Raw genomic sequence first — 256,566 nt, forward strand, 5'->3', positions numbered from 1 at the left:
GATGCCGGCACCACAGTGCCCGGCGAGGGCAGGAGCCGGGAGGACCGGAGAAGCGCGTTGGATGATATCCTCGACGACGTGCCTTTCAAGTCAAGGCCTCCCAAGCGGAAGTTCCGACTCGCGGGGCGCACGGGAAAACGACGCCCGAAGGGGGTAGTCCGCCCGACCTCCGAAGGCGGACAATAGGGAGTTGTTAATCTTAAATCCGGAAGTAAAAAGCATAATATTACGTACCATCAACTAACTATCCAATCAGCAGAGAATGCCACTCAGCCGATTATTATATGAAATTATCAAATCAAAATACAAACAATAGACTTATGAGGGCGTCCCGACGTTGGCCGCCGTCGCGACGCCTATAGAATAAAAATTCAAACATACTCAGAATTAGTTTTCGATAATTAATTCTTCATTTCTTTATAACTACAAAAATATGTATAGGTATATGCAAAGTGTTATGTCTTTCATACACGTAACTTCAATTAATGGGTTAACGAGATAGTAATTTCTATGTGAGAAGGATATAGATTGGTATTTTGCCAATTTAAGATGAAAGTAGACAGTGAAGGGTGAAGGCAGGCGACGTGGTAGGACGTGCAGATATTCATTTCAATTTGTTTTTCTTTTGTGTTGTATTATTTGTCTTTCATGTGCATGCGTATACTAATAATTAGATGTAACCATTTCTTATGCAACATCACGTCGCAAACATTCTGGGGGAGGCTCCCCGGCATGTCGTCAACGATTCTCACAGATCAGGCTGCATGGCCCACAACGAGAAAGCTATCCACTAAACCTCGATGATGGATTGATGGGGAGGTACTCCGTGAGACCTCGCCCAATACCGCATTCCTCGCGAGGAGGTGAGAAGCCGGACCACATTTGTCACCAACGACCTGGGAATGATATTTATCTAATCAATGTTTGCATTATATAATCTTTTGCCAATACGATATCTTAGCTATAGTCCCGACACATTTAAATAATTACTATTCTACTTGTCATGCCGGTGATAGACATCCTGATAAAATAAACTACTGGTACTATTTTATAGGAAAGAGCAATGTTGAATTAATTTTTTGCTATCATCGCTGGGCGAAGTCCAAATGAAAAAAAAATATTTTTGTTATCCATGTGCATGAGTAGTGTGTCTTTATTTTAGTAAATAATTTTAAGTTTTGCATGTAATTTCGTTTGTTATCTATGCAGAGTCGAGGGTGGCCGCTGGCACATTGAGATCAGACTCTACGGTTGTTTCGATTTTGGAGGAGGGACTTTTGTCGCGCACCTAATTCGTAGCCCCTTGCAGGGTGTTCCCATAAGGAGTAGTGCCGACCCAACCATACGGTCTGATCCAGATAGTCAATCTGCCACTGGTTATAATTATGATGCTTATCTCTTATATTAGAATTTACGTTAATTTTGATTATTATTACGGCGCAGCTGTAAACATTCTTACCATCACTCTTCTTGGTCCTCATGACCGACTTATATCTTCCACAGTTCACCTTGAGAGGCGGTGGGACCTGTCAAAGTAAACTATGGGACTTCCACATATATTTATATACTGCTCTGCTTTGTCGGGGGTCGTAGTCATATAACCAGTGGCAGATTGACTATCAGGATCAGACCGTATGATTGGGTCGGCACTACTCCTTATGGGAGCACCCTGCAAGGGGCTACGAATTAGGTGCGCGACAAAAACCCTTCCTCCAAAATCGAAACAACCGTAGAGTCTGATTTCAATGTGCCAGCGGCCACCCTCGACTCTGCATAGACCACAAATGAAAGTACATGCAAAACTTAAAATTAGTTACTAAAATAAAGACACACTACTCATTGGATAACAAAATATTTTTTTTCATTTGGACTTCGCCCAGTGAGTGTCGGGACTATAGCTAAGATATCGTATTGGCAATTACGAAAAATAATGTCACAAAAGTTGCGCGGCCGCTAGAGACTCCAGTCGGCCGCGAGCGGTTGTAGTATTAACAAATTTCAAGCTGTTCTATAATTTTTCTTTAATACTTTTTGTAATCTTAATAATGTGCATGTGCAGTTTTTATTAGATATGTAAGGTGAGTTCTCTTTGTCAAGATGGTTTTCCGATATTCCTTCTGAGAATAATGTACTCTTACAATTAATAATTTAAAAACTATATTTCCACCTTCAACACCGTTTTAGAACATTTTTTATGATACATGTAGTTTAAATAGAGTAGATAACTTTCCACTCCGTAATATCGATGGCCTAGCGATCAGAGTAAATGCAATTTTAAAGCTTACTTCATAATGAAAATTATTGATTAAAATAATTGCATCCATATTAATATCGATTATTATAATTTACAGTCTTCTGAACAGATAATGAAAAAAGTCTTAGTTAATTTTTGTTTATCGATGGTGTTTTGGCCAATTAGTGTAAGCCTCAAAATTGAAATTGTTCAGGAGAGAGTAAAAACTGTTTTTATCGGAAATATTCTGTTATGAGGTATACAAAAATATAATTAATACGATTTTAATTATTGAAGTAAGTATTTATTATTTACTAAAACGTATGTATTTTAAACCAGTTTTACATAAAAAATGTTTCAAATTAGAAACTTGGGTGGTTCAGTTATTGTCAATATCTCATTTTTATAGGAGATTCCTTGTGGGTTACATCATTTGACTTCATTTATCATAAACATAACATTTTGTTAAATATATTTTTAAATTACAAATAAAACAAATTTATAATTATTAACATATTTTTTTAATTGTTAAAAAGGAAGACAATTCAAAAGAAATATAATTATGATATCTTAATAAAACAATAAGTCATATAGGTAGGTACCTACCTTATTATTAAAAAGTAATGCTGTGGTTTACTAAAAGTTTTAAACAAGAATTATGTTATAAAAAATAATGGATTAAGTATAGTTACTTAAGTATCCATAGAATATTACATTATAAATTATTAGGTGGCTCATCTTCTTCGTCTGTTTCATTCAGTGTGTCACCAACTGAACTGTGATGCCCCATTGTCAAATATTCTTCATGGTATCTGGATGGAATTATTTTATTTTACACAAGTTTAGACAGATCTTTAAATTTGGCGGTTGAAATAGAAATTGGTGTTTCGTATAGGCATCGCACTACGGTTGGCTCAGATATTCGTCGGGAAGACCTTCCTCCAGTGCTCGAAATGGAAAATTTTACGAACAGGAACGCTCAATAATTTTTCAAATATTATATGTGCAATATTAGATATAATATCTGTAATATAAAAAAAAATCTTAGTTTACTTAAATATATAATAATATAAGTTTACGAAATCGTTTACTAAAAATCGTGTATAATAATAATAATTACAAGTACTAATATAAATACCGGAATGTAAGTAAGTATATGAATCTAATTGGAGTAGAAAACATAAAAATACATGAAATAATGGACAAAACAATACAATTTTCTATTTGTTTCGTCAGTAGTTTGAATAAAAACATGTAACTAAGTGTAGATGGAAACATGAGTGAAGATACCTTATCGTTATTGATTTTTTGGTTTTCACCACGTGTACTTCTTTCTTCTTTTCTCGATATCATATATAATATCTCTTGATAATGGCCTCTGCAACAAGCCAGAAACGTCGAAGAAAAAAGGAAGAATTACACACAGTGAAAACCCAAAAATCAATTACCATGACAAACAACCATGAAAGTCTCAAACAGAAGATAGGTACATTGGTTAAATCAAGATACATGCTACTTCATTTAAAGCTCTGATTTTTAGTACCTAAATTGGAAATATTTTGATTTCGCTATTTTTTAATCACATCAAAATCCACCATATACGAAAAAGCAAGAGCTTATATACCATAATAAATTAATTTAATAAAATTAAGTACTTAATGAATATACAAGTTTTAGGAATGTAGCATTCTTTATTAAATACGCATAATTTTAAACAACCTCAGACTTGTAGATATTAGAAAAAAATATTAAAATATTTACACAATGTGGCATAATTTATTTGACTAGATTTCTGATGTTGCTGAAATTATTAATTATTATGTAAGTAAATATTTTCATATAGTTTTCCAATTGGATTCTATTTTATTTATTTTATTTCGTCAACATCTATCGCATGAGTTTTCGCAATGTACCTATTTGCTCAATGCAATCTATATCTTATATTATATTATATGATATACGGGTACATATTTTCTGAGAATATATGAATGGAAATTAGAAAAATATACCTGCAATACTCTCAGTCATGGAACACGAGAAGATGGTAGCAAAACACCCAGTGATATTCCTAAACAAAATGCCGCCCCAATTTTTCTACAGTATTTTAAATCTCCCTATTATGACTCAAATACCTCTGTAATAAGGAATCTGTTCTATGAATATATACGAAAAAAGACCTTTCCGATAATAGGTAAGTATATGAAATTGAATTTATAAAAAAACTAATACATAATATTTATTTGCTTTTTATGTTACTATAAGATAGAGTTTAAACACTTACCCAAATCACCAGAGTGTAAAGTCCTATTCGCTATCCAACTTCTATAGGGAAACAACTCAAAATAACTTGTTTTAAGATTTCGTCGTTACTTTTGTTTGTTTGTTATTTTTGCTCATTTATACTCCGCTATTATTGTACAGTAGGTACCTATATAAAAATCCTTAGTTTGTTCGTGGTTTGCATAGTATGCAACAAGTTTCCCCAATCACAAGATAAACAATTCAAAACACCGACAAAAACTCACAATCAAGACACAATAATTAGTATGGTACCTACTTGATTTAGATGGGTAAGTACTTTTTTATAATTACTATGGTTTTATAAATAAATACTTCGACGATGTAAACGAACTCTTGATAGTCCAGGATTGCTGTTTAAACTAATATTTTGTTAGTAAATTCATTCTTTCAAAGCCCTCGAACCAAAAATCACATGTGCTATTAGCTATTGTTACTAATACTTACCTTTTTTGAGACAAAAAAAATCTCTTCCTTACGTAACATTTTTGTGAATTTGAGAGCAATAAATCTTCACCGAAAATATTTTTTTCAATGGACAATAGATAGGATTCATTGTAATATTATTGAATAGTAAACAGCTTTGCTATGCAGAAGTTTTGTGAAACAAAAAATGTTAACTAAGTAGGTACCTACCTATATTGATTTAAGTATTTCAAAAAAACCGTATTACTATGGTTATTTTAATATCCTCAACAATATATTTTTTCCATTAGCATTATTTTCTGTATAACTAGAAAATAGATAGATATAGAGTTTAGGAAGGTACCTACCTACTTACCTACGATTATTTTTTTCAGTGCGAAGTATTTCTGCCGAACTAAAACCGAAATAAAAAATAAGAGCTCAGATAAGCTCAGCATTATATGGGTAAATACTATTGAACGTTTAAATTTGTTCGTTACCTCTGATGAAGATGCCCATACACGCAAAAATTGTACAGAGACCACTGATATTTTAATTTACTTGCACAATAGCGATATTAACCCTCCTCGGATGTATATATAGGAAGACACCTCGTTGGTTGCATATCATTTAATATCAACTGGTCGACTAATGAACGGCCTCGATTGTGTTATGAGATGTATTATCAAAACTATGCCTACCTATGTAAAGTTAGCTATCCTATATTCTATATTTTACGCAATCGTCAATCGGACAGTTATGGTTTTGTTTCTCCCATTCATTTTTCTCCCGTTTCATTCCATAAAATATTGTGACTTCCACTCTCGTATTGATTACAAATGTACTCAATATCATAACTGTTTGGGAACCCGCGATTTACACTCTTACCCAAGTCAACTAAGCTCTGTGACTCATACCAAAGGGTCGAAAATCCAAGCCTTGGTAAGATACCTACACACAGATAGTTTATTTATTCATAAAACATTAATTAACAAATGAATTATTTTTCACATAATATGTAGATATTTCATTTGTTTTAATTGAAAATCAAATAATAGCAAATAAAAAAGAGGTATGTAATAATTTAACCTTATTATCGTTATTAATAGTAGGATACCCTAAATAAATTATGTATTTTGTGATTTTGTCTGCAAGCAAAAAAAACTTGTTGAATAGCACTAAAGAATAATATACTATTATCTCATATTGTCTTAAAGAAAATGGAAGAGAGCAATAAATGTAAGGGTGCTTTCTTCAATAAAAACTGTATTCTTTATTATCAGACACATGGGTTGTCTAGAAATACATTGTTAGGAAAAAAATATACCTAGATTCATTTCTAAGAAAAATATTCACTATTATATTCTATTTGTATTGACATGTACGAATTATTAAAAATCAGGGGTAGTCACCAGTAAAATCATTGTTTAAAAGAAAGATTTTTTTTTAAATATATTTATATACTAATTCATATTCCTCAATTTCAACACATTCTGAACCGGAACGCCATATTAAATATTCTGATGAGGCTCGAGAATTTTACAAGACATCTCGCTATCAGGATTCCACGAGAAGGAACGGTAGATTCGAGGATTCCATGAGACGGAACGGAATTGTCGAGGAATTCACGAACCGGAACGGCGTTCCGGGGCGTTCTGCTCCATTCCGAGCGCTGCCTTCCTCTAGCAAATGTAAAGGTACTTTTCTCCGCATTAGGGTTCAATGAATAAGAAAAAAGCATGTGGTCAGAGTCTTCGGAGAACCAGGCCTTTATAATATTTTTTAAACATTATTTTTTGATCTGCTTTATTTAATTTGGGGAGAATTGCATTCTGGAGACTTTTATAGTCTTTAAAGTCTCCATGGTTCATTGTAATTACGTTGTATGGTTTGGGTTGATTCTAGAATTACTTATTAGTGTTGGCCATTCAGATGAGGCCCAAATGAATGGAGTCAACAGGCATATAAGTGTGTCCAGGTTCAAGGTATGTTATGCTGATATTTACAATATTTTTTGCTGTTCTTAAAAACCAAATGATACAGGCCAACATGTGGTGATTTTTATTCTGCTCGAGGCATGAATCACAGTACAGCGACACCGTGATCACTGAACCCCTTTCATCCACTATATTCAAATAGTCATTTAAAATTGTACAAATTTCATTGGCTCCCCTATGCCCATCCTGTTCCCCCCATAAAAAACAATAACCATTTCTGGTCGCACTTTCATAGAAAGTTTCATTAAAGACAGTATTTTCGTAAATAATAAAGTAACATGTTGTTTCCATGGGGTGTGTTTAAGACTTTTTGGAGATCAAAACACATAAAAAAATGGATTTTCCTTGGCTAAATCTTGTTCCTTTCAGTGTATAGATTTGGAAAACTCGGTTTCAGATTAGTCAGGGCTCGAAATGGACCGGAACGCACCGGAGCGCTATTCCGGTTCGTGAAATATGTAAAGTTATCGTTCCGTCTCACGGACAAAATAATTTGACCGTCTGAGCTAGATATGCCATAGATATAACAAAAAATCTAGCACACTTATGTTTATAAACACACATAAAATTTGATAGCCTTATTAATATCCTTAGAAAATTTTCGAGTGCTCCGGTTCGTAAACTTTTCAATTTCGAGCGCTGAGATTAGTGCCTTTTGTAGAAATCATTTTCTACATTTGTCATATTCTCTTCAGCAATATTCTTTAGTTTTTCACATGTATTATATTTGTCTTTTTTTGGATGGTGGATACCTAAATTGTACTTTGTACGAAATACATCTTTGAACACTTTCTCAGAACATGTTATAAAATTGCGTATCTTACATTCGTCTTTGTATAACCTGTAAACAAATTATGTATTCTTCAATTCTGCATTTAAATATTTTCGTGTTATACTTGCTCTACAGTAGGCGAAGAAACTGCTGGTAATTTTTGTATAAACATTTCAATGTCGTGCAAAACATCTAAAGATGTTTTGTTTTTTGGAGTGTGTTTTCCACGACTATACCGTTTGGCTGTATGAAGTTCTGTTTTGTTTTGAATTGTGTAGAAAACCTTATTTTGGGATATATTAAGGCTATACTTCAGCTGTGGCACGGTCTAAAACAATCGTGACGACGCAACGCGAAGATTGTGCAAACGACGCGTGCAGAAAAAAACATAATTTGTCATAAAAATTCAACATGCGTCCATTTAATGTTATGTGCATTGGTCTATTAGTAATAATAATAATATATTCATTGACATGTTTTCTTCTTCAAGTAAATGGTAACGTTTTTTAGTCATCTTTACACGATTTAAGAATTAATTCCCCCGACGCCATCACAAAACAAATTGACGTGTTCACAGCTCGACTATCGCTCTCCGATTGGCAGCGAGTCCGACATTTCGTCGCACCTACAGTTGAAAATTATTTGCCTATTCACTGAAGTATGCTCTTAAGAGTATTTAATAAAAAATTCTGGCAAACTTTTCGGGTAGCGTTATTAACAGGAACAAAATATTCTCTTTTTATACACCTTATACTTTTAATACACCTCCGATCACTTGACAAACCGCATGTGGCAAATAAACTTTCCGAATGAGCGAACAGGGCAAATAGTGTAACCAACATAGAATAGTGGCTTACATCAATTGTCTTATGAGAAAAAGTCTTTGCAGTGGGTTACACTATTCAGTTACATCAAGTGGCCGGGTCATAATTTTTAAACCTAAAACCAATGTAAAATGATGTTTCCCTTCCAAAAAGTGGTCAATTATTTTTTTTAATTTACAACATTTGGCCGGGACCTGCTCTGTCGTCTTGAAAAGATTCAATAATTAACTCATTTTCGTATAATTTGAGGGTTACATCAATTGGCCAAAACACCGTCGTTATAATGCTTTTTTAGAAAAGATAAAAAAAATAGATGTACTTAAAAAATATGGCTGCATCAATAATGTAATTAGCACATATGTGCATAAATATTATCAGATATATTTATGGATCCAAACGAATTTATTTATTTTAGAAATTACTTTATTCTATAGAATTTCTTTAATTTTAAATGGTCTGGCCAGTTTTATTATCAACATCAAAAGGTATATTGTGAAATAAAAATAATCATACTTTTCTTGCCAGTTTTTATTAGTTTTTTTTATAATTTATATTTGAACAAAACAACAATAACCTGATTCCACAGAAAGGGATATTTTTATAATAATTGAAACAAAGAAATATCCAAACTCTGTGTACATAACGTGTGTATTGACTGAATTAGTTGGCAGATAAACTAAGTTGATTACCAGAATTGGCGATATGAAAATTATATGGTACAACTTGAAATTCTGTACAAATTATAGAGCACAACTTAATATTCTGTACCTAACTGGTACGACGGATACTGGGTGTGCGGTGAGTATGACTTTAGGAGCAACAAAGAGGCGACGTTGGACCTGGCTCGGCCACGTGCTGCGGATGCCCAAAGAGAACCTCAACCTGGCTTGCCTGTTCTTCAAGCGGACCGGATTCCTTCGTCCTTGAAGGCCGCTAAATACTATCTATAGAGTGTATACGGCGGAGCTACGGGATGCTTGTTTGACCTGGAACGAAGCAAGAAGACTGGCGAGCGAAATGGATTCTTGGAGGCGCCGCGTGGTGTCCATATGCTCCAATTACGGGGCGGATATGGCCGAAGAAGAAGAAGTTGTCTAATACAGGGGCAGTATGTGTACAGTAGAACACCGATTTTACATTCAGAGGGCTATTCTAAATAGTTAACACGGTAACACGTTTCCGTTATTTTTATTGCTCCAAAATAACACAAATATCACTCAGAGCAATTTCATAAACAAGGCAGTTATCTACAATAATAATTGTTAAAACACGGCACTGTGTCTTAGTTGATTCTAATGGAATGCATTTGAAATCAAACAACATTTGACAGCTAACGCAGAATATGGATGGCCGGATTAAAAAATATCACGGCTGACAGTTAACTCCCCGGGTTAATTAACTACCTGAATACGACATAAGTACCATATTTATCACTTTGTTTTATTGATTTTGGGGTTAAGTGATGTTAGAATTGGAATCTGATTTGTGTGAAAATAAATGTATAAAACCAGGAATTATTGTACTAAAGCAGGGTTTCCCAAACTATGTTCCGCGGAACACCAGTGTTCCGCCGAACATGAATAGGTGTCCCGCGACCATTTGGAAAGGTTTTATACACTGCAACACATTTAAAGATCTTCTACTAAGTAGAAGTAAAATAAGTAAAACTAAAATAATTAAAGAATCTACTTCATATTGAAAGGCGAGTGATGATCAATCTCCACTGATGTTTATGACGTCAAGTATCTAGATAGGTCATGGCTCCCACAAGGGGGGGGGGGTGACAGGCATCTAGCCTGGGAGCCTGGGCTTACGGGGGCCCGGCGTGAGAGATCGACCAGCCAAGTGAGATAAACACACATCACAAAGATGCACTAATGGTAAAAAACGCTGTTTCACTTCAAACATACTAACATTTAATAATATGCGGTTTTCCCATACTTACAATTTCTGATTATTGTCGATATTTGACATGTCCATAATTGTGCATATCAACATAAAAGTGGGTGTATTAAAAATACAAAAAATCGCTAAAAATACCCTTAATTTTATCTCAAACACCATTTGGAATATGCAACTGTAGATCGTCACATTGCCTTTAACCTTAGCAATAAGTAGAGGGTCCGCCAAAGATCCTAGCCTGGGGGCTCGCTTCGGGATGTGGGAGCCATGATCTAGGTACAGATGGAGGACCATCTTTTCTCACACCGTGCGCATGAAAAAGATGGGGTATATTGTTTTTAACTGACCGGCTGATAAGTCTTGTCAGTTTAACGACAGTTGCCAAAATTGGCAGAACGGTTAGCTGCGTTAATAAATAACCTACAAAATAAACTAAGTGTTCCGTTAAAATTTCCGGGTTTGCGAAGTGTTCCATTGCAGAAAAAATTAGGGAAACCCTGTACTAAAGAACTGTTTACAGAACTGCAGAAACATTATACAAACGTGTATTCCGGGCGTGCGAAATCGGAGTTTCACTGTATTATTATAATGTAGTACATCTCATAATAACCTACATAATACAGTATTTCAACAGATGTTGTTTTATTATTAATCTTGTACGAAATTATATATTTCAAAATAATAATATGGGGTAAATTAATGTTGATTCAGCTCTGAAACATTTTGTAACACATTGACTTTTTAGATTGACACATATTTTGTATAATGTCAGCTAAAAAATGATTTTATTGAATGAAATAAAATTAAAATATCAATTAGTGTTAATTTGTAATTCATCAAAATGGTCAATTCTAAATTTGTTTTATTCTTAGCATTTTTTGCAGCGTGCAAAGCTTGGGACTTGTCACACATTGGAATAAAAGATTTTTCTCTTCTACATGTATCAGTGTTCAGAAATCATGCATATTTATCGATTCGGGTATCAAATCAGTGTAAAAATAACAGTGCGTACTCACTTGTGGAAACCACCTGGCCAGACGGAGAAATTTACGCCAAAGGTAGACCATATCCATCAAGAGAATGGCACCGGCCCGGAGACTGTGAAACTCTTCAAAACGTTATCTACACAGATGTGGATTTGCTAGGACGAATTTGGATTCTCGATAATGGCAACAAAGACTTTGATTGTCCTGCAAAACTAATTGTATTCAATATATTCTCGAATCAAATTATACACACATTCAAATTATACAATAATTCAATTAATGTTGCCAGTGTAAAAATAGATCCTACTACACTACATTGGGGTCAAAAAGCCTATGTGGGGGTTTCAAATGGGAATATCATGTATATTTGTTCAACGCGTAATGATCATTGCACTCATGTAATATTATCTGAGGAAAAACAGAAAAACGTCATTAAAAATAGTTTGACAAGTACAGAAAATATTGCAGTATCTAAATTTGACAATAATATATTTATAACTTCACCAAACAGTTTGTCTATGTTCGCTGTAACCTTAGACACAATACGAAAATATGAACATAAACAAAGTGTAAGTAAAATTTTTTATTTTAAGAATTCTGTTATTAATGTGAAAATATCTTTTTAGATAACATCCATAAAAAGATGTTTCCAGAACAATCCTTCTCTTTCAAAGACCCCCGGATAATAACGTGTCCGGAAACTTGTACATATGCAGTTTGCCGTATCATACTTCACCGTGAAATGTTGTATCGGAAGTATATGGCCGTATATTAAATACTGTCCAACCTCTTTTGGTCGCATAGTACTGACATAAAATTCATGTGTAAATAAAACAGGGTTCTTGAATACTTCTTATACTTAGTATTGTATTCTTATCTTGTGTTATTCTTAGTATACGGTCATCTCTTTCCGATAAGAAAGCATACGGCGAACTGTGCCACGGTGAAATGTTTTACGTACAACTTACATGTAACCAGATAATAAACCCCTGTTTAAAAAACTTTACACCATATGAAGCGCCTAGTTTCAAATCCTCCTAAACCAGTTATTGAAAAATTTTGGGTTTGATATTTATTTAGATGAATATATTTGTTACCTTTATGATGTCCAAAGATTGAACTATAAAAAACACCAAAAACCGTCAATAAACGGTTGGGTGTGCTTTTCAAATACCCCTGAAATGGATAAGCCAAAATACTCTTTAGAATATAGGAATAAAATAATAAATACATAAAGTTTACAGATCCTGAACCGTGCCACGGACGAGTTAACTCGCCAAAGCATGTATGTCGCGTCAGGCCACGGATGAGTTAACTCGCGGGTTCTTGTAAACGTCATAACTTCTGAATAAACATTCTGTATATATTTTCTAAACAATATTCATCATTTTAGTGTGAAAATATTCACAATAAACTCGATAAACATGTTGTATTGGTAAGTTTTCATAAATATTTATCATTCTGTTTCTATTTCATATTTTTTAAGGGATTTATTTTATTCCGAAAATAGCTGGCCTAGTAGTAGTAAAAATTGGCTGGCAGTGATAGATATGAATGTGTTTTTCTCATTTTTCTCAAAACTACCTAAAATCGTTTTAGGGGGTTTTGAAACTAGGCGCTTCATATTATACAGATTCGGCACCATAAAATTACCATCTTTTTCCCAGTCTACAATATCACATTAATTGATCTATTCTCCAAAGAATTGAAAATATAATAAAAAATATATCTTGAATTAATCTTTTTTTGCATCATTTAATATATCCTTAAAATACCGCATTACTTATTGGATGGGATAAGTATGTAATACTATTATTGTTTACTATTTCATAATTTTAAATATTGTTTTGTGTTACAGAAACAAAATGGTCACATAGAAATGACTGCGAAGTTCTTGGGAGAAAAACTGGGTCCTTCACATGGTCTGCTGGTAGATTCCGCACGTGGCTTATTCTATTATCTGACTCGAGATTTCGCTATCGTGCGATGGGACACAAGGTGCCTCAATAATTCAGAAGATATTTCTATCATCTATCTTAGTTCAGACGTAGTTGTCTCAAACTACTTTGCCTATAATACAATATATTATTTAAACAAAAGAAACCTAGTCTTGTTTAAACTTTATTTTTATATCCTACTCAATGCCGATGCAAAAGTTTTATACTGTTGTTTGATAATTCTTTAATTCCTGCATCTTACTGCAAAGCTTTGCAGTTTATACAATAATAAACTGATATAGAGTTATGTGGTATTGTCATACATATAGTAATTAAACAGATGGAGTGTTTATATACAGAAATGCTACGAAATAGTTGCCCATGAAATTTAAACTGGTTCGAGAGTTTTTTCATAGTGGTCGATTCCTTACACTACTAAGCGAATCAATACAATCGACATACTAAAACTTACTTAATTTTTAATCGACCTATATTCTGTGCTTGGGTACCAACTGCTTAACAAATTAAAATATGCAGATTTCTTCCTGTGGGGATAAAATGTTTGTTATATATGGCATCTATCTCCGACAGTATTTAGATCACATTTATTGTATCGCCTTGTCTCATTTAGTGCCTCGCCTCTTTCTTGTTTCCTGTTCAATCTATCAAACCTTACTTATAATATGGAACAAACAGTGTAAATCAATATAACCCTTTCGGAGGCAAATTGCAATAATGTTATACATACTGAGATCCCCGGGGTTCCAGCGGCTAGCTCAGGTGTCCATCGAACCCCGGATTCACAAAAGAAAAGTACGATATATTTGAGGGTGGAATTAAATAAAACCACGTCTGTCTCGTGTAACTTGGTAATCCTTATATTTTACACTTTCTTTACATGTTTAGGTTTTGCAATTAGTTACGCAGGTCCGTATATGTCGGAAAGGGGACGCTTACTTATTTATTTCTTTTTTTTAAGCTTCGCGTACCGACGCCGTCCAGCAAAAACGACTCTCGTGATTGGCCAAATTTTATCGCATGATCTTTGATTCGGCGAATCACGAGCCTGACCCTGGCGCCGGCGCGCGAGGATTTCACGCACAATGCGCGGCAAAATTTATTATATTTAAATACTTATATTTAGTCTTAAAATTATCGCTTTCATCCATCATCATTTATACTTTTTAAATTAAATTAAATTTATCTTAATTACACCTCCGCCCAATATGCGATTTTCACACACCGGACGAAGGCCTTTACATATGAATAAAAAATACTTACGTGGTTGAGCAAGGAATCAGATTAGATGTTTTATGAAGCCGTTTCTAGAGGTCAGGGTTACGTTTCGACTTAAGCTACTAAATGATTATTTTACACCGGGAGAAGCCCGCCTGTAACAGGGGTGTATCAATACCCATGTCACATAATTTATTTAAGATATTACAGATTGGCTTAGTTGGTAGAGTGGCTGTCTTTGTGTAAATATGAAGATGTGGGTCACGGGTTCAAACCCTCGGCTGGTCAAAAAATGCATGCTGTTTTTTCGATGTTTATTTGATCCAATACAAAGACCCAATGGGTTGGGCATATGGCACTCAACTATTCCACGTAAAAAAGTCTGTTAATATAATCTCCACTCGAAAGAGACTCAAATTAAAGACAAATAACTTTTCATGTTGTATTTAGAATTGATAAACTGTAACAAAGTTAACTTTGATTAATATGTGATTATCTTGGTTTTAGGAAACCGTTGAAGGCCGAGAGTCATGACGTTCTAGCCCAGTCTTACCAACTGTTGCCGAATGTCACAGACTTGTTATGTGATTCACACGGAAGTGTGTGGGCAGTGACCAATCCGACGTATACATCACAACGGCGGCCATATTTGAAGACTAACAAGAAGAAAAACAAAAGCAATTCAATTATGAAAGAACAAAACAGCACACCTTCATGCTTAAAAATTGTTGATCATGCTTATTTACTAGTTTAAATTTCCACAGTTTTTTACTTTTATACATTTTTAAATAATTAAGGGTGCTGAAGATCGCTCGATTCAAGTGCTTATGTGATCAACTTGACTTCAAAGTTTAATATGCAATTATAAAATCATCATTCTGTAAATGTTGTTCTCAACTCTTTTAAGAAAACAAATTAAAATTATTTATATTTATTTGTGTTTTTACTGTTTGAAGGAGGACAATTCAAGTCAATATAATAGCAACATTTTATATACCATATCCATGGGATATAATTTAATAGCGCCTGTACACGTGCATGGATTTACTGACACCAATAGTGTATAATAAACTGAACTATCGCGATAATAACTGTTTACATGTAAAAGTGCTGACTGTCTCGCCAATCTCATTCTTCAAGCGTAAGCGAGATGCTATCACCGGCCTTCTGCGCGCTTTGAAGCGGAGATGGCAGGCCGTGATAACGTCAAGGTCAAAGCGGGGGTGGGGGACAGAAACGCACGGGGTATTTGGTCAAGGCTGGTTTATTTCATCGTATTGCAGGGTAGTCGTTACAGATACGATACAGGTTATTGTCGTCGTTGGCGGTCGGTTGGTAATTGGCGGGCTGCAACGTGGTGTCGCGGCTGGGCTGCTGATTGATTGCTTGGCATCCGAGGCGAGTCAGTGCTTGCGGCGTGGCGATCTGCCGATGTCAGATGTGGTCTTTTTGGCGGGCTGTCCGGAATGCTGGCTTGGCTTCGCGTCCGAGGCGAGCGAAGGCGAGAAGAGATTTTGCGGTCGATGCTGTTGGTTCGGCGGTTGATGTAAGAGCAGTGTTGCCATATTTTTCTATGCTGATTATAGTACAAAGGCGTAAAAAATATAGTATTTCTGAAAAACATATAGTACAGGAACATTTCTCGTCTTGAATCCTTTAAAATTATAGTATTTTGGTATATTTGGCGTAAAATTATAGTATTTTACATTTTTCGCGAAATCAAAATTATAGTATTGTACTATAATTATAGTACGGTTGGCATCACTGTGTAAGAGAGAGCTTTTTGCGCGCGTTCAACTGACAGGCGGCGTCATGTTCATCCGTCGGTCGGGAACCTCTCTGTTTTACCGACGGATTGACTAGTGGCGGCGCGAGCGGCCGTTTTTGATAGACCGCGTCTGTTTTGGCGGGAGTTTGACGAATTTGAATTTCAAGGAGACGGGTTCCGCTCGGCCGAGGGTTGCGATCACCGCGAAGAGTGGACATAGGCTGTGGTATTTTGGGAAATATGATGGTTCGGTCCGCCCTTTGAGGTAGTTTCCTGTGGGAGATTTCCATCTGGTATCAATGCGTTATCGTTGTATAGTGCTATTTGACTGGTTATGAAAATTGGTAAATGTCAAAAATGCCCTGCGTGGTGTAGTTCATTTTTTTTCCGGCTGATTTCTCACAAGTTCCAACTGTCACGTGAAAATTCAGAAGCTGCTGAGCTTTTTTGATCCATGCATGCAATCTTGCAACTTGCACGATAATATAACGTTTATAATATGTGTTTATTTTTCATGTTATGGCCGCGATAATATATTATACTATTAGCAGTAAACCATGCACGTGTAAACAGGGTATAACGTTATGAACCTTATAACTTTTCATATAAAATAGTTACGTGTTTGAAACATGTATCACGCATAAATAGGTATGTGGTGATATGAAATTAGATTATGTCACTTGTAATAATCATAATCTCAATTCATATTATTTATTTAGATTGGTACCTAATAAATCATGGTGCCCTATTTTACTAGTTACTTGGCGTAGTGAAGATTGTAAAATAAAATATTATAACATTGTTATGTTGTACGTTATCAGTTATTGAGATACCTCAAGATATGTCCAGATATCCGTGACGAAGGGTGGAGGTAGGCTGTAGAGATATGAGAAAAATAGTCAGCGACATCCAGTGGGGGTAGGCAGATTGAGCGTCGCTTGGGAACGGCGGTTACTCGAATGGCGGCAAATCGAGGAAAATCATTTTGAATATAATATAGAAATAGCTATCTAAACGTAGTAATAACGAAAATATCTTTCCATTAAAAAATTCAGCTCACTGGTTTTTTCGGGTTCGCGATATCTAGTTTACTTTCGTTGCTCTTCGACGTCCTTGGTGACCAGAAATGACACGTGCAGATTTGCGAATAATTAGTCTGATATTTTGTTAGTACCTAATGTATCCATACAACACATTTCTTAGATATTGGACTCATGAAAGGATGATAAAAATAATGTATAAAAAGTAAGGCGGCATTTTGGTGCTGCCTAGGGGCGGCATTTTATCTACGGACGTCACTGAAAATAGTGCATGCTAACCTGGGTTAGTCATACTATTTTTTTTCATTGAATTAAGAATACAAATTGCAGTCTGTGTCGGTAAGTTTTTAAAATTCAATAATTATACAATGCCCCAACCAAATCATTTCTCCACAGCCGACCTCCACTTTTCACCATTGCTAGATATATGAGGGTAAAAGGAAAGGTAAAACAGGTTATTTTTCTTTAAAACTTCAGGGACCCTTCTTTACTCAAAATAGTACAATTTGCCAAAAGCCTTGAGCATTATTTTTGTATTATATTTAACTATAAGAATATTATAAATGATTTGCTCGAAGCATATTTGATTCAATCTCATTTCCTCATTGTCCTGCTGTTATCATTTGTTTTTGTATATTCAAATCCACGGCATGTTTCTTTGTGATGTTCTATCAATTATTGTAATCGCTCTGCAATTGGCTATGAAAATAATCTCTCCGCTCATATGCACCCCCGCAACTAAACCGCCACAAGTCCAAAATTACGTGTTTTGAGTTAATTACTACGTTTCACTGTCTATCGTTCATAGTATATGTACCAAAAATTTCATATCTCTAAGTCATCAAATTCAAGTCAAATATTCATTCAATATCTAAATATATTTAAAAAAACACAGTACAAAAATGCGAAAGGTAAAAACTTCAAAACTGAAAGCTCAAAGCTCTGTTTGACGTTTTTTGGATTGTGGCAGTTTAGTTGCGAGGGTGCGATATGCTGCTTTTAGAACAAATGTGAATGGTAATAATTAATGAAAAATGAAAAAAATGGGAGTATGCATAAATAATTTAGTTTATTGATTTAATAGACAAGTTTAGTCTAGTTAATAAATAGTATCATAAATGTCATGGCATGGTAAAATCAACAAGGGAAAAGGTGCACCACAGCTATAACTCAATAAATTAAATACATTACAGTGTAACACATTTAGGAAGAATACTAGAGGACGCGCTCTCCCAGACGCCATAATTCTTCTTAAATGTCATGTTAAATAGCCAGGCGCAATACAAATTTTCTTGAAGCAAACCACAGTAATACTAAATATATGAATCATCATTGCACGCCTGCACTGTGATGTGCAATTTTCCCACATTATTTAATTCAACAAACAGTTTTCGAGACATCCAGCCATTTGGTTTGTTTATAGATTTCAAATGGCTTTCACAGTTCTGATATTTTAAAAATGACAGATTGTTTTGTTGCAAATTGTAATGTATGCGATCCATTTTAGTGGGCATGTGCGAACTCGAGTTGATTTATTATTTTAATGTTACACTGTCAATTCTTGTTGGAATTACTCTAAACAACAACGAGACATAATTTAATAACAGTTGGGACCAGTTTCGTCCACTTCAATAGGACATTCTCAACCTATTATCAGTTGAGAATATCTTATTGAATTGGATATTGTCCTATTGTCCGATTGTTGTTAAATTAGTATTACACCTTGTTTATATGTGCTTGGATTTATTGCTGACAGTATGTAGTACAAGTTGCATGATTGCATGTATAGATTAAAAAGTTTGGCAGCTTCTGAATTTTCACGCGATAGTTGTAACTTGTGCAATATCTGTACCAGCGCAGTAGAACGATAGTAGCGAACCTGCCGGAAAAAATACTTACTACATTTTGCATTTTGACGTTTACCAATTTTCAAAACCTATCAAATAGTACCATACAATGGCAACAATGTGTCTCGCTTACGTTTGAAGAATGAGATGGGCAGACAGTCAGCACTTTTCCGTTTAAACGGTTATTATCGTGATAGTTAAATTTACACACTATTGGTGCCAGTAAATCCATGCAAGTATACAGGCGCTATTATAGCGCCTTTTCACGTGCATGGATTTATTTGCAGCAAGAGTGAGTATTTTAAACTATCATGACTGTTTGACATAACTGTTTACACATAGTTTACACATAAAGTGCTGACTGTCTCTCCAATCTCATTCTTCAAAAGTAAGCGAGACACGATGTTGTCATTTTATGGTACTATTTGACAGGTTGTAAAAATCGGTTAACCTCAAAATCAGTCAAATGTCGCATGAAAATTGTCGAACGAGAAATAGATGTTAGCCACTTGCTCAACCTACACTCACTAAACTGTCTTTCTTAAAAATCCCCATCGATATGTACATTTATTGATCCATGACTGAAATGTATCCATTCGCTGGATAATACCACTCATTTCTGTAAATCATGAAGCTGCTGGAAAGTCCCGCATCCACACGAATTATCAATATAATCTTTGAAAGTGGATTCTAGTACTTTGAGGCCTTTCCAATGGTCTACAATGACTGCCGTTGGAAGGAAACAGTCTTCACTTTTGTAAATTGCATGTAAGGATTCCGGATCGAACGTCTTCAGTGTGTCCCAGCTGAATATCTCCGGTTCGTTATTGTATCGGAAGTAGATCGTCGATTGTCCATCCGTGCCTAAAAATACCATTGGTGCCACTTTTGCTCCAATATCTGAAAAGAATTAAAATAATTTTAATTAATATATCAACGGTGTATTTCATGAGGATCAAATGACGCTTGTTCAAGATGTATATGCTACTGGTACTTCTGTATGGCTTTGGGACGTGGCATCTTACCAAGGGCCAAAGGTCTCGTCTTTTGAGCTTTTAGAATCAATGTTTCCGCCAAATTTTAGAGATACACTGGTACGACCGCTTTAGAAACATTCGAGTTTATCAGTAGACACGTCAGTCCTCAGTAATGGATATAATCACAAAGAGGCACTTGCACATGTGTTCTGGATGCAACGAGAGAGTATAACACCACAAAAACTACTACAAAAGGTACTACAAAAACAATGTAGACACTGCTGGTCGGCATAGTGGGAGGTGCAGGATGAGGTAATGGACTGAGGTTAGTGGTCCAATTCTTATTATATGCTCTGATCCTGGAGCATGATAGAATGAAATAAGTAGGTAACTAATTAATATATTTAATATGTTAATGTTAGCCATTCGGATTACTTATACGTAGGCTAGCAATTATGATTTGATTAAATTAAATGAAAGAATGACATTAAAGTTAAAGTTGACCAAACCACAACTGTCAACATGTTATCATTAGGTACCTGTTATTTTTCCTTGTGCTTTTCCCTTCGTCAAATACTGTGTCTTGATTGAAAAGATATGGGGAGAGTTGAGGTAGGTAAGGTAGAGAACTGTGTTTCCGGCTTTGTGGGTGAGGGCCATGTATAGCACATCGTTTGGCTTGACAGTTGGAGCCACAGCTTTTGGCAACAGGACTCGGAATCCGCTAGCATGAGTCACGTCATACACTAAAATTGAGCAGGACGGAGCATCACTTATGTATCTGTAATATAAATTTTAATTTAATACTAGCAGATGGTAGTTCTAGAACAAACAGACACCTACAAACACCAGCTCAAGTTATACACGCTAGTGCCAGAATTAATATTAGCATTAAGGCATCGAGCATGACGATAAGATGAGAAAAAGAATGACACCAAATTGTTTTTGCATTTGCAAATTGGTAACAAAAATCCATTTTTCTCACACACTCTTCAGTGGGAGGTCCCGATTTTACATACAACAGTGGCCGAAGGGTTGAGGTAGACTGTTAAGATCCGACATAAATACTGAGCACTAAACTTTGTTAATCAAACGCATTTGTTTTCATTGAATTAAAACTATAATGTGTAGATTGTGTTTGTTAGTTTTTAAAATTCAATTAAACCCTGCATAAATCTGCGGGCCCCCGTAATAGCAAATATGTGTCATTGATGGGTCAGACGATACCACACAGTACAAATGAATCCAAGACCCTTTCCATGCTTTTGGTCATGCACTAAATTTCCGAGCCATTCATTACAGCTGGTATTATATAAATTTATACAATGCCAAGTCATTAATTAGATGAATAATCACAAGAAAATCTAACGTATATTGTTACCGCCTAAACCATGACATCCTCAGAGGATCCAAGGCCATGAGGTCTGAATCATCATTGGGCGGATTCATGCAAACATGAACAGATCGACTGCGAGACTAATTTCTAGCCCGTAAGCTTAGATATATGAAAATTTTATAGTCACCCTTTAGAAACTTAGCCAACAAAGTCTAAACTAAATAAGTATTATTTCATAAATACGTAGGTATTAAGAACAATTACTTTCTCAGCATTAATAATTTTATCAGAAGCCTTGCCATTAAATTCATCCCTAGCATAAAAAAATCACTGGCTTAGCTTTATTAAAAAAGAACATCCATAAAGCACTTACCTAGGTACTTACCTATATTAAAGTCATGCATAATAATAATTAAATACCTATAAATCATTAATTTCAAACCATTCAATGTCTGATGTATTTAGTTTAAAATTATGTAGGTATACTAAAATTTTATTTATAAGAATATGTCTGTGTTCATTTTGTAGGTAAGATATTTCAAAATATGTACCTATCAAGCAAAGAAATGCAGTAGGTAATGATAATCCCAGCAAATGCACAGTTCATTTCAAAGCATGTACCTGGAAAAGGTCTGTTTCTGTGACCAGAAATTCTCAGAAATATGACACCCAATGTACCTACAAGCCAGGTACATAGGGTGTAAAGACTGTCCTTTTGTCATTTTTCAGTGATAGAATTGTGAATTATTTGTTGTGTATTATGATTACCTACTTTGATACTATAGATCTACCATCGTAAGTTGGCGGCCGGTCGAATTTGAAACTAAAATTGTCTATCGAGGATAAATTTGTTACAAATGCCATTTAATTTTACAACATGTTTGGATTGCATAATATTTGTACAGAAATCTACTACCAATAAAAAATTATAAATTACCATTTTTTTGTTAGTTATGGTAATATTCTCAATGTCATACTAGCGCCCTCCCTGAAACGCCAATTTATGATGGTAGATCTATACCCCAGCCCCTAAAAGATCATTCGGTTTTCGAACTCTCGAGCGTGACGTCAGCGCCGCGCACGCCAACGTCACTGCCATTTTAATTTATTTTTATAAATATTTTCTACGCTGTAACTTGACTGTAAATGTATTTCGAACAATAAAACGCCGTTTTCGCCAATAATTCCGCGTTGTCAATCAACATAAGCATGTCACCGAAAGAAGAAGCCAGCAGACGATCACCCTGACCTTACATCATCACGGGGGGTCCAGCGCTCATCCTACACCTCCCCCCCCCCTTTCGGAGGTGATAATATCATACATTGATAAAATGTAAAAACAGCCCGCAATCTTGTTTATGCCTCAATATTTCAATATTAACTTTTCTGTGGCTACCATTTTACCCTACTAGAAATAAAGTGAATGGATGCATTTATTTCCCCATTCAATGGGTATCACATCATGACTGAAAGTGAAATAGCAGATGAAGTCATGATCTTGGAAAATGAGAATGAAAGTGAAGGTATCGGGAAAGAAGAAACAACACGCCCAAAAACAAAGTTATCAGTGATCAGATCGCATCTCAACGATCTAATAACAATTATTGACTATTCGTCACTTAACGAAATTCAACTATATTACACGCATTTTCGTAATTTTAGATAAGTAGGTAGTTGATTATAAAAAAAACATCAGATTTCAAAAGTGATTTCAAATTTTTCTTGATTCTTTTGCAAAGCAGGGTTACCAATAGCAAACACGTGAACATCAAACATTAACATCACTCCACAATGGGTGTGTCTGGATATATCATCCGAAGACAAATAAACAGGATTTTGTTTGTGTTTTTATAGAACGGATTTTCAACTTTCACGGACACCCATATTAGTCCGTTATATCGAGGTTCTACTGTACTGTTAATATGGCTGTTCTAGAACTGTTTTTCAGTTATCTGCCACAGCCTACTTACCTTCCACAGGCACCCTTCGCCACTGATAGATACTAATATCAATTAGTTTAAAGCGGTGACTATGACAATGAGTGGAAGAAAATGCTCATCTTATGATGCTAAATAAAGTTATATTATGTTATACTTACAGATACACTTTTCCTTCATGGTCATAATCTGCAATGATGTGTTGCGGTCTTGAAGATTTGGAAACCAGTGCTGATAAATCTAAGGTCTTCTCAATTTTACCAGTGACTGTAGAAATGCACACCACTTTTGGTGCGCACATCACTTTTGGTTTAACCAAAGTGTTCACCATTCCTGTGTCCAACACCCATAAAAGACCCTGTAATGTGAACATATTTTTTTTTAACTTCCAAATTAAAATAGTCGCCGTGCAATGAATTTGAGAAGCTCAATTTTTCTTCAAAAGAAGTATATTGAAAACAATTCTTATAAAGAAATGAAATCGTAAATATAATAATTACCTGGCTGTCAAGATACATATCGACGGCGTTTTGAATAGCTTGGGCGTTTCCTTCCTCGTGAGAAGCCAGGTCAGGATATGGAGTGAAGGTTGGTTCTGCTAGCCTTTGTCTGATATCATAGGAAGCTAATGTTGCAGGATTCCCTTCTTTCAGCCTGTGAATGAATTAATTAATTGTATATACAACATTATTTATTTATTCACCTATAACAAAGATACCAGGAGATGTCATTGAGAGTTAAGGCTTTAGAGATGTGGTTGTACAGACGTATCCTCAAAATTCCGCAAACTGGCAAGGGTGAGAAATGTTGACATTCTCAAACAAATGGAAAATTACCAAGGAGTCAAGCATTTATCAGCGAAATCATTGAGTTGGATGAGGGAGGTCGTCAACAGTGTTGAAACTATTAGACTTTACATGATCGTCTGACCAAGTGAAAGACACTACAAGTCTCCAAATACCTTCAGCCATGCAGACGTCAAAATACAGGGATCACTGGATGGTCGTAACTAGGATATTGCAAGATCGCAGTTCGGTTTTGATTTTAGAAGTAGATCAGTGGGCAACACTGATCTATACAATATCTACATCATTGATTTCCAACCGGGTTCCGTGAGCGGTGTCAGCGGCTCCGTGACGATTCACAAAAGCTCGCTCCAAATTTTGAAGCTTGAAATGTGCACGGGTCTTTTTAAGCAGTTCCAATTTTTAAATAATTATTTTTATGTAAAATAATGATATGACAGACAGTGGCGGCCAGTGATTTTTTGGATTGTAATTTTTGAGGGTGCGCTGGAAACTTGCCTTATTGAAAAATGAAATCAATTCGGCGTTATTTTTGATTTGACAAAACGTTATTGACATTTGGGAAATTATCTGTATATTTTATATTTTTAATAAAACTTAGTTAATAATTTTAATAAAAGTTACTTAAATCTTTATTGGATTAGTTTTAAGAAACGATTGCATCTCTTATAGTAGATAAATACCTCTTACTTTTAACGTAAGCCATCTTATTCTATATAAGTACATTATCTTTAGCGATTTGTACACTGTATGAATAATGATTATTATGAAACTGCACTTTGTGAAATAATATTAAGATTTATTAGCTTAGCTGAAATGCGGTACGTACCAAAATTATTTTTATCTTCACTGATTTAATTGCAGTACACATAAATCAAAATATCTTACCGACATTGTATTATATTTCTTACACATTTTAAATTTAGAAAATAATGAATTCTATTGTATTTAGTTTAACAGGCATTTTACATACGAGATTGCTAAATATGATACTAAACATAATTTGAGCGTGAACAGTAAGTCGCAGTTTCTATAATAACAAACCATAATTCAAATCTGTAATTACTCTCTACTCAGAACAATATGATGTCATTTTACATGGTCGGCGCACGATATTCTGGAACTTACGCATGGCGTAAACGATTAGCACGGTTTAAGTTGTTTTATAATGGCTTTAGTTAATACTAAGCTTTGGGTTCATTTTAAGTAAACAAAATATATTGCCGGGGCGCTAACGATTTCAGTGAAGATGACGTATACGGTGCATAGTGCCTGTATTATCGCCAATTGGCAATATGAGCACATCGGTTTATGGTTTGCATTACAATAAGTGAGCGATAATATTAAAAACTTATGAAGAAAAAATATAATTTACGATGTTGAACTATGTTTCATAGCATTGCAAGCAGTGCAGTGCACTTGCATGATGTTAGACCAGCCGCCGCTGATGACAGATGTACAAAACAAATGAAAATAGTGTTGTCTCATTACACACTGAAAAAAATAGTGATGGCAATATTTTTGTTATTTTACATAAGGCACGTTTCTAAATTCTAGATCCAACATAAAGTAATAATTAACCAGAATTTAAATATTATTTCATACATCATGGATGAGTTTTCCAACTAGTAAAAAATATGAATACAAATTTGAATTATAGCAGAAGTTCTTACCTTGACATCATTACTATGACTGTATCATGTTTGTAGACTGCTTTTGTGGCAATCATGTTCTTCGTTGTGTATTGGCCTCCCTTAACATACATATTTTTGACAGACTCAGAGGGGAATGTCAAAGAACCGCCTTCCCAAACCAGCGGCTTGTTCAGTCCGGACAGGCGGGGAGGCAAAGGGCAGAATGTTGCCTCGCATAATCCGATTGCAATCGCCACCAAAGTGATTTGGCCGATCTGGTAAAATAATATAGATATTTGAGACTTCAATTATTGAAATGAGGTATCAATTTTTAACAATCGATAAGTCTACATACTATGGTCAAAATCTAATAAAAAAATATATGCATATTCCATATGTAATTTTACACAATATGTAATGATCTATAACTTCCAATACACATCAAAAAATGTATAAAACAACTGTAGACCCTCGTAGTCCAGTGCGTAAGGCGCTGGTTTTTAATCCGGGGGCTATATATTTATGTGATTTTCTCAAAGCTTGGGTGTTTGAGACGGTTTCCCTTCTATTACTAATTAAACTACTGTTTCAATACACTACTGTCATTGGGCCTCATGGTCTGTTATAGTATTAAATAGAATATAATTATTTTATATTTATAAACTGATATATAAAAATGATACAAATAACTGCCGAGAAGTCGAATTTTATTTTGCTTATAATTATTGAAATTAAAGACTGATCAATTACTAAAAATAGTTATTTTGTTCTTATTTGAATATACCAGTTGCGAAGGGTGGAGGTAGGCTCTTAAGATTCAATATAAATTGTGTACGCTAAACTTTGTCAGACAAACGTATTTAATTCTATTGAACTAAGGCTTACAAATTTCAGATAGTGTTGGTCAGTTTTTAAAATCCAATTAAACCCTGCGTAAACCAAGCCATTATAGTTAAAAGTCAAAAAAATTCATCTATCTATAAAATAGCTAAAATTATGCCATTAAATCGTACATAATTGTAGATATTTTATAGATAGAAGAATATTTTTTATCAATTTTGGTTTAGTTAGGCAGGGCAAAATGAATTTTCAAAAACTAACCAACACCATCTGAAATATTATGTATTCTTAATTCAACGAAAACAAATAATATGACTGAACAAGTGTGTACTATTTTTGTTGGATCACCCATAGCATATCTAAACTGTATGGTTTGGCTGCAGGTAGCGTTTAATTGAATTTTTAAAACTAACCGGCACCATCCGCAATTTATATTCTTAGTTCATTGAAAACGAATAATTGTAATGGACAATGTTTAGTGTGCACTATTTATGTTGGATCTTAACAGTATACCACCACTCCATCTCTCGGCACTGGAATATACAATATAGTAGGAACGTTAAAACCAACCAATTACGCTTGAAACGCTTAAATATTGTTTACCACAAATATTGAAAAATGATTGTTAAAATTCTTTGAAAATATTCGAAAATATATCTTTTTTTCTATCATGTTATTAAATAAAATTATTTAACCCTTAAACCAAACATCACTGCATTATTGCTAATTTATTGAACACTCTATCTAAAAAGGATCTAACTAGCTTGCTAAAAGTCCTTTAGTCATTAATTATTGAAAGTCCTTAAGAAATTCAATGTAACTTACCATGGACACAATATCGAATCTATACACCAATCCCTATTTCTATAATATTATTTTTAAAAAATACGTACCATTATAATATATTTAAATCACTGATCTGAAAGAAACAACTAGTAGAATAAACACTAAATGATTAAATGAAGTTAATTGAATTTAGGGAGCCTAGATAAAGGCCCTCAATAACGCAGACTCATCAACATAATCGTGACATTATTAAGAATTCATTTTAAATTCCCTGTCTGCATACCTACAATTTAATTGCTTCAAGAAATTATAAATACAGGGTGATAGTAAGTACTGGTCAACCATTTAGTAAAATATATGATTTCTGTATTGGCTGACCTTCTCCACAATGTCTCCGAATTCAAATTCTTTTAATTAAAGGAATTTCCCAGGTGTTTTGGTTCTTCCTTGTCCATTCTGACCTTACCGGATACTAGAGGTGGGAAAACTGGTTGATTTTGAAGACTAAGTATACTTACTACCAGTATAAAAAAATAATTAGTATCAAAACTTGTTCCTTCTAGTTTTTGGAATACTATATAGAGCGTTTGGCGTGCGTTTGCGACATAAGTCTCATACTCAACTGGAACTAAAACTTAACTCCATATTAGTATTTGAAATATCGGCTTCAATAGAATCGCTAAAAAATCACTGAGCTGGGCTTTTCGAAATGTCCCATTTATTATAAAATTTTAAACCCATTTTAAATTTATGAGTTGTTTTTATGTTATAATATTCTTGTTACATTAAATGAATAACAATGATTTTTTTTATTTTAAACTACAGTCACGCAGTCACCTCACCACATTCCCGAGGGAATATGCTGCTACAGAAAATTTATGACCTATTGTTCATACATAAGATGATGTCATACGCATGCATAGACTAATAAATTAAAATATAATTGTATTCAAGTACTATCTTGCTCGCGCGTATTTAATGTCAATAGTATTGAAACTCTACCAACTAGCGAGCGAGACTCGCGATGATATCATCACAAGTTTTTTGGAACAAGTTTATTGGGCCACACGTACTGAGTATGGGTAGTTTCATCCGATACTTGAGTACACAAACTGGTGACAGTATTTCCAACTCACCTCTACTGGATACCATTAGATTGAGGAATACAGCCTAAAAACTGTTTAATAATGACTTGAGATATGAGAACCCTTTACATACTTTAACTTTACTTTTGATAGCGCGTCGGCTTATAATGTCGTGCATCTCGAGTTTGAATCCCTGATCTGGCATCAATTTACATATGTATTTGGACCCTGAGTATGGACCTAATATGAATACGTGTATTAATTAAGGCGCTAAGTACCAAAAAAATAAAAGCTGACATTTTTATTGAAAAATGTTCTACATACCAACGCCAATAATGTCAACTATGGTCTAAGTGCCTCAAGCAAGTCAAAAAAATACAGCAAAATATTTAAATCTGGCGACGTTGTAAGTCAGTTGCCGTGTTTTATTTATAATGGTGTAAGTACCACTGCAGTGGTCAACGGCATTCAATATAAAATGGCTGACGATGGTGTGTTGACACTCGCGAGTTCTGTATTCCTAAAATTATGGAAGCTACCGAGATTGCTTCACACTGTGAAAACACATTTTTCAAAAGGTCTGCTTCATGCAATTTTACTGCAATGACTCAGTATTTTGTAACCACAGGCAATACTACTTTTTGGTACATAGAGCCTTAATTAATACACGTATTCATATGTTGACAAGTAGCTAAAATCCATTTCTCCTTAAAACAAAATTCTGTCAATACTACCTCCACCCTGTGGAGGGCAATAATGATCTACTTGGAATTGAACATGGTTTTAAAAAAAAGCTGCACGATCAATGTGGAAGAGGGAGGTTACCTACTTGATGGTCCGACCGAGTGAAGGATGCTACGGGCCTCGCAAAATATTCAGCTATGTGGGAAATAATGGATACTAGCAGAGCCAGCTGTCTCGCTTGGCGTCCTAACAACATGGTAGTAGATTGTAATATAGTTGTGAAGTAAATCTAAATATATATATGTGTATTGATAGTTTTCCCTTTGGAATGGACTTTCGCTCACGCTTTCGCCGCTACTGTAAAATTTGAAATAATAGTATAATTAGGATGTCAAAAAAACAATAAAAATATTGTAATAGCATTTTAAAAAAACATACACCATGTATGCTTGCGTGAGTCATTACAACCAAATATAAATAATATCGTAAAATTCTTATCACATTCCAAAAAAAAATAATAGCATTTTTGCATTAATGAATTCACACAAATTCAGCATAAAGTATCATGTTTCCATCAATCAGGAAGTAGGTTCTCACACGTAGGTTACCAGACATTTGACATGTTTTCGAATAGGTGAATTTTTGACAACACAGAGATTTTTTCCGCCATATAAAATGGGATACTTTTTTTACAATGGTTTTAGTGATGTTATTTATTTGGTGAAAGTGTTCCAAACTAGTAATTCCATATAAATTTGGGTGGCAGTGAAAAATTAATACGATTGCAAATTTGGTAAAGAAAATTTCTTTATTTCATATTAAAAGTAGTGAACATTTTTAATAATTTAAATAAAAATGAGTGTGTTTTTTAATACTTACATAAATATAATATGTATTATTTTTTAACATTACAATAGGCCATGAGGGTAGTGAAACAGTAGGTAGTGTAATTAGTAATAGAAGTGGAACAATCACAAACATCCAGGCATAAAGAAAATCACATAAATGTATTGTGACCTCACTGGGAATCAAACCCTGAGCCTCCAGATGAAATGTTAGCGTCTAACGCACTGGACTACGAAGGCCGTGTTGCAAGGACAAGAGTGAAACTTTTTGTTTTGCTCTCCGCTCTCCATAATAATATTTTTCTAATTTATAATTATTTTTAGCATACAAAAAGCTCACAATGGCAGCGGCAAGAACCTGCCTCTGGCTGCTATTTGGAGTAGCGTTCATCTTCACTTGTGTCACTGCCACGAGAAACAAAACCGCCGATTGGAAAGCAGTCACCGAGCTGTCGTTCAAGCTGTCCGGTCGCAGTCCCAGCTTTCCATGTGAAAGTACCCGAGATATTTACAGAGAATCTGGAAAATATATTCCCAGGAATATCATCAACACCAGAATGCAAATATACAGATACGATGTGGTTCTCACGCAGCCCAGGTATGTCAGATTTATTTTTGTATCACAATAATAAGTATCATGTTACATAAAATAAGATTTGTTACATAAAAGAAGTTTGACAAGAAGTCATGTCGCACCTCGCAACTAAACCGCCACAAGTCCAAATGTACGTGTTTTGAATTAATTACTACGTTTCATATCTCTAAGTCATCAAATTCAAGTCAAAACTTCATTCAATATCTAAACATATTTCAAAAACACAGTACAAAAATGCGAAAGGTAAAAACTTCAAAGCTGATATTCTTTGTTTGACGTTTTTTGAATTGTGGCAGTTTAGTTGTGAGGGTGCGATGTAAGATACTGTAAATTCAAAATAACAGTAAATTTGCTCCTGTATTTTTGGAATTCGTGAAGATAGTTAAAAAAAAATTTTGGCTTTGACATGGACAGAAATGACAGAAAAGAAATTATTTTTAAAAATTGAAATCGTATACATAACTGTCAATAGTACACAATAGCTGTACTCTTGAGCAATTTGTCCATCAATGGGACACCTGCATGTTTTTCACGTTATATTCACTGCCGCCCTACGATTATGCTAAAAAAAAAGTTGAAACTATTGATTTCAAGTAGGTTACCTCCATTCTTTTTTTAATTTTCCTTGATTCTGGCTTTCTAAGCACTTTCAATTGTATGTACCTATATTTATCAACAGCTATTAAATCCAACTCCATTTTTTATCGGTAAAATAGTATTAAGCCAGAGGTGTATTGCAAAGTTGGTTACTTCTCGACCATATGGGCTGACAGGGCTCTAGCCTGGGGTCACCGGCATGGTGGGCCAACCAGTGAAGTGAGATAAACACACACCATAAATTTTCTCTAATAATTTAAGAAAAGGTTGGCTGCGGCGCTATTTTACTAGAAGAATTTTAACATTTTAAAATATGTGGCTGTAGGATGCAATTTCATATGATAATATTATGATGATCGATATAATTAAATGATAATTCCCGTCTAGAATTTCATTTTGTAATTATTTTTAGTGTGCTTCCTGACTAATAAAAAAGGCTATTTATCAAATATAGCGACAGGTCGCATGTTACTTGGCTACCACAAAAATGGATAACAATCAGTGCTTCATAATATCGTCGGTGTTTCGTAAAAAGGGCGAATTAACCAAAATGCTACTTTACAGGAGGAGGATTTTTAACTTTTGACATTTATTTGTTTTTTACCTGTAGATGATTATAAATATCTAACAAGTTTATAATAAAGCTTAGAAAGAATACTGTCATTATAATAGGTATTATTATATAATATTTTAAATGGCCTAATATGTCACATTTGCTTTTTATTTCATAATTTAAATTAATTTAATTTTAGTCGATTATCGTTTTTAAGTGCTTTCCTGTGGAGATAAAAATTCGCCGTTTTTCCACAACAAAGCTAGTGGGGTACATATTTTATTTTCATTAAAATCTCGATTTCGCCAAAACGGTTGATTCACCCTTTTTACAAAACACCGACGATATGATGCTGAGTGTCGGAAACTCAATAATTCAAGTGGATTTATTTGGAAATACAAAAAATCACTAAGAATACACGGAATACTCCTAATTTTATCTTGCAGAACCCTGGGGTTACAGAATACCATTTAGGGAACACTACTGTAGAACATCATATATTGGCCTTAACCAAGGGAATACGCCAAATATCCTGGCAAACTCTCGACAATCATGAGGGATATTTGTGTAGGAGAGGAAATAGCTAAAAATTATTGTCAGAAAGTAATAATTGTAAACTCTTTTTATATTTCAGATACAGAACAGGTGTCCCGTTCACTTTAGGATTGGCGCAATTGAAGGCTAAAGGCGTTCACGTTTCTGTTGAGCCTTTCCCTGATTGGAACATGCAGAAAGAAGGAAACTGCGATGCTATCCAGTCAGCCGTGGATATCTTTCTCGACAGGCACGATGTCCTTTGGGTATTGGATGCTGGAACCGTAAATTCCCTTCAACAGCCTTCCACTAAATGCTCGCCGAAGGTGTTGGCCATTTCCATGGCAACACACAAAATACTCCAGACCATTGACTTATCTGATTATATCACGGAGAAGTCAGATCTTCAATACATTGTCGCTGAGAATGCGGAAGATTTGGATGATTATGTGTAAGTGTGATCAACTACTTAATGTTATAATTCATTTTTGCAAAACTATTAAACTGAATCTTTTAATGAATCGTAATACTATTAAATGCCAGTGATGTCCCGTGGAGGTAGGCAGATTGAGCGTCGCTTGGGGGCGGCAGTTACTCGAAGAGCGGCAAATCGAGGACAATCATTTGGTGTATATAGTAGAAATCAGTGGCGAAGGGTGGAGGTAGGCTGTTAAGAACCGCCATTAATAATGCATACTAAACTTTGTCAGTCATACTGTTTTTGTTTTCATTGAAATATGACTACAATTTACAGGTGGTGTTGATTACTTTTTAAAATTGAATTAAACCCTGCGACACCAAGCCATAATAAATAATAGTCAAAAAATACTTGTCTGTTTATAAAATATCTAAAATTATTCAATTAAATCATACATAACTGGATATTTTATAGATAGAACAATATTTTTTTTATCTACTATAGTTTGGTTTAGGCAGGGTATAATGAATTTAAAGAAATGAATCAACAATATGTGTTAAATGTATTCTTAATCCAATGAAAACAAATAAGTATGAATGAAAAAGTGTGCACTTGTGTACACTGTGTGTTTTGTCATATCGCCCAAAGTATACCAAAACTAATATGGTTTGGCTGAGGCAGGGTTTAATTGATTTTTATTAACTAATCGACACCATCTGTAAATTGTAGTCTTAGTTCAAGAAAAACAAATACCCTTGACTAACAAAGTTTAATGTGCTCTATTTATGGCGGATCTTAACAGCCTACCTCCACCCTTCGCTACTGGTAGAAATAGCTAAAATTATTTTGTTTACGTGTTGTACAATAATAACATAGTAAAAATGGTGTGAAAATATTAAATCTGTCTATTGCTAACTGGTACCAACCAAATGTGTCAGAAATATCAACCAAATAAAAACTCAGCTCTGTTGATTTGGATAAATGTCTAACTTATATTATGTTTATTTGCTTTTCATATTTAAATTAAATTTTGTATGTTTTAGTGGAATATATTTTGTTATTATTATATCCATACAACACATGTCTTCGATATTGGAGTCATGAAAGGCTGATAAAAAATGGGGCGGCATTTTGTCCAGGGACGTCACCGTTAAGTACTCACAATGGCCAAACAGTTAAGGTTCTATGTCTTCAGCTAGTTATCTCGCTCTATGAAGCCGTGATCGACAGCCCGCACATACAAATTTCTCGTCCGACTTTAAGCTCAAATTACTAGCCACTGTCGATTGATTTGCATAATTTAAAAAATTAATCACACAGTGACATCTGTTTGAATAATTATGAAATACGAAGCTGCAAATTATTGGTATTACAGTGATTGTAGTAATATCTTCGCTCTACTTTTAACGTGTGTCATTAAAAATCTGCGGCCTGCCAGATACTGCCATAATAATATCGTAAGGCATAGAAAAGGTTGTTAATAAAAATATAACATTAATATATATTTTCTTTTGTTACAAAACAGATACATTTCTGATGCAGGCAGTAACGCGATCATCGTACTCAACGCTAAGACAGCAACCGGCAGACGACTCATTCTCCCGACCCTTGCGGCCCACAACACCCCCACTACCAAAGCCTTGTATATAGCTTTACTGATGAAAGGGGACAGCAAGAAATATTTGTACTTCACTTATTTGGATTGTAACAAGTGGGTTTATTTTTAATTAACATAGTTTTACATGGTTTATATATCTCATATACGTGGATATAGCATGGTTATCCAAACAACTGTTTGCATATCTATTGTTGGCTTCCCTACTACACCTATTCCAACCAGTTAACACAAAATATGTTTCCGTTATTTTTCATGATCTGAAATAACACGGATATCACTCAGAACAATATTCTGTATACAAAGCGGTTATCTAAATTGGACATAGTTATGCAGAAAGTAGCCAGTCCATAAAAAATAAAAAAATGAGATATGATATAGATCAGATGCGAGAAGGTTTTCTCTACGTTCTGCTGAACACAGCCAAGCCGCAAACAAATTATTCTTGAAATAAAATACTATTTAAAATTATACATTTTCCATTTTACATACATTTTTAATATCATGTTGTTAAAGTGCCATTATCTCAGCTCGACATTATTGTGGACTGGCTATATTTTGCATAACTACGTTCAATTGTAAGTTAACGTTAATTTAACAACCACTGCACATGCACCATTATTCCACTGACATTTTTTTTATTATTTCGCGTGTTTAACCTAAAAAAGAACTGGAATTAAGAATGCACTATTTCTCGGTTAGTTTTATTATTATATTATACATGGTGTTTATAATATATTATATTACATTGTATATTCTACATTGCACAAATGTAATATCCCAGGATGATTACTCTCGGAATACCATAATAGCGTTTTTTTTAATCGATTTTATAGTTAAATGTAGCCCTGCAGGTCTATTCCAATAATACCTAAACTCTAATAGTATGCAAAATTTTAATAAAAATGCTGTTGTATTCTATACATTCAGCATGAAATAACATTTTTAACGGCAGTACCGCCGGGTGTGATAATTAAACAGCTGCTCAAGCTGTCATGTTATTGTGACGTTAACGATAGCGCACTACGCAAGTGTGACATCATACTGTGTAAGTGGTCGCACGACCTTGTCTGAAACACTGAGCATGAACTTTGGACATAAAATGGATACCAATTCAAGTTTTGCACACAGAATACGTCCATAACATGTTGAGGTTATCTCGGATCGCGGTAATGGTGTTACATAGTTGGAATAGACCTGCTATGTCTGTAAATCAAAATTGTAATTAAAAAAGAACGTAATAGCAAAAAGTCATATAACAAACGGTCATCTATACAGTGCTCCGCAACCGATGTGCCGCGAGACGATGCTAGGTGTGCCGCGGAGCATTGCTTCAAAAAAAAATACAAATAATTTTATATATTATACAATACTTACTTAATAGCCAAATTTGCGTACAAGGCTGGTAATAAATACATTTGAGCACCTGCATGAATTTAATAAAGCAAGGTCAGAATGAAAATATATTGATGTGATCTGATAAATTAGAGAGATTTAAGGATCTCTACAAATGTACCAAAGGACCCACCAGACCACCAATGAAAACAAGCAATTAATTTTGGATCCGTCTCAAAAACATTTAACTTTGCTTCAAAAGATATTTCATCATTACTTTCATATAATCAAGACGACTGGATTCGAAACCCTTTTGCAACCAGTGCCAAAAATTCTATAGAACCTCTTATGGTATTTTCTGGATTTCGGTTAATAAAGAATATCCTCGTATTTTTGACAAGGCTACCACTAAGTAAGGCTAAAAATTTTTGTACGATCATTGAAACAAGCTATTTATTGATAAAACCAATACATGGGAATAATAACGTACATTTGGTTCTTCGTCGTGTGTTATGTTTATTTAATTATTTATCAAATAAATAGGTATGTATTGTAATTTTCGTGCTCTGGGGACCCAAGCTCAGGGGGGGTGGCGTGGCAGGTCAAGCAGATAAGTGAGATAAGCACAAATTACAAATTTGCTCTAATTGCAAAAAAGTCGCCTGCTGCGGCGCTGTTTTACTTCGCTGGCATTAATATTTTAACACATACGATTGTGGGATACAATTTATTATTATTGTGTCAACACTCGGCAAATAATTTTTGTTCACCCGGCAACTAACCGTAGTTCAAGTGGATGAATTAATAAATACAAAAAATCGCTAAACATAGAATCAATACGATTTATTTTACTTCAAACATCATTTGAAAAACACTATTTTAAAGTATCACACTGTCTTTAACCTTAGCGATAGGTAAGGGGAGACGCTGAAGATTCTGGCCTGGGGTCCATGTTTTGGTGTATAAATTGTTTTACGTGTCGTGTGCCGCGGAATTTTGGTAAGACCTTATGTGTGCGTGGGTGGGAAAAGGTTGCGGAGCACTGATCTAGTGTATATGTGTATTATATCAATTAGAAAATCATTACATACTTTATATGGTTATTAATTTTTTTCTTCAGGGTATATTACATAGACACCTTGAGTCTACATGACGGTGACATCGAAAGTGAGGGATGCATTCGTGTAGCAGGGAAGAAACCCAACGGTGACAAGATTGTCTTCTGCGGAACGGATGGAATAAGCAATTTGTATTTCAGGTTAGTCTTTTACCAAATATATTTTTCTATTGATAGTATATTGCTATGAGAGACAATGTAATATTGCAGGCAAGAAATTGGGTTCGTTGTCTATGATCAAAACATTGTGTGAGGCCAAGTCATCACACTTCTCCATATAACGATAATACTAATACAGCCATCAAGAGACAATGATGCAAATTAGACCTTCATTTTACAATAATCAAACAAACTGAACATTTGAGTTATGCAAAATTATTTTTGTATCACTGATTACATTAAAATATCAGATTCTGTTACATATTCAGATACAGTTCTGCTTCACATATCTGTAAAATGTGGTTGCTTATTGTATATGGGGGCAGTCTCCTATTTTGATTGAACTACACTGTAATCTTTATATAATAAGGTAGGTTGTAGAGCTCAGCATTGTATCTGCTCCTTAATTGTTACCATCCTTGATTGGCACATAGATACATTACAGATTTTATCTATTTATGTCATAGGCTTGTTAATTTCGCAGTTAGGCCCATTCTACACGAGCAGGTAAAACACCACATTTCACACACTACCGACTGCTCCAATTTGGCAAACTACATATTGCAATTGTCAAAATGCAATGGCTGAAAGTCTGTATGTAAGCGTGGATGAGCAATGCCGAAATGGTCACGGTGTTACAAATCAGTTGAAATGTGTAAATAAAATTGTTTTTCAGAACACAACCACTATGACTATCATGCAAAACACAATGCGTACTACCGGTATGTGCGGGACAACTGTTTGATATCGCCTTGTGTAGTTTGGTTTGCTGTTTCCCTCTAGTGGGAATGACACCTACCGGAATGCTCTGAACGTCACCTGCTTTCCGCTTCGTATCGCAACCAGTGAAACGTTCATGTAGACAGGCTAATTATAAATCAATGGTTCCGTTTGATGATGCAATTGGTAGTGAGGGACCTGTGGCATTTTACATATTCGTACCTTTAACGTCCAGATTTGCATGTCATGTTATGAGAGGACAGGCTTTACAAGTACCTTGTAAAGTTGCTTTTAGTTTGCATGAGGAAGTTGATATGTCTTAATTAACATTTATTTGTTCATTTACATAATTCTCTTGTTAATTTCATACTATAAAATATGATAATTATCATGAAATTTAATGAGGTTGCCAATGTGGAACGGCACAATATTGATTCACAAAAGACCAAAGAAGACAAAACTGTTGAATGTAACTCATACTCATCAATTTAGACGCAGTTTCTCGTGGTGTAACATTATTATAATTGTTTCTACCACAAAATAAGGTCCGTATGGGGCTGCCCTTTTTCCTTACATGTCTGGATAGGTTTACCTTAATTAAAAATATTGCAGACCATGTCGCTCACCTTTTGAAAAAAATCCTGTTCTCTCCATTGGAAATCTATTTGAGGGTAATAATTAATCTGGAAACACCAGACTGAAACCATCAGCTAATACTTTACAAGAGGAATAAAGTGAATATCTGAATTTTTACAGGAAAAAAGGAAGTAGTGACATATATGCGTGGGACTCCAACACTCCAATGAAGGCAGAAAACTGGATAATAGTACAACACAGTGCAAATGATCGGCAGGCAACCCACGTGGCAACGGGACCTTGGAAATTACTCTGGGTATTAGAAACTAACATTGCTGACTTCATCGATGGAACAGCAGGAAGCCTGGGACCTTCCAGCATAATACATCCTCTGGCACAAGATTGGAAATGACAAAGAACCTACTAATAAATAGATCTGATGGAAGGGTGATGTTGAAATTCATACACTTTCAGACTGTTATAGGCATCCATAGTCAGAAACCACATGTGGTTTTGAACCGTACGCTAAACTAAACTTATGATCTTTGTTCATGGATATATATTTCTAATAAATATATAATCGTAGATGTATATAAACAGATACGGTCAGACAATTATATAGGTACTTCGTAGTGAAAAAATATTTCCATGAACAGATATGATAAGTCTATGGGATGGACTATTACTTTAGTTCCATATTTTATCTCATGTATATTCATAATTATTTATTTTGTATTATATTAGAAATAATAATAAATATTTATTTACTGCCAAATATGAATAAATTCTTCTTGGGTCCTTGTCCAATCTTCTCTTATATAGGATCAAATGTTGAAAATTAGCCCTAACTTCTTCTTAGCCCATTATTCAAAAAGCATTGTCATTATTTTTTTAAATTATCTAATTATTACTTAATTATTTTGGACAAAGTGGTCATGACAACAATATTATTATAGACTGGCTGAGGTTACGTGACGTAAATTCCATATGAAAAAATATCACAATTCCTTGACAAATAATCTGATATTTATTTACGTCAAGACAGATGCTGTGGTATATTTTTTTTTAAACCTTTGCAGATTGTTTTGCAATCTGTTTAGTACATTCCTACATATACGACATCTGTGCATATGCAATTAAAAAATATTTTTCTTAAGGTAGGCTTTAAATAATCGTGTACTATGGAATATTCGCCACTGCTACTACCACTGCTACCATAGATAATGAAGGATTTTGGATAGCTGTTAAGAAAATGAAACAAAATAATTTTGTTCTATAGTTTTAATGAAAATGCAGGCTCTAACCAGCCAATGATATTTCACAAATAATCAACTAAACTTTATATTACATCACAATAGAACACATACCATCGATACACAAAAAATATATCACTATACAATTTTACAATAACTTTAGGACATGTCTTCAATAAATAATAAAGGGTAAAATTTTTAGTGGACATACAAAATGATATAAACATTCAAAACAATTTATTGAACATATTATATTATATAACTGCATATCCATAATAGAATAAATAAAAAAAATACCATCAACTTCGATAACTTTATAATATGTAATTATAATAATAAAAATTAAAGTAATAATATGTAATTGAAATATTATAATATTATTAATTACAATGAGATTCAATTTGGCTAGGCTCGAAGACAATATTAAAAATTCAAGTTATACGTTAACTTTATGAATCGATCACAATTTCAACTGTTTATTGGTGCCAGAACAAATTGAATGATGCATACTTACGTAAGTATATGGAAAAAAAATGATTTTAAAATATGGGTGCACCGAGAGACCTCGGGTAAAATTTTTAATAATTTAGAAAACGACGTTAAAGTACAATAGAATTAATTATTATATATATAATATACACAATAGGATTTAAGAAATACAAATCAATCGAAGATACAGTAAAATACAATAGTATTGGACTTTAGTACTTTTGCAAACATCTACATAATATAGTATACTCTCTATTTTCAATAATAATTAACTGTCGAAAGACAACGATTGCCCACAATTTTATCTGCGTGAAATACAGAAAGAAAAAGTCCACAGATCCACAGAATGAAGAAATAGACTGATTCTACCCGTGCCACTACTCATGTTGCAATTTATTGACACAGAATTGGTTCGATTTCTAAACGCTGTGGTTTTTAACTCGCGCCTCACATTATATTGATCCAAATGTGTTATTGTTGAGAAGTTTCTATTGTTTTTTGGTTATAACTGAACAAACAAACTATCAGACACTACTCACAAAAAATACTCCTGACCACAGAGCAAATTTAACTATTGCCAAATAGCAACGATATTGTGTAGTCTGAAACAAAAACTGTATTGATTTTCACAAACGTGTCATTCATCAAATTATTGACATATGTTTTTTACTATATTATATTTATGTAATTCATCATGTCTCTATTAGAAAACCGAAGAAAAATAGTAATAATTCATGAAGAAAGTTGTTTTTTATCCTGTTTTCAAAACCATTATAATGAAGTTCTACCACATAAACAGCAATTCAATTAATAACTTCAATTCAATCTTTACTAAAAGTTATTGAACCAGATTTTTATAGATTTACAGCTGATATTGTAAAACTTGTAATTCATTGGCCTCCCATAGGACACATGTGACACCACATTCTTCATATGATAAAAATAGTATTAGGAAAATTGAGAGTATACTATTTATGACATTTAAAACTTGGATAGAATAGCAATTTATTATGTACTGTGTTGTAGAAATTATGTTCAAAATCGAAGTAAAAATGATTCACCATGATTTTACCAAACATAAAATAGATCAATCTTTGGACCCAAAATAAGTTAATTTTCTTTTAGGGTAAGTTTATTAAATAAATAATTAAATTACTGTGACAGCAAATGGTTATACCTGATTGCAAAACAACAGAAATGAAGATTAGACATTTTAAAGATATATTGCTCTTTATTCCTCGCCGTTACAATATGTCATTGATTTGATCATTCCAGAAAGATTTCACCGGCAATGCATCATCAAAATTCAAGATTTTAATTATTGATTTGATAAAATCAATTACAATCAAATGTATTGACTTCACATATTGAAATGTAAGTGGTGAAAACCAAAGTAAATCATTTTCAATTATATTTCAATAGAATCGATTATATTAACTTCAATATCGAATCTATACGAAAGAGCTTAGATTGAGTTTCTTAAAACAGTTCATATGATAAAAGCACAAACTAACATTCTAAGTTTCTAAACTCCGAAGGTTAAATCGTTTACAAATGCCGCTAATCGTAGGTATGCGGTGATTCCTAATTCAGTAACAAAACGCAAAGGTTTCTTGCCTCAAATTCCCTCTATTCAAACTATATACTTTTTGTATGGGAATCATCTCCACTATGCTCTCAACCATAAAATTCGATTGTAACTGCTATCCCACAAAAAAAGGTACCGTGTCCTTGTTGGGCAACCACCCAGATATGATAATTTTGCTGTCCAAATTGACTACAAAATATGGTCCATGTGGGATAGGTCCAACTGAGTATGCTCAGAGAGAATAGTATAGTAACTACAGTGCACCGAGATGCTACTATTTTATACTACAATATGTGGTCTAATGGGTTGGGTCTATTAAACATGTCCCATATTTCAATTAGATATATAATATATCACAAGAAGAAACAAATACCTATTACTATTTGCTTTGCACTTAAAAATTAATAATCGAGTGCTTTTAATTGTTGTAATATACACGTTGATTTGTATGCATATCCAAGGGGTGAGTGCTACACATTCACCGCTTTAACATAAAGTTCCTTCTCTTTGACAATGCATACAAATCAACGTATCGTCAGAATTAGAACCCACCGTATGCCTACGTCACTAATATAAATGTCATTTCAACAAAATTATGATGGAATATTCGCCTCTGTTTCACGCGACATGCTGAAAATGCCATTTGTAGGCCTTGTGCTATCACAGCTTCGAATCGTTCCTTAAAATAAACTTACACGACCCACAGATACGTATGCTTATTGCCCGAGTACAAAAAAAACGTAATTCATTCAGAAACGTCACAACGCCAACATTAAATAAACCATTAAGAATCGCCGACTGCCCACCGTTGTTGTATATAAAAACTATATTGCCATCGCCATAACAGCGGCCGATAACAATAAATCAATTCTTATTGCACATTGTTTTATCAGTATGAAATGGCATTAAATGCTTTCGATATAAAAATTATTGTATAAAAAACATTTACCAGAATCGTGTCCGATTAGAAACACCAACATAACATTGGTCTTATTCTAATGGAGGTTAAAGATTTTTATAATATTATTTCTTTTAACATTAAATTACTACGAATTTAGGAAAAAAAATATACCTATGTGTATTAATTAATTTGGGGTGCAACATATTTTCCTCCATACCATGCATAGTAGACCTAACCTAAAAATATTTCCATAAGTTTGCTAAATGGATCTCCGAGTTTCATCGCCTTGGTGGTAAATTGACCTATTCTACTATCATTGGCTTAGCGTAACAAGGTGTTAACCAACAAAATAATATTATAATAATGATTTATTTTTCATTCATAGACTGTCATGGAGAATAATGAAAAAAATCACTTACGAGACCAATGGTCAAATGCTGCGGTTGAGTTAGCCTAACTAAGACGGTTTTATGTTATATACACGTCACTTGATTTTGCCACTAAGTTGCTGACTTTTACTTACGCACTTAAGTATGACTATACATTTGGTCCTGAGAATTCAGATTTAACCAAAATCATGCACCAATTCAATCAGTTTAAAAAAATACTAAATGATATAGTAGTGAAAAAATTGAATGATGTTTTGATGCGTCTTTGTTAAAAATTCAAGGCAAATAGTTATTGTGTAGAAACATGTGTTTAATAAGACACAAAATTATTAAACCCACGCAAATATCTCATCTATGGTCATATAGTCCATATAGAATATGAGAAAAAATTGTGATATTGGGACCGGTCAAAGGTCGGAGGAAGAGCTCTCGCTCCAGATGAACAGACCAAATCAAGAGTGTCACAGGTTTCACATTTACAAAAGCCTTGCCGTGCCGCTGAATGCCAGGAGGGATGGAGTAAATCCACTGAAAAGACTGTCAGATGGTCAAATCATCTGGGTCACGAACCTTAGTACATGTAGAATAGGTCAGTGCAAGTTTTCATTTTGTTTATTTACACTAATAGCTTAAAACTGTCAATAGATAGAGCTTTCTATTTAAATTTATGTCGTTTCCTTGTTTTCTGTTCTATTATATAATACAATACATGATTCAATTGAAGACATTATTGCAATAACTGCATACAACACTTGTATACATATTATGTAGATGCGTAAAACTCCGTTAATTCTAAATCGATGGGATAGAAAATCGACTAAAAATTTGAATTACAAAATACAAGGCAAAAAAACAGTAAAACTTAAAAAAAATTTGTTCCAATTTTCTAAAATTCTTTGAAATCGCTATAAATAGATTTTAGGACGATTTGGCGCCGGGCAACTGGACGCCACGGAATTTGAAAATAAATAGACGTTAGGTACTTATAGGTACTTTAAAAAAAATATTCAGTATTATTATTTATATTTCAATGATTATATTATGATTTAATAGTAGGTGAGAATGTAAATATGCAGACGTAAACAATGATTTAATCGTGCATATGTTTAAGTTCCAACAAAAAAAGAGTTTTTTATTTTATATAAAGCCTTAGGCATGGTAATTCTCAATCCGCGATACAGAATACATTATGTTAAGAGTAAAATGAATTCAAACTACTAGGTAGTAGATAGAAAATGATTAAAATATCTCGTCTACACGTGTCTACGACAGTGCGGCGTCCAATTGTCCGGAGGCCAGTCGTCCCATTCCCATTTTATGTTATGAATTTTATTGAAAATTTGGAATTATCCGTGTTCGTATTAACGAGGTTTTACTGTATTTGTATGAAGGCTCTTCCGTAATCCATAGGCCATGCATCATATAGTGCATATGTTAGAGACTTAATAACTCGCGGACCTAGTTAAGTCTACTATGCATCGTATAATATATATAATAATTTTTATTTCCCCACCGTTTAAAAACAACCACAAATCTATCCGCCTATTCATATACACAATCATTTTCCACAATAGGTCCTTGTTTAATATAAACATTGATTAAGTTACAAAATACTGTCTACCTACGAGGATAAAAAGTCCATATAACATTTAAAAACAATATCAGTTCACAGTAAAAGTATGTAGATCACCGATCATCGGATATTTGTGAATTAATGAATATAATATTAATAAATTTAATTGACAAATATTCTCGATCACAACTAACCTATAAACAATGGGAGACATAAAAATTATATCAGGGTATTTTTTTTTTTTTTGACAACTTGTACCAAACGATTTCAGTCTTGTGTAGGGCGCTATGCGGCCGGGAGAGCATATACTGCAACATAAAGTTCCGCCGAAGAAAGATTAAGCATGAGTCATCACTGGATTATAAGATGGTATTGAAATACTATGAATGCAGTTTTAAGATGAATGCAGGCGATAAAAGTTTGAAGTTTTCTACAAATATATTGGCAATTCGAAATGAACGACTTCTTCATATTATTATCAAGAAATATTTTCATTCATTCGGCTTTATCAGTGATGAGACTCATACAAAAGCTTTCGCCGGTGTAAGTAAGTTAACAATATTGCAAACGGATATAGTGGCACTAATTCACTTGTTTTTCAATGATAGAACTCTTAATGGGATCAGGGGCCACGTTATTCGAGTCGATCTTCCTCTCGAGCGTGGCGTAGGCGCTGCTGCCGATCCCCGAATCCTCGTCTCCGCTGTCCAGAAGAGTTCCTTCGCCTTTCACAGGCTCCAGCGAGACTTTCCTGGCGTTTTCTTCCATGCTCAATGGCACGACGGCTTTTTGCAATGTCGCCCCTTCAATATGAGTATTTTCATTATTACATTTCAGATCAACCGTAACTTTATCTGTAAGTATTTTCTCCGTCGAAATCGGTTCACTCGGCACAATTACGGTGTCTTTCGATTCCTTTTCATTATTTATTGATACATCTGTTATAATGCTGATGGATTCTTTTACGGCAGCATTGATTTGATCTTTTCCATCGGCAATGACGGGTTCAATTGCAGAAACGGTATCTTTTATTACATCACTAGAAGTTAAATCATTTGATGATGGTAAAACATTCACTGCTTTGTTAATTATAGGATTGATTAGATTCGGGAAAGGTTCCGGCACCGAAGTCACCGTGAACTTCCGCTGGTCTGCAAAGGTTTCTGTGAGTGACTTATGCAATTCGTGCAGATGCGGCGTCTCAACGTTTTTGAAATCAAATATTTTAATATCTTTATTTGCATTTTTGCCGGACGTAAGAATGTTGGGAGAGTTTCTGGCGAGAGGACTGGGAGGCAGATCCAGCTTGAGCTTGTCTCTAGTGTGACGGAGTCCTCCCAGGGTAGCAGAGGGTGGCGGCAGAGGGGAGGTGGATCCGGAGCTGTGGCTGCTCTGACCCGAAGCCGAAGGAGACGGCGTACTTGGGGTCAGAGAGCCGCTCGGTGACCCTCGTTCGGGAAGAATCAATGTACCGCAAAACTGTCTGACAGGTAACGAAGTACACTTATTAGCCGAAGAAATAGTTATTTCTTGCTCGGTTGGTAAAATAGGCTGTTTAACATCTTGGACGTCTACACTTCCTCCGTTTGGATTATATACGACAGTCGTTGATGAAGTTGGCTCCTCTCCCAAGAATTGGTGCTTAAATTCGTAATCTAACAGTGATGCGGGAGTTACGTCTTCGGTGCCGGAATCTGGCGTGATAAAATCTGAAGGTCGGTGGAGTTGGGTCTGGGTGTGGTCGACAGCCGGTGTGGGTCCGTTAAGACCCAACGCATTTTGCAGCGCTTCGAAATTATCCATATTGTCATCCGCACTTTGGTGCGGGTTGTCCAGGAGGGAGAGATGTTGTCCAGGGAAGAATTGACTGGACGTGCTTAGGAGGCTGAAGTTCTCGAAGGGGCGTGTTGATGACGAAATAAAGAAGTCATCGTCCGACACTGGATTGTCTGAAATAATTTCAAATTTATTAAAATGTTTATGACACATTATCTAAGTACATACATTATCAAAGATGGCAATTAAATTAACACATAAAATAGTAACAAAAACAAAATAAGAAGAAAAGATAAGTAAACATAATTATTAGATAGGTATTCGAATTTTTTCATTAATATTCCCAAATTAGGCTTAATATTGATTACAATAAGTAAAATAGAATAGGGAATTTGTTGACTAAGGACTTGATGCATAGAATGTTGACTTTATTCAAAACTAACTAACATGACTAACATCAAAATGTTGCCATTTTTTAAATTGCGATTTTCTATAAATTAAAGTATGCAAAATGCACACTATAATAAATGAATAACCATAAATGATAGTTAATAATATAAACTTCAAATGATTTAATCGTTACTTTATCAGTGTTACCAGCGGATAAGGTATTCCTCGCATTATTTTTATTTATTATTGAAATGACAACACTCTATCCGTGTTAATTAATATTATTCAAAAATTCTCCATCAATCAATCAATTAAATGGTTGCATATTATTCATTCCATTTCGGTTGGTGTTTGCATAGACAATTGGTACTCAACACAATTATGTTTGTCTGAAACTTAAAAATTATTTCTGTTCACAAAACGTAGCTATTTGAAATCGACTTTGCCATTTTGGTTTCAATATTTTGCCATTAGTTTAGTTACCTATTTTCCAAAAATCGGATGATTAATGCATAAGTTGACTTATTTAAATAAGTTCCACGAAGCATAAGACTTACAAACCGGTATGATTGGTGGAAAGCTGGATGGTAATTAAGAATGAGAAGGTATAGGTGAAATTGTGTGTTAAATAAATAAATCTGACACTCTGATGAATTAGTTTAAATTTCCTGGCAGGAAAGACTTCAAAATAATGGAGATCGACCCTAAATACTAATGGTAATTATTTTTTTCCTGACGGCAAGTTGGAAAACGGGATAACGAAATGTTAAAAAATAATAAACGTAAAATAAAATACCTATTGTATAGATGAAGTTGCGATCATCGTGATGGGAACCGAGGTGATTGTCGAAATTCAAGTCTTGCAATCCAAAAGTTTGCCAGTCTGCGAGTTAAAAACAAAATAATAAATAATAAAAGGAAAAAAAAACAATTATAAATAAAAAACAATCAATCTATAATCCATTCAAGTTGATATTTTTACCTGAATAGGGAGAATAGTCAGGTAATTGCGGCGAATCGGCTTCGTTGTCAGAAATTTCTCGGGGATACTCGTACACGCAGTGATACTTCTGCTTTTTGAAGACCACTCTCTTCCTGCCCTCCTGTTAAAACAAATATATAATTGAAAAATGATTGAACACTTCCGTATCGACATTCCACCGAGGTTTCGCCTGTCGGCATCTTCAGGCTTCCTATATGACAATGGTATATATACAACTGACAAAAACAAAGACACATGAATATATTATACTACTGAAATGGTTATCATTAATTCTATAAATATAGTAAATTTGATTCATTGTGCGCAACCCTTACAACAATAATAATATGTTCTTTTACAAAACTGGATCATTTGAAATCATACCTTCTTAATTCCGTGTGCGAAAGGAGAAGGGAGATAAGTCAATCAACAAAGATGCCATTGTCGATAAAGCCATGTATTCACTAGGTGACAAATGGAGCAACATGTCGCGGGACATGACGCTCAACATCTACATCGATGTCTCGGGAACAACATCGCAGAACATTTTACTTGTACACACCAGCACCATTAGTTGTCGCAGAAATGTCACCCGAGAAGATTGTGTTGGTCAGTCCTGCGTACATATTTATTCTAACAAGTATTTTATTGAAACGTCAGAAACAAAGAAAAGGTGGTGAGTGCGCGGAACTACTTACTTCAAAGAGAAAGAAAAGTGGATATTCGAGTAGATGTTGCGCACTCGTCTACACTCGCCAACATCTGATGCGGGAGACGTTCGCCCCGTGCGCTTACTTGAGAAGACAGCATGTAACATGTCCCGAGTCACGTAGAAATGCCACACTATGTTGTGTGCAATGTTGGACAACACGTACACTCTATGTTGTGCGTCGTGTTGAAGGACATTTTGTCCCCTAGTGAATACGAGGCTTAAACGTTATCGTAAGTGTCTCGTAACCAAATGTAAATTCTATTATAACAAGTAACAAAAAATCTACAAGTTCGATGAAAATTGAAAGTGTTAGTTTCAACACTGACAACCTCCATATTCCGCCATTTTGAGATAATTGCAAAAAACCGTCAAACAAAATTAGGACAAGTGTTAGTAAACAATTAGAAAAAGTGAATAGCTTAATATAATGTCCTTAACGACATAATTAATAAAAAATCATATTGAAAGTTAGTAGTAGAATATAAAAAATGGCGGCTGATGAATATAAACAACTTTGCAAAAGTATTTACAGTTGTTTTTATTTAATAAAACGCAATTTTTTTTGTAGTACTTATTCCACTTTTAATCAAGAGATTAGGACCGGTTTCGTCTGCCTCAGAGGGACATTTTCAACTCACAACTTCACACTCAACAGTTGAAAATGTCCCTCTGAGGCGGACGAAATCTGTCCTAATCTCTTGATTAAAAGTGGAATAAGCACTACAAAAAAAATGTGTTTTATTAAATAAAAACAACAATACAATGCAGTTCCACCATGAATTGACAGTTAACAAAATAAAAGAAAATAAAAGTATTTACAGAATCGCAATCAAGAAAAATATTTAAAAAAAAATGTAGGTTGCCGACTTTGAAACCAATCGCTTTAATTATTGGTGTCATTTTTGCGTTATAAATTTGTTTTTGTCACTTTTTTCCTACAATATAAAAAACACACTAACTGAAGGAATGAAATATGAATATGTAGTTGAATGAGTTTTTTAAGAAGTAGATATACTTGTACATGCGTAATTATTAAAAACTACAGCTGACACATAAAATTTTGACTTACAAAGAACATAGACCCACATTTTGAAATCATGTTATCTAAAAGAAACTCACTTTTATAGTAATCCAGTGTCCACTACAAATGACTACAGTATAACAACATCCAATAATAATTATTAATAGAATAATATGAACTAAATTTAAAGAAGGTATCTAAATTCACAATGCGTGCATTTGGGATTATTTTGGCTTAAATGGACTTTGGATAATATACAAAATCCTATACAAATTAAGGTTACAGTAATTTGATGTGTGTGTAAATCGCATGCATGCAACGTAATCTAAAATTGGGAGATAAGATGTTTGTCACTATATCCGCTCTTTATGGACCTAGCGTATGAATGAATCGTTGCAATGTGAAGATATCTAAACACTCTCACGAGGGTTGCTCAAGTGATTAAATGAGAATGAGGTAAAACTTTTTTTACGTTAAATGCTTGGTAGCCAGTGTGAATTTTGTGAGAAGTTTACTAGACATACCTCAACGTACACAAAAACCAGATGCTCCCACACATGTTAGTAATGTAATGTTTGCCTATTATTATCTCGGAAAGTAAATTGATGGCATTTTTTTTTACATTTCATGCGATTTGAACCTGCGGACTGTGGCTTTTTGGCAGACACGACAGCATGTGTATGTATACTTTTACTCCCGAAGCTGTTATAGCCACAAATTAAATAATATTCTTTCCATTTTCCTGCAGGATATAATTTAAATAGCGTACATCAAAATGAAAGCGTAGTAGCGTACAGGTAACCCTCATTCATTGCGATTGATTTTTAAAAATATTTTTTTTGTCCCGCCTTTATTTTGACATGTGCCACATACCAGGAATCATCATAATGAATGGAATCACGCGCGTACGAAAAGATCATTTAACATTCATTAATTATATGACACCAATAAGAGCAGACAGGCCAAAGGAGTATAAACTATGTAGATTGTTTTTTGGAACACTTAACCCTGGACATTCCTTAAACGTTGTAGATAATCTACTTATACAATATTGAAGCCTTATTATCCTTTATATTTATTTTAAACATTTATGACTGCATTAAGTATTTATATCACATAAAATAGAATTCTTTTAAACCTCTCGATCTAATGTTTTAGAATATAGTCATATTTCAGAACATCCATGTGCAGTGGTGTTAAGATTTTTTAGGTTTATTAATTTTTAAACGCATTTATAAAACCATTAGTAAAATTCATTACTATTTAAATAACGTGGGGCATGTGGGGCCGTTAAGTATATTAGTTTTAGATGTATAACATTTTTGTTAAATTTATTAATAGTGTTTTCATATTTTAAATTGTTTTGTTTTACAAATCCCCCATTGATGGTGAAATTTCAATTATTGCGACAGTGTTCAAAATACATCACCGCGATCGCCTTACCGTGGGCTACCTATACATCGCATTTTCGGCAATAATTAACAATGAATTTCTAAAAGCGCTTTTTTTGCATGCATCTAAAAAACCATCCATAGGTTGATTATCACAATTTTATCTTGACCATCGTTACTGCGATGGTTTGATTGGCAGCACTTGTGATACAGTAATACGTAGTAACTTCGTTATTTCAGCGATACAAGACAATATAGAGCAGTTTAGATATTATTTAAAATGTAGTGCGTCGAACTCACGCTACTCGAGGAATCCTCTTCCTATGGAATGGCAGCACATTGAGATAAAATGGAAAAATGTAATCAAAATTTCACAAAATACACACATACTTCCATGGTTCAGCCGATAAGAGTTTTGATATGACCCAACGCCACCGATAAAATAAAAAAAAATGTTAACTTTCTATTTTTACTCTCATGAAACAATAACTTCTATTGTGGGACTATCTCCTCAACACATTGAATCCGAATGTGTATTTTGATATAATAAAGCAACATTATGAATGCCCAACTTTTCAAGTCTTATGTGTTACACAGTTAGTAAACGAATGAGAACCTTGCTCCAAGAATGTGTCGTAAAATACAGATAACCTTCGTTAATCGCGTCCTTGGTGAGTGCGAATTCATTACTTCGAAATCAATTGTTAATAATATTCTTTTTGTCTCGCATTTATTTTGACATGTGCCACATCTCAGAAATCATTGTAATGAGTGATATCACCTACGTACAGTGATTAACAAATGTTAAATAATAAATGCAGACAGACCAGGCACGGTAAACTATATAGATTCTTTTTTGCAACGCGGATTAAAATGAATGTTATTTTACTCTTTTATGCATGACGTTTATTTTGTTTGGTTTATTAATAAAGTGTATTCATATTTTAAATTGTTTTGTTAATCAAACCTCTCGTTGATCGCAGAAATTTCACTTATCGCGACCGTGTCCAAAACGTATTTTGCCTGTGATTCAAGTATTTATTATATAGTTATTAAGTATTTTGAAAACCATGTGACATTGGACTCCCAAATTTTCAGCATTAAGAGAACGTGAATACATATTTAAATCTGCATACTTGACTAAAAAATGATAAAAATGTGACTTCCGCACTTTGAGCTCTAAGGTACAGACATTGTTACACCATTTATAATACAACGCAAAAACTAAATACATTAAGAATCGTATGTAGTGATTCGTACTCACAAACCATGGAACAAGTAGAGAATAACTGACTCATATTATGGTATACATGGACATACATTAACGCATTCGCTGCTGACTATATAATTAGATTTTAATTGCCCCCTTTAAAATGCACGTTAATTACATCGATCGGCCGCCTGGTCATTACGCGCCGTGTGCGTCTTCCGCGTCCAAAGTATTAATAATGCCTATTGGGTGGACAATAACTGTCTTCAATCAAGTCACTTTGGATATTGACATATTCCACTTGTGTGAGATTTATTTTAGGTGGACATGGTTTTATCAATTCTTAAATATTCAGTGTAGTACTAAGTGTACTTATTTCTATGATATTTTCCATGTCATGTCTAATTTGAATATGAACAAAATATGGAGTGATGAGTCATATCAAATCTTTCATTGATTGGCAAACATTCGTACACAACGCTACGGTAATAATTTAAATACAAAACTTGGGCGGGGTATAAAATAATGCAAAAATGAGAATAAAATAATATGTACTTCTCTCTCATACATCACGACGTATGAAAAAGAAGAACCAAAGAGACACCATTATTATAATATCTTCTTGCACTTAAAAACAAATAGTAAATTTTGAATATTTCAGTAGTAAGTACCAAATCTCTAGCTGGAAAGGCTGTAAATAATAACATAGTCGCTGTGAAGTATTCAACTATGTTTTCCCTTTCAAAACACCTGTAATGTGATTGGGTCAGGTAAATAAGAAAAGGTGTTTATTTTTACTCGGCTTATTCTCAGAAAATACTTACAAAACGTAAGTAATTATCTATACAAACGCAAGTAACAACTAAGACACGCGTTTTTTGTTATTTACCAGGCCCGTTACAATCTAAATTACTAACACTGAGATTTTGGTAAATGCTAAACTATAAGCCAATGCAATTTCCGATTAGTTTACTTAAAAATATCAGCAGAGAACAAAACCTTTCCGTCTAGTCATGCCAATGTTTTGAAAAAAAATGAGTAAAAAATTTTGTTTTCTAGAATGAAACCGAAGTAACATCATCGCACCGCACCTTTAATAAAATGGAAGATGATGTATTTGTAACAAGATTTATATAGTTTTTACACATGGGGGATTGGGAGCAATGATGAAGGGTGGAAGTAGGCTGTGGAGATACGACATAAATAGTGCATGCTAACTTTGTCGATCATACTTATTTGTTTTCATTAAACTAAAAATACAAATTGCAGATGGTACAATGATAACATATAAGTATGTCTGAGAAAGTTTAGTTTGCACTATTTATGTTGGAACTCAAGCATACCTCCAGCGTTCGCCACAGACAGACAGCGTTCTTGGAAATTTGCTTATTCTACTATTTTTATGATCAAAATAAGAAATCGATTGAGGAATGAGAGACGGGTAATATATTATTATTAAAAATCAGCACAACTTCCACTTCATTAAAAAAAAATGATGAAAGACTTAAGACAGTTTCATTCTAGATATAATGTAGGAAATATGATGTTCATGCATGAAAATGACGGTGAATTTTAAGAGATAATTATTTTATGACGTATGTATTTAAATTATATCTATTATATTTAGGCAAATTACAAATAAAATCAAAAGAAATAAAGTTTCGAGATTTTGCTCTCGATTGTCAGATTCGGTATTTTGTGCCTTTTAGTGATTGTGGCTAGCTTTCTGAATCCATTGGCATATTTAATTCAAAACTGCCATTTCTGCTGATGGTCACTTTCGCCTGAACTGTGATGATGTAATCAAGCGTTAATAAGTCGCCGTCGGCATATTTTTTACGTCATTAAAAGATTGAACCCCACTTACGCTCTGGCTGGTGTCTGCACTCTTGAGAGCGCTCTTGGAAGGCATGGCGAGGTAGTCCCAGCTGGACGGCACGAATTCCACTTCCTCGTCGTCCCCGGAGCCGCCGCCTGACTCCGCAGACGGTGATGCCATCTCCTCGGGTATCGTACCGAAATCCAGACTGTTCGATTGACGAACCTGCTTCTGCTGATTTGTGTACAAAATCGAGATTAGGTTTCAGCCAGTCACATCTATATATGTTAAAGAAACTCTTTTTTTCTGTACAGAGGTAGATATTCAATAATACTATCATATTCAATAACAATCTCATCTTTGAGCAAAATTGGATTTAGGATTCTGTCTTTGATACCAGATAACTCTAGTTAGCTCCTATCTTAATAGAGAAGACGTTCCTTCAGCACGTCTAACCAGAAGCAAAATAGTCTACAAATTGATTCGAAACCGCCCATGAAATTTTACAAACTAAGATACATAGTAAAGTCTTTGGTGAAGTAATACAGTGAACATAATGACAATATTATTATGGATTATCATTGAAGAGAGAGGGTCACATTTTATATTATAGATAAGACTGATGACAGATATCATAATAACATATGGATAAATAAAAATAATACATATTATCTTTTTACATAAAAAAAGAAAACATGACAGTTATATACAAAACTCACCACTGCACCCAAGCACCACAAAAGCGGGAATAAATATTCCATAATAAAACTGATTGTATAATATAATTTATTTATAATTGTAGGAAAATAATATAAATGACAAAATAAACTAAGGGTTTGAATCATTTCAATACAGAATTATGAAAATTTAATACTATGTCTGAGGGTACTATGTACCAAAATGGAAAATGAATTTATATTCTAGTCAACAACGGTTGTGTACTTTAGAAAAAAGATCCATTTCACAGTGAAATTTGTTTCATTCTAAGAGATCACCTACAGTACATTAATCGCGATGTCATCATCAGGGGAGCTATTTTCTTAAACACTTGCCTTTAATTAACTTAGAAAGTAGGTTAACTTAAAAATACAGTACATTGTATTTTTATGCTAGTGGTCACACCATTCGCCATACTGTGCCATCGTCCCACCACACTGATATTCTTCAGGGTTATTGCTATTTTCGTTATTATTTAATTTTTAGGCTTTATCACTACATAGCAATGCTAAATGGCAAAAAACAAGTCACTAAAACTGATCTTACGGAACAGTACAAAACTGCTCAACTTACAATATTATGTTAGTCGACAATGATACAATGCGAAAATAGACAACCCTCATCAATGGACTGTGATGTATACAGTGAAACCCCGGTTTTACATTTTTCAAGGGACTGACTAAAAAATGTAAATAAAGGAAAAAAAATTTTTTTTTAAAATCACAAATTGGTTTGGAGCATATTACGTACACATGTTCTTTTACCTTTTCGAAAATGTTCTTTTTCTTTTGAACTGATATGTATTCTTTATCTTTGCTGAAACATTATTTAAACGTAACCTTGGTCTTGGAAACTCCAGTCATAACATCTATAAATAGAATGCACACTTGCATATGGAATTCATTTCAATGATAACATCCATTGAATTATTGATTTTTAATTTCAATGCTGATTGAACTTTGAATATTTTTATTGTGAATTCTGGGCACACAATACATCAGGATTCTACTGTATATGACGGATCAATGGTTTACATTTCGTTGCGTAACTTATACCGTTATTATAATCATGACCTATTGAATCGATAGCAAACATTTTTTTTTCTGATTGCAAGTAGTGGAGCTCCCCGTAAGTAGCTATGTTATATGTGGACTTACCGGTGTGGAAGGCGATAGGAAGTGCGAAAGGGAGGTCTCTGTGAGAGGCTCTTCTCTGTCTCCCTCCTGCAATGAATAGCAATACCACCCCACAACCAGACAAAGCACGTATTAAATATCAAGACAACATTGCACAAGCGTAATATGTAAGAGAAAAATAAAACAATTAAAATAGACATGCAAAATTAACAAAAATAAATACAGTTATTATGAATGTATAATATAATATATTATTTATATAACAAATACAGAAGAATAAATAAAGTTTTCCACATAATTGTATGATGGAAGCTTCAAAACATGGATGTATTATAATTTTATTGGTGAAATGGATATTGGAATATCATTACGGGGATACTATTATTTGTAGATAGAATCGCTATTTTAATAATATATAAAAGGCATATCCAACACATCGATCCCATAATAAGTATTAACTCATAAAAATATAGTTTCAGTAGTAATGTATGATTTAATTGAGATATGGAAAGTGAAGCATTAACCATTCCCATTTATTTTTTTAACCAGCTTATGCAAAAGTCATTTTAAAATTAACGATGAGGAAGCTCACATGACCTCGTCGTATTGCTTGATTTGAAATGCATCACTCATGGCATGCCACAGAAGTGAGAGAAAGAGAGGATGTAAATCCCTACGCTTTATTTAAAGTGAGCCATAGTTTCCGCTTACCACTGGGCAATAGGCTCTTTCTCTCGGCACAGTGGGAGAATATTTTAACGATTGCGAGTGGCCAGTAAAGATCAAAACTTAGAATTTTCACGTGAAAGAAAATCTGTATTGTCGTTAAATTTGTGATGCCCAGTGTCCCCCGCCAAATACAATGCATTTGTTCAAGTTAAACAATAACAATGGGGCAGTTGGGTAGAACATTGCTAATTTTGATACTGGATGTTAGATCACATCCTACTTGAAGTTGGACATGCCCAATATATAATTTTAGATAGCTATTACGTATTTCAATTGCCAAAACGTATTTTTAACAGTTTTTAGACATTGCGGCTACGTACAAAGTAAATGCAATTTGGTGCTTCAATTAGAAATCTGTTCACCAGGGTTGGTTACAGGCATTGACTTACTAATGGACACGGCATGTGAAAAATAAAAGGACCCTTGTAAATGACGCTCATACACATCTGGGTTTGGTCACATAAATTTCATTCTTTCATAAACATGTAAATGCAAATTTGCAGTGTTTGAAAAGTACCAACTGTACCAACGTCGCAATATGAGTGATTAATGCAAATCAGTTTTCATGTCTTTACAGTATTGTTATCTAATCTGTAGAATGTAGTTAAAAAATTAACTCTATCGACATTGTAATAACGGTGATTTTATTAAAAAATTTAATTAAAAATCAAACTATATTATGTATATTGATGATTTTTAATAAGATAGGAGAGAAATTTGAATTACATTATAATAAGTTGATAAATTCCAAGCGAAAGCACCAAACTGTATTAAGTATTTTTTTTAAATGTCCAATAATATATTACATTATACGTTCATTAAAACCGACTGCTAATGTTATTGACTGCACAAAAAGATCAGCAATAACGCTTAGAAATAGAAGACTTTGTCATACTTATTTCAATAAATAATCAATGTTTTGAAATGAGGTAAGATAACAATATGTATTAAAGATCAATTCATTCAGAGTAGCCCGCAAACCTCTTGCATTGTTTGTTTGTAAAATGTTGTTTAATCACGGAACACATAACTCCTAAACGGAGGATATCGACCTCCACAGAAAGGAGATAAAGTTAACAAACACCCTTTTTTTTGGGAATGGTTCATAGACATTCGCTCAACCTATTGACATGGCCCCGCTCTACCAAGAATACCACCGTTGGTTGTGATGTTATTATGGTACTTTAAACAAGATTACCAATTAAAACTAATCAATTGATTAAATAATTATTAATTAAAATTAATCAATTGATTAAATAATTACCAATTAAGAATAATTAATTAATTAATGTTAAATTTATTGAAACCCTTCTGCATACAGACAATGCAAGAAATTCATGTAACTCCTATACCAAGAACAGAAATAATATTAGAGGTGTGTTTTGATTTGAAACTCATGAACAAAATGGAGGAATTAAACTCTATAGAAATTAATCATTATCTTCTACGGTTAGAAAAATATAGAAAATAAACAATCAGAACGAAACATAAAGAATATTATTTATCGCACACATTCTTTTAGTGATTATTTTAATCAAGAGATTCATAATTTAAAAAAAAAATAGATTATTAATCCGGTGTTAATAAGAAATAAATAGATTCGAACAATCATTTTTGTTACATCAATAAAAGTCGTGAAGTCTCCAAGAATTTTTGAACACCTATTTACTGTAGGTAAGTGTTGCCATATTTAAAATAAATAATATCCCACAGTAAGCTGAGATGACTTAATAGAATAATATAACAACGCGTACATAAAATAAAGACTTTAGAAAGCTTTAATTAATTTCTAAGTGGCATTATATAAATTATTATTGCTAATATAAATATTTACATTAGAATGTGTAGAGGTGATGACAATAAATAGTATGTGGTACATTCAGGCACGGGTGACATATATATGTAAGTGTACGGAGGTTCGTAATTCAAATGAAGCATTTTCAATTGCATTGAGGCACATTTGAGAATAATACTTCTCCCGTATAATCCTGTGTCCTGCTGAACATTTATGGATCTCGAAAATTAACTGAATCTTAAAAAAATGTTCTGGGGCCACAAAATATCAGACGTTCAAAATACAGTAAAACTACGTTAATTTCGACAGGACGGAAAATCAAAAAAAAAAATCGAATTACGGAATACAATTTTATAAAATTGTTAAACATAGCTAATTTTAAGCATAACAGATTTTATGAAATTTCGTGAAAATTTCGAATTAACGTGTTTGTATTAATGGGGTTTTACTGTACACCTTTATTTCCAAAAGTGGAGGTGAATGATTTCTACAACACGGTAATTCAGTATAACCAGAACAGTTGCTACCTTCTTGAATCATATTGAACCATATCAATTGAACCAAAACGGAATGAGTTTCGTTGAGTAGTTAATTTTTCTGTCAACAGTTGGAGCTCATGGTGTGTGTCAAAGTAATGAAGAAAAGTCGAGTGACAACTCTCATATCATAAAAAAAAAATGAGGGGAGCCGAACTGTCTATAAAATTTTTATTTAAAATAAAGTAAATTAGACTTTGGTTGTCAGACCTACATTAGATAACCAAAGAACATAGGTTTGCAAACCAAAGTCTAAATTTAATTAGGTAAACTAGAAAGATATTTTTTTGTACGAGAGAGCGCCATTCTCTTACCGCACTCAAGCATCAATCTCGAAACTGCTTCTATTGAACGAGGATCCAGTACACACCAATGATATTTACAATATCATGTAAAACAGCCTCTACCGATCATTGTCTACTGCTGTACAGCAAATTCCACTTTATAAAATGACAGTCATCACTAAATTATAATAAATGCAACATACTGTTATCATCTGTTTTCTTTCCTTACATGTCTTCAATCATTTCGGAATATGCTAAAAATGACACATTGATTTTATATAAGCATGGCTTTCAATGGCATCGTATTCTTTTCAAAAAACATGTTTTCTAATAAGTATGTAGATATTTCTCTGAGGTGTTTTCAAATTATGTATGTATAGAAATTTACTCTCGTGACACAGAAAAATGGTACATGAGTTATTAGTTTTACGTAGGGTCGTTATATCGAAAGAATCGATACTTGGTATGGATCAGTATCATATCAGAAGAAAAGTATTACAAGTGATACCAAAATATCAACAATTTTTAATTATTACAAAAATTGAAAAAAATAAGATATTTTTTTGAGAGCGCTAGATTTATCAACCAGGCCCTAAACTCTCATTGATTAAATCATGTTCGAAAAAATTTTGATAATATCAGCATGTCTCAGTGGCGAAGAGTGGAGGTAGGCTGTTGGGAACTGACATAAATAGTGCACACTAAGCTTTTGTCAGTCATACGTATTTGTTTTCTTTGAACAAAGACTTAAAACTAATTTGTAAATTGCAGATAGTGTTGGTTAGTTTTTAGAATTAAAACCTGCGTAAACCTAGCCATTATAGATAATAGTCAAAAAATATTCATCTATATTTTTTAAATTCCTAAAATTATGCCATTAAATAATACATAATTTTAGATATTTCATGGATAGAAGAATATTTTTAATCTAATATGGTTTGGTTTAGGCAAGGCTTAATGAACTTAAAAAAACTAACCAACACCATCTGTAATATTATGTATTCTTAATTCAACGAAAATAAACATGACTGAAAAGGTGAGCAGTATTTTTGTCGCATCGCCCATAGCATACCTAAACTATTATGGTTTGGTTAGGCAGGGTTTAATTGATTTTTAAAAACTAACCAACACTATCTGCATTTTGTAGTCTTAGTTCAATGAAAACAAATTTGTGACTGAAAGAGTTTAGCACGCACTATTTATGTCAGATCTTAACAGCTTACCTCCACCCTTCGCCACTGGTATTTCTTCTTCATTCAATTTTAAAGTAGACCGATCTTTTGATGTAATGGTATAATTAATAAAACTATACCATGTATATTCTAGTAATGTGCAAAAATTCACGATGGAGTTACATTTTATCAAATCAGTTAATTCAAAATAGCGTGTGCACGATACAAAAAAAAAAAAAAAAAAAAAAAAAACAATGTAAACCGACTATTTATCACGTATAGAAAACTGTTTTAGTTTTGATAATGGTATTCACAATATGTCAATAGATCAGATGGCAGATTGTACCTTCCAGACGAACTCTCCGCTGGACGAGTCATCGCTCTCCGACTCCCATTCCTTGAGACGCTCCGGCGGAACGAAGTTCATGTCTTCTAATTTTTTGAGGTGGACATTGGGCAGGCTCTGGAGAGAGTGAAACAAGTCGTCCGTTGATGAATTCGACTCGTTGAAAGATGTCGACATCATATCGTCGTTTGTAGGACCTGTGTTGTCACGAACGAGAAAAATCATTAGAATATGTTTGCACTGGGATAACTTACTTACTAAATTTTACTAATTACATATACTCAAGTATTAATTGGTAAGAGTTATTAGCCTTTGGTTCGCAATCAGAGATCAACATCTGTTGGCCACGTTGCAAGACAGAAGAATTGAAGTGAGTCAAAGATATGAAAAAAAAACTTCTTTATGAATATAAAAGGGAGGCAGACATTTTTTTTTAACCGGCTCTACAATTCTATAAGGATCTGTCACTTGCTCAGCCTATTCAGTCTATGCTCTGAGTCCAAACACCATGTGAATTTGCCAGAATCGGAATTCGAATCCGAGACCCACTACTTTATAAGCCAACTTGTTACCACTCAGCCATTGATTGCAAGACATATGTAGCAAAATTCACACCTGTGCTGAGACTAATTTGCCAGGGCCCCAATGTGATAAAAAAACATCTTACACGTCGAAAAAAGTTTTCCATAAAATTAACTGTTATTAAATTTAAAATCAAACAATATTCCTTTCCAATCTTTGAACACACTCTCGCTTGAAGTGAAATGAAGTCAAAAATGACCACTTACCAGAGAAATATATCTGACTGATATCAGGCGACGATACTTCAGGCGGATGAATATCGGTGGAGTTCTTCACATCCTCCGTTTGACTGCCCCCTTCGCTGCTCTCGCTTCCCAACATCCTGTCTCTGGAGTTCTCATCGCCGATAATGGGAGACTCGAGGCAATCCAAGAAGTGAAACTGCGTATCGATGAGAACGTCGATCGCTTCACCGCCCTCCCGTGAATCTTTCGAAGCAGCGTCGGGCAATGTCTTCGCCGCCAAATCCTCAACCGACATGCATACGAATGGAGCATCCGACCCGTCAAAAATTTGAGGCGTACTGCTTAAAATACCCATCGGTGATCTTTCATTGGATATAAACGAGTTTATATCATTTTTTAATATGTCAAGTTTCAAATTTGACGATTGATAGACGTCAAAATTATTTGAATTCGGAGATGGTACGATAGAATCAACTGTTTCAGAAGGAGTTGTCGCGTGTGAGAGTATACTATCCACGGAAGTGTCGCATATATCATTTGAATTATCATTATTCTGTATTTCTAAATCAATAGGCTGTTTACCATTAGAGTTATCCAAAGAACAATTATTTGTTGTTTTTCCATCTGTAGTTGGTATATTTTCTACAGATGCCTCGTCATCATTGTGAGTAGTGGAAAAACTTTCATGATCCTTCATTTTTTTAATAATACTATCTGTAAAATCTTTAGGTGCCATTGGAGTAATGAATTCGTTAAAAACTGTCTCCGCATTCGGTGTAACATCTGCTATTTGGTTGGTTATTTTATCACCACTCTGCTCTATGACAGTCTTGCCAGAGACCAAGGGTGATTTTTGTGAATCTGTTATATTTGACATATCCAATTTAAACGACATCTGCATGCCATTTGACGTATTATTGGGAGAAGATGTCACACGTGCATTGTTTTGTAAACTGAACTCTTTAGAATCGGTATTACTCATATCTGACTCACTGTGAGAAATCTTTACATTTGTTTTTATATCAACAAAAGGCGCCATGGATATTTCTGAAGCTAGAAAATCATGAGTAACCGCTATAATCGGATTCACTCTCGAGTTACTATTGCTGTTTGAATTCAGTAATTTTTCTTTTTGCGTATCATTTGTACTATCATGAGAAGACGACAACGAACTAATATTTATGGCATCATTAAACAAACTGGGTTCACACGACTCATTCAAAACACTTAAGTCATCAACAGGGAAATCGTTAGCTTTATCTTCTGGGGTTGTCAACATTTTATTTTCATGATTGGAAGATTTTTGTACTTTATCCTCATCGGCTTCAAATAGACTGTTGTGGGCAGACATTGGCGTCACGCAAGCCTCCGATTCATTTAAACTATTCATAGTAGGCATAGATGGCAGGGACAGATTTGACGTGTCCGTATTTGTATCGTCAGGTAATTTGATCGCAACATTGTACAAAGAATTCGGAATCTGCGTGGCATGCGACACTACGCTTCCGATATCGAAAGATTTTTTAGTTATATCACTGCTTTGACTATCAGAAATAGTTGTCTCCGGCAAAACTTCAGTTTTGTTCTCACACGGCAGCGGTGATACATTACTCGACACGTCGACAAAATCTTCCGGCAGCTCTTCGACTAAATTATTAAATTCCATAGATTCATCATTGGGTATACATTTTTTGTCTTCGATAATAAATGTCTTTTGCATGATATTATCGGAGGCACTCAAAGTATTATCGGACTCGCTCTGATCCTCGGTCGTGCTTTTAACATATGTTTCAGAATCGTTCCAAGTGTTCATATCGGAGACAAATGTTGGTGTTGATATATTGGAAATATTTGACAAATCATCTGTGAAATCGGACACCGTATTATTGCCAGATTCTTTCACATTGGATTTACCATCGTCCACGGGCGGAATTTCTGTCGGACTTTCTTTATTGAAATTTCCAATAGCCACAGAATTATCACCAGTTTTTGAATTATTTGATATACCAGATATATCAGCTAAAGCCGTGTCAAATATTTCTTTCACAGGTGATTCATCTTGACTTAAAATGAATGCCTCGGACGCCATTGAAATAATTGTCTTGGAGCCTTCTTTAATATTGTTATCAATTTCTGTCTCCATTTCTAGGCTGTCGAACTCCTGCGGTGCAGTATCACAAGACGGTGAACCCTTCTTGTGCATATTTGACAGAAGCGCTTCAGAATAGATGTCACTGAGACCACTAACATTGGGGTTGTCCACGCAGCCCATCACCATTTCGACAGGTTGCTGCCACTGGAAGGAGGTGACGGCTTGTCCGCAGGTGTCTGAATTATTGGAAGTGTTCACCCACGACGGTGATGATCCATTGCTGATGTTCAAGTCTTCAGGGGCCCCTCCCAGGGAATGGTTGTATGCCATTAGGAGACGGTTGAAGGCGGCCTCTTGATCTTCCACATCTTCATTTGCATACTTCACATCTTTGTTAGCGATATCTGAAAAAGGTAGTGTTTTAAGTATTTTGCGAGATATTTTTTATTTCAACCATGTTCGATCCTAATAAGATCATATGGGCCTCCACGGAGTGGAGGTTTGCATTAATAGATTGTTTTTACGAAAAATGGATGTCAGCCACTTGCTCAACTTATTAGGTCCATACTCTGACTCTAACACAAATTGAAAAACAATATGTGTATTTGTCAGACCCAGGATTCGAACCAGGGACCCACGAAACCATAGGCCGACAACATTTTATAACATTTTATATATAATATGGCATTAACATACAATATATTTATACATACTCTCTCCTACGCAAAGCGTAATAAACATCGAGTGGAGGTTATATGTATTCATAATATATATTATTTACAAAAAATGATTGTTAGGAACACATTCACTTCACACTATTTGGTCTTTGCTCTGAAACAAACACATATTGAAAAAATATGTGAATTTTTCCAGACATGGAAACCATGCAACCCATGGTTCCAAAGGTAGATACATACTTTACCCCAGAAAAAGTGATTGGGACACATTAATTACTATTCCTTTCAATTTTCCAATGTTAAGAATTCAAATAAAAATTTCAGAGAAACGTTATAATAAACAAGGAATGGTCAGACCAATTGCCCAACCCAATGGGTTAAATAGACGTTGAAATAAAATGTGATTCTTGCGAGACGAAAATGGATCGAAATTCTCGGAAAAATGCACCAGTGATTTACTGTACAGAAGTAATGTAAGTAATTAATATTATATTTTACCTCTATCGGTGTCATTTAATTCGGACCAGCTTTCCTCAAGAATAGGACTGAGTGGGACTACTCCATACATGTTGTAATGTATCATGAGCTCATTCTTGACGGCCTGCGGCGGCACATTCGTGGGGATCTCATTTTCTTCCATGAAATCGTCTGCGGTGGGCGACTTGGAGGTGTCGTTGGTCGAATCCAGGTCTGTCACCATGTCACTGGACGTCGCCGATGCATTGGTTTCATCCAAAGATTCCTGTGGGACTACTTCGGCGATGTTTTCGTGACATATTTGGCCAATTTTCTAAAAAATTAAATATATATTCGTAACCATCTGTTATGTAATAAATAGCCAAATGACAGTGAAGTTCATCCCAAGAAATTTCAACGCACAGTTTGGACTATAAATATCTGATTGTCCATCTAAATATTGTAAATAATGATGGTTCAGTTTATGTGGCTGCTAATGTAGATAATATAATTTACATAATCGTTTCAAAAAATAAAAAAATGTGAATGTTTTGGTTCTGGTACAAGTCGACCATATTCCGTATTCAAAATAGTTAAGTTATGTAGTAATTAATAATACAATACCATCAATTCATAAAATATATTCAAGTCTCAGGGTTAATGTTGGGAATATCTCCACATATCAATACATTTAATAATTTAAGGAAATAACCGTATGAGTATATCTAATATTACTTGAAATGCTTGCTGTTTTTGATGTATTTGAGCAACAGTGTGAATGTGCAATAAACTAACATGCAATTAATTTAATCATTGGGATAAGTAACATTTCTTTAGCTTTAATTTAATATATTTAGGGTCCATCTAAATTCTAAATGAAAAAAGCTTTTAAGCTGTCTATAAAAGCAGAGTAAAAGTTAACAGCATCATAAAATATTTATTGTAATAAATTTTACAATGAATTGTTCTAATAGGCTGTTGCACTAAAAAGGCTTCCCGTCTGAACACAGCGGCAGACAGACAACAGTGAGAGGTGACACTACTGAGTGAATATGTAGCTGACGGATCAGTAGTATTTTTGGTTTCTATTGCAGGTTGAATGGCTTGCTAAATAGTTTTATTTTTCCAGATTTATTGGTTTTTATGATGGGGTCAACTTGTGCGTGTAGTCTTTTAAGTTGAACATGTGTTTAATGAAGTCAATAATCACCTGTGCTAGGGGAAGTTTCAGCTCTAGTTCATTCCTCAGTGCTTCTACACTGTCTACATCGAGAGAATACCGATCAGACGTGCTGTTTTCACTCAATGATTCACTACTCCCTGTGTTACTCACACTGACAGAATTAGACAGTTCACTGACACGCGCATTCTTTACGGGCATATTAAATAGACCACCGTTTTCTAAACCGTCCAGCGGCTCCAGTTTAGGATGCAAAAACCATCCCGTGGATTGTCCCGTCTTCAATTCTGTCTTGATGGTCTGCGGCAAAATGTAATCGTCCATTGGCTTGATGGTTTCTGCCGTAAGACTCTCCGCTTCCATATCTAATTTCATGAATTCCACATCTAAACTTTCGATCAGGTCGTCGTCCAGAGGTGTGGCTTCGCAGTTGATTGAGGAATTATTGTTGATGAGAGTCGGCAGGCCACTGTCGTGGCCGTGGGAGCTCGAAATGTCATCATCGGAGCTTATTTCGTCCATTTCGTTTTCGTCATTCGTGGCGGGCGGACTGGAGTATTCAATGTTGAGATTGTTTTCGTTTTCAGCCATGGCGAGCTTCGAAGTTAGGTTATTGATCTCATTCTGCTTGATCTCCCGCATCTGCTGCTCTAACGGAAGTATTTCATCGTTGACATGATTGAAATTGTTTTCGTTAATCAACCGAGATTCGATCCCAGTCATATCTACTGGTTTACAATCCATTGACAGTAGTGGAACCTCATCGACGGTCGATTTAGGACCTTTAACCAAATTCTTAATAATTCTACAATCATCGCTTTGATTAACCGTAGACCGATCGTTATCCAATACAACTCTATCGACAATATTGATTATTGCTTTTACTGGAGTAACAATTTTGGAATCATCACTCAAATTTGACATAAAACATTCCTCATTAGGCGCAAATTGATAATCTTCACGGGTATCAAACGTAACATCATTAGATTTAGGTATGTTTTGTATTCCAAGAACATTCATTATATCACTTGAAATATTTGTATTTATGGCTTCATTGATAATAAATTGATCATTTAAATTCATTTCAAAATCTCCCGTCAAATCAACATCCCTTTGAATTTCATTACTTGTCGTTTTAATAAGCATTTTGCTGATTCTAGAATCATCACTTTCATTTGACACTGTTTCATTTGACAAGACTTTATCGCCCCTCAAGTCATCAATAATATTTACACCTTCAACAATTTGTATATCACTCCTACATCTGGGAGCATTTGTACTCTGAATTACACTAGATATATTATCTTCCGCAACGATTCTGTTCAAATCGTCACATTGTTTAACAGATTCAACAGGTTCTGTTGTCTTAGCATCTACATCATTATGGCTTGGTGAATTATCTTTCTGCAATACGATTTCTTCTTTAATATCACTTGACATAGACTCCACAGTTTTATCACCAGTTCTAGAAACATCCACATTGTCAACAATTTCGGTTTTGATTGTATGGATTTCTTTAGTAGAACTCATTTCGTCAAGTAATACCGGTTTCATTGTTTCATTAATACTTTCGGTTACTTTAGAGTCATCACTTTGATTAAAATGAGTGAAATTTTCATTTTGAACAATTTCTAATGCTGGTTTTACAATAACAGAATCATCTTTAACAGATGTTATTTCATCCCCTTTATCAGGTTTTAAAGTTACATTTCTATCATCAATCTTAGAAATGTCTATCTGTAATATAGAATCATCTTCTTTTAAATCTTCGCTTTCATGAGTATCATTTACAGGTGTACTTGTCGTAACATTCTCACCTTTCGCACTGAACAAAGTGAATGGCGATTGCAATTCTTCAATATCCTTATTAATTGATTTTGAACTATCCGATTTGATCAAATCACGATGCGGAGTATGATCATTTTGAAATTCATATGACGGCACCACAATAGATTCAATATTTTTTTTATCATAGTCATAATGGCTTCTCTCATTCTCGATAAACTGTTTCGAAATTCCGTCAGGCGGATCTAAATAAACTGTAGATTCCCAAATACCGTTTTCAGGGTTGGATTCATTCTTTTGATTGATATTTGTGTTAATATCAGTGAAATTGGAAGAAAACTTAAGGTGATCTTCTTGCGCCATCAAGGAGTCTGTCCTCAATTCGTCCTGCTTGATTTTCTCTAAGCTTTCCAGAGGCGTTAGAAAGTTGACAAAGTTTCCGCTACCCATGCTGGAGAACTTGTTGCCGGCAAACGGAGAGAACATTGTGTCCCCCGGTAAATTGAAATAGCAAGTCGTGTCTTCTGGATCGTCTGCGAAAGATTTGTAGGTAGATAATCCGGTATCGTCGTGATACGGCGTATTGTCGGAGTAAATTTCCGCATTAACATCGGTGAAATTGCACGAAAACTGCAATGTTTCCGCTTCGGAAGGCAAAGATTCAATTAACTCACTTTCGGGAAGTGTTTTTCCTGAATTTAAATTTGCTCCTGGACCGTTTTCAGGGGGAAAAGTTAAAATTCTATCGATAGCGTCTTCCGTGCTCTTTAAATGTTCATCCGATTGCGGAAACAAATTATTGTCTGAGGGTTCATTGAACAGTCTATCGGCGTCGAGTGAATTGTTATCCGTCTGAATGCTGGGACAATTTATTAACGTGTCAGAGTCGGGAGTCCTAAGGCAGTCCTGGGAATTATTTTCTCCCGGAGACAGATCGAAGACCTCAACTGAAGGCCTGTCGCTCAGACTGGCGCTCTTTGTTTTACCTAAAAAAGAATCCATTCCGCTTTTAAAGACTAATAACTCCTTCAATGAGGCGACATTCTTAGCTTGAAGCCCCGTCAAATCGTTGAGACTTTTGGTTGGTCGCAAATTTTTCAATGTCATATTCCAAAGGCTCTTCTTCAACTTGTACAGGTCCAGTCCGGGTTTGGAATTCAGCAAGGAAGAAGAGGATATTCTCGGGAAAGACATATACTCTTCGGTCGGCAGACTAGAATCCTTTTTAGGAGAGTCCAATTGCGATTTCCTATATTTCTTTTCCAAGGAAAAGAGAATTTTGTTATCCAGAGACGTGTATGAAGCATCTTCACTCTCTAGATCCGTGAAATCCATATCGATGTGGGTAAGAACCATAAAATCGGTGACTGATTTTGATTTGAGTTTTATCTTTTCGGTGATTGCACCCATCTCGATTCGCTTCTTCCAGATTTCGTCTTCAGTCTCCGATCCAGAGCTGGACTGTCTTGGAGGGCCCCAGCCTTCCTGCTTGGCATCGTTATCGTCTTTGGAGGCCTCGGGAGTGTAGCTTGAATCTTGAAGAGAATCGTAATCCTGGCCGTTGCCGGGACACTTGGACTGGAACATAGGATGAATGACGTCACAGTCGTCCGGTTTGTCATGCAGCTTCACCAATCTGAAGTCAAGGGTGGGGTAACCCTCTCTGCCCTCTGCGGTCTCGGATTCAGGTACTCGTTGCGATATATCTTTAACACTTTCACTAATTAATATGGCGTCCGAGGCGGGATCCGCCAGTCCGTCGTTTTCACTACTCTCACTTTTGATCGGTTCCCCGCGGACGTCTCTGGAGGGACTGGTCTGGTGGCTGGATTCCGAGCTGGACGTCTTCTCCGAATTCAACATGTTATCCAAATCACTGATCACATCGCTGACTGTTTTAATATAAGACATATCTTCCTGGGAAGTTAGCGCCACGTCCTGCAGCCATGGAGCCACCTGAGAGCTCTCTCTGTAAGCGTACACTGGCTTTCCGTGGTGTTCTGCCGAAGCGGAACTGAACAAACGTTCCCTCATCGCACTATCGCTGATAGTGGAATTCTCCAGACTGTCTAGCGGTCCTTGAAAGTTTAAAATTGGTAAATCTTCCAGGTCAACAATAGCTTTTTCGGGGATGGCCGGATCTTTGACTGACTCGAAAGATCCGTGCAGGTTGTTTAGGCTGTCCGATTTGAGCCGATCTCGGAAGGTGTCGGCGGAGAGGCCGGCGTCGGTCTTGTAGACGGCACTGATCTTGTCGATGGAGTCCTGGCTGGCCACGCTACGGCCAGAGGAGTGGGGGAACTTGAGGTCACAGTAGTCGAGGTCTTCGGCAGAAGACGGAATGGAATAGGGCAGGCCGTTGTCGACCTTCGGAATGCTGTTAGGCTTGAGGTTCTGCCAACGCGCATTGAAATTGCGCATGACAGGATCATCCTCGGTGTGCCCCCGCGTCGTCTCGTAGCACGTCTTGTAAATGTTGCACAGGTGAGAGAATACCTGGTGTGCTGTCCACCTCGCCGACGGTTCCAGCTGCCAGCACCCATGCATTATGTGATACCTGAGAGAAGGAATGACAGATGTGAATGCATCCAAAGATTCTCGCATATATAGGATTTTCCCTCTCCCAGTCACTCAGAGGAGAGAGAACTGATTTCATTGACAGTAATCAACTCATTACCTGGAAGCTTGACACATATGACAGGAATCAGTTGCTATATTGAGAAATTTTGGTGCCATGTGGCTTTCGGTATAAAGTCAAATGCTAGAAATTTTCTCCATGTAAATAAATTATTATTCAGTACAGTACTCTCTCAGTAATCTGCCACCCCAAATACCAGACAAGTGTCCAATTAGTGAAATCGGCAGATTATAGTGCATAAATACAAAATAGTGTAAAAATTAAAACAGGTATTTCGTAAAAATAGTTTGGCAACTTATGGTTTTTTTTATGATGAAAATCAATTAAGTATTAAGTTATATATATTAATTATAAACTAGGTTTATTAACTACATATCTACCATATTAAACAGTAAATCACTGAACAAAATCACTTGTTCAGTGTCGTTTATTTTTTTCTGAATATTGTTGGGAAGATTATGTCATCTCGTGATTTATGTAACATAATGAATGTGTTGACGGTTCCATTATTTTCATCTGCCCATTCAATGGTAAAGCGTCAGTCTCGGCTAGTGCATCTTCTGATTTGACTGTATGAGCTGCGGTCGGTTGACAATTATTATTGCCTTCATCCTCAGAATCAAAGTCTCTTGATGTATTTACGAGCTCGTCTTCAGACGAAAGTGGCTTAAGTACTCCTCAGAACTTTCTGTTATCCATTCTTCTAAAACATTTCGCAGTTAGCTTTGAGTTTTCAGTCGCCCTCGGAATCAATTCTAGTGGAACCAAGTCTTCCGGTTCCCAGTTTTCATCAGCTTGATTCATGGAGGGCCACAGCTTTTTTCACAATTAAATTATTGCTCCTACCAGTAGGTTGTTCCTATTGAATTTTACATACGAATACCAGCGAATTATAGAGCTTGATTTTGTGATTTTAACTAGTAAAAATAATGGCGGATTATAGTAGTTGTCGGATAATAGAGCGGCGGATTACTACGAGGGTACTGTACATGTTTTTAAATTTTAACTATTCATAGACAGCGATGACAATAAGTAACTACTTAATTATTATAATTGCTATATGCGGAAACTTTAAATCTTACATGTAAACTGTGTAATCAGTGGGCGGGGTGGGTTGCGGCAGTTTTGTCCCGTCCGCACACATAACGTTAGCTATAACGTCTTCATCTGTAAAGCTCTCGTATGGCAGCATGCCCCATGAACTGGACTCCCACAGGAATATACCCAGCGACCAAACGTTGCCTTCCTGGGTAATCTGTATTTAAAAAATTACACAATTTTGAACACCAGATATAATATTAAATCCAAGCAAATTCAGAAAATGAAATGAAACCTATGTTAGGTTAGGTTAGGTTAGAGCATACATCCATAAGTGATATGGCAAATAATCGCAGTACACAACACAATCAGAGTCATAACTCATATATTCCAAAAATCGAGTTTTGAGATAATATAATACTCCTACGGCTGCAGACATACAGCACACTATGAGAAATAGAACTCCTTGATTTGATTAGAAATGCTTTGATGACAGAACTCACATTATTCATTGAAAAATGTGAGTTATGAAACCAACAGTCTTGTCAATGATTTTCACATGGTTTAAGGTGACTTTTGATAGCCAACTATTTTTCTTTATATAGATTAATGCCCTTAGAATCACTTGGTATAATGACAAAATTGGAAAATGTACATGCTGTGAAGATAATAAGAAAACAAAAACGGTTATCATATATATTTTTTGCTGATACTATTTCTTTATATTAGTAAGTAAGCAGTATTTCATCAGCTAAATAAAAAAACAAATGTTAGAACTTAGTTAAACTGACGGGTGAAACTGACAGATGAAACTGTAAGATGAAACTGTAAGATAAAACTGTAATATAAAACTATTAGATAAAACTGAAAGAAGAAACTGACAGATAAAACTAACTGACAAATCTGACCTGACAGATAAAACTGACACAACACTGTCAGATAAAACTGTTAAGACAAAACTCACGGATAAAACTGACAGAAAAATACTGACGGATAAAACTGACAAATAAAACTGCCAGAAAAACTGACGTATAAAACTGACAAGACGAAACTAACGCAAAACATGACAGACAAAACTGACATAAAACTGACAGAAAAAACTGTTAAATAAAACTGTTAGACAAAACTGACAGATAAAACTGAGAGACGAAACTGTTGGGACAAAATTATCAGATAATATCTTTAACTATTGATTGCCACATTATATACATGTTTAGGTTGACTTCTTCCGTCCTATAATTTGAAATTGTAAGAGTTTAAAATAACCTTTTGAGTGAGAGATTCAGGTGGGAGCCAACGCAGAGGAATGACCTTTTCGTCAGATGCGCGGTAGTAGTCACTTGGATGTCGTCTCTCTGAGTCTCCATAGTCTCCCAAGCGAGCGGTCAGACCTTCGGCTACCATGCAACTGTGGCATGCAATGTCCCTGTAATAAATAAAAACAACATAAGTATTCTAATTTATTTCTTACACCAATAAATAATATCCTTACTATAAAAAGATCTATTATGGTGAGACAAAGTGTTGCCATCATAAAAATTCCAATTGTATAGCCAAATAAAAACAAATACTCACGGATGAATAATGTCCCTGGAATGCAGATATGCCACCGCTGATGCAATCTCGCATTGGAATTTTAACGGGATTCCTTGCTGCTCTAGTGATGACATCTTGGATTTGTTGTTCAGCAGAAACTGTTTCAGATCACCCTGCAACAATTATATTTACAAGGTTTAACATAATCATTAAATCTACTTATAATATAAATAGATAAGCTAAAGTTTTTCATGTACGCCAGAAAAAAGTAACCAGAGATTCAAAATTAGGTACACAGGTGCTAATTTTAAAATTGTACATTTTTCTTATAAACATACGAAACTGACGATCAAAAAGAAATCTGGATAACTGAGGTTCTACTGTAATTAAATCTAAAACCATGTGTGTTGTGTGCTGTCAAGAAGTTGTCTCATTATATTGACACTGGGTCAAGTGCATTAATTAACAGGGAGATCTATCACCAGAGTTCACACACCAATAAATCAATAACTATCCAACTGATAAGGAATTTTAATGAATACTATTGAAGAATATAATAAGCTGAATGCCTATGATGTGTAATAAATAATATGCATGTTTTTTTTAAAATCATAATATTACTAATTTGGACTCGGGACATGTGCTCTCTCCTAAGTATTTTTCTATGGAACTGTTACTCTTAGAATGCTATGCTGTCGCCTAAAAACGTATGATGGAAGAAAAATAACCAATGTTCACTCAATTCCCAGCGGCAGTAATAATTTTAGATTGAGGCATTATTACCAACATGAAATAACCTTAAGGGCGAACATGCTCAGCGTGGGTCAAAATGGAGCTTTTATTCTATTTTCAAAGCACGATCCTGGACATTCCTTAAACGTTGTAGATAATCTATTTATATAATTTTAAAGCCTTATTATCCTTTATATTTATTTTAAACATTTGATGACTGCATAAAGCATTTTTATTACATAAAATAGCATTCTTTTAAACATCAAGCTCTAATGTTTTAGAATATAGTCATATTTCAGTACATGCATGTGCAGTGGTGTTAAGATTTTTTACATTTATTGATTTTTAAACGCATTTATAAAACCATTAGTATAATTTATGTCGACATTATTATAGTGAAATATTTACGATAAAAAATTATATTGATAATCCCTGTGATCCCAAATTTGACAAGAATTATTTTGTAGAAGTTTTTTGAAATACGCCATTTCTTTTGGCATTCCCCAGTGGTTAAGCTACAACATAAGGCCGTAGCCATAAATTGACAAACTATAATTGAAGTAGAGAGTAAAATGATGTTAACATGCGTGTTTGAACATGTACCGTTTAAAAAAAAAAATCGGTTAGGTTAGTCCAGGATCATGCTTTGAAAATGCAATAAAAGCTCCATTTTGACCTACGCTGAGCATGTCCCCCCTTAATGAAACAAAGGTCACATTAGTTTCCTTCACAGTAAGAATAACATTACATGGAAAATATTTACCATTGGACAGAACTCAAAAAGGATGAGCCACGGATCCTGGGAGAGGTTTCTGCCGAGCATGCTGAGTATATTCTCATGCGTCTGGTCCCTATATACCCTGCACTCATTGAGGAAAGTGCACTTTTCCTTCACGGAGACATTTTCATCGAGAATCTTCACAGCCACTCTGGTGACGGCCGGCTTGCCATCATCAAACGATGACGCACTTTCCGCGTTTAGAGGCTGCGGCAGGTTAATCGCTTCACCTTCCACAATCTGAAATAAAAACAATTCTGAGGTGAGTACCTGAGAGAGGTAGATCGGAGAATCATAATATAATAAGACTATAAAGTAGTAATATTTTTTTATTAAAGAAGAATTTTGCTAGGTAACAAATGTCGCTTCGGTCTAATGAAGGTGCTCCGTTCCAGGGCATTGAACCGAAACTTGAAATGCATCTTGTACAAAAGAATAATAAGACCAGTTATCATGTATGGCTCGTAGGCCTGGTGCATGACTAAAAGCATGGAAAGAGTGTTGAGCTTATATGGGCGGAGTATGCTGCATGGTATATTAGGACCTCATCAATGACACACAGTCGGGGTGAAGACGAAGTTACAATTACGAGCTGTACGCTTTTTTAGGCTTGGGTGGTGATGGATGGGGTTCTTAAAATAGCTTACGACACCATTTTCATGGAGATCGCTGCCTAGGCTTCCAGTGTAATCACAAAAGTGTTATGATTATAAATATTCTCATAAGTGGGCAGCACAGTGCGCTGTTGTCAATTACTAAGGCCAATTGCTCAACCTCAATGGCCGCACTCCCTGTCTTGGCTGAGATCCTGCCTCTTGACCTGCATATACAGGTACGCGGTGCATCCACGATGCTCTTCAAAAGTGAGAAGGCCGTTGTTGGTGACTTTTACCATGCCCCGTCTCCAAACCTTGATGCTGAAAATGTATCACTGTGAAAGCAGATTATACGTCAAATGACGCTGGATGCGGCGTCAAATACCTGAAGCGGGATGCCTCCACCAAGGGCCAGGCAGACATATTTGTTTTTCCAAATGTCCAATGGCGATTGGAGATAACAAAGTAAATTATTGACTGGCCATGGAGTATTTTCTGCCAAGCTCTCTGAACTTTGACTCGTCACTCAACTAACATGTACATGTGGCGGAGAACTACTGCAAGCTGCATCCACTGGGAATGTCCGTTAATGTACTCCGAAAGGGAAGAGGTGCATAAGTCGATCCGTCTAGCTATTAGGCCCATTGAGCCATCCAACCTGGCAACTAGCAAGAAAAAGGCCAACTTTGTTGCTTTTAAAAAAATTGCGGACGTGAAGTTCTTTTTACGAAGTTTTGTATATCCGCATTGTTTTAGCTTTGTTTTTTGTATTATATGTATATTATAAATTTCATTTATTTTATGTTAGTTCTCCGTGGTCCTCTCTCCCAGGGCACTTTTAATTAAATTCAGTCAAAGCTCACTTGAAAGTGTGATGTCCTCAGTCTTGCATATCTGCTCCTGACACATTACCAGGCAAAAACAACTGCTGATGCTTCACATCAAATGTTGAGCCTAGTGATATGCTCGATTATAACTGAGTGTGGTGCAGGGCGGGTTGAAGGGGTCATCGTTTGTGTTGTTCGCTTCTTTAGGGCACCGTGATATGACAAAGTTTTAAAACCGCTGAAATAGGCATAAATCTACTTACTCGGCCAAACCAGCCTCTTCCGATCTCTTGCAAATATTGCAGCTGATTCCTCGGAAAGTCTCCGTGTGGGTTGTCTGCAAGAAAAATAAAAAAAATAAAATAAACATTAATCAATCAACGACCAGTGTTGCAAGTATGACTAATATCATCTAATAAGGAAAGTCATAAAGTGACTTTGAAATATTCAAATATTGTCTAGTACAAAATGTTACCAGTTCAGTGTGTATAGTAAATGTAAATAAATCATTGAAATGGGTAATAAAAAAAACAGCAATGCATATAAAGCAAAGGTCAAGGATGTAGTGGCATTTAAAGCATACTGAAATAACAGGAATTAGCAGACTTTTATAATATATTTGCATACAATTATTACAGTATCAATTTATTTTTGGATGATTAGAATTGTTTATATAATAACAACATATCACAGATGCTTTTCCTTCACTCAATGGCATGTTTATTGTCATAGAGACCATGCAGTGATTGATTTTGAGTTATGATAAAAAAAATTAACAATCGAATTTTTTATTTTATTTTGTATACATTATACAAACATACATTAAAAGTAGTTAAGTAATTAAATTTATTGGCATAAACAAAAAAAACAATACATGCATACACCAGTATATGACTACAAATTGAGTATTCATTTTAATAGCTTTTGTGAATTTATAGTGGGTTCAACAATAAAGGTGCATTTAAACAAAATCTAATATAAACTTTCAATAATGAGATAAGACAAGACTTTAGCGCTGCAGGTGTCACAGGTGGCAAAAATCACGTCCACAGATAATCCTCCATTATCAAAAAGATGTAGGTACAAAATATTCTCAATTTGCTGTCTCTAAGCGTCACATGCCATGCCTACTCCCAATGGACGTCATTGGATAGAACATTGTTGATCGCTTGTTCTGTGACATCTATATCTACATTGATAATATTATTTAAAAGAATAAAAAAAACATTCTATTCAGATAAATAATTACATGACTGGTTTGAGCTATTAAGCGGCCCCTTTTGAATTTTCTGACGGATCGATCACCGCTGCTTCCACCACATCTTTACACTCTCAAATGTTAACAGACCGCAAATTTAAAAATACAAACAATACAAAGTTAGTTCCCCTTGTGAAAACTAGGTCACAATAACCGACCAGCCCAATTGAAGGATGGACAGCAGTGGCGCACCCAGGGGGGGGGGGGGCAAGGGGCCCTGGTACCCCCCAAAAATGAAAATTATCAGAATGATTTTAAACATTGAAAGGCAATAAACTATACCTTGGGCTTAGACAAATAAAAACACGACAAAAAAATGATTTGTAATTATTCTCCAGCACCCTTTTTAGAAAAATTTCTTAGATTTTAATTTCTAACACAAAAATTTCGAAACATTAATGTCGGGTTTTTTTAGAAACCCAATCCCTAATGGAACCGTCAAAAAATTCTCGGTGTTCACCCTAATTCCGGAGTGGTGTAGGTCATGGCTGGGGAGGGCTGATAGGGCTCTAGCCTGGGGGCGCGGGCTGTGGGGGGCCCGGCGTGTCGGGTTGACCAGATAAGTGAGATAAACACACATCATAAACCATATTTAATAGTAAAAAAGTCGCCTGCGGCGCTATTATACTTCATGGCCATGAACATTTTCAATTATATAATTGTGCAATATACTTTTTGATTATTATGTGTCGATACTCGACAGCTCCATTATTAAAGTAGATGTATTAAAATCGCCAATAATTCACTGTATGAGTACCGTTAATTTGAACTAAAACACAATTTGAAAAAAGTTAATGTAGTGTTTCACACTGCCTTTAATCTTAGCGGTAGGTAGGGGGGCCGCCAAATATCCTAGCCTGAGGGCCCGTTTCAGGATGTGGGGACCATGGTGTAGGTACACCGAGTGCAATAGACAAAAGGTTGATAAACGAAAAATTAGGCTGTGAAGGAGAAAAAGAGCCTATGGGACTAATTTAAATTCTCCTCCTTGGGCCCCCCCCCCAATATTAAATCCTGGGTGCGCCACTGATGGACAGAGTTGTCCTTTGTCTGTTTATTTCTCTTTTTACGACTACAACAGGCTATGAGACCTAATTACAGTAGCGTAGTAGTAAAACATTAGTGTAATAGCATTTTTTTAAATCATGTTTTTTTTAATGAGAGGGTTAGAGATTTGAGATTTCGCACGTGGGTGACCAAATCCCTCGGGGCGGCCCTGAGATATCATACTGCCATTACGTCATTATTTAGAAATAAAAAAGTAATAATGGTGTGAACATACCAAACCAATCCTTGTGCTGATCGAGTCTATCCTCGGAAATATTACTCCTGGGCGCTGCAACAGGCGGCGAAATATTCCTGGAGAAGCTCGGCATCATCATGACATCGTTGTCCCTCTCCTCAGCCGAGCGGTTCGCGTTCAGATTCCTGTTCTCGTACTCGCTGACGATGTAATTCTCGGCATTATTGTTCACAATGTTCTCCAGTTCCTGGGCCGATATAGGTCCGTTATTGTTGTCCTCGAACTGGGGGTAGTTGTTACCGTTGTCGGGTGGGCGGTAAGGTTGCTGGGGGCTGACGTGAGCCTCCGGGACTCGTTCAGGAGATGGTCGGCTGGTCCCGACGGCCAGGGGCACGAAGATGGTGAACTCTCGGTCCACGATCGGATTGACGATGCCGGTGTCCACGGGGACGGCCTGCGGTTGGCCGACCCTCGCGGGCGCCGGCATCTCCATCACCTCAGGGTGGTAGGCGCTGCCCGGATGGGCGGATCTCTGCAACAAGAGGAAATAAGGTAATTATTAGTATGAATCCTGTAACTATTGATATCATATCATTGCCGTATCATAATCGATGATGAAAAAGGCATTAACTAATCCACCAATTTGAACGTCACCAAACTGACGTATCTTTACGCGCCAAATTTACGTAATACCTATTTGTAGGCCTATGAAAGTCAAATTGGAAAGGGGATAGGTTAGGTTAGGTTAGGTTAGGTTAGGTTAGGTTAGGTTAGGTCATTTAGTCATTAAGTCATTTCGAATTGGAGATGTATTCATGGCAAATATCGCATTCATACTCTGAGATTTATTTGCCAATTTGCCAAGGTCGCACTGAGAGGTAAAAACGCCCTGCGTTGACGCTACAAGTCTGAATTAAGTATTTTTATTTTATAAAACGAACTATTTATTACACAAATTCTAAATGGACAAACGCGTAAAATTGCATTTATAAACATAGAATACTACATTTTCTGTTAGACGTATCTAATTCATCTACGATATCCTCATCTTATATAATATTATTGTATACCTAATTGGAAGAGCTTGTTTTCAATCTATTTGGAAAGTATAATCATAGACATTGTAGGTATAAAGAATACAAACGACAATTAAAAATAGAAATTTAACTGCAAGAATACCTACTTCTAAAACTAATATAATACCTATATGAATGTGACTTCTGTAAAACATTCTACCACAAGATTAACTCTTATTTTTTAAGCCATAAATAAATGGTAAGACCAAATTATTTCCTCCATTTGCCCCTGTATTTACCAGCTATCAAGTCTAATATCATATAATTTAGTCACAACATGATAATTATCAAGAGGTAAGCCTAAACAACAGGTGATAGACTTACTTCCTGTCTACATCTCTCAGTTCTTGTTCACTCAGTCATATTATTATGATGAGAATTAAAATATAATATTACTACGGATTAGGGTTGCCAACCGTCTCGGTTTTGCCGGGATTATTCCAGAAAATAAAACCTTGTCCAGGACTCCGATTGAACCACAACTGGGAAGCATGAGGTCCCAGAATTTTAGAAAAAGAGCAAAGATTGATCACAACACATTTATTTTTGTAATAGGCAGGTCGGAAAATACGTGGAACCTGTTAAGAATATGTAAAAAAAGCTGCTAAACCTAACTGTGAAGAGGAAATTAGTCATTATCAAAGATAGGAAAAATAAAGTTGCAGAAACAGACTTCGGTGGGAATTTTTTTAGAGGGCAGAAAGGCGTTTAAAAATACCTATAGTCTGAATTTGGGAGGATTTTTTTATGACGAATTTAATGGTGATCTCGGATTTGTCCCAGGCATAGTTGGTAACCCTAATATTGATATATGCTAGGGTTGATAAGGATCCCTACAACGGGTTTCGTTGGATACTCCAAATTACCGGTTTTTAACTATTTTTCACGCACCTACATATAATTTTATTCAATCAATGATATTAACATTACTATCAACATGACAATAATTATCATGAAAAAAAACTTTAAATATTTAGAATCAAATTTATATTTTTCGATTACCTTTGGCCAACCAGAAGAGATAACAACAATTTGAAGACGCTCGTCGTCAGCGGAAGAGAGGGTATTCACATTCAATGGTCCGACTGCGTGAAGCGCGAAGGGCCTCTCGATAGATATAACATGGGGAGGTTTTTAACGGAATCACGATCCTCGACAGTGATGAATAATGAATACGACAACTAAGTAATCATGGTGGCTGACTTTACTCTATAAGGCCACGCACACACGATAACTATATACAGGTATTTACAACTATTTACAAAAAGTGCTGCAGAACTCTATACTGAGTCCAGATCACTCTATAGCAGAGTCCGGATTACCACCGGTGACTGTGGTTAGTGGTCGTTTCCGCAGACGATAAAACTAAATACATTTTTTATTCAACGAGTTTTCACTTGAGTATTAATAATAAAATACCGGCACCATTGCAGTCCCTATCGACACTCAATATGCATAGGGCACCGCACTAGCACTTCCTGTATTCCTCAAGTCGCATCCGTGCGCGTGTACTTATACCAAACCCGCATAACGACCCCATAGTAACAATATGAAGGTACAAAATATGGTACGATACAATAACAATGCTATTTAACGGGCATGTCCAACGCGTCGATCGCGGGATGCATGTTGGTCTATCATACCATAGGGGCCCATAAGAATTGAATCGTGAAAATGTAAAAAGCATGTACACTTGTAATAATATAATATGGTTTTATAGAGATTTTGAATGGGAAGCATAACCTACACGCCCTATCGCAGGAGTGATAGAAAGAGTAGAAGTGAATCATCACGCTGAGAGTGGAGACGTTGGAGAGTGGAAGAGGCGACGTTGGACCTGGTTCGGCCACGTGCTGCGGATGCCAGAAGCTTCAACCTGGTTTGCCTGTTCTTCAATCCAACCGAATTCCGGCGTCCTTGAAGGACGCTAAATACTATATATTATAGTGTATACGGCGGAGCTACGGGATTCTGATTCAACCTGGAACGATGCAAGAGGACTGGCGATCGACAGGACATATCAAGGCGCCGCGTGGTGTCCATATACTCCAACTAAGAGGCGGATATGGCCAAAGAAGAGAAGAAAAATCACCACGCTACAAACTACACATTTGCGCAGTAGGTAGGTATATTCTTTAGACAGTAGACTAATTTGAGTAGATACAATAAAATTCTACAATCATGTTTCGGTTCAGCTTATGTGTGTAAATCTGCATTTTCATAATACGTAAAGATGACGAAGAGTAATCAACGTTCCTGCATGAAAATATGCGTAGTTTCCTGTGACCGTCACGCAGTAGACTCTTTGGGCAGTATAATAATTTGACCAATTTGAGAAGATGTAGTAAAATTTTACACTCAAGTTTCGGTTAAATTTATTTAATGTGTGAATGTGCATAACGAAGAGCAAGGTTCCAACATGACAGATGAACACCTTTAGAATTCCCTGAAGCTGGCTCCCATCCAGTACGTACTCGGCTGATATCCAACAGATGGTGAACAAAATTCAAATCCAGATGTATTTTCAGATATCTACATATTGGTTTATAACATTTCTGGTTTTCTACAAGCACCTATTATTTTAGTTATTATTTTTACAATAATCTCAGTCAAATTTTAATGTAATATTTTTTTTTAAGTTGAAGAATCACAAGAGGAGAGGGTTGTAGATCACTGCCAGCCTTCATACTGGATAGATCACAGCCTACTTGACGTTGGATATGCCTGCTATATTAGAAACCATTTCACGTAGTGATACCGGGCACACAGATTCACGTTCATAATAGGTACATGAACTTTGAAGGCATACAAATTATTTGTTCATCTTGTGTGATAAAATTCGTGAATAGAATAATAATGCAGCTGAAACACGACATGCCCGTGAAAACGCATACCATGCAAGAGTGACACCTGGCGTGCAAGAAGGAGGCAGGGTTCATTTTTACATTGTAATAGAGATCGTTCACGACTTTGTCACTGAAAGATAAATTAGACAGATATTCACAATAAAGAAATAGACTAATTCGAATTACTAATTGTTCGATTTCGAGGCACGCGTTTCTATTACCCGCGCCTCACCTCATACTGTTGCAAGTGCGTTATTTTCTAGAAATTTCCTTTGAGATATCGAGAAGCGAGATGAAAGTCTACTACGTTGGTACTTAGCCCCGCAATGCGAGTTTCGCCAATAATGGTTCGGTACTTTTTTAGTGATAACCGAATAAACGGACAGACGCTCAAATTTGATTATAAGCATAGATAACGTGACCATTTATTTTTTCCCTCAAAACGGGACATCTAATAATTTTTAGGTAATACCTAGTACCTATGCGTATTCAAGAAAACGCATATTTCTTCATAATTTTTATTTATTAATGAAAAGAACAGGAATGAACACGTGAAAATAAATTGAAATTGTTACAATGTGTTGCTCTCTTCCTGAAAACGGGACATTTCGGCGTCCCTAAGCTGTGCTTGGGGACAACGGGATAGGCTACCTAAAAACGGGACGCATGATAGATCGTGTCGCCATTGCCGGCAGTGTTGACATAACTCCCGTTGTATCGGACTGTGGTTACAGATTACATTTGGGGCATAAATTAGTAGCCAGCACACATACAAATAAATACGACATATTTACATGTCAATTGGTGTCAGATGAGGGCTATACCAATTGGACAGGAATTGAATATTCTATCATTATTGAAAGTATGTATACAGACAGCTCAGTAGAATGAGCAGGTGATTTACCGGCATGCCTACACAAATCTTGCCAGCGACGTTACCAGATGAAACAAACTCTACCTACTAGATACTAGATAGGGGAAACGGTGGTAGATAGGAGTAAGTAACATGGAAATAAATTGTTGCGGGCCATGTTTAATGACACATATCGAGTGGGGTAAGACACGCCGACGAAGCTGAGAAATGACGTGTAAATTTCAGCGAACAACATACCTACAACCGAATTCATCGCCGGTGTGTATAGGGTTGATTTCTCCGATATTGTCGGCAATAGGTGCCTAAGGGCTACGAAACTTTTAGAAGCCAAACCGAATACATGAATACATTAAAACAAACAAAAAACAGTGCAAAATCGAAAATAAAAAAGAGAAAATAAGTAAAACTTAATGGTTAATTAAAATGTAAGTTAAAACAATTTATTTTTAATCACAGGAAGTGGAGGCATTCGAGATGTGGCTGTTGAAGATCTAATGGCTCGTACTTGTACCTTCCTTTCGACGTGTCTTCCTCGTCGTATACGACTCCAAAGAGTCCATAAACCATTCTCAACAGCTTCCCTTCAAAGATACCCACCCGGCTACAGAGCGACTTTCATATCGAGTTTTCTACGTCACCATGGTCGTTTCTGGAACTAAAACCCTCCCCCCGCCGCATTTACTTTCACCGCGTCTAAACTCAGTGTGTGCTTGATATTGGGTGGAGTATTATTAACAAACGCCTAAACCTTTGTGGAAGCAGACGAAGGCCATTATTTTGAGTGTATTGTGAGGAGGAAAAACAAAAATGAAAGCTTTTGATTCCTCTCAATAGTGCCAGAGAGAGTATCTGCTATGACAAGTCAACATACTAGCGAACAAAAACCATGTGACGGAAGAGTGTCAGCACATGCAGCGCTGTGACATAGAGGCTGATCTATAACCCCCATCTTATTTTGGTAAGCCTCAAAATTGCAATCCATATGTTAGATACGGGCTTTATATGGCTTTATGTACTTTATTTTTTTTCCAAATGAGTCTTGATCAGAAGCCATCTGTAAACCACAATAGGATTTGTTTGCCAGTGTAATTCTTCTACTCACTTATTGGCAGATATTGGTTTGAGGCATGATGCATGCTCACATGATGTATATAAGTCAACAGAATCGATTACGTGCTCATGGATTATGTCAGGTTATTTGATTTCAAAGTTACCGACGAGTTCATTTCGGGTTTATTAAAACATAAGTAGAATCGTGTCAGATTCATCTGGCAGTGTAGGCGACTCATTTATGTGTTGGGTCGTTACTTTCAAATGACACTAACACCGTTCCGAAGTGATTTCGTCGTGGCCACAATTAAAACTAGAAGACCTTCCTCTACAGTCTACACTCTACACCGGCGATTTCCAAACTGGGAGGCGCGGAGTGTTGCTATGGGAGGCACGAAACGTTTAACACAATTCACTTAAAAGCAGAATCCATATTTTCATACAGTGAAAGTGACGTGACAAATATTTATTTGAATATGTAGATGTTGAATTTATTTAAAATTGAAGAAAAAATTAATGTAGCCGCAGGTTTGCAGTTTGCAAACGCATAGTTTATAAAACGGCCGCTAGTTATAAACTATACAAAAAACAGTCATATAAAAGGTTGTTTGCAAACCAGTCTGAAAATATGGAGTCAAATTTTATAATACCTCGTGATTCTACAGTCTACACTATTGTGAAGCGCGCTAGCTATCTCGTGAAAAAATTAAGTCTGAATAAAAGGGTCAAATCATAATGTTGAAATTTGACGCAAGTTTGTTTACGAACGATTAAAAAAAATGAGTGAATAAATCAATGCAAGGACCACTAATGCATTCACTAATTTAAAAAGACAAAGTGAAGGCATTCATAAAAATTTGGAGCTTTGGAAATCAAAATTACAAAAAAAATAAGTTCGCCATGTATCCACATTTAAATTATTTCTACGCCAGATATATATTGAAGCAAACAAAAATCTATTTACTGAGTTCTTGGTTAGTTTGATAATGCACTTTTAACATTACTTTATTAATAGTAAAAAAGTCCCCTGCGCCGCTGTTCTGTTTCAGGGCTATTAAATATTTTAAATAGGTATATGGTTGAAAGATCCTGATCTCGGGGCCCGCTTCAGGATGTGGGGCCCATGATAGAATCCATTTGTCAATGAACGATGATACATTTGGATTGACTACTATTGAAATTGATTGGGCTGATAAACAAGCACATTCATCGCATGAAAAACCAATTAATTTAAAAATGAATATATAAGTACTTAGTAAAACCTTGTTTATATTTTTTCATTTTTGTATTAGTACATTGTTGACTATTTAAAAAGGTGTCTGTATTATTTAATGGGGGGGAGGCGCCAAGATTAGTTTTTTTTAAAAGGGAGGCGTGGTGACATAAAGTTTGGAAACCACTGCTCTAGACGATAGAACATTGTACTTATGTGATCTTTTAAAATGGCATCTTAAAAAGACTATTGAAGTGAAAATTCTTAAGAGGAAATCCGATTCAGCTGCATCAAAATGAGTGTCACATTTTTTTAAATTTTAAAATACCTATTACAAATTTGCAATATCGCGACAGGCGCCGATGGCATATTGACTGCGTTTACCCTTGACAATTCACGAGTACTTCAGTATTTATAAACCAATTGTCTCAATTTAAGAATGTGAACAATTATTAATGAAAGCTGAATAAAATTTTCATCAAGATAAAAGCTTTCACTTACGTCGCGCGTGATCAATACAGATTTTTATAGCGCATAGGTAGTGCCTAAGTATGTGCGGTTCTTTTCGGTTTCGAATCGTTTACCTACCTCCAATAGACAGTCTTACAGGCCATCCATAGACTGAAACCGTATGCGGTTTAGAACAGTGTGCCATACTAAACTTATCATTTCTGTTCATGGAAATATATTTTCACAAATTATATTATAAGCATCTGATCGTATCCGTTTATTCATTTTACACCATAAACTTACACTTGGAAACTTTGTGAAAATATATTTTCATGAACAGAAATCATAAGCTTAGTATGGCACACGGTTCTAAACCGCATACGTTTACACTGTTTACAGTATATGGATGGCCTTAGTAACTAATAAATATATAATTTTATATTATATTAATGCAACGTTGTTTTTTTAACGAAATAATACTTGATATATTTTGTCGTCACATAAGTATCGAATGTCGTGCAACAACTCATTCACCATGATTTGATACTAAAATTATTCAAAGTCATGTAAAAATAGCGCCATCGCACTATGATTGTTGGTCACAGGTTACACGGAAAGTCACAGCACTCCTTCTTTGGTCAAAAGCTCGGTGTTGCCATTTTCGTGTGCGAAAACAAAAATAATTCCATTGTCAGGGCCACTATTCAAATGAAATGAACGACCGCTCGTAATAATATCTCGTAGGTCAAATGTATTATGCTATTCGAAAACAGTGCTATTTTCGTTTCTGCCTCTTTAAAATTATTTTTCCGACCATGTCCGATCCTAATAGAATCATATGGGCCTCCACAGAGTAGAAGTTTGTATTAACATATATTCATTTCTCGTAAAAACAAAATCTGTTAATACAAACCTCCACTCTGTGGAGGCCCATATTATGATCTTACTAGGATCAGACATGGTCGGAAAAATGAATAATAACTTTCTAATACAGTACCTATATTTGAATAAATAACAATATTTCAATCGAAATGAGAAAAGTGGTATGAAAAATACACGTCAGTTTAACTGGCAACTCTAAAAACGGATACGATAACTGGTGGAAAATCTACCCGTTTCGGTTTCAGTCAGCCGTTTCAGTTTTGCATTTACACGTCAGTTTAACTGACAGCTCGACTGAAACGAAGACTGATCGGACAGCAAAAATGATACTTTAAAACCACCTTAAATAATACAAGAAACTGACACCATTCTACTAGGCATATTATGATAATTGATAACATTAAGCAGTAACTTAATTAGAATTTCACACGAAAATTATCAACGGTGAAAAAATCAGAAAACAAACAACCTATTATTCTATTAGTATTACCATAATTTCATAATATAATAAATATTATTTTAAATTAAATAATTATTATTCAATTATTAGCGAACCACGACCTTCATAAAAAAAACGGCGAATAAATTTAATCTGACATGGCAACGCGCAGCATCACAAACAATGAGGCAATGACTCACCCGAATCATTGCAAAATTATACATCATTGAATTATTTATAACATACTCCTAAGCGAGCTATCAAAATAACTTTATGCAGCCATTTTAAATTATTAAATATTGCATTCGAGTAAGCACATGCACATGTAAACAGCGCTCAAAATAAAAATAGCAAAACCGTAGAAATTCTGACATTGCAAATTACATTATAGGTAATACAATTTGTCTTGATTTATCTGTAACGCTTGAGAGATATTAATATATACCTACGTAGATATGTAGGAGAGAACGATACATGGAGACGTATTAAAGGGGTAGAGTTGAACCGATGTATCTATAGTCTATGGTTGAACCTATCTTTGACATAGAAAATGCAAGGAGTTTTTAGAGCCACCTCCAAAAAGCAAGTAAGTTACATAAACATATTCTTTAGAACGGAAAAGACAACGTAGGTACAATAAGAATGTATTTTGTAAGTAGGTAGTAGATTTCAAACATACACCTGACAGCTACTATTGTTATAAATATTAATTTTTATAATGCCCTTGCCAAGTCTTCAATAATATTCACGTAAACATCGGTTAATCAATCAGAGATAATAGTTGTATTTATTTACTGCTATTATAAAGGAAATCTAATTAACAAGTCTTAAGATTTTCGCCAACAATAAGCCGCTTATCATATCAGATGAACATGAAAAATCGTTTCTATGATTGATTGTATTCAGGAAAATTATCATTAACTTGCAATTCACCATGATATCAGAGAAATTACGATGGACACATAGATAATTGTAGTGATTTAATTAAATTTTACTGTCCAGATTGTAAACAATGATGAATGTATGATATTTGCACAGATAATAAGTGTTAATTGGGCACATAACAACGCCTATGTTATGGGAACATTACAGTACCAGTCCCACAGACTCGCAGACCCGTCTTCTGGTAACTAGAAAATTTTTGAGCTTATTGCACGAAGTCACGACTAGTAAATTTTCTACTTATAAACTTATAAAGCTGTAGTTATACAGTAATATCATATGAATCTATCATAACGAAAAGAATAAACTATAGATAATTCGTACAAATATTTATTTGTGTTCAGACCCGTAGGCTTCGGCTACATAGGCAGGTGACTTGCTTGGTGTCTGCGTGCTAGGTAACATATCCTAGTGAACGAACGCACACTATTTTATCGCAATGGCCACACTGCACGCTTCGTGCCTCGCTACGTGATTATGAGTCACCTCGTGAGTCTCCCGGCGAACAAACGTGTTGGTTATTTTTATTGTATCACCTAGTGATTTTGCTATTGTCTATGGATTTTTCAAGATGGCGGATATTTCTTCAGTAGGTATGACAAACGTCAAACACCGTATATTTTGAGGCTATGAATTATGACGCATGGAATGAATTAATTGACAGTACGCACCCAAGTTCGAATTTGCGACTTTCGAAATTTTAAACTTAAATTCTCTGTGAGAAGTAGCTTTCTGGTTAGTTTTGAGAGTGACATATCGTTGTTGGCTTGAGCGCTCCCAAATGCCAAATGAATTTGTACCTAAGCACGTAGCGTGCAATGTGGAAGTAGTGTTTTTAATAGACAAGCATATCATCTAGCTCAGGACTAGCGAAGCACCTGCCTATGTGGCCGAAGCCGTATTGAAATGGTAATGGTAACCTCGAGAAATGCCTAAGCCCTAGGGTGCTGAATAAGCGCGTCTTTGACTTCAATGAAGACATTACTACATACTACAATATCTTGTTGAAAGATATTTGAAGTTTTTTTACAAATATATCCGTTTCACTGAGACTATTTCCAACGATCTAGCTAGATTCTAGGATGCATTCTTGGTGAATTAAAAAAATATTAAGAATTATTGACGAGCTTTAGTGTAAAGAAAGACTTAATTTGAATGTAATGTAATTGAAATTCGTTCTATTATATACATAATATTGTACAAAACAGCAAAATTCTGATAAATTAATTGATATATTTTTAGCACAGAGAGTTTTAATTTCTACAAAAACCGGCAATATACTCTGAAAACAATACTTTGTTTATATTTATTTACTATTAATTAACTGTTGTTAAATTACCATGATTACTATCTATCAAAAATCTTCATAATTCTACCCCCCCCCCCCCTCCCCAAGTATTGACCATTCAAATTATATAAACTCAAAAAGTAATGACGGTACTAAAACTTCACAAATCTCAGAGTATTGTGAGTGAAACACGTGATATACCAAGTGATAAATCCATATTATAAACCTCCAGGAAGTGCCAGGAAATTCGAAAATATTCTATTTTGTCTACGATACAAGCGATCGGAGAGGATCGCGTCGGTTCGTGTAATTTGAGCATTACGTTCGCCAAGTTTAAACTTTAAATTATTGTGTTGAGGAAAGTAGTAGATACAACCACGAACTGATTTGATGTACCCGATCTCCACCCGTCATGTATTGCAATTTGTGCAAGGCTGTCTTCCATAACGCTGTACGTGTCTAAATGAGAAGCTTGTATTCAGTATTGACACATTTCCCTGTTTCGAGACGATGCTGCAAGGGACTGATGTAACAACCATGCATCGTGGTGCTTAAAGAGTTCAGAAAATAAAAAAAAATCTTGACATAATCTGCCGTCGTTTATCTTAAGTGACATTAAGTGTCCTCTGTATCCATGTCAACCCAAAGGAGTCAGGAGTTGATAGTGATGAATCTAAGGAGCCTTCCATACGACTCAGCAAACTTTTTAAATGCCTCAAAGTTGGCCAATTGGGCCCATGTGTGGACGGACCCTGGCAAACAGCTCACGCTCGGTCGCTCTAGTCGCAGAGGATGTGCCCAGCCTCTTGATGGTCATGCCGTGTATCCTAGCTCATATTCTATCAAACGAAAAACGTGTAGCTTGAACGCGAAGTCATCATGGCCAATCAGTAACTGGCTTACCCATTGTGTTCGTCTAAATTATCTTATCTTAATTAATTAATTAATTATCTTATCCTGCAGGACACATTTGGGAAAAACAAGATACGTTTGTCGCCCCTTGGTGGATGTCGACCACCCTGATTGCTGTACTATAGACTGTATCTATAGTCTAAGATAGAAATATAATCATGCCTAGCGTGCTCACATTCTGTCTGTATGGTACAATGACATTAATATGGACGAAGGATCTGGAAAAAAATGACACTCACTTTTATGTCGGTTCTACCGAATGGCATAATCAGTTCTAACGCAATTACAATAAAGGTGATATTGCTATAAACTCCCAATGCTTTTTGTCGAATCTGCCGAATGGTTCGGTTCGAACGGGTTCGCTCAAATGAACATTGACACTGGAAACACTGTTCTAACACACCATTACAATAAAGGTGATATTGCTATAAATTCCCGATGCGTGATATCGCATAATGAAAATTGCGTGACGTCTACCTATGCATGTGCGAATATCGCTATGCGCGATATACTTGCTAGCTACTGTATTGAGTGCGTTGTCCATTAATAATGTCATTGGTATGGTACGATCACGTGTTGTACAGTGAACCTCTGTCGTTCACGCGTGAAAGTAGGGCGTAGATATGTCCCATAACGTGTCTACATTCAGTCATTTTTTTTCTTCGCGAGAAGGACGCATTGCAGTGCGTGCGTAGCGTGCGCATTGGCTGCCTCAAACCAGTTTCAAAATGGCTGTTTTTCGTGATAAAACTGCTAGCGCACGTAGCTATTGACCCCGACATTGGATTTCTGTTGAATATTACGTAAATGTTGGCAACCGAATGATTCCGCGAAAATGTATGTAGGTATATGTAAAAATATGCTAAAAATACTAATATCAAAGGTACTTTTAAAGGGTTCAAAACGAAAAATGTTCTGTGTACTATATTTTATTAAAATACTTTATCAAAATTAGCATGTTATTATAGAAGGATGACAACGCTGCTCCCGTGAAGTGACAGTTGACGCAGTGCGTTCCACACATTCAGTCTAAACCAGTGGTCTTCAAAGTTTGTCGACTCACGGAACCCTTAGAATTAGGGGAGCGTGGGGTAATGGGAGCGACTGCAAAACAGGTACCATCTAACACTAAAATGACTCGGAAATAACCAAAACATCTTCGTCAATCGTCGGCTAAGCCCGTCGATCGCTGTCGGCTGCTTAGTGGCACGTGCACGCGCGTGGCGAGTGGAAGTGTGTTTTGGGCTAAGTGCTTATATAAATTTAGAATACATAAACATCAACGTAAGTACTTAAAATTTTATTTATTTTATCATATTTTGTGTCCATTGTATAGCCAGATACATGTATTTTTGTTTAGTAGTTTCAGAATCAAGGTTTAAAATGGTTTGGTTACGTTATTTATCAAGCTTCAAAGTGGTTGACATTCGGGTAATTGAAGCCTAGGTGGCTCCCATTGCCCCTATATAAATTTCACACCTATTTTACTAGTAGAAAAAATTTTAATTGTTCCAGATACCCAGAAATAGAAAGCTAACGACTTTCAAGGCTGGTTGGCCGGTGACTTCGTTGGAAAATGCCCTCCAAAACCAGAAAGATTATATTTGTGTTTTTTGCTTAGTTCCATAACATGACGTGTTGATTCTTTTGATATTTTTAGTACTAGAGCATATTATTTTTGTTGAATTACATTAGTAAATATTTAACATTTTATTGTACCTATGTCTGTTATAATGTGTATAAGTGTTTGTAATCATATTAAAATATGAAGCTCCCATTACATATTTGGTAAATTTTTGGCTCTCATTACCCTACATGTGGGGTAATTGGAGCCAAATGTGTTTTTTGTACCTTAGTTATAGAATTTTTGAGTGGAAATTGCAGTAATATTATTACTATGTAACCAAAGGACTCATTTCAAGTCTTAATAATAAACGATTAGAACATTTTGTTACTTTTTTTCAACAATTTCCTTAGTAGGCTCCAATTCCCCCTTGCTCCCCTATAAGTTTTTTCGGGGAACCCCATCCCATCCTTGGAAAAATATATCTCAAAATAATTACATTTTTTTTAACACAATTTTACACAATTAAGTCTAGGTCTATTTGTCCGCGGAATACAGTTTGAATACTAAACTAAAGCATGCTCAAAACTACTGGGTGTTAAAACCAGAATTAAAAAGTTGAAGTGAAATGGAAGATGAAGAGTGATCAAACGTAGACTATAGATGGAAGACACCTATCCAGCCAAGAGCTCCCTTTTACTAATATACGGAGGATATAAAAATATAAAATTTTATTTTTCAGTCCCGCAGAATTTTTGCCATTCAAGATATTTTCAGCCATCGGAATATCGACCCAAACGTGGTGTTTATAGTATCGTACACACTGGATTCATCAATGAACGTAGGTTCGCTTTTCATACGTAGGTACTATTATTAGCTACGGACCCTACGACGAGATAAGATCGTATGAAATAAGTAATGATCTCGCAGTCTTGAATAAATTACAAACTAATCTTTGAGTCACAATAGCTTAGACCAGCATCCATCATTTATGATGCTGAGCCAATAGTCAGCGACGAAGAGATAATAATAAGTATTATTAATTAATTGATAGTGTGCCGCATACACAGAGCGTGAGACATGCAACGAGATAAGAATCGACGATCCAATCAAACTAGGAAGCGAGGAATCGCAGACGATGAGTAAGTCGGCAATTAGTGAGCCAATTGAGATCCCCCCTATTTACAATAATATTATTCTCACAATAATTGGCAACAAGCCCCCAACAAGTGCAGTGTTTTATCTTTTCGAAGGATTAACCACTGTCATTAAAGAAAATTAAAGTCAAACTCAAAGATCACTCGAGTTCGTGGCGACCTCAATCTTGGCCAGTGGCGAAGAGTGCCTGTTGGAAGGTATTAATCGATAGGTAACCAAAAAAGTATTGCACATTTGGACAAGCATACTTAAGAGAAATGAAGGTGCATGTTTCCATTACTGATAGTGATGACAATATTAATTTCTAAATAGTAAATATTATTATCAACATGCGACGATTTCAATACTTAAATATTTTTCTTGAATTCAATACCTACCTACTAACAAATAATTTGTCTGTATTAGCTTTTCCAGGAAAATATATCTGATTAAATGCAAATAGGTATATTGTGTCAAATAGCTAAATTACAGCCGACAGCATCAAACCGAGGTCAAAGATCTCAGCATATTGTTTGACTCAACATTACCTTCTCAAGCACACATTAATTCTACAGATCTGCATGCAAGCAAGCTTATAGGATTCATTATGAGACAAGCTAAGGCATTCAAGAATCCAAATGTCCCACTCTACGTGTGCTTACTGTCGAACAATATCTTCTTGTCAACGTGTTAAAACTTTGAACTATAATAATAAGCCCCTCCTGTTTTTAACCGCACTTCGACTGCAACGACTTCCGGTTATAGACGAGTTGCCCACGTGTTAAAACTGTGAACTAACAAACCCCTCCTATTTAGTTAATCGCACTTCGACTCCATCTACTTCCGGTTATCGCCTAGATCTTATTGTCGAACAGTAATACGGAGTAGGCTCTTGAAAATGGGTCAATTGTCCTATACGAGTCCTTGTGAGGTTTCCTACAAGTTTGAACGTATCCAGATTTTTTTTTCTTTAAGACATATTTATTTGAAGCATTGATATCAACGATTTGAACGTACATATAAGTATAATTATTTTCCTTTCGATAATACTCGTATCTCAAGTGATAATCTTTCTCCGGAGATGCTCGGTTTTCACGCTCTTAAAGATCAGTCACTTCTGCTTTTAAAGCATGTTTCACTTCTCTCAACGTGGTATGTATAGCTTCCAATCCGATACTCTTGAAAATTTGAATTTGTATCAGTGTTGCCATCTTTTTGTATGCTGATTATAGTACAAAGGCGTAAAAATTGTAGTGTTTCTGAAAAATATATAGTACAAGAACAATTTTCGTCTTGAATCCTTTAAAATTATAGTATTTTGGTATAATTGGGGTAAAATTATAGTATTTTACATTTTTAGCGGAATTAAAATTAAAGTATTGTACTATAATTATAGTACGGTTGTCATCACTGATTTGTATGCACCCGTCGATTATATGCGTGGTAGCAGCCATGACCTTTTTTGGATCAAAACATTATCAGGCACTAATAACAAAAGCTGCGCTGGTAAGGCAGTTAGTGCAGAGGCTTAGATATTTTGAATGATGGTCTGTTTATTTTGTTTTAAAATTCTAGGATTATTGTTTTAAAAACAATATTTCATTTTTAATTTTTTAATCTACGATTATTCTTTGGTATGTACCTACCTATACTAAGTAAAACTTAATTTTCCTACTCTTTTTTATTATAAATGTCACGCTGTGAACGTCTTGAATTAGTATTTTTTTTATGTAGGTAGGTAGGTTGGTACTCAATGTTTTTTTTTGTAAATACATGGAAACAACATCTATGATTGAAACAATGTTGAATAAAATAAAGATGATCCAACACTGACACTTCGTACCTGACATTCAACAGTTTTGACAGTATGTTAATTTAGAACATTGATAATCAATGTTGGAATATCTATAGAAAATATGCAAAAAAGAGAAATTCGCAATATTACATGCATTATGAATTATGACATTATACTGTATACACAATAATTGACCTGTGTTCGGCACTGTTATGGATTACGAGTTATGGATCGTCTTACATGAGCGACGTCGGCGAAGCGATAAGCGGCGAGCGCAACTCAAACGTACAACAAAAAAAAAACTGTTTACGAACATTTTCACACACAGTTTTATACGTTTAAGTTGCGCGTGCCGCTCATCGCTTCGCGCGACTTCGTCCACGTAAAACGCCCCGTTAATGTTATTCATTTTATGAGGACAGCATAGGTAGATAGTGTGCGGCGATATTAGACGGCCTACTTTTTAGCCATTTTACCTAGGGGTCTCGAAATCAGTTGGCACCCTTGGCTCCTCTAATTAGATCCGCAGCTACCCCAAAAAAAGAAATGTCAAAAAAAGAACATAATATCTAGGGAATGGGACTGGCCTCCGGACAATTGGACGCCGCACTGTCGTAGACACGTGTAGACGAGGTATTTTAATCAGTTTCTATCTACTACTTAGTAGTTTGAATTCATTTTACTCTTAACATAATGTATTCTTTATCGCGGATTGAGAATTACCATACCTTTTATATAAAATAAAAAACTCTTTTTTCGTTGGAACTTAAACATATGCACGATTAAATCATTGTTTACGTCTGCATATTTACATTCTTACCAACTATTAAATCATAATATAATCATTGAAGTATAAATAATAATATTGAATATTTTTTTATAGTACCTATAAATACCTAACGTATATTTATTTTCGAATTCCGTGGCGTCCAGTTCTCCGGTGCCAAATCGTCCTATCTATATATATATATATATATAACGAATAAATTGCGGCCTTGCATCACTAACATTCTTGTTGTGTTAATTAAATATTAAAATTTAGTATTCTGTCGAGTCGCGTAATCCCAAATCAAATCATCTCTCAAATCCCCAAAGATCGAGCCGAAATCTCGCAGTGTCGCTGGTACACACTATTAAGGCCTCGCCTGCGTATGCAAATGGCCGTAATAAAGCGATATTACATGCACACACTAACGCGAATTCGGCTTGAAATATAAATAATCGACGGTACAATTAATAATATCAACAAAGTACCAAAATAACTTTGGCATGCGAACATATACAACTTTAACATGCTAAGTATTTTCCTTGGATTCTGTCTAATTCCGTATAACATTGCTGTTATTTACTTTTACTGGTTATGTAAATTTTACGTAGTATGCAGTTCACCGTGAGCTTTTATATCGGAAAGAGCTGGCCGTATAGCACTTAGTAATCAGTGTTCATCCTGCCAAAACCCACATTCATCAAAAGCATTCCCCTCTCCAGCGATTCCACAGGTAAGGTAAATACTGAATAATGATAAACATTGTTCAAGTGGAGAGGAGAGAAGCTCGTGCATTGTAAAACTTAAAATGCGTGGTGAATCGGTTTTACGAGCGAATGCGGGCTAAAGATTAATCCAGAGCGTTCCATCAAATCCAAGATCCAATGAAAATAGTATATTTTGACACTTTGCAACACTGGAATTATTTGAAATATGACAACACTGCCGAGTTATCACTCGCTTAACCTCACTTTTTTGACAGAAGAGGCAAATAATCAGAGACGATTAGCTGTCGGTTTTGTTTATTAGAATTAATAATGCAAATGACGATTATTTTAAAACTACTTATTTTTTATTTTTTTAACATTTGTATAGATAATATAATACTCATTTAAACTTTTTTACCCGGAGCGGAGCAGACCCTGGAGCGGAGCTGGAGCAAGTATTAGGTCCCGGAGAGGAGCAACTCAAAAAAGGGTCCGCTCCAACGCTCTGGATTAATCAGAGGTGCCATCATAAAAATTCGGTGTCAGTATTTATTGTAAGCATTAAAAGAGTAGGTACAACGTATGGAGCGGTGTAGAACTTCAAGCATACAGTTAATGGTTGTACCCAGGGAACTCATCTGTTCTGTGGTTGTTACTTCCTCGTAACGACTCACGTGCAATATTCAAAAACCTTGTGTGTCTTTATCATATTATCGTACCTATATGCTTTATAATTTTCCACTCCGACTGTAGGATGAAAATGATGTACCCACTTAATATATTCTAAAAATATATTGTTTACGTATATTTTCTATTTATTTATTTATTTATTACTACATACATAATAATATATTAATACAAATTAATATCATTAATTTGATCTAATTTACTGCGAGGTAATCAGGCAAAGAGCCGTATCAGTTATTTTTATTAGGTGCACCACTTTGATCTGTAGGTCAGCGTGAAGTGTGAACCTTGTTCCTCTTCGATGACACAGAAGCCCAAATCGGACTTTGCCTCCTCAATTTTCTGTCAATGTCTGAAAATCTGGTAATTTGCGCACAAATATTTAGGAAGAGGATTAAATAACAGTAAATCCTTTTACACCATCGCAATAATTTCTTCTAGCCGTCAAGGTATCGAACCTTTTGTGGTGTAATTGTACATATTATAATAATATTATTGTTTGATAAATGGTTACCAGTCGATAGCATTTTCATTAATTATTGTGTTACTGCATTAGGTTAGCTAATTTAGGACAATGCGCGGATACGTATGTGATAAGAGAAAGTCTAATAGTAATAATTATATCTCGACAATAGAAATGTTCGCTGTGATTTTAAAACCTAGCATCCATTCGCAATGGTAGAAACAATAGCGCAACACGGCCTTGACTTCGACAAGGAAATGTGGCAAGCGGAAAGATAGCAAAACGGCCTCTGGCATAACAAAATATAATTAGTATTGAGTCAGACAACGTAATGAAAACGAAAGAATGCCTACTTACTTCGCAGGGAGTCGCAAATCACGCGCCGCTATAAAATTTGGCATGAGGGCTTGACATTCAAAAATAACAAAAGGTGCAGCCCTACCCACATTAGAACATACACGATCGGATGGGTTTGAATTTTTAAGTAAATTAAGCAACTAGGACCCGAGAGGTGAACTGGGTTTTTAAAAAAGCGCAACTTTTTATCAGTCAGAATGATACAGAACGAAATTATAATATCGTTGTACGATGAATATCGGTATCAGTGCATACCACAGAACAGATTAATAATAAATGTAATTCCGATAGGCTATACCCAAATACATACATACATTACATTTTGACGCAAGGTTTTGAATGTGTGAGCGTCCTACGAAAATGAACCACACATTATAGACGTGCAATAGTGTGTGCTGCAACAACAAACACAAATATTTAATGAGCGCAGTGGATAAACTGAGATCAGTTGTCAGAACGAAGGACAAGCGTATTCTTAACACGTTTTTGGGTTTATCCCATATTCATCTACACTCGAAATCGGTTACACATACGGTGCATACACCACCTATATATACAAGTTGTTATGTTAGAAGCATTTCAATTAAAATTATGGATAATTTGACTATATAATATGTTTTACCAATTATTACCACCCATCAACATTCCCATACGTCTTCTTTCAGTCACCCTCTCTCGCACACGTGTACGCGTATTTTCTGTCTTACTTCCTCTCTTTGTTCTGGTGTTTATTCAATTATTCGTTTGTAAGCTGTTGACATGTCAGGCCTAAATGGTCGTATCTTTCAAATCCAATTCAGCTTCGAATCTATCCATGACGGAAACATGACATTTCGAAAACCTTAAGACCCAGGCCACACCGGGAAACTCTGGTTGCGCAGCCAGTTGCGCGGCCAGACCAAATGTATGCATTTATATGGACCATGCCACACCTGGTTGCCTGCAAGTCGCCCGAGAGACAACAGTCGCGCGACTGGCTGCGCAACCAGAGTTGCCCGGTGTGGCCTCGCTCCAATGCCGTAATCCATTAAAAATCAAGGGCATGCCAAATTTTAAGCTGCGTTTTTCCAAAGGTGATTCATTAACACATTTGCTCACAGTAGAGCTATTAAAACATAGCACTTAACTCCAAAATCAATAAAAAGTTGATAAATATATGCATGATGTTTTTTAACACGGCAGCTCATGATTGTCTTAACTATTTTAGAGCGAGAGTAAGATAATTACATAATATTGAGATGCAGCGATTTTGATAATTAATACTACACCAATACTACGATACTAGCGCAGCCGCAACTTATAGTTGCCGCGAGCTGATAAGTGTCTTTCGCAAAATATTTTTAAATACGTAATTTGGTTCCAAATGCATCCTATTATAATCTCTAATTGGATACAAAAACAATTGAAGATTCTGATCTGGTGCATTTGGAATCGAGTAAGGAACAGTGCCGTGTATTACCAATTGTTGTACATAACCGCATTGTATACGGAATTGCCACGAGTGATGTTTATGTTATTTTGGATCAATAAAAATAACGGAAACGTGTTGGAATAGGTAGCTCTGCTAGTACAGAAATTGTTATTATTTTATTTTTTCACATTCATAATATAATCAAGACCGGATTCGTCCTACGACATATTCAAAGTTTAACTTTGTTTATATACGTATACAGTTTGTTGCAATGATTACTAATATTACATACTCTTATGCAGTCCTGTTCTCCCGGGCCAGATTGGCAAGTGTATGAATTTATTTACAATGGCGGTGAGTCACCGTCATCAGTGATACAATGGCGTTGTTAATTAGCACTAATCCAATAACGTCCCCAGTCCGGGACCGGCTTTCATTACTTCAAAACAGTATTACACATGCATATAAAAAAAACAGACTAGGAGCGGAATGCAGAAACATTTATCATAACTGAAATTTCCTTAGCAGAAAACACTATGCAGAAACATATCCTTAGTTAAGATCATGTTGTCTACGGTTCACCTTGTCTTAAAAGCTTCATTCGTTTTTTCTATTGAAAATAATACCATATTTCAAAATTCTCTTTCCTATAGTTTAGGTAAATTATTGGGTAATTGTTAAACGATGACAAAAATATGACAACTGCATAACTATAAATAACATAATTAATATTTAATTATAATACTCTTATGTTTACGTTATCAGTCATTATATGTGATTTCACAGGCACCGCAAGATATTTTTTTTAACATGGTAACACTAGCGTCCAGTGTCATTCTGTCTGGCATTTTGTATTTCTGCGGACTGGCGTATAAAAAGTAAAATAATAGTCTGCATGTACATGCTAAACGAATAATATCCATATTGAGATAAATTGTTAAATGAATACGAGCGTATGGACTGTTTTATAGACACGCGAATCTATTTTAACAGCAGCTGTCAGTGGTAAATGGTAATACAGAAGGGGGTGTGTTCATAACAAAAGTAGTCTATGATTAAGGATTCCTTAACTCTATAGTCAGTATAGTCTATAGTTAAGTCATGCTTTTCGGCAACTTATCATATAACTTCTTAACATCCTTAAGATCGAAATCTTGGATTCTATATGGGGCTCTAGGTCGACTAGGAGATGTACACATACCTATATTATAATATTTTACCGATATATTCAGCGTCAAGCCAGCGCCAAATTTATTAAGACACATGTAGTCGCTAATACTTTTTAGTACTGCACTGTAAGCATGTGTAAAACTATTAGGTATGTGAGTATCCCATCATTTGTTTTCTTTCACGACCCGATTAAAAAAAATATTTTCGAGTCAGTATATTTTTCAAATTTCAAATATGCGTATAAGTGTATTTTTTTTCTTTCACCATACACCATTCAATACGTGCCCTCCCTGACTAGCTCTCTCCGTACATTTACATGTTTTCTCTCATGTGTTACAGATGAACAAGTAATAATCCTGAAAATGATTTAAAAAAAAAATGTCCACTTAGAGACGTTTTCATTTGATTGATTCATCTGATCTCTAAATCAAAAAATTGAAAGAGATGCCAAAAGGCGTACTCCAATTATTTAGATACCAGCCTTCGGAAGACGACGGCACGATCACAACAAAAATAAGTTAAATTACAATAAGTACATTGTGTATTGTAATATAAGATAATACATTATTTATGACGTATCGTAATAACAAAAATTAACATATATTATATATTTTAGTCATGCAACAATGAGTGTCATCATCAGTCATAGAATTAATTAAACGAATGCACATTCCTGCGACGCACATCAAGTAGATTAAATTTAATAAAGATTAACCAAGTATCTACTTATTAAAATACATTGAATGATTTTTTTTAAATTTAATTATATAGTAAGTACGTATGTAGATAATGGCGGAAATCAACGCGGGAGTCTGTACTGTGATAACGTTGGTCCACATGTTTGTTCACTGATATTTTAAACAAGTCACGCAATCCAAATAACTTGATGAGCCTGACTCATCAGTCATCACAGTCATCAGATCAGTGGCGGGTTTAGGGATGCGGAGGTCCGAGGCACTGACTGCTTTCGAGTCTAAAATAAAATAAAAACTATAAATTCCGACTATCAACGCGCCCAGTAAATGTGTATCTTTCCTACAATCACATAATGTAAGTAAAATCAAATATTATTTAAGATGACAGTGTAGCACAAATCATAATAGTATTAGTGGATTATTTTTTTATGTACTGGTAGGTAGGTCTAGGTACGTATGTGTTGTAGTTTGTAGTGGTTAGATAATATTATATGTATAAGCCTCTGTAGGTCTATTCTATACAAAAGGCGGCTATCGACGGTAGTTTATCACATATTTATGTATTGAGGTATTATAATTGTTACAATACCTAAGTTAGCCGTCTAAACTGTCTATCTAGCTCTAAAAGTTAACATAGCCAAGAGAGGAACTGTTAAAACAGCACTTTTTGACAGTTTAGAGTAGTTTAGACGGTTAACTTATTGTGACAATTAACCGCCTCAATACATAAATATGATAAACTACCGTCAATAGCCGCCTTGTGTATAGAATAGACCCACTGATGTTAGTTGTAGAGATTTTGTTATGCTTTGGGTAATGGTGTATAAGTACTTACTTAATAATATGTAAGAAATAGTAGGTACGCACGTTTTTATAATTTCGGTATAGGTAGTTTATAATTGTATGATTGGTTTCAACCGTATCGACGTCCCCTTTTAAATCTTCTGAAGAAAATCTTTAGTAACTCAAATCCACCAAATCTCTATTCAATTCTAAACTATCCTAAACGCCAAACCATAAAATGTGCAGGAAAGCAAAATTTAGAAATTACGAACCTATACTTAATTCGATTTTAGTTATGTAATATCGAAATATTAAAAGAACATTTCTTGTGTTTCAAATTACAATTAATTTTGGGGAATTTTTTTCCAATTTCAAATTTATGAAAAATTCAATACTTTGGCAAATAATGTCACTTAGGATACTTAAGAAGTGGCATGAAAATAATTGTTTCTTAAATTCAATATAATCCTATGCATTTATGTTTATACAGAAATGTTGAAAATTTCATAGAGAATCGATTGATGTAAAAAAACGTATTTAGAAAAATTGGCGTTTAGGGTAGTTTAGAATTGAATAGACGAAATATGCTATGTGCAACCGTCATTGTTTATAATAATGTGACATAAAAATTATATTCCGCTAGAGTTTATATTATTGTGAGTGGTTTCAGCCAATTTTCCTTTGTAAAAAATTAGCGGATATAAGGCGTAGAAAAAATGGTGAGGTCGCAGTTTCTAGCCAGATCGACGCATTACCACCGCGATTGACCCGGCAGGTCAGTAACGCCTAAAATTGCGGACGAGAGAGGGTGCGGCTACAGAGCGTAGGAGGAGGGAGGGAAGGAGAGGGATGATTTTCAGGGAGCGCCTTTCAGGAAATGAGCCGCGGCCGAGCCTCTAACTAAAGCAGACATACACAGACAGACGCGTCATGTGTCATTATTAGGGTTAATTATAATATCATTATACAGGTGTGTGCTGACTAACACAACCTGCTTTCCAGTGTTTTCTGTCATATTCTTCTCCATATTGACACTCATAATTATTGTGTAAGCACCGAGACGTCCTAAACGAATACAGACTTTTATAATAATTGGTCATTGAAATGTGTGTGTGGAAAAGATACGGAGAGATTTACATCTTATATATGTTACGCCGAATGTGCGAAATTGACTATTACATGAAATGGACAAAATTTTGCCTAAATCATGAAAAATGCAAGCCCGTTGCCTTATTCATGAATTAGGCAAAATACCTGCCAAGTGCGTGAATTCGGCAGTAATTTTTCTACCTAGTTCATGCATTGGACAAATTAGATAGTAGCGCTACGGTGGTGTTTTTTGCAACTAAATCATATGTGTCAAATGATCATGCATTGGTCAAAATAGATGGTCGCGCTCCGGTGGTGTTTTTTGCAACTAATCAAACTAACCAAATGTGTCAAATGTCATTGATTATATAAAAATATACCAATCAACAACTACAATGACATTCATATCCGTTAGCTATGCCCCAAAAAATCTTGAACTATAATATAATAACGGAAGAATTTTGTTAAAAGGTATTTTTGCGATTTGATTCGTGCTTGGGTATCAATCGTGCAATGGTCAATTATTTGTTTGTGATAGTATGATTTGATAGTTTGTTGACACTTGTTAGCTAACCTCAAAATGGATATTCAGTTGAATTCAGAATTACAAAACCTATCCTAACGTAATAATATTATATTATGTCCAATTATAACTAATAAAACCATCCGTATTAAATTTACTTTTTCTACTGTCATGTTGACAGTTTAAGAATTCCATACCCTAGCGAATTCACGCACCCGGCAGATAATTTACCTAATTCATGAATAAGGCAACGGGCTTGACTATTGCATGAATTAGGCAAAATTTTGCCCATTTTATGTAATAGTCAATTTCGCACATTCGGCGTAACATATATATACATATTTCATGTAATCACGTCTACTGTTTTAAGAATTTCGGCGTTCTGTTATGAATAGACTCAAAGTATGAATACGGTGTAAAATGGAAAAACACGATATGTCCGTTTTTCTAAATTGTTCAGGAAAGCAGTTTTAAACTTCGAACAATTAACAAATCACATACATACTTACAAAGCTTATTTCTCTCAACATATAAGAAGACATACCATGTTTTGATATCTTGTAAATCTCACTGATACGAGTCTGGAGGTATACATAACTCAATTTTCCATATCATATCATGTCGTGTCTTGCCATCTTCCTACAAAATTTATCATCATAATGTAGGTATAAATAATATTTTAATAACTTAATATTGCATTATATATTTCTTTTTTATATGTATATAGTTTTAATACTATTTCTTTGTTTTAAATGCCATACAGTGAACGTATTAAATAAATATTTTTTTAAAGTTCACTATAATTATGTAAAATAAATAAAATTTGATTGGAGAAAATTACTAATTTTCGGCAACAGTGGACTTATGGCTTTCTGGTTCTGAGGTATACAAACTACTGACGATAGTTATTGTAGAAAACCGCACCCTATAGTAGTGTTTCTCAGCATTTTTTCAAGGAAGCCAAAGTCAGAATAAAATATTAAAGGTAGTATATTTAAATAAAATAGATACATGAGTAAATATAATAGGAAATGCTCCCTGAAAATATTGTCTGTAAATTAAATTCCAAAGAAGTATCGTTATTTTGATGCAGTGCAACCACCTCGCAAAAACGAGTCTGTAATCTTCCGAAGTCGAGAGCTTTTTTTTTGTTTTTCTTTCCCAAAAAACTTATTACCGGCCAATTTAATAAAAATTCCGTCTGAAACAAAGTCGAGAGCATTTATAAAGCTTCTCTTGCCCAATTTTTTTTTGCCGCAGAATTTTACTAATTCCGTAAGGAATCAAAGTCGAGAGCACACATTTTTTGGCAGCGAATTTAACCAACTCCGTTTGTTTCAATCCAAAGCTATTTCGACCCAAATAGCCGCGAAGTTACTTTTCCCTGGTAACAATGGTAACAAGAGAATTGAGAATCATCTTTTCTCATTATTTCTCGAGAATTCTCAAGACAATCTAAGTACGTATAGGTATGCCTATAATATAATGCTCCGCCTGTGAGCGAAATGTTAATTTTTTACAGAAGGTTCTTGATGGATAAAAGGAGCGAATTATATTCAAATATATTATCAGAAGTACAAAATTGCTAAAAGGCGAAACACGAATCGTAAAAGACGATCATTAAAAGGTGATCTGTATGCATAACCAATAAAGTATATTATATTCTTAAATCGTGTATAATATTCATTTTAATAAAAAAAAGTTTAATTACCTACGTAATGTTATGCCAACCGCAGCATGCGCATTTCATATATATTAGGTACATGGTACATCCCTTTTCCCGCATGATGTAGGTGTGTATTTACGAAGAAGAAAATGTTTACTGATACCAGCTGACAGGGGTTGAGTGAGCGTAATGATTGGCACAACCGAATGACCTTGTCACGGTTGAGTGACGTGAAAAACAATGCCGAAACTGTTAACGGTCCCCTCAAATTTAGGTTGCACTAGATTCCGATGTGTAATTACTTCACTCATTTACACGGCTATTAACGATACTAATTATCAGTGTTTACAGTGATTTGCAACCGGAAGTACGCGAGAATTTGCAAAAATGGAACTTGCGTAAAAAAAAATGAATATTAATCCCGTGTAGAATTTTTAATTCTGGGTTTCGGAATTTTATATTTTTTTTCAGTCACGTGATTAAACAAAAATAATTACAAGATAAAAAGAACTTTTTATATACCACTTTTTTAAATTTTCTGTTGAATCATATAAACTGGACAATTCTATGAATTAATAATTTAGGACAGATAAGGCAATTGTAAACAAATCATTTTTTTGCTATTTTGCAACAAACAATATAGAATACTGAAATGTCATTTTGATTTCCATAGTAACGCACGTATATATTAATAATTTAGTTGTTAGGACCACCCCCTTAGCAAGCAATAATAGTGGATTGGATTATGGATATCTGAAAATTACTGAAAATGAATTCAATTCTACTTAAAGATGGCTAAAAGTATTAAAATAATGCATTGGCATCGTGTTCTAACATATTCTAAAAGTTTCAAATGTCTAGCTAGTCGGGAAGTTAGTTAAAAATCGATTGCAAGATTTGTACTGGATAAACGACCAGCGGACAAATACGAATACGACCTAATAAAAACGTTGTAATAAGCGAAACTTTACAACGAAATTTTGATATTGGCTTCTGCAAACGTCGTAATACAGCGGTGACAAAAATCAATTACGATATAAATCAACTGTTTGTTTTAATAATTTTACTTCGTTAGTTGATAACAAAAACGCATATCGCTCATGAGAAAACAATACCTCGTATGCCACATGAAAAAATTCCATATAATCTCTATGATTCCATCAAATTAGTATTTTTCGTACTCTACTATATTAATCTTAATAGTGAAATACAAAAAATGAATATTTTATATGCATTAATATCGCCTGTACACGTGCATGGAATTACTGTCGGCAATAGTGCTTATTTTAAACTATCATGACAATAACTACTGTTTACACGTAAAAGTGCTGACTGTCTCTCCAATCTCTGTTCAAGAGTAAGCTAGACGCGATGACGCCACGCGAAATCCCAGATTTTTTAGATTGCATCTACCTAATTCAGTAAAACATTATATAATTATATATTGTGATGAGTGATGACGGTCGCTATTAATAAAATAATGATACATTTTGAAAGTATATGCGTGATGGTTTTATTGAATATCTTTATATTAAGGCTATTACAAAATAATTATATAATTAATTACACAACGTTTGTTTGCAAACAACCACTAAGCAGGCGTTAAGTGAAAACGTTTGACAGTTCGTTTTATCAAAATGAAAATATAAATTATATTGAATACTATAAATTTTACATGTTGTTTTTTTATAGCTGTTTCGGTTGGAACACATTGTCGAGACTACAAAAATAAACGACTTGTACATGCTTAATATTATAAAATTCCTATCGGATAAGGTGGAATCATTTGTCTCCCTCACGGGACTATTCAAGAATATTATGTAATAAATTGGGAACCGTTTTAATTTAAAACAATTGATTTATTTTAATTTCTTATGGGTTGTTAAATATTATTTCCGTGAATACGTGCCTTCCCATGCCGTAGAAACATTTTAACGTTATTAATAATAATGGGGAAGCGTGGATGATGACAAGGCTTTCATTTAATTACTTATTATTATTAGGTTATATAACTTTATTTTAATTTTAAGTTATTTCTTTTATGTATTTATTCAAGTCGTATCCAATCAGTGTTCAACCGAACAAAAAAGGTTCAGTATCACTCATCTACCATGTAAAATTTTCTCTAGAAACAATGTAATAGGCAAGAACACTGGAAGTCTAGATAGGTAGTCAACAGCTGTTATTTAGGAAACCGTTTTGACGAGAGACTGTGCAGTTAAAAGGTAGAGCTATCAATTTTTCAATTGATGACGAAAATAATATTATGTTCAAATGGAACGATGTCGAGGGAAAGCAGAAAATAAAAATAGAGTTGTCATATGAAAAGGTTATCCTACAATGGCTGAATGAGCGGTTACCTTACACATGATACCTACAACCCATCACAAAGCACCAGCTGCTTATTCAATTATTAAAAAAAATATATTATCAGGTAAATCAAGTTATAATAAAGATAATAAAATTGTCAAAACAAAATTTATAGCGCATCACGAATATGTCTCCAGGAAGCGCATTGACCAACCGCACAGCCTTCGCTATTGGTGTCTGATAAGTGATAAGCCTGATACGAGGAAACAGTTTTCATCCGTAAGAGGTCATGGCTGCGACCACGCATGAAATTGACAGTTGCATAAAGGCATCATGATTACAAACAGTATCACGTGACAGCTTGGCATGCGAGCTTGAAGGGTTTAAAACTGAGCATGCCTGGAGAAAGACGGTCGGAAAATACTCGTTTGAGAAATTGTCGAAAGGAAAATAAGTATGTACGTTCAAATAAAGATGTTGAAAAAAAAATCTGGAGACGCTCTAAAACAACCCTGTAGGAAGCCTCATAAAGACTGCTGCAGATAATGGAACCATACTCAAGAATACTCTGTCATAATGACACGTATGAGTGTACGTAAGATATTTGGTTTCTTGCAATGGATTACTTTGCCTGTATTATGATGAATCCTAGAAGTTTGCTTACACGCAGAGCTGTAGAAGTCGCCTGCGATTGAAAAAATAATGTCAAACCATATGCCAAGATCTGAAGCCTCGGATCGACGCTGCAGAAAGGCTATTTGACATTAATATAGTCGATTGAATTCAAGTATTAAAAAACGACGCATGTAGATAATATTTACTAATTAATAATATTGTAATGTTATCAGTAATATATTACTTAAAATGAAAGAAAATTCAACTCCATGCCCATTAAAGAAAATGGTTATAACCTATTGTGTAGCTACAGTCAAATAAAGATATGTATCGAAGAAATTTCTTCTGGACACGCTCAAAGTTTGTAGGAAACCTCATAAGGCCTCCAGATATTGGACCCATACTTAATACTTTTGACGCGGAAGACGCACACGGTGCGTAATGACCAGGCGGCCGATCGATGTAATTAACGTGCATTTTAAAGGGGGCAATTAAAATCTCATTATCTCTTCAGCAGCGAAAGCGTTAAGAGTAGTTAATAGCCAGGACAGAAAAGATGAAGCACTGGGAGAAGTGGTTGAAGAGCGATGCAAGACCTCGTCTCAACGTCGACTGGAGAGTGACCGCTGAGGAACATGCCGGCTGGAGGAAAGTGGTGGAAGAGGACAATGCTCAAGTTGGGCAGTGATGTTGTCGGAAAAAGATTTTTTCTTAGTTTACAAGGATAAATAGCTTTTAAGTCTTCTAACGAAAAATATTATCGCGACTTGCTCAGTGTCACGAGCCCACGTCGAGCACGCTCCAAGTTACTGTGCGCCTTTGTTATGGCGCTTTATGCGATTACAGTATTACGCCACGCGCTTTTTGCATCTTTGCGATATTGCAACAGAAACAACCGCGGTGACGTGTATGTGTCGATATAGAAGTCGCAGTCTAGTGATTTATTTGGTAGATTTTTTGCGAATACAAGGGTATTATGCATCAATTTTACATTGATATACTTTACGAGCTGTTTGTTGGCGAATTTAAAAGCGGGCGATTCAGCTACTGCGATTGTGATGATGACACACAAAACTTTCCATTCGCTGAGAAGCCACAACCCAGCGACTATTTTGACAGAACGTAGTTCGTTTTTTTACCGGGAGGTTGCTACTTAACTGCGCTCTACTGCGCAGACGCGGTAGGCCCACACGCCGGCGTGTGGCGTGTAAAGTTGACCGGCTTTCAACTTTTCTCGGTAGATTGTTTACAATCTGCATGTTAGCTTGTTCAATGATGACACTGGGCGACTTTACAGGCAGATTGTAAATTCGCCAACAAGCAGCTCGTAAAGTAGCTCAATGTAATTGACGCATTAGAAGAGGCGCAGCTTGCGTTCGCTATTAATTGCGCATGGAAAACAAACTGTTCGCGATTGCACGCTACTGCGTCATCTCGCAGGTATGTAGATTGTAGGTATATTACATCCACCAGTATAAGTTGTCTGTTGAGTGAGGGCGCCACATACTAACATTTGACATTACCATTCAATACTTTGTATAATGGGATGAGCTTAGTTCTAAATTTGAACACCTGACGATGGTATATCTATAGACACAATATCAAATATTGACAAAGGAACACAGGTAGTGAAGTACCGATGCTTGCAAGAATTGATACTTTTCTGACGATATCAGTACTTATCAATATCCAACGTGGTCGCAGCCATGATTTATTCTGGATTGGAACCGTTTCCTCGTGTCAAGCCTATCAGGCACCATTAGCGAAGTGTGCAAGATTAGTAAATGCGCTCCCTAAAGACATAGACATTTTCAATGATGTACTTTGCATTTTGTTTTTGAAACTGTATTTTTCTGTATAAAATTGTATGTTTTTTGTTTTCAAAAATTATATTTTTCTGTATTAAATTGTACTTAAGTATGCTTTGATTTTTTTTGGTTTTATTATTATTGTTATTATATTTTTATTCTATATTCTCTTCTCTCTTGTGAGGGTAATGTTTGACTTATAATGTAAATTTCATGTTGTGTACGTCTTGAATTTAGATTTGTTAAGTCCACAATGTTTTGTATTCTTAAATAAATAAATAAAATAAATAAATATTTTTTCATTCGATATACCATCCCTAAATAGAGGTATTTATTTATAAATGCACATTAAACGAGTATTCGGTCTTGAAATTATAAAAATTTAATATCCGTCTAATGGCGTGTAATCGTTACGGAAACGTGTCACAACAAAGTGTTGCCCTGCGTCAAATTAGAAACAAACTCATTCGCGAAACTGGACAAGTGAGCTACGACAATAATATACTTCGGACAATCTATTGTTGCCACATCCCCACAATAGTACTAAAACGAGTAAATGGCTCTGTGGGAAAAAAACATGCACACACCTACAACGGCGGAGTTATGACCTCACCGGACAATTCAGTCTCAATTATGACCTAACTATGTCGTGATTATATTTTTAGAGCCAATCAGTAGATACCGGTTCGGCATTCGCCAGTCACTGCAGGTACTTTACGTCTGATTACTGCGGTCGATCTAACCTGACCAATGTCCATATTGCACCCAAAGGCCAAATAAATTAAACCACAGTAATTACGAGTCATATCGATGGATAATAAATAGCCAGAGAGGGGGAGGGACCGGGTAATATTGAGTGACAAAGGTATTTTTGATTTATTCTGACTCAGTTTATTCCGCTGATTATGGGCGCCCGTTTGGCATCCTTAGGCAAACGACACCATCTAAGTAAAATGGCGGCCAAAAACGGTTTTTGGGTAATATTTCATTAACTGTTAGGTATTACTACAGAAATGTTATTCGGAGAAGAAATAAAGATTGTTAAATTCTACACAAAAAAACTATCTTATATTATGTATATTTTTGGTAAGTTAAACGATTTTACCACAAATTGATAAAATACTTTTGGAAACGTTCTCAGTACCACATTTAACCAGCTTTTCTACTAAATTAACTAAACATATTTGCCACTAATTTTATATTTCGGCAACACGGACTCGCAGTGTTTGCCCATAACCGCATCAGTCAAACTAATATTTACCGGCTTCACGTCCTAAAGCCAAACTCCTTCATTCATATATCGTATATCGCATTCCTCTAATGCATATTGCTGAGATTATACACGTACCGAATACTTTATCACTCGCACTTATTGTTAGTTTTGTTCAGACCTAGGGCGGCAGGTTATATGTAAGTATGGTGAAGCAGGCTAGTATGGCGAAAAAGTATGGTGGGGCGGGTTGGTAATCGATTTGTGGCAAAATTTGAACGTTAACATTATATTATATGGGTACGTTATAATGACCAAAGTAAATCTTCTGTGATGCCCCGATTTTTTTTTATCGCGTCGCTATTTCTCGTAAGTTATCGGCTATTGCTGGCCTGCTTCATTCAGCTGTATGAGAAAGCCGATTCCTTGCCTCTCTCTTAATTTAATACCTCTATGGTTCAGACCTTGGGTCAAATCCAACCTTATCAAAAATCCGTTCAGACTACCCGGCGGCAGTGGAATATAAACATCAGCGCAGTAACAGTGATAAATAACACGTGGTTTGGGCGAAGGGATTAATAAAATATGCGCAAGTAAAAAGAAAATGGGCCAAACTGCGTACGCCATTTGTTCAACTGTCAAACGTACACACAGAATACTTCCTACATTATTAAACGAAAACAATCGACCCTCCTCCGGGAGGTAATAAGGGGAATCCCGGAGGCTGCGTAACAAGACAGAAAAGCTATGTTCCCACATAGAAAGTGTATTTTATAGGCATTGGACTAGGTCGAGTTTTCGTGGAAAATTACCGTTTACGAAAACAATGAATGGCAGCACTGACATTTGAAACTAACTACATACAATGATAATTTTAGCATTACAATCAACAACGGAGAGCTCGGTTGTTTGTCGTTGAATGATTGTATTATTTTAGTGATTCTAATCAATTCCTGTTGACTAGGTATACCAGGCATGTCCAACTTATAGGTCAAGTATCCATTATCAAAACTGGCAATGATTTACCACTCTCCCAAAGATATTATTTGGTTTTCTTTACCACAAAGAAATACCCAATTTCTAATCCGTCGTGAAAATGATAAATGTTGGTTATTTTTTGGGCAATCATCATCAAACTATTTTCCTACTGTGCAAAAACCTACCCTACTACGAGACGTTAAGAGGACTACGCCTCAGTTTAAAGCATGGGTATTCATATGTTTTTCTCACTCCCGCAGCAGACTGTACGATACCGGATACAATACAACTCAGGTAATAAGTCACGCGTGGTTCCTCGTGGTAAATTCTAAAACGACTGGTTAATAAAAAAAAATAAGAATACTCAATGCTACTCCTTGAAATTCTTAATAAAATCAAAATATATTACAATTGAATCTACACGCTTTTTTGCATTTTAATGACTTAATTCATAATATGGGCATAAATGGTGCGATCGACCAAAATCCATCCCGCGATCAAACGGGTTGGACATGCCTGGAGTATAATACGTCATATCCATTCAATATGGTTTGAGCGGGATTAGGGTTTATCCAGGTAAATTAATTATACCAGGACGTACTATCGAAGTCCCGGCCGGTATGTCACTGAAGTTGGAACAACACACATCTTATTTTTATCAAATTTTCGTGAAACACAATAACAAAATCAGTAGCGTTTTTCTTGTAAACGTATGTTACACTCCCAAATGGTCCCCAGTTGGGGATGTCTCTGTGAATCTGGAGAAACCCGAATCAGTACCAAGCCGACAAATAGTAAGGGTTGGTTACGAAAATAAATAATAATAAACCGGCAACGTTGTACATGTTTGGCGCCAAAATTTAATATTGGCAACGCCGCATTGGTACCGCGCGACAGAACGCTGCAGACAGTCAAAAAGTAAACATTATTAACTCGCGCTACGCATAAGAGAAATTATAAAAATGTAACCATTAGTAGATATAAACGCAAATAAAACTCGTCGTTTCTCACCACAATTCCGGTGTGTTATTTGTTCACCTCCAAGTCCCGAATCCAGACGAAAAATCATAAAAAAGTGACATTATCTTTTCACTTTCGCAAATGGAGGGAGATGACACGTAGCATTTCAATTACAAATTATGACAAATCTGTGAATAGTGTCTAGTGACTAGTCCAATCAGACCAAGATACGTCCGTTCGTAAACAAATGAACACTGTAAACAAACTTTTCGAAAGTTGTATCAAAATGTTAACGAACATTTTTTGGGAACATGTTCACTTGCCAGATGTCCAAGGTCTGGACTAGGATTAAAACTATATAGGTACCAACATAAAAAGTAGATTTTTGTCAAGATCGAAATACAAACCATTTTTTGAAAACCTTTTCGTGCTTGCTTTGGGTAAAATTACATAAGTCATCAGTAAATTGAAGGCCGTTAAAAATCAATTTGAAATACTGCACAAGTAAAATAGAATTAATTTCATGTTGAGCATGAATTTACTTACGGTTATATTGCCAATTCTAATTTACTAAATAACTATAAAAATTAGATGAAAATAACGTTTTATAAAGATGTATTTAACTGTCATGATCGTGGCGAATAATTAATCGACTGAAAAGGAATGTTTAAAGTTATTATTTTTAAAAAGTGGTGCACTGTAAAGGTCATTTTAGACGACGTCAGTTCAGTTGTCCGTTCAGTCTCAATTGTCAACGATGTAGGTACATTTACGATTTTTTCTATTTGATTCAGTAAAAATGAGTTTTATTACCACGTTTATATTAGCTCGTATTCTTGTCTGTCCGGTGGTTGTTTGTCCAGTACAAATCTTGCAATCGATTTTTAACTAACTTCCCGACTAGCTAGACATTCTCGTTTTAGAATATATCAGAACACGATGCCAATGCATTCTTTTAATACTTTTAGAATTGAATTCATTTTCAGTTAATTCTGTTTTGTATGAAAAGTTATATTTGAAGAAATTCGTAATCCAATCCACTATTATTGGTGGCTAAGGGGGTGGTCCTAGCAACTAAATTATTAATATATACGTGCGTTACTATGGAAATCAAAATAACATTTCAGTATTCTATATTTGTTTATTGCAAAATAGCAAAAAAATGATTTGTTGACAATTGCTTTATTATTTTTCCTAAATTATTAATACATACAATTGTCAAGTTTATATGATTCAACAGAAAATTTAAAAACGTGTTATATAAAAAGTTCTTTTTATCTTGTAATTATTTTTGTAATAACTTTCCAGTTGACAGATATAATGCAATACCTATACGTGAAGAAATAATATTATTTCAATCAAAATTAGAAGAGTGGTATGAAAAATATGACAATACAACCCGTCGCCCCAGTACTACGGTTATCATACCTAAATGCACAGATTAAGTTAAATATTTCAATAAATTAATTAGGTAGGTAGTTTTTTGGTTACAAAAAGTAAGGTAACAAGCTATTATTCGGTAAATCATTTCATTTTTTTTTTTCGTGTGATCCAACTAATTATTGTAGAAAGTTTCTCTTTTATTGGCAATGTGGTGGTCACTCTTTTTCCATAATCACAAACCACAATCAGCCATGTCATAAAGTCGTAGCCTTGACATTGCGTAAAATTTGCGCTCGATAGGCCATCGAGACAACTGAGATATGCACGGACGACTCCAATAACCGATGGCAAACCCATCGAGCCTTGCCTCCGTTTCAGTTTCAGTTGCCCACTTCATTTTTCGCGTTTACAAATCAGTATAACTGACAGCTCAATTGCATCTGAGACCGAACGGATAACTGAACTGATCGTTTAAAAGCACCTACTTTTAAGTCTTTAAAAATATTATGGCTAATTTTAAGGAAAGAAAACATTACTTACGACATGTACTGCATTATTAAACACGACTAAACATGTAGATAGAGTAGAGGAGTGGAGGTAGAGGTAGTGGAGGTAGAGTTTCAGGTGATACTGGGATACAGTAAAATGGATACACCATTTGCTTTCCAATATTTTCAATCCATAAAATCATCTCACTAATATAGAATTATTATGTTGCGTGGTTATCCTCAAAGCGAGGAAAATCACCTTAATAGTGTTCGGAATTACCAACATGCAAGCACAATATTTAAAAAAAAAGACTTAAAAAAGACTTTGATATTATGTTATACTGTGTTATAGTGACTTTTTCTCAGAATTTTCTCAGTGTTTATAGTTATAAAAATAATTTGTAATATTTAATAATACAAATGACATATGATGCGGTCACGTCAATATCATCGGGGTTGTCAACCAGACTCCGAAATGAAAATATGTATGTTACAGTTACGTGTAAAATATTTTATTTTATCGATTTAATTAAAAGATCGTAATATTACATACGACATATTCCGTGGAGAGAGGGAGGGCATGGAAAATCTCGTGGTTGAGGAAGAGATCATTCCAGATGGACAGACTACATCGACAGTGCTACGGATGAATCACAACAACAAGAAAATGGTAGTTTCCTGTTGATATCGGCAACCCTGATTATGATGTAATCTTCAAAGAAAATACAAGAACCGCATTGCCGACAAGACAGAAGTTTGTTACATCAGAATTATTAATTAATAACAATCACATATGTACATCAATAATTAAATTTATAATTTTAATAGTATAAGGTGACCCCAGTAAAAAAAACGTGTAGGTACTTACATTGGCGTCCGGATCAATAGTAAGTACAACAAATTAATGCCGCTGTAATTGATATCGTTGATGCCTAGTAGATTAACAAACCAGAAATTGTATTGATACCTAGGTATATCCCAATGGTTTGTTAGTGCAAATTATAGATAGCTATGCAAACGTTCAACAGTATAAAATTGCATACGAATATAAATGGGTGATACCTATCACTTATCACGAGTTACGACGCAGTGGTAACACTTCGTATGCATATTTGTTGGTTAATTTCGGCGTGCTTTAGTATGGGCACAGATTGTTTAATTGGTAAAAGTTTGGTTCAATCGAAGGTTCAGCAGGTCTTTGGCTGCGTCTAACAAAGCCCAAAATTGTCTGTCTGTCTGTCCCCAGGGTTTCGAGACATTTGGATCATGGGGACCATCTGCTTTGAAGACGGTGGATGAGATCAGAAATCAAACAAGTGAGTGCCGTTCTACTGAGTACCTGAGACAGCGAATAGGCATAGCTATACAAAGAGGTAATGCAGTCGCTGTTTTAGGTACTCTTGAGGTATCTAGGGAGGAGGTATTTTATATATTTGGGGAAACCTAGTATGTATATATATCGATAGTTTTATCATTATTATTTTATAGGTTTATATTCACACCTTTTGTCACTTATTTTGTTTTACTCTTTTATTATAATCATTACTTAATTCTCTATATACCTAATTCTCAACACTAATTCGAAAAAATGACATATTGAGTTAGTACCAAAATGTTCCTTATTTCATACTTTACCGTCTGGAAACCTTCTTAATAAATAAACAGTCTTTATTTTAAAGCCATCCTTATTACGATTACTTTATAAACTCACATGATAGACCATTATTTCAAATATTTTAACAACTTCAAAGTCAAACTACTCAAAACTAGTATTCTCCAGTTAGTGTGTTCTGCCAGAACAGAGACGGTATGTTCAATAACAAATGCTACATACTTTTGTCACCCCAAAAGCAAAAGGGCACTTGTGTCATTTTGACGGTTTTGAGTTATGTTCGTATTTTATTATCTACGTTATAGGCAAAATGGCATCTGTGGAGCTAATCCATGAATTCACAATCGACGAAAGAAAATAAAGGGCGCCTGTGCATTTTTAAACTAACCTTCAATTAACGTATAACAAAAACGTAACATTTACACAATTTTGCCAGTCGATATGCAGTGGTTACAAAAATAATATAAGAAAAGGTGTAATTATTTTTAAATGACGTGTAAGGCCTCTGCAAAAAAATGGTTTTGTTGGAGAGAAAGAGCCCTTGTGACGATAATCTTCACAAATTAAATGAAACTAAAAATTACATTTCAATCTTTGAGTAAATAAGTCACATGTGCTCTGAATTTCATTTAAAAATAATAAGAAATAACTCCATACGATTTTTTTTTCACTCAAAAAAACTTAAAATGCGTTTTTCTCAAAACTCTAATTTTGCACAAGTGCCCTTTTGCTTTTGGGACGACGCTTTAATTTCGAGAATTATTCATTCAATAAGAAAATAGTTTAATTAAAAACCGTAAACAACACAATACTACGACATGATTTTATTAAATAGACTCGTATACGTTTGATGTTTGATTCTGTATGAGTGTACGGTACTATTATAATTATTATATTATAATAGTCACAATTTCCCAAATTTAGTACTCGGCGAAATGCCAATGATAAAATAACGGGAGGGCGCCATGTTTTTAGCAAGAGTCGCTATGATTACTACATTACAATCTAGATTCAAATACAACATTGAAAAGTGCACTGTCATATCGTAGGCATGTCCGCAATGTTGATTCTATTCATAATTCTGTTTGCAATCAAAACAGAGCGGACCCGCATGTGCGTAGGTACAGGCTCCCGACAGCAATTCGGCGTGGGATGTCGAGTTGTGATTTCGCCCACCATTTCTCTCGTAATGTATACCTAAGTACTGACAACTTGTTTCTAAACGAGTGTAATAACCACACTACACCCCGAGATCTAATTCAAGCAAACCCGATTAGATGACTAGCGAAAATTACGAAGAGTAGACTCAAATAGACGAACCCGAAGTAAAAATGGAGTGAAAGTAAGATTATTTTTACAATGAATCCTAAACGGCAACGATCCAACTACGGACGGCTAATTGTCAATGTATGGGCTAAGACACACGGCGCCGCAAATCGATGCATGCGAAGGCGCATCACATCAGGTTTTACTTGAGTCCAATGTAAGTGTCCAATCGGAATAAGGCGAAAACCATAACGATCACCTTGTACGTATTTAAATTATTTGCAAGACTCAATGAAAACGTTAATAATCGTTTAGTATCGAGTCGTCGCTGCTACTACTACTGAATAACTTCGCACAGGGAACACGAAAACAGTGGGAAGCCTTATTGGTGAAGTTGTAACAAGTAACTATTTAATGTCGACTGTGGAAAAATACGGTACACCTACACATGTTAAATAAATTATGTTATGTATTTTCAATAGTTACATCTGTCTGTATCTCGGTCACGTAAACGAAACGCGCATTCAACGTTGGTAATATATAAATAATAAATATAAAGACACTCGGCGCCCTTTGTGTTTCTTGCGATTTATGGCCTAAAAGTCCATAGAGACTGATATATACGGCGACTTATATGGTATGTAGGTATATAACGTTTCATTATGTATCGAATAAAACTCATCGTGCGATGACAATACAATTTTCAAAATTATCCTAAACGTCTCTTACATAAAGGCGGCATCGATTTGTAATTTTCTTTTATATCGTCGTGTCGAGAAAGTAGAATCGGATCTCGGGGTGTAATACAGCCATACGAGTGTAAGAGAATGTCTGCACCGAACCAGACGGCATTAGCTGGTTGAATCATGAAACATTGCTATGAATGAGGAACAGGCCTTCAGATGCCATGGACAATGAGGAACTGTTCGCCGAGTCTCGTGTAGCAGGTCGACTAATGATGTAAGGTCGGTGACTATCTGCTGATTAGAGCATCGTCTCCCAAACTGTAGTCCCCTAAACTATACCTAGGTAGGTATAACCTAGAAGAAGTAACCTTCTAGATACAATCTATCTTACTGCCGGAATTGCTGTGTTGCATGTCTCTTTTCGCAATGCTATGCGTATTATTTATTAACTCAACGATTTCCTGTATGCTTAGTAACAATATAAAAACAAACATAATAAGCCAAACTATATAAATAACTAGCTGACCCGGCAAACTTCGTATCGCCTCAGAATCAATAATCTTGTGTTAACTTATTAGCTGAATTAAATTCAGTTTTTTATTAAGTTAAAATGAATACTCAAAATGAATAAGTTCAATAAATGTGCAAAAATCAAATCAAAATGAAAAGTATTTTAATTATATTGAACTGTACACACGATGACCGCGTGGATTAAGCGAATCCTGGGTCTGGTAAGTTCACATATTGTAATTCAATTTCAATTCAATGATGACTACCGAGCCAACCTTCAGACGTAAATTGTGCGGTAGCAAGCCAGGCAGATCCAATGAGTTTAAAAATTCAGTTGGATAGTTGGTTGCTTCATCTACGTTTGTTACACAGTCGATACATTTGAAGGAATGCAGTGGACCAACGATTTGATTTTGAATTGTGAAGTTTAAGTGATCCACATCTTTGTTCTTTACCGCAAGAATGCTCGTTCACTCAACCAATTAATTGTCATGTTTGTGATTAGCAATGATGTTCGGTAACACTTTGTTGTTGAGTTCGTCCTTAGTTGAGACGAAATTGGAAAAATTCAGCGGAAACGAAATCAATCCGCTCGATTCATCGACAGGAACACGGCCGTTACCGATAGTCAGCAATTGATTGGAGAAATCTTCGGCAGATGGATCGTTTAGCAATGCAACTCGCATGTTCGTCGTCAGCTGAAGTGTCTCCACATAGCACCACAGAGTCGATGATTTGAGGCAAGCATTTATTTAATCAGCAGCGGTCGATCTTGGAATGACTGGTAGTGTTTAGCGAAAATCGCCAGATAGTAGAATCATTGCGCCTCCAAAACTTCTTGGGTCATTGCAGATCTTTTATAGTTCGATCGAGTGCTTTCAATGCGCGTTTGTGCGCCATTGTGCATCCATCCTAGGTGATGATTTCACTTGCTAATAAAACTTTGGCCATTGCTGAGTATTTCGCAATGTTGCATGTCGGTTTTTCAGTCGGCAATTTCAACGTTGAATGAGGCGTTCGGCATCCTTCTAACAACGTGGCCGCTATCCCAGAAGAAGCAACTGCTACAGCATTTTCGGATCTCGCACGAACAGTAGCCAAAATCAATGACATGAGGAATGTCTTCCCAGTTCCATCGGGCGCGTCGAGGAAAAATAAGCCACCATTTCCATCATCAACTGCCTTCATTAACGTATCGTACACTTCCTTCTGTTGAGGGTTCAACAGTGGTACATTCGTTCGAACTGATTGGTTCAATGCATCTTCATCATATTCACAATCACGTTCCAATTCTCGATTGAAAGCGTCGTTCATTCCACGATGTGACGTTGGCATTCCTAACTTGACTAAACAACTGCCGCACATGAGGTAACACATGTATTCGATCAAAAGCAAAGCCTGCTTATGTATCTCCTCATTCACCTCGAGATCGGGATTCCCTGAACTGACACAAATTCGATGTAAAATGTCTTCTGACATGTCATCCTTTCACTTGTTTCACAGTTCAGGTGGATTCGATGGGAAGCATGTCGAAATAATGATATCAAATAATGTGCGTATCTGACTTGGAGATGCAGAAACAATAGCGATTGTCATATCCCAATGAGTATCATTTTCAAGCAAATTGAGCTGTTGACATGAAGCACGAAATGTTGGGCACACTACATCATTGACAGTTAGACATTTCGACTATCATTCTTTCTTTTGTTTGTTTGTTTCTTCTTTATTATTTCTGTCATGTATCAGAGATGGCGTTGTATACGGATTCAAATTTTTTGTGATTTTCTTTTATTTTCGAATGCGCGAGGTTTTCATCGTTCAAATTCATCGATGTCAGTCAAAAGCCTTTCCATACAAAATGTATGAGAAAATTAATTTTCTTCATAATTAATTTTTTCCGTGATTTATCCAATGTTTTAATAGTTATTCTGCTATTCGGGCGGAGACAAATCCAACAAATCAAATATCATAAAAATCGGTCCAGCCGTTCTTGAGTTATAAATGGTGTAACTAACCCGACTTTGTTTTATATATATAGATATTCAGATCACATAATATATATATATATATATATATACTAAAAGTATTTCTAACTGAAATATTGGTAGTTAACATCCAAAGCAACCTCCTTAAAAGGTAACTTATTATGAAAGTTTGGTTAGCAAGGTAATCCTCGAATATGACAGAACTAATCCCCGCAGTTTGGTCGCTCAATATCATTTAGGTACATCGCTCAATAAATATTATTCAACATGAGAATAGTTGTACTGTTGTAGGGCAGAACTGTTGCTCAGAGAGTGGAGATTCGTAGGACAAATTCAGTCATACAGGAGCATTAGGCCCGTTTCAGACGGGACACCGGTGTTGCGCTCGATATAATATAGGAGGCCTTTGTATTCGAATAAAGGGGCCTTGTATTATGTTTATGAACGCCCCAGAGCTAATGAGTCAACGCGTGTCCGGTACACTTTTCCGTCGGCCGCTACATTCTCAAGCCGCCGATACACTTGTTTTTATGACCGCAGCTAGTTTTATGTTCTAATTTATAACGCGAAATTATGCGTTGACTCGTTAGCTCTGGGGCGTTCATAAACATAATATAAAGGCACCTTTATTCGAATACAAAGGCCTCCTATATTATATCGAGCGCGACGCAGGTGTCCCGTCTGAAACGGGCCTTAAGCGACCGCACGATCTACGAATTCACAAAACGGCTGATTTACGTGGCAGCAAAGACCTGGAAAACGAGAAGAGTGGAAGGAACTAGGTGGGTGTCTTTACTCAGTAGTGAATCGACCCCGGTGATTAAGATGATGTGTAGGTGGGTTGATACGTTAAATTTATCTTTTCTTCGTAGGGACATCAGTTGATATTGCTGTCTGACACCCTATCCCATGGCTAGGCTATATTCCTCCCGACATTCAGCGGCACGGAGTGTTTTTATCAGTGTGAAACCTGTGGAATTCTTGAATTGCTGTCTACCCTTGACCTGACTCAATATCACGAGTTCTTCCAGGTTGTCATATCCTCGGCGGGCTATATGGCCAACAAAAAATCCGGCGACGGGAGACTGAGGAGTTATAATATTATATAACACGGTATAAATATCATAATAGAATACTGATTGACTTTTAAATGAAATACAGACTTCTTAAAAAAGGTATTTGCGGAAATTGGGTGTAGTGTTTTTTTGCTTAATTTTGAGGGTCGGAATAGAGAAGGAAGGGTAGAAAATCACATACACCTACAGCTTGAATTAAAATACGTATATCCAATCGAAATTCGAGTCCAATACTACAGTTTGCTAATTCGATAATCTGCCAACAACAGAAAAATATACCTACTTCAATTTAATTACGTAGGTCTGCATACCTACCGGCTAGACTAGAATAAAATTCTGATGCGCGAATAAAAAAATACAAAAAAAAAACTGAAAACACCAATAAATTTAAGAATTCATCGTGCACCTGAAAATTCTTGGCCGCCTAGACAAGCCGGAGGGGAGAGGCGGGATTAGGAGCAAGTCTGCAAGTTGTTTTCATTTTGATCGTATGTATGCAGCCGCATGCGGCGAATGAGTGTGTCAAATAGGCGGTGTGCCAAGCGCCGGCGCAAGCCTGTCATTCCCATTCCGCGCCATTTCGATTCGACATTCACTGTGGGATTTATCAGGGGCCTTATGTTAGAACTTGCGAGTTGTAGTCGCCCGGTCGACATGACGTCATATGACATCATTGTGACGTACTACCGTAGTGATAATAGCATTCGAGAAAATAACGCTACTAAAATCGTGGCGTTATCCACTGTCCCCATACACAAATAGGTGTTTCAGCATAATATCTATGGTGAGCCATGTGCGTTGGACGGCTAGCCTCGAGCGTGTATTGGCTGACGTCACAATTACGTCATGTCGTCGGGTGACTTAATATCACTAGATAGAACATAGGGCTGCAGGAGTTTGATTCAAATGTTCTTTACCATTATATCGTTCGCTAGCGGCTAGGAACGCATCGAAGTGCATGCCGTAGCCTGCGAATTACCGACCTCAAACCGGTTACAAAAAGATCCATCACCGATGGATATCTTTAGTCATGATGCTTTTGTGTAACATATTCTGTTGATTAAGGGGACTCTCCCCTAATCCTCATACGTGTGAATATATCGCAAGTCTATTCAGTATCATCCAATATATGTTGAGCATCTAGCCCTAGCCAATATAACAAGACCCTTGTTTCAGATCTCATATTGTTAAATTGTGTATGTAAAATACCTGGTTATACAATTGTCTAATAAATAAATCCAATAAAATATTTTAATAAGATCAAATCGTTAATTACTTACTAATTTTGGACTGATTATAGCACCCTGGTCAAACCGTGCTATAACAAACTAATGCATTTTATTTAATGGTAGATTTTATTATGTTGTTGCTCACGTTGCAAAAATAACAAACTGAAATGCAACAACTGCCTTCGTCAACAATATCGTTACATACACAACAATCTGTTAATATATTATAATAAAAGCACTTTTAGAAAAATCGAGGGTTTCCTCGGAGGGAGTCGATAGAGTTATTTGATTTTCTCGCGAATTGTATGCACTTATTTATTTTGTTGCTGTGTGATAAGTGACATATTTAGTAACGGGAAAACGTCTGATATATTTGTGCAATGTATATATTAATTTAGCTGGCATATATTATATAATTCAACAATATTATATTTTAATAAAATGGGTAGCACCCCATATGTGATTCGCGGGTGTATTGGAATAATTCCAATACAACAATTATTATTGTTTACTGCAATACCTGTTCAATACAAGCAAACTATACCACTACAACTATTAATTGCACGCCGCTTTTTCCATACCCATGGTGCAACTATAATATAATCAGTGGCGGCTCGTGGATAAGATATCTGGGGGTGCTGCGGTTGATTAAAAATAAAAATAAATGTTTATTTGGATTATATTTTACTATTAACATTAAAATTAAATATTAATTTTATTAATAAGTAAATAAAATAAATAACTTCGCATAAATAAATTTTAACAATGTTAATAAATCATTAAAGCTATATTTCTTTTCTCCGCTGTCGCGCGCGTGCTCACGTACGAACGCAGAAACGGCGATACACTGTCGGGCCTGCAGTACCGATCAAGCTTCCAGTTGCATGCCCCGCTCCCCGCACCCCTCCCGCGCCAATTCGAGCATATTCGTTTGAAAATGGTACTGCAACTTAATCCACGCTTAAATAATATTGATATTGTCATATAATATTCATAAATATATGTACCTATATTATAATATTCCATTTTTCTCAATTTGCTTGCGGGTGCTGCAGTTCCGCAGTGTATATGGTCGAGCCGCCACTGAATATAATTATTATTTACCTACACCCAGGATTTGACAAATTTATTGTACCTCGCCGGGATCGAATCCGTAGCCCCCAAGTTAGAAGCTAGTGACTCGCCCATTAGACTCATCCGTCAAGCGACATAATAATATGTGTGTTTAAATCCCACTGGATGAGATATTTTCAAGAATGCTATTCTGTAAAATCGGCGGATTAGATCACACGTTATGATCAATGCGTGTATGTTCCCCTCTCGCAAATACAAGAGTTAGTGATCATCCAAATAGAACAAGATCGGGTAGGTATCACACAATGCACAATGCGAATTGCACGGTGACTCATCGCGAAAGTGGCAGATCAAATTTTGAGCCGACTTCAAAGTCATTCGGATTGCTGCGTGATGATGCTAGTTTTTCGTTTTTGTGCATCTGCTCACCCCGCATAAGTACTGAGAGACGCCAAGGACGAGTGCTTTTGATTGCGGACGGATTTCATTTGGAGATAGGGCTTGGATTAATGAGAATGATATCCCGCTTCGCTATAAGAAATGGATGGAAAATTAGGAAATGTAATACCGAATGAAAACATCAATATACCGGTAATGCGGTTTTTCATATAGAACCGGTATTAATACCGATATTTGTTAAGAATATATTATTCTCACTACCATCAACGTTTCATTAGTCGAGAGAGACTTGTTTTGAGCTCAGGCCAAATACCAACATTCCGGTTTTTTTAAGCTCTTCTCCAAAAATTTGCATTAGATCCAAAACCAAAATCAAAAATAAATAAATTCTAATGGATTCAAGTTTTGTACTATTCCATTTGAGTCGTTTTTGGCGACCGAAATTTCGCCTTTCGGCATCTTCAGGCACTGTTTACCTACTCTCACTAAAAGGCAAATAAACACTGACAATACTGACACTGCCTTTTGGTGAGTGTACACAGTACCTGAAGATGCCGAAAGGCGAAATCAGTTATCAGTAATCAGTTACAGTGTTCAAGTATATTTCGTCTATTTGGTCGCTTTGGTGATAATAGAGATAACTCATACAATTTTTAACCGACGGGTGGGTTTATATTTTAACAAAACTACTTTTAAAATGACGATAGGAACATGATTTATTTAAATTATCGAAAAGGTCCAACACCTATAAAAAATAAGTGTTTAGTAATCGTTTAAACCTTGTGCATAATATGTGGAATTCTATTTTATTTTTGACAGCCAAAAGCTCCCTTTGATCCTAGTAGGATTATTATAAATAGTTAACACGGTAACACGTGTCCGTTATTTTTATTGCTCCAAAATAACACAAATATCACTCTATTAAATAAACAAGACGGTATCTATAATAATTGTTAAGATACGGCACTGTCTTACTCGATTCCAAATGTAACCGATTAAAATCAAATAAGACGTGTTAACTGTGCTATTCGACGACATTTGACAGCTCACTGTTAACGCGGTCATGAGGGGCCGTGTCAAAAAATATCACGCCTGACAGTTAACTTCCCGGGATAATTGACTGCCTGAATACGACATATTATATTTATCATTATTTTATCGATTTTGAAGTTAGGTGATATGTTAGACTGTTAGAGTAACCCTGCTGAAAACCAATAATTTTGCACCCTCCGAAGATGGCTGATGTCTAATAGAGTTGGCAGTGTTGCATTAGAAAGGCGGTTCGCGTATCAACTGGAAAATTGCATATTATGTATTAATTTATTCAATTAATGGATTATGAGTAGGTACCCACTTGCTAAAACAAGTTGCAGAGAGCATGTAAATAGACACTTACTTTAAAATGCATACACTCAAGTGGAATCTACATACTTACCTGATTACCGGAAAATTCGTAACGGTTCTTTCATCCAAACGGACAAAATGCTCAAACAAAATTAATCTCGTAAACATGAATTCAAGATATTCGTGTACGAGCAATAAAATTAACGACCGTGTTATTTATTAATTTATTCTGTTAACAATTAAGCGTTGCCAACTTGCATTTAAAATCTATCCGAAAACATAGGTAAGTAGATATATAGTAAAACGTTAGGTAGGTGTTACTTACACCACTTCACTATTACATAAAAAATATAATATTACTTCCGCTATCACGTAAAATTATAAGCGAATGAAGAAATTATTGTCATTCGACAACACTACCGATAATGGAATGTTCAAATTGAATTATCTCGAAAAATAAATCGATAGCACCCAACATATTAACTTGTTGGACGCGGAGCTTTTAATTACTATTTAATTACCGCATTTAAATAACATGCTAATAATATCGAATGGCTAATTAATTAGTGTACCTACAACTGGTGTACCGTCCGCGTGGATATATTTCCATACATTTTTTATGGAAGAAGCCATGTTAGATGTTACTAGCACCGGACCGCCCCCAGAATTCAGCAGAATGTTATGTCACCGCATTAGTATCACTGTTGTGTGATTTTTCATGTCTATGTAGGTAAAATAATTAAAAAGTGAAAAAGCCGTTGACATCTTTAAGGATAGATATAAATAATTACATAGGAATATATAGAACCCAATGAAGTTAATATAAAAAAGCTCTCAATTGGCAACAAGTCAGAAAATTTAAAAAAAAATGTGTGGAAGCTGGTACTTACTGGTTTTTTCTGGAAATCTGACTAGGAAATATTTTGATTTGCTGTTCGGAAAAGTTAAACAAATAAAATATAAAAAAAATATTGAATACGGTTCTGAAGGGATCATATTTTACAATAATTGGCCGTAGGTACAGAAAAAAATACCTACTGCGATATATTTTCTTTTTCAGGAACGCGATCATTCTTCATGCCAAAAAGGTTTTTTTAACAGTCTGGCATATTTTAATCGAAGAGAGTTGGCAACACTGGTTAACATCGATTCGGCTAGACAGTTTTGACAAAAAAAAATAACAATATCATCAAGAGATACACCGGCTACTAACTATCCAACAAATTACCATTATAAGTAAGTAGGCAAAAATAGTTGATTAACAAACTCCAGATTTTGCAACCTCAATAATTATCGGATGCAACAATTGCATAGGTCGGTCCTTTAGGAATTCATTGATGAGTAATTAAAAATAAAAATATTCAATTAACAAACCTAATGAAATATATCGGCAGTGATTCGAATAAGCTCCTACTTGTTATTTCGCGTCAAACATAATCACTAAAAATGGAAAACCGTTCAGTCATAGGTATTATATGAAAGGGTTAAATTAATGCTCCCACGATCTCTTTAAAAAAAATTTTAAATAATGAAAAAATTATTCAAAGAAAAAATGTTATGCCTTCGGCTAGAAACACGATGAAAGATAGATTCTCAAGTTTTCCCCATAGACAGTCGAAAAATAATATTTGGGAAATTTTGGCACGCGTACGTAAAAAGGTTCGCCAACCCTGGCTTAGAAATTGTATCGTAGGTACCTACATAAATAAATTATTGGCATTTTCCTGGACTTATGACATGATACCTCTGGATTAATTCCTGTGGGGCTACGTGTTTATGCTGAATGCTCATAAACCAGCTTGTTCGCGCTATTCGTGATATACGGACAGCAGTGCTCGAAAAGTAGCACAAAATTGGACACCACGAACAGCCGCGGTGGCCACATTATGCCCGAAATCATTTTCAAATGTTATTACGTATTTTCATGTGTTGATCTTTCAAATAAAAAAAGTTTTTTTCTTGTGTTATATTTTACAATTGCAAGTTCTATCGGGCTTAAAAAAACATCATTTACAATAATTATTAGATACAACCAACACTGATTTCATCTTAATTAACGGATATTTTCAATTGGTAACAGACAATTATTGTACTGCCCTTCTTAGGAAGAAGGCAGTAACTGACTCTCACACACTTTCGAGATAAATGACATAATGTGTTTTTTCTCATACTTTAGTACTGTGAATTAATAAAAACGGTGGTAATTTTTATTAGTAGGATGTTAAAATACAAACAAAATAAAAATAAACAAGCAGTAACTGCAATGAATAGGTGCAATTTACTGCCTTCTTGCTAAAAAAATGTATTATTTTAGAAGATATCTATTTTTTAGATAAGGATTTTAACGGTATATTAGTGATAATACTGATTTTAAAGTGAACATAATATATAGCGTTCAAAATGACCTAACGGATTGCATTCATAACTCAATTTCACAAATTTTGCGAGTTACTGCCTTCTTCCTTAGAAGAGAAGTGTACAACACGATATGTTTACAATGTATGTTGATACATACTTCACAAATTCTAAACATCACACCGACGTGTAGTCTCAAAACATTTCTTATAATATGGGGTGATACTTTCTGCATAATAACCACAATTCAATTATTGATTCCCACAGTTCGCATAATATAGCATTGTTTAAAGAAAACTACGCACACCTAATGATGAATAATGGATCACTGATCAGTAATATCAATACCAATTCAATTGTGAAAACGAGTAAACAACTAACAACAAGCAAACAAAATGTCGCAGGAATCAGGGGCGTAGCAAGGTGTTCTTGCACCCGGGGCAGTAACAAAAAATTCACCTCTTACGTGATACAAAATTTGTACTACCCATCAGTGGCGAAGGGTGAAGGTAAGTTTTACAGATCCATCATAAAAGGTATAGTACACTAAACTCAATAAGTCATACTTATTTGTTTTCATTGAACTAATAATATGGTGGTATTGGTTAGTTTTGCAAATTCAATTAAACCCCGCCTAAAGCAAACCATAATAGATATTACATAAACAATGATTTTCTATCCAAAAACCATATAAAATTATACAATTAAATCGGATCTCCACAGCCTACCTCTACGATTATGGTTTGGTAAGTATAGGTAGGGTTCAATTGAATTTTAAATACTAACCAATACCATCTGCAATTTGTATTATTAGTTTAATGAAAACAAATAAGTATTACTGTCAAAGTTTAGTGTGCAATATTTGTGTCGAATTTCAACAGCCTACTTCCACCCTTCGTCACTGCTACATATAAAATATTAAGTTGACAATTAATACGGATTAAATAAATCATAATACGTATATTGTTTTAATCAAATACGGCAGTAAGGCAGGCATTTTTTTAAATACATTATTTTTATCATGATCGTAAAAAGAATCGTTCTTTCCATAATTTGGACATTTCAGGATTATATCTTCCCACGATCTGAAAACACTGCGCTGATGTTAGGTGATCAATTTAGGATCCATAACAGCATTTAGAGGGCGGAATCTTCGGAGTGGAGAGGAGCGCTCTATCATTAGCTGTGCGCTTATATTAAACTCCCATCCTCTTGATATCGTTTTCACTAAGCACAAAGATCTGGCTACATATTTTATTTTTTACTATTTGCACAACTATAGACTATGTTAGGTATTTGAAATGTGCGAATTTTAAAAACTATTAGGTAAGTATCTATAATTTAATATTTTAAATAGTTTTAGTTCTGAAATATTTTGCCGGTCAAATAAAAAAGCAAAATGTGCTCACAATCATTTTGAAATATTCTTTTCAAAAACATTTCGTTGACCAGTGATTCTGAATAATATGTATGTATACATAACATTAGGTATCAGTAGTTTAGAATAGAAACTCCGTTTTTGCGCCCCCACCCGGACTGCGCCTGGGACAGCTGCCCCGCTCGCCCACTCCGTGCTACGCCACTGGCAGTAATGGCGGCCTGCATAAAATTAGTATTATTGAATGCAGCGATCAGACTAATTAACTATGTCCACGTTTTTACGACTCACAGCGGAGCTTTTGTTTGCAGTCTTCATTATGCCGATTAAGCGTAACGAGTGTAAGAAACAGGTCTATCAACATAATATAGTTATTTTTCTAAAATAGTTTTGTTTTGGAGAGACGAGGGTTAAGCCGAGTACAGTACATGAGCGCAAAAGACACAGTCGGTGAAACCCCCAGAACTGGCTGGTCCATCGTGTCTAAATGATGCAAGACATTCTTCATCTACAAACCTACATACCGAAAGGGATATATGGGTGAGACTTAGACCCGTTTCACACGGAACACCTGTGTGCCACCGGCGTGACGAGAATCCGCATTAACACATAACTGAATGGGCGCGTTCAGACGGGGACACACGACTGTCGCGTTAATTTATATGTAAATGCGGAATCTCGCCACGCCGGTGGCGCCAAACAAGTATCCCGTGTGAAACGGGTCTCAGAACCATACACGCAAACATCTATGCACGCAACCATCAAAACACGACTAATCTGAGCGGACAGTCTACAAGCACTGGAACTGGTCACTCATAACACAATGACATTATGTAACCGGTCCAGCGTGATAACCACTCACCATCGCCTCCCGAGGCGTTCCGATCACCGCCCGATTTCAAATGCTTCCCCTGCGACAGGCAAAAAGTTCGTATAATAGACAGCTCGTGTAAAATGGCACTTACAACTGCAGTGGTTGGAATGTGTGGAAAGAGACACAGCGTTTCTGAGACAAAGGCGGTGGAGAAAACTTGCAACAGATAGTGGTGAGTTGAGACATTCCCTGGACGTGGTCAAGTTCAACATTAGGTTGTATATCCGATAATTAATGAATCTATTTACACAGAGAAGAGTTTTTCATCCAAAGGGACACAATATCTTTGAAACTAACACTATGGCGAAATCTGTATGAAACTACAAAAAACTACTTCAAGCCAGTTGGGAAGTTAATTTATAATGTGTACTTATATAGGTAATAAATGTACCCACCATTGAGCTCTGCAGATGACAATCATGTCATATATTTACATAATTAATTCAAAGAATATTAACGTTGTCATAAACGATGTCATCAATTTGGCATGGAAAATGAATGTAAATTTTCCAACGTCAAAATAATTGATTTGTTCGAAATTACAGTACGTATGTACCTACTTAGAAGGGTGTAATAGTAATCGACCAACGTGCGTTACGCTAATTCTCAGTGCAACGAGATTTAATCTGACATTTGCTATTTTTCTTTTTCGAGAAATAATTTTAAAAATTCACATATGAGAGAATGTCACGAGACATTAGTGTGACATTTTGCATAACGGCGTCATAGTTGCATGGCCAACCGTGTACGCTAAAACTCTGACATCGAAAAACCGACCTATGACAAAATCGTTTTATTAGGAAAATTGTCGAATAGAAATATATGAAGGTTGCAAAGCGTACTGTGCTAACTAACTAATTGATCCAATGCAAATACATACACTGCGAGATGTGTCTCTCATGGCCCCCACAAGGGTTGGGCTGACAGGGCTCTAGTCTGGGGGCCCGGCGTAACGGATTGACCAGATGACCGAGATAAACACACATGACAATTTTTCTGTAATAGTAAAAAAGTCGCAATGCAATTATTGGGTATTGTGTGTCAATGTTCAACAACTTCATAATCTAAATGTAGGTATGTATTAAAATATACAAAAAATCACTAAAATTACATTGAATACCCTTAAATTTACCTCAAACACCTTTTGAAAAGCGCTGGCGAAGTGTAGAAGGCTGTGAAGATCCGAAATAAGTGTGTATTATTTTTATCGGATTTGGTATCGGCAGTTTTTAATTAAAATTAAAAAACTAACGAATTCCAACTTGAATTTGTATTCTTAGTTCAATGAAAACAAATATTAAATAAAGTATTACTGACAAAGTGTAGTGTGCTATATTTATATTGAATCTCGACAGCTTACCTAAATACCTTCATAGCTTTAAACTGCCTTTAACTTTAGTGATAGATAGGGGGACCCGCCAAAGGTCCTGGCTTGGGGGCCCCGCTTTAGGATGTGGTGGCCCCGGTGGCTCCAAAGACGTATCATCAGGTTTTTGTTGGACTAACAGAGTGACTAACATCCTCGAAACCAATGAGAAAAACCAAGAAGTTTTCTCTGCGTAGCATAAAACATAGAAAACTAAAGTCTGTCTTCTATAAGCTGGCGTGCGGTTCCCCCCCCCCCCCCGCATCAGCATCTATCTCATTCCCTCCCATTGAAAACTTGCAACAGTTGAACGCGATCGCACAATGCTTTCCGTGTGACGTGTACGCCAGTTTATAGAATACAGACAGCAATAATGCGTACTTTAAACTAACGTGACAATAACTGTTTATACGTAAAAGTGCTTACTGTCTCGCCAATCTCATTATTCAAGAGTAAGTGATACGCGATGTTGTCATTTAATGGTAGATACTATTTTGACAGGTAGTGAAAATCGGTTAACTTCAAAATGAGTATAGTTCGTTTTTTTGCAGGCAGGTTCGCCACTATCGTTCTACTGCGCAGGCCCAGATATAGAACAAATCCCAACTGTCGCGTGAAAATTCAGAAGCTTTCGAACTTTTTTTATTCATGCATGCAATCTTGCAATTTGCACGATAATACGTGTTCGTTGTTTTTTTTCTTCTTGTTATGTATGGCCTTTTTTGTTTTTCTTGTTATGGCCGCGATAATACGTACTGTCAGCAGTAAATCCATGCACGTGTAAACGGGGTATTAGATTAGAACAATATTGATAATGAAAACTTGTTAATGTTTCCGATTCCAATACGAAGACATAATTAATTGTACACACTTCGATATTTTAATGGAACAACTTAACCTTAAAATTGCGCAGATTGTGATTTCTTTTACTGTGCACGAATTACATTGGGTAAATTTTATTATTGTTACCATTATTATTTCCGACTGCTCTTACGTGAAGTCTATAGCGTCGTTTTCTCTCACTCGGTGTCGCTCTAACTACGTCATATTATTTTCAGTCAAAACCAGAGCGTTGGAGCGGGCCCTTTTTTGAGTTGCTCCGCTCCGGGACCTAATACTTGTTCCGGCTCCGCTCCGGGTAAAAAGATTTAATAAGTATTATATGTATACAAATGTTGAAAAAATAAAAAAATAAGTAGTTTTAAAATAATCGTCATTTTCATTATTAAGTAATTCTATTAAACAGAACGACAGCAAATCGTCTCTCATTATTTGCCATGTCAAAAAAGTGAGGTTATTTATCACTCGACAGTGTTGCCATATTTCAAATAATTCCAATGTTGCAGAGTGTCAAAATATACTATTTTCTTTGGATGAAAGGAAATTAGGACGAAAATTTAATAAAAAAAAAACATCCGGAGCAGTGGAGCACTACAAATTTTCGGTGCTCCGGTTCCGCTCCTGCTCCGAGTAAAATCCCATGCTCCAGTGCTCCGTGCTCCTGCTCCGAGCTCCGCTCCAACGCTCTGGTCAAAACTATCGACCTTCACACCTATGTGGTACGTTTATAGTAAACAATTAATCGCCTATCATGGTGATTTCGACACGATAACCCGACCTTGCATAACGTAGTTTTGACCAAGTCCCTACGTAATTGTAACGAGGAGAAAAGAAGGTGAAACATATAACCCCTATCGCATAGAAGTTGAAGAAGCGACGTTGGACCACCCTAATTACGATTCTGGCGTCTTGGACAGCCGCTTAATACCATCCACATGGTGTATACGGCGGAAATAAGGGATGCTAAGATAATGTCGTATTCGTGTGCTCAAAATAAGGAGAAGATATGGACTACGGACAAGTCTTAATTGTAGCTATTGTAATGTAACTAAATCGGAAATGGGACAACTGGGCGCCAGAACAATTGGGCACCGCACTGTCAAATGAAATGAATGGACGTTCGTTACGATTTTATACAGAAAGTACCTACCGAAAGTATACGAGGAATTTTAATCAGTTTCTATCTATTACTTAGTACCTAGTTTTAATTCATTTTGGTCTTAGCATTATGTTTTTTATTGCGGATTGAGAATTATCATGCCTGAGGCTTTATATAAAAAAAATAGAACCTCTTCACGTTGTAATTTAAAACATATGCATAATTAAATCATTATTTACGTGGGCATATTTAAATTCTTATATAATAATTTGAATATAAAACAATATTTTTTAAAAGTACCTATAAATCACGAACTTCTATTTATTGTCTAATGTCATTCGACTACATGGCGCCCAGTTGTCCCGGCACCGAATCGTCATAGACCCACTAAATCTCATGCGTATATCTAGATACCTACCAAAGATTAGTACGTTATCTCATCCAAATTGGCTTTGAATCGGAGTTATTTTTGTTGTCGGATAAAAATACGACTATATTCATCGCGCACATTTCGTAGGTGTAACATTTTTTTCCGCAGTTTAATTTTAGCTTTTGATTTTCGCATTTTAACCTCAGCCGACTAAATCGTAAGGACTTACGAATTTATGACGTGTTTAAAACGTAAATATTCTAGGAATACGTGAGTAGGTAGATGCTTTCGGTTTTAATTAAAGGGCTCCAATCAGTTATACGAATAATACCTATATTGTATGAATTTCGTGCAAAGATTAATATTAAATAACACCATGCAAATAGTAATCATTGGCTCACGACCATGACAGTTATGCGTCCTTGGGGCCCAGTGATGTCAACTGTCATTCACAAAAATCTGTCATATTGGGTAAGAAAATAAGCTAGATGGCAGAAAAAAATGCTAGATTTTCTAAAAATTCAAAAAACCTCTTGAAACTAACCAAACTTTGAACATTGTTTTGCGAGAACAAATTGATTCGTAACTACTTAAGGGGGGACATGCTCGTCGAAGGTCAAAATTGAGTTTTTATTGTATATTCAAACCATGATCCTGGACACTCCTTAAACGTTGTAGATAATCTATTTATATAATTTTGAAGCCTTATTATCCTTTATAGTTATTTTAAACATTTCATGACTGCATAAAGTATTTTTGTTACATAAAATAGTATTCTATTAAACCTCTCGCTCTAATGTTTTAGAATATAGTCATATTTCGGTACATAACTGTGCAGTGGTGTTAAGATTTTTTACATTTATTAATTTTTAAACGCATTTATGAAACCATTAGTATAATTTATTATGATATAATTTTTGTAAAATATTCACGATAAAAAATTATATTGATAATCTCTGTGATCCCAAATTTGACAAGAATTAGGCATTTTATTATTCAAAAAATCGGCAAGATTAACACATTTGAAGATGATTCTAAAGATACTTATTATAAGCTATGTTTTTGACCATTCAAGTGTGATAAAAATTTTATGAATAATGATTGCTTTATAATAATTATTGACCTAAGAATAAGGTAGTGTTTTTTTGAAATACGCCATTTCTTTTGTCATTCCTTAGTAGTTAAGCTACAACATACGGCCGTAGCCATAAATTGACAAACTATAATTAAAGTAGGGAGTAAAATTATGTTAACGCGCGTGTTTGAACATGTACCTAACCGATTTATTTTTTATTTTTTTTTAAACGGTACATGTTCAAACACGCGCGTCAATATCATCTTACTCCCTACTTCAATTATAGTTTGTCAATTTATGGCTACGGCCGTATGTTGTAGCTTAACCACTGGGGAATGACAAAAGAAATGGCGTATTTCAAAAAAACACTACCTTATTCTTAGGTCAATAATTATTATAAAGCAATCATTATTCATAAGATTTTTATCACACTTGAATGGTCAAAGACATAGCTTATAATAAATATCTTTAGAATCATCTTCAAATGTGTTATTCTTGCCGATTTTTTGAATAATAAAATGCCTAATTCTGGTCAAATTTGGGATCAGAGAGATTATCAATATAATTTTTTATCGTGAATATTTTACAAAAATTATCTCGTAATAAATTATGCTAATGGTTTTATAAATGCGTTTAAAAATTAATAAATGTAAAAAATCCTAACACCACTGCACAGTTATGTACCGAAATATGACTATATTCTAAAACATTAGAGCGCGCGGTTTAAAAGAATACTATTTTATGTAACAAAAATACTTTATGCAGTCATCAAATGTTTAAAATAACTATAAAGGATAATTAGGCTTCAAAATTATATAAATAGATTATTTACAACTTTTAAGGAGTGTCCAGGATCATGGTTTGAAAATACAATAAAAACTCAATTTTGACCTTCGACGAGCATGTCCCCCCTTAATAAATCAAAATATAATCAGCTGCGAAACTTGATTATCACTCAAATATCACATGGTACATTTTAATTTAATGGTAAGATTATAAATATAAGGTATGTTCAAGAGGTCAGCGTTAGAGGTGAGTTGGAAATACTGTCACCAGTTTGTGTACTCAAGTTTCGGATGAAACTACTCATACTAAGTATTTGAGGCCCAATAAACTTATTCCAAAAAACTTGTGATTCATCGCGAGTCGCTGTTCAGGGGCCCGATTTCCTAACTATCGTCTGGTGCCACACGAGACGATAGTTAGGAAATCGGGCTGCTGAGCACTCGCCAGTTGGTAGACTTTCAACACTATTGACATTGAATGCGCACGAACGAAATATCACTTGAATATAGGTATATTTTAATTTATTGGTCTATTGCGTTCGAATGTATGAATAATAATAGGTCATAAATTTTGTGTCGCAGCACAGTGGTGAGATGACGCACAGGCTTAGGCTTGTTATATAGCGCACAAAACATGTTTAAAATTAAAAAAAATCGCTGTTATTCATTTTTGTTAACAATAATATTGTAACCTAATAGAAAAACAACTCATAAATTTAAAATTTTATAATAAATGGGACTTTTCGACAAGAGGAGCTCAGCGTATTTTAGGGATTATATTGAAGCCGATACACAGTCTGAGTTCCCTGAGCCGATACGTATTATAAAATACTAATAATATGGAGTTGGTTTTAGTTTCAGTTGAGTATGAAACTTTTGTCGCATACGCACGCCAAACGAGCTATATAGTATTCCAAATACTAGTAAGTATTTTGGAACAAGTTTATATACTAAATATTTTTTTATACTGGTAGTAAGTATATTTAGTCTTCAAAATCGACCAGTTTTCCCATCTCTATTTTGAGATTTAGTTTCCGTAATTGATATCTATATTCTATCTACTATCAATATTCGTTTCTAGTGATAAGTGCGGTATCTAGTTTTCAAATACGATACCTACCTGAACTGAACTAATCCTTACGCAAGTGAATCTGGTTATTTGGTCGAGCGAGTCATCTTATCTTGTAAATCTATTTTCGTGTATCATTTGAAGTATTCTCTGTTATTGTTGGTTAATCTCTGTGAACTCGGAATAAATCCTAAGACCGGAAGTGTTTCTATTTTATAACTACAACATCCTATAATTGGCGACTAATGTTGTCCCAAAGTGTAGGTATATGTTATTGTTATAAAAAAACCATCTATAAAATATTCTTAATATTGTTGTGTTCCCCGATACCAACACACCTACCACGATGCCGCTGTAGTATGATTTACATATACCTACAATGAGAAAAATGTGCATGTTTTTCTCTCAATTCAATTGATAATGGCGTATGTATTATGGACGTACTTAATGCGATTAACAGTGATAATGTAGTATACATTTAATTACGGATTAACAATGGAAAGTGTCTTTGAATAATAACTGAATTAGTTTACTCGTAAATACATCGTAACGATGAAAGCGAATCCAATCATTGTTAAAATAATATAATTATGAAAATGAAAGTAAAACAGTATTTATATACGTATATCCAGTGGCGGCTCGTCCATATGCACTGCGGAACTGCAGCACCCCCAAGCAACTTGAGAAAAATGTAATATTATAATATACATATGATATTTATGTATATTATATGAAAATATCAATATTAATTAAGCGTGAATTAAGCTCGCCCACGCACCGATACATCCAATTATCATACACCGCGGTACTGCAGTACCGTTTTCAAACGAATATGCTCGAGGGGTGCGGAGAGCGGGGCACGCAGCTGGGAGCTTGATCGGTAGTGCCGGCCCGACAGTATTTCGCCGTTTCTGCGTTCGTACGTGAGCACGCGCGCGACAGCGGAGGAAAGAAATATAGCTTTAATGATTTATTAACATAGTTACAATTTATTTCTGCGAGCAATTTATGCAAAGTTTTTTATTTAAATTACTTATTAATATAATTAATAATTTATATTTAATTTTGATGTTAATAGGACAGCATGCATATGAAGGGGTGGACAAGTTCACGTATCTCGGATCCAGCCTAAATACCCAAAATAAGACAGCAGAGGAGATAAAAATCCGCCTTATCTCCGGGAATAAATGCTGGCATGCCTGCAAGCGACTGGTGGGGTCGAAAATTCTAGGCCGAAGAAGTAAACGTCTAATTTATAAAACAATTATAAGGCCAGTGGTCACTTATGGCTGTGAGACTTGGTGCTTAACTCAAAACGAGGAAAACAAATTAACTGTCTTCGAGCGCAAAATACTCCGCAAAATCTTTGGACCCACGTTGGAAAATGGGAACTACAGAATAGAAATGAACCACGAGTTGGAAGAGCTGATTGAACAGCAAACAATCATAAGATACTGTAAGTCCCAAAGACTACTAAGGACATGTGGAGAGAATGCCTGAAGTTAGAGCGCCAAGGATCATGACGAAGTGGCTACCCCAACGGAAGTGACCCAGAGGCCGTCCAAGAAGGAGATGGGCTGACGCCGTAGAAGTGGACTGGCTTCATATAGGAAGACCCGGTAACTGGAAAAGTGTGGCGAGAGACCGGAGTGAGTAGAGAGCGGTTGTGGAGGAGGCCAAATCCCATCCTGGGATGTAGCGCCGTGGAAGAAGAAGACGAAGTTAATAGTAAAATATAAGACAAATAAACATTTTTTTTATTTTTATTCAACCACAGCACCCCCAGATATCTTATCCACGAGCCGCCACTGCGTATATACACTATACATTACGTTAAATTAAAACGGTACGTATTTTGGGTAACGTACAATGAGAACCAGACGCGTACACAATGGGTGGGATTCGGATGCCCCGGACAATTTTGATGTCGAATGGATTGGCTCGGTGAACACCCTTACTTATACCTGTAGGCCATGCATTTATCGATAGACTCGAAAGTTCACAGTGTCTGCGTATGAGGAATGTATCTGGAAAAGTGCGGTATACCGCGGTTGGAGCAATGAGAAGCTAGAAGTAGTAGGCGGAGTGAATGTTGAAGTCAGTGGCACCTGCTAGATTCTACCTGCGTCTTAAATATGGACGCGCCTGATGAGAATGGATCACATTTTGGACAAACGAATTAGGTACATTTTTTCCCGACCATGTCCGATCCTAATAAGATCATATGGGCCTCCACCGAGTGGAGGTTTGTATAAACAGATTTTATTTTTACGAGAAATATATGTCAGCCACTTGCTCAACCTATTAGGTTACCATACTCTGACTCATACACAAATTGAAAAACAATATGTACCTATTGGTACTTGGCAGACCCAGGATTCTAACCTGGGACCCACGGCCATATATAGACCGACGCTTAAGCCGCGCGGCCATTGTGGGTGTATTATAAGAATATTATATATTAATAAGATAGTAAAAATATATTATGTACTCATCGTGTTCATTAGTCGCGAAATGATACGAAATCTAGCTCGGCGACCAAAACGTATGTCCGTCAAAGGCATAGTTTAATAATTAATTGTTTTTTAAATCTTAATTAGGTATTATTGTTGTGTACTTACCTATTAAATTAAAGTTAACGATGTTTTTTCTCATTCTTTTCTAGGTAGGACAATTTTATTAATATTCATCGAAATGATTTCCTCGTAAAGTCAAGCTTAGAGTTTTTAACTCGTGATATCACAATATAATATGTTAGGATTAATTCATTTGTCACGTGGTATAATAAAATTATATTATCACGTAACATCTCCCTTTCCTTGTTTTCATTTTTCAGTCTTCAAACACTGACGAATTCTCAAAATTGATAAATATTTCGCCGTAACGTTATATAAAATTAAGCTGACATTGACACGTTATGTAAGAAACAGCAGCCCGCAAGCCAGACCTACCTCTCGGCCAGTTGTCATGTAAACTCATAGACGTACCTATGTTAGTAATATTGTTATAACTTATAACGATAACTAGAGAAATAATTTCATTACATAATAATATAGTATGTCTTATTCGAGTTTCTTTCAAATTGATATTATTATTCTCATTTATGAGACCAAAAACGTTTGCCAATGCCTGACAGAAAAAATATTTTAATGTTTCTTTTGCTGGGTACCTAATAATATTAATTTGTGATTTTTTCCCCACAGGAAAGTAATTACAGTAGAACCTCGATATAACGGACTGATGCCGTGTGAGAGGGTGTCAGTTAAACACAAACAAAATCCCGTTTATTCGTCCTCGAATGATATATCCAGTCCGGACACACCCGTTGTGGAGTGACGTTAATGTTCGATGTCGACGCGCTTGCTTTCGGTAATCCTGCCTTGAAAAAAACAATCAAGATTTGTTTGCACTTTTGAAGTCTGCTGTTTTTTATTATCAACTTTCTAAAATAACGAAAATGCGTGTAATATAGTTTAATTTCGTCATCTGACAAATAGTCAATAAATGTTATTAGTAGGGCCCGGATTTGTATGCAACAAAAAACATGGTTATATGCATGCACGTATGCACTTAAAATCAATAAAATATGCACTAAAACCGAAGAAATATGCAGTTAAAAATTGTCATTTTTTGTGGGAAAAAATTGTAAATACCCACTTTACCTAATATTACTGACAAAAAATCGAATAACTAGTTAATAATTTTTCAACATAATACGATATCAGAACAAAAAACACAAACAAAGAATATAAAGTTAATCAATTACAATTTTCAAAATAGTTTTTTCACAAGTACCTACAAATAATTGAATAATAATTGCAATGTAAAAAAAACATAGCTTAAAAAACAAAAACGACACACTTAACTATTCCTAAATAGTATTTTCTGTTTTTTGCCCGAAAAAAAATTACATTAATTTTTTCTATATTATGCTCTGGCATTAAATTTTTCCGCATATGTAACTGTCATTATTTTGTTTATATGTGGTAAACTACCTCTCAACGTCCACTTGGGCAAACTTTAAATAATAGTGCACGAGTTGACTTCACTTTTCCACTGATTAATCCACAGCTCGGAGATGGCATTAAAAATGCAAGTGCATCTAAACTATCTTCCTTCCTAACTTAGTTATATTTCGATAAAATAATTTAAAAAAAACTAAAATTATACATTCAAATGCTCTAAAATATGCATTTATTTGCGAAATATGCACTAATATCTCAAATATGCTCTAACGTCTCAAATATGCATTTACATGCACAATAAAATTTTATTTTTGGATTCTGTGTCTTTCAAAACAGATTTCTGTGCAACTCTCATAGCTGTGCATACACCCTAACAAAACATGCACTAGCATATAAATCCGGGCCCTAGTTATTAGACATTTATACCGTTAACAGGATAGGATGTTTTTAACAAGTTTCACATTTGAACGTATATTTTGTACGTTATATCCGAAGTCCGTTATATCGAGGTTCTACTGTATTTAAATTTTTAAAAAATCAATGAGTTAAACAAATAAACATTACAGAGAAAAATTCTAATATACACTCAATTTTCGACAGCATTTTTACAAAATGGCGACTGAAAAAACAAAATATCACACACAATTTTGTTAGACGAATTTTATCTAGTGTCATTCGTCAGTGCAATATAAAATTAATGATTTTCTAACATAATAAGTAATAATAATATATTGCCGTTCTTACCGGATATCTGTCTCTTTGACAGCACGCGCACCCAGCCAGCAGGGTGACCATCGTGAGTAGGAAGAGGGCGGCGATGAGAGCCGGCGCCAGCGCCCCCAACTCCATCGCGGGCGCCCCCCCTGCAAGCAAAAAGAGAACAATTCATATTTAAGAGTAAAACCCAAACACGGCGATTAAAACATTCTTCATTTCTTATATAATATGAAAGTGTGACAATTAATCCTGGCAAGTATCACACGCGGCTCTGATGTATTTGCCTTGAAAAACCAATTGAAACAACCATTAATAATTTAGTTAGATCACGTGAAATCTTACAGAATTATATGACATTATAGATATGAATGTGCCAACAGCTCGTCGCCATTTTTTTTTATTAACAAACAATGCATTTACTTAAGGCTATACCTCAGCTGAGGCATGGTCTAAAAAGATCGTGACTAGGCGATGCGCGGAATGCGGGTCGCGGGTGCAAATGACGGAAGCCGAACAAAATATAATTTGTCATAAAAGTTCAACATGCGTCCTTTTTATGTTATGTTTATTTTTATATTCGTAATAATAATAGTATATTCATTGACATGTTTTCTTTTTTAAGTCCATACGTAAAGTTTTTTAGTCATCTTGACACTATTTAAGAATATTTTCATCCGACGCCATGACAAAACGAATCGACGTGCAGACGCCTCGACTATCGCTCTCCGAATGACAACGCGGCCGTAATTTCGTTCTACATACAGTTGAAAATTATTTGCCGTTTCACTGATGTATCACCTTAATGCCGCCAAAGCTGAGAATATGTAACGTAATTTGGAACAACCAAGAAACATAATATATTATATTAGAAAATATCGTAGAAAAAAATAAATGTAGCAGATTCACTTAAACCCACACCCATCGCATTTGTCTAGCTAGGTATTACCTAAATTATTATGTAGTTGTTCAACTTTACCTAAATACAAAAATGTTGTGGAATGGCCAATGTCTAGTCCAGACTAGACCTTAGTGATTCAGTAGTGATGTATCGAGATTCGAAAATTCTCGAAATCAAAATATTATTTTCCTCGAGAATCCGAGTTTGGTTTATTGATTTCTCGAGAAATATATTTATTTGTTTTAAAACTGCCTGGCCAAATCCGTTTTCGGTCAAATTCGAGAACTATTTTTTGTGCCTTCTTGTGTTAAAATTTTTTAACCGGCGGTTTTTAAAAATTCCGGTCGAGTTGAGAACTACTTATTTCTTATTTTTTTCCGTTTCTAATTCCCTTTGTTATTCTCGAGATTCACCTTTTCTGATTATTTCTCGAGAACTCTTGAGACGAGATTTCGACATTATATACCTACAAACCGTGCGGAAGTTATATCCAATTGTTTCCAAGTAGGTACCTACTTAATTTATATTTATATAAAATGTTTTGAAACAAATGGCCACAGAATTTGTTTTCCGACGCAGATTTGAAACACTGCAAGGACATAATTATTATACAAATGTTCTTGTGCATTTATTCTATACACAAGAATGCTATCGGCGGCTATCGAGGGTAGTTTTTCATATTTTTGTATTGATGTATAATAATTTTTACAATAAGTTAGTTATAATTGTTACATGAAGTGCTATGTTTTAACAGCACCTCTCTTGATTGTGCTAACTTTTAGAGCGAGATAGACAGTTTTGACTGTTTATACGGCAAACTTATCGTTACAATTTATAAAACCTCAATAGAAAAATATAATAAACTACCATCGATAACCGCCGATAGCAATCTTGTGTATAGAATAGATGCGCTGGTCTAGACTAGGCTTTAGTATCTTAAACAATTATTATTATTCAAAAGTAGAAAAAATCCGACTAGTTGAGATAATCTCGCTTTTTACGTGATTTAACATGACTAGGGATTCCAATCCCGGGATCCCGAGCTATTTTCGATACCTATGAATCCCGGGATTGGTAAACATAATCCCGAAGATTTCGGGATTGATTTTTTTATCAATTTTTATGGAAAATAAAATAAAAACGAAAATATAACAGGAAAAAATACTTTTAATAACACATACTTAACTAAATTAGAAATAAACTGAGTTTGAATGAAGTTTAATTTATACCCATATGTAAGTTGCCGATTCATTTTATTTTTTCACATAAATAATAAAAATGAGAAAGATTGGAAAAAAACAAAGCTTCGCACTTTTATCAAAGTAATTCCACCATACCGTTTTACGGCAGTTTCATATTTGGCTGACTAATTAGATTTATGAAGCGGAAAGGCCATACACCAAGATTTGCTTTACTATTTTAAATCTCGCTAACCCATTCATTACTATCAGAAACAGCAATCTCATATTAAATTCACATTATTATGTATAGTACAATAATATTTACTCCATTAAACGTATATATTTTCAAGATTGAATGTATAGTATAAATTATACTAGATTTATTTTTGACCGATTTTATCAATGTTATTTGTAAATATAAAAAAATATATTAACTATGGAAAAAATGCCAATCCCGGGACCAGTCCCGGGATCCCGGGATTGTCAAATTGTAATCCCGAAATCCCGGGATCAGAATTTTGGCTCGGGATTGGATTCCCTAAACATGACCCATCGGACCGATAGACTGTCGAACCGACGTTAGTAATTATTATTGTATCTGGTCATTACGGCACATTTCTAAGTAATGTGATCAGCACCCTGTAAAATGTTACCAACATATAAATCGTTCAATCCTACCAACCGCCCGATAAAAACAATAAAGAAGATTTAAGAAAATGTTCATACTGAATAAGATGTGTACGGCGTTTATAAATGTGTAGCTTTTCAAGAGCCTTTGGATAAGATAGTAAAAGTTAGTATAAATCCTGGAAGCCGCTGATTCGGCTGATTATCGCTGCAGTGAGTGGGTGGCGGTCAACTACAACGGCTATCAAATGGACAGACTGCAGCGCGATAAAATAACTGATAAGTAATTTCGTTGCATGAATTCGTACACACTCGACAAGCATCATGTTTTGTACCGGATGACATGTCTGGCATATTAAAATATAAAATGGTTATCAGGGGAGGGAGAATGTATTAGAAAGAGAATACGATAAGGAATTTATATCAAGTATTTAAACCGGCGATGAGCAACATTTCTTTCCACGATGTCCAAATTAAATATCAAAAACGTTTTAAGTTCTTATATAAATTCTTCGATATTACTTATTTAAGTATAATACAATATTATTATCGTTTTAAAAAAATCCTTAGTAGGCCGTAAGCCTCTCATCACGGATTTAGACTATAGTATAACTAGAGGGGGTATAGTATAACTAGTATAACTGTGGTTAAATCGGTAGTCATTGTAAATAGCCGTTATGTATAAACTTGTTATAGCTTGACGTCTGTGGCAGCGTTTTGATGTTTCGTTGTTAATTTAAATACGTACTGTCACCACCTCGGACTTCGGGTCTTATACCTGGAGTACCTTTTATGGGTGTAGAGTGGCCTGAACACGCCCTTTGCCTCGTAGTCAAATAAACTGCACCAAGCCGCACCCTTGATCACCCAGAGGGATGTTTCTTTCCAGAAATAAGTCCCACGGCCCGTGTCTTTGAGACTGAGGACACGGTTCGTGGAAGATCAGGTCCAAGTAAAGTACACGAGATGATGAGTGATTTGCCATTTAACTCGTATTACTACGCGAGTTGTTAAAATACCATGTATAAAACTATGTAGTAAAATGTCTAGTTGAAAACGTATGAAAATTGTAATACCATGTGTAAAGAATGAATGAGAAAGATAACAGGTTGTACCAGAGGAATGAAAGAGTTGATAGAAAATAACTATAAATATGTAAACACAGCTATTCAAATGTACGCTCTGAAACGTCGACAAATCGGTTAGTATTCACTTTTTGGATACTAATCATGGGGCCCATTCAATAAGGAATTCCGTCAACTACGGTTTGACACCCAGATAAGGCCATTCGGAGAAGGTTCATGAAAATCTGTACTTTAAAATGAAGATTAATTGATTTGAAATTAACTTTTCTCCGAATATTCCAAGTCGTACATTTGCATTAGCTCCGTTACAAGCTAATTACCATTGTAAAATAATCAGAAATTAACATAGAACAAAACTATTAATTAATTAAAATTACGCGCTAAAATTGGCGGTAATTGAAATGTAACGACAAAATTCAAAATGTCCAAGGCCCCCCACTACCGCGACCTCCCTCAGAGGATATAAAAACTTGATTTCTTCCCGCAAAAAAGTTAGTTGCAACAAGGGATCCGACCTGGACCCCACGCCAAGTATATATGTAAATTCCGTTACGCAAAGCTACGGCGCGAGTCAGTAAAGAAAAAAAAGCCGATCATCGCAAAGTCCACGTCTGGTGGTAACAAGAAAGAAATTGCATACAAAGATCCGTTTGGGCGGAATCATAAAACGTTGCCAGACAAACCGTAGAGTCATTCGCGTGAAATTGTAGTAATGGGCGGCCATTTTGTGGGACTTATACCGCGAATAACCAACCGCCGTCTGTAACAGACGATCTAGAGTCTAAGGTTTACTATAAGTTAGAATTAACAAATGCCTGTAATATAACTTTAAACTGAATGTGATCGTTACGTGAATAAAGTGGGACAATACTACTTCTCCAGAGTTTTCTTATTTTTTTACTCCTTGCCGTACACTGACAAAAAAAAAAATTATGATACCAGGGTTCGAATTGGACATCGTCTGAGCTAGACCGGAACCCTGGATTTATCATGTGGCGCCCAACGTGGGGCGCCACTTATCACTTCCCTCCATTTTGGTAAGAGAATTTCAAACTGTCACTTTTATTTTTAGTATGGTTTTTTCGTCTGGATTCGGGATGGAAGGTGGATAATTAACACACCGGAATTGTGATCAGAAACGGCGAGTTTATTTACGTTAATATTATAATCGTTACATTTTTTTATAATTTAATTTTGCGGAGGACGAAATCGGCGTGTTGGCGATTTAGCTGTTTGTAGCGTTCTGAGCGCCATCTTGTGTCAACGAAAGCCGTCGTCGAAAAAAAAGCGACGTTGCAAATCTCCAACGGTTATAATCTACTCTACGGCATTGCCGGTTCGGCTCTGTTATTATTATTTAATTATTTTCGCAATCAGCCGTTATTATTTGTTGGCTTCGATACCGATTCGGGCCTCTTCAGATACACAAAGACATCCCCAAATGGGGACCATACGGGGGTGTCACAGTACCTACCTAGATTAGATATTCAAAATAATCATGGTTCGGTGTATATAAGTAAGTGTACTTGTAGATAAAACGCGAGAATAATACCACAAGGTTCTAAGTGTTCATCCTTGAGAAAACAAACTCACAATAAAGTACTATTCTTAGCTGCCTCATTGTTACTTTTGTTTCGCCAAGGACAAACACTTAGAACCTTGTAGTTCTCCACTCGTGAAATTGTGTCCTTTCACAGGCAGTTATAAGTAGAGGATGTGATAGAGAATTGCATCTCGTAATGGAATTAGCATATTCTGATGGTATAAGAACATACATATACAAGGTTTTAAGTATTCGTCCTTGAAAAAACAAACCAATAATGAAGTGGTATTCTAAGCCAGTGCTCCGCAACCGGTGTGCCGTGAGACGATGCTAGGTGTGCCGCGGTACATTGCTCCCAAAAAAAAACACAAATAATTTTATGACAAGTATCTCTACAAATGTACCAAAGGATCTACCAGACCACCATTGAAAACAAACAATTAATTTTGGATCCGTTTCAAAAACATTTAACTTTGCTGCAATAGAAATTTCATCATTATTTTCATACCTACAATCAATACGACTGGATTCGAAATCATTTTGCAAATGCCGAAAATTCTATAGAAGCGATTTCCCTATAAATTCGAGAGGAATTGGTTGAATTGAGAAACGACGGGACGCTAAAACTGAACTTCGCCGATGTTCCATTGGCTATTTTCAGGACTTCGGTTAATAAAGAATATCCTCGGATTTCCGAGAAGGCTATCGCAGTTCAGCTCCCATTTTATACGACATATCTAGGTGAGCAAAGTTTTTCAAATTTTTTCAATTAATTAAAAATAATAAGCAGTCGAAGGGTCTTGACTGACGGCTTCGGGTTACTCTTTCAAATATCAAGTCAAAGGCCTGCGGCGCTATTTCCCTACGCTAGTATTAATATTTTAAAACATGCGATTGTAAGATACAATTTATTATTATGTCAATACTCGACAAATAATAAAATTGTTCTCAACCCGACAGCTAACCATAATCCAAGTGGATGTATTAATAAATACAAAAATTCGCTAAACATACAATCAATACCAATATTTTTCCTCGAACACCATTTGAAAAACGCTATTTTAGAGTATCACATTGTCTTTAACCTTAGCGATAGGTAGGGGGCCCGCCAAAGATCCTGGCCTGGGGTCCCTCTGCAGGATGTGGGGTCCATGTTTTGGTGTATAAATTGTTTTACGTGTGGTGTGCCGTGGAATTCTCGGAAAACCTTTGGTGTGCCGTGGGTGAGAAAAGGTTGCGGAGCACTGTTCTAAGCTACCACACTGTTACTCTTGGTTCATCAAGGACAAACACTTGGAACCTTGTAGTTCTCCACTCGCGAAATACCTACGTCGTAGAACTAAAAAACCACATACGCTGCGGACATATTCGGCGTGCTTATAACAATATGGGTATTAAATCCCTCTCATTTATGTGAGTGCAAAGAAATCCAAACATGTTATTGAAACATGTGTCGTGTGCCTAGGGCTACGCTAGGGCAGGGGTCGGTAGGAGCGGCTCTTTGCATAGACGTTTGCGACTATTCACTCTCCAATTATTTCACCTCATCTCATGCAGCCTTATAATTTATTTTTAATATTATTTATGAGATAGAGCCGCTAAACAAAAACTGACTCGTACGGCATACTCTCTACCACTCTTTACTCTACTCATATTAGAAGAAATAAAATTGTTCCTACGCGAAAAAAACATCAAACATCAGGAATTCGAAGAAGACACAATATCATGTCCACAAACATTACATTTTATGGTCGACATTACTTCACATCTTAATACTTTGAATATATTGTTGCAAGGGAAAGGAAACATCGCATAAACATTATTGAAAGAAGTAAGTAGAGTGCTTTTAAAATAAGCTATAAGTTCTCACCGAAGATATAGAGAGAGGTGAATTACTTCACTTTAAGAATTTAAAACAGTATCGTGACGAAAAAAGCGATGCAATTTATTTCAGCAGCGTATTAAGAAAAATGAAGAACAGTTTTGGTGAACTTTTTCACCAGTTAAGAGCAAATAAGACTACACTAGCTTATATCGTATGTCCTCTCAAAATAAATGTCAATGAACTTAACTTGACACCGTTCGACACAGAAGCTGGTTCACTCCAGATTCAGTTAATAGATCAAGGAACAAAAGCAAGGAACTGCGGAGCAACAGTCACAGATCTGACCAGCCGCTTGGAAGAACTCGAAAGAGAGAAAACCAATTTGATTTCTCAGCACAAGTGGACAGCTGCTCAAACAACTGCCTAAAATAGAAACAATAATATTTGATACATGGAATAGTTCGCCTGAAACAAATGACGCGTTAAAAAAACTGGCTTTTGGTATTCCACAATCTTTGGCTCTACATATTATGTATGCGAACAAACATTCTCATCTATTAACCAAATAAAAAATAAACTTAGAAGCAGAATAAGTAGCTAAGCGAAGCAAAATAGGTAGCTATTTGCCAGCTATAGTAAAGCTATCAAAAGCTATGGACGGACGCCGTTCTAGTTATTTTTTTTAATAAAAAATTTTGAACTCCCCCCTCCCCTAAAAATCCATATACATATTATGTATATTACATATATGCGGCTCTCTGATACCTTTGTTATCCTGTTTCCTTGACAATTTGGCTCTTCTCACTTGACAAACTGCCGACACCTGGGCTCAATGAAGAGGGGGATCAATGAAACATGTCGTCTTGATAACAGGATTTTATGTTTGCGACTGTGATTTTGTTTGAAAATCAATATGCTGTCGCCTACACGCTGCCGCCATACTGAACATAGCTTTGATTCCTCGAATGTATGATATTCTCAATTTAAGTTCCAACAAGCGATTTGTACTTTGAGCGATAGTCGAGCTATTTACGCAGTTTACCTGCCGAAGCGAAATCAAAGCACTACTTACCTCGTCCACCTTGTCAGGTGATCGTGTGTGTAACTAAAAATTAGTTATACCGCGCGTAAAAAAGAAATATTGTATGTAACGTTTGTTAACATATGCGTGATTCCGCGAAAGCTTATATGTATATATTATTATGTAGGTATGCGTAATAATCTTATTGGTATTGACAGTGAACGATATGGTGAGTAATTAATGAATTACACTGTGCATTTCTGCAAACACCGAGACTTTGCTACGAACTTTGGTGTTGCCATACAGAATTTCGTACATAATAATATTGTACGGATTCATTCGTAAGTACATAAGTACAATTGGCATGAAACACAGGTGTGCCTCATTCGCGGGTACTCCTAAATTAGCTTGACAAGATAATAGATATTACTTATAGCTATGCCGGAATCGCGTGTCGAGCGTTTATCCAGCAAACGTCAGAAAAAAATCCCGACTGAGCAAAACATCTGAACATTAAAATTCGCACCCAAAAATTCTTTGCTTAATCTATGTAGTAACTAAGTACCTACTTACTTACATATTTTTAAATTAAACTATTATTTTTTTATTTTTAAACGAATATTACAGATGATTCAACAATGTAGAATTCTTTATTGAGAACACATTTCTTTAACACTCATCAGAAACATAATATAATATATTATAGAAATAGGTAAGTAATGTGTACATTGATAAGTACACCGAATGGGACTTAGATCTTCTTGGTTTTTTAATCACGATGGAATTTACTAGGTACTGCAATTGAGGTGTTATTTCAAATTCCGTTAAATATGTGGCATTTATATTTAATTCGGAATAGCTTCCCTAAATGCCACAATTTTATAGTCATACGCATTTGTTTTTTTTTTTCAAACTAAGACTACAATTTACAGATGGTGTTGGTTAGTTTTTAAAAATCAATTAAATCCTTCGACAACCGAGCCATGATAGACAATTAGTCAAAAATGCTCTAATTAATATATATATATGTCATTATTTATAATACATGCATAATTTTAGATATTTTATGGAGACGAGTATTTTTTTACTATTATTACTATTAATTATCTATCATGGCATGCTTTCGCAGGGTTTAATTGAATTTTAAAAACTAACCAACGCCATCAGTAAATTATTGTAATCTTATTTCAATGAAAAAAATACGTATGACTGACAAAGTTTAGTGTGCACTATTTATAGCAGATCTTAACAGCCTACCTCCACCCTCCGCCACTGGACTATTAGCATAGAAACTATTAACTTTCTGATATGCTATTAAGTACCCATATAATGTAAGTATTTTTGAAACCTTTTTTTAGTTATACAAGTGTTATTTCACATCTATTTTTAACAGCTTAAAATTAGTGATGACTTCCGTATTTTTTGAAAAACAAAAAATGCAATCAATTTGTTCAACAAACAGTAGTTTAGTAAGCTTAGGTAAGAATTATATCCAAAAACCACATTATAAATATTTACCAGTACTATCAGCGGTCGAAATGGAACAGAGTTATTATATACAGAGTTGTTATATACAGAATTATTAATAACCATATCCTTGCTTTTTCGTACAAGGTGGTTGTTAGTAATTTTGAACAATCACAAACACCCAGGCTTTGAGAAAAATACATAAATGTTTTTGTCATGACCGGGAATCGAACCCAGGAACTATATTATATTGTGTATATCATTAAACTATTTAAACGATTAAAAATAATACACTATTTATATATAGACACCAGTGATATACCGAGGAGGTAGGTAGACTGAGCAGTGCTTATGAACGTCAGATAGAGGTGAAAAAAAAAATAATACAAATTTGTATAAGTAGTAGGTATATTTAGTTGAAATAAGTTTTTTTCGCCTGCGACACCAAGAGACTTTCTCTGCCCTAACCATCACATCAGTAGATATGCATGCCAGAAGTTCATTACATGGTGTAGGACTACGTTATTTTCCCACCACCACCCGTCATGTATGTACAGCCGTGGATATGCACGGCCGCCTTCTATTACGCTATAAACGTGTCTCAAAGTGATTTTAAGTGCTCATTCCGTCCCGAAACGGAGCCGCACGGAACTGATGCTACAACCATACACCGTAGTGCTTAAAGGAAGTTAAGCGCCCTATGTATCCGCATACTGAGTGGTAGGTATATAACAATAAAATGCATTTTATATTATTTTCAGAAAATTATTGTACACTCCGGTTAGTAAATTTGTCCATTTGGAGCGCTGATTACCTACAGTCTACAATATAACAGCATCATGGCTGATGACATGCATTCAATTAAACCAGGTTTTATTGGATAATTCTTACATAGACAGGCCTCGACTAAGTACTTGGCCAAATTATATATGTACTTAAATAGTCATAAAAACATAAATTAAAAATCGTCCAAATTGGTCTTCGTATACGTCATATACCTAGAACGCATTTTAATTTTAACAATCGGTTAACAATATGGCAATTCTATGACACTATGGGGAAGCAGCTATATTGTAGGCATCCAACCGTATGTGTTAGACAGAAACTGAGGAAAAGCCCGCAGATCCTAAGTAGTGCGGGATAATTTGATTCAAACGGACCACAACTCAACACAACTAATTAGAATATACACATATTCCAAGGTTACGGGTGTTTAAATAAGGTTTTGGTTTGTTCCAAGCGACCAACGTATAAACCGTGAGTTAATACAATTTACCTGTGTTAGTATGGCTCGTAAAAGTGGACGTCTTTCATGTCATCTTTCTCTCAATGACTACTAATTAACAGCCGAGAATGTACTCAAGTCCTTTCTGAAATTTGTTAAGTAAAAAATGTAACTTAACGGGGCAAAGATTGAACGAGCACAAGTGGCAAACTATTAAAAAATGACTTAAGAGCAATTTTCACATCAGCACATACCCATTTATGTGTGAAACAAGATTCAAACAATGTAACTGTAAATCTAACTGCTTTGTATGAAAAACTTATAAACATTTTAGCGCTAAAAATTTATTATATTTCATAGATTCATGTTAATAAAATTTTTTCATAGCAATGTAGGTACTTATGTAATTTGAATATTTTGCCAGACATCGTTTAAATATGTACTCTTCTTTATTCTTCTCATTCCCTATCGATAGTCGACCACCATAAGGGCCATCTTTACTTTATCTGCTGATACCCGAAACAGTTCGGCGGAGCTGCACTCGCACCAATCACGGATGTGCTTAAGTCACGAAATGTAGAGCCCTCCCCTGCTACGTTTACATTATCGGAAAATGAGTTGGGGAATACTGTACTTTTGTGGTAATCAACAAGCTGCGTAAAAATTCGTCTTATGTAAGTTTGAAAATCAAAGCGAAAAACCCGATGGTTTCAATCCCTAATTACTATCCCTAAATACCAAGTGCACATTACGGGAGCTATGGGATGCTGGCATGGCCTGGGATGACGCAAGAAGACTGGTGAACGACAGGGATTCGTAAGGCTATACCTCAGCTGAGGCATGGTCTAAAAAGATCGTGACTAGGCAATGAGCGGATTGTGGAAATGACGCGAGCCGAACGAAATATAATTTGTCATAAAAATTCAACATGCGTCCTTTTAATGTTATATTTATTATTATATTCGTAATCATAATAGTATATTCATTGACATGTTTTCTTTTTCAAGTACGTTTTTTAGTCATCTTTACACGATTTAAGAATATATTCCTCCGACGCCATCACAACACAAATTGACGTGCTCACAGGTCGACTATCGCTCTCCGACTGGCAACGCCGCCGAAATTAGGTCCCACATACCGTTGAAAATTATTTTCCCTTTCACTTATGTACGCTCTCAAGAAGCGCCGTGTGGTGTTCATATGCAACATCTAAGGAAAGGGCTGACATGGTCAAAGAAGAAGTATATGGCGAAGATAAGTATATATTATTCGGATTTTAATACTACAAATGACTTCTTGTTCATGTACCATTCGTTTGAGGACGTCAAGATTTTTAGACCTGGCAACCCAGTGAATGAATACAGTCATATCTCGAAAGCCCGAAATATCCACGTTTAGCGTCCGTGCTTTGGTATAAAAACATTAAAAATATATATATATTGAGACGTCACAACTGCGAATCATAAATGGAACCTTGGGTCTAGGTTGAGTTCTCTATTGCTGAGGAAACATCTCATTTTGAGAAAACCACTCTTTGCAATCTCAACTCCAGTTTGAGACTGGTCCCATTTCTCACTGACCCATGTCTATATCATGTAAATATTTATATTGGGTCATGCGTTCAATTGATTCCCTGCTTATTACAAAACTTGTGTTTGGTGTCATTATTTTTGATACAGTTAATAATTTCGTAATCTCAATTTTTAATAATTTCTTTAAACACAAACAGTTAATAAAGACAACGAAATATTAATATTTTTGTCATAATATAGTAAGTAATAATGAATCATTTGCGAAGAAGACAGCATTTACGGAATGTAGAATAAAATGAAGTACCTACATAAGTAAATGTTGGTGTTGTTAATACACCGTTTACATGTGCATGGATGTACTGCTGATAGTACATATTGTCACGGCCATAACAAGATGCAGGTGTAAACACGTATTATCGTGAAAGTTGCAAGATTGCATGCATGAATCAAAAAAGTTCAGAAGCTTCTGAATTTTCACGTGATAATTGGAACTTGCATGACGTATGCGCAGTAAAACGAACGGTAAAAAAATGAACTACACAGCGCAGAGAATTTTTGACGTTTACCAATTTTCATAACCAGTCAAAAAGCACCATTCAATGACAACAACGCGTCCGAAAAATGAGTTTGGCGAGACGGTCAGCACTATTAAGTCTTACACATTATTGGTGCCAGTAAATCCATGCACGTGTACAGGCGCTCTATTTCTAAAAGTCTACAAAATTACAAAATAAACAATTAGTAACTTCAAACGGAACTAGAACTAGAGCACAACCCCAAAGCCAACAATTATTTTGGAAATGGAACCCTACTGTCATAGTTAAAAAAAAAAAAACCCCGAACCACAACCCCGCAACAGCGCCGGTGTTCCCATAGTCCCAAAACATACACATTATTTTGACCTGCAACAGCGTATTGAGTTAAGATTGCTTAGGACCATTATAATTTTCAAATATCCTGCGGCACCCCTAGCAATTATTCGCGGTACCTCAGGGCAACAATTTTGAAAACCTATGCATTACGCAATATAATTTCTCACCATCAATCAAAAATGTCTAACGTAATAATATTTGGTAAGTACTTACCTTAATTCAAAATCCAATATAAGTAGGCCCTTACATAAAAATTATATTCGCAGATTTCTCTACTTCAGCAGGGGGTGACGGACGAAATCCCGAAGGCCGAAATCCCGAATGCTGAAATCCCGAAAGCCTAAATCCCGAAAGCTGAAATCACGAATGGCCGGAATCCCGAAAAATAAAAAAAAATACAAACAGTAATAATTGCGCAATCTCAACACTTATCCTGATATCGGCCATTCGGGATTTCAGCGTTCGGGGTTTCGGTATTCGGAATTTCGCCTTTCGGAATTTCGCCTTTCGGGACCCAAACCCTTCAGCAGGGAACCGAACCACGGAATAAGGGTTCCGAATGTTATGTTGACAAACTGAACCCATGCGGATCATTTTTTTTATAGTAACTGTCATCGCAACGGAACCGTTTCACCACGTAAACGCCGGTCGGTTCGATTAATCAAATTTATTGTTATTAGTCAGGTGAGTATGACAATTTGATAATAATGATAGGTAACAGAACATTTATAACAGAGTCTAAGTAAGGGCTGGGCAACGGTGATTTTCTTGACGCATATAACACAATCGATTCATCAGAATTTAAAGAGGGGTCTCGAAACAGTCCAAACAAGCCATGCAATTGTTAAATTATAAGTAATAAGTAGGAACTTACTATAAAATATTACCAAAAAAATAACAAAATCCCTGCAACTACTCATCAGCAACATCTTCTTGGCCACGTGTTAAAACTGTGAACTAACATGCTCCGCCCATTTTAAACCTCACTTCCATTATAAACTAACAAGCTCCTCCCATTTAGTAGACAACAGCGCCTATAAGCGTAGCCAAGAAGATGTTGCAGAAGAGTAACATCACGTATATCATAGCCACTCAAATAAATCACTAATATTATTATGTCATCTCATCACTGTCGTCTTCAATAATAATTGGACAGCGAAGTAATACATTGCTATCTTTACTAGGTTTGTTTGTGGTTGGAGTGTATGGGTTTTATTTTATTGTTTATCGTGGTGTTTACCTCAAAATCAGTCAGTATCTCGGATCTACAAGTCCCTAAACCTACCAATGGGGTTGAGTAACCTGCGGCATTTTGAATGAATCCAAATTTCCATTTTGTAAAGCTAGTTAGTACACAATAGTTAGATGTGTATAAAATAGTGTACATTTTAAATATCTAAGTGAAGTTAACTTAATGTGGCCTTCCAAATTTAAAAAAATGTTCCCCACACCCGGCCTGTTATGGCATGTGTCGAGATATTATAGAAATATTAACTATTATATAATAGTAACTAATAACTAACTAATAATAACTATTATAGAATAGAATGGATCCACCAGTATAACTTGTCCGCTGAATGAGGGCGCCACATGATAACATTAATTGATATACTTTTTATACTGCGGTGAGCTTAATTCTAAAATCGAACACTGGACGATTTATGATCGTATGTATCTATAGCAACTAGCAAGTTTATGAGACGGAAAATAACTAGATAATTGATCGGATAATAAACATGGCATGCAAATAATGCATCCATGTCCTCTAACTGCAGCAGCGTCGCAAGAACGTACATACACAGCACTCTTTGCTGAGGCCTTAAATCTCAATCAGACATAATATTTTGTTTCTCGTGAATTAAATTTGTATTGCATAAACAGTACATATTATTACATCGCTCATAGAGGATTATTTCGATTAAAAATAAAACTCAGATCTCCGAAACCGTTTAATTCTGCCACACGCAAATCATGTTGCCCGCTTGCGTCAATTTGGTACCTACAGTTTATTATTTTATAGCGCCAGTACACGTGCATGGATTTACTTGCAGCAATAGTGTGTATTTTAAACTATCGGGATAATAACTGTTTACACATAATAGTGCCGACTGTCTTACCAAGGTCATTCTTCAAGAGTAAGCGAGACGCGATGTTGTCATTTTATAGTAGGTACTATTCGACAGGTCGTGAAAATCGATTAACCTCAAAATGAGTCTGCGCGGTGTTCGTTTTTTACCGGCAGGTTCGCCACTATCTTCCTACTGCGCCGGCGCAGATATCGAACAAATCCCAACTGTCGAAGCTTACGAAGTTTTTTAATTCATGCATGCAATCTTGTAACTTGCACGATAATATAATGTTTACAGGTGCATTTTCTTATTATTGCCGCGATAGTAGGTACTGTGAGCAGTAAATCCATGCACGTGTAAACGGGGTATTAATTAGTAAGTAAATAAAATCAAGTGCGCATTGATATGTCCATAAATGAATTTATTATGTTGCAATGCCAGTTCGTTATTTGTAAAATAACAACCAAACTTTAATGATTGTAATTTTTTGACCCATTATTTTGGGTCTGTAAACTGGAGGCTAAAATTAAATTTGAATTTTGTCATTGAGCTCGTGGAGACGCCGTTACAAACGAAAATCGTAAAGAGTCAAATATTCAGCTTGGGCTCACCTTCATCACAGCGACATAAAATCTCATTGGCTGAGTGTAATTTCATTGGCGTTTTTATTGCCTGATGATCTAGCATTTTTAATAGGTACTACCTATACCTACATCTAGATTGCAATACGCATATTGTTTTATCTTACCAATACCTACATTAAGATTAAACATAACGTACGGTATTAAATTTCGCACATACCTATCTAACGTGTCTTTGATTGTATGGCTTATTTATTATTTTATTAATTACAAAATAATTAATTCTTTTTCAATCAGTATCGTAAAACTTTGTTTAAAATTGTAAGTTTTTTAAATGCTAGTTTCTTTACCAACTAGCTTATTTTCGTACCCTATCTGGTATGTTTTTGACAATTACAGTAAAGTTGGCACTGTTGGCAGTAATGTCCATAGTGATACTGATAAGTCTGATAATACTGATAACCGATACCTCATTGACTGCATACCGCGGCCGTCTAATAGGTACCTACTAAAAGATCGACCTTGCCCCACACGATTGCCTTACGAAATGTCAAAAATTAAGTACGCATCAAACCTCTGCAAATTTAACTAAAAGCCTATAAGTACCTACTATAATATATGATTAACCAATGAGAGACATGAAATATTTTACTTATGGATATTCTATATTGTTTTAGCGTGGTTGAATTGGAAACCATAGAAAATAAAAATATTTTTAGCGTTAAGTATGTGCGTCAGCGACTACCTAGGCAGTGACGTCCAGTGAGGGTAAGCAGATTGAGCGTCGCTTGGGGGCGGCAGTTACTCGAAGGGCGGCAAATCGAAAAGAATCATTCATTTGTAATGTATAGAAATACTTAGCTACCTAAACTTAGTAATAACGGAAATATCTTTCCATTAAAAAATCCAACTCACTGGTTTTGTCGGGTTTGCGATATCTAGTTTACTTCCGTTGCCTTTCGACGTTCTTGGTGACAAGAAAGGACACGTGCAGATTTGCGAATAATTGTTAGTAATGTATCCATACAACACTTTTTATTAGATATTGGACTCATGAAAGGATGATAAAAATACTGTATAAAAAAGGAGGCGGCATTCTGGCGCTGCCTAGGGGCGGCATTTTATCTAGGGACGTCACTGTACCTAGGTATAACCAAGAGTGTATAGTCGCTAACTTAGGAATCCTGTTTTGACGTCGGGTTAGGTATGTATAATGTACGTATAAACACACTGAGGTGTAAGTAAGTATCTAGCTAGATATTCTAAAATCTAAATGATGTTGTGACATTTTATAAAAAAAGCTTGTCTCACGATAATAGCACTAATGCAAGGCGTTATTATCTCAGTGCGACCCTGGAAAATACTGAACACGTGATTGCTCATCTTAATAATAATGGCTCAGCGTCCATTCATAACGAATTCAACATGCACAATGATTGAGTGAATCTACAATCGTACCTACTGAAAAGCTTGCGATTTTTGACAGATGACAGCGATCACGGTGAAAACTTCGCTACACATGGATCTGCAGTACGAAATGAATAATTTAATCAATAGCCGTAGTAATCTTTTCTTCAACTTCTTAGATCCCATCCAATTATTACGGAATTCGTACTATTACAAACATGAGAGGTGGGGGGCTTGCGTATTTTTTTTATAGGGGCCGATTATTTGTAGTTACGCTACTGGACCTCAGTCCAAACTGAAGGAAAGAAATCATTATTTTTTTTAGTATTATTTCCACGGCCAGGAACACTGCAAACCTGGATTTAATTTTGTTTTCCGCACGGAAAACATTTATCAATGTTTGGGCGGCTAACGTGAGACTATTATCGGTTGTCAAAATAAAACATTAAAAATTCTACTAATCAGCTGTTTACAAATCGTATGGTACCTATATTAAATAGTGGAAATTATCATTAATGCGTGTTTGTAAGTGTATTTAATTTATTTAGCATTATCGCAAGTGGTTTCAGAGTGAAGACCTTGTTTCCGATACGGAATAATGTTAAATTTGACATTGGTGTCGTTTTAATATTATGAATAAAATTATAAGCAAAGATACGAGAGGATTGATTGATATTATTACTAAACGTGACAATAACATATCAATGACCTTCGGCAGATCTTCGGCCAAATTGCACTGTGGACACGAAAATAATCGCGAAGAATATCGATTGCTCTTAGATGGCGCGAATCGTCAAAACAGCCATTGAAAACGGCATTAAATATTGCAAACTTCAACGTGACTCACCGTCTGACTGCGAAGTGACGGGGAAACCATTGCATAACTCGAGAAATTGCAACCCGAGGTATATAATCCAGGCGGTAATCGCCTCCATTCTTTCACTCAGTTAACGAGATATAAACATTGTATTTTACTACCTACAAACTGTTAACAATAAGCCAACACACAAATCAAAACACTAAACACCTTTCAACCACTTCACCGCTCACTATCATTTTAACTTTTGTATTAAACACGCACTGTAAAAATGAAATATAACAAACTGCTGACTTGTACGCGTTTGACGTTACACGACTTCACAATAACCGAGTTCATGAATGTGAATCGACAAAGCGACTCCAAACAGTCCAAACGGGCAACGGCCAGTCACATACTCACGAGTGCGGAGTGAGAGAAAAACACCGATTTGGACAGCGAGAGCGAAGACAACACCTTTTCTCTCATTGGGGATACCATATTACAAAACTCATTTTCCTTAATAAATCTTACCTAACCTAACTTTACAAAATAAACAGCAATAAATTAATTTTATTATCCATGCTCGTAATATGTCTCTATTTTAAAAGGTACTGAATAAATATTTTTTTCGACTTGGAGATATAACGATCTAGACCACAAGTTCTCAAATTTATTTCGAACACCGCAATGAGATTTAAAAAAAATCTAGTGCCACCCAGGTCCATTTACCTGGATCACCCAATGTTAAAACTCCAACTTTTTTGTGTGCATTTGTTTGTGCATCGTTAGTGCACGTTTGTGCACGATTTTTTTTCGTTTGTGCACCTATAATAACCGAAAAATTCCAATTTCAAATTGAGTGTTCCAGCTAAACGTTGGGTCACCCAATGTTGAATTTTCAACTTTTTTTTAGTGCATTCGTTTGTGCATCGTTAGTGCACGTTTGTGAACGCGTTTTTTTCGTTTGTGCACGCACATTAAGGGGGTTATTTGCATTTCAATTTGGTGACCCAGCTAAATGCTGGATACTTGTGTCACTAAACTTGGATTTTTTTCAAAATTTAAATTGTAAACACTAGTGCGTTGGTAGTGAACGTTAGTGCATGATCCTTTTTTGTCTTTTCATCTGTATTCAGCGCGCTATTTAATTTTTAAGTTTGTATGCAAAACCTGACTGCGTGGGTTTAAAAATATTTCTTTTAGTAAAATCTCTTGTCGCATAGCTAATGCGCAATTCTGCATACTTTTTTTTATTTTTTTCTGATATAGTGCGTGAGTTATTCGATATGATATATTTGATGAACGTTTTTTCAACAAAATCTTTTAATTTTTTATTAGGTCATCAATTTGCCTATTATTAGCTTACGTTTGTGCACGTGCTTTTTTTGTTTTCGAGATTATATCGTGAGAGATATTAGTTCTCTAAATTCAGTGACTTGATACTTGAACAATTAAATTTGCTTTAAAAAAAATTTGTTAAGTGCATACGATTATGTATATTTATTTAAAATTTTAACACGATTTTTCAAAATTTTTATCTTTTATATTAATCTAGAAAATTAATTTTGAGTGGCCGTCAAGTTTTAACACCAAACATTTTTTTTCCACATTTTTTAAATGCATACCTTTGAATAATTTGATTATATGATTTTTCATATATTTTTTATTGTTTTTCCATGTAAATTACGCGAAAAATTCGCATTTTTCCATTTTCACTAAGTACCCCGTCAAAATATCCCGAACAAAAAAAATCGCATCCGCATGGATGGTCTGGTCAAAAGAGTTTCGCAAAACAGCCAATACGGCTCCTATCTACCTGTTTTCCATTTATACTAATTAATGATAATCAACATCTTCGTGCTTCAATTTGGAAAGCACCTGAATATATTTTTATTGGTGCGTCGTCAAAATATATATTTTGCAAAGCCATTCGCAACAGTCATAGCTGTCACCAAAAACTGTTTTCACCACTCCAATGTCACAATATAATAATATTATACTATTTATTGTTATTTATCTTACAAATTATTGATGGCTTTCACTGTATCTTTAGACCTCGTGCGTTCATAAATGTTTCGTTATGCATTAATTTATGACGAGCAAGCTTTTTATCCAACGCTAGTTACCTACTTTAAAAATCCCAATTTTAAGTACGTTTAACCAATAAACAAAATTATAAGTAGATATTATCCACCTTTTCGAATGACAGCGTATGAATCATGTATAATTAATAATTATTTAATATTTGTATTTTGTCATATGAGTCGCTTAGAATCATAACTCACATATTCCAAAAATCGAGTTTTGAGATAATCGCAAAAAACCACCAGAGCACTATTTTTAGTAATTAGAAGAAAATTATGGAACACACTTGAATATTAACGAGTGAGTGAGTCGATTGACATTATTTTTTGTTTATATATAATGCTCCTAAGGTTACGGGAAGCATTTAAAATTTTCATAATGTGAGTTTTGACACCAACTTTGTGAATATGTGAGTTATGACCCCAAGGTGTAGGAATAATGTGAGTTTTGATTCCAAGCTACACAAATATTAATATATGTAGATTGTAGATACATCATACTTTTTATATAAATTTGGTAGGAATGATTGGATTTTTGAATAAAACTAATTATTGTGGGACATTTTGTCATATTTTATTTTGTTCTTACATAATTATTAGCACTAATCAAAAATTTTATTCTAAATAATATCAGATCATCGTCCTAATGTGACTCCAGACAATGAATTTTATTGATATCACATTTTTTATGATCAAATTCTTGCATGCTTCTGATTGACGACGATTTGCAAAGATTAGCTCCTTTCTGATGTGTACATAAGGGATATTATAAGCATTCCACTGGCCTTGTATCTGAAACCAAAATAAAACAAACCAACTTAATAAACCCTTGGAAGTATTTGCCCTATATTGTGGAACAAAAGGAATACGTAGATACCTACTAAAATATAATTAGGTCTTGGAAAAAATAGGTCTCACTCATTGTAAAGTTTATTTTGACAACTCAGTGGAATCTTTTATAGGTATTCATGGTTATAATTAATATATCAATAAAGCACTGAGCTGAATTTATTTGACAGTGTCATTGTGCAAAGTAATAAAATAACTAATAATACATACCAAATTATTTTAACATAATATTATAACTTCATTCAATGTGTATACTCGTACTAGTTGAAAACAACTTTTACATACTCATGTGAGTAATGTCATGTCAAACAATAGAGCCTATAGATCCAAAGCAAATTGGCTGGCAACAGCCAATGACGTATTCTTTAAAAGGCTTAATTAAGTTACTGAGACTGCCAAGAATAATTATTAAACTTTATATTTTATACAGAAGGTATAAGTAATGACGATGACAAAACACAAGTTATTATCAATGGAAATTCAATATCACATTTTGGTACTGACCTGTCAGTCTTGGTTTTATTTGTCTTCCAGTTTCATGTACTTTCCTCACTTTATTACGACTCCACCTGTGACTGTGGATACACTTATATCCATATTGAATAATTCTATATTATTTTTAGTCAATTTTTAACAAACAACGCCGAAATTATCAAACACAATGACTGCACAAGTGAACAGCAACTTCTTATTGAGATGCGAAATCCGCCATGACACTTTGAGGAATAGAGCTCTCTGATTGGTTAGAAAGGCCTTGGAGTCAAAACTCACATTAATCTTTGAATTATGTGAGTTTTGACTCCAACAGTGAACTTTGTCAACGATTTTCACATAGTTTAAAGTGTTTTTTGATACCCAACTATTTTCTGTATATAGATTAATGCATTTAGAATCACTTGGCATATTTAACTCAAAAACGACAAAAATGCAAAATGTGAGTTATGATTCTAAGCGACTCATAATATTGTCTATGATTATATCGTCACTGTTCTGGCAGAAGACACTAATTCGAAAAAATGACATATTGAGTTAATTATACCAAAATGTTCCTTATTTCAAACTTTACCGTCTGGAAAAACACACTAATTTTTATAAAATATACATTTACCTAAAAACAGTTTTCTGCAAACGCACTAAATGAAAAATTACGAAATGTTGCCTGGAAATAACAACTAATTGAGTTAGTGTTTTCTGCCAGGACCATTTTTGCTTTTCACCTTATACTGGCAAGCGACTTAGTGTCTATATTCTCTACAATTCTACAACAATATTATGATCTGAGAGATTGACATAGCCTGATTAGCAATTATAAATATTGCTTTTAATCATCATAGTCCTTTTATTTATACATTTATTATTTTATAATCAAAATCGACAACAAGCCACTGATGTATAAAATACATTAAACAGATTATTTACATGTAGTCCAGGTGCGTTACTTAACAAGCCGTATACATAATCATAGAGACATACTTTTGTGATTTGTCTACTTGAAATGATAGTATACACGAAAGGTTATGGTACCAGGTCGGGAAGTGGTCGTGACTCCCAATCCTCACCTCCGTAACTTGGTACTTGATGAGAATCCCGCGCGTACATCGGATTCGTCGGAATCATATAAAGTTTGTTTTTCAATTTGTCTACCTGAGACGATAGTACATATACACGAAAAGATATAGCACCATGCCAAGGAGTCGACGTGGCTCTCACTCCTCACATCCTCGATGGGCACCGCGAACGCACCTCTGATTCACCTGCACAATATGATATACCTACACGGTCTATTTTGTAATTCGTCTACCTAAGACAATAGCAAGTAGGTAATACACGAAAAGTCACGGTAGCAGCATCGGAAGTAGTCGTGAATCCAACTCCTCACTACTTAACTTGGAACTACAATTACACTATGTGAGCATCTTAGTTTCGTATGTATATGAGAGATGCAGTATGACTTTGTATATTATTTAACGCTTGGTTACTTACGCTATTATTACGCTATTATTGGTTACTTTGGTGTTAGCATCATTCTTCTTCTTCATAGTAGGAACCTCATGGCCGAAGGTCGTGACTCATATGGGCTCCACTCCTCTGTACACCCAACTTCGTGTTCAAATTAACTACGAATTTAATATGTGCTTCTACTAACAAAGCTCACGTGACTCTTCTAACATGAAAGACGCAATTGTTTCATTTGTGATATATCTACCCGAGGCAATAGGAAACCAGGAAAGTCATGTTTCCAGTCGTAGAAGTGTTCATGCCTTTCACGAATCACCACGTAACTTGACTACATGCACATGGTTGATTTTCTATTAAGCCACTGCTGGAACACTTTTTCGTAATAATTATGAGAGATGCAATTTATTTTATGATTCGTCTGCAAGAGCCATATGCACAGTGACGTCCCGTGGGGGTAGGCAGATTGAGCGTCGCTTGGGGGCGGCAGTTACCCGAAGAGCGAACAATCGAGGAGAATCATTAGGTATATATAGAAAAAGCTACCTAAACTTAGTTATAGCGGAAATATCTTTCCTTTAAAAAAATCAGCTCACTGGTTGGAAACAAAGTGAATTCATAATTACTAAAAAGGTTTAATAGGATAGGTTCGCGATGTCTCGCGATGCCTAGTTTACTTCCGTTGTCCTTGGACGTCACGTCCTTGCGCACATGCGCAGATTAGCGAATTGCATTTGAATTATAGGTAGGTACCTACATACTTACATACCCTAATTTTAAAAAAATCCAAATATTTTTGCCAGTCATTCGCGAGCTTTGGAAGTTGTTACGTGTATTTTAAAATGTATCTGAAACCGTGGACTCACAATATTTTTTGTCTATTAAAGTAGACATGTATATTAGATTTAGTGGTATAGGTATTGTTAGTAATGTATCCATACAACACGTTTCTTAGATATTGGTGTCATGAAAGGATGATAAAAAATACGGTAGGTATAAAAAAAATGAGGCGGCATTTCGGCACTGCTTAGGGGCGGCATTTTGTCTTGGAACGTCACTGCATAAGCAGTAACTCACTTGATATTTTCTCGGACAACAAGGTGTCTGTAGGTGGATGTATTTTCGATGAAATTGTTCGCCAAGTGAAGCTGGGCTGAAAAACTTTTGACCGTCTAAATAATGTCTTCAAAAATGACCCGTGCCTTAAAAGGTAATGGATGGGGGAGCCGCCGTCGAAAACTACCCAATCAAGACTCGCAGCTGGACACAATCTGACATTCGAATGACGTTTTCAAAATGGCGTCCATAGTGTAGTTCGTAGTTCAATTTTTGACCATTCTTTAGATAAGTTTGTAGGACTGTACGCTATGGCCCCCACATCCTTAACCGGGCCCCCAGGCTAGGATCTTTGGCGGGAGACCCTTACCTATCACTAAGGACAAATACAGTGTGACGCTCCACATAGCGTTTTCCAAATGGTGTATACGGTAAAATTAATGTGTATATTTAGTGTTTTTTGCATATTTTAATACATCCATTTGAATCATAATCGCAGGCGACTTTTTTTTACTATGGAAGCAATTTTGTGATTTGTGTGTTTATCTCACTTATCTGATGGACTCGCCTCACCGGGCCCCTAGGCTAGGGCCCTGCCAGAGCCTCCCTTGTGGGGGCCATGCTGTACACGGTGTATACGGCGGAGCCACGAAATGCTGGAATGACGCAAGGAGACTGATGAGTGACAGGGATTCTTGGAAGCGCCGAGTGGTGTCCATAATATGTTTCAACTAAGTGGCGGACAAGACATTTATAACAAAATACATCGAATTTGTAAAAAAAAAAACTTCGCTATAACCTTTCTAGTAAAGCAACCAGCAGCCCAGTAAGTAGGTACTACTACCTATGAGAGAAAATATGGCGTTTTGTGGTAGTACCTAGGTATCTAGTGAAGAATATTAGTTTAGAAAAACTATTTTTTCTCCCATGAATAATATTTGGGAGATTTTCAAAAATTGCTTTATTAATTAGTCTTTTCCAAATTATTTACTTGTATTAAAACAACAAAAAAATCAATAGTACATAATTCTTGTTAAAATTATCAATTTACAAGTCTGAAAGGCATTAAAGAATCGCTTGTACTCAAAACATGACATCGACATTAGGTACTTCTTTTACCAAAAGTCCAGAAATATAATATTATTATTTATTTACAACATTGAAGTAAATAATGCTATCTCGGTTAACCTATAATATTCATGTACAATACATAATAATTACAAGATAAAAATAACTTTTTATATACTTACAACGTTTTTAAATTTTCTGTTAAATCATCATATAAACTTGACTTGACTAGCTTGAAACGATCAAAAAAAATTGTACTTGATAGAAATGAGTCGTATAGTTCCTATATACGATAAGTGCACTTTTGGTCAAAATTGAGATAATGATGACATTTTTTTCTACCGCCAGCGCTCCACAATTTGGTTCAGTTGATTCGTTCCTAAAAACTATAAATTCAAAGTGGAAGGAAATACATCAAGGAAACGATTCATCAATTAGGAATTATGGAAAAAGAACGTGGATCATCGGGAAAGGTATTGAAAATAAGACTATTTTGCATTAAATGTTGGCAAATACTGGGAGATTGAGAATTTCTCTCGAATTAAACAATTGTTTTTATTTTAGTTATTTCCGTACTTTTTTGTAATTGTTCTACCTGCACAAAATAAAATATGTGTGAATGTAAACTTTCCTCGTTTCAAATAATGGTTTTTTAATAACATTTTTTATAACATTTTTTTCTGTTAAAAATTACTCGGAATACGTTTATTTAAAAAAAAATATTGTGATTACATTCTTGATAGTAAAAAAGTGTCAAAATTATACATAATAGGTACATTGTGTAAAAGTACATGTTGTTTTTTCATGGTATGCTTGATCCAGTGCAAGGGCCTAATGGGTTGGGCGAATGGCTAACAACCATTCCTCGAAAAAAAGGGTCTCTTAATATAACCTTCACTCTGTGGAGGTTCCAATGCTCTGCTTAGGAGCGAAGACGGTAATTACATTTGTGTATCTTTTTCTACTATCACTTACCTAAAAAATCTTTTTAAGTTACCTAACCATGTTATATGTTTTTGATTTTATTTTACTAATCATCTGTCTATTTGATTGAGAAAAGACAAAACTTATGTTCGATTCGTTCTAATGTATTAGGTTTTATGATAATAAATAAATTTTAAAAAAATACGATTTTTATTTTACTGACGAAAATTCCCAGATCACCAATGAATGAAATCATTCTAACAAATAATTTTTGTATTTATTGAAATAATAATTGTTTTTTATTTACCCTATACTTGTCAACCACTCATCGTTAGCGTTGAGAAACAAAGACCGATAAGTCACACCTACTGGGTTCCTAAATACCATAAATTTGACAGTTAGTTCCAAATGCCGATAAATCCATCACTGATTTGTCAATTTCTCCTTTACTGCTATGAAAATGGTAAAAGAGGATAAGTTTTGATGAAATTGAGTTTTCATATTTCGACGCTTGTTCCCTATTACCTTTCAAACACTGTCAACCGCAGGCTGTCCATGAATGAAAGGTAAAAGAGGATAAGTTTTGATAAAATTGAGTTTTCATATTTCGACGCTTGTTCCCTATTACCTTTCAAACGCTGTCAACCGCAGGCTGTCCATGAATGTAAGGTAAAAGAGGATAAGTTTTGATAAAAATGAGTTTTCATATTTCGACGCTTGTTCCCTATTACCTTTCAAACGCTGTCAACCGCAGGCTGTCCATGAATGAAAGGTAAAAGAGGATAAGTTTTGATGAAATTGAGTTTTCATATTTCGACGCTTGTTCCCTATTACCTTTCAAACGCTGTCAACCGCAGGCTGTACATGAATGAAAGGTAAAAGAGGATAAGTTTTGATAAAATTGAGTTTTCATATTTCGACGCTTGTTCCCTATTACCTTTCAAACGCTGTCAACTGCAGGCTGTCCATGAATGAAAGGTAAAAGACGATAAGTTTTGATACAATTGAGTTTTCATATTTCGACGCTTGTTCCCTATAACCTTTCAAACGCTGTCAACCGCAGGCTGTCCATGAATGAAAGGTAGAAGAGGATAAGTTTTGATAAAATTGAGTTTTCATATTTTGACGCTTGTTCCCTATTACCTTTCAAACGCTGTCAACCGCAGGCTGTCCATGAATGAAAGGTAAAAGAGGATAAGTTTTGATGAAATTGAGTTTTCATATATCGACACTTGTTCCCTATTACCTTTCAAACGCTGTCAACCGCAGACTGTCCATGAATGAAAGGTAAAAGATGATAAGTTTTGATAAAATTGAGTTTTCATATTTCGACGCTTGTTCCCTATTACCTTTCAAACGCTGTCAACCGCAGGCTGTGCATGAATGAAAGGTAAAAGAGGATAAGTTTTGATAAAATTGAGTTTTCATATTTCGACGCTTGTTCCCTATTACCTTTCAAACACTGTCAACCGCAGGCTGTCCATGAATGAAAGGTAAAAGAGGATAAGTTTTGATGAAATTGAGTTTTCATATTTCGACGCTTGTTCCCTATTACCTTTCAAACGCTGTCAACCACAGGCTGTCCATGAATGAAAGGTAAAAGAGGATAAGTTTTGATGTAATTGAGTTTTCATATTTTGATGCTTGTTCCCTATTACCTTTCAAACGCTTTCAACCGCAGGCTGTCCATGAATGAAAGGTAAAAGAGGATAAGTTTTGATAAAATTGAGTTTTCATATTTCGGCGCTTGTTTCCTATTACCTTTCAAACGATGTCAACCGCAGGCTGTCCATAAATGAAAGGTAAAAGAGGATAAGTTTTAATAAAATTGAGTTTTCATATTTCGACGCTTGTTTCCTATTACCTTTCAAACGTTGTTAACCGCAGGCTGTCCATGAATGAAAGGTAAAAGAGGATAAGTTTTGATGAAATTGAGTTTTCATATTTCGACGCTTGTTCCCTATTACCTTTCAAACGATGTCAACCGCAGGCTGTCCATGAATGAAAGGTAAAAGAGGATAAGTTTTGATGAAATTGAGTTTTCATATTGCGACGCTTGTTCCCTATTACCTTTCAAACGCTGTCAACCGCAGGCTGTCCATGAATGAAAGGTAAAAGAGGATAAGTTTTGATAAAATTGAGTTTTCATATTTCGACACTTGTTTCCTATTACCTTTCAAACGATGTCAACCGCAGGCTGTCCATGAATGAAAGGTAAAAAAGGATAAGTTTTGATAAAATTGAGTTTTCATATTTCGACGCTTGTTCCCTATTACCTTTCAAACGTTGTTAACCGCAGGCTGTCCATGAATGAAAGGTAAAAGAGGATAAGTTTTGATGAAATTGAGTTTTCGTATTTTGACGATTGTTCCCTATTACCTTTCAAACGATGTCAACCGCAGGCTGTCCATGAATGAAAGGTAAAAGAGGATAAGTTTTGATAAAATTGAGTTTTCATATTTCGACGCTTGTTCCATATTACCTTTCAAACGCTGTCAACCGCAGGCTGTCCATGAATGTAAGGTAAAAGAGGATAAGTTTTGATATAATTGAGTTTTCATATTTCGACGCTTGTTCCCTATTACCTTTCAAACGCTGTCAATCACAGGCTGTCCATGATTGAAAGGTAAAAGAGGATAAGTTTTGATGAAATTGAGTTTTCATATTTCGACGCTTGTTTCCTATTACCTTTCAAACGATGTCAATCGCAGGCTGTCCATGAATGAAAGGTAAAAGAGGAAAAGATTTGATAAAATTGAGTTTTCATATTTCGACGCTTGTTCCCTATTACCTTTCAAACGATGTCAACCGCAGGCTGTCCATGAATGAAAGGTAAAAGAGGATAAGTTTTGATAAAATTGAGTTTTCATATTTCGACGCTTGTTCCCTATTACCTTTCAAACGCTGTCAACCGCAGGCTGTCCATGAATGAAAGGTAAAAGAGGATAAATTTTGATGAAATTGAGTTTTCATATTTCGACGCTTGTTCCCTATTACCTTTCAAACGATGTCAACCGCAGGCTGTCCATGAATGAAAGGTAAAAGAGGATAAGTTTTGATAAAATTGAGTTTTCATATTTTGACGCTTGTTCCCTATTACCTTTCAAACGCTGTCAACCACAGGCTGTCCATGAATGAAAGGTAAAAGAGGATAAGTTTTGATGAAATTGAGTTTTCATATTTCGACGCTTGTTTCCTATTACCTTTCAAACGATGTCAACCGCAGGCTGTCCATGAATGAAAGGTAAAATAGGATAAGTTTTGATAAAATTGAGTTTTCATATTTCGACGCTTGTTCCCTATTACCTTTCAAACGATGTCAACCGCAGGCTGTCCATGAATGAAAGGTAAAAGAGGATAAGTTTTGATAAAATTGAGTTTTCATATTTCGACACTTGTTCCCTATTACCTTTCAAACACTGTCAACCGCAGGCTGTCCATGAATGAAAGGTAAAAGAGGATAAGTTTTGATAAAATTGAGTTTTCATATTTCGACGCTTGTTTCCTATAACCTTTCAAACGATGTCAACCGCAGGCTGTCCATAAATGAAAGGTAAAAGAGGATAAGTTTTAATAAAATTGAGTTTTCATATTTCGACGCTTGTTTCCTATTACCTTTCAAACGTTGTTAACCGCAGGCTGTCCATGAATAAAAGGTAAAAGAGGATAAGTTTTGATGAAATTGAGTTTTCATATTTCGACGCTTGTTCCCTATTACCTTTCAAACGATGTCAACCGCAGGCTGTCCATGAATGAAAGGTAAAAGAGGATAAGTTTTGATGAAATTGAGTTTTCGTATTTCGACGCTTGTTCCCTATTACCTTTCAAACGATGTCAACCGCAGGCTGTCCATGAATGAAAGGTAGAAGAGGATAAGTTTTGATAAAATTGAGTTTTCATATTTCGACGCTTGTTCCCTATTACCTTTCAAACGCTGTCAACCGCAGGCTGTCCATGAAAGAAAGGTAAAAGAGGATAAGTTTTGATGAAATTGAGATTTCATATTTTGACGCTTGTTCCCTATTACCTTTCAAACGCTGTCAACCACAGGCTTTCCATGAATGAAAGGTAAAAGAGGATAAGTTTTGATGAAATTGAGTTTTCATATTGCGACGCTTGTTCCCTATTACCTTTCAAACGCTGTCAACCGCAGGCTGTCCATGAATGAAAGGTAAAAGAGGATAAGTTTTGATGAAATTGAGTTTTCATATTTCGACGCTTGTTCCCTATTACCTTTCAAATGATGTCAACCGCAGGCTGTCCATGAATGAAAGGTAGAAGAGGATAAGTTTTGATAAAATTGAGTTTTCATATTTCGACGCTTGTTCCCTATTACCTTTCAAACGCTGTCAACCGCAGACTGTCCATGAGTGAAAGGTAAAAGAGGATAAGTTTTGATGAAATTGAGTTTTCATATTTCGACGCTTGTTCCCTATTACCTTTTAAACGCTGTCAACCGCAGGCTGTCCATGAATGAAAGGTAAAAGAGGATAAGTTTTGATAAAATTGAGTTTTCATATTTCGACGCTTGTTTCCTATTACCTTTCAAACGCTTTCAACCGCAGGCTGTCCATGAATGAAAGGTAAAAGAGGATAAGTTTTGATAAAATTGAGTTTTCATATTTCGGCGCTTGTTTCCTATTACCTTTCAAACGATGTCAACCGCAGGCTGTCCATAAATGAAAGGTAAAAGAGGATAAGTTTTAATAAAATTGAGTTTTCATATTTCGACGCTTGCTCCCTATTACCTTTCAAACGATGTCAACTGCAGGCTGTCCATGAATGAAAGGTAAAAGAGGATAAGTTTTGATGAAATTGAGTTTTCATATTTCGACGCTTGTTCCCTATTACCTTTCAAACGCTGTCAACCGCAGGCTGTCCATGAATGAAAGGTAAAAGAGGATAAATTTTGATGAAATTGAGTTTTCATATTTCGACGCTTGTTCCCTATTACCTTTCAAACGATGTCAACCGCAGGCTGTCCATGAATGAAAGGTAAAAGAGGATCAGTTTTGATAAAATTGAGTTTTCATATTTCGACGCTTGTTCCCTATTACCTTTCAAACGCTGTCAACCACAGGCTGTCCATGAATGAAAGGTAAAAGAGGATAAGTTTTGATGAAATTATGTTTTCATATTTCAACGCTTGTTCCCTATTACCTTTCAAACGCTGTCAACCACAGGCTGTCCATGAATGAAAGGTAAAAGAGGATAAGTTTTGATGAAATTGAGTTTTCATATTTCGACGCTTGTTCCCTATTACCTTTCAAACGCTGTCAACCACAGGCTGTCCATTAATGAAAGGTAAAAGAGGATAAGTTTCGATGAAATTGAGTTTTCATATTTCGACGCTTGTTCCCTATTACCTTTCAAACGCTGTCAACTGCAGGCTGTCCATGAATGAAAGGTAAAAGAGGATAAATTTTGATAAATTTGAGTTTTCATATTTCGACGCTTGTTCCCTATTACCTTTCAAACGCTGTCAACCGCAGGCTGTCCATGAATGAAAGGTAAAAGAGGATAAGTTTTGATGAAATATAGTTTTCATATTTCGACGCTTGTTCCCTATTACCTTTCAAACGCTGTCAACCACAGGCTGTCCATGAATGAAAGGTAAAAGAGGATAAGTTTTGATGAAATTGAGTTTTCATATTTCGACGCTTGTTCCCTATTACCTTTCAACCGCTGTCAACCGCAGGCTGTCCATGAATGAAAGGTAAAAGAGGATAAGTTTTGATGAAATTGAGTTTTAATATTTCGACGCTTGTTCCCTATTACCTTTCAAACGATGTCAACCGCAGGCTGTCCATGAATGAAAGGTAAACGAGGATAAGTTTTGATAAAATTGAGTTTTCATATTTCGACGCTTGTTCCCTATTACCTTTCAAACGCTGTCAACCACAGGCTGTCCATGAATGAAAGGTAAAAGAGGATAAGTTTTGATGAAATTGAGTTTTCATATTTCGACGCTTGTTCCCTATTACCTTTCAAACGCTCTCAACCGCAGGCTGTCCATGAATGAAAGGTAAAAGAGGATAAGTTTTGATGAAATTGAGTTTTCATATTTCGACGCTTGTTCCCTATTACCTTTCAAACGATGTCAACCGCAGGCTGTCTATGAATGAAAGGTAAAAGAGGATAAGTTTTGATAAAATTGAGTTTTCATATTTCGACGCTTGTTCCCTATTACCTTTCAAACGCTGTCAACCGCAGGCTGTCCATAAATGAAAGGTAAAAGAGGATAAGTTTTGATGAAATTGAGTTTTCATATTTCGACGCTTGTTCCCTATTACCTTTCAAACGCTGTCAACCACAGGCTGTCCATGAATGAAAGGTAAAAGAGGATAAATTTTGATGAAATTGAGTTTTCATATTTCGACGCTTGTTCCCTATTACCTTTCAAACGATGTCAACCGCAGGCTGTCCATGAATGAAAGGTAAAAGAGGATAAGTTTTGATAAAATTGAGTTTTCATATTTTGACGCTTGTTCCCTATTACCTTTCAAACGCTGTCAACCACAGGCTGTCCATAAATGAAAGGTAAAAGAGGATAAGTTTTGATGAAATTGAGTTTTCATATTTCGACGCTTGTTCCCTATTACCTTTCAAATGCTGTCAACCGCAGGCTGTCCATGAATGAAAGGTAAAAGAGGATAAGTTTTGATAAAATTGAGTTTTCATATTTCGACGCTTGTTCCCTATTACTTTTCAAACGCTGTCAACCGCAGGCTGTCCATGAATGAAAGGTAAAAGAGGATAAGTTTTGATAAAATTGAGTTTTCATATTTCGACGCTTGTTCCCTATTACCTTTCAAACGCTGTCAACCGCAGGCTGTCCATGAATGAAAGGTAAAAGAAGATAAGTTTTGATAAAATTGAGTTTTCATATTTCGACACTTGTTCCCTATTACCTTTCAAACGCTGTCAACCGAAGGCTGTCCATGAATGAAAGGTAAAAGAAGATTAGTTTTGATAAAATTGAGTTATCATTCCACACAAGTATATTTCGCATATCTAAAATTTTTTTAATACTGTAATAAATATACATAAATAATTACTTTCTTCGCATGCTTGTACGTTGGTTCTGTTTCGACATCTCCACAATCATTACCTCTTCAAAACATTGTTTATATGCAAATATGAACCGATAGCAAGTGTTTACTTAAGTCAAATTGACATCTTACGCCAAACTAAAAATTACGTTATTTCCATAAACTAAACTTTATGTCGGTGTCATAAAGACGAAACGCCGCTTACGCCGAACTGTCCTTAATCAATCGGCATTAATGTCAGTCACACAGGCATAAAAAGTTGTTCGCCTATATGAAACTAAAATTCCATATTGATTTGTAGATACGCCGAGTAATGTCTGGCAAACCGCTATACGTACGAGTTTCATCTTTGTACATATAATAGAACTGCGTTCTAGCAAGACAATGCAATATTTAACTAAAAACAGCCATTTTGTAATTTCGCCCTTGTGATCCTAGAACCCCGATTTAATGTCAACGACACACATACTCTTGCGCAGCCCTTATGAATGAGAGCTTGGCGCATGGAACTCAGAAATAGTAAAAGTTCTATGGCTTGGCGTAATAAGGAAATTTGTTTAGAGTCAATAAATCGGCGAACTATATTTCTGTAGACGATAAGAATGCCAAAACTATATCCGTCTTCTTTTCAGTGACGAAGGGTGGACGTAGGTTGTGCATATCGGGTATACATAGTGCATACTAAATTTTGTCAGTCAAACATAACATAAGTTTTCATTGAACTCTAAATTGCAATGTTTACTAAGTTTAACTAAGATTTTAAAATTCAATTAAATTCTACTGATCTAAGCGATATAATACTAAAAAAATATTCGACTATTAGCTGCTGTCTTTCTAATGATTTTTTAATTACCACCTTTAAAATGCACATTAATTACATCGATCGGCCGCCTGGTCATTACGCGCCAGGTGCGTCTTCAGCGTCCAAAGTATTAATAGGATGTATTCTTAATTCAACGAAAATAAATAAATACTACTGTAAACGAGTGCACCATTTTCGTCGGGTCGCGCATAGCACACCTGAACTATAATGGTTTGGAAAAGGCAGGGCTTGAATTTTAAAAACTAACAGCACCATCTGCCTGTATTCTTAGTTCAATGAAAACAAATAATTATGACTGACAAAAAGTATAGTGCGCACTATTTATGTTGCATCTCAACAGCCTACCTCCACTTCTCGCCACTGCCATTAGACACAGAGATCCATAATTTAAGCTATTAGTAAAAAAAACTTCATCACTTGATATTAAAATATATAAGTAATAATATACTTACAAATCAACTATCACACACATATTATGTGTAAACTTACCTACATATGAAACGTAATATCTGCTTCTTACTTCTCAGTACGGCTATTATAATTTTTAGTTAGACCCCTTTTTCTGATTCTATTTTTGTGACCGAATTGCATAAGCGACACTAATTCTTAAATTGAGTCATATTTTTAAAAAGTATCAACACCACCACTTAGACACAATCTTCAGGACCTTATAAAAGTGCAAATTTTAAAAATCGAACCATTGGGTGATTTAGAATGATTTTTTTTCCAAAATTCTTAACTTTTGAACATTTTGTATTTTGTCGGTTATTCCCGATAGCCTTTCAAACGCCGTCGACGTATGAAAGGCTTAAAGGAAAAAGCGACAGTTTTGATGAAATGGAGTTCTATGTAATGGATGTTCTTTTTCATGTGTAAATAAAACTAGCTTAACGGTGCATAAAAAACATACAAACTATTAAATTTCCATATGTACCTATGTGATAGTTTAATACCTATTAAATGTGTTTTAAAATAAACAGTTCGGTTGTTTTTACAACGCTTTTCTTAGCTTGTATTCTTATTTGTCCGGTGATGCTTTGTCCGGTACAAATCTTGCAATCGATTTTTAACTAATTTCCCGACTAGCTAGACATTTGAAACTTTTAGAATATATCAGAACACGATGCCAATGCATTCTTTTAATACTTTTAGCCCTTTAAGTAGAATTGAATTCATTTTCAGTTAATTCTGTTTTGTATGAAAAGTTATTTCGACACCATTATCGGTTGCTAGGGGTCTGGGGTCCTAGCAACTAAATTATTAATATATACGTGCCTTACTATTGAAATCATTATGACATATTGTCAAGTACTTACAATTTTTTTTAAATTGTTTAAGCTAGTCAAGTCAAGTTTATATGGTTCAACAGAATTTAAAAACGTTGGATATAAAAAGTTCTTTTTTATCTTGTAATTATTTTTATATAGGTAATATTTTATCTTAACAAATCCAGTATTCTCAAAATATAAATTCATTTTAAATCAAAAATGATGCTTTAGGCAAGTAAGTAGGTACCTAGGTACATAACTAATTCATTTTGCTATTGTCAAAATATATTTTCCTTCCAAGCGGACCAACTCATCACGCTGATAGTGAAGAGGCGACGTTGGACCTAGCTCGGCCATTGCGGACGCCTGAAGAGAAGTTCAACCTGACTGACCTGTTTCTTACAAGCCACCATATTCCAACGGAAGGGCACCAAATAACATCTACAGACCTACAAAGTTATCTAAAGAATGGATGGGGGATCCGCCGTCGAAAACTACCCAATCAAGACTCGCAGCTGGACACAATCTGACATTCGAATGACGTTTTCAAAATGGCGTCCATAGTGTAGTTCGTAGTTCAATTTTTGACCATTCTTTAGATAAGTTTGTAGGACTGTACGCTATGGCCCCCACATCCTTAACCGGGCCCCCAGGCTAGGATCTTTGGCGGGAGCCCCTTACCTATCACTAAGGACAAATACAGTGTGACGCTCCACATAGCGTTTTCCAAATGGTGTATACGGTAAAATTAATGTGTATATTTAGTGTTTTTTGCATATTTTAATACATCCATTTGAATCATAATCGCAGGCGACTTTTTTTTTACTATGGAAGCAATTTTGTGATTTGTGTGTTTATCTCACTTATCTGATGGACTCGCCTCACCGGGCCCCTAGGCTAGGACCCTGCCAGAGCCTCCCTTGTGGGGGCCATGCTGTACACGGTGTATACGGCGGAGCCACGGAATGCTGGAATGACGCAAGGAGACTGATGAGTGACAGGGATTCTTGGAAGCGCCGAGTGGTGTCCATAATATGTTTCAACTAAGTGGCGGACAAGACATTTATAACAAAATACATCGAATTTGTAAAAAAAAAAAACTTCGCTATAACCTTTCTAGTAAAGCAACCAGCAGCCCGGTAAGTAGGTACTACTACCTATGAGAGAAAATATGGCGTTTTGTGGTAGTACCTAGGTATCTAGTGAAGAATATTAGTTTAGAAAAACTATTTTTTCTCCCATGAATAATATTTGGGAGATTTTCAAAAATTGCTTTATTTTTTAGTCTTTTCCAAATTATTTACTTGTATTAAAACAACAAAAAAATCAATAGTACATAATTCTTGTTAAAATTATCAAATTACAAGTCTGAAAGGCATTAAAGAATCGCTTGTACTTAAAACATGACATCGACATTAGGTACTTCTTTTACCAAAAGTCCAGAAATATAATATTATTATTTATTTACAACATTGAAGTAAATAATGCTATTTCGGTTAATCTATAATATTCATGTACAATACATAATAATTACAAGATAAAAATAACTTTTTATATACTTACAACGTTTTTAAATTTTCTGTTAAATAATCATATAAACTCTACTTGACTAGCTTGAAACGATCAAAAAAATTTGTACTTGATAGAAATGAGTCGTATAGTTCCTATATACGATAAGTGCACTTTTGGTCAAAATTGAGATAATGATGACATTTTTTTCTACCGCCAGCGCTCCACAATTTGGTTCAGTTGATTCGTTCCTTAAAACTATAAATTCATATGAAAAGAGAGTTTCAAAATCACGATGAATTCCTATCGGCGATAAATCCACGGTGCGGTTGGTTCCTAAGGCCGATAAATCCATGCGACCTTGTAGACAGCCAATTAGCATTTGCTAAAATCAACATGGCCGTTGTAGCAGTTCGCGTTATCAAAAGTGTCTCAAGTTTTTAGTAGAAATACAACGAAATAATGTTTGATCTTAGCCAGAATGTTGCTAAAGTGGAAGGAAATACATCAAGGAAACGATTCATCAATTAGGAATTATGGAAAAAGAACGTGGATCATCGGGAAAGGTATTTAAAATAAGACTATTTTGCATTAAATGTTGGCAAATACTGGGTGATTGAGAATTTCTCGCGAATTAAACAACTGTTTTTATTTTAGTTATTTCCGTACTTTTTTGTAATTGTTCTACCTGCACAAAATAAAATCTGTGTGAATGTAAACTTCCCTCGTTTCAAATAATGGTTTTTTAATAACATTTTTTTTATAACCTTTTTTTCTGTTAAAAATTACTCGGAATACGTTTATTTAAAAAAAAAATATTGTGATTACATTCTTGATAGTAAAAAAGTGTCAAAATTATACATAATAGGTACATTGTGTAAAAGTACATGTTGTTTTTTCATGGTATGCTTGATCCAGTGCAAGGGCCTAATGGGTTGGGCGAATGGCTAACAACCATTCCTCGAAAAAAAGGGTCTCTTAATATAACCTTCACTCTGTGGAGGTTCCTATGCTCTGCTTAGGAGCGAAGACGGTAATTACATTTGTGTATCTTTTTCTACTATCACTTACCTAAAAAATCTTTTTAAGTTACCTAACCATGTTATATTTTTTTGATTTTATTTTACTAATCATTTGTCTATTTGATAAAGAGAAGACAAATCTTATGTTCGATTCGTTCTAATGTATTAGGTTTTATGATAATAAATAAATTTTAAAAAAATACGATTTTTATTTTACTGACGAAAATTCCCAGATCACCAATGAATGAAATCATTCTAACAAATAATTTTTGTATTTATTGAAATAATAATTGTTTTTTATTTACCCTATACTTGTCAACCACTCATCGTTAGCGTTGAGAAACAAAGACCGATAAGTCACACCTACTGGGTTCCTAAATACCATAAATTTGACAGTTAGTTCCAAATGCCGATAAATCCATCACTGTTTTGTCAATTTCTCCTTTACTGCTATGAAAATGATTAATTTTATTGTGAATATTTGTATAAAAACAACACACCACCATAATATAAATTCAATCATAGGTTTTCATAAGAAGAAGTAGTTTTAAATGAAAATATTTAGTTTGCAAACATTTTATCAAAGTGGACTTATCGTATATAGGAACTATACGACTCAAATACTGAATAATGAAAATGTCATTTCATATTGATTTCCATAGTAACCTACGTATTATTATTTAATAATGTAGTTGCTAGGACCAGCTAGCAACCAATAATGGTATAGAAATAACTTTTCATACAAAACAGAATTAACTAAAAATGAATTCAATTCTGCTTAAAGATGGCTAAAAGTATTAAAATAATGCATTGTCGTCGTATTCTGATATATTCCAAAAGTTTCAAATGTCTAGCTAGTCGCGAAATTAGTTAAAAATCGATTGCAAGATTTGTACTGGACAAACAACCACCGGACAAATAAGAATACGACCTAAGAAAAACGTTGTAAAAATACGTAATATAACCATCGGAATATAAGGGAAAAGAAGAAAATAGGTACCTAGGTAATTACATTATAATTACAATAGTTTATTATTTAAAATATTTAAAACCAATAAAGACATCTCATAAAATTCGTATTGAATCTAATTGGAATTTTACTATTTACAAACTATCGCCGCATTGTGTAAGATACGTACAAAATATAAATATTCCACGGTGAAATGTTGAACGAAGAACTCGTCATTTGATTAAAATAATGTTATAGGAACACATGTTCCACGTACAACGGCATACGAAGAAATGTCCTGCGGTGAACTGTATACGTACAAATTTCAAAACACCTCACAAAAGGGGGTCGCAATCAGTGCGCCATATGATGACGAGCCGACCACTCAATAATTCAAGTGAATTTATTTACCCTTTCACCGTGGAGCATTTAATTATATTTAATAACCACATTTAAATAACATGCTAATTATATCTAATGGGCAACTAATGAGGGCACAATAGCTGTGCCGTCAGTAAAATACAAAAAATACTCTTCATTTCATTTCGTGGAACCGTGGGTTCGGATTTGGAGAACACTATTGTAGAACATCACAGCCCTTAACCTTAGAAATAGGTAGGGGGCCCATCAAACTTCCTGGCCTAGGGGCCCGCTTCAAAATGTGCAGGCCATAGAGAAACCACTGTTTTTCCATTATTTATTTTTTCTTCCCTCAAACCCACGATGAAAGACCATGAGTTTTGTTAATAAGTACATGAGATCCCCGGGGTTCCAGCGGCTAGCTCAGGAGTCCATCGAACCCCGGATTCACAAAAAAGAGAAATTCAAACGGTTGGAGTGTAAATAAAACACAGTCCTTCGTGCTCGTAACGTGATATTGTTTATATTTTACATTTTCTTAATTTTTAGTTTTACAAATTATATTTGGGATTTTTACAGTTGTAGTCGTCAGGTCCGTACCTATCGGAAAGGGGATGCTTACTAACATCTTTTTTTTCTTTTTTTTTTTTAAATTCCTCGTACCGACGCCATCCAGCAAAAAAAAGGACTCTCGTGATTGGCCAAATTTTATCGCGTGATCTTTGATTCGGCGAATCACGAGCCTGACCCTGGCGCCGGCGCGCGAGGATTTCACGCACAATGCGCGGCAAAATTTATTATATTTAAATCCTTATATTTAGTCTTAAAATTATCTCTTTCATCCATCATCATTTTTACTTTTTAAATTAAAAAGAAATACTTACATGGTTGAGCAAGGAATCAGATTAGATGTTTTATGAAGCCGTTTCTAGAGGTCAGGGTTACGTTTCGACTTAAGCTACTAAATGATTATTTTACACCGGGAGAAGCCCGCCTGTAACAGGGGTGTATCATACAGAATTGCGATTACTACGGATAGTGGGTATGCGAGTGCACTTTTTTAGCAGTAACGAGAAGGTAAGAGAGCAAACCAAACAGCCTCTTATCATACTGAGAGTAATAACGTTGAACCAGGCTCGAATTTCAATCTAAATTGCCTGTTCTTCAAGCCAACTGGATTGCAGCGTTCTGGAAGACGGCTAAATACTATCCATAGAGTTTATATGGCGGGTATCTAACATAGGTAACCTAAGAAGACATATAAGATTGGCGAGAAGAAGGGATTCTTGAAGGCACTGTGTGGTGTTCATACACTCCAACTAAGGAGCGGACATGGTCAAAGAAAAAAGAAAAACAATGCATATCAATATTATATAAAATTTATTGTAGCAATTATTAATGCTTAATTTATAATATAAAACAGTAATTATACTTATGAGATGGATACATAAATGGAAAATATTTGATTGGAAGTATTTAATATGAGGATTATAATAATCGTATATAGGTAGGTAGGTAATTGAATTGAAAGTATTATTTAAACATGCCATATACAGTAATTAAAGAAAACAAGAGAAACATAACTTAAACCAAAGGTTACCATAATATAATACTTTCGTGTTCACACTAATGGTTAAAATATTGTCATGGATAATGTTACCCTAAGACACTTGGTTACAGTCTATGGGTGACAGATAGCCATGTCATGACTTTAACTCGAGAATCCATGTACTTAGTAATTTATAACTGTCATTTCAGTTGTACCGCAGACTCCCCATTATTCAGCCTAATGGCGGGGAGAGACGGCACGAATAAACAAAAAACACAGATAATCCGAACTATGCTTAAAATACTACATATTATTATATATTTCTAAAGCAGACAATTATTTTAACATGTTTAATTATCATTATTTATCAAGAAAATCTGTGATTTTGGTTTGTTTGCAGGAATCTTTCTAATATCAGTTCGAATTTAATTACGAAGAGATAATATATCGTTATATTCGAATTCCCATTGGTCGATGTATTCCAATAAAGTGTCAACAGCTGACACCAGATGGGTTGCCGCAACACATGATTGTGATACATTTTTTACTTATAGGACCCATAAACATGAAAGTGAGTGCTTTTTTTAAAATTAAATTCATGCATGGATAAACCATACACGCATTATCGGAGGTTTACTGTACTAAGGATCCCATTAGACCAATGACATTATTAATGGCACTCAATACAGTGGCTAGCAAGTAAATTCGCGCATAGCGACATTCGCACATGTATAGGTAGACGTCACGCAATATCCATTATGCGATATCACGTATCGGGAATTTATAGCAATATGACCTTTATTGTATTGGCGTTAGAACAGTGTTTCTAGTGTCAATGTTCATTTGAGCGAACCCGTTCGAACCGAACCATTCGGCGGACCCAACAAAAACATCGGGAATTTATAGCAATATGACCTTTATTGGAATGGTGTTAGAAGAGTGCTTCTAGTGTCAATGTTCATTTGAGCAAACCCTTTCGAACCGAACCATTCGGCTGACCCAACAAAAAGCATGGGGAATTTATAGCAATATGACCTTTATTGGAATGGTGTTAGAACAGTGTTTCTAGTGTCAATGTTCATTTGAGCGAACCCGTTCGAACCAAACCATTCGGCGGACCCAACAAAAACATCGGGAATTTATAGCAATATGACCTTTATTGGAATGGTGTTAGAAGAGTGCTTCTAGTGTCAATGTTCATTTGAGCGATCCCTTTCAAACCGAACCATTCGGCTGATCCAACAAAAAGCATCAGGAATTTATAGCAATATGACCTTTATTGGAATGGTGTTAGAACAGTGTTTCTAGTGTCAATGTTCATTTGAGCGAACCCTTTCGAACCGAACCATTCAGCAGACCCAACAAAAAGCATCAGGAATTTATAGCAATATCACCTTTATTGTAAGTGCGCTAGAACAGATTATGCCATTCGGCAGACCTGACAAAAAAGTGAGTGTCATTTTTTTTCCCAGATGCTTCGTCCATATTAATGTCATTGCATTAGACACATTTATTTTAATACTAATTTAAACATTCGACAAAGTAAATTCATTTGATAGTTTTTACACAGTTATGTAATCGATTTTTTTAATCATATCGGAAAGGGCTGGTGAGTTAAACAATGTATAGAAAATTTCAACAGAAACATTAGCGAACTAGTCAAAAATGTGTGACGCAAATTTGTAACAATCACCTTGATCGCAGTGTAGAGTATATTATGCTTCATAACTTTGCACACCGGCGCTAGGATAAAAATGATGTAATATATTCTAAAAATATTTTTTTTTACATATATTATTTATTACTAGATTTATTAATACAATTTAATATCATTTGATCTAATTTTATGCGAGGTAATCAAGCAGAGGCGTATTACTGTAGTAAAAAGTGCAAAGTTATAAAACGTATACTCTACTTGGGTAGTTCATTTTTCAACTTCATACAGGACGTATTGCATGAATATAGAATAGGATAACAGTGTTGTAAAGACACTAACGTCAATTTGTTGTCAAATTTTATTTTTATTTTTTTGACACTACAATAGGCTACAATCACAGTGGTGTAGTTAATCATAGAATTAGTGAGACAATCACAAACACGAGGTTTGGGGAAACAAAATCACATTGTGACCTCACCAGGAGTTAAATCTAGAAAGGCCAGCGCCAGTGTTACCAACCGTACTATAATTATAGTATTTGTACTATAATTTTGGTCCGCGTACTATGTACGATATAAAACAGGTATAGTAGGTACGCCCAAAATACTATAATTTGGAATATCAGAAAAAAATGTGTAAAAAGACACTTTTATTGTCATAATGGTGCATGTATATATTGATTTAGAACAGTGGTCCTCAGAAAGTTTTCTGGTGGTCCGCGATTTTTTGGCGTCCAAATGCTTATGCTAAAATTTTAATAAAAACCTGTGCAACTGTAAATATTTGAGCATTGTGTTTTTGTCCTTAAATATATTAATGGTTTTACGTGACGAAATTAACTGCTATCATACGTTATTATATTTATATAATAATATGTTTTCCTTATACGTTAGCGGTGCGTAAAACGTTTCTAATAATTTCAGTAATCCGCAGCTGTCAAAAGGCTTAGAAACACTGATTTCGACCATTTTAAGGGACAAATAAACATTTTAAACATAGTATGGAAGTTTAAGTCAGAAATTTGAATACCTGAATTGAAAACTATTTCAGTCAAACAAATAATTTAGATGGACTAAAATACCTTGTTCAGCAAGAAAAGAAAAAATACCTACACCAGAAGTGAAAAGGAATCTGACAAAATTACTGAAAAATATGTGTTTACAATATACCTACAATGCGTTTTGGTATATCCAAAATCTAATGTGTCCAGCGCATATTTTAAAACAAAACTTGCCATTCATAATTTTACTCTCTGCAACCAAAAACGATTGATGGTCTTTGCAATGTTTTGATTGTAGTCGAAAGTGGGCTTACTGCAAATTAGCTTTCCAGTGTAATGTGTCAATAATTTACTCTTCCTCTTCTGCCTCTTTCTACGACGACGACGACGACGACTATAAAACCACTATTCTGTATAGTGATGGAGCAGGGAAAAAAAACAGGAAAAAATTTAGTACTCACCAATGCTTTATTAAATTAATATTGCAATGCCACGTAATATCACCAATGTACATTAAAAAAAGGAGAAGGACCACACTCAAATTGAGGTTGAACGATTCGCTCTGTAATTGAAATGAGGTTGAGAAATAAAAAAAACGTGTTCATGCTGATTATATAACTGCGTTTAAAGAAGCCAGGAAAAACCTAAGCCATACCATGTCACAATCTCCACCTATAGTAATAGGGAACGACTCTACCTACGCTATGGCCGGTCCCAAGCCCGGATAAAGGAGGAGGGTTCGTCGTAGGGTTAATCACCCAACACGGTAAAAAAAAAACCCTGATTACGAACACCAAAACAACTGCCTTGGACCCCGGACTCCCCATAAACCAACGACCCAAGCAAAGAATTAAAGACAAACGATTATATTATATAGAATGTGGCACATGGAACGTACGCACTATGTTGCAGCCGGGCAAGATGGAGGAGGTTGCAATAGAATTGCATGAGTATAAAATGAGCGTGACTGCATTGCAGGAAATAAGATGGGAGGGCGCAGGTTTCATAAACAAGAGAAACTACACTTTGTATTACAGTGGATCTGCAGGTACGCAGGGTCGCTATGGAACTGGGTTCTTAATCAGCTCTGATATACGCAGGGCAGTAACTAGGATTTGAGCCAATTAGTGAGAGATTATGTAAACTTAAACTGAAAGGTACACTTTTCAATATTACGTTCATCAACGTTTATGCCCCAACTGATGATGCGACCGAGGAAATTAAGGATAGATTCTATGAAGATCTGCAGAGAGCCTGCGTAAAAGTCTCCCCACATGATACTCTAATTATCTTGGGAGACTTCAATGCAAAAATTGGAAAAGAGGAAGCATTTAAAGAAGTAGCTAGGCAGCACAGTTTGCATGAAACGACAAGCGATAATGGTGAACGTCTATGCTTTTTAGCGGCTGCAAATAATTTCATAATTAGTAATAGGTACATGGTTTAAACATAAAAATATCCACAAAGGAACCTGGAAAATACCTGGAAGTAATACATGCAACCAAATAGATCACATTCTTATATCAAAAAGAAGAGCGACAACAGTGGAGGATGTGATCGTCTGCAGAGGAGCCAATTGCGATTCTGATCACTTCCTGATGAGAGCAAAATTAAAACAAAAAATCTCCTTAATACTGAAAAAATAAGGCCAGAGAAGAACTAAATGGAGAGCTGAAAAATTGAGGGATGAAGAAATTTCGGATAAATACCAGGAATCTATAGAAACAAACTTAAAAATGACTTTAATAACCGATGATGTGAATGTGGACTGGGAAAATACAAAAAACTGTATTATCACGAGTGCCACAGAAATTCTGGGGGAAAACAAAGCAAAAATAGATGCAGGATAGTTTGATGATGATTGCAGGCAAGCACTGTTTGAAAAAAATGAAGCAAAGAAGAAATGCCTACAAAGGGAAACGCGCCAAAATTACGAAACTTATAAAGAAAAGAGAAAAACTGCAACAAAGCTCTGTCGAGAGAAAAAGCGATTGATGCTCAAGAGAATACTTCAAGACATGGAATGTCAAAGAAGAAACAATGATCCCAGAAAATTTTACAAGATTCTTCGAAATCTAACGAAATCCTATCAACCCAGATTAAACTCCTGTAAGGATAGTGAAGGACAAATGCTGATCGAAAAGAAGGACATTATGGAAAGATGGAAAGATGAAAAGGTTATTTCACAACACTTTTAAATCAGGCTTATAGTAATGGTCATGAGGAAACGGAAGAAGTATTGTACCACACTGCTGAGGAATTTATTAATGAGCCTACTCTGCCTGAAGTAAGAAGAGCATTAAGAACGCTGAAAAACAATAAATCACCTGGAACCGACAGGATAACAGCCGAGCTGATAAAGAGTGGTGGGCCTACGCTGGAAGCAAATATCCACAAGATAATTCTCAATATTTAGGAAAAAGAAATTCTACCTGAGGAATGGAAGATGGGTATAATCGTGCCTATTCTGAAAAAGGGAGACAAAACAATGTGCGATAACTACAGAGGGATCACAATTCTAAACACAGCTTATAAAGTTTTCTCATCTGTACTGTATAGCAGGTTAATGATCTATGGTGAGGAAATCCTGGGAGAATACCAATGCGGCTTCGGCATAGATCACATCCATCTCATGAGGCAAACTATGGAGAAAGCGCACGAATACAACCTGACACTCCACCACCTGTTTATTGATTTTAAACAAGCTTTCGCCAGTGTAAATAAGGATAAGATGCTGCAAAGCCTAAAAATACTGGGAATTCCCTTAAAACTAATAAGGCTAATAAAGACCACACTGACAGATACTAATTACAAGCAGATCCAAACAGAGGATGATCGACCATGGTGGCACTATGAAAATAAAAGCAAAAAACGTTGGGCTGGAAATAAACCAGTCAAAAATGAAGTATATGGTCAGCACACGCGATCAGGTACCGCTGCAGAATATAGTCATAGGACAGCATGCATATGAAGGGGTGGACAAGTTCACGTATCTCGGATCCAGCCTAAATACCCAAAATAAAACAGCAGAGGAGATAAAAATCCGCCTTATCTCCAGGAATAAATGATGGCATGCCTGCAAGCGACTGGTGGGGTCGAAAATTCTAGGCCGAAGAAGTAAACTTCTAATTTATAAAACGATTATAAGGCCAGTGGTCACTTATGGCTGTGAGAGTTGGTGCTTGACTCAAAACGAGGAGAACAAATTAGCTGTCTTCGAGCGCAAAATACTCCGCAAATCTTTGGACCCACGTTGGAAAATGGGAACTACAGAATTAAAATGAACCACGAGTTGGAAGAGCTGATTGAACAGCAAACAATCATAAGACATTGTAAGTCCCAAAGACTACGATGGGTGGGATATGTGGAGAGAATGCCTGAAGTTAGAGCGCCAAGGATCATGACGAAGTGGCTACCCCAACGAAAGAGACCCAGAGGCCGTCCAAGAAGGTACGACCAGGAGGAAAACTAATGACTTATATTCGAGCACCGCAATATAATGGATCTAATAAATGGAAATATTAATTTCAAACTGCGTTTTAGTGAAGAATAGCAAGAGCTCCCTGTACGAATAAATTAAAGTACTATTATGCAACCAAAATTCTTTGCAGCCTTCCTCAACTATGTCAAGAAAGGCATGAAATAAAATAAAATAACTAAGAATACCTTCAGTTCTTGAAAACAAGTATGGTGGCTGATTATTACTAATTTTATAATAATCTGTCATTTGAAGCTAACTCGAAAATTAAAATGAATTAAATATTATTTTGTTCATTTATGTGATGCTTATTACCCCTATGTATGCGATTTTATTGAATTTTCCAACATAATGTAGACAAGCAATAGATACTGTAAAACTTGGTGCTGTTTATTTTAATTCAAACATTGTAACTCCCAGTTCAAATCTCAAAAAAACAAAAGCAAACCATGTAACTCCTCTATATTCTATCTTAATAAATATTTTGTAAAAATGACCAGATTTACTCATTTATAACATTAAATTACTAAAAGTGTTCAAATTTCCTAAACCAGTCCGTTTTATTTTAAAACAGTTTTTTCTTCCTTCTGTGAAGTTGGTTAATACGGAGTTACAAGTTCCGCGCATTTAGTTGACGAAATGTCATTCCAATATTATCTTTTGAAGAAAATATCGTTGCATAAAAATACATTGAATTTTTCAAAAATATGCATACCAACCTAATTATTGTATTATATGAGGGTGGGTCAATAAGTCCTTAGAAAAGCCGACAGGTGGCGCGACTAGTACTGTAAGCGGTTTGTTTTCATGCAGCGGCACTACCGATTCAGTATGCTGCGAAGTTTCAATCAGATTGGTCGGGTTGTTGTGTGTTTCTCGTACATTTAAAAAAAAAATTTGCTTGTGGAAAATGGAAAAATGGAAAATGGAGAAAATTGAGTTTAGAGCTGTTATTAAACATTTTAATATAAAAGGGTTAACAGCAAAGGAAATAAAAAATGAGTTGGATTTAGTTCACGGCATATCTGCTCCTTCACTTGCAACTATTTATAACTGGTTAAATGAATTTAAACGTGGTCGTACATCAACAAAGGATGAACCACGCTCAGGACGTCCTGTAGAGGTGACTACACCAGAAATGATCAATAAAATCCACGATATGGTGTTAAGTGACCGAAGATTAAAGTTGAGTGAGATAATTGAGGTTACAGGGATCTCAAAAGGTAGCGTCATTTCTATTTTACATGACAAATTGGGCATGAAAAAAATTTCTGCAAGATGGGTGCCGCGTTTGCTCACAGTCGACAATAAACGCAATAGGGTGGTGGCCTCTAAAGCCCTGTTGTCGCTCATGCAACGCAATCCGGAGGAATTTTTTCGTCGCTTTGTGACTGTAGATGAAACATGGATACACCACTATACTCCCGAGACAAAAGAACAGTCAAAGCAGTGGATTGCGAAGACAAACCATGTCCAAAGAAGGCGAAAACCGTAAAATCAGCTGGTAAGGTTATGGCTACTGTATTTTGGGATGCACGTGAAATTATTTTCGTTGACTATTTGGAAAAAGGAAAAACAATAACAGGGGATTATTATGCATCTTTATTGGACCAGCTAAAAAACGAAATTGAAGAAAAACGGCCTCATTTAAACAGGAAAAAAATCCTCTTTCATCAGGACAATGCCCGTGTTCACACATGTTTACGATCAATGGCTAAAATTGAAGAATTGAAGTTCGAATTGGTCGACCACCCACCGTATTCGCCAGATTTAGCCCCCAGTGACTTTTTCCTTTTCCCAAACTTAAAAAAATGGCTAAGTGGACAACGTTTTTTTTCAAATGAAGAAGTCATCGATCGGACAAATGCTTATTTTGAGGACCTTCCGAAAACTTATTTTTCTGACGGTTTAAAAAAAAATTGAGAAACGTCTAACCAAGTGTATTGAGCTCCAAGGAAATTATGTTGAGAAATAAAAAAAAAATACAAAAATAAAAACTGTTTTAATGCTTTTTTCTAAGGAATTATTGACCCACCCTCGTAACTTATTTATTTTTTATTACGGATCATAAATTAAAAACAGTAGGTAAGTATAATTATTATTTACTGCATTTTTGCTTTATTTATTTTTGTATTTTTTTTTTATTTCTCAACATAATCTCCTTGGAGCTCAATACACTTGGTTAGACGTTTCTCAATTTTTTTTAAACCGTCAGAAAAATAAGTTTTCGGAAGGTCCTCAAAATAAGCATTTGTCCGATCGATGACTTCTTCATTTGAAAAAAAACGTTGTCCACTTAGCCATTTTTTTAAGTTTGGGAAAAGGAAAGAGTCACTGGGGGCTAAATCTGGCGAATACGGTGGGTGGTCGACCAATTCGAACTTCAATTCTTCAATTTAGCCATTGATCGTAAACATGTGTGAACACGGGCATTGTCCTGATGAAAGAGGATTTTTTTCCTGCTTAAATGAGGCCGTTTTTCTTCAATTTCGTTTTTTAGCTGGTCCAATAAAAATGCATAATAATCCCCTGTTATTGTTTTTCCTTTTTCCAAATAGTCAACGAAAATAATTCCACGTGCATCCCAAAATACAGTAGCCATAACCTAACCAGCTGATTTTACGGTTTTCGCCTTCTTTGGACATGGTTCGCCTTTCGCAATCCACTGCTTTGACTGTTCTTTCGTCTCGGGAGTATAGTGGTGTATCCATGTTTCATCTACAGTCACAAAGCGACGAAAAAATTCATCCGGATTGCGTTGCATGAGCGACAACAGGGCTTTAGAGGCCACCACCCTATTGCGTTTATTGTCGACTGTGAGCAAACGCGGCACCCATCTTGCAGAAACTTTTTTCATGCCCAATTTGTCATGTAAAATAGAAATGACGCTACCTTTTGAGATCCCTGTAACCTCAATTATCTCACTCAACTTTAATCTTCGGTCACTTAACACCATATCGTGGATTTTATTGATCATTTCTGGTGTAGTCACCTCTACAGGACGTCCTGAGCGTGGTTCATCCTTTGTTGATGTACGACCACGTTTAAATTCATTTAACCAGTTATAAATAGTTGCAAGTGAAGGAGCAGATATGCCGTGAACTAAATCCAACTCATTTTTTATTTCCTTTGCTGTTAACCCTTTTATATTAAAATGTTTAATAACAGCTCTAAACTCAATTTTCTCCATTTTTGTAAACAAGCAAATTTTTTTTTTAAATGTACGAAAATAAAAAACAACAACCCGACCAATCTGATTGAAACTTCGCAGCATACTGAATCGGTAGTGCCGCTGCATGAAAACAAACCGCTTACAGTACTAGTCGCGCCACCTGTCGGCTTTTCTAAGGACTTATTGACCCACCCTCGTAGTAACAAAGCCTTTTCCTACACCGGTCATACTTTACGCCCTATCTGTTGAAATTGGCACAATTTTATCGAGTGGAATATGATGTTTTTCCGTGCACTCAATTACAGCATTTGCAATATCCTCTCCACGTGTTTGACCTTTCAGTGGCAATAATCCTAAAAGTTCTTCTTTATTACCTTTAGATGAAATAAATTGTAAGCACAAATTTGTCCTGTACCATTTATGTCACAAAACTCGTCAACTACTATTAATAAAGCTGAAACCAATTTAATATCTTCGATTTGCTGGTTGGTGATATTCGAAGACATTTCGACTGTTTTATCTTTCACTGTGTTAGTCCGTACGTGGTCATTTGTGGAAGAGCCACACTCAAAGAGCCAAAGAGCCACGTGGTTTGCCGACCACTGGCTTAGACAAATAACACGGCAAAAAAATGATTTGTAATTCTCCAGCACCCTTTTTAGAAAAAAATCTTAGATTTTAACTTCTTACACAAAAATTTGGAAACACTAATGTCAGGTTTTTTTAGAAACCCAATCCCTAATGGAACTGTCAAAAAATTCTCGGTGTCCACCCGAATTCCGGAGTGGTGTAGGTCATGGCTGGGAAGGACTGACAGGGCTCTAGCCTGGGGGCCCGGGCTGTGGGGGGCCCGGCGTGTCGGGTTGACCAGATAAGTGAGATAAACACACATAAATTAGCTTTAATAACGCTATTCTGCCCCCATAAGCAAAAACACAGCTAATGGGAAAAAATGAAAAATTAAAGTAAGTATGAGGTGACATACTAGATAAAATTCTGAACATAATTGCATAACAAAATAAACTGCAAATCATTTTTTTTCATATAGAAATCATCATAATGTGTTCATTACTTTTGCAAAAATGTTAGGCTTTTCGATGCAACAAAACAGTAAATAATGATTCATAAGCAAAAACACAGCACATTTATCGATTTGCTGTGTTTTTTGCTTAAAAACGCTGGCCTACTGTTTTCTTGTTTATGATTCTAGAATTTTTACATAAACGTAATACCGCATGTAACTGGTAATAATGAGATAACCTCAAATTAATCATTCACTAACTTCATATCGCCTTACATTTTTAATGATTTTTTAAGACTCAAAGGTGATTAAGCTCGAAATTGGACTAAGAATCGTGAAAAAAAGATTCTCAACCTTTTTTGGAGAGTATGCAATTGGATAAACTTGATCAAAATGCTGCAAAATCCAATGAAATTATAATGGCAAATAAAATGTTAATGACCAGTTAATCACTTTTAATTACCACATTTAAATATCATGTTAATTATATCTAATGGCCAACTACTGAAAACGCTCCAGCCTGTTGTTAGCACTAAATGAGATTTATTAATTTTAATCTTAATCTATCATAAAACACATTTCTAACTAACTAGTCTTATTGAATTAATGATATTTGTACTTATGTCTCTGAACATTTGATATTTAAAAATAATGCAAAAGGAAATTCCTCAATATTCCTTTTTTTCCAATGCGAGCCGCATGGCTGCTTCTAAGTTTAAATTTGTCAACTGGCTTCGATATTTGTTTTTTATGAAGTTCATTTCACTGAATAATCTTTCACAGTATACAGTAGTAGGAAAAATTGACAATATTAACTCATTTAGTGCTGACACTGCGACAAGCGCGTTTAGCGCGACTGGCCATTAGATATAATTAACATGATATTTAAATGTGGTAATTAAATATTAATTAACAGGTCAGCAGTTTATGGATCATTTTTGAGCGTGGAAAGAAATTTAAGACAAGTCATGTGTAATCAACCAATTTCATAATTTTAAAAATACATTTAAAAATACATACACGGCCACACATGAAAACCACTAGTGTAGACCCTACATGAAGGACATGATGATTGTCAAAGCCGTCAGCGGCAATACATTTAAAATACAAAACTTCGTTTGATATCGCTTCTGCGTAGCACGATATGAGGTTTTAGACTAAAACTTCTCTCCTTAATATACCAAAACCTCAAGTGTACGATGCACCATGTGGAGTAACAAAGGAAAATAAGAAATGCATAATTCAAAAATAAGGAAGAGTATTGTCTACAAATAGGATGACGTTTTGGGAGTCTTCCCACCAAAACTGGCGAATTTTTGTATATTTAAAAATATATATTGTCATTCCAATATAATTTAATAAATAAAATACCATTACATTAAAAAATAAGTATTTAATTTTTCAAAAATATCCATTACAATTTAAATTATAAGCAAAAAAACATATTTACTGTTTTTTTCCTTATGGAACTGACATTATTCCATTCAAAATCATAAATAAAAAGACAATAGTGAAGTTTTATAATCAATATTTTTGTAATTTTGCCATTTTTATGTAATCAAAATATCAATTTTTAAATAATCTATTATAAACCGAAACATTTATTAAAATTGATTAACTTTTAATGAAGCAGCAATGAAAAACATGATAACCTCTCTTTTCTCAAAATTGACTTTTTCCCATTAGCTGTGTTTTTGCTTATGGGGGCAGTATTATACTTCATGACTATGAACATTTTCAATTATATAATTGTGCATTATATTTTTTGATTACTATGTGTCGATACTCGACAGCTCCATTATTAAAGTAGATGTATTAAAAATCGCCAATAATTCACTGTACAAGTACCTTAATTTGAACTGAAACACAATTTGAAAAACTTTAATGTATTGTTTCACACTGCCTTTAATCTTAGCGGTAGGTAGGGGGCTCGCCAAATATCCTAGCCGGAAGGCCCGTTTCAGGATGTGGGGACCATGGTGTAGGTACACCGAGTGCAATAGACAAAAGACCGATAAACGAGAAATTAGGCTGTGAAGAAGAGAAGGAGGCTATGGGACTAATTTACATTATCCTCCTTGGGCCCCCCCCCAATATTAAATCCTGGGTGCGCCACTGGTGTGACGTGTGACCCATAACATTTAATACCTCTATGCCCATAACCTATTTGTGAGATCAAAGAATGTTTCAATAAAAGGAAATAAAACTCATACTCATATTTATCATATTTAAGTATTTTTATTAACATTAAAAGAAGGCTTTGAATTTAAAACTTATCTAATGTGAAGGATGAATCTGATGCATTTCGACGAGTTTGTTAATATTAGACTCGATTTCACTTAAAAACAGCCGTAAGTACTACGTACTCATGTACGTGGACTACGTACATGAAATATAAAGCTGCATCCACATTATTACATGCGTAAGCGACTCTAATTTAACTGTCTATACAGGACTCCAAGCATTCGAGTAGTAAATCGCATCTCAAGTAGTGTTGTGTCTAAATTCCGTCAGATTAGGATATGGGTCACACCATAGAGGTATTAAATATCACATCCTATATTTTATCCTTTCCGTACAATAATGCATATTGTGTAAAAATTATATTTGCAATAACTGTTTTTAAGATACGCAACAGACGGTAATGTAAAACGGTAAGTTAAAAATATGGGGGGGCAATAGATTTTTTAAAATCTCAAAGTGGGCGGTGGTCGAAATAAGTTTGAGAACCTGTCCTTTATGGGATAAAAAAAACAATAACTACATTCCACTGACAGGACACTTTTAAATTTATTATTCCGTAAAATTGCATGCCAGTCTGGTGCTGTGCCAAAATACAGATTATTTATTACTCTTACCGAGCAAGGACTTTAAATGACAGGGTCTCGAATGGCTTTCTCCATGACTTGAGTCGATATTAATTGATAAGCTGTACACAAAAAAAATGATTTCTGTACATAGCTCAATAGAGTTAGAATTCTAAATGAAATTGGTGTATGAATTAAAAAAAAATTACAAGATAAAAAAAACTTTTTATATACGTTTTTAAATTTTCTGTTGAATCATAATTCGACGGTGTTTTGGCCAATTGATGTAACCCTCAAATTATACGAAAATGAGTTAATGATTGGATCTCATTTTAAAGACGACAGAGCAGGTCCCGGCCAAATGTTGTAAATTAAAAAAAATTATTTATCACTTTTTGGAAGGGAAACATCATTTTACATTGGTTTTAGGTATAAAAAATATGACCCGGCCACTTGATGTAACTGAATAGTGTAACCCACTGCAAAGACTTTTTCTCATAAGACAATTGATGTAACCCACTATTCTATGTTGGTTACACCATTTGCCCTGTTCGCTCATTCAGAAAGTTTGTTCGCCACGTGCGGTTTGTCAAGTGATCGGAGGTGTATTAAACGTATAAGGTGTATAAAAAGAGAATATTTTGTTCCTGTTAATAACGCTACCCGAAAAGTTTGCCAGGATTTTTTTATTAAATACTCTTAAGAGCATACTTCAGTGAAAAGGAAAGTAATTTTGAACTTATAGGTGTGACGAAATTTTGGACTCGCTGCCAATCAGAGAGCGATAGTCGAGCTGTGAACATGTCAATGTGATGGCGTCGGGGGAATTAATTTTTAAATCGTGTAAAGATGACTAAAAATCGTTACCCATTTACTTGAAAAAGAAAACATGTCAATGAATATATTATTATTATTACTAATAGAACAATACACATAACATTAAATGGACGCATGTTGAATTTTTATGACAAATTATATTTTGAACTGCACGCGTCGTTTGCACAATCGTCGCGTCTTCACAATCGTTTTAGAAAGTGCCCCAGCTGAATATAGCCTTAATATATCCCAAAATAAGGTTTTCTACACAATTCAAAACAAAACAGAACTTCATACAGCCAAACGATATAGTCGTGAAAATCACACTCCAAAAAACAAAACATCTTTAGAGGTTTTGCACGACATTGAAATGTTTATACAAAAATTGCCAGCAGTTCCTTCGCACTACTGTAGAGCAAGCATAACACGAAAATATTTAAATGCAGAATTGAAGAATACATCATTTGTTTACAGGTTATCCAAAGACGAATGTAAGATACGCAATTTTATAACATGTTCTGAGAAAGTGTTCAAAGATGTATTTCGTACAAAGTACAATTTAGATACCCACCATCCAAAGACAAATGTAATTACATGTGAAAACTAAATAATATTGCTGAAGAGAATATGACAAATGTAGAAAATGATTTCTACAAAAGGCACAAATCTGAAGCCGAGTTTTCCAAATCTATACACTGAAAGGAACAAGATTTAGCCAAGGAAAATCCATTTTTTATGTGTTTTGATCTCCAAAAAGTCTTAAACATACTACTTTATTATTTACGAAAATACACAGTCTTTAAAGAAACTTTCTATGAAAGTGTGGCCAGAAATGGTTATTGTTTTTTTTTATGGGGAGAACAGGATGGGCATAGGGGAACCAATGAAATTTGTATAATTTTAAATAACTACCTATTTGAATATAGTGGATGAAAGGGGTTCAGTGGGCACGGTGTCGCTTTACTGTGATTCATGCCCCGGGCAGACTAAAAATCACCAAATTTTGGCCTGTATCATTCGGTTTTTAAGAACAGCAAAAAATATTGTAAATATCAGCATAACATACCTTGAACCTGGACAGACTTATATGCCTGTTGACTCCATTCATGCAACAATTGAAAATAATTTAAAGAATAAAGTTATTTGGGCCTCATCTGAATGGCCAACACTAATAAGTAATTCTATAATCAACCCCAAACTATACAACGTAATTACAATGGACCATGGAGACTTTAAAGACTATAAAAGCCTCCAGAATGCAATTCTCCCCAAATTAAATAAAGCAGATCAAAAAATAATGTTTAAAAAATATTAAAAAGGCCTGGTTCTCCAAAGACTCTGACCACATGCTTTTTTCTTATTCATTGAACCCTAATGCGGAGAAAAGTACCTTTACATTTGCTAGAGGAAGGTCTTCCCGACGAATATCTGAGCCAACCGTATTGTGATGCCTATACGAAACACCAATTTCTATTTCAACCGCCAAATTTAAAGATCTGTCTAAACTTGTACAAAAAAAAATAATTCCATCCAGATACCATGAAGAATATTTGACAATGGGGCATCACAGTGCAGTTGGTGATACACTGAATGAAACATACGAAGAAGATGAGCCACCTAATAATTTATAATGTTATATTCTATGGATTCTTAACTATAATACATTATTTTTTATAACATAATTCTTGTTTAAAACTTTTAGTAAAACACAGCATTAGTTTTTAATTATAAGGTACCTACCTACCTATATGACTTATTGTTTTATTAAGATATCATAATTATATTTCTTTTGAATTTGTCTTCCTTTTTAACAATTAAAAAAATATGTTAATAATTATAAATTTGTTTTATTTGTAATTTAAAAATATATTTAACAAAATGTTATGTTTATGATAAATAAAGTCAAATGATGTAACCCATAAGATATCTCCTATCAAAATGAGATATTGACAATAACTGAACCATCCAATTGATGTAACCCTCATTTTCTAATTTGAAACATTTTTTATGTAAAACTGGTTTAAAATACATATGTTTTAGTAAATAATAAATACTTCAATAATTAAAATCGTATTAATTTTATTTTTTTTATATACCTCATAATAGAATATTTCCGATAAAAACAGTTTTTACTCTCTCCTGAACAATTTCAATTTTGAGGGTTACATCAATTGGCCAAAACACAGTCGATATAAACTTGACTTGACTAGCGACTAGCTTAAACGATCAAAAAAAATTGTACTTGATAGAAATAATACTGAAATGTCATTTTGACATTCATATTGATTTCCATAGTAACGCACGTATATGTTAATATTTTAGTTGCTAGGCCCCAGACCTAGCAACCAATAATAGTGGATAGGATTACGGATTTCTTCCGAAATAACTTTTCATACAAAACAGAATTAACTAAAAATGAATTCGATTCTACTTAAAGATGGCATTAAAAAAATACATTGGCATCGTGTCTGATATATTCTAAAAGTTTCAAATGTCTAGCTAGTCGGAAAGTTAATTAAAAATCGATTGCAAGATTTGTACCGGATAAACAACCACTGGACAAATAAGAATACGACCTAATAAAAACGTTGTAATAATTTGGTACATCTTATCATTTTCAGCACAAAAAACTGTTTGTAAAATTATAGTTGTGCATGACCTCTAGTTCGCCCATCTATGCCATCTCTATTTTATTTTTTATTTTACTCAATCACCTCATAAGAACTTCATACCTACAGTGTGCACTACTGATTTTTTTGTGAATTGTGGTTAATAAATGGGGATAATATTATGGCAACTCAATATTAAAACTGAAACAAAAGTTATTCAATAAGTATTATTTTATTTCTTCTAAACATTTGAAAAAGTTTACAAAAATCATACCGCAACCGTTGTATCATGTCATACACACTTCACTTATAAAGAATTGGTATTTGAGCCATTGCGGGAAACGTGCACGCGCAGCTTACTTCCCTCCCCAGCCCAGGAAACTCTTAACGAATCCGGTAACTCCAGCTGCCTGTTTCTTGTCGGAACCTATCTTGTCATCCAAAGATGGAAACTCAACAAAGTTGCATGCCAGATCGAAGAACAGAGGTTTGCAGGGAATGGGTTCCATATCGGGTGGCAATTTGAACACATTGGGACTCTTGGTTAGCAACTGCGGGTCTTCTGAGTATTCAGTCAGCCGATCCGTCAGCGGTTTCTTATTCTTATAACGTTTGCTGACTGTTGTCACCGCGTCGTCTTCCTCCTCGGCCAAGATAGACTGTGCGTGCGCTGAACACTGGCAGCCTTTAACACTCTTTTGCAAAGCAATCAAATTATCTTTCAATTTCTCATCTTGCACTTTCTGGGAGAGGGCTTCACCTGCGTACGTGTTCGCTTTTTCGTATAGTGCTATGGCTTCACTCCATCTTTTGAGAGTGACCAAAACCTCGGCAATGTAGAAACATCTAAATGCCTTATACGTTTTGGCGAATGTTTCGATTTCCGTTTGATAGGCAGTGTCTTCTTCGAAGCCTGGAAGAACCTGCATCTCGATCACATTTTGAAGAATGATCTCATAGTGACGTGTCAGGTCATGAGGTCGTACCCTTTTCCCATCGATCGACGTCTTATTTGCTATGGCTTCCTTGGCTTGGTCTACGAGATATTGATTACGTTCAATAGTTCTGCTGAGACGAATGTACGTCATGTAAGCCAGTAAATTTTGTACACCGGGCAGAGGGGCTCCGGTCGCAGATCTGAGCTTTGGATCGGCTTTGATCTCGTCTTTGAGCGCGGATATGGCATCTTTACAATCCATGAGAGCGTTCTCAATGAGTTGAATCTTGGCTTGGTGGTTGGGAGCTCTGAGCACAGTCTTGTCGAGGTCCTGCAAAGACAGAAGAAAGAGTCTTGTTCTCTCTGGGCGAACTGCAATACGACGTCCCCGCCATTCCACTTCTTGCAAAGAGCCAGCGCGGCTTTCTCTGAGAAAACAGAACAAAACATACTAAGTTAATTATTACATGGTTTCAAAATTTATACTATCAACTTAAATGTACTTGATGGAAATTGAAAAAAGTTATTCAGTTATGATCTGTTTTACCGTTTATGTCAAGTATACAACTGATGGAAGTTTATATGCCCACATATTTCATTTTTAATTATCAACTATCCTTGTAAATCAGTAGAGTGATGCCACAGTGGGTGCCTCTAAAGCCGTGGGTGAGGGCTCAAGTCCCGTTTGTGGACATCTGGTTTTTTGCCAATTGTGTGTTTGATAGGGCCCAATGGGTAGTGGAAATTGCCAACAACTAGCAAAATATAGCAAGTGTACCTTCTTTACAATACAACCTCAATGGATGCACATGCTGCCAACTTAAATACATTATAATTACCTAGCTTGTGCCATGAGCATGTCTAAACTGTCATCCATCCCTTGTCCTCGCATTTGCAATAGATCATCAATGGCCGTCTCGTCGCCAATGTTGTACGCACAGTAACGTAAACTAGGAGCCAACTCAGCAATCTGTCATTAAATAATAAAAACATGTTATTGTTTGGTGGTAGGGACTCAAAAATTTTGCGATCATATGATATAATACATTATTATTACGTTATGTGCTGTCACTGTAAGCTGCCGCTACGGGAAAAAGGTGTGTACTGTCATTTTTCTTGGTATTTAAAGACTGATGCTCCCATCCCATAGCATATTATTTTGAACCTTTAAACGAACATTGCCAGTTAGCAAAATCGCCAGAACAACAATCGAGTACCACGCTACGTCAACAACCTCATGACTCAATGAACGTTTTTTATTCTGTTCTGCATGCCTACACAATTTCGACTCACACAAAACGCGCACTCTATATCTCTCTAATATGATCATATGGGCCTCCACAAAGTAAAAGTTTGTATTAACAGATTTTCGTTTTTTTTACGAGTAATGGATGTCAGCCACTTGCTCAACCTATTAGGTCCATACCCTGACTCACACACAAATTGAAAAACAATATGTGTACTTGCCAGACCCAGGATTCGAACCTAGGACCCACGGCATTATAGTCCAACGCTATAATATACTAATAAATTAGAGTTGGCACTTTCCATAATTATATTTATGGAGATAGTGATCAGTTAAAATATTCTGTGGAATGACGAAACCATAGACTTAATTTGTCGCTGTACCAGCATGTGACAGCACGTAACGTTATCATAATGTAATCACAGCATTAGAGTACAAACACATATGAGCATTTCTTTTTATAGACACGTCTGCTGTGTCCATGACCAAATTTATACAACATGATTGATTACTTGAGCCAAGGTGGTCACACCCCACTGTATTGTGTCATTTCCCGTTTTGGCTCAAATGTTACTGTCACTTGTTGTCAACATTTTTTATTCTAATTGTTTTGTCATGTTCTGTTTTGTCACTGTTCTGTTTTATCATGGAACCAGCATTTATGAGATACAAGAGGACACCTTCAAATCAATTAGCACATTTTTTTTAATAAAAAGTTAATTAAACCTTTTTAATTTTTATATTGTCCCTCTAATTACGTTGTCAGTTTTTGTAAAAATGTAAAATTGGGGTTTTACTGTAATATAACCTTGAAAACAAACAAGAGTAAGAGATTCACAATGAAATAGTAAAGTCCCCCCATTACCTTTTGTTTGTAAATAAGCTGTTCATCTTCCGATAGAGTAGCGAGTAATTTTTCATAGACGACTTGAGCTAGCTTGAGATTTTCAGCGGCCCTCTTCCACAGCTGCAGTTCGAAGTGAAGTGAGCCGTGCATCCACGCTACGTAAGCCTGCGCTTCCAGTTTAGTACGGGCATCGCAATTAGGACTCTGCCGATAAATATTCATATTACAATTTTTACAATTGATTTACAACATACTAAAGTAAAGAACGATCATGTTTAAAATATATGTTTGAAGATAAAATTAAGAACAGGAAAACGGCATTCGTTCCCTTGTATTAAGGTAAATGGTCCACCCGCCAATGTCACCTAGCAGAAAAATATAATGCTTGCAATTTACAATTTAAATATAAAACGTTATAAGATGTGAATTCATTAACCGGTTCTATGCCTTCAGCGAGTTTTCTCGCTCTATGAGGCTGTGATCGACAGGTTACACATACAAGATTCGTGAGTTATCTTGTCCGACATTAAACTCAAATTGCTATCAATCGCTATCGAGAAGGAGATTTGATAGGAGAATGAGAATATTACTAAAATGAATGATTAAATTAGCTGCTAGTTATTTTGCATTGCAGGTAAATTATTGTAAAAATTTCACACTTAGGCTCTGAGATTAAAACAACATGCAGTAGTGTAACAATATGGGAGAATTCTTGTTTATTCTCCCAAGGAACAGAACTATCCGTCATTAGTAACGCCAATCGGGAGGGCAATAACTGTGTTCAATTAAATTGCTTCGGATATTGATATATTCCACTTACGAGACAGTAAGTTTAGGTGTGTTGTTTTATAAGATTTAAAAATCCAGTCTAAGTTCACTCAGGGTGGCTCGATGTACTTTTTTTCCTAATATTTTTCACTTCTTTTTTCTTTTTTTTTATGTCATGTTGTGAACGCCTTGAATTTGTAATCCGTCATGTTCATTATATGAAAAATAAATTTGAATTGGAGTAGATATTATTTAAAATTCCATTAATATTCTCAATCATCTTTGCAATATATTAGACACTTTAGATACTAAAAACATTTTCGAATCGTTAACAAACGTTTATAATACAAAGATTTCGATAGGTTATTCCCTTATATTAATCTTAATTCTTTGATAGCATTGCTTGGTTCGTAAAGAGACATACATCACACAACTGCTGGAGCTGGAGAGCATAGCCGCAGGCCTTGCGCATCCTGGCGACGAGTCGGTATTTCTTGCGGGGCTCGGTGTTGGCCTCCTGGCGTAGCTGCATGGCATATGCCCAGCAGCGTTCTGCCTGCGCCAGTGGGGTGTGCAACAGACGTTCGTCCGCCTTCGACCCGGCCAACAACGCACAGGTCACATCCTTGCGCTTGTAATGCCGGCGATCGCCCTGCAAATTAAGATATGGGCAACAGGGATTGAAATATCAGACAGAATTTAAAAGTTGGGGATTTTACGGTTCTTGATTCCTCAGAAACAAGAAATTTATTTTATTTTAAAATATTTTATACAATATTTTTACCAAAGTAGGAAACTATATAATTTACTATTCTTGCTTACAAAACGTAGTTATTTGATAGCTGTCAGTTGTGTTGCAATGTTTTGCCACTAAAAGTAAGTAACAAGTAAGCAATAAGGTAACAAGTTGATTCATTACTTACTAGGTATTCAAATATTGCCCCACAAGTGACTAAACCAACTTATTGAAATATGACAAATTAGGCGTAATTTTGCCATACATATTAGATTATTAGAAATTAAATTGGAATTTCCATAGATTGTAGCATATTTTAAATTTAGAAACTGTCACTCTCTTGTTAACATAATAGTTCATATAAATTATATTTGATAAAAAAATCAATTCTGGAAACGTAAATTTACACCTTAAATTAAAATCGAAAGCAGATTTTCATAAAACTGTATTAACCGATTTAATATTTGAATCACAAGTACAAATTTGACGCTGTGTCTGCTCGAGACAAAGCGTTCCATAATGTGGAAGTTGTCATGGAAGATATATTACAAGTTTTACTTGAAACTCAGTAGCAGGGTTTTCATTTAAAGGAATTGGATATGGAGGCAACGAGAGAATGTAACAAACATAAATTACGATTGAGAAAATAATTATTAATATGTGTATTTAATGTCATTTGGTTTGCAAGATTCAAACACATTACCAATTAGACGACACCAGGAATTGAAACTAGGCATTTTTTATTTCCCGTATTGCTTTCATCTCTAGACCAGATTTACTATTGTCAAACAGGTATTGTAAACTGAAGACTGATATATGATCGAGAAGTGAAACTGATTCAGATAAGAATTGAAACAAATTGAACCTGCCATGTCCGCTAATTATCCAATTGTTTAATATTACTCTCTTTCCGGGTCCATTTGATGTTGAAGTGTGCTGGAATAGTCATACCTAATTGAAGGAATAGTATAATTGATGTCAGTACCTGTGGAAGTTTGAGGAGCTTCCGCAACCGTCTTATTCTCCGTGAGCAATATCCACGATATCTCTGATAGTCTCCATGCCTTAATCCATGATGCTGTTGAGCATCCTTGATCACGTGCAATACTGATAACACATTGTTGAGGAAAATCTTGGATAATTATTTGGTGGTGCTGACAAACAAACATTAAAGCGCCTGTACACATGCATGGATTCACTTGCAGCAATAGTGTGTATTTTAAACTATCGCGATAATAACTGATTACACGTACAAGTGCCAACTGTCTCGCCAATCGCATTCGGCAAGAGTAAGCGAGACGCGATCTTGTCATTAATATAGTACTATTTGACAGGTCATGAAAATCGGTTAAATTCAAAATGAGTCGCAGATATAAAACAAATCCCAACTGTCGCGTGAAAATTCCGAAGCTTCTGAACTTTTTTGATTCATGCATGCAATTTTGCAACTTGCATGATAATACATGTTTACACATTCATTTTCTTGCTATTGCTGCGATAATACGTACTGTCACCAGTAAATCCATCCTGTTGTGTTGTGTTGAAGGTTTCTTAGAATATACGGAAATGTCAACAACGATTTTCTTTAATACAAATAATGATTCAATTGATTTGTCATAAAATTTAAAAGGGGGCCTCGAAACAATTCAAAGTCTTACAATTATTAAACTATAAAATTCTTACAAGGTGCATATTTCTCACAGTTAATTATTAAAAAAATAAAATATTACCTAAAATGTAACAAAATCATTACGACTAACATCAACGGTGCCCATATACGTACACAAAACAGATAAGCATGTATTTGTACACAAAAAAAAATAAACCACTGCGTCCATGGCCCCCATAATGTGGGGGGGGGGAGGCTAACAGGGCTCTAGCCTGGGGGCCCGGCTTAGGAGGGGCCCGGCGTGGCGGGTCGACCAGTTAAATGAGATAAACACACCACAAATTTTCTCTAATAGTAATAAAAGTCGCCTGCGGCTATTTCGCATGTAGAATTATATTTTAGAATTATTTTTAGTATGTTTCCTGACTAATTAATAATTACAAGATAAAAAGAACTTTTTATATACAACGTTTTTAAATTGTCTGTTGAATCATATAAACTTGACTTGACTATCTTAAACGATCAAAAAAAATTGTACTTGATAGAAATACAGAATAATGAAATGTCATTTCATATTGATTTCCATAGTAACGCACGTATATATTAATAATTTAGTTGCTAGGACCCCCTGGCAACCAATAATGGTATCGAAATAACTTTTCATACAAAACCGAATGAACTGAAAATGAATTAAATTCTACTTAAAGATGGCTAAAAGTATTAAAAAAATGCATTGGCATCGTGTTCTGATATATTCTAAAAGTTTCAAAAGTCTAGCTAGTCGATCGATTGCAAGATTTGTACCGGACAAATAAGAATACGAGCTAAGAAAAACGTTGTAAAATGACTATTTATCCAATATGGTGACGGGTAATAATATGTTACTTGGCTATCACAAAAGGGAGTCGCGATCAGTGCTTCATAATATTGTTGGTGTTTTGTAAAAAGGGCGAATTAACCAAAATGCTATTTTACAGGAGGATTTTAAACTTTTGACATTTATTTATTAATTACTTACATGTGGATTATAAATGTCTAACAAGATTATAATAAAGCTTAGAAAGACTACTGTCTTTATATTAGGCTTTATAATAATAATATTTTAAAAAGCTTGATATGTCACATTCGCTTTTTATCCATAACACTTTGTGGATTATGATTATGGCCCTTATGATTATGGTTAGTACGGTATAGGTTAAGTACTTTCCTGTGGAGATACAAATTCGCCGTTTTTTTTCCCAAATTTCCCCAAAATGGTTGATTCGCCCTTTTTAGAAAACACCGACGAATATAATGTAGAATACTGCCAATTCAAGTGGATTTACTTATTTATTTAAAAATCGCTAAAAATACACGGAATATCCTTTATTTCACACAGAACCTTGTAGTTTCGCGGAATAGCATTTGGAGAACATTACACTGCCCTTAACCTTAGCGATAAGTCGGGGGCCCGCCAAACATCATGGCCTGGGGGCCTGCTTCAGGGTGTAGGGGCCATGACTGCGTCATCACTGGCATCAACAATAATAATTACTTTTTGTAAACTAATGTGATTTATGGTTTTTATTTTATTATTTATCGTGGGGGGCATTAAAATCAGTCAGGTCTACACGTCCCTAAACCCGCCACTGGGAACTGTGCAGACAGTTCAGTTATCCAACTGTGCTTGCTCTAATGCAGTCGTCAAGGTAATGGACCTGGCGCGAAGGTAATTTAAAACTTTTTAAGAAATTTGGTTGTTAGCTTTCGTCTAATCCATTGGGTCCATACCGTGTGAGACAACAGGACTCAGCCGTGCAAATCAAACCCATGGCGCAAGAGCCAAGGGTGCTAGCCACTGCACCATGGTGGACACTTACCAACAAATAATCCAATACAAATACTAAACTATTTAGAAATACATTTGGTTATAGTGCCGCAGATGACCGCATGACCATTTATCTTCTTTTTTTTGGTGGAAATAGTTTATCCCATGTAGACAATTATATTAAATACCTTTTTCTGTTGGCAGAGATGTTTTTCGATCCAATAATTGTTTATTTAAAGTTTGATATTTTCAAACATTTCGATATCACACAGTAAGGTTGGGTTAGGTTAGATTGGGTGTGATCTAAAAAGAAAGTTATAAAAAGTCATGCGGTCATCTGCGGCACCATTACTATACATTTTTACAAAGTAAAAGATAAATCAGTGATAAAAAAAATATGAAACATGTATTTTTAACACTGACCATATGGACAATCTCAATGTGAAAAATATACTTTTCACAATTAATTATCCATACAATCAACTTTTGTTTATGGAAAAGCATGACAGAAAAGTACATCACGAATACCTTGGCTCAGGATCGAAGTATATGAATATGTTAATTGAAAATAAAAGCCATATGTGACAGTTTCTCGTACCCAGATTCCAGCTCTATTTTATTATTCAAATAATATTTAAAGATCAAAACTGAAATAAGACACTAAAATTTAAGTATGCATTATCATCAATTACTTAATTAATTTCATGTTTGTTGATTATTTTTCGTATTGCATGGATAGTGTGTCACGTGCTAAAAAGGTGTAACATAAAATAACAAGTATTTAAAATCACGAAAGGATACTCTCCAAAGTGAATATCTTCGGAGTTTTGGAAACTTCCTCGACTTCTGTGGGCACATCTTCACCTTCTGGTGGAATTATTTCAGGAGTTTCCTCAGTAACGGTCATCACTGAAATCTATTATGAATGTTTATTTTATAATATTGCAAATTATAAAGTAAATGTTACAAATACACTCATTTTACGTATTCTACCAGACGGCGACAAATTTTGACGTTTCTCCAATGTCCAACTTTCATAGGCAACGTGGCCGGGCAAACTATGGTAATTTTATGGTTGAAATGGGGATACTAGGAATAATATTATTTTAAAATATTAAATCAATCTTTGTAGTTTAATAAGTAATATTCAATTTTATTAATTTATGAAATTTTCATTGACTGACGCTTAGATAATATTTTTGGAACTTTATCTCATACAACCTTATTAAATATAACTAATCTTTAAAAAAAATCACTTGTTTGACGAAGTCAGGGAAAAATTGTTGATATATTGCTGGCAACTATAAGTTTAAATGTCATTTGACTGGAATGTGTCAGAAAAAGAATGACAAAATAACCTTGTATAATTTGAATGAGTGATGAATAGTGCAAAAACTTGATATCAGTAACTTGTCACCGTGTGTTCTTTGTGTACATAACAAACCTGTGTAGGTAATCTTTTTTTCACAATTTATTGTTACAGTGATATTAATATTTTCGAAGTTATACAGTTCCAATTCATTAGACGAAAACAATATTATTATTATTTTTTACGCACCTTATTTTAATGACATTTTTACAATCGATAATATCCATCGGTGCGATAGTGGATTATCAATATCATCATGGTTTATCATTTTCAGGCTGTTAGATGGGTGAAAATGGGTAAAAAACTAAATGGAGCGAAAATGGGTGCCGGATTTCATCCCGAAGTTGAGTCGCCGACTGACCATTCGCAGAATTCTACTGCGCCAGTCGACGAATACGACGATGACACAACTTTACTGATTGGTGTAAACCATGACATTGAAACAGCGAATCAAATGAGACGAAATGTAAGTAAGGAATCATACATATTCTTCTGGTTCCTTTTCAATCACTGAAGGTTAGAACCCAACTCTTGAAAATTCTGCTCATCAGTTTGCCACTGGCGAGTAACACAAACTAGTGAATTACTTCATGATGTGTAAATTCAAATAGTCTATGCCTCATGCTGTCCTTACTTGCCTGCCCATGCAACCGACAAGAGATGCCAGTTCACACTGCTACGTTGACCGCACTTCCACCAGGGGATGATTAACTTCTAGGAAGTAGGAAGTCATCAACGTACAATGGAGTTTATTGTACACCATAGTTTATAGTACCAGTATTTTGTACTTAGTAGTTTTCACTCCATTGCGTTGATTAAATATTAATAGTTTTTAGTATAGTTTCAATCATGTCCCCTCTGCAACATCTTGTTTCCAGGGTTGCCAATACGTGGACGGGTGCAATTTTTATTATTCTTTGTTTCAATTTCAGAACTTGTCTTCAAATTATGATAGTGCAGACATTGACTCTACACTTAGAAAGCGAGTAACTGATAATGTGGAACCTGGATCTCTGAATATTATTTCGGCAAAATACCAGGTAATCTTTTTGTTATCTTCAATAATTTATGTTCGATACTTTTGTACAATAAATTGCGTAAACCTGAATATCTCCGAACTTATGCATACTGCACTTATTTGAAATTTGGGGGAAAATATCAAATTGTTACCATAAATCATTGACGCACAACCTTTTAATTATTTTCGAGCTGCACACAAGTCACTGGTTTGATCCACAGGCTTAGAAAACATACTATTTCTTTCTAATAGCATTGACCAATCGCGAGATTGCATCGTGTGTATTTATCTACGCCGGTCAGGCCTTTGGTGCGAGAGTTTTGAACATATTTATATTAACACTATACGGTCCGCGAATTTTCGCGAAGTACCTACACCAATATCCGGTACTTTTTAATGAAAATCAACAAATTTCGATCGCGAAGTTAAAAATGATATAACTTTTGAACCTATTGATATATTTCAATAAAATTTTCAGAAAATACTTAAAATATATCAATGCATCAAATTGTGTCATTTATTCAACAATTGTCAACCTCTGGCCCGCGTTCCATAAAGATAAAGTATATAATTCGTAAATTTTCGTAAATTGTATATTATATGTTATTAGATTAGTTCAATTTGATAAATATAATGTAAAGGAAACAGCCTATTGATATAAAGCATCACAATATATTATTTTTTAATTAAAAAATATAATAAAATATTCAAATACAAAATGTTTTACACCTCTATAGAATATGTATCAATTCATTTTTAGCGCTAGCTACTCATATCTCTGAATATCAAATATAATAAAATAACAAAGACTTCACACAAACTGTGAAGTGTTTAAAAATAAATGCACATTCATTCCCGAACGAACACTCACTAGTGATTTATTGGTTTTACGACTTTTATGGCCTAGCCGATAAAGGCAGTGCAGTGGCGTGCATCTTTTCGAGTAAATTCAATTAAATAAAATGCACGCATAATATACATTCCCACCGCTTATTACAATTTGGTATTATTGTAGGAATCGAGACAATCCAATAACAGTGCAGAGGCGTGCGTAAAAAAATCATATAACAAAATCTATGAGCAATAGGATTGTAAAACAAACATCTACATTCCACAAAAATATTTGAATCAACACTCAATTTTATGGATAATACCTTTATATAACTGGCTAGGCACGAAATAATTATTATCACACTAAAGCTGAAATTATTTGAAATAGTTTATAAAACTATGAATGTAAAATGAACTAACAACTAATATACTTTTTTTTAAATTATACGAAGAAAACCAATTACCAATATGTAGATGTAGAGGTACTTTACACTCTTTGGACATGTAAATAGTTTCTTTTCGAAGTTTATGTGAGGAACACACTTTACACTTTCTTCTTAAACGTTTATTAGTTGCGGAAATCCCCGGAAATATTTGATTGTGATTGAAAATTACACTAAAATCTCCGATATCTTCAGTCACTGGGAATATCTGACATAAAATCCGCATAGTTTTCCTCTGTTTAAAAACGAATGGTCCTCCATTTTAAAAAGTTTTTTTGGAGATAAAACTAATAAAAAATATATATCCTAGCTGAAATATACTTAGATTAATTATTTTTTCAATGAAATTAGTGCAATATAAATAATAATAGCTATTATTTATGCAGTTACACAAGCAATAATCTCCCGAAAAAATCGAACGAAAATGACAACGCGATACAAGTTCACATTTATAACTGTTCTCATTTTCAAGATAAAATTTCTATCATGGATGATGAAGCATGGTGGACGTTTCATGGGTAGTAAATCATTAAAGACAAAATATCAAATAGCACGCAATTTCATAGATAAAAATCGCGTTCATTTAAAAAAAAAGAATGCAGGTTCATAAATGGTTGACTACCACTGAAAAGGGTCGACAATAAAATTTCGAAGTTGAAGTGACGACACTGGAATATAACATTGAGTGTTTATTACCTTTTTTGTTTATGTCTCGTGATTCACCCGCCTAGAAACGGGCTTGTAACTAATTAAAAAAATGGTATAGGTACAAAAAAATACTGAATGGTATTACGTCCGCCATCTCTGTAAAAACCGCGCAATATTTTTTTTCCATCGTGCTTTTACTTCTTGCACATGTCATTCAACCATCTGTCGATAGATCTTGCAACCAAATATTAAATTTCATATTTATTTTTCACAGTTAAGATATGCCTATGTGAGGACGCCACGTAGGCGTCACCGGATCGTAACGTTCGGCTTGCAAAGGACGCCAATGTGGCGTTACCGGACCGTAAAGTGTTAATATATACATACTTTGGAACCCTCAGAAACAAACATATTAAAAAGTATACGTTTGAAAAATATTTCTACAGAGTGGAACTCGAACTTGTCTCTGATTCCGATTCCAAAAAATATGCTTTTATATTATGAAGATATAGCTGAAATATTTTTTTAGTAATGGTATGTTTCTGCGCTACTAAAAATTATACATCAATAACGAATGCTGCATTCTTAAGTCTTGTGTATTATTGAATTAAGTATCTATTCTATTATTTAAAACGAAAAGCTAAAATCTCTTATTAAGTTTTCCTCAATGTTTCATTACTTACCATAATATACCCATAGTGAAATGAACTTCCATGAAATTCGGTACATATGTGGTACTGCAGTGATATTGCATTCTATTAAAATTTGGGGGTGGTCTGCTACTCCAAACATGAGGTTTCCGTACAATATTCTTCAAAAATTTATACAAAAGAAATCTGTTATTGCACAATACATTTTGAAAGTTATCATGAAAGGATGAAAGGATTTAATCAGATTTCATGGAAACCTAGTCTTGGTAATTATTAGGCTATGCTAGTATTTATTTCACACATTTCATTTAGTCATTGGGTCGCTGATTATGCACCACTGCCCTAAAAGTTGTAAAAAATGTTTTAAATATGAGTCAAAAATGTTTTCCCCCTAGAAAAAGTCCATAATATATGCTGTGGATGCAGAGCATACCCAGAAATATAAATAACATAGTATGTCATAACTAGGGCCCGGATTTATATGCTAGTGCATGTTTTGTTAGGGTGTATGCACAGCTATGAGAGTTGCACAGAAATCTGTTTTGAAAGACACGGAATCCAAAAATAAAATTGTATTCAGCATATAAATGCATATTTGAGACGTTAGAGCATATTTGAGACATTAGTACATATTTCATAAATAAATGCATATTTTAGAGTTTTTTGTAAAAAACAGAATAGTATTTAGGAATAGTTAAGTGTGTCGTTTTTGTTTTGTAAGTTATATTTGATTTACAATTGCATTTATTATTTAATTATTTGTAATTGCGAAAAAACTATTTTTAAATTTGTAATTGATTAACTTTATAATATTCATTGTTTGTGTTTTTTTGATCTGCTATTGTTTTATGTTGAAAAATTATTAACTAGTTATTCGATTTTTTGTCAGTAATATCGGGTAAAGTGGGTATTTACATTTTATCCCACAAAAAATGTAAATTTTTAAGTGCATATTTCTTCGGTTTTAGTGCATATTTTAATGATTTTAAGTGCATACGTGCATGCATATAATCATGTTTTTGTTGCATATAAATCCGCTCCCTAGTCATAACATTGTTTAAAATACAGTATATTATCCATAATATGGATAATATATTTATTATGATATTCATTTGATTATCGATTATAGCATAGCGTATTAGCTATAATATTTTTTATTGTCTACTGTAAACTCTATCGAAATAATGACAGCTTCTTTTGGAGGCAGTCAACAAAATTTTATGTAGTTCCACTGAAAATTATTGTTTTTGATTCCAACAGCCACAATCGTGGATTGGTGGCTTCTGTTGAATCTGTTTACGGGAAAATATCCTTAAAAACGTCTTACCGTAAAGACTACTATGGATTTCAGCGCTTAATCGTATTCTACTTAGGGACTTTCTTGAATGAATGAGATTTTTGACGATTTCTTTTTCTAATGATCATAATATTATTACAGAGCAACTTTTAACGTTATAATGTTCCTGGTTATTATATCCACCCTGCATTTACATAGCATAATTTTGTAGGAATATATCACAGAACAGTTTAATAAATAGAATTCAGATAGACTATAACCCCAATACACTACATTTTGATGCAGGGTTGTGTAAGTGTCCTATGAAAATGAACCACACATTATAGACATGCAATTATTTTGAGTTTAGAATGACGTATTCTTGACACGTGTTTAAATTTATCCCATATTCTTTCACACTCGAGACCGGTTGCCTGTTACTCCACATCTGTTAGATATGTCAGTTCCCATTAACTCTGTGTTCCCTGGAATATATCTACAAAAATCTTATTCTTTCGACCATATTCGATCCTAATAGGATCATATGGGCCTCCACAGGGTGGAGGTTTGTATTGACAGATTTTGTTTTTACGAGAAATGGATGTCAGCCACTTGCTCAACCTATTAGGTCCATACTCTGACTCATACACAAATTGAAAAACAATATGTGTACTTGCCAGACCCAGGATTTGAATCTGGGACCCACGACGCAATAGGCCAACGCTTAAGCTGCGCAGCCATTGTGGGTTACAAAACTAGGTAGGTATTTTTTTAATTCAACATAATTTTAATTTATTATATTGAAATTTTTGTTCACTTAAAAGTCATTAAAAGTCTTAAAGTTAAAATGAAATAAAAATAAATAGTAAACCAGTGTTCATTTGAACATTCCATCGAGCCAAATGTTATCAATTTTATTGTGACTAATTAATATGACTTACTGGTATTTGTCGGAAATATGTTTTACTTTTTATTTTCGAAGGCAACAGCAATCAATGTACCATTTAAAATTGACTTATACACAAGTAATAGCTTAAACGGGTCGATAATACAATATATTGTATGCAACCATTAGTCACTAGTATAGCTCATTTTTTATTTTTGTAAATATAATAATTAATACTTTATTTTGCAAGTGTAACTTCTTGATAAGTGAATTCTTCGTTGCATTATCACAACGTTTCTTTGTTTATTTATTAATTTATTTTGTAGATATCCACTATTGTTGTTTTTTTTCTCTGTTGATCTGATGAAACTTTCAATGATTTTTGTCGAGTACCCTATTTTCTGAGTTAAGGTGATGTCTCTATGTAAAGTTGTTATCGAAAAATAGCTAGAAAAGTTTATTAATCGGTAAATATATATTCAAAAGTAATGAGAAAAATAAAATAAAAAATTTAAAGTCATCATGGAGTTCCATATTCCAAAAATACGTGTCAAATTCGGTACATTTGTATCGGGTGGCAAGAATGAATGACATAAGTTTAATTATCAAAATTACGATAAAAATATACGTAAATATATTACCTAGGAAAACGCTAAACGGAAATTGGAATTTATTATATCCTTATATCTTTTTTTTCAAATTTAAAAAACATCGATTTTGAGGTTAGAAAGCATGTAATTAAAATCGAAAAAACTCGGTTTGTACGCAATAACTGAGAAAAAACGGTTAGCGTTTCTATTAAAAATATTATTTATTAATTTTTAGGGTAGTTATTTAAATTTAATCTTGTATTTTTGTATATTAACTAATCGATAGTAAATAAAATTAATATATGACAAGACTTTTATCGACATGTGCTGCTAAAGCGGAAATAAATCGTACCATTTTTGAAACAATACTCGCATAGATTAAAAAATACACACACACACATACATTGAAAATAAAGGGTCGCCAGGTATGAAGACAAGCACTCTGTTAATTTTGCTCTGTCCATAATAACATTTTCGGTTTGCGATATTGGAGCATATGTCACAATGGACGATCATATATCAACCTCCACTTTTTGAAATAGTGTTGTGAAATTATTTCAGATATTTATTACTGTTTTGACGTACCTACCTTTTATAAAGCGATTTTAAAATAAATATAGTTTCATAATAATATAAAGAAAGCATACTTATGACACACATCAAATTTAATCTTTGTCTAGTGACTGTACAATTTCTCCATATTTATGTTAAGTGTTTAAAATGTTATAAGTAAATAAAATTCGTCTATTCACGTGGTAGTCGCGAAAATTATGAACAATATACAATGTTAAAAATAATAAGAATTGTTAAAATTTCTAGTCACAATATTAATCAAAGACAAATTAACCCGATCAAAACAGCCTCGACAAACTTCCACTTCTTTCTTTCACAACTTTTGTTCTATATGTTTATCCTGGATACAGCGGCAAACACATTTTGAAAATAGCCGATATACTGGATTATTTGTTAGTTTGGGTTAGTTTAAGTTAGATTAGGTAATCCTAACAAATAATCCAGTATATAGGCTATTTTCAAAATGTGTTTGCCGCTGTATCCAGGATAACCGACTTGTACCCTAACTTTAATTACATACATACTATTGTACTATATTTGGGCCATCAAACGTTCATTCCTGTCTACGGCCTTAAAATTATTATCTACGTGCTGTCAAAAAGTGGAGGTTGATAATTTAGTATGTAGAAAATAGAAGTTATTATTAGTCTCCGTAAAATATAGGGTAAAAAATTCAGTGAATGAACACATAAGAGGTGAATTTGAAAATAAATTAAATTAAAAACGATTAAATGAACTAAGAAAATTATAACAATAGGTAGGTACAATAAATTGTGTATAACCGTGGTATTACTAATTTTATGCCGTGATGCTTTGATAGTTGAACTTTTCATAATATTTGGATCACTATTTAGTTGCTCATTTATCTGCTACATCATAAAGTCGTAAATATTGTTTTTTTTATGAAGCAATCATAAATACAAAAAATTAAGATCTACTTTTCAATCATAGTAGATGCCTAGGAATATGGTATAGGTGTTGATAATTTTTAATTATTTATTCGAGATCTTCAGGGAATTACAAAAGTCCACACCTAGAAACCACTGGGCCAATAAGGTTTCTTTTTATATCTCCAAATCCATTTCACTTACACATTTATAGGTAAAATAAATAAAACTATCTTTTATTTTATCTTGCACTGTTCTTTAAAATCGACATTAGATTTTTTCAAAGAAATAACGTTCTGTCTTTTTCTTAGAATATTATGTAATCAGTGGTGCACTTACTTCAAATTCTAAATTTTTTTCTTACGTTTTACAATTTTTTTTTAAATTTGTCACTTATTTTGTCCTTGGGTTTGCTTATCAAGATTTGTTCGCATGTTTATTTACGTTTTTTCTTACCTCCAACTTCTTTTTTATTCAATTCGTTGCGTGTCTTACTTTATTCTTATCTCAGATATAGTTAGTTAGTTAATACAAACCGTCCACTCTGTGGAGGCCCATATGAACCCATTAGGATCGGACATGGTTGAAACGAAATGAATTGGGATGTCTATATAATATCGACTATATTGTCATAATTATAACTACAGTCGAACTCGGTTATTACAATCTCGGACATAGCGAGATCTCGGATGTAATGAGGAAACAATCGTTGACATTTGGTATATGATTTTCTCAAAACATTTTTATTCACTGTTATAACGAGATACTTATCGGATATACCGAGCTAAAATACTGGTAATATTGTGTTGATCGTAAACAATCGTTGGCATTTGGTATATGATTTTCTCCATACATTTTTATTCACTGTTATAACGAGATACTTATCGGATATACCGAGCTAAAATACTGGTAATGTGTTGATCGTTTAAAGACATTTCGACCCTAAGCAATAAAATCCGATCAGACAGGATGCCGCCGGGGACAGATTACGTTTATGACACTAGTTAAGTGTCTAATTGTTGTTTTCGCCGACAATAAAAATACCTATTCTCTGATATAACGAGTACCGCTTATAACGAGCAAATTCAGCCGGTCCAACCTTCCTAGTAATAACCAAGTAGGTACAACTGTATATTCCTTATTTTGTTTAATAATAATTCGAATGGCATTTGTTTTGCTATTCATTTAATATCATTCTTTTATTCCACCTCTAGTAGAAATTCGATGTAATTGTCAATTGTACAAGATTAAACTCAATCTTATAAACATTTGTACTTAAATGTTCATTTACTACTATAAATGAATTTTACTGTAGAAAAATATTTATATTAATTCGCATTGACAACGTAAAAAAATCTGGTTCATTAACTGGACAGGATACCCTTTTATTGCCACTGTAAAAAAAACTACGGTAAACAAAATGTAAAAATCATAAACATTTTAAATCAAATCAAATATACATGTTAGAATTGTAAATATTTTATGGGGTGAATATTAATTGTAAATATTTTTACATAGGTAAGTAAATATATAATAAATTTAAATGCATTTTTATCAAGCTTATGATTTTTAATATGTGGCGACACACAATATTTTATTTTATATTTTATTGCCATCTGGTTGCGATCGACGAAAGTTTTTAGTAACACATTTTTAGAAATTCATGGTAGATGCCTGTATATGCCTTTAGATGGCGTTGAAGTCACATTTGATCGTAAATTGAGGCAAAGAATTCGCCTTAAGCAACACTGAACAAAAACTAATGTTCCTATGTCGAAATATGCGTCAGAGTAAGATAGAAGACATATGAATAAACGACTTATGGAAGCTAGACATAAATCCAGGAAATATTGGTTTGAATGATGTGTAGGTCGAGGTCAGCGTAGGTCAAAATGGAGGTTTTATGGTATTTTCAGAGCATAACCGTGGACATTCCTTAAATGTTGTTGATAATCTATTTATATAATTTTGAAGCCTTATTATCCTTTATATTTATTTTAAACATTTGATGACTGCGTAAAGTATTTTTATTACATAAAATAGTATTCTTTTAAACCTCTCGCTCTAATGTTTTAGAATATAGTCATATTTCAGTACGTCCATTTACAAAACCATTAGTAAAATTAATATTAACATTATATAGTGACATATTTACAATAAAAAATTATATTTTATAATCTTTTTGATCCCAAATTTGACAAGAATTAGGCATTTTATTATTCAAAAAATGGACACGATTAACACATTTAAAGATAATTCTAAAGATACTGATTATAAGCTATGTCTTTGACCATTCAAATTTGAACACACCTACAAATAATATGCTGGCTAGTTTTTAAAATTCAACTAACCCTGTCCAAACTATACCATAATAGTTTAGGTATGATGTGGGTGATCTGATAAAAATAGTGCACACTTTTTCAGTCATACTTATTTGTTTTCCTTGAATTAAGAGTACATATTACAGACGATGTTGGTTAGTTTTTTTTAATTCATTAAGCCCTGCCTATACCAAAATATAATCGATAAAAAATATTCTTCTATCTCTAAAATATCTAAAATTGTGTATGGTTTAATGGCATAATTTTAGATATTTTATATATAAACGAATATTTTTTTACTATTATCTACTATGGATTGGATTAGGCAAGGTTTAGTTGATTTTTAAAAACTAACAAACACTATCTACATATTGTAGTCTTAGTTTATTGAAAACAAATGACTGGCAAAGTTTAGTATGCACTATTTATGTCGTATCTTAACAGCCTACCTCCACCTTTCACCACTGATTTCAAAGGTCAATATTAATAAATTTATTAATGTAGTATCATTTATAGCCAAATTTTTACAGCATGTCACTTGCTGAGATGAATTTTCTATCTCTCGTTCACAATGAGAACATCTATAATTAATAATAAAATACTATAGGTGTTTTCAAAATATTATATGTTATCCCATTTTTTTACATTCATGAAGTGCATGTCGAACAATTTGTGGAGTGGATCAACAATGATATTCGTATTCGCAAAGTGACAAGCTATGGTGTAGATACCAATTAGTATTTTGTATTATAATTTTGTTTAAAACACGGTAGGTATTGTTAAATATATATATTTGTAAAATATTCAGATAAAAGAGTATCTAATTGGCTTAATGTGCATTATTATTATTATAATATGCAAATCATTACGTAATTATTTAAATATGGTTGCTTGTTGATAATATTTAAGTACACTACCATTAAATTATATAATTTATTTAGGTCATGTGAGCGATAAACCGTCAATGGATTATTTATCAAAATACCTATTTATAACTTGGCAGATTTAAAAGACGTTACAAGTCATGGATATATCGATTGAGTGTGCTTGATGGAGGAAATTCATTTTAAATTAGATTTGACGCTTAGGAATTTGTTTAATGATTTCTACATCTTTAATATGTCCAGTGCACAAAACACGCCTGGCATGTGGCCATTAGATACATATACATTCACTGCTGACCAGTTGTTCGCAGATTCGAACATTACACTTTGAATATATAGGCGGCCTTCGGCTTTCGTACATAATTGGTTCTTGAAAATGTGTACGAATGTTGAATGTACGAAAGTAGAGCAATGTAAAATATGTGTAATTTAAAATATTTATTTATCAATGGGTATAATAAAGATAAAGAAACATAATAGCAAACAGGTGTTTTTTTATAAATTTATCAAGAGATAGTTGAATACCACCCTTTTTTATCTTTATCAAGAATTTTATAACATGCTATGGCTTTATCAATCACGACTGCATGGAAGCGCACATTTTTTGCATTATCAACAAAAATCTGAAATGTACGAAATAGCGAATTGTACGAAGTTAGGGCCGCCTGTACATGAAATGAATGATTGATTAATTAAACTGGCGCTAAGGTCCATTTAGGTCCATGGCCGACTGCACAACCATCCTCCAGGAGTCTCTGTCCAGAGCTTCTCTTTTCCAGTCGGTCACACCCAGCTTCGCTGCATCTCTGCTGACGGCGTCCGACCATCTCTTCCGAGGTCGGCCTAGAGGCCGGATACCCACTGGGACTCCTTTCTAGACCCTGTAGAGAGCTCTGCTTTCTTCGCACCTTACAACGTGACCGGCCCATCTCAGCCTTCTTGCCCTCAGAATATTTCTGATCTTCGGCTTGAAAGACTCGTAAAGTTCGGCATTCTTACGAATGCGCCACCCTTGGTCCTCTTTAATTGGTCCAAGTATTCTTCGGAGAATTTTGTTTTCAAATACTTGGATAGCCTTTTCTTGTTTCTTCGTAATGCTCCAGGTTTTGCATCCGTAGAGAACTATAGGTTTTACGATCACGTTGTATAACCGAAATTTCGTTTTTCTGGACAGCAGTTTGGACCCAAATATGCTCTTCAATGCAAAGAACGCTCTATTTCCACTCTTCAATCGGCAGGCAAGCTCTGTGTCAAGATCATTTTTTTCAGAGATCCCAGTTCCTAAGTACCTAAATTGTGCTACTTTTTCAAATATAGAATTGCCAATTACAATATTTCCTGAGTTTCGGTTTTTTCTCGACACTCTTAGGTACTTGGTCTTCTCTGCGTTAACCTGAAGATTAATTTTCTTTGCCGTGGCCTCCAATGCAGTGAAAATATCAACTATATGTGCCTGATCATCGCCCAGGATCACCAGATCATCTGCATAGCCAAGAACTTTATGGGATCCATTTAGGTCGACTCCTTCGTCACTTTTGAGAGTTTCTCTCACTGCTTTCTCTAATGCAAGATTGAAAAGCAAGTGATAGAGAATCGCCCTGCCTCAGCCCACCTGTCACCTCGAAGGATTCCGATACATCTCCTTGGATAAGTATCCTGCTTCGCGATCCTTCTGTACATGCCCTAACCAAATTGATAAGCTTTTCTGGGAACTGAAGCTCTTTCAATATTTTCCAGAGAGTTTCTCTATGCACATAGTCGTATGCAGTTTTGAAGTCAACGAAGAGACAGTGGACATCTTGGTTATATTCCCACCTCTTTTCTAGTATCTGGCGCAGTGTAAAAATCTGATCCGTTGTGCTGCGATTTCTCCTGAACCCACACTGATAGTCACCCAGAGCAGCTTCTGCATAAGGCAACATTTTTGCTAGGACAACATTTAAGAGAACTTTATACACTGTCGGTAGGAGAGATATGCCACGATAATTTGCGCAGTTGTGCTTGTCTCCTTTCTTGAGGATTGGGCACACCAGTGACTCTCTCCATTCGTCAGGTATTCTCTCTTCTTCCCAGATTTGTTTAAACAACCCCAGCATGGAGTTGAGAAGAGCTTCCACTCCGTGCTTGAGTAGTTCCGTGGGAATGTTGTCGTTGCCCGCCGCCTTATTGTTTTTCATTTGCCGAAGAGCTCCTTTGAGTTCTGCTCTGCTGGGTGGTGCAATAAGTGGTTCAGTTGTGTCTACAGTTGGAGATTCAAGTGAGATGGATAGATTGGAGCTTTGCAGTAAATCTTGGAAATGTGTTCTCCATACATTAAGAACTAAGTCCTTTTCCGCCACTATATGACCTTGTGGGTCTCGGATTGAGGACGTTCTTGATTGGAATCCTCTTTTCTCCAGATTGACTTCTGCAAAGAATGACCTTGTATTATTGGCCTTAGCTTCTTCTTCCATTTTCTCAAAACGGCGTTTCATAAAGGCTCTTTTACACTTTCTCAAATGATTTCGAGCTTCATTTGCCTTGTCTGTGTATTCCTTTAAATATTTCTCCTTTTGTGGATTTGTAGACAAAGGGTTTTTGCCGCTTTTCTTTCACCTACTACCTATCTGCCGGCACGTGTCATCGTACCAAGACTTATCAAATTGTTTTTTTGTTACTATTCCTAATGTACTTTCCGCCGCTTGATGGATGGCTTGTTTCATTTCTTGCCACCGGTCCTCGACATCCCGAGATATCGAGCCCTCTTCCCGTATTTGGATTCGATTAGAGACTTCCTTAATATAAGAGTCTCTTTTAGATAAGATATTAAGTTTTTCTACGTGGTATTTCGTCCTTATTTTGGGAGTTTTGCGGATGGTTTTCGAAAGTATTTCTTTAAAATTAGCTATTGACAAGTTGTGGTCCGTGTCACAATCTGCGCCTCTGTAACTTCTGATGTCTTCAATTGTTTTCCAATAAAGGCTGTCTATAAGAAAGTGGTCAATTTGATTGTGCGTCCTGCGATCTCTGGAATTCCAGGTGACCTTATGAATATCTTTATGTGGAAACATAGTGCTCCGCACAACCAGATTCTTAGCACTGCAGAAGAGAGCAACCATCTTTCCATTTTCATTGGTCGTGTTATGCAGGCTTTCACTTCCCAGTTTCGCGTTAAAATTCCCCAATACACATTTAATGTCATGCCCTGAAAGTCTGTCAAATGTTGCTTCAAGTTGTAGAATTCTTCCTTTTCGGTCTCTTCTGATGCTTCAGTAGGTGCATGTACATTAATTAAGGAAATGTTTGACCATCTTGCTTTGATTCGGAGTACACATATGCGTTCACTGATGGGTTCAAACGAGAGAACGCTGCTTACTGTCTCTTTGGCAACAACAAAACCTGTTCCAAATATATGTTTGCCATCCAAATTCCCGCTATAATAAATGACGTCTTGTCCAATGGCAATTTCACCACTATTTGGCCAGCGAATTTCCTGAATAGCGGTGATTTGGACCTTATACTTGTTTAATTCTTCCACTAGGTTTTGTGCTGCTCCTGTTCTGTATAGGCTTAGTACGTTCCAATATCCAATTCTTAGTCTGTTTTTCTTGCTGGGTCGTCTTTGTGAATTTGCCATTTGTCCAAGGCACGGTTGTTTAGTTTTGTGAACCCTGGTTGTTGTTTTACGGAAGTGGGTGGTTAGCCCTCTGCCCAACCCCCAACCTGGAGGGCTAGGTCTGTTGGTCCGCGGGAGATATTTTATTTTTCTCCTACCCTTGATTAGGGCATCTCCTATCCGCCACCTGGAGACGCGCTCTCTAGGGGTTACAGACTCCCCCGAGAGACATGAAAAAATAAAGTAAAGAAAATATGTAGGTAAGATAATTGTTACCTACGATTTTGTTAATAGTTGGCTACGTGACACTTATGAATGAATGAGCACAGACACAGTGTCAATAATATTATTTATTGTATTTATTTGTATAATATTATATAAATAATATTATTTATTGTTATTTATTGTCAATAATATTATTTCGAAATAATCATAAAATTTGCTGGCGTGAAATAGTGAAAAGCTTTTGTGAAATAATTTTTGTATCTAAATAAATACATGATGGCCGAGCGACTTAGGCGTCGGCCTATAACGTCGTGGTTTCCAGGTTCAAATCCTGGGTCTGGCAAATACACATTGTTTTTAAATTTGTGTTTGAGTCAGAGTATAGACCTAATATGATGAGTAAGTGGCTAACATGCATTTCTCATAAAAACAAAATCTGTTAATACAAACTTCCACGCTATGGAAGCCCATTTGATCTTATTAGAATCGGACATGGTGAAATGAAAAGAAAATATTAAATACCATGATCAAAAGACAGCCTATTATATGAATACGTGTATTAAATAAGGCTCTAAGTACCAAAAAGTAGTATTGCCTGTAGTTACAAAATACCGAGTCATTGCAGTAAAATTTCATGAAGCAGGCCTTTTGAAAATGTAGTTTTACAGTGTGAAGCAATCACGGCAGCTTCTATAATTTTGGTATTAAGAACTCGCAAGTGTCAACACACCATCGTCAGCTATTTTATATTGAATGCCATTGACCACTGCATTGCTACTTACACCATTATAAATAAAACACGCCAACGAACTTACAACGTCGACAGGTTTAATTACTTTGCTGTATTTTTTTGACTTGCTTGAGGCACTTAGACTTTATTTGAAGTTATTGGCGTTGGTATGTAGAACATTTTTCTATAAAAATGTCAGTTTTTATTATTTTGGTACTTAGCGCCTTAATTAATACCCGTATTCATATTTTCTTCCTCATAGTTTTGGATTTTAAATACCAGGCCTTGCGTTTTCTCTATTCTGAATACCTATTGTCATCTAACTATGTCATGACATTAATAATATGTACAATATATTTCAAAATATATTATGATGTTATCCATCATGAATGTTTATGTATGTAGGCTATTTCTTCATAGAATATTTAAAATGTTAACAGCTGTTGTATGGAGAAACAGTAAGTCATGACAATGTGTTGAAATTCTTAGAATATTTTAATCACAGTTAGATAAGAAAGTGACTAATGATTACTAAATTAAAAGAATTATTGACAGTTATTTCTAATCAATTTTATTAATATTATTAATTAATTTGTCATCAAGAAGAATTATTATCAAAACACTTCCTTTCTCAAGAATCCATATTATATCCATTTCCAATGTATTGTGTTTTGTTATCAGCAAATAGTTTATGCATTTGTTATAATTGATATATACCTACACTGTGTATATAATTGTAGTGCTGAGAATTAAACTAGTAGGAGTGACATATAATTAAAAAATGAGTTAGGAGCAGTTTTCACATCATATACCTATTTGTACTACATATAATAATTATGTAACACTAAAATAAATAATTATAATACATACGCCCGTGAAGCCAAGCGGATAATGCGTCGGTCTATAATGTAGTGGGTCCTGGGTTCGAATTCCGGGTCTGGCAACAAAACAATCACATATTGTTATTTTTGTGTTTGCACCCAGAGTATGGAGACCCATTAGATTGAGCAAGTGGGTAACATCCATTTCTCATAAAAACATAAAAACTGTTAATACAACTTTCACTCTGCGCAGGCCTTATTATCTTCTTAGGATCGGACATGGTTTAAAAAAAAAACAAATAAATAGATGATACCAGTTGTCATGTATGGCTCGGAGACCTGTGGCATGACTAAAAGCATAGAAAGAGTGTTGGGCTCATTTGAGCAGAGCGTGCTGTGTGGTATTTTCGGACCCATCAATGACACAGTTGGGGTGGAGGCGAATATACAATTATGAGCTATACACTTTGTACAGTCCATCGAATTGGGCCACCTTTTATGGTTGGGCTATGTACACAAGATGGACAAGTCACGCGTGATAAAGAAAGTCACAATAAGATGGAGGCATAGTGTCGAATTGGATTTATAGACCCTGGGCATCCTAAAATGGAGGGAAGTGGCCTTGGGACAGACCTGCAAGGAGGCAGATGCTGGAAGAGGTCAAGACCCTCATAATGTTGTAGCGGCAGAAAGAATAATAGATAATAGTATTCAATCATTTTCATCAGTCTGTTTTAATGATATTTGATATATGAATTTAAGAAAAATTCTCCGCCGTATATATAGACCGATCAGGGATGGCACCAATTGGAGGAGAAGATATAATGCTGAGCTCTACGGGCTGTGCGAAGATTGCAGCGCAGTTCAATCAATTAAGATTGGGAGACTGCGATGGCTAGGTCATGTGCACCGTATGAATGACAATGAACCGGCAAAGAGAGTGATGTCCAGCAATCCAATAGGACGTAGAAGAAGAGGGAGGCCAAAGATTCGCTGGTTAGATGGAGCTGCCAGTGACTGCCGTATTCAAGGGGTTCAAATTGGAAAGCGGCCACACTGGACAGGTGGAGGGAGCTGTTGGAGGAGGCAAGGACCCACACCGGGTTGTCGCGACCCTGATGATGATGATGATGTTTTAATGATATGCGTAAAAAAAAATTGGGGGCCCGACAAAACCACTCCAACCAAAACTGCCCAGACATTACCACCCAGACATTGAGACAATTTTTATTTTTACATAACATAATATTTTATATACACAAATAAAAAAAACATAAGAATAAAGATATAAAAAATAGTAGATATTCCAGATAAAAGCTGATGATTTGTAGTTATTACTCTACTACCAGCTGCAACGGATTAAATCTCAAATTACACTGATTATCGTAAATATGTAAATTTCGAAATGTTTTTATCGAATTATATTTTTGTATTTTTCGCGTGCAGTTTTGTTTACGTGGTATTGATGAGCACTGGTATGGGCGCATTTGATTTGTCGGGGTGCCAAATAATTGTACCTATTGCCTATAAAGCTTCCCAGGCCAGACTCAGACCACCAATCCGTCCACCAAGTCTCCTCGGTGATACATTTGATTGAATATTTTTATAAAATTAACTATATTGACTTAGTGCAAACGATAAAGGGGCTTGAAATTGCCAATTGAATGAGTGCAAAAAAATTAGTGTATTTTTCACATTGGATATTATCTAATTATACAGCTGACCGAGCTTGTGACGCATGCAATTTATTTTAACAATATTACAAAATACACTATGAAGGATAGGAGAAAGGCCGGGTTAACCGGATCCGTGCCACGGACGAATTAACTCACCAAAGCATGTATGTCGCGTCAGGCCACGGACGAATATATTCGCGTGTTCTTGTAAACGTCATAACTTCTGAATAAACATTTTGTGTATATTATCTAAAATATATTTATCATTTTAGTGTGAAAATATTCACGATAAACTTGATAAACATGTTGTGTTGCTAAGTTTTCACAAATATTTATCATTCCGTTCCTATTTCATATTTTTTAAAGGATTTATTGTATTCTGAAAATCGCTGGCCTACAAGTGTCCACCTAGTAAAAATTGGCTGGCAGTGATAAGGTTAAGTAAACGTTTTAATCAAAAAAAAAACGCAAACTCTTCAAAAGATTTAACATTTGCTGTTTCTGCACCAAATTGCTGCTCTCTGCATGAACCAAAAAGGCCTTTTTTTCTGAGAATATAAGATAATTGCAAAGAATCTTCTCTGAATCTTGATCACTCCTACCACTCCTGCAGCTTGGATGAGATTTCGATTTGAAAGAAAAAAGTTTGTCAATAGGATTTACATATAATTACCAATAGGTATAATGGTGAGGGGTGGAGGTAGGCTGTTAAGATTCAACGTAAATAGTGCACACTAAACTTTGTAATTCATACTTAATTGTTTTGATTGAACTAAAGGTACTATTTGCAGATCGTGCTGGTTAGTTTTTAAAATTCAACTAAACCCTCAAAACCAAACCATAATAGATTAGGTTAGGTTTTTTTATTAGTTAGTTACTTTTATTAGTTGGTTATTATTAGTTATTTTTATTGGTTAGTTATTTGTTTTTGTTGAATTAAGAATACATATTACAGATGGTTTTGGTTAGTTTTGTAAAATTCATTAAGACCTGCCTAAACCAAACCATAGTCGATAAAAAATATCTAAAATTATGTATGGTTTAATGGCATGATTTTAGATATTTTATAGATAAACGAATATTTTTTGACTATTATCTACTATGGCTTGGATTAGGCAGGTTCAATTGATTTTTATAAACTAACAAACACTATCAACACATTGTTGTCTTAGTTCAATGAAAACAAATACATTTGACTGCCAAAGTTTTATTTTTAGTATTTATTTCGGAACTTAACAGCCTAACTCCACCCTTCGCCACAGCTACATACATAGTAAATGTACAGAGTATGCAGTATTTATGAAGACAATGTAAAGAACATTCACTGCATAAAAAATTGTCATAAGTTAATACTAATAACATGAAATATTAATCGATAACATGTACCTACAGCGAATGTAACAGGAAAATTCAATTAGGAAATGTAATCATAAACTTATCCCATTTAGTGGGCAGGGGAAAACCATGTTCCGTTATCATAAACAAAAGCAACCGCTGATAAAACTAAATAATTAATAGACAAATAAATATATTATTATTTGTCCATGTTTCTTTGGAAGAATTTGAATGACGTTTGCATACATATTTCAGAAATGACAAAACTTAATTTCTCGGAAAAGTGCCAAGTGGGGGTGTTGGGTATGCGTTACTTACATAATCTAAATCCAATGATAAGATATAATATAAAGTACTTTACTACTTACATTACCTACTGCCGAAGGGCACTCGCTACAGAACGGTAGATCGGACAGTCAATGCGAAATATACAAATATAATATTATGCGTTGTTTAGTAATTATTATCTTATTTAGGTGTATCAAATCTCTGATCTATAACTAATCCATCACAGTTCAAAAACACAGGAAAGCATTAACATAACATAGTAAATAAAACGTTTCTGCAAACATATAATAATTATTTGTACGACAAAGGCCACCATAAAATGGAGCGAGTCATAATGATACATTTGAAGAAAAAGCATTTTGTCTTATGGGTTTGTTTCACAGATATTAAACAACTCATTCGTAGCTCAAAAAAAGCCATTGTCTTGTTATTAAATATTTTATTATAATTTGTGCTCGATTTTATATTTCGATATGTTTTTTAATATTATTCCACTTAAAATTGTTTATTTGGAGTGTACAGGCCTGTAAATGCCAATATATTATCTCTATTTTGCGTAAACATTGCTAGAAATAAAAATAAATTACATGCATAACATTGTCCAATGATTATTATCACATACTGGGTCAGCTGCATAATCATAGTAAAATATCCAATATGCAAAATACATTATTGATATTATTCATAACACACTTTCCTACAATGCTTTATCCTTATCTATCCCAATGCATCTATTCTGTACACAAGGCTCCTATCGGGGGTAGTTTATCATATTTATGTATTGAGGGTTATAATTGTTACAACAATTTAGCCGTCTAAACTGTCAAAACTGTCTAGCTATAAAAGTTAACACAACCAAGAGAAGTGCTGTTAAAACATAGCACTTATTGTAACAATTACAACTAAATTATTATCGCCGATAGCAGCCTAGTGTATAGAATAGATGCGCAGGGCCGTCTTGAGATCTTAGTAGGCCTTAGGCACTTTTAATTTTAGATACCTCGATGAATTTTTTACTTTATATGTTTCCGATAGTGGGCCTTAATGCAATTCCGATAGTGGGCCTGCAACTGATTCATGCGGTGCATACTGCACTATAAACTACAGCCAAATAACCCTCGATACAGCCCGTCGTAGCATAAATCATCCTTAATCTGTAAAGCTCTCATCCGGAATGTGATTGATATGGGTTCAAACATCATCCGCTCCAAAAAAATTCTCATATATGCTGTTTTTGTAATATTGAAATAAACCTTTTGTAATTTTTACAAAATGAGCATAATCCACACAAATCAAATTTTACAAGAGACACAAAAGTGCATGATAATTAATATTTTTGTTTTTATATCCGTAATCTGACATTAATTATTGGGTTAATTAAAAATAACCTATAAAAATGATGGTTAAGTCATTTTTCCCATGTCATTTTTTTTTTTTTTTTAAATTGCTAGCTAAATTTAGATAATAAATCAGCACTTGCAGCTTGTATTTAGTCGTGTACAACATTACTATGCAATAAAACCAATTTTGAAAAAGCTGAGGGTTACGCCCTTTTTCTTTTCTACAGTACATTTGTATTCATTCGCTGACGGTGTCGGTATGATTATAACTGTGTTATTTAATTACTTTTAATTCTCATTTTTCAGAGCCTGGATTACGACACCTGTGAAAATAAAATATTGCTAGATGAAGAAAAAACTAGAGGCTACAAATTCATTGTCAGAAAAAATTTAGCAAGATGGTTCATTTTTTTATTGATCGGAGTCATCACAGCCATCATTGCCTGCGTGATAGACATTTCAATTGAAGAATTATCAAGTGTAAAATATACGGGCCTGAAAAAATGTATCCTTTACCACATTATGCAAACTCCAAGTGGAGGAAATACTTGACCCTTGGTTAATTTTATTACGCCAACTAGACTCCTTGCTCGTGGATTCCTGCACTATATTCACAACCAAGGTGATGGGGATATTCTTTATACCACTATAGGTATATGCCCGGAAAAGTGTAAAGATTTGGCGGATACGAGAGAGGAACAGTATGTTGTATTCCTTATGAGGACTTTCTTTAGTATCTTTGTTTCCAACATATTATATTATATATCGATCATATATTTATCTTATTCTCCAAACTCCCTCATCACTCACAGGTCCATCTATCTGCTCGCAGAATTTACCTGAAAGGTGTCAGCTGGAACAGTCATAATATTAATGCATGAAAATAAAAAGAATCCTTATAATAATTAATACAAACATAACTGCTCATAATTTTAATTGAGTATGTGGATTATTCATGGCCCCCACATTCTGAAGCGGGCCCCCAGGCTAGGATCTTTGGCGGACCCCCTACCTATCGCTAAGGATAAAGGCAGTGTGACGCTCTATAACATCGTTTTCCAAATGGTCTATGCGGTAAACGACGCCGCAAGTGACTTTTTTTACTGTTAAAGCAAATTTATGATGTTTGTTTATCTCACTTATTTGGTCAACTCGCCTCGTCGGGCCCTTCCTGAGCCCGGGCCCCCAGGCTAGAGCCTGTCAGCCCCCCCCCCCTTATGGGGGCCATGGGATTATTCTTCGTCTTTTCTGGCACTACAGAGTGAACATTCGCTGCCTCAAGTAGACTCCACCATTCACCCTTGTCCTATCCCCTCCTAATCCAGTCGACCACTACTAACACTCACAAATTGTTAAGGCATCAAGGCACTGAAGTTGTGGTCTTCCAACACTCTATTTTCCTTCTCTTACAATATTCTGCATACAAACACTTGTAGTAATCAGGAAATCACTCACAGTTACTGTCCACGTCTCCGATCCGTAGCAAAATTCTAGTCTACATTTAATTGCATGTCTTGTAATTCTGTTATAAGATGTCTCTATTACCAAAAATACTACACGTTAAGATAGATAAAACAATGGTTAGGAACATTGAAGAAAGAATTGAAGTGAATTTAATATCCATTATGTAGTTGTATAGCCCTTAACTTGAGCCAACAGATATTGACAAATATATTATAGAAGACAAACTACATATACCGTATTTATTATGGATTGCGGCCAATGTCATACCAGTTTGTATTGGATCCTTATTGGTGGCATATGTAGAGGTAAGATTTATTCTATAAATTATTATTTATGGCTAGCATTAGTGTTACCAACCATACTACAATTCGGTAGTCAGATGGCAGAAGGGCCCATCTGCATTATTTCTATTTTCAAGTTTTCTTCTACAAACATTGTTAAATACATTAATCTTCAATGTGGCAAAAGGATGCATCTGTCAGTCGATTACAAACTAAATGCCACAAGTTTCTTGAGCCAGGCACACGCATATTGAGTGTGATTCACGCCATGCACGGATAGACAAGGCAAAGTCAAAAGACATGGCTATTTTTATACCCAGGATTGATACAATTTTGTAAAATCTATATCTTAAAAAATTTCTTTATTTGAATACTCATTCTCATAATAATGGTAAAATTAATGTTTTTACTACCAATCGGAATAAGAAAACAATGAGACATTTGTAACGATTGCAAAAACATAGCAAAGGGAAAAGAGCCCACTTGCCTTGTAATATCGAATATACAGTTAAAATGAATATGCATATTTTTTTCTCAAACTAAATAAACAGCCAAAAAGGTTAAATAACACTCAAATATTTTGTTCGCTAGACTAAATTGAGATCTTATTATTGCCCTCCTCAACATTCTCGAAATTGACAGATGGGCCCTTCTGCCATCTACCGAATTATAGTGGAGTAAAACTACAGTGCAGTAATGCCAAAATTAAGTTGTATACTAAATCCGCTATTCCGAATATGTATGTTAAAAAATTGACAGATTTTTTGTTTATCTGTTATTAATTATATACATTTAACTAAATAAATAAATTATATTTAAACTTTATAAAAATAATAAAAGATCATATTTACATATCAGAATAGCGCCTGTACATGTGGGTGGATTTACTGACCGATACTGCGATAATAACTGTTTATATACAAAGTGCTGTCTGTCTTCCAAATCTCATTATTCAAACATTAGCGAACTCATTTGTTGTTGTGTATTGGTGCTATTTGACAGGTATATCTGGCTCGCCACTATATTTCTAATGCGCATGCACATATATCGTGCAAGTTGCAACTATCGTGTGAAAATTCAGAAGCCGCTCAACTTTTTTGATCCATGAATGCGGTCTTGCACGATAGTAGTGTTTACACTTGCATTTTCTTGTTGCAGGCGCGATAATACATACTGCCAGCAGTATATCCATGCACATGTCGCACCCTCGCAACTAAACTGCCACAATCCAAAAAACGTCAAACAGAGAAAATCAGCTTTGAAGTTTTTATCTTTTGCATTTTTGTACTGTGTTTTTGAAATATATTTAGATATTGAATGAATTTTTGACTTGAATTTGATGACTTAGAGAAATGAAATTTTAGGTACATATACTATGACCGATAGACAGCGAAACGTAGTAATTGACTCAAAACACGTAACTTTAGACTTGGCAGAAAGTCACACTGCGACAACAAAATCAATTACTATGCATAATGTTGTGTGATAACATGTTAATCATAATATGCCGAACATTGTTTATAAGCTGGGTTTAAACATGTATTAGATTATTTTACGGACTGGAAATTTTATTGAATTTTATTGGTTAAATCAAGGTCTCACATAGCATATGTGAATGATAAATATACTATAATTAAAAATTGCTGATCCAGACCTTGAACTGTCATTTGTGGATGGACATTCTTGTGTTTTGGATGTAATGTTTTATAAATTCACCAATATAATTTATATTCCAGCCTACCGCAGCGGGAAGCGGTATACCTCAGGTGAAATGCTACCTGAACGGTGTAAAGGTTGAAAGGGTTGTCAGAATTAAAACACTGCTCGTAAAATGCGTCGGCGTAATCACATCTGTGGTTGGTGGTCTTGCAGGAGGAAAGGTTTGTTACAAAAAACAAATATTCTTTTAAAATAATTTGTTTAGATAGGGTTACCATCAGCTGTGTAGTACTAAATAAAAACACTGATTATTTTTACACCTCTCCCCTCTTCCTTAATCCACATTTCAACTTTTCAACAGCTACAAAGAATTTTTTAACAAATCAATGAATTAGATTAAAAAATATTTAGAGGAAATTTAGTGGATAATATTTATTTTGTGCAAAATTCAAATAAGAAGAGTGTTTATTTACTTGCCAAACCTATTCCAATGAGTGGGAATTATTGTCCATTGAGATTTACGCAAACTTTCTGCCATGTCAGCCAAAATGATTCATCCTTCATTCAATGCTCTTGTAGTAATTATGATAGTTATTTCTCCACAATTAATCCATTAGTTAACTCATCTGCTTCTTTTAAACGCTCTAATACTCTTCAAAACTCTTCTCTAATTCTACTTCAATTTGCACGCTGCCCACATTTTCTTTTAAAATTTAATTAAATCAAAATGTTTGATTCGTAGGAAGGTCCGATGATACACAGCGGAGCGGTAGTGGCGGCAGGAATATCACAGGGCAAGAGCACTTCTCTCGGAAAAGACTTAAAGATCTTGGAGTACTTCCGAGAGGATCACGAAAAGCGCGATTTCGTCTCCGGGGGTGCGGCCTCTGGAGTCTCAGCTGCTTTCGGTGCACCAGTAGGTAAGGGAATTTACTTCCATTGCATAATTTTACACTACAAATTCCGGTTGAAAAATTGATATAAAAAAATATGTCTGTATCTTTGATTTCTGTGATTCGAAATATTTGTCTATTGTTTTTTGAATGTTTTGACTATTTCCATGACCCAACCTAACCCAATAAAAAATTTTTGTTCCATCCATGTTTCTCAAAAATTACCGGATGAAACTTGCACAGCTTTTGAACTACATTGTTGGTTCCAATCTCATCTCAAATTTAATAATAAAACACAGCAGTGGTGGTCAAAGTTTGTAATGTCGTTTTTCTTGTTACTTGGAACTTGGTAAATGTTAACAGACTGATGCTCCCATCCCTTACCACATTTTGAACCTTTAAATGAACATTGTCAGTTGGCAAAATCTGCCGAAATTGCTAGAGCAACAATGAGGCACCCCACGCGTATCCGCTACATCATGAACCGCACTAATCACATCAAAATTATGTGTTCCATGTTTTTAGTGGTTTTCTCTGTGGATTTTTTATTAAATTATTATCTATGGTCTGCTGGTTGGCTTCTATTCAAAATATTATCCATAGATGCAATATCGCAAGTAATTTTAATGTACACACACATAAAAACTGTTATAACTAACTGAAATTAGCATGAATAATGAATAATAATTCAAAATACTAATACATTATAGTTGGCACTCTCCATCATTGAATTTATGGAGATAGTGATCATTCAAAATATTCTGCGGAATGACGAAACCATAGACTAAATTTGTTGCCGTGACAGCACGTGACGTGATCATAATGTAATAATTGCAGCATTATCATGGTTTACACCTGAGCAGCACATAATATCAGGATAAATTACATTCTAATCGAAACAGTATATTTCTTCATTTCACTGTATTTAATTTTTATTTTTGCTAATGGAACATGTCAGATTGAAACCAGTTTTAAGCGTGTTACAATAATTATGGAATAACGACGAATAAGACTTATAACTAAAAATATTGTGTGTTTGTCATTTCTAATACTTCCGTATTTCGCAAGTTGCGGACAATCACTATTATTATTTATTTTATTACGAGATTATGTTCGATCCTAATAAGCTCATGTGGGCCTCCACAGAATAGAGGTTATTTGTATGAACAGATTTTTCGTTTTTACGAGAAATGGATGTTAGCCATGTGGCGATCAACGAGTCGTTTGAAAACAAACATTGTCAGCAAAATCGGTGACATACAAATTGATCGCGGAAATATTATTTAATTGTTTTTATATACATTTTTTCACAGGCCGTCAGCGTATCGGTTAGTGCTTACTCAGTGAGAAACGTTCACGGTGGAAAATAAGATTGTTTAGTACATACATTTATAGCATACTCCGCATTTTATATTGGTAGAGAACTGTCACTCTGTATCATCGTGCCTTGGGCTAAAATATCTACCCCACTGTTATCTTTTATCATTGTATCTGTACTTCTATCAATCCGTCAAATAAACATGAAATCGCTCTCAACAATCATCTTCAACTTCAGTCCTTCACTCATCACACCATCATTCATCTCCTGCCAAAGCCATTTGCTGAACCTATTAGGTCCATACTCTGACTCTACAACCTGGAACCCACAACATTATAAGCCGACGCGTAAGCTGCTCTCGACCGTCGTGGGCAAACTATTATTATATTGTATTTTTTTATTTCCAGGCGGTGTTTTATTCTCCTTGGAAGAGGGAGCCAGTTTCTGGAACCAAGGGCTGACGTGGAGAATATTCTTCGCCTCTGTCGTTTCAACATTTACACTCAATTTGATACTGTCAGCGTATCATGGTCATCCTGGCGACCTTAGCAATCCTGGTAATTATAATATTTAATTTATCTTTTTCATTTTTATTTACCAGTTCTAAATGACCTTAACAATTAATACCATACCACTCAAAAAATCTGAAAAAGTCAAACCGGTTAATTTGACACGTTATTTTCTCATAGTGCAAGACCGAGAATTTCGCAATTTTTAAACGTTGATAATTTTGCAACTCTCACCTATAGGAATAAAAATATATATCTACATTGCACAACCAAATAGTTTGACTATAACAAGAGGGAGCCGTATGGAATATTTATATTAAAACACCCAATGGCATTTCTGGATCTTTTTAGTGTGGTAGATCTGGTAACCAAAGCAACGTTAATATTATTATAACCTAGAGGATTGGAATTAAATCATGGCGGCTTGTTTACAGCTACCATCTATTTTAAATTCTTTTAGCGCAATATATTTTTCTTCATTCATTTATTTTAATCCAAAAATGACTGACTGTTCATTAACAAAGAAGCCATTCAGAACCACATGCGGTTTCGGTCTATGGATGGCTAAAAAATTTGGGTGGCATTACAAAGACTAATGAATAAGTTTACTTTTTCCCAATGCAGGTCTATTGAATTTGGGAAAAATGGAATCGTTCCCTTACGAAATGTATGAGATACCAGTGTTTGCCATTTTGGGCGCATTCGGAGGCATGATGGGGGCACTGTGGAATCACATAAATTACAAGATCACCGTGTTCAGAATGAGGTGAGTTGTTGTGACGATATGCAGGAGACACTCGTTTTACGTCGAGCCCTCTATTTGAGTATATATTTGAGCCGAAGACTAAACGAGTACAAATGACATGCAATTAAAAAATGAGTTAGGAGCATGTTAACACTTTACGGTCCGGTCACGCCACATTGGCGTCCTTTGCAAGCCGAACGTTACGATCCGGTGACGCCTACGTGGCGTCCTCACATAGGCATATCTTTACTGTGAAAAATAAATATGAAATTTAATATTTGGTTGCAAGATCTATCGACAGATGGTTGAATGACATGTGCAAGAAGTAAAAGCATGATGGAAAAAAAATATTTCGGGGTTTTTACAGAGATGGCGGACGTAATACCATTCAGTATTTTTTTGTACCTATACCATTTTTTTTATTAGTTACAAGCCCATTTCTAGACGGGTGAATCACGAGACGTAAACAAAAAAGGTAATAAACACTCAATGTTATATTCCAGTGTCGTCACTTCAACTTCGAAATTTAATTGTCGACCCTTTTCAGTGGTAGTCACCCATTTATGAACCTGCATTCTTTTTTTTTTTAAATGAACGCGATTTTTAGCTATGAAATTGCATCCTATTTGATAATTTGTCATTAATGGTTTACTACCCATGAAACATCCACCATGCTTCATCATCCATGATAGAAATCTTAACTTGAAAATGAGAACAGTTATAAATGTGAACTTGTATCGCGTTGTCATTTTCGTTCGCTTTTTTCGGGAGATTATTGCTTGTGTAACTGCATAAATAATAGCTATTATTATTTATATTGCACTAATTTCATTGAAAAAATAATTAATCTAAGTATATTTTAGCTAGGATATATATTTTTTATTAGTTTTATCTCCAAAAAAACTTTTTAAAATGAAGGACCATTCGTTTTTAAACAGAGGAAAACTATGCGGATTGTATGTCAGATATTCCCAGTGACTGAAGATATCGGAGATTTTAGTGTAATTTTCAATCACAATCAAATATTTCCGGGGATTTCCGCAACTAATAAACGTTTAAGAAGAAAGTGTAAAGTGTGTTCCTCACATAAACTTCGAAAAGAAACTATTTACATGTCCAAAGAGTGTAAAGTACCTCTACATCTACATATTGGTAATTGGTTTTCTTCGTATAATTTAAAAAAAAGTGTATTAGTTGTTAGTTCATTTTACATTCATAGTTTTATAAACTATTTCAAATAATTTCAGCTTTAGTGTGATAATAATTATTTCGTGCCTAGCCAGTTATCTAAAGGTATTATCCATAAGATTGAGTGTTGATTCAAATATTTTTGTGGAATGTAGATGTTTGTTTTACAATCCTATTGCTCATAGATTTTGTTATATGATTTTTTTACGCACGCCTCTGCACTGTTATTGGATTGTCTCGATTCCTACAATAATACCAAATTGTAATAAGGGGTGGGAATGTATATGCGTGCATTTTATTTATTTGAATTTACTCGAAAATATGCACGCCACTGCACTTTTTTATGGCCTAGCCTTTATCGGCTAGGCCATAAAAATCATAAAACCAATAAATCACTAGTAAGTGTTAGTTCGGGAATGAATGTGCATTTATTTTTAAACACTTCACAGTTTGTGTGAAGTCTTTGTTATTTTATTATATTTGATAATCAGAGATATGAGTAGCTAGCGCTAAAAATGAATTGATACGTATTCTATAGCGGTGTAAAACATTTTGTATTTGAATATTTTATTATATTTTTTAATTAAAAAATAATATATTGTGATGCTTTATATCAATAGGCTGTTTCCTTTACATTATATTTAACAAATTGAACTAATCTAATAACATATAATAAATAATATACGAAAATTTACAAATTATATACTTTACCTTTATGGAACGCGGGCCAGAGGTTGACAAGTGTTGAATAAATGACACAATTTGATGCATTGATATATTTTAAGTATTTTCTGAAAATTTTATTGAAATATATCAATAGGTTCAAAAGTTATATCATTTTTAACTTCGCGATCGAAATTTGTTGATTTTCATTAAAAAATACCGGATATTGGCGTAGGTTCTTCGCGAAAATTCGCGGACCGTATAGTGTTAACATCACATACCTATTTATGTATGACAATAATTATTGATTTAACCGTCTATATAAAATCGAAAATAATTCTAAAATAAAAATAAATAATAAAACTGGAAAAAAGTTTTTTTTTGTTCTAATTTTATAAAAAGGTTCAGAATATAAAGAGATTTTATAAATTTTCGCACAAATTTCGATTTATGTTGAATTTTGAATTAACCGTGTTCGTATAAATGAGGTTTTACTGTAACTACTTTGTATAAAAGGTTATAAGCATTTTTATTCTCAACATTGGATTAGGTACACCTCATGGACAAAACATGCATAAAATGTTATATTTTCATAACATCATGATTATGATGATAACAACAATTGTAATTTGAACGTTTTCACCTTTACCCCTTCAAATGCCAAACATAATATTATGTATCGTCATTTTTTCCTTGGTAGGGGTAGGAGTTATGTAGAATTTATGATTATACTTTTAATATGTTATTTGAACTGGCATTTACGTGTTATAACATTATAGCGCCTGTACACGTGCATGGATTTACTAGCGGCTATAGTGCTTATTTTAAACTATCATGACAATAAGTGTTTACACGTAGAAGTGCTGACTGTCTCTCCAATTCATTCTTTAAGAGTGAGCGAGACGCGATGTTGTCATTTTTGGTACTATTTGGTACTATTTGACAGCAGTGAAACCTGAAAGTTCGTTTTTTTGCCGGCAGGTTCGCCACTACCGTTCTACTGCGCAGGCGTTTTACTGTCACATGAAAATTCAGAAGCTTCCAAACTTGTTTGATTCATGCATGCAATCTTGCCAACTGCAGGATAATACATGTTTACCCATACATTTTCTTACTGTCAACAGTAAATCCATGCACGTGTACATGGGGTATTTCATATTACATATTGACTTTGTTTAGGAAAAAGGGCGTAACCCTCCATTTTTCGAAAAGTGCTTTTATTAGATATTAGCAATGTATACAACTAAATACACGTTCTATAAAAAGGAAGTAAGCCGCAAATGCTGAATTATTATCTAAATTTAATTTAATTGAGATTAATTATTTTTAATTTATGGAAAAAAGCATTTATCCTCAATTTTAATGATGTTTCTGTAATAACTTCTTTAATTATTATTAGATCGAAAATATATTACACCAAATCATCAATCATCATGCACCCAATGTCTGTGCCTATTTTAAAAAAAATATTAAACTAAAATCACTCAAAAAACGTTTTTTGCCTCCTGTAAAATTTGTTCTGTGAAGCTTACGCCCTTTTTCCTAAACACGGTCGAATTATAATGATTTTGAATCGTATTTTTTTTGTTGATAATAAATATTTTAAAATAACAAAAAAAAATTATAAACCTACATTTTATTAAAAAAAAACCATAATGTATAGGCAGTAAGAAAATAATTTTAAAATATTCTTTTTATTTTGTAGGTACATCAGGTATCGTTGGATGAAGGTGTTCGAGGCTTGTCTGGTTGCAATGGCGACTGCTACCACTGGTTTCCTAACCATGTATTTATTAAATGACTGTCGACCATTGGGTCAGGATCCAACAAAATACCCGTTACAGGTAACTTATTAATTAACTTACATAATTATTACGTATGTACCAGTAGCGAAGGGTGGAGGAAGGCTGTTAAGATCTGCCATAAATAGTGCACATTAAACTTTGTTAGTCATACGTATTTGTTTTTATTGAACTAAGACTACAATTTACAGAATATGGTGTTAGTTTTTAAAAATCAATTAAACCCTGCGAAAACCAAACAATAATAGTTTTGGCATATTTTGGGCAATATGACAAAATTGTGCACACTTTTTCATTTATATAGATTATGTATGATTGAATTGCATAATTTTACATATTTTATAGATAGACGAGTATTTTTTGACCATTATCTATTTTGGCTTGGTGTCGCAGGGTTTACTTGAATTATAAAAACTAACCAACACCATCTGTAAATTGCAGTCTTATTTCAATGAAAATAAATACGTACGACTAACAAAGTTTAATGTGCAATATGCATATACTATACATATATTTTATGGCGGATCTTAATAGCTTACCTCCACCTTCTGCCACTGATATGTACATCTTATATGAAAGGTTGGTGACCGAATTGCATCATATCACTGCATATAAGCGCATCCATTTACGACATTGTGAATTTTGAGGTAGGTCGAGGAAGTGAAATCTTTTCCCTGTTGTAAATTATGATTTATGTTACTTTATATTAATATAATATTATATTCCCAATCCATCTTGTTCCAGCTGTACTGCGGTGACGGAGAATACAATGCGGTGGCCGCGATATGGTTTCAAACACCGGAAGCATCTGTCCGGTCGCTCCTCCACGATCCGCCGGGCTCGCACACCATTCTCTCACTGTTCGTCTTTGTGGTGTGTTACTTCCTGCTTTCCTGTTGGACCTTTGGGCTGTCCGTGTCCAGTGGATTGTTCATTCCCAGTCTCCTGACAGGCGCGGCTTGGGGCAGACTCTTCGCCGCCACTCTGCAGTATCTCATTCCGTCAATGGTAACAACATTTTGTAGAGATATCGAAGTTTACCTACTTATAGAGTTATCATAAAGTCATTGAAATCAAATGTAAATTATATGTATTTACTATAATAAGAGTACTAGACATTACATGATCGGTAAACGGTTACTGCCAAAAGTTGGTAAGTCTCGAAATCTTGTTATAGAGTAATTGCAATTTTAAAGTTTGACATGCTCTCTAAAATCAAGCATTATGCTAATTTTTTTGTGCTTTATGTGCATGTTCTATATATCGAATGACCTTGAATTTTAACTGTGAAAACTACATAGTATTATGACGTAGTCACATAATCCGTTTAAATATCTAAACTATTGACTTTTGCCTATGAACTTTTGGCAGCAACTATATGAATTTTTTTATTTTTAATACTATAATATTCCACAAGGCCTAATGACAGTAGTGTAGTGAAGCAGTAATAGAATTGAAACAATTGCAACAAACGCCCAGACTTTGAGAAAATCACATATATATCGTCGGTGTTTTGTAAAAAGGGCGAATTAACCAAAATGCTACTTTACAGGAGGAGGATTTTTAACTTTTGACATTTATTTGTTTTTTACCTGTAGAGGATTATAAATATCTAACAAGTTTATAATAAAGCTTAAAAAGAATACTTTCATTATAATAGGTATTATTATATAATATTTTAAAAGGCCTAATATCTCAAATTTGCTTTTTATTTCGTAATTTTAATTAATTTAATTTTAGTCAATTATCGTTTTTAAGTACTTTCTTGTGGAGATAAAAATTCGCCGTTTTTACACAACAAAGCTACTGGGGTACATATTGTATTTTCATTAAAATCTCGATTTCGCCAAAATGGCTGATTCGCCCTTTTTACAAAACACAGAGGATATATTGTGACTTCGGGAATCGAACATGGAGCCCTTGGGCGAAATGCCAGTGCCTCTAACATATAAAGTTTTTTCTCATATATTACAGGATACTATTCACCCTGGCAAATATGCTCTGATCGGAGCGGCTGCTCAGCTAGGTGGAGTCGTTCGAATGACGATCTCATTGACGGTTATTATATTGGAAACCACCGGTGACATCTCGAATGCCTTCCCTATCATAGTCACGGTGATGGCAGCCAAGTGGACAGGAGATTTCTTCAATGAGGTATATAATACTTATCAATATAATGTATTGAGTAAATTAACGAGAGAAGTGTTCAGAATAGAAACTATTTTTTTCCCAAATGCTGCTGTCTAATGCCCCCTCCCGAAATTTTGAGAAGCACTGCTTTAAGTTTTGTACTTAGTAATTTCTATAGTAATCGAGATGACAGAACAACATAAGGCGATTACGTTTAATGACAAACAAACTTATGTTTTACTAGCGATCACCTGCCACTTTGTCTGTGGGAAATACGCAAATAAAAAATAAGCATATATACACAATGAAAGAATTTGAATGTAATTTATCCACCCATCTACTCACAACTCACCTCACCGATCCATTGCTGCTATCTGACCGCTTTACCTAGAAGTGATTCAATTTCATTATTATCTCCGAAAAAACCAATGCGATTGATAACGGTTGGATATAGACATGCACCCTATGCCTTCACCTCACCTCACCACTCCGCCGCTCCTATCTGACTACTTACTCGTGTGTCTTATTTTCGAGAAGTTTTATCTTGTAACTTCGGAACCTTTTGATGAAACTACTAAAATGGTAAGTACCAATCAGGTACGAAGGGTGGAGGTAGGCTGTGGAGATCTGACATAAATAGTACAAACTAAACTTTGTCAGTCTTACTTATTTGTTTTCATTGAATTAAGAATACAAATTGCCATATGGTATTGGTTAGTATTTAAAATAAATTAATAAAAATATTCTTCTATCTATAAAATATCTAAAATTATGTATGATTTAATGGCATAATTTTAGATATTTTATGGATAGAAGATTATTTTGTGTCTATTATGGTTTGGTTTTGGCTGGGCTTAATCTTATTTTTAAAACCATCTGCAATTTGTATTCTTAGTTCAATGAAAACAAATGTGTATGACTGTCAAAGTTTAGCGTGCGCTATTTATGTTGGATCTCCGCATCTTACCTCCACCCTTCACCACTGGTTGGTATGTATCATTTTCATCAATGTTCGTCCGGTAGTTGAGCTATAAAACGCTGTAAAAAAAACATACATGACACTTCAGTTTTATTTATTAGTACCTATAAGATATTATGTTTCCAAATAACTATTGAGTTTGTGTTATGTCACCTCTTTGATGTTCATAAATTTGCTTTTCAGGGCATATATGATATTCACATTCAACTGGCCGGTGTTCCCCTCCTGCCCTGGGAGCCGCCACCATTGGCCCACAACATCTTCGCTCCCACCGTGATGAGTCGTCCGATTGTGACCTTCAAAACTGTTGAAAATGTCGGTCATATTGTCGAGGTACTCAAGTGCGTGTCATATAACGGCTTCCCTGTTGTGGATCCGCCCCAAACCAATGAGGTACTTACTGATTTTATTAGTTTATTACTACGTTTTGGAATTATTTAGTTGAAAAATCCTGTAAAATTTGTGTAAAACCGTTTATAACTGTGATCTAATTGGTGCATTAAGAATGGCTGCCATTTTGCGTAAATAAGAAAATCGAAACGTTTCTCGGCAGTTTAATAAAAATATGGGATAAACTTAAATATATGTTAAAGAATATGTTATTTCTGTTGCATTAAAACTCATTTAGTGCTGACACCGCGACTGGCGCGTTTGCATCAGTTGGCCATTAGATATAATTAACATGATATTTAAATGTGGAAATTAAATATTAATTAACAGGTCAGCAGTGATTGTGTTAACCGTTTAAATGCAGGGAGGTATTAGAATGATCGTATCCGGCGGGCCACGAATTTCTATGAATAAATAAAACCTTAGAAACATCATTATTTAGAAATATATTAAAAGTATATCATAAAGACTTGTAGGTACATCGGTTAAGAATATCACCATGATTACAAGAGATGGCAGTATACTGTGGTGTATAATATATTAATTTATTTAAAACAACCGACTGGGGCTAGTGTAGTGAGTGCAAAGTACAGCGTGTATACACGCTCATTTTCTATCTCCGGCCTCGCATGCACGGATTTGTAGAACGAGTAAACGCATGTTTGGCATACATCCAGTTAAAGTTTGTCACATCAACGAAGTGCACATTCAATATTTGAGGACAGTCGGTCCGCTTTGTGTTCCTTGAGATTCATGGCCTAAAGTGATAGAGCGAACCCAGCTTCAAAACCTCGGTCCATAGCGAATAGCTTTGACATTTTTATCTTATTATTATATCGTCGGTGTTTTGTAAAAAGGGCGAATCAACCATTTTGGCGAAATCGAGTTTTTAATGAAAATACAATATGTACCCCACTAGCTTTGTTGTGTAAAAACGGCGAATTTTTATCTCCACAGGAAAGTACTTAAAAACGATAATCGACTAAAATTAAATTAATTAAAATTACGAAATAAAAAGCAAATGTGACATATTAGGCCATTTAAAATATTATATATAATACCTATTATAATGACAGTATTCTTTCTAAGCTTTATTATAAACTTGTTAGATATTTATAATCATCTACAGGTAAAAAATAAATAAATGTCAAAAGTTAAAAACCCTCCTCCTGTAAAGTAGCATTTTGGTTGATTCGCCCTTTTTACAAAACACCGACGATATACAGCTAACCCTACGAAACCTTCTTTGTCTAAAGTGTAATGATTAATAGTTAATGTGAATCGATTTATGATGTGTGTTTGAATTCAGATGGAGGTGACTGCTTATAAACGGATCCGTGGACTTATCCTGAGATCTCAGCTGATTGTTCTGCTGCAGCAAAAGATATTCTTTGATGCGGCGTTGACATGGGAGGAAAGCAATCATGTCAACATCAACATGTTCAGACAGTCGTATCCCAGATTCCCGACAATCAATGAGGTAAAATATTCATGTCATCACCCTAAGGCTGCAGACACACGGCATTGCAGTGGACGTGCGTCGACGCAGGTCTTATTTGATTCCGATTTCATTAGATTAGAATCATCAATTAGATTTCTTTTATCCAATTGGTGAATCTAATTGAATGGAGTCAAATAAGACCTGCGTCGACGCACGTTCAATGCAATAGGAAAATTCTAGTGAAATGCGTGAAAAAATAATAACGGGTAAATACTATCTGGAAATTACCGCTCTAGTAACTACCGGATCGGGAGTGATGGATAGCCTTTCAAGTTCTGTTTCACGAGCTGAGCTATAAGGTCAAAAATGTACATACTCCTGTCAAAGACGAGCATAGATAAACAAGATCATAGTCTCGCACAAATCTTGACTGAAGACTTGATACCTGTTCCCGTCCTTATATACCCATTTTGAGCAAGAAGGCGGGCATAGGGAGATGTGGTAAAATTCGGTTTGTATGAAGCCTAGTCTCATTCGAAATGTTTCGCCGTTAGAGTGTAATTCTGATCTCGGTTGCTAGAAGATTTTCATGTTTTTCTCTATATATGTGGTTGACTACTGAGGTAATTGTCGGTTCGGTTGCGTCTCACGTTATATAATTTACCGTAGTTGTTCAAGAGTGACACTTTTTGTCAGCGTCAGCATTTACATATAAATTTTACATTACACAACAAGCGTTCTGACATGTTGGTTAGAATATGGAAACCACACTGGTTAAGTATACAATTTAAAAATGCATATTTTTAGGTGAAGATATCTGATGAAGAAAAAACATTCAGCATTGACTTGAGGCCTTTTATGAACCCGTCGCCTTACACGTTACTGGAGAGTGCATCTCTCCCCCGGATGTTTAGACTCTTCAGAGCATTAGGACTGCGCCATTTACCAATTGTCAACGACTTGAATGAGGTAAGCGTCTCTTATAAGACTATTAGCATAATTATCCATCTTGATAGCACTATTCTAAAAACCTATTGTGTCTGTCCAAAAGATTTTTATTTATGAAGACAAAATAGAAACCTGCACTTTGATAGATGGACCGATATCAGTTGGTTACCAGACTAATTTGGTCTAAATAAGAGAAATAGAGTATTAGGAGTATGTTACGTAGAGCTTGTGATTTTTTCACTTTTTTCATTACTCATCAAGAATGTTAAATTTGGTTTCTCGAGAATTTGAGATTGGTTATTTGATTTATCAAGAAATCGGTATTACAAAATCAAGTCAAAAAGTTCCATTCAGGGTCAAAGTCAATGCCTTTTTTTTACTGAGAAATTCCATTATTCTGTTTGTATTTAGCAGCTTAGCCTAATGACAATTCCTCGAGAATTCTCGATCACAACCTCTAATGTTTGGGATCTTGGTCTAAGCAATCTGTAGACTTTGTAAGAAAGATATCTATGTCATCATGATACCCTATCTTTTCTCAGCATGCAAATCAATATTTTAATGGATCACATAAAATATATTAGTGTATACCACAAGAGTGTTGTTTAAAATATCTTCATTCTATTATTGAGAATAAACCATGTTTCGTTTCATAAGATATCCGTGGTTGTAGATAGCAATTTTTCAAATTATTTTTTTGTCATAACGCACCGTGTTTAATTTAATGTTCAATTAACATTATACAGTTAAATATTTTTCGGTTGAATAAAACTTTACATTGGTGTTTGCAATTTTGGAAAATCTGTATTTGTCATGATGTATTATTATATCAAGGTCCATTCTTTCCCATTCAATATTAGATGTAAAGTAATACCCCGTTTACACATGCGTGGATTTACTGCTGATAGTACGTATTATCGCGGCCATAACAAGAAAACGCATGTGCAAGTTGCAAGATCGCATGCATGAATGAAAAAATTTCGGAAGCTTCTGAATTTTTACGCAACAGTTGGGATTTGTCCGATATCTGCGCCTGCGCAGTAGAACGATAGTGGCGAATCTGCCGGGATAAAAACGAACTACACCTCGCAGAGACTCATTTTGGGGTTAACCGATTTTCACGAGCTGTCAAATGATACCATACAGTGACAACATCGCGTCTCTCTTACTCTTGAGTAATGAAATTGACGAGACAGTCTAAATCCATGCACGTAAACAGGTACTATTCCTGCATCTTATACTAGTCAATCAGTAGATATCCGCAGTAGCCATAATAATTAATAAATGGTACCGGAGCATAGACCAGACTGGGGACGATAACTTGAGGACTGTTGCAGAGTTCATTGGTGTTGATTTATCTTTGTCCTCATGTCTTCTTCTTATTGTGCCATCCCCTAGCGGAGGTCGGCGACTATCAGGACAATCTTTGCCTTTGTAATCATGTAAACCAGGGATAGTCAACCTGGTCCCTACCGCCTACTAGTGGGCGTTCCAGCTTTTATGGTGGGCGGTAGGCGTTTTAAAAACATTTTCATTATGTTTTCTTAAAATTCCCCGTGACAATTTAAATTTCATAGAATATACTATTTACTATCGCCCTCACATAAGTTTAGTTCATGTTACCTACGTAAGTGAAACTAAATGGCGCTATAGTGCGAGAAATTGAGCCAGATATCCAGTATTTATTTTCGCAGCATCAGCCTCAGATATCTCATTAATGATTTAATTAATTAAATGTAATTTCATCAGACTTCATGCTTCTATGTATGCAAAGTATACTTAAATAAAAATATAGATTTAGCTACAGTAAGTTGTTTTATAAAGATTTATTCTGCCAAACTTAGCGATAGTCTGACATAAAGTATTTGGTAAGTAATTATTATTATATGCTTTGACTTGCTGTAGCTCTGCTTTATAAATTTTATAATGTAAAGTTACTTCCCTACTTTATAAATCACCATTTCTGTGGAACCAGTGGGCGGTTAGAAAATTTTACTACTAACAGAGATACAAAAGTGGGCGATAGGCATAAAAAGGTTGACTTGTTGAGTCGAGTTGGGTTGAGTTGTTATACAATGATTTTTTTATGAAATTGATATATTATGCTCGTAAAACAAACTATGTAAATTCTTTTATTTTGTAGGTTGTTGGAATGGTGACCCGAAAAGATTTGGCGAGGTACAGGGTCTGGAGACATGGAGGAAAAATGGGCGTAGAAGAATTATTATTATCGAATGATATATAGATAGTGTCTGTTGTTTAGATAAAAAAAATATATTTATGTTAAGGTATAGTTTTAAAATATTCAAGTTTTTGAATGATATTTTATTATGTTGAATCCGATTTTATATTATAATTATTAACTTTTTATAATGAATGAGAATATTTCAATTATGTTCCTAAATTTTTATATTTGCTAATTTAGATACAATTTACTTAGTAATTCCATTTTGCGACAGTATAATTATTAATTTTGTGAGTAAGATCCTGCGTCGGATATATGGACCCGTAAGTTAGGATGGACTGTGGAGAATCAGATATAGTTACAAGGATTCGAAAGTCTCCACCTTCGTAAAACTCCTGGGCAGGCATGTCAGAGACACGAGTATCAAAAATGTTCTGAGACCAAGCTGCACAGAACTGATGTAACAAACACGCACCTTGGAAGGTCCATGAAAGCATTAAGGAAAGAGAAAAGAAAGATGCACTGGTAAGAGGAAGTGCGAAGCGAGGCAAGAGCCCTTCTCAACTTTGAAGACTTGAGAGGTGCCACAGACGAATGCACTGTCTGGAAGAGACCAAGGTTTAAAATGAACTTTGGTGCCATCGACAGAAGACAATAATATTAATTTATATTAATTTCCACACAATTTGTTTTTTTAGTGAAGAGCTATTTCGGTTAACAAATCATTACTAAGGCAAATTAAATTAACTATAATGCCACCGACATACAAATGCTTACGGACAGAGGAAAGCGTTAATTTTGCCAGGTTAAATGAATACATAATAATATAGTTCTTTCAATAATTTATTTTCCGTATTCGTTGATTTTTGTTATTTTTGGACTAAAATGTGTACCGCCTTAGATGAATGGGAGGAGTCACGCATGAGAAAAAACATGACATATTGGAAGCCAAAAGGCAAATGACGACCTTGTCGGCCTGCTACAAAATGGAGGGATAGTGTTGAATTGGATTTAACGACCTTGGTCATCTTTACTGTAGAGAAGCGACTTCGGACACACCCGGATGTTAGACTGCCCCGGTTTTTTCCATAAGTGTTCTTATATCGGTACTAGTAATACATAGTCTTGGTAATGGTATGACAACTATAGTAGTTGTTGTTTTTATTTAATAAAACGCAATTTTTTTTATAGTACTTATTCCACTTTAATTAATATATTAGGACCGGTTTCGTCCGCCTCAGTGGGACATTTTCAACTGAATACATTTTTTAAAAGAATATTTATCAAACAAAATTCAAAGCGATAGAAATAATATAACAATAGGTACATCATAATTATCCGTCCAATAATACCTTCCCAATAACAGACTAATATAAAACTAATGAGATTAATTTTTTCATTAATATTTCATACTACGTCAGGGGCATTAAACAAATTATTTAAAATATTAACAAACCACAAAATATGAAACAATGTACACTTACAATAACATTAATATCAACAAATAATTATGATTACTCAAAATTTACAATAAAATTTTTATAAAAAATAAAATAAAACAATATTATCAATTGAAGTGAGATCGAATAAAAAACAAATACAACCAAAATATGAGTCAAAATTAAAATAATAAATAATGTACAATATATAAAGTTATGTTATGACAATCCCAAATATTAAATAGGGTATAATAATGGAGAAGACACAAAATATAATTGATCATTTAACAAATTAGAATTGGGCAAAAATTTATACCTATTAATTTCTAGGATTTCCTGTTTATCCAATTTTATAGATTTCTCATTCAAATGCAGGATTTTAAAATGTTTACTGATATTAAAAGAGTGACTATTTAAACTTAAATGATTTCCAAAAGCTGAAGATTCATTACCATTTTTGGCACAGGCTAAATGTTCTTTGATCCTAGTATTAAAAGAACGTCCCGTTTGTCCAACATATTTGGCATCAAAAAAAATTGCATTTTATTAAATAAAAACAACAATACAATGCAGTTCCACCATGAATTGACAGTTAACAAAATAAAAGAAACTATAGTAGTTATTGACTATAAAACTTATTTGTGAAATTTACAATTTTGTATAATTATACTGTTGGTACTTTTCTAAGTTGCGTTAACAGATCGCGATAGATTTACTTACTCTTGCATATAAAGCTATTAATTTCAAAGTCAGTAACTTCCATTTCTACTTTTTTAATATTTTTCTCGATTCTGATTCTGTAAGTGCTTTTCCATCGTATGTATATTCATAAAATATGAAATCCAGCTCCTTTTGCTAGTTGAGTCAATGACATTAATAATGGACGAATCACGCCCACGGTGGCCGCGCGGCATAAGCGTTGGACTACAAAGCCGTGGGTCCCAGGTTCGAATCCTGGGTCTGGCAAGTACAAAAATTGTTTTTCAATTTGTGTGTGTCAGGGTATGGACCTAATAGGTTGAGCAAGTGGCTGACATCCATTTCTCGTAAAAAACAAAATCTGTCAATACAAACCTCCACTCTGTGGAGGCCCATATGATCCTATCAGGATCGGACATGGTCGAAAAAAAAAAAAAAAAAAAATCTGGAAAAGAAAATGACACTCACTTTATTGTCGAGTCTGCCGAATGGCATAATCTGTTCTAACGTCATTACAATAAAGGTCATATTGCTATAAATTCCCGATGCGTTATATCGCATAATGAAATTGCGTGACGTCTACCTATACATGCGAATTTACTTGCTAGCTACTGTATTGAGTGCGTCGTCCATTAATAATGTCATTGAGTTGAGTAGAATAAAATCGGCGGTTTATTGCAAAGTCAGTTCGTCAGCCGAAATTTTATATATTTTACGACTAACTTAAACATTTTTTTAATAAATTTTAATGACGTTACGGATGTTTTATTTTGCTATTCGTTTTTTTTAATTGTATACTAATGTTTCCAAGAAGAAACTATCTGAAGGGAAGGGTACACCGCAAAAACAGGCTCATCGCATTTTTTTCATTTTTGAGATTTAAATGCCAGTTTATTCAACAGAGGATCTACTCAGGAATGGTATCATTAAAACTACCAAAATCGATTTCATACTTCATAAATAAAGTGAGAAGAAAGTGTAGTACAGGCAAAAATCAGGTTATTGTGTATGAAACTGCACAAAAACGTAAGATATGTTTTTATTACTTTATTCACTTTTATTATATTTCAAAATGAGAAATCAATATATAAATTCGTTTACTTAATACATATTAAACCCATTTTTCAAACAATAACGATTTCATTCTTCTTTTTGCTCTCCTGCGCAATTATCATTTTGTCGATAAGCCTGTTTTTGCCGTGTACCCTTTATCTATTTGCAATCTTAAATGTGCTTGAAGGCTTCTTTTGCGATTATCTCAAAATGGCGAAATACGGAGTTTACCGACTTTGAAACTAACAGCTTCATTTTATGTTAATTTAATGTTTGTACCGGAAAACTACATCAGTTTGTATTGTAATTGTTTTCTTTTAAAAATAGAAACGTTAGTGTGACAGAATAAGTGACGTCTATAATTATGTACACGTAATTCACAGAGATAAGATCTAGTCACTATTATAAACAACTATTGACTCATAATAATTAGCGTATGTACAATGATGACATCATTTTTAGTTTCAGAGGATAACAATTATTGTTTTAAAAATAACATAAACTTAAGGTTGGTACGTACAATGCTAATCGAACATTTGCTTGATGAATTAAAACCTCAAATCAAATTAGAATATTTCAATGACCACCGGTAACACAAATTAATTTTTTATAGGTACTAAACTCTATTTGGAATATCTAATTATGAATTGATTTTGACCCAGTGAAAACAAACATGTGAAAGATTTCACACCATGAAAAATAGTAACAAAACATATTATTGAAAATAAGTCCCAAATTATCTTTCCACCAAGAAGATATAGCTAACACTATTAAAGAAATTTATATGTAAATATGGTTTTTTTGTGAATTTTTAAATTTTGTATTTATGTAGTTCGATTTTCTTTTTCGAAATTCTAGTTCCTTCATCTTTGAAATATGATTCATTAATTTATCATTAACAATATTTTAATAAATATTATTCGATCTAAATACTGCACGATCCTAAATGTATTATATTCCAAGCTAATTGAAATCTTCGCTGTCGTATTCTTCTCTGAACGATCGTGACTAAATTCAAAAGCTTCTTTCATTATATCTCTCCGGCGATCTCTGCATTCCATATGGCTGAAGGAATCGGGGGGGATATGGTAATGTTAAGCGTCCTGGTGGATGCCTTCCGCCCATAGACGTTAAATCTGTCAGAGGTTGGGTACATAACTGCCGCCCTAGCCTGGAAAAGTGTACCGGTAGCCCCACAAAATAAATAGAATAAGGAAGACAAAAAACAAATCATTACCAAAGAAAAAAATTACGGGGTTTAAAATATTGCATTGTCAAGTTTATCAATTCGTTGTGCTACATTTTGTATTCTATGATATTAAGATGTTCTTTTTTAACCTATATTTTCATATTATAATCAGAATATATAATCAAATAAGTCAAACTTCATTATAAAAGACAACTAGATTATTTACATATAGTAATAAGTATTATTAATAAAACTATTGCTGTTTGTTAACATGTTAATAATTGAGGTCCTGAGAATTATAGTTATACATGTCCACCAGTAACCAAACTGAATAAATGGACTTCAAAGTTAAATATGCGATTGCAAATTTTACATAACTGTTTTCAACATTCAGCAGTTGAGGTCTTGTTCTCAAATGATCCTTCTTTACTATTCCATGAAAAAATATAAATATCATTATATCCTTCCATGCAGAGTGGTTTGAATTCTGTTTCATGCATAAATATGTCATGGATAAATATGCATGTGGTGAAGTAAAAACAGCTCCTAACTCTCTTGTAAATATTGTAATCTTCAAAACCTCAATTAACATAATATTAAGGGTTAAGAAACAAGACCTCGTAAGTGACAAAATAAGTATAGTCGCGTGCACACTATGTGTTTGATAATATTTGATATTACAAATCAATGTCTTTGTCATCTATAATAGTGAATGTATGTATGTAGGTAGTATGAGGATTACTTACGTGCATCTGACAGGTGGCTGGCGGCAAACAAAATGATGCATTTACCAGTTATCATTAGTTGAATAGTTCACATAGTAGATTCGAGATATCATTTCAAATGTTTTTATAAGCTAAATATTATTTTTAATAATTTTATGTAATATTTAAAAATGATCTTAATTCTAAATTCAAAAACCTGATGATTTACGATGGTAGGATCTATACCAATATATTAAATAATGCAAAAAACGTAATATGAACAAAATGTTACTTACATCATTTCTTAACCCTCGATATGACTACTTTATACAACTATAAATTTAATATATAAATAAATCTCAGTGTCTTTAAGAATGATATCCCAATAATTGAAATGGATAAATACTTCCTATTTTCAATATAACAAGGAGTCATAGATTTTGTATTGCAAAAATCAAATTAGTTTGTAGCTATTGCTTTACTGATTTCGCTTGTGCGTTATATGTACACATAAAATACAGTTGTATTGACGTAATCAAGCACACCGCTGCAAGGGCATTATATTATACAGGCTCTTTATGTATTTATAAAGATATAATTGCCATTTTACCAAAAATTGAGAGCAGCATTTGCATATTATTTATAAGTAATCAATCGCTAATATTTAATTTTTTTTTTTTTTAATTATATTTTTTGATCTTTTCTTTTTAAACTTATTCATTGTTTCTATGTATTGTCACATTAATATAAGTATTTTTATGAGTTTTTAATGTCTGTAATTTGGTTATTTATTTTGGACTATAAATTGGCCCCCCTTAGGGTCAAAGAAACGTATATTATCTTTTTCTACGTCACAGGAGAGCCCAAACACAAGTAAATTTACATTCCACTGACATTAACAATAAAGTGTTTTCAAGAGATACGTTTGAATGATCTTTGGGTGCGTAATTTTTTAAATAAATCCCTTTATCACTTAACGTAATATGTTAGTTTATTTCCAGTATTATACGTAACTCAAAACCGCTAAAAATCAAGATAAATTTCTTTAATCCTAAGGTGCTGACTCATACTGCTTAAAAAATTAATATGGTTTACGTTTACAGACTGATCGTCCATGTAGCAATATAAAAAATCCGAGTTTATGGCCAAGATTTTTTTAAATGTCCTATATCGTTATTCGTACTTTATTATACCCATTATATTTTTCTAATTTTGAAGTAAAGTGATAATAATTATATATACCTACTTATATAGCTATGGATTGCAGGCGTTCTGGCAATATAGCCAATCTACAAAATTACCAACTATACAAGGTTGATTGGAACAACTCATAAAATAACTTATTTTCTTTTTTTTTACCGGGACCTGACGACCGAGCATTGTGACCCGGTTGATTTGGTCATCGTTCCGTCTTTTTCACCCATCTTGGCATCACGAATGGTGCGATCAGTTAAAAACTTGTGGCATTCTTGATTCGGTCTTGAGGGAGCTCTTCCTCATCGTCTCCGACTTTCGATATGACCAAATAACATTAGTTTTTCCAAGTAGTCGTCCTCTTTGCATGACTGATAAATCGGAGATTCTATCTTGTATCTAGAATTCATTGATGATTGACTCGTTCATACGTTTGGGTGCCTATGGTACTCAGCATCCGCTTCCAACATCATATTCTGTGTCTAACCTCTTTCTCTTGCTTTAATCGTCCTAGTCTGAAAGGCATTATACAAATTGGGAAGACAAGAGATCTTACTAGACTCATAATTGTCGCTTTGATAGTGTTTTTCATCTTTCATTGCTATTCTCCTGTTGATGTCGGTATTCCATCCACCCTCATCAGAGATGCTCAACACGAAAAAAACATGTTCGCTGACAGTGGTAAACTTGGTAGCTGTATAGTTTTATTTTTTACACTTATTACCTAACCTAACCTAAAAAATTGTTTTATCAATTGCATTGAGTTTATGAAATTTCTGTACTTACGTATTTTTCATTCATTTTAACATTGTACCTATTTAAAATGTTGACGGAAAAAGATAATGCCATTAATATTTCTGTTATGTAATGCCAACACTTCATTGCCACACAAGTCAGCATTGCATTCCACCCTCCTTGTGGAAAATGGTGCTGACCTTTACAGTACGCTAACATGATGGCCTAGTCTGACTGCCATGTTATTTTACTTTGAGAACTTTTTATTTAGATTGGAACAGCTCCATGTTGTCTGACTTGCATGGCAATGGAACGCCTCCATAACAGAGCAAGCATCGGGTTTTTTGAGCACATACAACCAATTAAAATAGATTTAAATTGGCAATCCATGCAAAACACTATTTTCGACAAAAATATGAAATAGGACTTATTGTCAGAATGTCCGCATATTATACCTAACTGTCGGTCTATGAAATCTAAGACAATCAGTATTTAGAAATTATTTAGAAAAATATTATTTGCCTGTGATAAGATAAGGACTCCTTTATTTGTGATGTATAAATTCTGCTTTATTTTTTAAAACATAAAATAAATATTATTTTTTTAAACGATTCATTGTTTGTTATTATTTATACTTTGGAACCTTCCCAAACCTATTTCATAGATTACATTATGGGTTCCTTCCTCGAGGTCACTGCAAAGGGATGTCACGGCGCTATTCGAAAAAAATTGGAAAGGCTTTCGACAGTCCTGTTCGGAATTTGTTTTTGGTGTAGAGCTAAAAAACTTCTCTCACTCGTCACACTTGCCATCTTGATGTCTCTGATTGGAATGTTTACTTCGATTTTGGATGGAATTCTCATTTTGGGCGGTAAAGCCGACAGCACTGAGGAAAAAAAAATTTAGAAGACCTATAAAAAAGCTCTTGTCTTGACACTAAGGGCAATGTGAAATAAAGTAGTTTGAAAACCACTCATTAATAACATAAAAAAAATTACCTATGAATGATAACTATTGGTAATTTAAAAATTCAATAATAAAAAATTGTGTAATTGTCCAAAAATTACTACAATATTAGGGGATTTTTTGAACTTCCTGTATTACGACATTTGATGACAATTCCAGAGCATTTTCACTACCTATAGTTGAATTGATAACTATAAAATATTATACTTATCAACACCTATTCTCTTTGTAAGTGGCATTGGATTGTTTGTGAACAGCTAACAGCAAATAACACATCATTATTTGCAAAACTTTGTGATTGTCATTTACTACCCAAATAAGTACTATGAGCATAAAAAATGCATGTGATTTTTTCAATGTGTGTTTACCCAATGGTTAGATTTGAAACAATAATCCAATAACTAGCAGAGCCAGCTGGCGGTCGTCACGTCTGTCTCGCTAGTTCTTGCAGACAGCTTGGCGGTGTTGGATATTAATATAATTGTTATGTATGCATAGACGGCGCTATAGTTTTACCTTCGGGGTGGATTTTCATTCACCTCAGACAGTTTGACATTTCGCTGATTTGTCAATTTTACGATTTGCAAGTCGTCACTGCCAATACAAATTTGGGGTCATATGCATAGTCTATTCTGGAGTCTGGCCTTTACAATATCGTCTGACACCACCTCAGGCTGA

The 256,566-nt window shown here is 34.9% G+C and overlaps 6 protein-coding genes and 1 pseudogene across 9 annotated transcripts; 3 read left to right on the forward strand and 4 right to left on the reverse strand.

Moving 5' to 3' along the window:
* Nucleotides 1–6,864: 6,864 nt before the first annotated feature.
* Nucleotides 6,865–8,494, reverse strand: LOC147070203 (uncharacterized; annotated as a pseudogene).
* Nucleotides 8,495–11,157: 2,663 nt separating this feature from the next.
* yellow-k (L-dopachrome tautomerase yellow-k) lies at nucleotides 11,158–15,524 on the forward strand. 2 transcript variants are annotated; one of them, XM_085949483.1, is made up of 3 exons: nucleotides 11,158–11,986; nucleotides 13,276–13,415; nucleotides 15,098–15,524. In XM_085949483.1, exons 1-3 carry the CDS (start codon nucleotides 11,273–11,275, stop codon nucleotides 15,342–15,344), a joined length of 1,101 nt encoding a protein of 366 aa, XP_085805609.1. In that variant the 5' UTR covers nucleotides 11,158–11,272; the 3' UTR covers nucleotides 15,345–15,524. The 2 variants fall into 2 exon arrangements, with proteins under 2 accessions (XP_085805609.1, XP_085805610.1); XM_085949484.1 differs by lacking the exon at nucleotides 11,158–11,986 and having other exon boundaries at nucleotides 12,791–13,415.
* A 4,334-nt stretch (nucleotides 15,525–19,858) lies between these two features.
* Nucleotides 19,859–27,197, reverse strand: LOC147070205 (major royal jelly protein 1-like). The gene is made up of 6 exons (XM_085949921.1): nucleotides 27,189–27,197; nucleotides 25,975–26,210; nucleotides 23,996–24,149; nucleotides 23,657–23,853; nucleotides 20,762–21,003; nucleotides 19,859–20,145 (listed from the first exon to the last, which is right to left on the reverse strand). Exons 1-6 carry the CDS (start codon nucleotides 27,195–27,197, stop codon nucleotides 19,859–19,861), a joined length of 1,125 nt encoding a protein of 374 aa, XP_085806047.1.
* Nucleotides 27,198–30,516: 3,319 nt separating this feature from the next.
* Nucleotides 30,517–38,806, forward strand: yellow-g (L-dopachrome tautomerase yellow-g). Its single transcript, XM_085949922.1, has 5 exons — nucleotides 30,517–30,773; nucleotides 32,555–32,905; nucleotides 34,398–34,583; nucleotides 36,943–37,080; nucleotides 38,575–38,806. The coding sequence occupies exons 1-5, from the start codon at nucleotides 30,517–30,519 to the stop codon at nucleotides 38,804–38,806; spliced, it is 1,164 nt and encodes a 387-aa protein (XP_085806048.1).
* Nucleotides 38,807–44,833: 6,027 nt separating this feature from the next.
* Nucleotides 44,834–160,418, reverse strand: LOC147070207 (uncharacterized). 2 transcript variants are annotated; one of them, XM_085949638.1, is made up of 17 exons: nucleotides 159,998–160,418; nucleotides 141,845–141,963; nucleotides 78,246–78,738; nucleotides 75,969–76,042; nucleotides 74,268–74,522; nucleotides 72,812–72,945; nucleotides 72,503–72,662; nucleotides 71,281–71,453; nucleotides 65,806–70,117; nucleotides 64,638–64,929; nucleotides 61,392–63,866; nucleotides 60,604–60,800; nucleotides 55,763–55,828; nucleotides 53,937–54,122; nucleotides 47,736–47,856; nucleotides 47,550–47,636; nucleotides 44,834–46,536 (listed from the first exon to the last, which is right to left on the reverse strand). In XM_085949638.1, the coding sequence occupies exons 1-17, from the start codon at nucleotides 160,083–160,085 to the stop codon at nucleotides 45,170–45,172; spliced, it is 10,599 nt and encodes a 3,532-aa protein (XP_085805764.1). In that variant the 5' UTR covers nucleotides 160,086–160,418; the 3' UTR covers nucleotides 44,834–45,169. The 2 variants fall into 2 exon arrangements, with proteins under 2 accessions (XP_085805764.1, XP_085805765.1); XM_085949639.1 differs by lacking the exon at nucleotides 55,763–55,828.
* A 38,773-nt stretch (nucleotides 160,419–199,191) lies between these two features.
* On the reverse strand, nucleotides 199,192–207,970 carry Srp68 (signal recognition particle 68). The gene is made up of 6 exons (XM_085949491.1): nucleotides 207,730–207,970; nucleotides 204,498–204,619; nucleotides 203,201–203,428; nucleotides 202,027–202,212; nucleotides 200,755–200,885; nucleotides 199,192–200,343 (listed from the first exon to the last, which is right to left on the reverse strand). The coding sequence occupies exons 1-6, from the start codon at nucleotides 207,833–207,835 to the stop codon at nucleotides 199,335–199,337; spliced, it is 1,782 nt and encodes a 593-aa protein (XP_085805617.1). The 5' UTR covers nucleotides 207,836–207,970; the 3' UTR covers nucleotides 199,192–199,334.
* A 273-nt stretch (nucleotides 207,971–208,243) lies between these two features.
* On the forward strand, nucleotides 208,244–248,411 carry ClC-b (chloride channel protein 7). 2 transcript variants are annotated; one of them, XM_085949493.1, is made up of 16 exons: nucleotides 208,244–208,376; nucleotides 208,572–208,763; nucleotides 209,230–209,337; nucleotides 229,621–229,819; nucleotides 230,974–231,083; nucleotides 232,796–232,939; nucleotides 233,461–233,638; nucleotides 235,337–235,486; nucleotides 236,063–236,204; nucleotides 239,740–239,878; nucleotides 240,581–240,844; nucleotides 241,811–241,990; nucleotides 243,129–243,338; nucleotides 244,645–244,815; nucleotides 245,584–245,745; nucleotides 247,868–248,411. In XM_085949493.1, the coding sequence occupies exons 2-16, from the start codon at nucleotides 208,590–208,592 to the stop codon at nucleotides 247,967–247,969; spliced, it is 2,433 nt and encodes an 810-aa protein (XP_085805619.1). In that variant the 5' UTR covers nucleotides 208,244–208,376; nucleotides 208,572–208,589; the 3' UTR covers nucleotides 247,970–248,411. The 2 variants fall into 2 exon arrangements, with proteins under 2 accessions (XP_085805619.1, XP_085805618.1); XM_085949492.1 differs by having other exon boundaries at nucleotides 208,262–208,380.
* The last annotated feature ends 8,155 nt before the right edge of the window (nucleotides 248,412–256,566 follow it).

Source organism: Rhyacophila brunnea, unplaced genomic scaffold, assembly GCF_057557595.1.
Source record: "Rhyacophila brunnea isolate RB1 unplaced genomic scaffold, BYU_Rbru_1.0 scaffold_22, whole genome shotgun sequence".
Lineage (NCBI taxonomy): Eukaryota > Metazoa > Arthropoda > Insecta > Trichoptera > Rhyacophilidae > Rhyacophila > Rhyacophila brunnea.

Coding starts and splice junctions, on each gene's coding strand:
- yellow-k (XM_085949483.1), top strand. CDS start 11,273: ATGGTCAATTCTAAATTTGTTTTATTCTTAGCATTTTTTGCAGCGTGC. Junction 11,987..13,275: donor AATATGAACATAAACAAAGT/GTAAGTAAAATT, acceptor TTTGTGTTACAG/AAACAAAATGGTCACATAGA. Junction 13,416..15,097: donor ATCGTGCGATGGGACACAAG/GTGCCTCAATAA, acceptor TCTTGGTTTTAG/GAAACCGTTGAAGGCCGAGA.
- LOC147070205 (XM_085949921.1), bottom strand. Junction 23,854..23,995: donor ATATGTATCTTGACAGCCAG/GTAATTATTATA, acceptor TTCACATTACAG/GGTCTTTTATGGGTGTTGGA. Junction 20,146..20,761: donor AGCACAAGGAAAAATAACAG/GTACCTAATGAT, acceptor AATTCTTTTCAG/ATATTGGAGCAAAAGTGGCA.
- yellow-g (XM_085949922.1), top strand. CDS start 30,517: ATGGCAGCGGCAAGAACCTGCCTCTGGCTGCTATTTGGAGTAGCGTTC. Junction 30,774..32,554: donor GTGGTTCTCACGCAGCCCAG/GTATGTCAGATT, acceptor TTTATATTTCAG/ATACAGAACAGGTGTCCCGT. Junction 37,081..38,574: donor ATAAGCAATTTGTATTTCAG/GTTAGTCTTTTA, acceptor GAATTTTTACAG/GAAAAAAGGAAGTAGTGACA.
- LOC147070207 (XM_085949638.1), bottom strand. CDS start 160,085: ATGGAGGCGATTACCGCCTGGATTATATACCTCGGGTTGCAATTTCTC. Junction 47,857..53,936: donor GTGCAGACACCAGCCAGAGC/GTAAGTGGGGTT, acceptor TTGTTTTAACAG/GAGGGCAGGAAGAGAGTGGT. Junction 47,637..47,735: donor TGACTATTCTCCCTATTCAG/GTAAAAATATCA, acceptor TTTAACTCGCAG/ACTGGCAAACTTTTGGATTG.
- Srp68 (XM_085949491.1), bottom strand. CDS start 207,835: ATGACCGTTACTGAGGAAACTCCTGAAATAATTCCACCAGAAGGTGAA. Junction 203,429..204,497: donor AGCTCCTCAAACTTCCACAG/GTACTGACATCA, acceptor CTTAATTTGCAG/GGCGATCGCCGGCATTACAA. Junction 202,213..203,200: donor AGCTCCAGCAGTTGTGTGAT/GTATGTCTCTTT, acceptor ATTTATCGGCAG/AGTCCTAATTGCGATGCCCG.
- ClC-b (XM_085949493.1), top strand. CDS start 208,590: ATGGGTAAAAAACTAAATGGAGCGAAAATGGGTGCCGGATTTCATCCC. Junction 236,205..239,739: donor ATCACCGTGTTCAGAATGAG/GTGAGTTGTTGT, acceptor TTTATTTTGTAG/GTACATCAGGTATCGTTGGA. Junction 245,746..247,867: donor TTGTCAACGACTTGAATGAG/GTAAGCGTCTCT, acceptor TTTATTTTGTAG/GTTGTTGGAATGGTGACCCG.